The 265,098-nt window shown below is 42.8% G+C and overlaps 2 protein-coding genes and 1 pseudogene across 2 annotated transcripts; 1 reads left to right on the plus strand and 2 right to left on the minus strand.

The window, feature by feature from the left end:
• The first annotated feature begins 93,557 nt into the window (after window positions 1–93,557).
• Window positions 93,558–97,206, plus strand: LOC147421124 (triacylglycerol lipase SDP1-like). The gene is made up of 3 exons (XM_086504460.1): window positions 93,558–95,448; window positions 95,659–95,802; window positions 96,127–97,206. The coding sequence occupies exons 1-3, from the start codon at window positions 94,030–94,032 to the stop codon at window positions 96,661–96,663; spliced, it is 2,100 nt and encodes a 699-aa protein (XP_086360586.1). The 5' UTR covers window positions 93,558–94,029; the 3' UTR covers window positions 96,664–97,206.
• Window positions 97,207–135,775: 38,569 nt separating this feature from the next.
• LOC147421125 (carboxyvinyl-carboxyphosphonate phosphorylmutase, chloroplastic-like) lies at window positions 135,776–222,601 on the minus strand. The gene is made up of 7 exons (XM_086504099.1): window positions 222,224–222,601; window positions 189,898–189,971; window positions 137,555–137,637; window positions 137,414–137,438; window positions 137,273–137,292; window positions 137,049–137,204; window positions 135,776–136,588 (listed from the first exon to the last, which is right to left on the minus strand). The coding sequence occupies exons 1-7, from the start codon at window positions 222,547–222,549 to the stop codon at window positions 136,223–136,225; spliced, it is 1,050 nt and encodes a 349-aa protein (XP_086360225.1). The 5' UTR covers window positions 222,550–222,601; the 3' UTR covers window positions 135,776–136,222.
• A 9,513-nt stretch (window positions 222,602–232,114) lies between these two features.
• Window positions 232,115–232,841, minus strand: LOC147421126 (uncharacterized; annotated as a pseudogene).
• Between the last annotated feature and the right edge of the window lie 32,257 nt (window positions 232,842–265,098).

The following is a 265,098-nucleotide window of genomic DNA, read 5'->3' on the forward strand; positions in this document are numbered from 1 at the left end:
GGCCCTCTATGATGAGAGATGCTTATTTTTGGTGCAAGTCATGCCATGAATGCCAAGTGTTTGCAAATCGGAAGCTTTTGGCTGAGCCTCAAAAGGCTATAATGTCTTTTGATGCATTTGCAAAATGGGAAGTAGATGTTGTAGGTCCAATGCCAAAGACCAACAATGGCAAAAGGTATATCCTTGTGGCTGTGGTCTATTTGACAAAATGGTTGGAGGCAAGAGCAGTAAAAGATGTAAGAGCATGAAGAGTGGCCTCTTTTTTATATAAACAGGTGTGTTGCAAGTTTAGAGATCCTATGGTTATCATTTCTGATCGTGGACCAAGGCTTAGTGAAAAACTTGTTACTGCTCTCATGGAGAAATTGAAAAATTCAACATAGGCATTCTTCTCCTTACGACCCACAATGCAATGGCTTGGTTGAGAACTGCAATGGTCAAATTGTGAAGATGTTATCAAAGTATGCTAGAGAGCATCCTAAAGAGTGGGACTTGGACTTGGAAAAGTGCTTGTGGGCTTATAGAACTACGTATAGAGTGGAAACACAGTTTACACCATATGAGCTTGTTTATGGAAAAAAACTCTTATGCCTATACAAGTACAGTTGGATGCCTTGAAATTATTGTGCAGAATGCAACGTGAGCATAATGACAAGCTGCAAGAAAGAATTCTTTCTCTAGAGTTGTTGCAAATGAGCAGAGAGAAAGCCAGTGATTATTATCTTCAACAAGCAGAGACAAGGATGGAGAAAATAAATAAGAGGCTGTCAGAGAAAGAGATCAAAGAGGGAGATCTGGTGATGAAGTATGATTCTTGCTTGGATTTTACTTTCCAAAAGAAGTTGAAGGACAAATGGTTGGGTCCCTACAGAGTGAAGCATGTATTTTCTAATGGCACATATGAGTTGTAAAAATTGTCTGGTGAACGTTTGCGCTACAGAAAAAATGGTTATAGATTGAAGAAATATTTTGCGAGGGATGTGGTTCCAGATGCAAATAGTCTCTTGGTTGAGCATAAATGCTCTACCTAGAGGGTGGGCAATGATGATAGACCGCTTTTGGCGTGTACAAAGTAGCATTTATATGCATGGTCATATGTACAAAAATATGTAAATATATGCATTTGGGAGCTTTGCAACGTGGTTTCAAGCTTGAAAAAGATGCAACGTGTACACATTGTGAATACGCAAGTTCGCGTGCTAGCAGTTGGACACATGTACATGCCCGGATAGGGTATCGGGGCCTTGGATATGGTTCTAGGTGGCATATTTTGGCTCTAGAGAATTTGTTTGAGCTTTCTAGAATGTAAATAATGCAAGCGACAAGTATGGGTACTCTCATCCCGGTTGAGAAGTTTGGGACATGCAGTAACTGTCTATTTACGGTGCTTGATTTGCGATGATGCGTGCACTGCCCTAGAAGTGGTCAAAAATATAATGTGGGGATGTGGAAAAGTGATTTTGGTATGGAGGATCAAGCGTACAAAATTTGGTGAATTTTGGAGTCCGTTTGGGGTTTTTCCCATGAAAAATGCCCGTCGGGGATCAAAACTGGGCCAAAAAAGGTCAAAAAGCCAAGTCTTGGCACTTTCACCTCTCTGTGTGGGGAAGGAAGCAGGGTTCCTATAGGTGGTCTAGTGCAGTCCCATAGCATTTGCGTCCTATTTTCGAGTGTGTGAAGCAGTGAATGAGATCTTTCTCTCTTCAATTTTGCACTTGGGAGAGTCTATGGAAGTTCTGAGGTTTCCATAGATGTGTGTGTGCGAGGAATTGAGGGAAGAAGGTGCGGCTTTCTGCAAGACTATGTGACCCTTTATCGGTGCCATTAGGGTTGGCGCTACTCCAAAGAGTCCAACAGAGTGGAGTTTGGTGAAGGCTTTGCTATGGTTTGAGAGTGGCCTTTTGTGGTTGGAGTTTTTGACTTTGTGATGGTTTTTCTTGTATATTTTGGTCAGGATCAAGTGTGATTTCAAGTGTTGATAAACTCTACTCACCTTGTAGTGTTTGCGGGCAGGAAAGGGCTTGTAGGTCAAGGCATTTGGAGTTTGAATCGATCTTGTGGGTAGAGTTTTTATTTAGCTTTTGAGTGGTGGTGTGTGTGGGTTTGAATTTAAGCAAATTCCTTGTGGTGTGTTGAATTGTCTGGGTGTGTGAGTGTGCACACGGCGTCTTTTGCTTCATCAACGCGTATAATGTCTTAGTGGCCAAATCTGGGTCAAAACAAACAATTGGGCATACCTTAGTGTCCTAGAGCATTAAAAAAGTCCCTAGCCAAAATTTCATTGCATTTGGAGCTCACTTGAGCTTGTAAAGACCAAAAGACGGATCTGGACAGATTCATGCTTGTATTGATCATAACTTGCCCAAAAAATGTCCAAATTGAATTCTAAAAGTTGTTGAGGGTTGCTTGAGTAATAAGGAATCATTGGGATAAAAGTCACCTCATTCTGCGACAAAAGACTGTATACGCATATAATGTCTCAAGTGTCAAAATAAAGGTGAGAATCACAAACTGAGACTTGCTGCTACCGGTCCTTCTTGTTGCCACAATACTCACCGTTGCTCGATCGCCTACTCTCTCTCTCTCTCTCTCTCTCTCTCTCTCTCTCTCTCTCTCTCTCTCTCTCTCTCTCTCTCTCTCTCTCTCTCTCTCACACACACACACACACACACACACAAACAATCCAAGAGGAAAAGGCAAATGCAAAGCTTAGTACCTTCAAACTGAGGAAAAACTAGGTTTACAATCCTTATCTATGGGTCTATCCCTTTCATATATAGGTGTCCACATTTGGCCAGCTAACATTAGATAAGTCTGGTGCGCCTCTCATCCGCGATCACCACCCCTTGACCATAAACCTACGAGACCGACAAGCTCAACCCGTGACTGAAAATAAGAAAAAAATAATAATGGCATCATGGGTTAGCATACCCACCCTTCCTGCTGTAGATTCCATTCCCCTTGAAGCTATGAGCATGGCGACTAGAGCAGGTACCAAGGATGGTAAGCACTAATGAGCATCTTGATGAGAGTAGTGGCCCATGGACATACTCACAATCAAGATGTCCAAGTTGAAAGACATGACCATGTTCTCTGCAATATTACGACTCCATAGTTGCACTCAATCCCTGCAAAATCATCAAGAGAATAACACGGTGATTGCATCCTCCTAGGAATATGATACATTAAAGGTTATATGCAGTGAGTAAAAATAAAGAGTAATCGATGACAAAAAATTGAACACGCATTTTTAAGCATTATACATTAAAACCCAATATAATTAAACTCACTAGCACTTGCAGAGGTCAACGAATCAAGGACTCTAGCTTGACTAGTTTCACTGTCATTAAGGCAATAAAGGTCAATTGTTTATCCCATATCCAATTCTTCTAATTATCAGTAAATTCCGCACATGAGAGCAAAATGTTTCATGTCTCAGGGCTGGCTAAAGGCTATACCTAGAAGACCCTCATGTTAAGATATGATAAAGAAAATTACACATGAAATAATCACCTAAATTGATTCCCTTTGGTTGAGCCCCCAAAAGTGTTTGTGCTATAGACTTTGTTGCCATGTAGACCCCTAATTGACTTTTTGGGATCTTTTGTTTTTTATTTTCCTTTTTTCAGTGGATTCATCTTTTGTTGATTTTTAATTGTGTATCTTTGGGGGGTCATCTTGACATTGTTACCCTCCCCAGGCTCATCACAATAGTCAAACTTCCTTTATAATACTTAAGCTAAAGGTCAAGAGGGATTAAGCCCGGTAGAAAGCACTATCTCACTACACGCAAGGCTTCATAATGCCAAATTAAGAGCCTAAAATAACCACTGAGAATTAGGAAGGCATCTCCTACTAGATTAAGAGAAGATCTCTAATGCTCTACCTTGGTTAAATTAGCACAGCGGGAACTCTTGATTAACAAACCTAAACAAGAACTATGAGGTAAAATTATCTTCTACCGATCACTCTTGAAACAAACAAGTATAAATGCTAGAAAAATAGGAAAGTAACAATAATGAATAAGAAACACCTATTTATTGTTTTCCACAATTATTCAATATGTTTTGGTATGGACATGCCAAGGATAGCCTGCTGCTAAAAATTTAAGCTACTACAATGTCTTTGTGTACACATTAGCAAACGATACCACATACCTTGAGCTCTTCAGTGGGAGAAGGCATTAACGTTTATTGAACAAAATTAAAACAAAATATAGTACCCTAGCATATCTATTTTCACCACACTACAAGATCAAGGGAAGAGGATATTGTATAGATTGGTTGGCAATCCTAAGGCTAAACCTCTATCCTCATTGTCTTCAAGATAACTAAAGCCATCCTTAGTGAGACCATGGGTTTCATTTGTGAAATTTGATAAATCTCTCTCATCATCCCATGCACATAATTTCACAAAGAATTTCACTAGGCATGTATATTCATCTTGCTCAAAAGGATAAGCTTGTGCAATTGGGGAGACATTCTCTACCGAGTAGGGATCACTTGTAGTCAATAAACATATTAGCCATTCTAAATCCTCAAACTTTTCTCTCATGCTAGTTTAGCTACCAATTCCCATTTAGAGGTAAGCACAAGGTAGATCATGTGTCATCACGGTCTTTTTTAATAACTCACAAGCATGATTATGTATACTATATGCCCTAAAATGACTCCATGTTTAACCTATTTGAAAGGGGTTTCAATGAGATGTGAGACAATCTACACCTTTCAAACACTTTTCATAAACATAATAGATGCTTCTCCCAAGAGGAATAAGCACAAAGGTTGTCTAGGAAAGCTTCACAAAACTCCCTTAAATATTCCTTGAACGCAATGTTTATTAAATATTGGAATGTAGCAAGGGCATTTGTCAAGCCAAAGGCCATAAAACAAAATGCAAACACTCCGAATTTTATTTTATTTTTGCAAAACTCACAATTTGAGTGAATATATTGAACAGCCCACAGAATTACAAGGTCTAGTCATGCTCTTGTTGAGCCATGACTATACTTACATCAGGGCAGCCCCACCAACCCGCCACCTCTTCCTTGTTACAAAGAGTCCATAAAGTTCTCCTTTTGAGATCTTTTATTTACCGATGTCCAAGATTTTCCCCCGTCCTAGGCAGTCCATCTACTGACAACAAGGCACAAATAGTCCTAGACCAATCCTCCGAGTGTTGCTTGCACCCGAGAATACATATTAGCACTTTGCTTTCTTGAGTAATTTCTGTGAAGCTTGCCACCTCAGAACCTCCTTCAAACACATGGCGGTTTCTTGTCTGCCATACATTATGTAAGAAGAAATATCTGACGATTTGAGTGCTGATGAGGAGGGTAGGATTTCCTGAATTCTTGCCTCCAAGGAATAGGTCAGTCTTGAAGAAACTAATTTTCCATGTCCTTTGGACTCACTTGCATATTTTCCATGCAAGGCCTTTAATAGTTGGGCACTCCATGAATAGGTGGGCCAGATCTTTTGTAGCCATCTTGCACCCCAAGCATCGATCTGACCCAATCCCTCTCTCCTGAATCTTCACCCCCGTCGGTAGAGCACCCCAATTACCTTCCATAGAAAGACCTTCATGTGCTACGGAACCTTTGGCTTCCATATGTACTCCAATACTTGCTCCCACCTTTCCTCCGGCCATTGCTTTTTCCATAGCTTTTTTAGGGGGCTAGACCAATTCTTCTTATGCATCACTGTCTGATAAATGCTTTTAGGATGGGGTTTCCCTAAGAGACTGCTTTCGGGACATTTCCAGGCATTCCAATCAAACCCCGAATCACAGATCGGCATCACTAAATTGTCAAGCTCCTTCATCACTTTGTGGACAGGCAAGACCTCCAAGCTATTGAGTTGGTACTAGGTAAGCAGAAGGTCACATTAGGAAAATTTTGGACTCAAAAATGGGCCTTGTAAGAAATGCCAAGTCAGCTTAGAGAGACATAATAAAAAGTCCCTAATTTCATTTTTGATATTCACTTTCAAAAAAACTCGGATATCAGATTTGGGGGGTACGTTTATTAAAACTCTCAAAAAGTGTTCAGACAATGATAACATACGACGGCTCCGAATTGAATGCCGATTATCTCAATCTTTTGGATTTTTCAAAACTAAGATTTGGCGCTCAACGAGGTTCATTGAATGTTATTCTTCTCCTCAGTTTTGTGTCTCTCTTTCTTTCCGCCTGCGCGCAGTCTCTTCCCTTGAGCTCTCTTCCATTTGCTCCACTCTTGCGCTCTCCTCTGTTTTGAGCTTTCTAATTCACCAAGTCATCTCACTGTCATTATCATCTTCACACAGAACTCAGACGAGGAGTCAAAATGATGTGTATCATATGCATATCGAACTGTCCAGAGAATACGAGCCCCTCCAGAAGAAGAATAAGCGATGCATCCTTTCCGAAGCTTCAAAAGAGAACTTCATATTTCAAGGTAAAAAAAGCGTCGATCTTTGGGTGGATGGCAGGATATATCCTGAGCATCCTATCACCAACTCAACTCCACCATTGAGAAACATAACGTCATTGCTGAACTACGTAGGAGACGGTTATTCTGGTTTATATGGCTACACCAAGCATTTGGCGGCCAGAAGTGATATTCTTAAGCTTGAGAGAGACCTTGCACACAAAGAAAACTTTTGCTTGAAGCAAGCTGTGACAGAGTGCGCTCAGCAACTGAAAGGCAAGGATGAAAGCATCACGCAGCTCACGCAGGATCTCAGAGAAAAAAATATTGTCTTGGGTCCTCGGTTAAGAGAACGACGCTTACGAGACATTGAACAGCTGAAGGTTGGTTCTCGGGGTTTGAAGAAGAGGGTTAAAGCAATCAAGTAAGATTATCATTCAAGCAGGTTTAATTCATCTTTACATTTGTAGTTTTATATCTTACTTTTCATATTTATGCTTAGATCGTTGCTACATCCTCAGTCAAATATTGACAGCAACACACCAACTTCTTCAATTCCTTATGGTCTCATACTAAAACGCAAAGATGTTGCCAGACTATTGGACGATAAGCGCTACTGCAAGATTGTTGCTAAGCAACTTGACACTCTTTTGAAACAGAAACAACTCCAAACACGTGATGTTCAGTCAATTCTGGATGAAGCTGGAATATCCAACAAAGGTTATTCTGCAATTTTTAGGTATGTCTGGTGTTTGAATCAATTGTCTTCACCTGTCAAATCAAATGTCTGTAATTTTTAGGTATATTGGATATGTGTAGCATTTGAAAACTTGGAAATAGTCCATTTACTTAATTTTCTGTTTACAGAACTATGCAGCAACAAAGTAAGAGTTCAATCTCAAGCACACGTTGCTGCCAAATCCTTTCTCCATTCGAAAGACAAGACTGGAGGTCAACCAGGAAGTGCTTCAGACATTGGGCACTCCTTTTCACATTGAAGCAATGTACAAATCGCCATCAGTAGAGGAAGTGGTCTATGACAAATACAATAATATATTTTAAGATTTAGTAGCTTTGCAGACATATATTGTTCAATTGTTCGAGGTTTCTCAAGAGGAATGCAATGGAGTTTTGAAGTTTGTGCTTAAACTGGATGAGTGCGAGCTAGTGAAAGAGACAAAGGTTGAGCGTGTCGCAATAACACTTATGAATAGAGCATTAGATGAAAGCATTGCTTCAGGCGACCCTGGAAACTTTAGCGTGCAATCCAAAAACAATATTTTCTTATTAGCCACATTCAAGGTTTGATATCAACAAGTTTTTGCTTTAAAAAATGGTTAGGCATGTTTCATTTGATTGGTTTGGTTTTCCCATTTCAGGTGCCTGCAGAAAATTTTGATACTCTTAACTGGGTTTTCCATCAAACAAGTATTCCTGAAGTCATAAGCGAACAGAGAAATGGAAAGACACTCGATGTATTAGGCATGGGTTCACAGTAGAGTGGCATATGGCTGGAGATCTCAAAACCCTAAAGTGTATGTACAACATCTCAAAAGGAGCAACAAGTAAGAGCCCTTGTTTGTATTGCATGGGAGGAGTCATTGGTCTTGACAAAAGAAATTGGAGGAGAGCACCAGACAGGCACTTGCAGGACCTTAACTTCCGCCCAGTGTTGGATATTCCACTATCCAGAGTACATATTTGCACGATGCATGCACTCTGTAGAATCATTGAGAAAATTATGTTTCTGTACATTTGTTTTGCTTGGACCACTCGGCCAGCATCAGCAAAACAAAGGACTATATTATCATTGGAAACAGTTTTCTCAGATATAGGCTTGCATGGAGGACATGTGAAAATAGAGCAGGATGAGAAGAGGTCTAAGAATGGTCGAGATGTGCCAAATAAGTTGTCTATTGGCAGTGTGAAAGCCCGTCTCTTCATGTGGATGCCAACAAGTGGCAGAAAACGCAAAAGCCAAAGTGCTCAGGAAAGGTTGACATTGAGATACAACCGGTGGAGAAACCTGCACAATGCAGTGGTTGACCACGCAGACAATGGTGCATCAAGGACTCGCAAAGCGAACATGTAAAAAAGTTTGGATTCCATATTCAAGTTTTGTGAGCTCAATACTTGGAGAGATACTGACTATACATTGTTTCAAGACGCTCTGGAGACCTTCCACAGGTCTTTCATAGCTGCATGGACAAATCAACACATAACTCATTACATGGTATATTACTTTATTTGATAAAATTGTGATTATATATTTACATATAAACAATAGGCTGGTCTTTTTTGCAGCATATCATATGCAACCACATGCCTTGGTTTGCTAGGCAGTATGGTAGCTTGGCTATATGGTCTACACAAGGTATGGAGAAAACTCACTACCAAGCCCGTACTGGCTATTTCAGCCACACTCGTTGGCAGAGGTGGTGCAAACAAAGCCAACAGTTTGGAGGAACTACATCAATGGACTTATCGAAAACTTATGCATAGAACACACCGAAAGGAATGTGTCAAAGACAGTCAGATTGGCCAAGCAATGAGATTTATCAAGCAAACGAAGGAAGAAGGAAATATGGGAGGCATCTTCTGCGGCATCGCGACACGCAGAGTGGCGACTTAAAAAAGAACGCATTGGAAAAACTTGGACAACTCCGACCCAAGTTGTGTGAGACTTCCTAAAGATAGCGCATTGTAACACAATATAATTTTTTGTGCCAAGAGAAGACAAACCAGTCACAAAAGTGAGAAACATAATGTACTCATTGTTTTGATAGAAAATGTACTATTTTTTGGCATCAACAATATACATTGGAGCTTCTCTATTCTTCATCTTCGTCAAGAAAAATTACAAAATATTCTGGCCTTTTTGCTTGCTGTGTGTTATCGTCTTCTTCTTGCCTTGGTCTTTTGCAACCTAGTCCTGCAGGTTCATTTGTCGACAATACATTTGTCTCCACCTCCACAACCACAAGAGACATTTCTTCAGTAGGCAAATGCGCAATTGGTTGTTTATTGCGAAACATAGCATGCTTGTCATACTCTAGTAATTGCACAGGGTCAGTGATTCCGCATGCCAAACCATATGCTGCTTGGGTCAAAAAATAGCAACTACGCAAACCATACATTCCTGGCCCTTGCCCAAACATATACAATGTGGCCTTTTTTTCTAAAAGCATTATTTTATCTGCGTTGCACCTAATGACGGCCCCTCCTAAATATCTTGAAAGTGTCTTCAACATCATCAAGGGTAGCTCCGTGTTGTCATTGGAGAAGGACGAATGGAAGACCAAAAAACTCGGATACTTAGATTCTTTAAGTATTGGCCGAGAGAGGAATTCTTCCCTAAATCTCCCATGCCTCGTCCACGAGGGCGAGGAATGAAGGTATCATCATAGACCACCAACTGCAACAAATTAAAGTTATGAAATGAGATAAGTAGAAACCAAAAAGGTAAGGAAAATAAAAAAATATTACCTTCTGGTTTTCATCTTCCTCAAGTAATTCCTCATAGGTTGAGGCCGCCCTGACCTCCAGTGGGCGCATTGGAGGTTGAGGCCAAAGATGATGAAGAAGTGCTTGCTTTACCCATTTTTTCAATCCCTAGCTTTTTTTGCACTTCCATGAACTCCTTTTCTGTTGGAAGCGTGCGCTCATACCTAGCAACATCATTGTAAATCATCACAAGTGCACTTGCGGGGTCAACGAACTCATCGTCATTTACATGGGCATCTATAACTGAATACTTGTCATGCTCAGGGTCAATGACAGCATCATCCTCTTCGAGATTCTGTGCCACAATGGCAAGGCAATAGTCCTCTCGAAGGTCAAAAAGCTCCATAATGTCGTTAAGCATGACATACTGCAAATTACCAATAGGTATGGTAGGTAGAACACTAGTAGGCAAAGCACCCTCCTGAAGCTAGACTCCCTCTGAAACCTGCAAGGCAAGGCTTCCCCGAGACTTGGGATCTTGACCCTCCTCAGTCTGATCCTCTAGCGAGGCCTCTACAGCATCAACATGCTCATCCAAAATTAAATGCAAATATAAAATAAAACCTGCATAATATCCAGCCACTCGACACTTGCGGTTATGAAGTGTACACTTGTAGTCTGTTATCCGCAAGTGCACTGGCATCTTAAGGAAACTCCTAGAAAATATGTGTTTCTTGGAGGAGTCCGAATTGATATCCTTCATGTGAACAAAACGAACTCCTTGTATCTCGACAGTGCCACCGGACGTTTGCTGTTGGTAGGTCTGCTCAAAACCTGATAGGTAATGTTGCGCGGAGACAATCCACTCATGCAAAGAAAAATCTGGATTGAACATCGGCCCGATCTCTGTCTCGCGCTGCTGAAGCCCAATGCGGTATAGAAAATGAGATAGTTTGTCTTGGGGGGCATCTTGAGAGCAAGGCACTTCCTCCTCTGCTTCAACATTGAAAGGGTCCATAACGGAAATTCAAAAGCGAAGATAGACGAGAGAGCACAACATCCAAACAAAGGGCAAATGGGGGAGCAAGTCATATTTATAGGACTCCTGAGGACATTGATGACATCGATTGACGTGCATCATGGGGCCGCCATGTATCATGCAGTCTCCGTGATGATTACGCCACGTGTCAGCCGTCGTGGAACGGTCGCGCCACAACACGAAACTGGTGTTGCCACTCCAAAAAAGCAGTGCTATCGTGTTTTGGCACGATAGCTTGTTGTCGCGTCATAACACGATACGGCCAATCCATAGTACTCATGTCCGCCTCCTCGCGTTGTGCCGCGACGCCTTTTTTTCGCGCCACCCATGCATCATGCAGTCGCTGTGATGATTACGCCATGTGTCAGCCGTCGTGGAACGATCGTGCCACAACACAAAACTGGTGCCGCTGCTCCACAAAAGCACCGCTATCACGTTTTGGCGCGACAGCTTGTTGTTGCGTCATAACGAGATACGGCCAATCCAGAGTACTCAGGTCCGCCTCCTCGCGTTGTGCCGCGACATACCATTGTTTCTAGGGCAATTCATTGGGGCGCTTCTTTCCTTGTCGTGCCACACCGCGAATAGGCAGTGCCACTAATTTCAGCACCACCAATATCGCGTTGAGTCCCGATGTGCCACGTGGCACGTAATCATTATGCTTGCACGCTTCCCGTCATACCTTGCAATGTCATGATTAATGCAGCCTCCTCTTCTCATTATACTTATTCCGCTAATATAACCCCCCCCCCCCCCCCTTTTTTTTCTCATCGTTTTTTCCGAAGTGTCTCTAGTCACTTTGCGTTTTTACCCACATCCAAATTTCCATATTTCCTCGCATTCTCCTCGTTCAGGTCATGGCCCGCACAAAGCAAACAGCAAGGAAGATTTATCCTGGCTAGTCTGGTCCGCAAGGCCAGGCTAGCTCGTCTACAGTGCAACCGTCAACATCGAAGGTGATTCCGGGCAAGACCATGCCACAGTTACGGGCAACAATGTGAAGAAGAAGATACGAGCAGAATAGGAGCATTCTACTCGAACTTCGTAAGCTCCAAAAGCATATTTCATTGGCAATACCTAAACTGCCATTCCAGAGAGTTGTTCGCGAGATTTGCGAGCAACACAGCCTGAATTTTTGGTGGTCTCGAAGTGCAATGGGGTGCTTGCACAAGGCCGCCGAGGATTTTTTTGTAGAGCTTTTCCAGGACAGCTACATTCTCTCGGCCCACGCCCATTGGGCAACATTGATGCCGCGAGACATCAACACACTTTGCCTTCTCAGATTCAGGTATGACAAAACAATACCGCCTGCCGGTATTTCAGACCGAAAGATGGGCAATATTCTTAGAATACCACCTATTGACAAGGTCAAAGTTCATGAAGTGTCTACACAAATTCATGGATACAACACCCGTCTCAACACCGAGCGGGACACAACAGAAGACGATAGTGAAAGATTGGAGCAGTTACGCCTTGAGATGATGGAGGAACAAATGGCAGATGCCATTAGCGATGCCAATGCTAATGCTTTGTCATTGTTGTTTCCCTATTTCCATGTTGGCCTTCCTCTGTGGGGACGCATTCTGTATTTTCCCTATCACCCCCACGAGATTGCAATTTTACAGAACCGGATGAGGGAACTCACAGACTCAATCATCAATTGCTTGCTTTGGTGCGTGCTATTCTTTTGTTCACAATAAATTCTTTTAATATATTCAATTTTGTATGACACGAATTTCTTTACAGTTTTGTAGTTTCAAATTTGCCTTGGAATATGCAAGATGATGTCGTCGTCCTTAACTCGAACCTCTCGGTCGTTTTGACGGCCGAGGATACATCTTTAGTGGAAGTAGTTGACTGGTTCCAATCAGTGAACATGGAGACCGAATTTTTTTTTGTTATGGCTTATCATAAAGGGTACGCAATGTTTTCAATAGTGAAATTATTTTATCTTGAACTCTAATTTGTTGTGATGACATATGTTTTGCTTATGTTTATTTGTATTAGCGCTCATTGGAGTCTTGTTCTCTTACACCTTGAACGAAACCGGTGCTACCTTGCTAATTCATCCCATGGATCTCATGGTGAAGTATGTAGGTAAGAGGTTTTGTATTTTGTTCGACATCGCATAGAATTTTGCTAAGTCGCTTATGAAATTTAATTGTATTTTGCGCAGATCTGTTCGGAAGCTTGTGTCTGCTCTTGAAGCTTTAACGCAAGAGCAGATATATGAGAATCTTACGATTATTAGTTGCAAAGTCCCTAAGCAGGACGATGCCTACTATCAATGCAGAAATTTTGTTAGGGGTCATGCTTGATGGAAGTCATAGAAGTGTAAGCATTTGACACTCGTTTTCAGATTTGTATCTTAATAAGTTAGTAGCTATGTTAATAAACATGATGTTCTTAACACAGGTAAGAAATTTGGCACATTATTCAAAGGCTCAAGTTTCTTCATTTAGAAACAAAGAATGATTGAAAACTTGATCAATTGCGTGACCATGAGTCCAGACGGAGCACGTGATCCTTTTATCCCGCCATCACCAAGGCCCACGCCTAGGCCTCTGCCGACAAGATACCCCTTGTCTGCCATACCAACACAAGCACATATCAATATCTCCCCAGAGGCCTCCCCAACCCAAGCTCCCACCAGCTCTCGTCCTCAAGAAACAGCTCCAGAACCCTCAAACCCCCCACCCAGCACCTCTCCTGCTCATGAAGCAGCTCCAGAGCCCCCAAACCCCCCACCCAGCACCTCTCCTACTCATGAAGCAGCTCCAGAGCCCCCAAACCCCCAAGTCACCACCTCTCCTCAACCTCAACCAACAACCCCCACCACCGCACGCACAAGATTAGAAAGAGATTATGAAATGTACTTTTGATAAATTAATTACAAGCAGTGGATCGAAATTTGACTTTTGTTTTGATTATGGTTCAAAGTTTACAAAATGTTGTGTACAGCTTTCCAAAAAAATGGGAGAGTGAGGATCCAATGGTGTTTGGTAATGTAGAGAGTTGCCTTTGTCAAGTAATCTTTGAGAATAGTATTTGAATCATTGTGTACAGTTAGTTCACTATTTCAAGTCTGTCGCTGGTAATCTGTGCATAAAGAGTCATATTTTCTTGTCTGTGAGGTACTTGCAATGCAACGTACGCGATAAGACATTGGGATACATGAGCACGATAGAAACATCAACGTATAAAAGTAATACATGTAGCTTAGTACCTTTCGCATGTTACACTTGAAAACAAATTTTGAAGGCAAATTGAGATTAGACTCATTTAACAGATCCTCTCGAACCTGTCTTAAAGTGACATTTGATCTGACCACAACAACTGTAAGCAAATAATTTGAAAACCATATCTCGATGGACATCAAGGGATTAAAAGCATTGTCACTTAAATCTTGATCCATAGCTACCAACTGACCATTCACTCGATGCCACCTCATGTAGTAGAAAGAAACTATAAAATTTTGTGATGCTATCATACACTTGCACACAACCGAGCGCTTGTCAACTTTGCACAAAATGCCTTCAGAATCACTGACATCCCAATTATCATCCACAAAATCAAGGAAATTTTGGGATTTGTAGATGAACATGGTTTCTGTTTTTCTAACCTCCTCATCGTGGAAGAAATCTATAAAGACATGTAATGGCATAAATAGACTGACTCGTACTTGCCTACTTGCAATGTTTGGTCGCAAACACTTCAAAATTTCCTAATGAAGCTTGAGTTTAAAACACTCAGAGGTTTCTGAAGTTGGAACTAGCCACTTTGGGGAATCTTGTTGGGGAAGAGGGAAAGGTTTCAAAGTGCCAAATCCATGGACAGAGCAAGGGGCGTTGTAAAAGTAGTCGTAAAAGAAAACTCCCCTCTCTGCGAGAGCTCTTCTCGCACTAGTTCTGTACATAAGTTCTCCCACCGAAGCATGAAAAGCATCAAAAATACCAATTATGCACTCAACTGGTTGCCAGTCTTCTTTGTTAGAAGGATAAATATCTGCAAAAACAACAGATAAGAGAAGGGTCACAAGAAATAGTCAACAAAATAACTTGAAGGATCTTTAAAGACTTTTTAGCAATATAGTAGTCACACAGTTTGGTCTATGAGGAGGAAACCCCAAAGGTGACTGTTGTAGTCGTAGTTCAGAGTGCATATGTAAAGAATGAGGATGCAAGAGAGCTACACAAGACAAGCACAAAGCACACAGAGATGGAAAGCTTCTTCTTCTTCTTCTCCTAAAAGAGAGTACAAAATGACTAAGTGCTAAAGCTGAAAAGTAGCACATATGTACATGCAGTCACTAAGTGTGAACTCGCTAGAAGCGTACTAGGCTGGCACTATAAGTGTAGTCCAGCTGTAGAATCACTGGCAGAGATCCTCCGTGTCGGTCACCTAACGCGCCAGTGAGTAAATGCCGTAAGCGGCCAAGACCCATAGTGGATGCCAGCTCAAGGTGTAGAGCTCGACATCTCAACACTCCCCCTCGAGCTCTGCATGTCGCAGAGTCCAAGCATAGTCCGGAAACGTCGAAGCTTCTCAGCTCCGAGGGCCTTGGTAAAGATATCCGCTATCTGCTCCTCTGTGCTGACGTAGACCAAGTCGATGTCGCCCGCCAACACTCGCTCTCGAACGTAGTGGTAATGGACCTCTATGTGTTTGGTCCTGGCATGGAACACTGGGTTCCTAGCCAACTGCATGCTGCTGAGGTTGTCACAATGGATGAAAATCTGCTGGTCCACCTACACTCCCAAGTCCTCAAGTAATGTGCGTAGCCAAGCTACCTCGCACGCCGCAACTGCTGCACCTCTGTACTCGGCCTCTGTGCTCGATAAAGCAACCGTAGGCTGCTTTTTGCTGCTCCAAGTAACAGCAGCACTCCCAAAAGAGAACATGAAGCCACTCGTAGATCTCCTATCAACAATGCTACCTGCCCAATCTGCATCTGTATACCCATACAATGCTAATGGTGCATCTGCTGCATAGAACAATGCGTAGTCAAGAGTACCTTGCACATACCTAAGTGTGCGTCGTACTCCATCCAAATGTGGCTTCCTCGGAAGTTGCATGAACTGACTCTCCAAGCCTACTGTGTAGCTCAAGTCTGGCCTCGTGATAGTCAAGTAGATTAGACTACCCACAATCTTCCTGTACATGTTGACATCCTCAACAACATCACCCTTCTCTGCACTCAGCTTTGCATTCACATCCAAGGGAATAGAAATTGGCTTACAATCAGCCATACCATACTTTGACAACATGTCCAAAGCATACTGTCTCTGTGATAGCCATACACCCTCTGGAGTCCTGATCACTTCAATGCCAAGAAAGTAGCGCAACTCGCCTAAATCTTTCATTTCAAACTCCTGTTTGAGAAGACCCTTCACATGGTCAATCTCCATAGCATTGTCACCAACAATAATAAGGTCATCTACATATATGGTAATGACCACAATCCCCACATCACTCTCACGTACATAGAGTGAATGATCAGCATGAGCTCTCCTAAAACCAATACTGACAAGATACTTGGCAATCCTGTCATACCATGCTCTAGAGCCCTGCTTCAAACCATACAAAGCTTTGAGAAGTCTGCATACATAATCTGGGTAACCTGGATCGACATAACCAGGTGGCTGATCCATATACACTTCCTCTTGCAACTCACCATTCAAGAAAGCATTCTTTACATCCATTTGATGCATAATCCATCCTCTAGATGCAGCCACTACTATGACAGCTCTCACTGTCGTCATCTTTGCCACTGGAGCAAAGGTCTCCTCATAGTCTATGCCATACATCTGTGCATAACCCTTTGCGACCAGCCTTGCCTTGTGACGCTCAATGTTACCATCAGCCTTATGCTTGGTTTTATACACCCATTTACAGCCAATAGCTTTCTTGCCACTTGGCAATGGCACCAACTCCCATGTGTCATTTGCTTCCAATGCAGCCATCTCTTCATTCATTGCATCATCCCAATGCACATTTCCAACTGCATCCTCAAAACATGTGGGCTCCACATCCTGTATCACCTTAGCCATGTAGGCTTGGTGATGCGCTAGATACCCATCATAAGTCAATTTCTGAACTTGATTTCTGACTCTATTAGATATGCGCGGTCCTGGGTCACTCCTTTGCCCTCTAGCATCTTCTTGTACTTTCCTTACACCAGGTGTCCTGACAGCCGGAATTCCAAATTCCTCATCAAGGCTTTGTTCAGAACCATCTGAATCCATGTCTACATGTGAAAAACCTGATGATGCATCAACCATAAAGGGAGGTTCATCAACCTTTTCCTTTCCTTTTCGTGATACATTCCCTGTACCTGTTGGTGGAGTAACCTGCGTACGTAGTCTACCATTCCATGGTTTCTCAACAGAGCCACGAGAAGAGGACTCTTGTGGTCCACTCAAAACATGTGACTGTGGCCTCACATTTTGTACAACCACATCATCTTTTACATCAGCCCCAATAGTGCCATGTGCATTACTGTACCAGCTGCTCATCTCATCAAAGACTACAGCTCACTCGTAATTCTCGTGTAGTAGGATTGTAGCACCTGTACCCCTTTTGTTCAAGGGAATATCCCACAAGAATACATTTCTCTGCTTTAGGATCCAATTTCCTACGCAACTCATCTGGTACATGCACGTAAGCTATGCAGCCAAACACTTTCAAGTGTGCCAAATCAGGCTTTGTACCTGTAAACTTTTCCTCAGGTGTTACATCATGCACCGCAGCTGTAGGTGTCCTGTTCATAATGTACACAGCTGTATTTACAGCTTCAGCCCAAAAATGATGAGGCATGTTCTTCTCATTCATCAATGCAGGTGCAACCTCTGCAATGTGCCTGTTTTTCCTTTCTGCGACCCCATTCTGCTGTGGAGTATATCTGCATGTAAACTGCCTGTGTATACCATGCATTCGCAGAAAATCTGAAAAATCATTGGAGAAGTACTCTCCCCCTCCATCTGACCTCAATGTCTTGATTTGCATATCTGTCTCCTTCTCAATCATGACTTTGAAGTCTTGAAAGTGACCAAACACTTCACTTTTGTTACGCATGAAGTAGACCCATACTTTCCTTGTATGGTCATCAATGAAAGAGACATAATACCTGCAACCATGTATACTTGCAGTATCGGTTGGACCCCAAACATCTGTGTGCACCACCTCAAGTGGATTTTTACATACATTGCGCTCATGTGGAAATGAGCCCTTCAACTGTTTTCCAACTGGCATGCTGCACACACTTTATGCATACCATCCACCTTGAATTTGGGCAAACCTTTTACAATCTGTTTTGATTGCATGCTGCGCAATCTCTGCTCATTGACATGGCCAATGCGTTTGTGCCAAATGTCAACATCAGCCACAACACCTGTGCCCTGTGCAAATAATGCAGCTTTTACCTCAGGCATGTCTACATTGAGCGTAAACATTCTGCCCACACATTTGCCCTCTGTGATCAGCTTACAGCCATTCTGGAAATCTTCTACATAACAGCCATTTGGATTGAAGCGAACCTGCAAACCCTGCTCAACCATTTGTCCAACAGAAACAAGATTCTTTGTAATGTTTGGGACATGAAGTACATCTGCTAAGTACTTTGATTTCTCACTCTTCGTATTTAGAGGTATGTCCCCTACATGAGCAATGGGGTGAGCTGTGTCATCTCCTGTCTGCACATAGCCTGACACATCTGGTTTGCGCATATCTCTAAACCACTCTCCACGAGACGTCATGTGATTAGAGGCACCTGAATCCACATACCAAACATCATCTTGGGTGGAATTCTCTGCAGTGATTGTATTCATTACATGTTGCATAACAAACATGCGCTCATTTTTGCTGTCATCTGCATCTCTGCTAGTAGATGCATAGTTGCCCTGTTCTCTCTTTCTACTTGCTTTTCCCTTTGGACAGTCACGTGACATGTGACCTCTTTCACCACAAGTCCAACATTCTCTACTATCTGGAGTATGTTGCTGCCTGCTTGATCCTGCACCACGACCTCTTTGACTCCCCCTGCCTTGAGACTGGTTTCCCCTGCCACCTGTATTGTTTTGATTTGATTGACCTTCTAGAAATTGGCCCCTGCAACCCCTTGGGCCTCGACCACGACCTCTACCTCTACCTCTGTTGGAGTTAGAATAGAAGGCCTGTTCAGAATTATTTCTGCCATGAGAAGAAGATGTGTCAAGGTTCTTCTCCTCAAGAATAAGCATAGAAATCAAATCTTGGAACACGGGGATGTCGTCTCTTGTATTCATGGAAGACCTAAAATGTACATACTCATCTCCTAGACCATCCAAGCATGCACGGACAATGTCATCGTCTTCCACTGAGACTTTAATAGATCCAAGAGCCTCAATGATACTCTTGATCTTCAAAGCATAATCATTGATGGAGAGGTTGTTCCTCTTAACCTGATTTAGCTCCGACTTTAGTTGAAGCTTCCTGGCCTTGGTGTTCACCTCGAACACTCTGCCTAAGTTTTTCCATGCAATGGCGGGGGTTTCAGCATCCTGTAGATAGCCCATCATGCCATCTGTGATGCTCATAGAAAGCCAATACATCACTTTGCTCTGGCCTTGTTGCCAGTCCCTCAAAGCTTTCCTTTGTTCTGCTGTAGCATTTGCCTCGGGAATCTCTGGTTCCTTTTCATTGTCTCCTTCTACATAGTCCCAATAACCTTTTCCTTTTAGGAAATTTGTTATTCTGAACTTCCATGCAGGGTAGTTATTTTTCTCAAGCTTCTCAGTAACAATATGACTGAAACCGTCAGACATCTTGAAGCACTAAGACAAAATAGCTTAAATCTGCAAAAACCTGCAAATCTGCTGAACCTGCTATCGTGGTTCTTGTAACGCTTTCTACACTCAACGAGTGTCCACAATCAAGCGTACATACAACCACTGTACTTGTACAGTAAATCTCTGTATACTGCACTTTGGAGACCTGTTCAGAAACTTGTGCGAAAAACCCCTAAAAAAATTTTCGCTGCGCGAGGCGCCTTCGACATCTGGTCGTGGATTGCGAACGAAGGGATTGTGATGCTCTTGCTCTCTTAGCCTCTCTTGCCTGCACCAGGCTCTGATACCATGTAAAGAATGAGGATGCAAGAGAGCTACACAAGACAAGCACAAAGCACACAGAGATGGAAAGCTTCTTCTTCTTCTTCTCAGAAAAGAGAGTACAAAATGACTAAGTGCTAAAGCTGAAAAGTAGCACATATGTACATGCGGTCACTAAGTGTGAACTCGCTAGAAGCGTACTAGGCTGGCACTATAAGTGTAGTCCAGCTGTAGAATCACTGGCAGAGATCCTCCATGTCGGTCACCTAACGCGCCAGTGAGTAAATGCCGTAAGCGGCCAAGACCCATAGTGGATGCCAGCTCAAGGTGTAGAGCTCGACATCTCAACAGCATATATGCATGCTCAATGAGCACCTCTTTCACTGTCTTTCCCGTTTGAGACAAGCGAAAATATTTCACACGTCCTTTGTAGCTGTTGATGAATTCATTTGACATTCGTTTTCTTCTTCTTGTTTGAAGCAGAACTCAACTACCAATGGTGACTGTGGTAGACATCCAGCGGCCATGGTCTAAGTCAAAGCTGTTGAATAGTTCCATAGATTTAATAGAGGCGGATGGTCGTCGTGGTCGTCTTCCTTCCATCTCTGCTTCTATTAGCTGCGAAGTGACACTACGCAAAAACGATAAAAGAAAAGAGGCTCACTAGTTTACACAAGAAGTAGTAGCTTGAAAAGTGTTCATCAAAAGGTGTACCTCATTGAATGTGAGTACTGGCACATTCGGCGTTCGTCGCCCATGGCAGGGGAATAATTTGCACAAATCACGTCGTATCTTCTTATTCAGATCTTTTTAACAGAAAAAACTCTTTTTTGAAAACACAAAAATATGAGATAAAAATCAAATAAATTGGAGCTACCGTTGTGGTGACTCAAACTCTATTGGTCGAACAACATTCTCTCTCTAACGCCAAAAAGTCCTTTTTTGAGTCCAAAATTTTCCTAATGATGATTTTCCAACTCTTGTTGTCACTATCCCAGAAGTGCCCAAGTCGCTTCAGACCCTTATTATTCAGTTTCCCGGCTATCTCAATCCAATAGGGAGTTTGTGGCAGATCTACAACTTTGGACAGCCAGGGGGACCAATGCAAAATGTAGTTCTTGAAGTATCTGACTTCTTCCCCCCACTTTAAGACTCCTGCTGCTCTCTTGCATTTTCTTACCAATTCTCCTGAGCTGCCTCCCAGTCTTAAGGTAGACCACTCTGGAGCTAACAATTTTTCATGAACCTCCACCCCTCTCCACTTTCCACCATCCGAGCCTAGTTTAGCTTTTTCTATCTTATCTCTGACCATGACAGCCCAAACTTGATCATGTTTAGCCAAGGAAACAACAAACTTGGCGCAACAAGCTTCCTCATGGGCCACAGGGTTGAGAATTCCAAGGCCTCCTTGATTCACGGATTGAGAAACTGATTCCCACCGGGCCCATTGCCATGGCCTGGAGGATTTTGTGTTGTTTTTCCATAAAAACCTTTTTACTGGTTTTAAGAACTCTTTTTAGTGACACTTAGCCATCTTGAGAAGCAGGCTAGTGAAGGCAATGTAAGGAATCATAAAATCATTCATCACTTTTATCCGACTTGGGAATGGGAGAAGAGCATACTCCCACCTACTCATTTTTGTTTTTATTTTCTCAAGCACCCACTCAAATCTTTGCTTGTGGGTCACGTCCACCCCCAAGGGGGCTCCAAGATGTCTGAACATATTCCCTTTTATGATAATCTCCCCCGACCAGACAGAGGGGTCAAATGAGTCATTTTTTGATACGGAGATCAACCTTGACTTCTCTATATTACATTGGGACCCCGAAGCTGTTGAGAATATTTGAACAATCTGCATAGCTTTTCTGATGACCTAGGGGCACGCCTTCAAGAAGAGGAGAGAATCATCTACAAAAAGTTTTGCTAGGAGTTGGCTATTTCCTGGCAAAGCGAGGCCTTGCAACTCCCCTCGTTCCGCACTAGCTTCGAGCATCGTGATAAAAGGATGTGATCCTATGGCAAAGATTAGGGGGGCTAGAGGGCATCCCTGCTTAACAGAAATTTTGACGTCAAAAGAGCCCACAATTCTATCATTGAATAGGAGCTCTGACTGGCTTCCAGCCCCCAGTACGCGTACCAACCAACATAGGCGCGGCCCAACGCCCAGAGCTTCCATGATGGCTTCTATATATGTCCATGTTATTTTGTCATAAGCCTTGTCCAGGTCCAACTGCAGTAAAATGCACTCCTACTTTGTGACAATTGCGTATTCAATACCCACCATTGCTACCAAGATGCTATCATAAATGGACCTTCCTTTTATGAACCCATGTTGATGGGGAGAGATGATCTTGGTTAGTAAGGGGGCTAGTCTGAGGGCTACTGCGTTAGCTATAATTTTGTAGGCCACCTACATCATCGTTATAGGGCACCAATGTTTCAGTTGAGAACAGCAGATGTGTTTTGGGATGGGTTTGATAAGCCCTCTCTTTACACTTACCTCCAACGACCCTTCGACCATGGCTTTATTGGCCAATCTTGTGATTGGGGCCTTGAGATCATCCCAAAATTCTCTAAAGAATTCCATCGTCATCCCATCCCAACCAGGGGACTTTTCCTTGCCAAGGGCTTGCAATGCTAGTGAACATTCGTCTTCAAATAATGCCCATTCCAAGCAATTACCTTCTGAGTGGGGAATTTCCTTCTTGACACTCTGCAGTAAGGTCCCTCTGGCGTCTTCCACTTATTGGGACTGGATCTCTGGCCGTCCAATGATTTGACTAAGATAGCTGAACATCAAACCAGCCATCTCATCCTGGTTATGAGAACTGATGTCCCTTTCTCATCATAGAGCGAGCGGACGTGGCCCCGGCTCTTCTTGATTTTTAAAGCCCTAAAAAACTGAGTTTGATTGGAGGCTTCAGGTTGAAGGACAGTCTCTCTCAAGGGAAGCCTTTCCTTTCTGATATCTTCTAATTGCTCATTAGCAAGGTTAGATTTGTCTTCGAGCCATCATTTGTGCTCCTCCTCAGTAGCATGCCCATTGGCTTTTATGGAAGTAAGCACCTGGACCTCCGCTGTAAGATGCAGAAGGTGTATCTCCCTAGCTTTCTTGAACCGGGGGCCCGAGGTTTTGATTGCTTTCTGGATGCTCCGAGCATTGTGTTTGTTGAGGTCGACATCTTTTTTTAGCTTACCCAATGCTTTTGTGGTTAGATTCCTGAAGAGAGGGTCTTTGAATAGGTGTACCTCCCCTCCTTTTGAAGGGGTGGAGGATGAATTAGATCCTTTCACCTCAAGTGTTCTCACGACTTGGAGCACTTTGGAGTCTCTTGCCACTGCCTTCACTCTTTTGGCTCTTTTCAGACCAGGGACTTGGACAGCCGCCGTCACTGTTGTCACTGTCATAAATTTGGGGGTAGTAGCAGGAGTATTGATCCTATTATTATTGCCTGCACCTTCAGAAGTCTGATGGATGGGAATCAATTCCTCCACAATCTTGTCCTGCATCTTGATATCCATTTTGTCACTAACCATACCTCCTTTAACCTTCTATGCATTTACCTCGTCGTTACTGCCTCCTTGCTTCTCCAGCCCTTCCACCGGGAATCCATTTTACTGGGGGCTTGTGCTGCCGGAGCTGCAATATCATTAGCCTTCAAGGGACAGTCCTTGGCGAAGTGTCCAAAGTTGTTACATTCACAACATGCCCCAAAGCATGTTCCAAAGTTTAGCGGAATAGTAACTAGCCCTGCTCCGACATTGAGAACCATGCTCTTAGGTGGTGTTTTAGACACATCCCAGCCTATACAAACCCTGTTTGAGGTTCTACCAAACCCTCTCTTGCTAGGTATAAATAAGGGAGTGCCATATTGGCTAGCAAGCATTCTGAGATTTTCCCAAAGCCACCTAGGTAGACCCACAAGCTCAACCCAGACCGGATGGAACCCTTGTAAAGATTCAGCTGAGTCGAACACTGGCTCCCAAGGCACCACACAAACCATAGTCCTATTAAAGACTAGGGTCCCTTTGTCAAGACTCTTTTCCACGTCGGTGGCCTCTTTGAATCTCACTGAACAGAATCCTTTAGCTAGGTAAAAATTACTTTCAACTCCTCCTCCATGGCCAAGAATTTGAGGGCCTTGAAGCCATTGAATCATCTCAAACCTGTTCGGGATTCTTCCACTGAACCCAAATACAAGCGTTAGCTCAGCTTGCCTGGCTAACTGTTTTTTGATAATTGTTGGTGGTATCGCTATAGTAATAGCCTCGGCAACCTCCACCTGCTGGGGCAAAGACTTTTTTAAAGCGGAAAAGACCCAATCTGCCAACCCATCTTCCATCAGCCCACTGCAATCTACTTGGGTACTAGTTCTTTTGTTGTTGTTAGGGCCGGATTCAATCATTTTGTCGACTTTCACAAGCTCTTCTTGAAGTCTAGATCTTGTATTTTGCAATTTTTTGAAATCTCCTTCACTCAACAACCCTTCTGCTGAGCCTTTTCCACAATCCTTACAGTTAGTCCCCTTGAGTATGCTAGCAAATGAGATGCCTGGCCTGCGAGCTGCAAATGCAGTTGATGCCTTATTTACGTTCGTATAGATGGGACCCTGAGGAGCCCCGTCTTTGAGGGTTTTAACCTCAAATTTGAACCCTTGAGCTGAGCCCATTTTATCTCTTGGTTCTTCAGACGGCACTTTTCCAATCGGTACAAATTTGTCCACTTTCATGGTTGAAGCCTTCGGCGAATTGGGGCTCGACATTTCCGCATCATGTAATGGTTTCAAAACCGATCCGTTGCCTTCATCCATCAGCACTGCTAACTCCATTTCGAATAATTTACCTGCCGCTAACATCTGTAAAAATTGTACAATATTTTCGCCTATGACTAACGCGTCGGGTTCCATTATCAAGTGGCACCCAAAACAAAAGAGAAAAAAAAAAACCCTTCCAAAATGGGGATCTTAAAAAAGGATACTCCCCACTAGGTGGTGGTGAAAGTAGAGGCTCAAGATGAAATCCTTAAAGCAAATAATCGCTATGGCAGCAATCACACAAGCGATTATTTACGCTAAGAAATGCTCCGATTATTGATTAGGCTCAAAATACACTTCCTAAAGTAAATAATCGCGATGGCTGTAAACACGCAAGCGATTATTAACGCTAGCAATTATTAATTGTACTCGCAGAGCTCCAGAACGCTAAGAAGAAGCACTGCAGGTGATGCAGCTGGGCTAACCCACCTCCGCTCAATGGCGAGTTGCGGACACACTAGATGAAAGCCTAAGACTAATAGAGCTGGTTTGAGCACGAAAGCCGAATCACCACTCTCCACAGTGGGGAAGCGAGAAGGACCAAGGGGTGGCCGGAGATCTCGGAAGCTCTCCCCCAGGTACCCGATCCTCAACTCCCCTGTGAGCGTAATGCCCCGCCTTGCTTAGCACCGTCCGCAGTCCGAATTCTATTATGAAAGCAGTTTTAGTTTGGTTCCTAGTGCAATCATGATTTGATTGTAACCAGAGTACCCATCTAAAAAGCTATAAGTTTCCTTGCCTGAAAATCTTTCAAGAATATGTTCCAAATATGGCAAGGGATAATGATCTCTCTTGGTGGCTGCATTGACCTTCTTGACGTCCATGCACATGCTGAGTTTCCCATTCTTTTTTGGCATAATGAATATCAGAGAAACCGATTCTAAGTCCTCAATAGGATATATGAATCCACATTGGATAATTTTTTCAATCTCTTCTTGAACAATCTTTGCATACTTAGGATTCATTGGGTAGTGTCATTGTTGTAATGCTAATCATGCAAATTGCATGTTGCACCATAGAAAGTGGAATGCCCTTCATATCATGATATATCTAAGAAAATATATCCTTAACTTCTTGGAGAATATCTTTAAGTAAAACCTCTTCAGTCTCAATAAGTTCTTGAGCAATAAAAGTTGATTTAGACTCCTCACTTGGTTTTTCTAATTATATATGCTTAACTACCGATGGACCATTGTAGACTCCAGTACTTCCATTGGTATGCATTCAATGGGCTTCGACATACATAACTTTTTTCTCCCCTGTGGTATAAGATTTAAAATATTCAAGCACAAGATGTAAGTCTACAGGCTCTTCTTTTGCTAAGGCCTTTTTTTGAATTTCCGCTTCCTTTTGTTGTTGAGCTAAGTCTTGATTTTGATGTCTTCTTACAATACGACTCATTTTTGGATTCTCTATAATCTCTAATTGTGCAAGGTCAAGGGGTCGCAGACTGCACCACATGATACTCTAGAGATATTCACCCCAATTTTTGATGATCACATGCCCCCATCAGATTGAGCCATTCTGTGGTGTATCTCTTTTTCTTTTATCCTAGCACATACATTTGCTTGATATCGTCACTTCTTATATCTCTTACTCCTCTTGTCTAGTTTTTGATTTTGGGTTGCTTCCGGATAGAATCACTGGATTCGTCTCATTTGTGTCCTCTTCTCTCTAGGATACATTGTTATAGGATGTGGTACTTGGCCTCGAGGGTTTTGTTTCCTGACTTGAGGTAATATGCAAGCCAGATTCCCTTTCAAGCTCAAAAAAAACTTGTTGGTGATTCAATTTTTGAGTCACATTGGTCACAATCTCTGAGGCACTAGTAGCTTGTATGTCATTCAGCTCTTCACTCTTCGTGTCCTCAGAAGGTATATGCATTGCACTTAATATATTCATTAGTGCAGCTAGTAGTATTTTGTCCCCCTCAGGTGTAGTTTTTCCTCTATTGACCTAGGTGTCTATGGTTGTTGCGAGGTGTACCCAATCAACATTGTCCAACTCAGCCATTCCAGGTAGGACATCCATATAAGGAGAGTCTTTCTCAATATCCATGTATTTTTTACATGTGTAACAATAATTAATGGAGCTGAGTGAATTGTGGTGTCTGATTGATTGTCAATTATAAACCTGTTTTCTAAAGGATGCGCTCGATCGCTTACAAGATCAACTTCAATGACGGAGTCTTGGAATTGTAAGTAGACCTGGTTTCTAGACCAGTCATGCACCATTCTCCCTTCCCTCATGAAAGGATTCCTAAGATCATCTCAAATAACATAGGATGCTTGGAGAAATCCCTAACGATGAAGGTACACCTTACGTTGTGTCCAAGGACCTTGATCCTGAGATCTTTCAGCATTCCAATAAGCATATCGATAGACCCATTGGCCACTTTTACCACTATGTTTGTGAATTCAAGATGAGGTCTTCCCATAGATTCTCAATAGATTTTTGTTACAATGTTGACTCCCTCATCACCTTCAAAGTATTGCCCCAACTTGCTAACATGTATTTCAACATTTGAGATTTCATCTGGTTTGGCTTGTGGGTCCAAGCATCCCTCCTCAATTGGGATTTCATTGGGCCTATTCATATGTGAAAATTGCGAGGTAAATTGTGGAAGGATTTAGTTCTCTATTGAGAAATGCCCGAAGAACTAGGAATAGCTCTGGATCCCCATACAACTTAGACATGATAGTGGTTTTGACTTCAAAAGCCAAAAAATTGTTGATTTGGTAATATTCAAGGGCACTTTTTGAGATTATAATCCATGACTTAAGGCTGGTGAAGATGTGATCTCAATTTCTTAGTTGGGGTCAGGTATCCCCTCACTAAACATTCTTTCAATCAAGAAAGGAGTATGCCCAATTTTGAATGCTTTGAACTCACTTTCTTCCCAAACGATACTAGGTATGGCCAGCGGGTTGGGATCTCCTTGAGGTTGAGGTTGTGTGGGGAACACAGTATACATAATCCTAATCCGTCTAGGTTCTGGCTCAAGCCCTCTTTGGGTCTCCTCTACCAAATTCCTTGAATGCTTGACTCATTCAATCTCTTCTACAAGGTTTGGGTAAGTCCCAATTTTCTTGGTGGTTTTGTTGGGTTTTGGTCCTTGCGGTTTCTCTTGGAGTTTCTCACCCAATTTGGTTAGCCGTGAAGTCACTTGTTGCATCACTGGTGGTATGGGAGTGGTTTTCTTATGTCCTCCCCTAATCGTATCTTTGCTTGATTTCCTCTTGTGGTGATCCTCATTGGTTTTCTCCCTTATGGTGGCAATTTTAGTCTCCATGGTTTCTATTGAATTAGAATCATCTTCATGATCGTTCATATACACAAGGTCATCATTGGTCCCTATGTTGGTCTTTGAAGTAGGGTTTGTGAAAGGGCGGTGTTAATGCGTGTGTTAGTCTCTACCCAACCGTGCTATTGTATAGCCTCCCCCCAGCTTACACACTATCCGACCGTGCCGGTGGCCTTGCCCATAGGATCCATGTCCTTAAATTACCTCCCCCTTGGAGAATTGTGTTCGTCCTCAAAAACGAACGTAGGAAAATTTTTCTCAAGTGCCGAGACATTCTCCCATGTAGAACCTTCTTCAGGTCTATCTAGCCATTTTACCAACACATGTCGTCTAACATGATGTCGTGTGAAGCTCATGAAAATCCAAAATCTTTTCGGGCTCATGAGGGATGCTTGGGAGTTCAATAAGGTCAACTAACACACCTGTGTCAATGACATTATCATTCTGTCCTAGCTGTTTTTGTAAACGGCTAACATGAAAAGCAGGATGAACTAGTGAGTGCTCTAGAAGAGCTAACTTATAGGCCACTTGACCTATACGTTTGAGAATGGTAAACGGTCCACAATAGCGTGGTGAAAGCTTAGCAACTTTTCCCGTCTTCAGACTTTCTGAATGCTTTGAAACCTTGAGGAAAACCTTGTCTCCTTCTTCAAAAGTAGCAAGACGAAGATGCTCATCTGCGTACTTCTTATATCGATCTTGAGCTTTCTTAACATTCTGTCAGCAACTTGAAGCATGTCAAAATGGTCATGGAGAAAATCCTTCGCTATTGTATCTTCTCCTTAGCCAACCCCGCCGTAATGGGTAATCTAGGTTGAAATCCATATAAAAGTATAAATGGACTAAACCCTGTATTCACATGCTTTGAACTATTATAAGCAAATTCCAATATAGGTAAGTAGTCTTGCTGATTGGTTTGCTTCTTGCTAACATACACTCGTAGCATATCCTCTAGCACTTGATTAACTCTTTCAGTTTGACCATCTATTTCTGGATGATCATTTGTACTTAGATTAAGTTTAGTTTCCAACGTTTGAAACACAGATCACCAGAAGTGATTATCGAACTTTTGATCTCTATCACTAATGATACTAGCTGGAAGACCATAGAGCTTATATATGTGCTCTACAAATAGCCGTGCTAATTTCAGTGTCTTAACCGTAGTATTAGTGGGAATGAATTGACCCATCTTTGTGAGACGGTCTACAATTACCCATATGGCATCATGTCCACAATTGGTAGTAGGTAGTCCTACTACAAAATCCATAGAGATGCTCTCCCACTTACCTTGTGGAATCTCTAAAGGATGTAAAAGGCCACCTACCTTGAGGTGCTCTTCCTTATTAACTTGGCACTGTTGGAAATTTAGTATGTACTCTTGAACATCATGATGTAAGCCCGCCGGCCAATAAAATTGTCATCGAACTAAGGCATACATCTTACGAATACCTGGATGACCAGCACTTGGACTATCGTGACACTCAAATAAGATTTGGTGCCTAGTGTCTGAGTCCTTAGGCACACATACGCTACCCTTGTGGAGTACGTAGCCATCATCAATGGAAAAATTCTTCCATTGCTTAAGCTCTTCCTGAGTAGGGGTGGAGCTCTGTGTGTTGGAGTTTTTATATGCACGTGCAAAGACATGTTGATCTGGATGTACAGAGACATGTGAGTGTGAGGGATCCCTTTTTAAAACTGCACTCCACACTTTAGCATATGATTGATCTTGTGCACACTTGCCACGTAATGACTCCAAAAATCCACTCTTTATTTTTGTGAAAGCAAGTGAATTAATCTGAGGCATCCAACTTAGTGCATCCACTACTACATTATATCGCCCCTTGCGATATTGTAGCTTACAATCATAATCTTGAAGGATTTCTACCCATCTAGCTTTACGGCCCTTCAAGTCCGTTTGAGTAGTAAACCATTTGATACTCTCATGGTCAAAAAGTACTTCAAATTGAGCACCATATAAATAGTGTCGCCACTTTCGTAAAGCATGAATTATGGCATAGAGCTCTCTCTCATAGACAGAATAATTCTGTTGAGCTCTATCTAAATTTTTACTTTCAAAGGCTGTAGGTCTTCCCTCCTAGAGAAGTACCACACCAATTTCTTTATCACTAGCATCAGTCTCTACCACAAACGGCTTAAGTGGGTCAACGATTGGTAGGATGGAAGTAGTGGCTATAGCTACCTTGAGCTGTTCAAAACTGCGTTTTTGGGCTTCTTCCCAAGAGAAGGTCCTACCTTTTGTTTTAAGTCAATCTATCATAGGAACAACGATTTTGGCATAATCACGGATATACTATCGATAAAATCCAGCCATGCCTAAGAATATTTGAAGCTCCTCAACCGTGATGGGTTGTGTCCATCAAAGAATGGGAGCGACCTTGTTATTGTCCATCTTGATGCTAGAATAAGAGATCACATGACCAAGATAATATATCTCTGTTTTAAAGAAATCACAGTTGCTTTATTTAGCATACAGAGCGTGAGTTCGTAGCTGTTCAAACACTAATCGTAAGTGTTCTATGTGTTCATCGTCAGTCTTACTGTAAATGAGAATTTCATCAAGGAAAACCACAACAAATTTTCCAAGATAGGGACATAAGACACTATCCATGAGTGTCATAAATGTAGGTGGAGCATTGGTTAAACCAAAAGGCATAACCAAAAATTTAAAATGCCCGAACCGTGTTCTAAAGGCAGTTTTGGAGATATCTTACAAAAGGATACGCACCTGGTAGTATCCTGAACAAAGATCTATCTTTGTATAGTATCTTGCCCCATGGAGTTGATCAAACAACTCATCCACTCAAGGCAGAGGATACTTGTTCTCCGTGATAATCTATGCACATATGCATAGTACCATCTTTATTTTTTACCAATAGAATTGGTGATGCCCAAGGAAAAGTTCTAGGTCTAATGAAACCATGGGCAAGGTTGTCAGTCAACTGACTCTCAACCTCCTTGGATTCTTTAGCACTCATACAATAAGGTGGTTTCCTCACCGGTTTAGTGTCTGGCAAGACATCTATGCCATGTTGCACATCATGTGTAGGGGGTAAACCCGGCGGTAAATCACTTGAGAATACATCCCTATACTCCGTGAGTAAGTGAGTGAGCTTTTGTCGTGCAAAAGGAGAACTTAAACTAGAGTTATACTGGGATGGAGAATCTTGTAATTCTTGTAATGTTTGTTTCACAACAGTTGCACGTTGCTCTATAGAATTAAAATTGAGAGCACTTTGCTCATTAGATTTGTTAAAACTTTGCTTATCATTAGAATTCATTGCAGTTTGCATACCATTACTAGAATTCACCGCACTTTGCTCTTGAGAATTCACAAGACTTGGAGACAAGCAGTAACACAAAAAAACTTCATCTATTAAATTTGTTTTCTGCAAAATAGAAAGCTCGGTTGTACATGTAAGAAACGAAAATGGTATATTTTTCTCACCAAGCAAAAGCACATGTTTACCATTGGCCATAAAGGATAAAGAGTTGTGTTCATAACTAGTCTGCAATGTGTTTCCTAAATCATGCAGCCACTCCCATCCTAAAACTATGTCAGCACGGTCCATGTTCATAACTTGAAAGTCAAGGGTCATCGTATGATCTTGGACAATAAGTTAAATCCCTTGAACTACCGTGTCCCATACTTCTTTATCATTGCCAGACATCTATTCAACCACATACTTGTGAGAGCAGGGAGTATGTGTAAGGTTCAATTTCTTGACTAGCTTATAGTTCAGGAAGTTATGAGTTGCACCATCATCCACTAAAGTACAAACACTTTGTCCGTTAATAGTACCATGCATGCGAATCAAATCATGGGGGCCAGAGGTGGGCTGCCACATTGATGCAAGCACACAACACTTGTGCTTTTCTTCCATATGAAGAACCTCTACAGCACAATATTTAGGAGACAAATCTAATGTGAGGTGTTGCACCATGTGCATGGCCTTTTCTTTGCCTTGCAAAAGAGGACAATCTTTCTTGTTATGTTGGTCCGAAAGACATCTAAAACACAAATTGTGTTTCTTTGCACGCTCGAAATCAGCAGTGCTAAGAGACCCACGTGGAGTATCTTGTGATTGCTTAGGCTTCTTAGCCTCTTGTGGGCGTGGAGAAGTAGATTGTCTCTTATTCCTCTTGGAACGTGTGGGTGATCTACCTCGCCATTGGCTCTTAGCCACATTGCTCTTAGCAAAATTATTCTTAGAGTAGGGAACATTTCCTTTCCTCTCTTGTTCATCATCATATATTTGGGCATGACTGATGGCTTCTTCCAAAGTTTTTGGATGTTGGGTCTTGACATGAAGACGATAGTCTTTGTCAAGACCCCTATTAAAACCCCGTATCTTTTGGAATTCATCTAGACCTTCTAGTTTTAATATGATTTCCCAATACTTCAAAAGGTACTGTCTGAGAGAGAGGCCAGACATGAGGCATGCATCCCATGCTAACCAATTCTTATCTTCTTCATTGGAGTCCAAAACCTCTTTGGAGAAAGAAGCTTGAAACGTAGCCCAAGACGGAGGACGAGCATCTTTTGGAAACGTCATCCACCACTTATAGTCCTTGCCTTTAAGAGATAGACTTGTTTCCACAGCCGTCTTTATATTTGGGGTGTGTCTCAATCTATGAATATCACTCCATTTGTGTAAGAAAGTATTGACCGCATCCTTGTTGCGATCATGCTCTTCCCTGTGAAACTCAAGAATGGTGATATTTTTAAGTAATGCATTGCTACCTCCTACATCTTCTAAAGCACTTGTCTCTTGGACTCCTTGAGTCATGCAAGCTTGATTTCCTTGAACCGTGCCACTTGTGGCTCCTTGACCCATCTGTGAATTCATAAATTTCACACAAGTGGTTCCATAAGATTAGTAACATTTTCATTGAGTGCAGAGGTTGCGTTCAAGTACGCTTTGACGATTTTCCAAAGTCTTGAAAGCAGCCATATCTACAAGGCCATGATCTCCTAGATCATCATCGTCATGCATATTAGTGTCAACAGCACCCGTGGTGCCCTGATTTTTTATCTACGTGCTCAAAATCAAAAGTGTGTGTAGGTGGGATATCCTCAGTGGCCATGGTAAACACACACTAATATAAAGAGAGGAGAAAAATGTCAACTTGTACCTTTTGAAGATTAAAGTCTTTGTGTTTTTTATGCTCCACAATTTGCGTTGCATGCAAACTTTGCCTTGCGGAAATTGTAGCGCTTCATGTGTCGTTCGTCGTAAGAACACCTTTATTGATTCTTCAAAAAAAACTCATTGTTTTTGTGAAGGTTTTTGTTCACTTTAAGCTACCTCCCTGAGGAAAAAAGAATTTTGGAGGAAAACTTACCTTCCTCCAAGAAGTGGAAAGGAAGGTTGAAACTACTTCCTTGAAGTTTGAAGCTTTCCCTTTCCTTCTAGCTTTCTTTTCAACACAAGTATGCTATCTTTCCTTGTTATACACATCAAGGCTCAATAGATTGATGGTAAAGTGTTGGGCTCTTACCCTGATGTAGTGGATTCAACCCTCCTTCATGAAAGGGTTAAGCGGGACTTACTACGCACAGCACCAACGGAAGCCTTCGAAGCCTTGATACTGTAGAGTTGTCGGTCGAGTTTGCCTTGTTTGCACGCCTTGGTCGGGTGTCCATTGTCTGTCTTCTTTTTGCTGCACAGCAAAGACGTCGTTGTTTGCAGATCGTGTGAGAGAAGCAGCGTGTCTCATGCACATGCAACCCGCTTTTCCCCTTTCCCAAAAATAGCTTGGAGACCAGTGAAAGGGGGGTGGTAATGTGTGTACTAGTCTCCACCCAACCGTGCTATCTTATAGCCTCTCCGTAGCTTACACATTGTCCGACCGTGCCGGTGGCCTTGCCCCTAGGGCCCATGTCCTTACATTTTGAATTCATAGCTTTAGTGATCTCTTCCTTTGTGTTTCCTTCTTCCTCGCTCAGCAAATTGATGCAGCATCTCTCTCTTTGAGGATGTAATTTTGGTTTTGGAGCATCGACCATGTGAGTGCATTCACTGGTCTTATATATGTAGTTTGTGGTGTTCCATCGGTAATCTTGATCAAGCTCAATGGTGTAATCTTTGGTGCCTTTGGATTATTATGACATTGGAAAATCAAATGATCTATGCCACAACCATTACAAGTGATTATTGGCATTGCCAATGTTCTCCCTTGAATTGTTTGCATTGGTGCAACATTCCTTTGCATTCTAAAAGGACCATCAACTACTCGATGTGGTCCAAGACATTTATAGCATTGAAGAGGCAATCTCATGGAAATGATATTGATATTTTGGCCTCTTGTTGCAAGAGCAGTAGCTTGATATATAGGCTTGACTTGTCATCAATGGTCCTCCATGTAATACTAAGGACACTCCTTAATCCTATCAACTCTAGAGGTGATACCAGAGTCTTATGTCATCTTTGTAGTCCAAATAAGTACTAGGTGTCTCACAACTTACTTGTTTTATAGGGGTAACTTTTGGATGCAGAGGCTATGGTCCTAGCACTAGAGGGGGTAATGGTGTGGTCTGGACAACATTTTGGGTTCTAGTGACCATGTGCTGCAATGGTTGCTCAATGGGTGGGGCAATAATTGATACAGGTACTCAAGACGAGTCTATTCAGGCTAAGGGTGGTTTTTTTCCATTATGCATTTAAACACTAGGAAATACTTAGCTTGATGGCCACAACTACCACACGCAGTACTCCCTTGTTGGATACATATGATTATTTTGTAGAGTACGATTACCCCTAAGGCTTTCTTGGATAGACTTGGTGAGATCTCATCACATATATCTTTTGATCTTCCACGATTGGCTTAATTATCATTGGGTCATTTTCAAATGCTTGTGAGCTAGTAGACTTGGGTTCAGAAGATTATCTTGCTCCTTCGATCATTAAACAGTCTTCTAGCTGGATTGCATTGGTAGTGAATGCTTCCCAAGTAGTGATACCCCTAATGATTAATTCATTGTTTTTAGCCACTTATGGACACCCTATCACCTTTGATAGGGTGTCCGTAAGTGACTGCTTCCCAAGTAGTGATACCCCTAATGATTAATCCATTGTTGTTAACCACTTAAGGACACCCTATCACCTTTGATAGATGCCTTATCACTTATTTGAGTCATGGACCGGGCTTGTCAATCCTATAGGTGCATAGGTGATTGCCGATGAGAGGTGCACCACTTATCTTATTTTTACAAGTATTTTTGCTATGATCGGCCACTGTGGGTGTCCATGTGTGAATGGGTCAGATTCATATAAAATGTCCATTTTGACCTAAAATCCTCATTCTTTGAGGTGCATTCTAAAGAAGTGCTCTTGCTCTACTTCTACCTTCTTCTGCATCGTGTGCTCACGAGTGTGTGTGTGTGTGTGTGTGTGTGTGTGTGTGTGTGTGTGTGTGTGTGTGTACTTGAGAGAGAGAGAGAGAGAGAGAGAGAGAGAGAGAGTGTGTGTGTGTGTGTGTGTGTGTGTGATCGAGCATTGCAGCGGCATCGGCGGGGCAGTAAGGTGGTTGAGTAGCAATGGCGGCTCCCTCTTCTAGTTGTAAGCTTGCATCCATTCGTGGCTCGCACACAATGTTTGGCAAGTTCCCAGCCTTCAACACGTGCAGTAAAAGCGCACATTTTTGGCACCACTGTAGGGGACTGTCTTGCACTAAGCTTGAGGAGAACTTTGTGCTACCTCTTGAAGCCATTCTTTTCATTTGTTTTGGTTTTGATAGATCTGTTAGAGGCTGTAATGTGCAGGTTTTTTTAGATCTGTTAAGCTCTATAATGTGCAGGTTTTAGGAGGTTTTGTTAGATCTGTTAGTGGCTGTAATTTGCAGGTTTTAGCAGGTCTGTTAGTTAGTGTAGTTTTGTAATGTGCAGTAGACATTGAGTAGGTTGAGTATTCTATCAGTGTGTAGTGTGTGTGCAGTGAGTGTCAATTAGTTCTGTTAGCTGTAGGGCTCAGATAGAGCTTCCAGGTGAAGCTTCGCGCACGTGAGGCAAACTCTGTGCGTGAGCTCGACGCCCACGCAGCCGTAGAAAGGTTTTTTTGAAAATAAAACGCTCAAAAAATCTGAGACCAAAAAGAAAGTTAAAAAACAAAAGAAAACATCTTATATTGAAAGGAAGGGATCGGGGTCTTCTCTCAAGCCCAAGCCTCAGTCCTCAGTCTTATGATATAGTATAAACACTACTATATATATAGATACTAGCCCCTCAAGTGAAGGGAGGGCATGTGGACAAGTCCTTCAAGTTCTCCACCCTTCCCTTCACACGTACCCCTTAAACTTACTAATTTTAGCCTTCTTTTCGACTAGGAAAAGGTTAATTTTTAGGATTTTGAGGGCTTTAAATAACCAAATCACGGGCTATAAAGCACGGAACATCCCTCTAACCAATACACTCATTTTGAGCTATCACACGCCATATTCCGTGGCTTGGTTAGAAAAAAGGGAAAAAAATGAGAGTAAATTTGGATTGCAAAACACCCAAAAAACTAGGTGAGTGGTCTTCACGGGCACTCACTGTAAGAAACTAGGCAACTAGGCTCTGATAGATCCTCCTCCCAACCTCCCTTTATAGGTGGGCTCCTAGCCCCTTGCCCTAGACGGATCCCCTGTCCACGCTACCTAGCCCAGCCCATGGCCGTAGTCCTTGCCTAGCCTAGTTCTTAGGGTACAGGACCCGTGTCCTGACATTACTCCCCCCTTAAAGAAGAGTTTTCATCCTCGAAAACAAAAGTGGGAAACTTATTCTTAAGAACACTAATGTTTTCCCAAGTGGCACCTTCTTCAGGTCGGTCTTTCCACTTGATTAAGGCTTGTTGTCGTACATGATGGCAGGTACGCAACTCATGATAATCCATAACACGTTCAGGTTCATGCGGTAACGTAGGAGGTTCAATGTAATCGACCAAAACCTGTTGGTCAATGACGTTGTCGTCCCCATGTAACCGCTTTCGTAAACGGCTAACATGAAACACCGGATGAATGCGAGAGTGTGATGGTAGTAGTAGCTTGTAGGCGCGATCACCAACTCGCTTGAGTATTTTTAAAGGCCCACAATAGCGGGGAGATAATTTAGGTGTCGGTCCAGTTTTCAGACTTTTTGAATGTTCTGGCACACGTAAAAATACTTCCTCCCCTTCTTCGAAGGTAACTTGTCGACGTTTCTCATCAGCGTATTTCTTATACCGATCCTGTGCTTGTCGGACATTCTGACGAGCAAGTTTAGCATATCCATGTGGTCTTGGAGAAAATCCTTAACCTGTTGGAGTTTTTCGGTTGCCAACCCCACCGTAACTGGTGACCTAGGTTGAAACCCGTACATGAGCATGAAAGGACTGAAGCCCATTGTGACATGTTTAGAACTGTTGTAGGCAAACTTGAGAATAGGTAAGTATTCCTCCCAGTCTGTCTATTTTTTGCTAACGTATGCTCGAAGCATATCCTCTAGCACCTGGTTAACCCGTTCCGTTTGACCATCTGTTTTCGGATGGTCAGCTGTACTAAGGTTGAGTTGTGTACCCAATCGTGTAAATACAGCTCGCCAGAAGTGACTGTTAAACTTTGGGTCACGGTCACTAACAATATTACGTGGAAACCCATACAATTTGTAAAGATTGTCCACAAATAATTTTGCTAGTTCTGGTGTCTTAACCGTTGATTTGGTCGGAATAAACTTACATAGTTTAGTCAACCTGTCTACAACCACCCATACTGAGTCATGACCTCGTATAGTGGTTGGTAAACCTACTATGAAATCCATGGAGATACTTTCCCATTTCCCATTGGAAATTTCCAAGGGATGTAAGAGTCCTCCTGCTTTTAGGTGCTCTACTTTGTTAACTTGACATTTTTGGCAATGCAAGACATAAGCTTGAACAAAGCCACGGAGACCTGGCCAGTAAAACTGTCGTCGTACGAGAGAGTAAGTTTTTCTAATCCCCGGGTCCCCTGCACTTGGACTATCATGACATTCATAAAGAATTTGGCGTCGAATGTCTATGTCCGTCGGTACACAAACTCTCCCCTTGTGGAGTAGGTACCCATTGTCGATGGTAAAATGCTTCCATCGTTGTAGTTCATCACTTGATAAAGGAGAACTAGGTGTGGAGTTTAACTGTGCACTACCTGCATTGGAGTGAGAAGGATCCCTCTTTTGAACATGGTTCCACACTTTGGAATATATTGCATCTTGCTCATATTTGCCCTTGAGAGAATCTAAAAATTCACTACGAAGTTCCGTGAACAATAGCGAATTGATTTCTGGCATTCTACTGAGAGCATCTGCCACTATGTTGTATCGGCCTTTGCGATACCTGAACTTAGCGTCATATTCCTGAAGGATCTCGGCCCACCTAGCTTTTCGACCCTTTAAATCTGTTTGTTGTGTAAACCATTTGATGCTTTCATGGTCAAACACAATCTCGAACTGAGCACCATACAAATAGTGACGCCATGTCTTGAAGGCAGACACTATTGCACAGAGTTCACGTTCATAAGCAGAGTAATTTTGCTGAGCTGCATCCAGCTTCTTACTTTCAAATGCAAATGGCCATCCTTCCAATAGCACAGTCACTGGCATCCGTTTCCAAAATGAATGGTTTCAAACGATCGACAATAGCTAGTATAGGAGCTGTAGCTAATGCATCCTTGAGTGTTTCAAAATTGTGATGTTGAGTGGAACCCCATTGAAAATACTTACCTTTGCCTTTAAGTTGGTCCGTCATAGGTACAACACGGTGAGCATAGTTTTTAACGAACCTTCGGTAAAAACCTGCAAAGCCTAAAAAGATCTGTAATTCTTCCAGATTTTTAGGAGGTGTCCATTGCCGGATGGTATCCACTTTGGATTGATCCATGTATAGGCCATTAGCTGAAATAACATGCCCTAAATAATGAATTTCTTCCTTGAGAAAATCACATTTAGATTCCTTGGCATATAACTTGTTTGCTCGTAACAACTCAAACACCTGCCTGAGATGTTGTAAGTGCTCTTCTTCAGAAACACTATAAACAAGAATGTCATCGAGGAACCCAATGACAAATTTGCCCAGATATGGTTTCAAGACACTATCCATAAGTGTCATGAATGTTGCGGGCGCATTGGTTAACCCAAAGGGCATCACCAAAAACTCATAATGTCCAAACCGTGTTCGGAATGCAGTCTTAGGGATATCAGCAAGCCGAATACGGACTTGGTGATATCCTGACCGCAAATCAATTTTTGAAAAAAATCGTTTATGCGTTAACTTGTCAAATAACTCATCGACCCTTGGCAATGGGTATTTGTTTTTAATTGTCACCGCATTTAAACCTCGGTAGTCTACGCACATGCGCATACTGCCGTCCTTTTTCTTCACCAAAAGTATAGGCAAAGCCCATGGTGAAGAACTGGGTTATATAAACCCTCTGCTAAGGTAGTCAGCAAGCTGACGTTCCACTTCAGCAGCCTCTGAGTAACTCATACGGTATGGTGGTTTGCTAACAGGCTTACAGCCTGCAGCCACGTCAATGCCATGTTGCACTGAACGTGTCGGCGGTAAACCTGATGGTAAATCATTAGGAAAAACATCTTGAAATTCCTTTAACAATTTTTGTAACTAATTAGCAACTTTTACTTGTGTAGAATTAGAAATTGGTGGAATAGAGGAGAGAGAAGCATGCGGCGTTGAGGAATGTTCAACAGACTCAAGATTGGAAAGAAAATGAGACAGTGAGTAACACAAGAAAACCTGGCCTATTTCATTATCAGAAACGAGCTGCATCAGCTCAGCAGTACAAATTAGTGGTGATGATGGTATATCCTTTTCTCCTAACAACAACACATGTACACCATGGGAATCAAACATCAAACTGTTGTGCTCGTAGCTACGCTTCAGTGATGGACCTAGGCTATGCAACCACTCCCTACCAAGAACCACATCATCCCTTTCCATGTTCATTACTTGAAAATCCAAACAAGTAGAGTACCCTTGTACCTCCAATGGAACAGCTCGGCATTGAGTATCCCATATTTCACTATCATGTCCATTCATCATTGCTACCTTGTAGCGGTGGGTACTCGGAGTTTGAGGCAGTTTGAGTTTTTTCACCAATCCATAGTTGATGAAATTGTGCGTAGCACTGTCATCTACCAAGATGCGCACCTTGTGCCCCTGCAGATATCCGTGCATACGTACTAACTCATGTGTTCCAAAGGTCTGTTGCCACATGGAAGCTGTGAGACAGCATTCATGCACCACCTCAGTGTGTGTTACTTCTATTGTAGAGAACTTTGAGGAAGACTCGAGAGGCAGTAGCTGCACCGTGTGCACTGCTTTCTCCTTCCCCTGGGCAGTAGATTTTCCCTTGGGGCAATCCTTTTTGTCATGGCCTCTTCCTAAGCATTGAAAACAGAGCTTCTCTTTCTTGGCCTTATCAAAATCCTCAGGAGATAGAGGACCCCTGGACCCCTTGGGTTTTTTAGATGCCTCTGAATTAGCAACTATAAATTTTCTTTTATTGTGCCCGTACTGAGTGCGTGTATGTGTACTAGCAGGCACGTGAGTGTTATGTGTTTTCTTATCATCAGGGTCATCATGAATATGGGCTTTCACTATGGCTTCCTCAAGTGTTTTAGGGTCTTGTGTCTTGACATACTTCTTAAGTTCTGGAGTCAGACCTCGTATGAACCCTCGTACTTGGTGAAAGGTATCCGAGCCTTCCAACTTGAGGATGACATCCCGATAGTGAGAGATATATTCAAGGAGTGATGGATATTGGTGCATGGAACATGTGTCCCAGTCGGTCCAATTCCGATCTGCCTCATTTGTAGGCAAAAACTCCTTGCTGAACATTTTTTCAAAGGCTGCCCAACTCTGTGGTATGATGTTCTTCTCCTTGAGAGACATCCACCATTTGTAGGCCTTGCCTTCCAGAGTTAAGCTCATTTGCAGAGCTCTTACTGCATCCGGAGTGCACCGTAAGGCGTGAATTCCATCCCATTTATTGAGAAAGATGTTCACTGCATCCTTATTGTGGTCCCGGTCTTCGCCTTTGAAAACTGGTGGTTTGAAATTCTTCAACAAATCATCTACCTCTTTGGCAATGAGAGTATGCAGTGTTTCATTAATTGGGACTTGCCCTTTTGTTCAAACGTGCTCATGCATGTGAGTGTCAGCCGGACCCTTGGTCTGTTGTTGCATCAATTGAATGACTAAAGTAGAAAGTGTAGTAACATTTTCATTTAAAGCCTTCAAATTTTCGTCCATGACTGTCATGCGTGTCTAAAGTGCACGAAATTCTTGAATATCGAGCAATTCATAATTATCTTCTCCTATCGTAGCATCGCGGGTACTCTCCTTGAGAGTATCCGACCGCGAGCTCAAAATCGAATGTCATGTTGATATCCGAATCCATGGCTACACAGTGCAATGTAAGAAGTACTCAGAAAAAATACCTGATATCGGTCACCCTTGCAAAGTATAGCTGCTCCGTGTCGTAGCAGTGAATCGTCGTGCTAACTCCGCTTTGATTTCCAGAAAATACTCCCGTAGTCGTAGTTTGCACCGTAGTCGATAATTAGCCGTGCTAATTTCGTTGGTCGTCAAGGCTTTGAGCAATCCGTAACTCCGTGATGTTGGATACTGTTTGAAAACTTACAAGTTGTCGTCGACAAGCTTGACATCCTTCGGCGAAGCTATGGTTACCGTGTATGGTTGACTTGGATGGTGCTTTGAAGTCGTTGCGAAAACGCAATAGATACTGTAATTTCTGAAGAACCACGAATTGTGGTCGTTTATCTTCCAAAGGAGCACGAGAACGGAGGAAGTCTTGCTCCTGGCCCCTTGTTTATGCCGCCCTGTTGGTGGGACGGGCCTTCTATTATGGCAAAGCTCAAAGCTAATGGCCCAAGGCCGTTTAATGTGAATACAAAGAACTTTTGAAGCTAAAAACAGAGCCGGCAGCGTGCTCTGTACTGTGAGGAAGAAAACGGCGATGGCACGACTTGCTCAGGCTGGCTATGGACGCGAGGGGCTGGCTCAAGCCTTGCATACGGAGGGAGCTCCCTTCAAGCCTAACTCCCCCCAATTTCATGCACCACACAATGGTTTCCAAAACGGGAAGAACTGCCCGATTTGGCAAGGAGCCTGGCTAAAATTGGAAAAGGGCTTTAAAAGCAGCGGTTCTCACAAAAGGGGCATGCTTTTAGGGGCCAAAGATGACCACGCCTAGAGAGAGGGTGGAAGAGAGTCCCAAGCTCTGATACCAGTGTAAGAAACTAGGCAACTAGGCTCTGATAGATCCTCCTCCCAACCTCCCTTTATAGGTGGGCTCCTAGCCCCTTGCCCTAGACGGGTCCCCTGTCCACACTGCCTAGCCCGGCCCATGGCTGTAGTCCTTGCCTAGCCTAGTTCTTAGGGTACAGGACCCGTGTCCTGACATTATTCCCCCCTTAAGGAAGAGTTTTCGTCCTTGAAAACACAAGTAGTAATAGCTTCTTAAGAATACTGATGTTCTCTTTATTGACGTCCCATAAGTGATCCAGTTGTCTGTATGACCAATAATTGGTGCAGTGAGGAGGTTCAATGAAACCAAGAGGAATATCTTGATTTTCAACATTGTTGTCCGTTTGCAACCACTTGGGTCTAAATGGTAACTCCATATATAACTCACTTGAGTGTTGTAAAGGAGTAACCACAACTAAGAGTCACTTGGGTTTAAATGGTAACTCCATTTATAGTACTGTAAAGGAGGAACCACAACTAAGAGTTGTCCAAAGGCATAACCAGTTTTCAGATCTTCTGAAGGTACTGGAATACTACAAGGAAACCTTGGCATAACTTTCCATGAAGTTGTGAGCCAGATTTCCTACTCGCCTGAGTATCTTGAACAGTTCGTCACATGTTCATCCCTAATGAAGGTTACATGCCAACGTACTCTGTCACCACACCTGGTAAGTCCTTGACGTATGAAAGTATTGACACAATCTCCAACCCCACCACAGGAGGTGTTCAAAGTCGAAAATCGTACTTAAGCAAATTCTAGAATAGGGAGAAAACCATCTATGTGTTGTGCTAACGTATGCTCTTAGCAGATCCTTTAACACAAGATTACTCTTTGTAATCTTTGTAATCTGCCTATCCCCTTGGATAACTGATAGTACTGAGGTGTGTTTTCCTCACGGTTTACAGACAGTCCTCCCGGATGAGTGGTAAACGGGAAATCACAGTAGTGTTTAACATTCCATGACCTCTATTGGTGATTAGTGGATCCAAAAGGAATCTCATAGAGATAGTGCACATAGAGTGCAAAAATGCTTTATAAGACACAATCTGTGGAATATGCATGCCGTTCCAAATCAGCCCTTGCTAAACACTAGGGCCCATAACACCTAGTGTGCATGCATTTAGCAAAAACTAACCGAACCTGTATATCCATAATGATGCTTGCCAATACCTATGGCAAATGTGATGCGCTTAGCACGCAATAAAAGGAATGTAAATAGTTCTGAAAAGAAACTAAATACTTTTAGTTTGCAATCTTTTGCAAGCCTTGCTGAAACGTCTGAATCACAATAAAAGGTGAAACATTAATCACTTCTGGATACAGACAATGAAACTTTTTCATTAACAGCTTATAGCCTTGCTATATTTATAAACAACCATCTGTAATGTTGTTTAGCAGTACTTGTATCTTAACAAGTCATTTTAAGTATCCGACAATTTTTGGCCATGAAATTGCTCCTAATACGTCGTGCTAAAAATGGTCTAGAGAACAGATGTGACCAGCACCCAGGGACTTTGTCGTGACACATAATTGACATAATGGCGCCAGTGTCAGTCCAGAGACTCATATTCTCCACATGTGGAATATGTCTCATGTAAGGATGTGTAAAAAAGAACATCCTTCAAGTACAAGATGTACTTGTGTGTGGAGGTAACTGTAAACACTCTACGACGTGAGTGAGAGGGACCCTCATTAGTTTTTCTCCACTGGCTAAACCGAACTCCTTGAGTTCCTAGACCATGTTGTATCCCATGCGACAGCATGTGCCATATTGAATCCTACAAGTGGATTCATAACAGCATAAGGCAAAAAGATAGATTGGACACTTGGCCCAAAATACTGTGTGCCGCCATGCCCTTGGCCTAGCTCTATAACATTCAAGCGTATTTATACGTCTTGAAAAACCAAGTAAAGCATACTAAAAATGGAATAACACCAAATCAATAGATGCGTACCTAGAGATTTAAACGTAATGTTCACTTACCCGTATTCAAATGGAGAGGAGCACGTCCCCTACGTCTTGAAAAACCAAGTAAAGCATACTAAAAATGGAATAACACCAAATCAATAGATGCGTACCTAGAGATTTGAACGTAATGTTCACTTACCCGTATTCAAATGGAGAGGAGCACGTCCCCTACCTGAAAAACAAACATTATTGCACTGGGAACTTTGTTTGTTGCCTTTGCAACCTAAGCCCGTGAATTAGAATCTACGTAGTCAAATCCCTTGATAAGACTTCTTTGTAGAAACTGCTCAACTAGGAGATAACGGTAACCATCATAGTTAACCGTGTACAGATTGAGTGGAATCAACTTAAAAAGTGTGTTCGTCTGCTACCGCGTGGTAGATTGCGGAATTCTTTCCTTGAAAGTAGAACTGGGAGAGATCAATTGTGATCCTCAATGCAGATCAAACTGTGATCCGTAATGCCTATGGGGTGATGTAGCAATTACTCGTTGGGTCTTACCGTATGTCCATAGATACTTCGTAGTGCTATAGAGAGAGCAGGAGACGCACACGAGTGAACTACCGATCCCTTAGAACATGTTGTCACCCCTGATTGCTGCGTCTGTACTCCATGGTAGAGATCAGCCGGTGTGAGGTTAAGATTAGCAAAAAACGCACATGAGCGTTTGTACTGAAAACATATAGTGCAAAAATGACACCCTTTACATCCGTAGTGACATCTGTAATGACAAGACGCTTGCTTGTCAATTAACATCAATGTATACTCTACTGGGTAGAACTGTTCGATCTTGAGAACAATCATCCAAGGAATACCAACAAGTGGATCTTATCCTATTTTTAGCAATGGCTTGTAGCCAGCGTGCGTGGCTCCTAGCCCGTATGGAAATGAGTGTTCAATCGATAAATCGATGAAATAAATGTGAATGGCCCCTTGCCCAATTTGTAGCTGATAATTGTAGAGCAGCGTGGCTAAGGAGAAAACATGAAACAAACTTCCTAGAAAATTTTCATGTTGTACCTTTAGAAAAAGAGGTGAAGAACGAACAGAAGAGTATGTTGGGCTGAGGGACTTTCCTTAAATGTCTAGTTTGTGTGTGCCCAAAACGTGTGCGCTTAGACATCTTATGCCTGACTGGCAGCTTATCCTATAAGCATGCAACCAGCTGACTGTATGATGCTCGCATCGCAAGAGGGAACACAAGTCAGATCTTGACTGTCTACCGTGTATGGGTTGTGAATCTAGTAGAAGTTTTTAGGTTGTTTTGTGTGCATGGATAGCAACCAAAAATTATGTGAAACAATGCTTAACTAATAGTGTCCTTGATAGAGTGATTTGTGAGAGTGTACTGTATACCATCTAGGTAGCATGCCTGGCATACGAAAACGGAAGCCCGTGGCTACGTGACAATCATTGAAGTCAACACCCTAAGTGTCGTGCACTGGTTAGACTGGTAGGGATTCGATGAGATGATATCTTGAATAATGTAGGTGCCCCAAACTTGGTTGCCAATTGCTCTTGTCACCGATGTAATCAGAGTACGAATTAGAAGCTTTGTGTCATGTGAAATGGGCCAAGCATTTGGCTTTACATAATAATGTCCAAAGTAAATGCAGAACGTAAGTTGTAGGACACGTGTATCATATACACCCTAATTCCGTGATCTTGCATGCATCTCAGAATGTTTTCGGCAGATTGTATAAGCCGAGATGATGTGACTGGTCATACCAAAAATGACTATGGCAGAAAAAAAATTGGGTGGAACAGTACCCAATTCAAAAAAACATACAATACGCTGAAAATCCATATTGAAGTATGAGAAAATGGCTACGCATAACATATTCAAAATCCATATACTACTATGCCGTGCACCAAAACTGGAGTTTATGTCAAATCACAAACTCATGCATCATGTTTAAGTTTTCCAACATGTGGGCACTGCTTTTTTTGATGTGTTCCTAAGCAAATAAAGCATAATTTTTGACTTTTTGCACGTTGAAATTCGGATGCTGATAGGCGCTTCTTGACCACGTTGGTCGTGCCCCGATGTGTTCTGACAACTGAAGTATTGTGGTCATGTTGGACCTCTTTGGTCATAACTGGTAAATTGGCAACCCCCTGGGTTGCTGGCAAGTGGAGAGCTGATTCTGGTAGCATTCTGTAAATTAGTTGTGTAAGATTTTCTACTTGTGTAACCAAGATTTGAACCCTGACAGCGAGCTTGCGAAATCAGGCATCAAAAGTTTTCCAGTCCTGTCGAGTGACAAACTCCCTGGCATCTGGCAATGTCAGGACACGGGTCCTGTACCCTAAGAAACTAGGCAACTAGGCTCTCCTGGATCCTCCTGTCAGGACATGGGTCCTGTACCCTAAGAACTAGGCAACTAGGCTCTACCTTGCCATGCATGGCCATGCAACCATGTCCCCTCCATAGCTCGCTCTACCGTGGCCATAGTCCTTGCCTAGCCTAGTTCTTAGGGTACAGGACCCGTGTCCTGACACTCACCAACACTTCTAGGGTGTTGAGATCACATGCACCTACGCTCTCTTCATGCGCCAGAGGACGATCATATAGAGAGTGACTCTGTTTACGCAGGCACCCATTATTCCTCCACATTAGGCTCTAGGCCCTCCGCGGGAATCCAAGGTAGTACCACTCCGGACCCATCTATTGTATCTAGTGACTCTTCCTCTGACTACGACGTCATGGAAGGTTACCCGACTCCCAATCCCAATAGTTCCAGCCAAGACATGCATGCCATGGGCCCACGGTCCGGGCCGAGCGTGTTTAGCCGCTTGAAAGAGACTTTGAGTAGAGCCGCTTGCTCCCAACGAGGAGCTAGCGATGTAAATGAAGGGGGTGATGAAATAAATTCACCATCCATGACCAACTTAGACCCCATGCTCCTAGAGAGTGTGCATGTGAATACTCCATTCCCCTGACTCTTTAGAGCTATTCCCCTCTGAAATTATATTACTTGATTGTAGAAGCCTTGCCGAAGTGCAAGAGGTTGAGCGATATATCATTGCAGCTAGGAAAAAGGAAATCGAGAGCTTACGCAAGGCAGAGCAACAAAGAAAGCTAAAGGCAAAGGCCACTATGTCAACATCCATGCTAGTCGAGCAATCAAGTGCTCCTGAGTTAGTAACACTCAGGGTCAAACCATAAAGATCCACATTGCATCCAGTTCAAAGGACACCCCTAGCACCTCAATCGTAGATGGAGCGTTCCTAAATGAGAACTGGGAGTATGAACTACAAACGGAGACTTTAATCAACCTATACGCAGGTCACATCTATCACGTGGGTTGGTAAAATGTCCTACAATCCAAATTGGGTGCTACTAGCGTAGAGAGGAGCAACAACAAAGAGTTTGTGATGTCATCCATAGGGTTATGGAGCTGGAGAGACAAAACAAAGGGATCCACATGCCTTCAACGAGTCTAATGATATTCTTGGATACAAGGAAGGCTAAGCAAGCAACTTTATCACAAATGGAGGCTCCCTCGGTAAGCCCGATGGATCCTCCATATGTTGTTTTGCGAGGGGTCTCAATACAATCTAAGCCCACAAGAGGTATCTTTACCTTTCCAAGTTTAGCTCATCTTTCTCTTGATGACACCATGTCTACCATGCCTACCCTAGTGATGGGCATGACAAAAAACATGCTATGGACCTCATTTATTAGTAAAGCATCGCTACATGGCGACCCAATGCCTACAAGAGTACCTACAAGTGTGTCTCAATCATATGCATCTATAGGCCCTCGTGCACATGTAGCTCCTACCCCTCCCATTGTTTCAATAACTTATGCTCCACGAGCACAACATCCAAGCCCTTATTTCAAATGGGAGGATACCAGCTAGCATTAGCATGTCACATCCCACATCTGCAATGCCCAGGGCCACCCATATGAACTTTGGACAAAAAAAATTATAGAAATTTTTTTGGGAGAGTTTCGACAGAGTTTCCCCTATAGCATGAGCAAAATCTTAAGACAATATGCTGCAAAATCACTATTTGTAAGCAGTCAAGTGTGCCAAGAACGCATGTGGATGACTCGCAAGAAACATCCGGTAGAGTCTCCTCTGTTTGGAGATCAAAGTTTCAAGAAAATCTCAACCAAAAAAATGCATAAACCAATCAAGGTGTAATTATTGGGCATAGACTAGTATAAACTACTCAAAATAGTTGTGGAAACTGCCAACTCAATGTTAAAACACGTGTATCCATCTATACATAACCTATGGTGAGGCTACAAAAGGGATCTCTAGCAACCGATCCACCTCACATTGGGTAACCCGGCCCCCAGTGCTTGGCTTCAAAAAACCTCACGCAACGACCTTCACAAAAGGCTATGCAGACTCAAAAAAGAACTTAGCCACAGTCTCAAAAAGGGCTCTTCCGGACCGAGTCTCAAAAATGGCCGAGTAATTGCCAAGAACAAGCCAAAAAATGGCTCCACAACTCAACGTACATGTGAGGAAAAACTTTGCTAGTGTAACAGAATTGCACGCAAACATGCACCAAAAAGATGCAAGCAATCCGTATTGACCTCTCTCGACGAGGAGTAAAAAACTGCTCTCAACACAATACAAAAGCACCTCAAGTGGTAATCACATATAAAAAAACACATAAGACTCCCGCTACAGCATGAATCTATAAAAAATGGCCAACTAGGACAAGCATACAACCACATATGTCATACATGTGCCAAAACTGGTATGGCAAAAACAAATCTCTAAAAACTATAGAGAAGTAGGTAAATCCTTTAACAAACAAACTCTATGAACCTGTCTCCACCGAGAACGCCAAAAAGCTGAAAGTTGGCATGTGTGTGTGTAGAAAAGCACCGGGCTGGTTTGTATGTGTACCAAAATCAGCTCTTTTGCTCTCTCTTCGATGCCTAAGAAAGAGGCTTCTCTCTCTGCTTTCGCTTCTCCTTTTGCATGCTTCAAGGCTACTGGTTGTTCTCTTTCAATGCTGAAGAGAAACCATGTGTGTGTGTGTGTGTGTGTGTGGGCAATGCCCACACTTCAATGCCAACCTCTCTCTCTCTCTCTCTCTCTCTCTCTCTCTCTCTCTCTCTCTCTCTCTCTCTCTCTCTCTCTCTCTCTCTCTCTCTCTCTCTCTCTCTCTCTCTCTCTCTCGCGCGCGCGCGCGCGCGCACTCGCACTCGCACGCGCTCCAACAGGAGCTCCAAAATCCAATGCTGCCTCCTTGAAATTTTCCAACTCTATTCCGTTTCAAATAGCCACCAACGTTGATTCTTTTCCTTGCTTCAAATAGCCAGCAGTATTGCCATAGAATCTTCACCACTATGCAGATTATCACTTGCACTAGTGTCTTGTAATTCCTTCTCTGCAGACCTTTGCAGAGTCCAAGCTTAGCTTGTCATGAAGCCCATGCGTTTTTCTACACACACACCAATTTTCAGATTTTTGACATTCTTGACATCGGTTTTCTCGGTCTCGGCATCTTCAACATCGGTTTCCACAGTTTTGGCATTGACTTCCTCGACTTTAGCGCTCTTGACATCGATATCGGCATCTTTCTCGAAATGGGCATCGACATCGCTCTCGACATCGGCATCTTATGAGAAGGTTTTTTGGCACACACATTTATGTATGCCTTTTGTGGTTCAGAGATGGATTTTCTCTGAGGTTTCACCACAGGTTTTTCCATATCCGTGTCGGCTTATAGATATAGGTAGAGATAGGTTCACAGGTTTAGGTAGAGATAGATTCACAGATTTTGTTTGCTACAAGATTTGCCTACTTCTTGGTAGTTTTCAAAGATTTTATTTTGCCACTTGTGAGCGTGCATGGGAGCATGTGCGTGCAAGTGCAAGTACAAGGTGCAGTAGTACGCATGTGTTTGGTGGAGCTCTCGATGAGATGATTATCCTATATGTCCAAAAGAATAAGCCATTGGTTAGTGATGGGCCATCCTGAACCCTAACACACAAGATTCAACACGCATCTAAAAAATGATACCAATTTTCCTTTCCATCTCATCATCATAGAAAATCCACTTGCAGGTAGAACTAAAAGATTGCACATCATTATGCACCCCCTTTGAATAACCATTATCAAGTTCAAGATTGGTCTGCCCCATTGTGAGCTTTGTATCACTTCCTGCTAAGGAGTATGAACCCCCTCTAATTCTTCACCTTGGAGATCTTCAAACCCACTCTTGCACTTCCAAGCCCTATAAATATAATATACCCAAGACTTGTAAATGATCTTGTACATCCACACCTTATCAATCCTCATGTATGTAGACCCTGTAAATCTTCATGTGTTTCCCGTCCTTGCAAGTCCTCCTATGTGTCCAAACTTTGTAAATATTCATCCATTTATGGACCATGTAAGTCTTTAGTTCTAGCCGTTGGCAAGGAATCTGCAATTCCAAGCTTTGCATAGATAGTCATGTCAACTTCTTCATCACTTTCAACCTCTAATAAACTATCATTTTCAAGAAAACACTCATCGACAATGGCTTCAAGCTTAGCCCAAATCCACTTGCAAACCCTTGCATAGGTAGGCTCATTAACACAGCCTAGATCATCCTCATACATACTTGGATCCCATCATTCTCGAATAACAACTTTCTAGTTGTCCCAACTATAAATATTTTGTTGTTGAAGCTCTTGAACTCACTCAATAAAATCCGGGATCACAAACTTGTCAAACTTTAGAATCTTTTTTTCTTTTGGTACTCCATACAACTCCAACTCTTCTTCATGACACTCCAAATATCTTGATAGATTGTAGCCATAAAAAATGCTCTGTTTTTTAAAAAAAACCAAGCATTTGGCATTGTTAAGAGCTTAATGCTGCAACATCTCTCGCTTCTAGCTTTCTAGCTTTTTAGATTCCTTCCTTTCTATTGTTGACTTTGATACTTAATTTTTTTTTGAGTTATCGATGCTCTTCAAACCCACCCAATTCACCTTTTGCAGATTGCTACAATTCTCAATTCTCGATTTTCAAACCGATACCCAAATTTTGGTTCATTACCTGCATTTAATATACAAACTCGTGCTACAAAATAGCAGCATCTGTTGCAACTCTTTCTCTTAGCTTGTCAGCGTGGCTAGTTCTATTCACCCTAGTCAATTTTGCGTTTGATTCACCAAAAATGTTGGAGTGCACAGTTCTCTAGGGTCGATTGGAAAAGCGTCGGGATTTTGACTATAGACGGACACTTAGTAGAGGTTCAAACCAAGGGGAAAGAGTATAGATAGGGATATTTTAAGGATTAATAAGAGCATATAGTGGTGATCAAAGAGACATTATGAAAGATGGACACAATTGGTAGACCTTTTTAAGATTGAAAGAAACAAGAAGCAAATAAACAACACATAATTGGTGTTGGAACCCAATATAAGCTTCAATAAAGAATGTTGATAACCCTAATACAAATCCATGTCCCATCGGCATGCCTTTCAATTTGCAAACCTTTAATCACAAATTCCCACGGTTGAAGAAAATTGTGATTTCCATTTGAAACCAAGAATTATGGTTAATCTTAGTGAATGTTTCCAAGTCCGGGTAGCTTAATTCCAAAGACAAGAGATAATTGGGCTTAATTGAGAGGAATAGGGAGATAATCATTCTTAATTGAAAGAGATAGAGAGATAATTGAGTATAATGGCTTAATTGAGAGAGATAATTGGGATTAATTGAGAGCATTAATTAGGCTTTGGATGCTTGAGAGAGTGATAATCTGGCCAAGGAGGCTTAATTGCAAGCGAGAGTGAGATTAACATTTGGTAGGAGGGCAAGGTACGACCGCTTGAGAGAGATAAACGAGCTATATTAGCTTAATTTAGAGAGATAAATGAGCCATATCGACTTGATTGAGAGCAAGAAGAGCCCCACCACCTATGGAGCCTCATGGTTTAGTGCTACTACGTTTTCCGGGAGGATGAGAGAGAGATTAATCAAACATGTCTTAATGAGGATCAAACTAATGAGCTTGGGACTGAGAGCGTGTGAGGTTATGGAGCTTGCCCTATGGGAGATTTTCTATGAGGATGAGCACGAGAGAGAGCATGAGAGAGGAAGCTCACCCCCCCCCCCCCCCCCCCCCCATGTAGGAACTTTCTTTGCATGCATTTATTGCCACCTTGCATGCCTTTTAATAGTATTTTCAACTCCCAATCTCGACGATACATAGCAGAGAAAACAACCTTTGATGATGTGGCAATGGATGCAACACTGCACAATTTTTGGCTCTGATGATGCTTAATGGGAGCGCAACCTCTTCCATAGAATTTTTCGCTTCTTCATCGTTTCCATCCCTGCATTGCATCGACTGGCCCGAGTTCTTCTTCTCCCCCACTCACTGCTCTGCTCTGCGCGCTCCCATTGACGCTATTGCTCCTCATGTTCACACATTAAAAAGTTTTGTCTTACCCTACGGGTGACCAATTGACATGGTGGGCGGTCTTTGAATGGCGGGCGGTCATTCCTCCATGGACGAACCATGGACCTAGAAAAAATCCACCAAAGCATTGCTTAGCTCAACATATTTTTCCAATAAGCCATTTTTCCCAACCAACAAAGCATTGCTAGGCGGAAGATAATTCTCCAAAGCCCTTAACTAGCATATTTTTTTATCAAAGCAATACGTAGCATATATTTCTCCTCCAACCACCCTTTGAAGTGTATCTCATTTGGTATAGATGCTCTGAAGAATGCCGCATTTGACTAAATATTGACCACGACAATGCTGAGCATAATATAAACGTGAACAAAACATTGCAAAACACAATCTTCTAGCATATCCCATGATCAAAGCAGTCCAAGTGATGACATTCTGGGTAGGAATCCTTCAAAAACTTGTTCGTCCTTTTGTAAGAGCATCATATTTAGCATACATATCGACCCGAACACCGTCGAGCTTAACATTCAACATCCATATCAACAAAAACATTGCCAAGCACCCTAGTTTGGCCCAAATATTAAACAAGGCAATGTTGAGCACAACTTTAATCACATCCACATTAATTTTCCCTACTCACAGATTTTTGAACTGTAGAGGAAATTGAATTGGCCATAAGTTGAGTATCTAATATCCGATTTGAGCACTATAAACACATATTGTAACCCTTTTTGTGCACTATCAATTGAACTCCTATTATATTTGATTCAATTTCCCAACACACATTTTGAGGTGGTTCCAAGAATAGAAAAATCAGTCCCCAAAAAGTCTTGAACTGCCCATATCTTCCTCGTTCAGAATCCAATTCATGAACCGTAAAGACATGCATGGAGAGCATGTCAAGCACCATGGTTTTGGCATATTAAAATGATATTTTGGCGGCATCTTTGCATCCAGGACTACAAGTATTAGACCTCATATAATGGTCCCAAAAATCACAACTAGCATATATTTTAGTCAACTTGATGTCATAAGCAAATCTGGCATATATCATAAGCTTGTAAAATATCCAAAATGCATACAGATTCTCAACTTTCATCTCGTACCCACAAAGCAACACGACATCGCCACCTCATGACCTAGCATACAAGTGTCAAAGTCAACGATGTGGAAGTGTAGAGATTGAGGGGAGCATCGGTTGCCTTTGTAGAAACTTTGAACTATGGACCATACTACATCCAATAATCCCCATTCGTGAACTGTGAACACATCACATCCAAAATATAAAACTCCAAGATAATGAACTGTTGGAGTTTTATATTTGAGTACTATAAACCAAATATGTAACCCTTTTTGAGCACTATCAATTGAACTCTTGTTATAATTGATTCAATTTCCTGACACACATTTCGAGGTGGTTCCAAGAATAGAAAAATCGATCCCCCAAAAAGTCTTGAACTACCCATATCTTCCTCGTTCAGAATCCAATTCATGAGCCGTAAAGACATGCATGGAGAGCATGTCAAGCACCGTGGTTTTGACATATTAAAATGACATTTGGCAGCATCTTTGCATCCAGGCCTACAGGTATTAAACCTCATATAATGGTCCCTAAAATCACAATTAGCATACATTTCAGTCAACTTGATGTCATAAGCAAATTTGGCATATATCATAAGCTTGTAAAATATCCAAAATGCATACAGATTCTCATCTTTCATCTCATGCCCGCAAAGTGACACGACACCACCACCTCAAGAGCTATCATACAAGTGTCAAAGTCAATGATACAGAAGAGTAGAGACCAAGGGGAGCGTCGATTGCCTTTGTAGAAACTTTGAACTATGGACCATACTACATCTAATAATCCCCATTAGTGAACTGTGAACACATCACATCCAAAATACAAAACTGCAAGATATTGAACTATTGGAACATATTATGTCCATAGTCTGACCAACAACAATGAATTGGTGTGCCCATCTATAGAGTTTTAGACGTTTGATTGGTTCTTGCCAGATGCATGTGTCTTGAACTGTGACCTACGGATCCAAACACCAATAACTTGAACTCCAACACAAGGGTCCAAATTAATTATAGGAAGCAATGCTTGCCCCTCTTTGCCACTCACAAGCCTCTCTTTGGCTGAAGCTAGTGGTGACACCAATCTTCATGTGACTAGAAGGCGGGAGTCCGTGCCAGTGTAGTCACCACCACACCGGCAGCCTCCTTATTGTCCTTCCCAGAGTCACTATCATTGCTTTCCTCCTATTGCTTGCTTTTAAATTTTTCCTTTGTAGAATCTCTATCTTTGCCTTTGGATTTGCAATCCTTGGCCAAATGACCATGCTTTCCACATTTGTAACAACGGTACTTTGTCCTCTCTCTGGAATCCGAAGCAGCAAGTGCTTCACCATGTGCTTCCACTATCTCAAAAATTTGATTTTTGCCTTGAGTTACCAACACGGATTCCTCCTCAATGAGAAAAGAGCTAAGATCATCAAATTCTAGCTTTTCCTTCGTGACTTGTAGCCATAGTGTCCTAGCCATTGTTCATACTCTTGAAGCAACTTTGTGAGAACCAAAGCAGCTAACTGAGTACTCGTAAGTGCACTCTTCATAGCCGATAGTTGATCATGAATAACTTTAGTCTTCATAAGAAATGATTGCATGGAACTTCCTCGAGGAAAGTGAATGGCAAACAACCGTCCAAGAAGGGTGATTGCTCGCATTGTAGAATCCTCATCAAACATACCTACAAGCTTGAACCACATTTTGTTGGTAGTCTTCAAGGTCTGAATAGCTGGAGAAAGGTCGTATGTAAGATATTCAATGGCCGACATTGCCTTAGCATTAGTCGCATCCCAATTGGCACACAATTTTAGATATTTGTCATCTTGAAGGCGGGTGTACCTGTTCTGGGAATCCCATGTGGGACGAGGCTCCAAGCCGTCGACAACATCCCATAATCCTTTCGTGAGAACCAGAGTCGCATAATCAAATTCCAGTGAGTGTAGTTACTCCCGTTCAATTTGTCGTTGGAGCTTGAGCAAGGGGGACCCATGGTGAAGTTGCAAAAAAACTGGTAATATGGTACCTTTTTGCACTCCGAGGGTGGCCGCACGAATCCCAAGCCGCAAGGACTCTAAGCCTTCTCCACTCCTTTTGCTCTTTCTTGTCCGATTCCAAACCTCCAAGCCAAGAATTTTCTCATACCTTCTCTCACTTCAAGGGTGGCCAAGAAAATTTCGAGCCTACCTCTTCGTCTCCCAAGTTGCACCTTTACTTCCTTGCAACTGAGGCAATGCCTAACCTCTTAGCACTCTCTCTTTACCTTTGTTGTCACCTCACCTCGCCATGGGGTTGGTCGCCAATAAATGCAGCTATTACCCAAGGAGAGCCACCCCTACTTGTTGGAAACAACGTTCTAAAATGCTAGCAAAAAAGAGGGGGGGGCACTGTGGGTTGGCAATGCATTGGTAGCGTTTCAAAATGCTAGCTTCAAGAGGGTTCAATCTGTCTCATGAGAGGCGTTCTGAAATGCTAGCAAGAAGGGATTGCCAAGGGAGAACACCTCCTTCTAGCGGCGTTTTGAAATGCTCGCAAGGACCAAGACCCTCCTAAAGGCCAATCGGGTAGCGTTTCAAAAGGGGCGTAGAGGTCGGGAGGGAATTCAATGCCGACTTGCAAAGCTCTGAGCATTTTGAGATGTTGATTGGGGTGGAGATCAACGTCGCTACCACAACAGCATTTTAAAACGTAGAGGACAGCTTTGTTTTGGGTAGCAACTTCAAGATGGAGTAGGATGCCGGCTCTCCTCTGCATGGGACAACTTCTTCTCCTCTTCAAGACCGCTCCTCCACCAAAGCTCTTCACGCATGGAGCTACACCAAGCACTTTGATACCATGTCAAAGTAGACAATGTGGAAGTGTAGAGACCAAGGGGAGTGAGCAAGAGAGAGAGAGAGAGAGAGAGAGAGAGAGAGAGAGAGAGAGAGTCTCCTGAACCAATCAACCTTGGCAATGAGTAAGTGAAATGTGTATACAATGGAGGCAAGGGGTTGCTTATATAGCAAGCCTAGTAAATTGCCCTACCCAAGACTTTGACAAATAAGTAAAATAAATACCTAAAGTCAAACTAAATAATGGGATCACATTGGGCAGTTCACTTGAGATGCCTAAACTTTAACAACAAGGAGGTGTTGACACCGCACCTATTGAAATGGCTTCTACACCACCAGATTGCTATTTGTTGTCCCCTCCACTCAGTCACATTAGACATGTTTCTTATTGCATGCTCAACAACACCTCAACTATTGAAATGGCTCCTACACCACTAGATTGCCGTTTGTTAGCCCCTCAACTTGGTCACATTAGATATGCTTCACATTGCATTCTCATCAACCAAATGTGAGCTACATGTGCACTTCTATCACCACTGAATCCACTTCATTATTGGCCCCCTTTGCTTTTCCCATGTTCGGAGCTTCTACACCACTTTGCCTTTTTTAACCATCTTGTCTTCTCTTTTGCCTTGTTGACGACGAATGTTGACGAGTGCCATGGCAAGTAGCGACCAGAGGAGAAAATGTTGCTAGAGGATAGTAGTCCTTCAAGAGAATCCCAAAGTATCTACAAAGCCAATATAGGTATAACCACAGACCTTTCTTTTGTCCATATAGAGCTAGTGAACCTTAGCACACAAATATAAGAGGGTTGTGCAAGAGACTCAAGGAGCTGGAACATGAGGAGATGCAACAAGGATACAAGTGTCTGTGCATAGGGAAGCAAAATGTTGTTGCCATGGTAGGAGGGAGTATTGTAGGTATTGTAGCATGTGTGTGTGAGAGAAGTACTACCTAGTATCGAAGGCAAACCCCCCCAAGAAAAGCAAGAAAAGGGATACCAACTAAGAGGCTCTTTGCACGAGCATGGGTTAACCCCCGCCAGTTGAGTTCAATTGCTTTTGCATGTGTGGGCTGAGTTAACCCTGCTCTCCCAACTCAATTCTGCCACAATTGGCAGAGGTATGAAAGCAGAGCAAAGTTTCACAAACGCATATTGGACCTCTGCACACAAACGTTGAGCCAAGGTGGGAGGGGGTCAACTACACTTGTGAGAGGGGGTTTGAGTTAACTATAAAACCCCCCTGGTGCAAAGGGCTTCTAACTCCCCACTTCTCCACCAATTTGGTGTACGCAAGAATGGACCCAAGAATAAGTGTCTCCTCCTATGGACTCTAGCATCTTCTCATATTTAAGTGATACTTATAGTGGTGGTGTTCTAACACATGCCTATTTGGCCAGGCATGACACACAAATCACAATATCATGTAAGTTACCTTACAATAAGAATAACAAGATGTGAATGTGATTCCCATGATGGCCTACCACGAATGTGATTGTTATGGTGGCATACCCCACAATAGGGTGTGAGACTTAGGTTGAGATTGAACACATTTTTTCTAGTGATGATGCATGTTTCATTTTTTTGCATTGTCTTAGGAAAACAAGGCTAGACTTGCAAAAAGTGTGTTCCCGCTTAACCTCAATATAGTTAAATATTCGAGATAGCCGATTGATGGGAGAAAAAATCCACTTGGATCTCCGCTCAAGGATTGGTTTTAAGGGAATTCTATGTGTTCGAGATAAAGGGATTTTTGTGTGCTTGGGATAAAGGATTTACCAAAGTACTACCATGAACATTGGGATTATTAGGGCCCCCACATGGGCACCACAAGACAAGCTTTGTCTAATTTAAAGGCCCCCACATGGGCTATATGTGAGACCCAAAAGGTTCATGGCTCTTTGGACCAACTATGGGTGCCCATAAGAAAAATAAATGCACCCATAAGAAAAATTAATGGCCACCATGAGGTTTAAGAAACCAAGCATTTTCAAAATACAAAGGGAAAAGCTCATAGCTTTGGGCGTGAGGTGGATTGGCCACCCATGATAATAATCAAGCATGCAATTTGTACAAAGGGAAAAACAAAGCTTGAACTAAAATACCGATGGGAACTAAGGCATGATATTCTCTACCCAACCTCTCTCTATATAGCTCTTGGCTTAAAGACCCCTCAACTGCATGCTTAGCCTAGGGTCATGCCCCAATAGTCCTACCATTGCCCTAACATTACTTCCCACCTTGGAGAATTATTTTCGTCTTTGAAAACAAAAGTGCAATATTTTTTAAAGAAGACTAATGGTTTTCCATGTAGCCCCTTTCGCAGGTCTATCGTGACCTATAATATACCCGGAATATGTTTAAGTTCATGCAGTTGAGTGGGAGGTTTGATGAAAGCAACAAGAACATCTTGATGGATTACGTTGTTGTCTCTTTGGAAACGTTTACTTAACGGCCTACATGATAAACCGGATGAATAAGAGAGTGTGCAGATACCATATTGCCAACTTGCTTGAGTATTTTGAAGGTGGGAAAATATTAAGAGGTAACTAGATGGATGACTTGTATTTAGACTTTTTGAAGGTTTTGGAACACATAAGAATAACTCTTCTTGACTTTTTATGAGGTTGACTTGCTGAAGTTTTTGTCATTAGCATATTTCTTGTATCCTTGAGAAACTTTCAACGTATCCATATGATCTTGATAAAGTCCTTGACTTGCCGACATTTCTCTCAATAGTCGACCCCACCATAACTAGTGATCTAAGTTGAGAACCATACATAAGCATGAAGGGACTAAAACTAGTTGTAACATGCATTGCACTATTATAACAAAAAGTTCAAAAATAGAGAGATACTATTCTTGATAACATATGCTCATAGCATTTCTTCTAGCACTTGATTAACACGTTCAGTCTGCCCATATGTCTCTGATGTTTCCAAATGTGTACAGACAAGCCATATAATATATATAGGTTGTCAACAAATAATTTGGTGAACTCTTGAGTTTTAATAGTGGACTATTGGGTCGGATGCCGGTCACTAACCCATCAAGTTAACTTATTCTTTATGTATACAAAAATAATAATGAATGTGAGGCTATTATCCTCACTCTATGCACCACCCACTTTGCGTTATCACTCTCCATCCTCACAACATTGCACGTACGCATGCATGCATCCGTGCACATGCACTTCACAAGTGGGATCGGAGCTATGGTATTCATCTCCTTCTCTGTATGTGCACATGCTTTAGGGCAAGCCTGTGGTTGCCAACACTAAGGTCTACAGAGTGGAGAAATTAAAATTGAATAGTGTCTAAATAACTACACAACCAGGAAATTTTGGAGAAGTGGTTCAAGCTTGGTGAGTGGGATCTCTTAGTACAATTTGGGCTAGACATTCAAGAGCTTGTGTGAGAGGGAGCTCTTGTGAGCTGATGTACATAGAGAAAGGGAAGTGCTAAAAATTAACTCCTTACAACAACACAAAATTAACACTATACATCAATGCAAATGCCCAAGGCAAATTAAGCAAGCAAAATCTTGGCTTTTTTGTAGTGCTATATACAAAAAAACCAATGCAAAAAATTGCTGGAGTTTGGGAAAAACAAAAGGCAACGTTTTTCAAAATCAAGGGCAGCATTGCCGTCAGAATACCTCTTCTTGATTTTCCATGAAAGTGACTTGCTAATGTTTCTCTCATCAACATATTTTTCTCTCATCAACATATTTCTTGTATCCTTGAGAAACTTTTAATGTATCTATATGATCTTGGGTAAAGTCCTTGACTTTCTAACGTTTCTCTCAATAGCCAACCCCACCATAACTAGTGATCTAGGTTGAGAACAATACATAGGCATGAAGGGCCTAAACCTAGTTGTAGCATGCATTGGACTATTATAAACAGACCCCAATATAAGGAGATACTCTTTCCAATCAGATATGCTTTTGCTAATGAATGCTTGTAGCATATCCTCTAGCACTTGATTAACATGTTTAGTTTGCCCATTTTTCTTTGGTCCGAGCTACAATATTGTTATGGAGTTGTGTTTCCAAACATGTAAAAACAATCCATACAATCTATACATATTATCAACAAACAGTTTGGTCACTCTAGGATTTTAATAGTGGACTTGGTTTGAATAAACTTATAGAGTTTTAGTTAGCCTATCTACAATCACTCATATCAAGTCATGCCCTTCTACAATGGATGGTAGACCCACAAAAAAAATCTAAGGAGACACTACACTTATTGTGTCAAAAAGTTTCATACATGCATTTGCATGCCGCTACAAATATGTCTTTGCTAAACACTAGGGCTGTCTTGCAGGAGCAAATCACACCACCCATAAAGTGCATGCAACACAACCTAGATCTTGTCAATCAAGGACACAGATGACACGATAGGCAACAGAGGAAATCTCTTTAGCTTGTCAGACTGAGACCATCCCATGCATACAACACTCTGGAAGGCTAACTAAACCACAATTTAGAATCTCACTGCTCTCAACTACACCACCAACCCCACATACACACAAACAGAAGTAAATTCACTAAACCATACCAGAATCATACGAAACTTAAGGAACACCATCCTCTCACTAGGATACACCTGTTCCTAAGCCTCTACACTCAGAATCCTCGCTCTAAACCCATCTACGGAAAACGCATATAAAGACAGAGAAAATTTTTGAAAGTGCTTGAAACTGAAATCTATGAGTACCTATGTGTATCTTACGTTGCCACAATCCTAACGACTACTTGCACGTAGAAAATAGACATTGTTAGATATATTACGACCACAAATGGCTTGTAGACGCATCAACGTGTGTGCTCCATCTCGCGTGAAATGCTTGGTGTTGTCGTGTAGCTCTCACCGAGCCTAGCATGATGGTGTTATTGGTTCTCCAATACGATGAGAGAGCAGGGAGTAATGCCAGGATGAAGCTCACACCCTCTCTCTCTCTCTCTCTCTCTCTCTCTCTCTCTCTCTCTCTCTTTTTCTCTCACACACGGTTGACGGCAGCTTAAAACTTGATTATGATATAAGATCTTACAAAAGTGACCTAGATACCTTATATACTAAGGCTACCTTATGTTAACCAAAAATAGAGTTTGAGGGGTCAAATGGATTGGTATTTACAATCTGGAAGTGCCATTGCACCCCGGCTTCTGCAACTAGACTACCTAATTATTACAAATGATGTTTATAACCATAATCCTCAGCATTCCATAACTCTCAAAAAATAAGGCTTTGTTGAGTTATGTCGTGTAGTTGACCTAGCGGTCAACACTCCCCCCCTCCAAATTCATGTCGTCCCTAACATGACCTGGTTGTCGATGTCGGTGCAGTCTTTGTTGTCATTTTGCGGATGTAAAGAAAGTATAGGTTGTAGCCCTTGCATGAGCTCATCCTATTCATCCAATCCGATGTACATAGTCTTCACATGATTCAGGAAAATCATAATTGATGACAAACATCTGCCAATTTTGTGTCTTTCTCATTTTTAGAAACAACTTCTACAATCTATAGAATTGACTGATTGGCTTTCAAATCTTGTGAACCAATGACATCTTTGTAAGGATTCTGTAGAAATGTTTTGGCTAAACCTTCAACTTCTTTAGGCCAAGTTACACTCCAATGCAAAGTCTGTTTGTCAGGCCGAATCTTGGAGATAATTTTTTATTTGAGGTTCACAACCCATGTCCAGCATTCGATCCTCCTCATCAAGGACAAGGTACGTAACCCTAGTTTTCTCTTCTTTGTTGGTGACTCCTTTGTTCTTGCATCAACATGAAGCTTTTGTGTGCTTCATAAATCATTATACTGCTTCTACTTGATACATGACTTAATTAACGCCCGACAAACCCTAGTTAGTTCCCCAAGTTAGTAACTTGCATCAAAAGGGATTTATCTGATATCATTCGTGTTAGATGACCATCAATGAGCTATCATTGTCCATTTGTCCCCAAAATTCATATACATGATATATAGGGTATGTAGATGGCTACCATGGCTTCAGATTTGAAAAAAATGCATCTTTGGCTAGCTAGGGGTTATTTTTTGGAAACCCTTAGCTTGCACTCTCTATGTATAGCCTCCTGACAAAGTTTGTCTTGATTTTGACTTGTATTTGGCTTTCCAAGCTAATTTTTTGGATTTCAATCTCGAAAATGACTGATTGGCATCGCTAGCACCTTCTGGCTACCAAACACATGTAGAACTAATGATGATGACCAGAATTTGGCTTAATCCCTAGTTGCTCCTGATGATATCTATCACAAAACATGACTGAACTGTCATTTTTGCCCCTTTTGTTTTTGTTAGTAATGTTAGTCCCTTTTGTTTGTTAGGCTTCATTAAGTCACATACAAGATAGAAGATTTACAGTATAAAGATTTACTTCCTGTATATGGCCTTGTAGTCGCATGAAATGTCTGATAGGCAACTATACACTTGACGGCTGCTTTCATTTAGTTAATCACAAAATTTCTTTGTCCTTGTAGTCCATGCCAGATTTTTATGACCATTCTCAGTCATTTTTATGGCCGTTCTCAGTCACGTTTGGCTGCATGTTGTTGTTGAAGTCTGATCAACAGTATTTTCTTACCTCTGACATCATAGCCTTGTGCATATGGCTTTTGAGACAAGTATCATTATTTTCTTGGACCTGCTTCTCTTTGTTTTGCTCAGGCATCTTTGCAACCTTTTTGTCACTTGGATTATGGATTTTTTCCTCTTTTAAAAAAATAAATTACAAAAATAACAAAAGAAAACTAAAATTCAACTCAACCAAAAAATAAAAATCATTCTAATAGAATTCTAAATGCTATGTACATTGTACACATGTCCCTAGGGGCTTATATATGCCTTTTTTCATCGTACTCCTGTTGTAATGCTATTATGAGGGCATATACTCTGAATTTTGTTTAAAAAATCACAATCAAACGCAAAAATTCAATACAACTCACAAAACATTGCCGTCTAATATTCATATATTAGGTTCGCATTTATAATGCCTCCCCCCCCCCCCTTCTATTTGGAGTCCTTCTTGACGACAAGGTATCGCCATGGGTATGTGTTAGCGGGTCACCGTGACGGATGTCTGCAACATAGCTTTTTGGTACTAACATAATGTCAATATGCAAGGAACCGGCTTGAGATGGGGCATGGAGACTTAATAAGAGTGTCAATCTCACCAAAGTGAACTCAGAGGGCTATTCATACTACAAAAAAAAAGTAAATCAACCACTTTCTAGTCAGAAAATCAGTCTATGTCCGATCTCACCACTCTAGGTTATCAGGCCTTTTTGGCATCCAAACAAATTTGGAATGCAATGAAACTTAAGGAGAGGTATTATAACACCTAAGGGTACAATCCTACCAAGTTCTGCATATATCTGGGAAGATACATAAATCACGATCCATCACAAAAAATGTGCAGAAAGCTGAAACAGAACTATGCGGAACGGTCTCCCTTAAGCATAGAAACACTTATCCAAGGTCAAAACATCAAAAAACAACCATTTAAGACCTCAAATCAATGCATTTATCTCACAAGCAAGACTTCGCAAACCACAACAAAATTGAGAATGATTACACTTAGATTGTAGAGCAAGAGACAAGGAACAGAATGTGCTATTCGGAAATGAATTCTGATTACCAAACAAGGAGAAAAGTGGATTACAAATTGTTGCAGCAAGAGGCTCTCACAGTGGATGTCCAATACTCCTTTTTGCTAATGATAATGTTTTTGTCAAAAACTAAGGGTTTTGACTTAAGAGCTAAGGGGACTTTCCCATGGCCACTTACAAGGGGTGTAGACTTAGAGAGGCTAAGAGGGCATGACAAAATATGTTACAATTATGAATCCTCATTAGTTGAATTACACCGCTTCTTTTGAAAAAATGAACAAGTACTACAAGGTTTGGTGTTCATCCGTCTTTTACGTGTGAGTCCGACGTGTCCACCAAACATTCCCCCCTTCCTATTCATTGCACGTCTTCGTGTAATCTGTCTTTAAGTGTCTTCTAGTAGTTGATCGGTCTTTTTTCTAGCGTCACAACAGTGAGGTGATAGTGATCCTATTTAGTGCTCTATAGTCGACACACATACGATATGTGCCGTCTTTATTTTGCACTAATAACACGGGTGAACAAAATGGAGATGGGCTAGGCCTAACCATGCCCTTCTCAATTAACTCGTGTTGCCGCATAATCTCCTCTTGTTGAGCTTGAGAAACTCTATAAGGAGGTTTATTAGGTGGTGAACTTCCTGGAAGAAGTTCAATTGCATGGTCATCATTGCCTCGTTTAGGAGGTAGTTCACAAGGGATGTCGTCAATAAAAACATCTTGAAATCCCTTGAGAAATTTGGATAACTCTAATTCCTTGTGATTGTTTATATTTTCTTTTGCTAAAGCATTAGGTTCATTTTGAGAATCCTTAGCAAAAATCATGTACACGGAAATAGAGCTCTTTATTGACTTATTGAAAGCTTGTGTATGTACAATGGGTATGGTGTTACCCAACTCCTTAGCATCTATGTACATATCTTTTTCCCTGAACCTAAAGTAGATTTTCCTTTCAGGGAATTTAACATTGGCAGCCATGCAATCAAACCATGGTGCCCCTAGGATTACATCCTCGTGCTTGAGAGGAAAGATAAACAACTCCTCTTTGTCCACATAGCTTTGGACATGGAGCCTCAATTTCCCAATTAAGGGAGTGACTGAAGCTTCTTGCCCCTTGAAAGCACCATCGACGGGTAGGACATCTCCCATCTCATAGGCTTGGATGCCTAGCTTGGTGGCCAACTCTTTGGATATGAAATTGTGAGTAGAACCAGGGTCAAAGAGAATAAATGAATCATGTTCTCTTACCTTTCCCCAAGCATGGCATAGAGGAGATCCTTTGTGGTAAGCTTCCTTTTCTTGGATTTCGACCAAGGTAGCTCTAGGAGGCTTGTTTTGTGTATTCTTGTAGGGCCAAGCATGATAAGCATGCCCTTTCTCCCTGCACTTGAAACGGCCGTTATCTTAGGAGAGAGTTTATTTTTGCCTTTCTTAACTCCCTTCTCCTTAGCGTTGTTGTTGGTGTTGCCTTTAGGAGACTTTTGGACATTTTCCTTCCCCTTAGGCTCATTGTTACGGTCCTTGTTCTCCGTGTGCTTAAGATTTCTCTTAGCCCCTCTTTGGAAATTGATTCGTGAAGCCACCATGGTATGGTGTATGATCGCAGATATGGTGCGTGGCCTTTGGGAGTTGACATACTTTGCCATATCTTCAGTTAAGCCCACACAAAATTTTGTTTTTGCTCTCCAAAATCCATCCTTTTGAAGACAGTGTCTTTGAGATGTAAGTCCCAAAACTTGTCTACATATTTGTGAATAGATTCAAAAGGAGAGAGCTTCAAGCTTTTCCATTCGGTGAGTACTTTGTCTTTGGCATCGGTAGCCAAAAACTGCTTCATGATGGAAGCTCTCAAAGCTTTCCATGTTCGTGGAGCTTCACCGTTTGCCCATAGGCTTGCCCGTAGGCTAGACCACCATTGCCTAGCGGACTTTTGAAAATGCATAGCTATATGATGTAGCTTAGAGGACTCCGTGAAGCCCTTATCTCCAAACACCACATCGAATTGTTGGATGAAATCCAAGACTTTGTCCGTAGCACCAAAGGTGCCATCATAGGTAAGGAAAGAGATGCTCTTTCCTGGCCTCTTCTATTTGGTGGTTCGAAACTTGCACCATTGTTTTCTTCAAAAGATGAAGAATTTGAGGAAGATGGAGAAGAGGGTGACCTCTTTCTCACCTTTTTCTTGCCTTGTTCCTCCTTGTCTGCACCATCACTTTCTTCATAAGAGGAAGAGGATGAAGAAGATGGAGAAGAGGGTGACCTCTTTCTCGCCTTTTTCTTCTCTTGTTTTCTGTCATCCCTCTTTGAATTATGGTGTGAAGAAGTGTGCGATGGTCTTCTCCATTTAGGAGGTGATGGAGAGCGTTTTGCCACCGTCTTCGTGGAGCCATCTCCGCCGGGGTGGCAGGAGACTCACTTCTTTCTCGTTCTTTTGGTGGGGGGGTCTTGAGTTCTCTTTTGGAAAGGAGATGCGTCGTCAAGTAGTAGATTTTTGAGCCCTTCATACAGATCCTCTTCTTCTTCCCAAATCGGAGAGAGACATCTTTTGGAAGTCTCACAAGGAGGCTTCCTAGGTACTCTCTCTTCTTGGTAGGGAGTTTGGAGAATCCCATGAGCACAAAGCTGCCGTTGCACTTCACTTTGGAGGGATGGAAACAAGGTAGCTAACAAGCATAGGGGCATCATTAGTAGCCTGCTCATTAGCAAAATCAAAGCTATCATTAGTAGCTTGCTCATTAGCAAAATCAAAGCTATCAACATTAATTTCACTCTTTTTACTATTGTCAGCCATTCTAACAACTTTTAGGTGTAAACTTTTTTAGGTGTACTTTGGTACTTCAAGCTCTAGTCGCTACTCCTCTTTACCCCTTTAGAAAAGCACTCAAGCTCTTGTACCCGTGGCTCAAATATCATCAATTGCAAGGAATAGAAGAGAGGGTCTTTCAACACCAAAACAGTACCGGCTCCTATCAAGCTTCTAATAGCTCAATAGTGGTTAAGCCGTAGGCAACCCGTAGGACTCCACTATAAAGACCATAGCTCTCAACGGTGATGCCCCGTTATCTGCACGAAGTAGGCACACTGCAAGACTAAAAAATCCCTATTCTACTTGCTCAATTGCAATTAATAATACCAACCATTTATAGCTAGCTTGAGGACCTCCCTTCTTGAGCAAGAAAAGAGAAACCTTGTGCTCTGATACAAATGTAACATTTAATGGCCTAGTAACTTGTGTGTAGCGGAAAATAGCATAAACATAGTGAGCATTTCATTAGAATAGATTCCTAATGAGCATAGCAAGAGTGCTTGGATGGAGAGAGAAACAAAAAGCATAACAGCTAGTTAGATATGCATGAACAATACTTCAAAAGAGAGAGAAATTAAGCTATTCACAACAATTGAGGACCGGATTTACATGGAGCCGGTCCCCCCTCCAAAAGGTTTTGTATTATAGGTTTCCCCCATCAAAGGAGACATTTTACAATACAATACTTTCTGTTCCTTCAATACCTTGCTGGTGCAATGAAGATGGAAGTTCAAGCACCATGCACACACTTCTAAAACCCAACATCAATTCCCTCACGGTCTTAGACCCAAGAACTCACACACTTTGGAAGATGGTGAGAGCTAGCGGGGTATGAGAGTAGATTGAGAGGAAGAAGGAGTATTCTTACGCGAAAGAAGTGTATCTCCTCACATAATCACTCATAAAAGCTTAGCATAACTTAGTAATTAGCATGGTACAGGATATGAGCATGCATTGAAGCTTGTCTCTTGGTTGGATTTGCATCACAAAGCCAAGGGTTGTTGGTGTAGGCCTCCCTTCTCACAAGCTTGGAGTAGATGATGAGCTTTCCATTAAAGCTTGAGAAGGAGAGAGAGTCTTCCATGCTTCACACATGAGATTGTGCGAGTGTGTGTGTGATAATGCCTTGTCAAAATCAGCCCCCTCTCTCTCTTGGTCGACCCCTCTTGGATTTTACTCATGCTAGCACCCCATTGGACCCTACAAAGCTTAGCCAATGATAATTGAGAAGCATAAGCGATAGCATTTTGACATGTGTCCCCCTTTACCCTTTTGTGAGAGCTTTGGGTATTTAATTAATGCAATTAAACTCTCATTGGACCCCTTTGTCTTCTGGCCAATAGGAATCAGGCAAGCCATTGGGCTGCTAAATGCTCATTGGACCCTTTGGGAGACTGTCCCCAATAGTCTTCTAGAGAGATTAATTCCTATTGGTTCTTTTATCAAGTGTTTTAAAATGAATTAAACTAAATGTAGTCTAGCCTAATTCTCATTGGTCCACATCTATGGCCATCCAATAGGATTTGAATGCACCTTGGGGGCAACTGGCCTAGGGAGCTGACATGTGTCCCCTATTCCCTTTGTGTAAAGGGAGCTTGTGAGTGTGTGTGTTTCTCTCTCATCCCCTACTACAAGGGCTCGCCCCCTCCTCTCTAGGGATTTGCAAAGACTTTTTAGGGCTTCACAAAAGCATCCAATATTCCTAAGGTTTTGACCATTGGACTTTACATTGAATTTTGGAACCTTAGCATTTTGGAAGTCTTAATGGGCTGAACCTTAGGGTCTTTGAAGTCCATTAATGCACATTGCTCTTTTACAGATGGCCCCCCCTTTGGATCCCTATTTTCCCTCCTTTGGAACCCTACTGTGGGGCTGGTCTGCTAGCTTAACCAATATTCTAGATTTTTCTCCCCTGGTACTTCCCCATATTAAATGATCAATTTAACATGAGAAAATCATTTAGGAGAATTAGATATCATTTATTATGACAGCAAATGAGATACATAGTCCTTGCACGAGAAGACTTAAGTAACGAGGTTGAAGGTCGTTCTCTAAAAACAAAAATCACGAAAGGGATAAGTAAGTTCCTCTTGGACGATGTGATTAGCCGTTATGGATGTGTTGGGAAAATAATAGTAGACAGGGGTGAGTTGGATGTCGACATAGCCGGTGAATTTTTCTCTAGGTTGGGCATTAAACTTGCTCTCACTACTACTTACAATCATGAAGGGGATGGTAAATTAGAGAGTTGGAATACTCCTAGCATTAAATCTTTGTCTAAGTCTTGTAAAGGCAAACTAGGAGAGTGGCCTAGGTTATTTTCTTATGCTTAATGCTTTATGGGCTAATCGTACAACTCATAGCTCAGTTACTGGCTATATGTCTTTTGAGTTGATGTATGATCAGAAACCTGTAATGTCAATTGAGGATGTAATTCGCACATGGAATGTATTATCTTGGGAAGATGGAATGAATAGGGAAGACCTTCTGCTTTGCCTATACAACAACTAGAAAGAAGGCCTCAAGGTATTGAGATTGCAGTAGCATGATTGAAAGATGCAACATATTTGGCAAGAGGCATAGGCTCAGACCTAAAGCTATTGAGAAAGGTGATTGCGTGATGGTGTATGACAGTATTCTTGACAACCAACATTCAAAAATAAGAAAGCTTTCAAAAAGGTGGTTTGGTACTTATGTGGTTATGTACATGGGAATGCAACTTACACATTGCATGAGTTGGATTGGATAGAGATGAAGATTATCAAGCTATTCAAAACAAGAGGAGATACATATCCGTTTGATTCACAAGAAACTCAAAATGAAGGCTCTGATGAAAATGTTATGGATGAGGATGAAGAAAGAGAGGATGATGCGCTAATATTCATTGAAAGCGATGATGAAATTGACATGTACATTGAATTAAATAAAGATTAAACCTGCAAAACAATATGTGTGGAACATGTCGGAGGATGTGCAGGTTTAGAGGGGGTGGATGTCATGCCGTGGCATGTTCATAATGTGAAATCAAAAATTTCACCTCAAATTTTATGCATTGTGCTATGCTAGACTAAATTCTACAATGTACATAATGTCATGTATGTGAAAATGATTGCCACGACTGTAGTCATGTACATACCTTACTGGGGTGGTGAGGGCTTGGACGTGGCACTATGGCATGTTTTATCACATAAAAACTTACCCAATTCGGTTTAGAAATGTACATATGCCAAGTGCATCAGGATGGCACGCTCATTATGCCTAGAAGGTTCAATGCGGGAAATCTCGTCCAAAAATAGCAGCTTGCCAAGTGGAAAAATGAGGTTGAGCATGTAATTTGAGCCCAAGGTATTTTTCCCAACTCATTTGGACTTTTTATGAACAAAAAGGGGTATTTTTTGTTGAAAAATGGCCAAAATGGTAGTTGGAGAGCTCTTTTGAAGTAGAATATCAGCTCCTTAAGCTTCTTCGTGAACGGATACACATGCTTCTTCTATGGTGTGTTGTAGTCCTGCGTTGTTCCTACCCCATATTTGAGTGTGTGGGGGGTCCAATTAGGGTCTAATATCCTAAAAAAGGTGTGTGGGCTTGTCTACGAAAGTGTTTAAGCTTCCATAAAATGGCCCCAATTCTTTCCTACCCGCACTGCACGCTTTTCGACAATGCTGCATATGAAAATTCAGCTCAGGAAAGTGATGTAAATGGACAGGCTGGATTCTCTATCCCATGACCCTCGACTTTGACGGTGTGCTTAGCAGGGCTGGCCAATGTGTGAACATCAACATAATAATCTCTTGAAAATATAAAGAGGTGTCGGGATGAGGACACTCAATTCTTGGGTCCATTCTTGAAAGGCTATATACATGCACAACAAATTAAACCGTTGTGGCTGATGGAGTGTGAAACACAACCTCAAAATTCTTGAAAGTTGTTACCACCAAGCGATCACCACCACCAAGCGAACGCCTTTTATGTAGCCATGGGCCGGGCTTGTCGGACCCACTAGTAGTGTATTATGTTATTGGCCTAGCTTGTTGGTCACAATGGAATGGTTAAGAGTGATCGCCGATGAGAGGCGCACTCTAAAACTGGAACCTATAATGTTTGGGTAAGATTGGCTAAGTGTGGGCGCCCAAATGTGAACGGGCAAGCTCATACAAAAGTCAATCTAAACCTAAAATACCTCATTCTCTCATTTATGCAATGCAAGAAGAGTGCTCTTGCTCCATATCCTTCTCCGTCTCCTTTGTGTACTAGTGTGTGTGTGTGTGTGTGTGTGTGTGTGTGTGTGTGTGTGTGTGTGTGTGTGTGTGTGTGTGTGTGTGTGTGTGTGTGTGTGTGTGTGTGTGTGTGTGTGTGTGCTTGAGAGAGAGAGAGAGAGAGAGAGAGAGAGTAGTGATCGAGCATTGCGGCGGCACAACGACTGCGAGGTGGTTGAGCGTGGCACAGTAGCGGCTCCCTCTTCTTCGCGGTGAGGAATCCTCAACGACAGCAAGCGTACAGCAATGAGTGACACGCCATCGTCATCTTTGAGATCACTAGTTTAGGCTAGTTGCGTGCTTGGAGCCATGTGTGGCTCGCACACAGTGTTAGGCAAGGCCCTTGCTTTGATACGTGCGGCAGAAGCCCACATTTTTGGCGCCGCTGTCGGGGAATCGGCCTGCACTTATCTCAAGAGGCACTATGTGCTTCTTCTGTGAGTGTTTGTGTTAGGAAGGAAGAGGAAGAAGAAGAAGTTATTTTCCGCCATGCCTTCCTATTTCCTTTTGTTCACACCCTCTTTTACTTAGGGTGGCCATTAAAATTGGCTTTGGGCGGCCGGGCTTTGTTAGTGGGCGGCTGGTCTTAGTGGGGAGCCCTTAAGTTATGAAGGGCACCACATTTGTCATACATATCGGCTGAGGCAATGCCCAGCAAATCATTTTGCTCTTGCAAGTCGCAGCCATGTTGACATTTTCCCGCGACACAATCGTCAAGATGCTAGTATAGGTAATTTCATTTTGAGAGAGACCCGAGTTTGTATTTGCTTAAGCCATAGCCGTGTTGGGCATTTCCTGCTATCAGTAACTCTTCAGTATAAGTTTTAACTTCCTGCATAATCTCTAGTTTCTGTCAATGTCTGCTTGCACATAATCTTTTGCACATTTAGTAGTTAGTGTGTTAGTAGTGAATGAGTGTTTTCTGCCGATGTCTGCTTGCACATAGTCTTTACATAGTTAGTGAATAGCTTGTTTTCTACCAATGTATGCTTTTACACAGTTTTTTGAAAATTGCACAGTTAGTAGTTAGTGTGTTAGCTAGTGAATGAGTAAGCAGTTAGCAGAGTAGGTAGCTTCATTGTCAGTTAGTAGTCAGCAAAGTAGTTAGCAGAGTAGTTAAGCTTAGTTAGCAGAGTAGTTAACTGTAGAGGAGATAAGGTTAGGTTAGTTAGGAGAGTAGGTAAAAGTTTAGTGTGTGTGTGTGGCTCAAAAAGGCCACCAAAACCGCGCGCAGTGATTGTCTTAAATAAATTAAAGACTCAAAATTAAAGCGTGAGCGTGGTCCACTCATTCCCCCAAGGCCAAAAAAATAAAAAGAAAAAAAATCTGCAAATTAAAGCGTGAGCCCAGGCCCAGGCCTCAGTCCCATGATATATACTAGACTCTCTTATATATATACCCTACCCCCACAAGAGCAAATGAGGGCATGTGGGACAAGTTCCTCAAGTCCTCCACCATGCACTTCACACTCACCCTTTGGACTTACTAATTCTAGCCCTCTCCCCACCTAGGAAAAGACTAGTTTTAGGATTTCAAGGGCTGTACATAACCGAATCAGGGGTTGTAAAGCACGACACGTCCCTCTAGCCAAGACGCTCGTTTTGAGCTATTTCATGTCATATTCTGTGGCTTGGTTAAAAAAAGGGACCAAAAATACAAAAAAAATGGATTGTAAGCACCTAAAAAACTAGGTGAGCAGCCTCCACGGGCACTCGCCAACACCTCTAGAGTGTCGAGGTCACATGCATCTACACTCTGGTCATGTGCTACAGGATGAGCACATCGAGAGTGTCTTTGTTTTCGCGGGAACTCATTATTCCTCTACCTTAGGCTCTAGTCCCTCAATGGGAACCCAAGGTAGTACCACTCAGGACCCGCATATAGCGTCTAGTGACTCTTCCTTTGACTATGACATCATGGAGGGTTACCCAATGCCTAATCTTGATAGCTCAAGCCAAGACATGCATGCCATGGGCTGACGGTCCGCGTCGAGCGTGCTTAGCCGCTTGAAGGAAACCTTTAGTAGAGCCATTCACTCCGAACATTGAGCTAACGATGTAAATGAAGTGGGTGGGAAAGTAAATTCTCCATTCATGACCAACGTAGACCCCATGCTCTTGGAGAGTCTGCACATGAATACTCCATTCATTGCACCCCCTGACTCTTTAGAGCTATTTCCCTCTGAGATTATATTACCTGATGGTAGAAGCCTAGCCGAAGTTCAAGAGGTTGAGCGATATATCATTGCGATTAGGGAAAAAGAAATTGAGAGCTTACACAATACGGAGCAATGAAGAGAGTTAAAAGCGAAAGCTCCTATGTCAATATCATTGCCAGGAGAGCAATCGAGTGCTCTTGAATTAGTGACCGCTAAGGGTAAACCCATAGAGAGCCACATCTAGTTCAAAGGACACCCTAGCACATCAAGCCTTGATGGAACGTTTATAAATGAGAACTGGAGGTATGAACTACAAACGGAAGCTCTAACCGACCTATACATAGGTCACACCTATCACGTGGGTTGGTTAGATGTCCTACAATCCACAACGGGTGCTACTAGTGTGGAGGACCAACAACAAAGAGTTTGTGAGGTCATCCATAGGGTTATTGAGCTAGAGAGACAGAATAAGGGGATCCACATGCCTTCAATGGGTCTCATGAGATTCTTGGATACAGGGAAGGCTAAACAACCAACCTTATCACAAATGGAGACTCCCTCGATAAGTCTGATGGATTCTCCATATGTTGTTTCGCCAGGGGTCTTAGTGCAATATGAATCCACAAGTGATAGCATTAATTTTCCAAGTCTAGCTCATATTTCCCTTGATGACACCACGGATACCATGCCTACCCCAATGATGGGCATGCCGAGAAACACGCCATGGACCTCATTTGTTAGTAAAGCACCACTACATGGTAGCTCAATGCATGTGACAGTACCTACAAGTGTGTACCAATCGTATACGCCTATGGATCCTCGCACTCATGTAGCCCCTACCCCTCCCATTGTTTCAACAACCTATGCTCCACAACCACAACACCCAAGCTCTTATTTCCATGGGACCATACCGTCTAGCATTAGCATGTCACATCCGACGCCTGCTATGTCTATGGCCACACATATGAACTTTGGGCTGTCACATGGCACAACACAGTACCAAACATGGAGCCCAAGGGCTTCCTATGTGCCAAGCTACTCCACATGTAGTCTCTGGAGTGCCCCCATCCATGGTGCCTGGTCACTTAGGTGACTTGGAAACATCTATTAGTCGATCTATTACTGAGAATATGTGTAACACACCTGATAGAGAACTTAGAAGTAAGGCAGTCCAAATAGCCAAGCTCACACAAAAATTTAGTGGAGACCGGGATGTGAGAAAGCATATCGAAGTGTTTGAACAAATATGTGATTCTCTAGGAGAACACAATGACCTGCATAAGAGTAATGCTTCAAGTCTAACCTTAAGTGGGAAGGCTGGGGATTGGTATAGAACCCTAAGGGTGGAAGAAAAACCGATTTACTACGAGAGGGAGTGCTTTGGGGTGTAGCCTCTCAGCTTCAAAAAGCCCAACGAGAGGAAGGAGAGTCGGTGAGAGACTTTATTAGTCGCTTAAAGCATTTGAATTCTCTTTGTAATCCAAATGAGTGCTTCAATAATAATCAATTGCTTGATAGGTTCATTAGGGGATTGCGACATGAGGATATCTACAATGGCCTAGTCATTAGAGGTATCACCGCTTGGGAAGCGGTCACCACCAATGCAATCCAATTGGAGGATAATTTAATGATTCAAGGATAAAGAGTGTCCGTTGAGCTTAAATCTATTAGCTCACAAGAATCGGGGCATCAGCCAATGATCTTAAAGCCTATTGCTAAGGAGCCAAAGATATCTGAGATGACTTTAGCAGACCTCACCAAGGCCATTCAAGAGAGTCTTAGAGACAACTGTGCTCCACAAAACAATCATATATATCCAAGAAGGGAGCAACAATGGTGTTCAGTATGCTAAGGTCCGCATAGTACCAGTGAATGCCCTACTTTTAGAGTGAAATTCAATGGGAATTGCAATGCCTATGGAAGGTATGGTTATCAAGCTAAGGATTGCATAGTATTTAAGAGCACGATGGCCAATAGACCAACCTTAGCATGGACAGACACACCTTGAGTGCCTGCATTGATGTCGGCTCCACCTCTTGAACAAACGTCACAACACATGGTCCCTAGGGCCAAAATGTTGTTCAAACTACACCCTTACCACCTCCAGTGCTAGGACCGCAACCACCACATCCGAGAATCACTTCTATGAATCAAGTGGGTTGTGAGTCATCTATTGCTTGTTTGGAAGGCTGTGAGGAAGATATATGTTGGGGTATAAAACCCAATGTGGTCGCCCAGGTAAGTGGGCGGGCCGCCAGGTATGTACACATATTCTTTTGTAAAAACCTAATAAGAACTCACTATGCTCTACACATTACAGTAGAGCGAGTTCACCATATCGTCGTGCTCTTCTTCTCGCACTCTCTCTCGCGTCGCACTTCCGCTCGTACTCCTTCAACTGATATCAGATCTCAGATCGAGGCTCGGGGCAGCACTGCAGGAGGCTAGAGTCACTAGCTCAGATTGGAGTGAAATTTGACAGGCAAAGACACGGCCCCAAATCTTGTGGGTGAACCCGAAGAGCTTGGTGTGCTCAGAATTTCATTCTGAGGTCATCTCGGCCACCGTTTCGCTTCGACAAAGTTCTGCGCAGGCCATTTTCGACTACGTGGTCTCAGCGGGTGCAGATCCGACTCTGCAAATTTAGGGTTTTTGGCCTACGACTGCAGGTGCTGAGGATATCGACACTCCCAGAGTGTTGATTTGTGGTTTTCTACACATCGAAGGACGGCTCACAGTTCTTGGAGGCGTGTCACATACGACACGGGCGCATCTACACACAGACTGTAGGCGACATCCACTAGTTCATCAGGTAGCTTGTGTTTGCTGCTTGATATTCCAGATTTCATCCTGACATTGCAAGTACTTCCACATGGGATGTATTGTCAGAGATGATGTATGTCTGTTGAGGGTTTGTTGGTTGTGAGTCACGCAGCAAACAACCGCCGCAACGATTACAGCATACAATGGGAAATTTGTGGATGTATGACTTTGTGGGAAGTCTATGTACTGTCAGATTTACTGCAGCCTTTGTTGAGGGTCGAGTGAGGTTTTATTGAGCTGGGGGATTCTGGAATGTTGAGATCCTTTTGGTGATACAGGTCTTGGAGCGATCCCTCGAGCACCCTTAGATAGGCAGCTAGGATGTATTGACTGTGAGTTAGACAGTTGGGTTGCATCTTTGCTTTACTGCCGTTGAGGCATTGTCGCAGCCTATGCTTACAGGACAGTCAGAGACAGTACAGGTGCAGGACAGGTTTACCCACAGCTTACAGTGTTAGAGAGACAGTGGTTTTTTGAGCTGTTTTTTGGTCTCTTTTTTAGTACACCAGAGCCATTTTACAAAGGAGACTCTGCCAAAATTTCTGCAGAATCTGAAGCTTTCTTGGTTCATTTGACAGGTTGATATTGGTTCAGAGGTCAGTTTACAGGGGAAACTCTGCCGAATTTTTCCCAGGAAAGTAAACTACTGTGAAGCGTAGCTATGGCTGGATCACAGGACACTGCTCTTTACAATATCAAGAAGCTGGATGGAACCAATTTCCCATTGTGGAAGAAGCAGATTTGGCACGAGTTGGTACAAAAGAAGCAGATAAAACCTATAAAGCTCAAGGGGATAAAACCAGAAGATATGGACGAAGATGAATGGAGCGAAATGGATGAATTGGCACTTTCTACCATTATGCTGACTTTGGCATAAAGCGTTTACTTCAATGTAGCAGACGAGATGTCGGCTTATCAAGCATGGTTAAAGTTGAGTGATCTTTATGAGAATCAGAGTGCAGCTTCACAGGTATACTGGCTTAAGAAGCTTGTTGACTTGAAGATGAAAGAAGGGACACCTATGTCCAATCATCTGAATGAATTCAACACAATCTATAGTCAGTTGTCAGCTCAAGGTGTCAAGTTTGATGAACCTGTTAGAGCTATGTTCCTGTTGATCACATTGCCAGAAAGTTGGGACACTTTTCGCACAGCTTTGAGTAATTCTGCACCTCCAGATGGTTTGAACATAGCAGGTGTAGAAGGAAGTCTGCATACTGAAGAAACCAATAGAAAGACAATGGACAAAGGCAAAGGAACAGCCTTAGTTGTCAGGGGAGGGACCAAAGAAAAGTACAAAGGTGGAAAGAGGAATCAGTCTCGTAGCAAGTCCCGCAGTGCTAAAGGCAAGAGTGACATAGAATGCTACCATTGTGGCAAGAAGGGTCACATGAAAAGAGACTACAGAGAATGGAAAGCAGAAAAAGGCAAAGAGAAAGCTGAAGACCATGGTGAGAAGAACAAGTCCTCAGTGAAGATTCAAGAAATAAATGTGACAAACACTGTTGCAGAGGATGACAGTCTAGTGTTAGGAGACATCTACTTCTTGAAGAATACAATGGACTCAGCTCTTCTTACAGCATCTGATGGAAATGCACTGAGTGACTGGATTATAGACTCAGGGGCATCACTTCATGTGTCTCCAAACAAGGAGTGGTTTACCTCTTATGTGACCACTAAAGATCATGTTCGGCTAGGCAATGGGCAGACATGTGAGATCTTAGGTGTTGGAGATGTTCAATTGAAGTTTCAGAATGGCTCTTCTTTCATGCTGAAGAATGTGAGACATGTTCCCGCAATTACGAACAGCTTGATCAGCACAAGTTTACTTGATGATGCTGGCTACGTCACCACTTTTGGACAAAACATGTGGAAGATATCCAAGGGTTCTATGACAGTAGCACATGGAGTAAAGTCTGGAGGACTTTACATGATTTATGTATCAAATGTCTCTAAAAATGTAATCAATGTAACCGAGCAGCCGAACGTTTCTTTGTGGCATTGCCGGTTAGGACATATGTCCAAGAAGGGAATGGAAATCTTGTCTCATTCTAGTTATTTGCCTGGCTTTTCATTTAATGATTTTGAATTCTGTGAACATTGTCTGTATGGTAAGCAAACACAGCAGCCACATAAGCATAGAAGCAGTAGAAGAGATACACAGTTGGCACTTGTTCATAGTGATTTTTGTGGACCTATGCCTAACCTATCTCTAGGGGGAGCTTCTTACTTTATGACATTTATAGATGATTACTTGAGGAAAGTATGGGTTTACTTTCTCAAGCACAAGGATGAAGCGTTTAGTGTTTTCAACACGTTTGTGACACTTGTGGAGAATCAGAGTGGCAAGAAGCTTAAATGCTTACACACTGACAATGGTGGAGAGTATGTTTCAAAGGCCTTTCAGGACTTTTGTGAGTCAAAAGGTATAAAACGTGAACTTACTGCTCCTTACAATCCTCCTCAAAATGGTGTTGTTGAGAGGATGAATAGGACCATACAAGAGAAGGTCAGAAGTATGTTGTCTAATGCACAACTGCCAAATGGGTTTTGGGCTGAAGCTGTATCAACAGCTGTTCATCTTGTAAATAGATCTCCTAGCAAGGTTTTGTAGAAGGATTCAGTGCCAGAGATGGTATGGTCAGGCAAAATGCCCTCATACAAGCATCTCAGAGTCTTTGGCTGTGAGGCATATACTCACGTTCCAAAGGAATTTAGGAACAAACTTGAGCCAAAGAGTAGAAAGTGCATCTTTCTAGGCTATGGTAATACTGGTGACATGGGGTACAGACTTTGGGATCCCGAATCCAGAAAGGTTGTCCGCAGCAATGATGTTCACTTTAATGAATCCAAATATCATTCTAAACCAGAGAGGGTTGAGGAGATTAGAAGAGTTGTCTTCCAAGAAGATGGACCTGCACGTGCAAGACAAAATGTCAGGGCTCAAGAGGAGCAAGGACAGGATAGAGTGGAACCACAGGTTGTGGCTGAGCCTGAGCCACCTATTGTGCGTAGATCTGGACGTGTCACACGCCCTCCTGATAGGTTTGTTCCATCTATGAACTATGTCATGTTGACTGATTGCAATGAGCCTTCATGTTACAAGGAAGCAGTGCAAATGAAGGACTCCGGGAATTGGCAATTGGCCATGCAGTCAGAGATGACAGCTCTGCATAAAAACAAGACATGGAAGCTAGTTAAATTAACACAGGGCAAAAAGACTCTACCTTGTAAATGGGTTTACAGGTATAAGATCACCGCTCATGATAGTCAGCCAAAGTACAAAGCAAGGCTTGTTGCCAAGGGCTTTAAGCAAGAACAAAGCGTTGACTTTGATGAAGTCTTCTCTCCGGTGGTCAAGATGACTACATTGAGATGCTTTCTTGCATTGGTTGCCATATTAGATTTGGTGTTGCACCAAATGGATGTCGAGACAGCATTCTTGCATGGTGATTTAGATGTGGAAATTTACATGCAGCAGTCAGAAGGGTTTGTTGAGAAAGGCAAGGAAGATTGGGTATGCCAGTTGTTAAAGAGTCTTTATGGCTTAAAACAATCACCGAGGGCATGGTACCATAAATTCCACAAGTTTATGCTTTCTCAAGGCTACAAACGTAGTGAGTTCGATCATTGTCTATATACAAAGAATGCTAAGGATGGTAGTTGGCTGATCCTTATTTTGTATGTGGATGACATGTTGATTGCTGGCAAGCACTTGGAAGAAATTTCAGCTTTGAAGTCAAAGATGGCAAAATCGTTTGACATGAAAGACATGGGTGAGGCAAGTCATATACTTGGTATGCGCATTGAGAGAGACAGATCAAAGAAGTTGATTTGGTTATCTCAAACATAGTATATTGACAAGGTTTTGCAACGTTTCAATATGGAGAAGGGAAAGACACTGAGTGTTCCATTGCCACCATATGTGAAACTTAGCAAACAAGATTGTCTTGTGTCTGAGGAAGAACAGGCTGAAATGGATAAGATTCCATATGCGTCTGCTGTGGGTAGTTTGATGTATGCAATGATTGCTACTCGCCCAGACATTGCATTTGCAGTGGGAGTAGTAAGTCGATACATGTCAAACCTAGGCAAGAAACATTGGGAGGCAGTGAAAGGAATATTGAGATACCTGAAAGCTACAAAGAGTATGCGTATATGCTATGGGAGTCAGGAGCTAAATGTAAAGGGTTTTACAGACTTAGATTATGCAGGTGACTTAGACAACCGAAGGTCTACGTCAGGGTATGTCTTTACATTGGCTGGTGGAGCAGTATCATGGCGTTCTAGATTACAAGATTGTGTTACTCAATCTACTACAGAGACTGAATATGTTGCAGCATCAGAGGCATGCAAAGAATCAATTTGTCTTAATCGACTAGTAACAGATTTGGGAATCAAAGAAGAGATGCCTGTGTTATATTGTGATAGTCAAAATGCTATACAATTGGCTCACAATCCAGTTTATCACTCAAAGACAAAGCATGTGGATGTGAAGTATCATTTCATCAGGGAAATGCTCGAGGATAAGCAACTTCAGCTTGTCAAAGTTCACACCACAGAAAATCCTGCTGATCTACTTACAAAAGGACTTCCCTTAGAGAGGTTTGCGCATTTTCGCAAGCAGTTAGGTGTAGGGTAGTACATCACTTCTCTACATCTCTTGTATATTAGCTTGTATAGTAGCTTCTCTCACACTTAAAGTACCACATTGGACTTTAAGTGGGAGGTTGTTGGGGTATAAAGCCCAATGTGGTCGCCCAGGTAAGTGAGCGCGCTGCCAGGGATGTACACATATTCTTTTGTAAAAACCTAATAAGAACTCACTATGCTCTACACATTACAGTAGAGCGAGTTCACCATATCATCGTGCTCTTCTTCTCGCACTCTCTCTCACATCGCACTTCTGCTCGTACTCCTTCAATATAGACCCTAATATTGCCTATGGGATAGATGCGCTTGAAGAAAATCCACAATAGTATATGGAGGACTATTGGGGATAAGTTAAACCTATCTATCAAGTAGTTGCTCTTGCTGCAAGATGCCAAATATCAATTACACTGCTAAGAGACCACCTCTTCAATGCTATGAGTGTGGAGGTCCACATCGTGTGGCCGAGTGTCCTATAAAGCTACAAAAGAGCGCCACACTAATGCAAACCAATCAAGCGAGCACATCTACAATGCCGATACTCATGTGTAATTGATGTGGCATAGATCATTTGATTTCCCAATGTCCAAATAAATTAAATGCACCGAAGATCACGCCATTAAACTTGATTGAGGTTACAAAGGAGCCATCACAAAGTACACTTGTGGTACCACTAAATGTACTCACACGATCTATGCTCCAAAAACAAAATTATATTCTTGAAGAAAGAGACACGACATCAATTCCCCAATCTCAGAAAAAGAAGAAAACACGAAGGAAGAGATTGCAAAAAGCAGTGAAGTCAGACCCCAGTTCAAAGACCAACATAGGGACTGGTGACGACCCCGTATATATGCACGACGCAGAAGAAGATTCTGATTCAGGTGAAACCATGGAGATCAAGACGACCACTAAGAAAGTAACCAACAAGGAAGATCGTCATGAGCCATAATGGCCAGGATCTAAGAAGAAGATAGGAACTTATCCAAACCTTACAGAGGAAATCGTGCGAGTCAAGCAATTAAGGAGTTTGGTAGAAGATACCTAAAGGGATCTAGAGCCAGCACCTAGGTAGATCCAGATTACAAACACCATGTTCCCTACACAACAACAACCTCAGAAAGTCCATAGACCCCTAGCCATACCTAGTGTCATCCAAGAAGAAAGTGCTTAAAGTCATGGGAAAGTGGGCGTACTCACTTCTTGTTGAAAATAATGTTTACAGAGGGACTACCTTACCCTATCGAGGAAATGGAGATCCCATCTTCCCCACGTCAAGGGACTGAAGGCCAAAAGGTGCCATTAAATATTGCCAAATTGATGGACTTCATGGCTTCACAAGTTAGAACCACCATCATGTGCAAACTATATGGAGACCCTGAGCTATTCTTAGCTCTTTGAGCTTTCCTCACTGGAGAACTGAAGGTCGGGCTACCACAATTTGCACAGATGGATGGAGTTAGGGAGATGCCAATAGAGGAGAAACACTTAGATCCACAACCCAACCTAGATGAGAATCCTATTGTAGAAATACATGTTAACAAGTTGGGACAATACTTTGAAGGAGATGAATCCAATGCAACCATACCAATCACTACCAAGGGATTAACTGTGAAGGGAATCCTTGATGGTGGTGTTGGGGTTAGCATTCTAACTAAAAATTGTTGGGAAATTATGGAAAGACCTCACCTTGCGACCACAACCATAGTAGTAAAGATGGCCAATTGGTCTATTGTTAAACCTATTGGGATGCTAGAAGATCTCAAGATCAAGGTCTTTGGACATAAAATAAGAATTACCTTCATTGTTATGGATTTCTCCAAGAACACTATGGCATCTGAGATGATCTTAGGACGTCCTTTCATGAGGGAAGAAAAAATGGTGCATGACTGGTCTAAAAACCATGTCTACTTGCAGTTCCAAGATTCTATCAATCGAGTGGATCTTGTAACTGGTTGAGCACATCCTCTAGGAAACAGGTTTATAATTGATCATAGATCTGACACCACAGTTCACTCGGTCCCATTGCAGTATTGTTAGACGTGTAAAGCGGACACTGATGTTGGGGAAGATTCTCCTTATATGGATGTACTACCTGGGATGACTGAGTTGGACAATGTGGATTGGGTCCACCTCGCAGCAACCATAGACACTTGGGGAAACAGGGGGACGACCTGGGTAACACCTGAGGGAGATGAAATGCCACCACTCGTACCCTTAAATATGCTAGAATCAATGCATATAGCTTTTGATGACCTACAAGATGAAGGTTTGACTGGCATTGGAACCAGTAGCATCTCACAAGACTATAGCCCACATGATTTGGGGTCAAAATCATCAATTGAAATTGACTCGGAGGATGAAAAATTTGAGTTAAATCTTAGTGTAAATGTGGGGACAAACCATTCAAGGCCCACTGGTACCCTAGATGACAATCTATCCAAGGGAGCAAAAGACACAAGTAGCAATTCATCTAGTGACTCTTCACTAGAGATCGATCGTAATAAAAAATTAGACAAGAAAAGTAAGAGATATAAGAGGTGACGATATCAAGCAAATGTGCGTGCTAGAATAAATGAAAAGAAATCTACCACAGAATGGCTTAATTATATAGGGGCATGTGATGCTCATCGGAAGTTGGTAGATAACTGGGGTGAATACCTTCAAAGCGTTATGTGGTGTAGTCCACAACCCATTGACATCGCACAACTAGAGGCTACAGAGAAGCCAAAGTTGAGCCATACCATAAGGAGATGACAAAATCAAAAGTTAGCTCAACAACAAAAGGAATTGAAAGTGAAATTGCAGTCCACAGAACAACAGGACCCCATAGACTTACACCCTGCACCTGAACATTTCAAATCTACACTACAGAGTAATGTAAGTTTGTGTATATGAAGAAAACCTATCGATGGAAGTAATGGAGCTGATGGTCTAGCGATAGTTAAGAAAATAGAGTTAGCAGACCCAGGAGAAGAGTCCAAACCTGTTTTCATTGCCCAAGATCTGACAGAGACTGAGGAGTGTGTACTTAAAGAGCTTCTCAAGGCATTCAGGGATATATTTTCTTGGACATATTATGATATGAAAGGTGTTCCACCTTTCGTGGTGCAACACACAATCCCCTTGAATAGCATGGCTAAACCAGTTCAGCAACGACCCTACCCAATGAATCCTAAATATGCAAAGATCGTTCAAGAAGAGATTGAAAAGATTGTGAGATGCGGATTCATATACCCTATTGAGCACTCCAAATGGGTGTCTCCAATAGTGATTGTGCCAAAAAATAATGGGAAACTCAGGGTGTGTGTGGATCTCAAGAAGGTCAATGCCGCCACTAGGAGGGACCATTACCCCTTGCCATATTTAGAACATGTGCTTGAAAGAGTTGCAGGGATGGAAGCTTATAGCTTTTTAGATGGGCACTCTGGCTACAATCAAATCACAATTGTGCTAGAGGACCAAGCTAAAATAGTCTTTATAACCAAAATTTAAAGCGTTCGCATTTCGTGTTATGGATTTTGGCTTAAGTAATGCCCCTGCTACCTTTCAAAGATTAATAAACAGTGCTTTTAGAGAATATTTGAGGGAGTTTTGCGAAGCTTTCTTAGATGACCTTTGTGTTTATTCCTCTTGGCAAGAATATCTATAATGCTTACAAAAAGTGTTTGAGAAGTGTAGATTGTATCGCATCTCCTTAAACCCTTTCAAATGACAATTTTGGGTTAAACATGGAGTCATTTTAGGGCATATAGTGTCCAAAAATGGGATTTCCACATATGAGAGCAAAATTAAAGCCATTGTTGAATTGCCACCACCTACAAACTATAAAGGAGTTCAAAGGTTCATGGGCCATGTTTTTTATTATCGATGGTTTATTTTAAACTTTGCCAAGATAGCTTGTCCATTGTACAAACTTCTTATTGAGTTACTGGACCGCAGAGTGTGACCATGCTTATGAGTCATTGAAAAAGACCTTGACTAACACTCCTATTTTATGAGTGCTCGATTGGAATGTAAATTTTTATGTGCATATTGATGCATCAAACTTTGCTATTGGGTGTGTTCTAGCTCAACCAAGAGAACATGAATTGGACTACCCCATTAGCTTTGCAAGTCGTCAATTGAATGATGCTGAGAGAAACTACACCACTACAGAGCGAAGAAGGTTTAGCTATGATTTATGCAGTAAAGAAATTCCGCTTCTACCTTCTTGCCAACAAGTTTGTTTTCTATGTGGATCATCAAGCCTTGTTGTATCTAGTAAATAAAGCTTGTTCCACGGGAAGAATTACATGATGGTTGTTAATTCTCCTTAAGTTTGATTTTATCATTATAGTGAGACCTAGTAAAAAACATGTCATGGCGGACCATTTGTCTCGCATACCCAATGGTGAAGCCCCTACAGGAGTCAATGATGAATTGCTATACTTCTCTATTCCTAGTCAAGACCATACCTGAATGGAGTGAAAAGATTGTGAACTTTCTAGTTAATGGTTTTCCACCCAAAGAGATTCGTAAGGACATAGCTCGAAAAACTGTTAAAAGAATGTGAACCTTATTCTCTCATTGCAGGAACTCTCTATAGGCTAGGGAAGGATGATATTCTTGGACGTTGTGCTCGTGAGGATGGGTATTTATACATACTACAAGAAGACCACATGGGTATAGTCGAAGGACATTTCTCAGGGGAACTAACAGCTAGAAAGGTGTTGCAATCAGGCTATTGATGGCCTACCTTATTCAAGGATGCATCACTTTTTGCAAAAGGATGTGATGAATGCCAACGTTACAAGATCACACAACAAAAGGATAAGATGCCCTGACATCCTGTTAAAGTGACTCAACCATTTAAAAAATGGGCTTTGAACTTTGTAGGCCCAATTAGTCCGGCAGCTCGTAGCACTCAATCTCGATATATTATCGTTTCCACTGTCTATGTAACAAAGTGGACAGAAGCCAGGGCAACACGTAAGGTTGATGCGATGTCAACTGCCAAGTTTTTCTTTGAGAACATTATTACAAGATTTGGTTGTCCCTTTGAGATTGTGAGTGACAATGGTACTCATTTTATAAATGGAGTGATAAAAGAACTCACTACCAACTTCATGATAGCTCACCATAATTCCACACCTTATTATCCACAAGCAAATGGCCAAGCTGAGAGCACCAACAAGACCTTAATCTATATCTTGACCAAAATGGTGGAAGCTCATCACACAGATTGGGACTTAAAGCTGACTTCAGCTTTATGGGCTTATCGTACTGCGTACAAAGTTGTCATTAACTGCACACTGTTTAAAATGGTGTATGGCCAAGAAGCGGTTATGCCATGGGAGTTTGTCATTCCTAGTCTACGAGTAGCTTCTCAAGAAGGTTGAGATGGTAACCCCTTAGTTGAGCGATCATATATCCTTGAAAGGCTAGATGAAGAGAGGCAATTAGCTGTGCAAAATGCACTTGTGGAGAAAGATAGAAGGAAGAAATGGTTTGATCGTCATCTAAAGAACAAAGATATCAATCTTGGTGATAAAGTCCTTATGTATGGAGTGCGTAACAAAAAGAAAAAATTAAAATATGCGGGAAAAGGACAGAGTATGTGAAATCACCCCACAAGGAACTATTCATGTGGAGACTCTAGATGGATTTGAAACCATTGCATTCCTCAATGGGAGTAAATTCAAAAGGTACTATGATCCTCTAAGCCAGGAAGAGCTACATGCCATCCATGAAAAAAAGGCAGCCAAGGCACAAACAAAATTAAAGAAGATACAAGCTCAAGATGAGGCTAAAGAGCGACAACAACGCATAAGACGGCCAACCTTGGAGTTACACATGCATTCCACGTTGAAACAGAGGATGATTGGTTGGACTCTGACACACCTCTACAACCCTATTGAGCTAAATATCGCCAATGGAAAAGTGCTATATAACGCCTTATTGGACAAGGGTGCTACATATAAACTATTGTCATATGGAATTTGGTGTCAGCTAGGGAAGCCACCTCTATCTGAGAGTATTATCCAAGTCAAGGGTGTCAACAAGAAAAAAACTACGATTTTTGGTATCTGGCACACTTGTGTCAGTTATGACAATGGGGTTGTAGCTCAAGACTTTTTGGTCATGCCTACTGGAACTATGCAGGGAAATATAAACCTTGGACGCAAGTGGATGTTGGAAACCAAATGCACTATTGATTAGGGTACTGGTAGTGTCACGACGTGACCAACAACTCTTACCCCTATCCTTGAAGCAAAGTCACCTATGTTGCAGACTCTAGCGAAGTTGCAGGATAGCCAAGATTCAAAAGTGGTTAAGTCATCCTTGTCGGCTGCCCATGAACCTAGCACTTCAACCCTTGTAGTTGCAGCAAGCATTAATATTGCAAGTACTCAACCTGCACCACCTAAGAGTACATATCAATGGGTCCCCAAGGCCTTACTTCCAAGTACCTCAACCCTTCCATCCATTTCAAGAAAAACTTCTCATGGAAAACCAAGAGCGCGCTCTAGGAGAGTCAAGACCAAATCGCCGTGGATTCCAAAATGACTATTAGAAGCCCAAGGCTACTATGATGGAAATGATCAAATTTGGGTACCTAAACGTAAAATGTGTCTTTCCTTATCACCTACAAAACCATGTGAGTCAATCAGTGTAACTCCAAATCCAATGGCACACCGTGGAAAGGGGAAGATCACAGAATGCTACACACCTATTCCAGAGTTAGTTTGGGTTTTAAGGCAAAACCAAATTATTCCACCTAACTTAGGAAGGGGGGAGTCCCATGAAGCTTCTAGCTCCTCATGTAATGCATCCATAGAGGTAAAAGCTTCTCCACAGCCTCCACCTACAATTGTGGACCTCCATGAAGCTACAAAGGAATCCACACCTCCTAGTATTCAAGAATCACCTGATGAACCACTTCAAGTTCGATCCTGGAGGAGTACCTTACCACCCTTGCAACTCGATGAGTCACCTAAGATTATAGAAAACTAATGGCAAAATTCCTCACCTATCACCAACTGGCACAATTGGTTTCAAAGGGTGACGAGCACATTTCAAACAGTTTGACCTACCCAAGGAAGGGGGGAGTCCTCACGTCAATATTTTGGATCCCCATCCTCTTAAATTTTCTTCCTTGACATTTGAACTCTGCAATTGAGGAAATATACAATATATCCATATACTAGTTCTAGCAAACAAACAAAAAAAGATAACAAATAGTAAAAGAGCAAGAGCGACTAGCAACGAGAGAACACCCTATCAGATCCTACACATAAGTCCAAATTCACCATGTCACATCAAGCAGCACACAAAAAAAACTCTTATGTTTTAAAGACCTAACCAAATCTATTTTTATTCTCAAAGATGGCTAGTTCACCAGAGGCATGCGCTTCTATGTTTTATGAAAGGTACCCTTTTTATTTTTCTCAAGTGTTTCACATCTGCTACCCTGTACTTTCTTGCAAATGGGATTTGGTAAAGAGACTTGCACGTGAGAGAAATTTTGAGGAGTTAGAATGGCTGATACATCTATGGATAACTAGTGATCCCTACCCAATGGCAAATGTGTCTCCAGTGGCACATGCTTATTATTTTGCACAAGATGAGTATCCACGCATAGCGAGGTTCTTGATTAACACGCTTGCACAAAAGGATGATGAAGAAGAAATAATAGAGACCAAGGAAGACTATGGCCTCACGGAAAATGATTTCATTTATCTAGATGATGAGGATAGAGGCCTAGCCTTAGGGATGCCACCCGGTTTATATAATATCCTCTTTCCTTGATTCTAAAAGGGACAACAGATAGGTAGGTTAGGGATCTGGATTGTGTTTTGAGTTTGTTTTCTAGGAGTTTTGATTTTTTCACACTGACATGCCTCCTAGAGGTATTGTGCTTGTTGTTTGATATTGTTATGTAGGACTTATATGGATTTCCATCCATATGGCTGAGGACATTTGCTTCGACAAAATAAGCAACTCCATACCTCCAGGTGTACTACTTTCCATGATTCATGATGGTGGATATGTATAATTGCTAAATGTGGTTTTTCATGGTTTGTTTCAGTGCAATAGTTATGTTTGTTATCTGCCATTATAGATGTATAAATTTGTCTTTGCTTAAATTGATTGAAATCTTATAGATGAGCCTTGAGATTAGGAGACCGTTACTTTAGGTTAACTCATTTACTTGACCACTAGTTCTAGTTGATAAAATTATCTAAGTGTTTGAGACCTTAGGAATGTTTTAGGCATAGAGAAGCTTGCTCACTTAAACAACAAAAGACACTAGTGAGAATACCAAGGAAATGGAAGCAAAAACATAAGTGCCACAAATGAAAAATCTTACGCTGGAAGAGAAATCCTGGCTTGATTTGATACTTCACTCACATGTATTGTCTATTGTCTATTGACATTTAAAAGACTTCCATTAAGCTTACAGTTAAAATTTCAAGCTTTTGTTTGGAGTTGTGAGAGCTAGTCGGCTAATCAAAGCTAAAAAGCACAATTAGGGAATCTTGCATTTAGATCATCTTCTTAGCTTAGCTAGTACTAGAGTAGTTGTTTAAACCTTAGTCATAGCTAACTAATTGTTCAACTCACCCATAAGCTCGAAACTCTTGATTAATTAATTTCATCAAAGTGCAATTGATTGTCCTTAATGACAGTTTAGCATTTCATAAATCTTGCATTTACTCATTTTCACATGTACTTTACATTCCTCTCATGATTTATTGCCATATAATTCCGCTTGCATAAAACAGTGACTTTGCCTTGCAGATTCAAATCCAGATGCTCTACAACATGGACCAAACCGGATTTCTCTCACTAGCTTCCGAGGACGGAATGTACATCAGAGAGGGGGGCATGTTACCACCAAGTGATCACCACCACCAAGCGACCACCTTTTATGTAGCCATGGGCCGGGCTTGTTGGACCTGCTAGTAGTGTATTATGTTATTGGCCGGGCTTGTCGGTCAGGTAGGAATAGTTAAGAGTGATCGCCGGTGAGAGGCGCACTCTAAAACTGGAACCTATAATGTTTGGGTAAGATTGGCTAAGTGTGGGCGCCCGAATGTGAACGGACAAGCCCATATAAAAGTCAATCTAAACCTAAAGTACCTCATTCTCTCATTTGTGCAATGCAAGAAGAGTGCTCTTGCTCCATCTCCTTCTCCGTCTCCTTTGTGTACTAGTGTGTGTGTGTGTGTGTGTGTGCTTGAGAGAGAGAGAGAGAGAGAGAGAGAGAGAGAGAGAGAGAGAGAGTGGTGATCGAGCATTGCGGTGGCACGATGGCGGCGAGACGGTTGAGAGTGGCGCAGCGGCGGCTCCCTCTTCTTGGCGGCGAGGAATCCTCTACGACAGCAAGCGTAGAGCAGTGACACACCATCATCATCTTTAAGCTTACTAGTTTAGGCTAGTTGCATGCTTGGAGCCATCTGTGGCTCGCACACAATGTTAGGCAAGGCCCTTGCTTCGATACGTGCGGCAAAAGCCCACAAAGTAGGATCATGGATGTAGTTTACTGCAACAACAACCATTTTTGTTGGTTAAGGCTAGGAACCGGGTATCGCCACGCATAAGTGGTATTAGTGAGGTTTTCTTGGTGTCTTAAATATAGTGTTCACCCATCACTTCATGGTACTAAGAAGGCAACATCACGAAAACTTGTAAAGTTGTTAATATACCACAATTCTTTTGTATTAGGAGCCTTCAAATTGTACTAATCAATCATAAATCAAGTCTTTCTTCTTGCATGCATCTTACCCTTTTTGTATCTACTTATATATTAAAAAGGAATGAGTGATGCTCCACGTGGCAGCAAATGCTTGCAACTAATGTGGAGGTGTTTCCACCCCTCCAACCAGAGCCGTCCATGGCAGCAACTAACGGCCATGCTAAACTACTAGTCTCCTCTCCCGCATGTCAAGAACCAACTGCCATGCCAACCCAAAAACCTTTAGAAATCAGATTTACAAGGCATTAACGAGATTACGGAGAGAGAGAGAGAGAGAGAGAGAGAGAGAGAGAGAGAGAGAGAGAGAGAGAGAGAGAGAGAGAGAGAGAGAGAGAGAAAATATCGGGCGTTTGCTCTCTTTCTTGAATCAACCACCAACAATACAAAGAGTCTCTCTTAGTTTCCCTCGCTCCGTGGGATGTGAATAGCCATCTCTCGCCAGTGTATAAGATGGGAGGTGAAGAGACCACACACACACACACACAAAGGGTGTAGCCACCTATAACACTTGCTCAATAGAAGCACACCATAGCCATTGGATTCAATAGTTGGAGGCTTTAGCCATCAACTTTAGGGAAGGAGTAGCCCATTGCCATTGGTTGCGATAGGAGGAGGGGTAAGTTGTTGGCTTTGGCTTTGTGTGTGTGTGTGTGTGTGTGTGTGTGTGTGTGTGTGTGTGAGAGAGAGAGAGAGAGAGAGAGAGAGAGAGAGAGAGAGAGAGAATATCACCTCAAGGCAAATGCGCGCTATATATTAATGTAGATGTAGTAGGCGTGACACCAACAATAGATAGGGGGATCTCGTGTAGTACCAGGTGCGACACCACCCCTATTAGCTCTCTACTTATTAGTACTACCTCTCTAAATTGAGCTACCACAAGTATAAAAGCAGAAGAAACCTCCATAATGGTCTTTAAGACCTAGTCGAGTCAGCTTAATTAGAGATCATCAAGGGAGTTGTGACACAGTTGCAATTATTATGACGAATCTAGGTTGCTAGGTTGCTGTACAGCTTGGAGGTAGCAGAGCTCACACCGCGGAAGCGAAGCGACACGACAACGGCTTATCGAAAACGGCGAGATGAAAAACTTTATAGTTCATAGTTTTTTTCATTTGAGGACCGCAAGAGGAAGTTTTCTTCGTTGACCTTGGGTTCCATAGAATATTGACTCATTCTCTTGTACTCTTTCCCTGCACACCTTGAGCTAGATCGTGATTGAACTTTTTCTATACCCTTCCTTTCCCCTTTGTGCATATCTATCTCGCATCTCCTCTGACGCCGTGTGGTAATTTAACTCTCTGTACTCGAGTCGGCCATGCATATGGTGATCTCCCCTATGCCGATGCTATGGCAATACTCACACAACTTCCTACCATTGTCTACATACCCTTGCATACTATGGTGGAATCTGGATTCTATGCAAACTTCAAGGTTCCTCCTGCTCTAGCGATGACTATTGCTTTGCTGGTCTCGAAGCTGTTGATGTTGCTCATACGATCGCAAGCTCTCTTATGATTTCATCCATTCAAATATGCTTTTTGCAGCATATGCCGAACACCAAGGGAAGGGTGAAGATGATCTGAGCTATTTTGAGAGGAGGAAAACCGATGGCTTCTCTTCTCTATAGATGCATGCACCTATGCTTGCATCTTGAAGGCATGGGAGGGTATGCCAGAAGGCATAGCAAAATAATTCATAACTAGTACGGCTGGCCGCCGAAGCTCTCTCCCTCTCTCCCTCTCTCGTGCACAGGGGCTTCTCTCAATTTTGGAGTTTAGCCTTCATGTCGCAAATTTCGACATGTGTAACGGGCTACCCCCTCCGCCATATTATCTACTAACATAATATGGCGGAAGGGAGAGCCCTTTACACGTGTCGCAATCTGCCACCTGAAGGCTAAAGTCCAAAACAAAAACAAGCCCCTCTGCACGCGATAAAGAGGGAGAGAGGGGGAGAGAGAGAGGCCGCCCAACTGTACTAGTGTTAGTTTAGATTAGATGCACTGGTAAGTCAAGCGTGGTGTATTTACAAAAGCACAAAGTAGTTTTTGATGATCTTCTATTTAGCTTCGAATATAAAAAATTTCTTGCTGCCATGCTGGCTCTATAAGTGACTCTTGGGAAAACTTCCTACATGTGCAGGAAGACCTTCCACGGCTTGCACCAAGCTATGGGAGCTGCTGCAAAAAAATGCACTCTTCATGTGCGCACGTTTTGTTGGGACCTTTTTGTTTTGTTGGGAAGAAAAAAGACAAGAGAGAGAGTGGAAAAGGTGAGCGCATGTTTCTATAAAAAGCTCCCAAGGGATTTTTTTGATAAAACACTTCTAAGAAAAGGTGGTCACAATTTGTCTTTTTCTTTGGTTGCATTCTTGCTTCTCCTCCCAAGGGTGGAGCGAAAAAGGAACCAGTTGCAAACTTGTTGCCAACCCCTTCTCAAATTTTTTCCGCGTGAACAAAATGGTTTCCAAAAAGTTGCCAACTTGTTGCAAACCATCTCCTCATGTGAACTGGCTCTTAGCCTACCCTTTGAGTCCGACTTGACTTTTCCAATTGGCCACGTAGGAAGAACAGGATAAAACGATGTGGCTCGCCGCTGTGCCTGACCTGACACTTGCCCACGTGTCCCGAAAAAGTCCTGGCCCGCTGGGCCACGTCATCTGGATCCGAAAAGCGCGATTCCAGAATTCGAGCCGAGAAGAGAAAATTAGATGATCTAATGAATCTTCCGTTTTTCAGGAAAACGATTGGTCGAATTGTACCTTTTACCGGGGTAAAACAGAATTTCCTGTTTATAAAATATATTCCCTATTCCCTATTCTTGTTTTTCCTCTCCTAGCAATACCTGTTGTAACTGCGGCCCGGGCCCTGCCTTGATTATTGCACACTCCTTGCATACAGGACGGGCTTCTTCCTCTTCAGGTTTGCTCACACTGTGCTCTCTTTCTTTCTGCGTCTGATCTTCTCTTGTTTATCACATCGAGCTCTCCATTGCTCTAGAGGCTCTGCGGCTTTCTTTTTCATCATTTTTTCTGTTTGTGCATTATATATTTCGCTCCCCGGTTTCATGTCGCCGCTTCAGGCTCTCCGGCGCTTGTCGCTTCAGCTCTCCCTTGCTCTTCTCTGCGCTTGTCATTTCAGCGCTGCGTCTACCCAGATGGGCAGATTTCTGTGGATTTAAGTCGGAATTTTTGGTCGGTGCTTTTTGGTTTGCGCCATTTTAATCTGCTTCCCCTGTTTTCACATCTCTGTGTCTCTTTATTGTTTTACTCTGCTATTGATCGCACACCGAGGTAGCCATGGATTTCTCTGATGAGGCTATTCTGGATCCATTTTCGATTGGGCCCTCTACCTTAGTAGGCAGAACTATTGCACTGCGTGTGCTTTTCTGCAAAGCTACAAAAGAAGAGGTGATCTACTTGTGGACACTTGTTGCTCGACGCCTCCGCAAGTTCTCGTCTTTGACATACAGTTTTCTTCTCCAATGCCTCAACCCGCGCAAACCAAGCATGATTTTGGCTGCCATTCTGGGGGCTACGTTTCTCCTCCGGCGCGGACGAACCGTGAAGCTCAAGGCCGAGGTCACTTATCGTCGTAAGTTTTGGGAAAACATGATGAACTCGGTGAACACATATGAAGAATGGGCACATGCTGCACGCATGCTTGAGAAGAATTGCGATCGGAGGAAGGATTCAGATTTTTATGATGAGGAGCTTGTCAGGGGAAAATTGTTGGAACTCAGGCAAAGGAGGCTCAAGGGTAGTATAGAAGACATTCTTTTCTGTCTTCGTGCAGATCTTGTGCGAAATTTGGGAAATATGTGCAACCCACAGCTCCACAAGGGCCGCTTGCAAACACCAAAGCTGATTCAAGAGTATATTGAGGAGGTCCGCTATCATCTATATGCGGTGTGTGCCAAGAGCTCGGAGGAGTTTTCCTTGGAGGAGAAGATTGCCTTTATACATGAAACAAGGCATGCGTTTGGGCGCACGGCACTGCTTTTGAGCGGAGGTGCTGCATTAGGTGCATTTCACCTTGGTGTTGTACGCACCCTTGTAGAGCACCGCCTCTTTCCCCGAGTAATTGCAGGTGCAAGTGTTGGATCCATCATATGTGCATTTGCGGGCACGCGCACATGGCCCGAGCTCCAAACCTTTTTTGAGGACCCAAACCCGCCTATACATTTCTTCGAGTCTATGGGTAATATTTTTGCAATTGCGCATAGGCTATTCACACAGGGTGCAGTGCAGGGCATAGGGCAACTTCAGCGGGGTATGCGACAATTGATTGGAGACTTGACATTTCAAGAAGCCTACGATCTTTCTGGACGTGTGCTTGTAATATCTGTCTGCTCACCTCGACGGCATGATCCCCCCCGCTGCTTAAATTACTTGACATCTCCGCATGTCGTGATATGGAGTGCAGTGACCGCGTCATGTGCATTTCCAGGTCTTTTTGAAGCACAGGAACTTATGGCCAAGGATAGGCAAGGGAGGCTTGTGCCTTATCATTATCTGGCTCATGTTGGTCAAGAGGGTATGGGAGTGGCTCGGAGGCAGTGGCGTGATGGGAGTTTAGAGAGTGATCTTCCTATGATGCATCTCAAGGAACTTTTCAATGTCAATCATTTTATCGTTAGTCAAGCAAATCCGCACATCACACCACTCTTGCGGCTGAAGGAAGCCGTGCGCACATATGGAGGACACTTTGCTGGGAAGGTATGATATATTGGCTTGCTCTTTCAAATCATTATTTCAACTGTGTGCATCGTGACTGTTGACACAACGTGTCCACTTGTGCTGTTTTATGGTATTGTTCATGCCATATGTAGTTTAAGCACGGGTGTATTTCTGTTTCCTGGCGTGACCACAGCCATGCTTCTTCTGTGCAAGTAAACCTTCTGATTTTTTACGTAAATTTTCTTTCAGCTGGCTCATCTAGTAGAGATGGAAGTCAAGCACAGATGCAGGCAGGCATTAGAGTTGGGGTTTCCTTTGGGTGGAATTTCAAAGTTGTTTGCCCAGGATTGGGAAGGCGACATTACAATCGTCATGCCAGCCACGTTGGCACAGGTACTTTGCTGTTTTGCATTGGATAATTTAGGGTAAAGACGTTATGGGTTTGTGCATTGGATAAAGACTTTATGGGTTTGTGCATGCAATGCCCACTCTGTAATGCAGTTGCGCATGCATGACACGTGTGCATTTGTGCATGCATGCACAAGCGTGCATTCTTTCACAGACATGGGTGCAGCTAGAATCTTTCTTGTTGCATGACACCTGTGCATATGTGCATGCATGCACACGCATGCATTCTTTCACAGACATGGGTGCTGCTGGAATCTTTCTTGTTGACATGTGTAAGGTTGAGGTTCTTACAAATCTTTGTGTATGCAGTTTGTGAAGCTTATACAAAATCCTACACCTGCAGAACTGCGAAAGTCTGTAATGCAAGGAAGACGAAGCACGTGGGCAAAGCTTCCTGCAATACAAGCCAATTGTGGCATTGAGCTTATGCTAGATGAGTGTGTTATAGTGCTTAATCAGCAGCGCCAGCTACAAAGAAACTCTGAGAAGTGTACGACGCCGACTGGCGGCGGACCGACATTTTCAGGATCTGCAAAGCGCATCCCATCGTGGATTTGTTTAAGGTGGGACAGCTCGACAGGAAATAGTGAGGATGAGGGCACTGAGCCTGCGTTGCCAATTGGTGGTCCTTGGGGTGGGACCTCATTCAAGAAAACAAAGGTTTTGCGTAATTCAAGTGATGGAAGTGATGGAGAGAGCGTCTTGGATAGCTTTGATGACTCTTGGACAAAAGCTGGCGGTCCTTTCATGCGGTCTCCGTCTGCCAACAAACTCATTGTACTGATGGGATTTGATAACGATGCTGCAAATAATGAGGGCAAAGAAACCAAGGCAGGTTCGGAGTGATGGGATTGATAATGATGCTGCAAATAATGAGGGCAAAGAAACCAAGGCAGGCTCGGATGTTGAGTCGAAAGGGCCTTAACAACAAGTATTTTGTCATCATGGGATTCAAACATACATTGGGAAGATGAGAGCATAGGAGATGTCATTTGGAATAAGGTCTGAAACTTGTTATTCTGTACAGCCTCAAGAACCATGCAGGCGCGCAATGTGCACAATTGTGTAGGCCTCATGGTAAAGCTCTAATGGGGAGGAACGGTATACCTACTTTGTAGTCTTTACGATCTTCCACAGTACTATACCATCAGTTATGGGCAAGTAACAGCATGAAACCTCTGCTTGTGGAGCTGGTGGATTGCAGTTGAAGGTATCCTTTACCATGGTGAATTGATTTCACGCGTAAGCTGTACAGTGCTATTGTTTGTCCCTCCTGCTGGAGGTTTTTGTATCTTTGTAAATATACACATGCCAGATTCATGCTGGTGGTATGAAAATGTAAAGAAATGAAACATCAGGACTTTATTCAAAGGTACTCTTGGCATGTTACACTCTGCGCAACTGTATGTGGTACATGGAATTGTCAATAGTTGCATCCATCACTAAACAAGAATGGAGGGGCCTCTCTCTCTCTCTCTCTCTCTCTCTCTCTCTCTCTCTCCCTGCTTCTCCATTTGTTTCTCTTTCAACGATTGTAATGGCAACCGTCAGAAGGTGCAAAGATTGGAAGGTGTTTGCAGGTCTCTCTCTCTCTCTCTCTCTCTCTCTCTCTCTCTCTCTCTCACAGCATCACCAGCTATACTGTAGGGAGGCGATAGTTCTCTCTTAAAGTCATTGTTGACGAGGTTGGCGACCAGCCATCTGCTCGCTGTTGTACCTACCTCCATTGCCATGTACTAATCTCCGTTGCGAGCGACACTGTACGTGCGCTACAATCGTCTGAAGAATGAGTAGGGATGCTCCTTCGCAGCCATAGACAAAAAGAAATACCACTTGCTACACAGATCAGTAAGTAGAAGAATCTGTCTTCAAAATTACTGAATGCAATGTGCGGGTAGGGGAAGTCGAGACCGCATAGGCAGTAGAGGCGAGAATTGGCCGAAAGCTAAGCGTAGGCAGGAGGGCCTGTAGGCTTGGGTGGTGTGGAAGATATCTGAGTTGTGTGAGGCTTGAGACCCAGAAGAGATTAAACGGCCCTCCTGCTCGACAGATTTTGCATGTCAAGGGACTACATTCCAGCTTGAAAGCCCACCAAAGGATTTGATGAAAACGGCACCTTTCATTGCCGGCCTTGAGTGTTTATGCAGCGTAGGTGATTGTATCAAGCAAGCTTTGCATTAGACAAAAACAGCCCACAGCTTTGTCAACAAGAGCTTAAATTCCCAGTCAAGAGGCTCACTAAAACACCTGATGTATGGTCCCTCTAATTGTTGGCCTTGAAGGTTTATGCATCATGGCTTCAAAATGCAAGCATAAGTGACTGAATCTGGCTCATTTTACACCCAATGAAAATACCCCAGATGATTTGCAATCAATGCATTTTGAGAGAGACTCCCATCATAAACAGGAAATTGAAATTGTTTCAAGAATATACCAACTTTAGTAAACATGGTTACCAGAGCTGTGCAATCAATACATTCAAGAGACTGCACTTTGACATGAACCTTCTTTGTTGGCATTGATGATTACATCTCGGGAGAAGCTCTTGCTTGCATTGGTATAAAACTACTCATTGTTAGTCTCTGGGACATTCATCAATCATGAAGATATTTTTCTCCCATGTTAATTTTGTATGCATGGGTAATTCCATGTGGCAAGAAGCTATTGCTTCACATCTAATGAATATAGGTGGAGAGCTTTCACACCATTGTTTCTAGACGTATTTGCAAGAGGATCCAACATCTTAAAGTTGCATTTGATGAAAAAAGGTGGTTGCATCTAGAGATAACCTCTAGCTACGTATCGAGTGAAATTAGGAAAAGAATAATACATGGCAACCAAAGCTCTACAATGAGTGTATTCCAACAGATTGCATCTTTGACATTTTTCTCATTTGTTAGCATAGATGATTGCTTCTAGGAGTAATATTTTGCTTTGCATCATGTGAAATTATCACAAAGGTCACTCGCCATTACCTTGCAGAGATTTTTCATTTCAAGGGACTGCATATAAGTGATTGAATCAAGAGAGAAGAAGGTGATGCATCCCTTACCTCCAATGAAATACCTTGCAGAGATTTTTCATTTCAAGGGATTGCATATAAGTGATTGAATCAAGAGAGAAGAAGGTGATGCATCCCTTACCTCCAATGAAATAGCCCATAGCTTATCTTTCCTTTTCTTGGCATGTTCTTCAATCAAAGAATGCATCTTTAAGTAGCTCTACCTTTGCATCTAATGAAAATAGCACCCAGGTTCCACATCCTTCTCTTGCTAGACATATCGTGTGGTCAATGTACCAAAGAGACGGAAATCCATGAGCCCAAAGATTCATCACCCTCCCTTGCTGAAATATTATGAATCCAAGAGGCCCTATTTCACTTATATTCTGATGAAAATTCCCTAGAGCTTTTGCAATCAATGCATTTCAAGAGAGGCCCCATCTTACACAGCAAGATTATCAAAATGTCTTTGTGCTTTACACTACATCAGTCACGTAGACATGTTGACAAACGCTCAAAGCGCATTCTTCAGAGCGCCTCAAGATGCAAGCACGACAAAAGATTTGCAAAGTTGATCTTTTTTCAAGAGCCTTAACACTAGTTTGGTACCAAAACATGGCACAAATTTAGATTGAATCCTACTTGCATCAAATGGCGTATTTAAGAAAAACCTCTTGGTATGCTTAAATATGTCAGATAGGGGTCTTTTAAAAATACAACCATGCATTTTAGAAGTTATCATGATTACAAACTATACTCATCAAGTGGCCCATGTAAGACTGCGTATGATGCTTTGAATAAATGGACTTTTTAAGCTCAAGAAAAAATGAAGAGGCCTTGTAAAAAATTGTACATGACTTATCCACAAGTGTGCTATAAATATTGTAAGTATCATGTACAAAAAAAAATTACTTGGGAGTATATAAAATAATCTGAAGTTCTATGGGTTTGATATGGCCATTTCAAACATATCACCGTATGCAAAGAAAAATATGTTTTTGATGTATTTGTACATTTTTAAAAGCAATACGTTGCTTACCCTCTCCATTGAGGACTCAAGGGGGCAAGTATAAGTGCTTTGGTAAACAAAAATTATTTGATCATTTCAAATATTCAAAACTGCGCATGTGATAAACTAAATGTGTACGGACACAATTGGGACACCGAAAACTTTGATTTCAATGTTATCGTGGAAGATTCAAGATATTCAAGAGATTTTGCTCAATAAAAAAATCAAGGTAGGATTCAAGCAACAAGATTTAGCTGAATTAGGGAGCCAAAAAATAACGTACTTTCTTGGCTTCAACATATAAATTCATTGTAGTTGTCAAAATGCACTAAAAGAGCCCAAATTCTATGAGAGGACCTTTGGAAGGCCAAATTTATGCTCTTAGTCACCACGTACTTAAGTATGTTATTATGTCCATAGCTTGCAAGTGACTTGAAAACTAGTCATTGAAGAACATTCCCTTGTTTTGTAACACTAAGCACTAACACTTGGCTTTTACAAACATAAAAAAGGTCATCTCTACAAAAAGATATAAGCATTTTATGATGTTTTTGGCAAAACAGCTTAAAATTCTTCTAAAATTTATGACTTAAAACTTACCATAATTCTCTCGATAGGGCTTGTATTTTGACATGGAGAAAAATCCAATATTTTCTTTTTCTCATAATCCACCTATGGTAGAAGCAATGTGTAAAAACCTTGTTTCTAGATTGACAAATAAACTGCCAAAACTTGATAGGAGAACTAGACACTTAAGTGTCTTAGGACAGTTGAATGTCCAATTACAAGACTAGTGTTAACATGCAAGCATATGTGATTGCATCTAAAAAAGAAGTCCTTGCTTTGAACCCTTCCTTTGTTTAAAATATCCCGCATTCAATGCTCTATGAATTCATTTGTGTGGCCAGCCTTGAGTGTTTATGCAACATGTCTTCAAGATGCACCCACAGGTGAGTGTATTAGGCTTGATTTGTGTTGGATGAAAAAAGTATAGTCTTCATATCCTTTCATTGTTGAGCATATCCTCCAATCGATGCATCCTAGGAGACCACATCTCCATATTTGGTGAGGTGGAAACATCATAAAACTGTGAAAAGCACGTCTTTTCTCAAGATCCTTGAGATATAAGCATCTAAAGAGAAGTCCTTGCTTCACATCTAACAAAAAAATATTTGCTTCCTCTATTGGACATATCTTTGCAAGCAATGCATTATGAATTATTTGCCTATGTCAAAGTCTCACACACTACAATAGATTCCAAACAAGAGGCTCACCAAAGCATCTGATGGAAACAATCCTTACAAGGCTGCCTTGAGGTTTTATGCAACATGTCTTCAAGATGCAGACAGAGGTGAGTGTATCATGCTTGCTTTGTATCATATGAAAATATCACAGAGGTTTGCATCCGCTCATTGTTGTTGAACATAATCTCCAATCAATGCATACTAAGAGAACGCATCCCAAAATTTGCTCCACATTTGGCGAGGTGAAAGCATTGCAATGCCACATGCCTTAGAACATCTTATTGCAATGAGAGAAGTCATTGCTTTTCATTCTATGAAAACAAATCACTCTTCTTTATTGGGGACATATATTGCAATCAATGCATCCCAAGTGAACCTGTCTTGTATTGGAAGCTCTTAACAAACTTTTTGTTCTTTAAAAGGTACACCATATTTGGTAGCCATGTCACCAAAAGCTCTACATCGCAAAGAGGATGCTCAAACCATCTCACAAAAGGGCCCCTCTGATGCATGGACTTCAGGTTTTATGAAACATCTCTTCAAGAAACCTCATGAGCCGTTTTCATGGGAACAGAAGCAAGGCACTCTCTCTAGAGCAAAAAAATTATAACACAAAAAATGTTTTCCATAGGATCCCTCTTTGGGATGCACTCTCTTCCAATTCATTGATTGGAGAACGGCTCATCAAGGCAAGGGTGAGGAAGGTAGATTGTTTTCTTGCACAAGAAGCAAGGGCTTCACACCGGATGCAATCACCTATGCATCTAGAGGATATGTCAAGATTGTTAGCATCACAATTGAAGGGAGAGCCTATGAGGAGCCTCTCTTCAACTGCAAACAAATATATGACAAGATTGATAGTGAGAAGCTATTAAATGAAAGGGTTTTTGGTCTTGTTTTGTGGGATGTAAAGAGGGATTTTTACCATATGCAATTACTTAGGCTTCAAAGTATGGTATATAATTGAATGAATGAAAAGTTTTTTCTGCAATTTCTATTGAGGATACAGTCTTCTAAATGCATTGATAACAAGATATGCCAAACAATGGCAGCGTGGAGGGTCACATAGCAACATTGTGATGTCCAAGAATTTGTTTTCCAACAAGGCTAGCACCCATAAGATCGTTTTCAGCCAATGTAGATTGAGGATTTACCTTCATATGCAATCTTTTGAATTGAAGTTTTAGAAGCTTTGGTCAACATGTATGCAAAATCTGGCACGATTTGAAATCAAAAATAGTATCTTGTATGTAGTTTCTCAATGCATTAAGTGGATGATATGTATAACTAGGAAAGAATGAGGAAGCTGAGGGCTATTTTTAACAGATGAAAAGTGAGGGTCCCTGTCTGGATGTAATCATCTATGCATGCATCCTGAAGGCTGCAAGAGTTTAACGTAGAAAAAGCTTTGGTTGAAATGTATATATGCTACTTGTGACATGTTTTTGAAAGCAGTTTCTTTTTTAATGGCTTCCTATCCATGACGTGGTCCTTGGGAATTGTTTTAATTCCTCTAAGAAGCACAAAAGAATGGATAGTGTTTACTATGCTCCTTGGTTTTAATCACTAGCATATTTTTCATTCAATCATAATTATAAAATCAAGAACATATCGGCTCAAGTGTCCATCCTTTCTTTCTAGATCCATCTTCTTATTTGCAAGTGCCATGCATATTTCCTCTTGTTATGCATAAAAATCTTGGATCCTCCAGTGGTTGCAGCAATTAGATTGGAACTTGAATTTTCCAAAACAATTTGAACCTGTGTCAGTTGTTGTACCTTATTTCTCCAAAAGTTAGATTCTGTGTGTGTGTGTGTGTGTGTGTGTGTGTGTGTGTGTGTGTGTGTGTGTGTGTGTGTGTGTGTGTGTGTGTGTGTGTGTGTGTGTGTGTGTGTGTGTGTGTGTGTGTGTGTGTGTGATGTAGTTTTCAAGCAATTTATATCACAAAGTTTGCTTATGGGCTGCAAACAAACTTAGAATTTTTATGGGCTATGGATTCCACCTTCAACCTTGTGTTTGTAACACATTTTTCAACTTGAATTGTGCAAAGAAAAATGTGTGTTGGCCATTTTTCACAATGCTGGCAACAACACACCACCTTGGGGCCCATTTTATCTTAAGTTCTATCTAATTAGCTTTAGTAATTCTCCACATATTTGCATGATTCTAAGTAGGAAATGCTCCTATTTTATAGTATGGCCTATTTATAAAAATTTGCTTGCAATTATTGTTGACAAACTTTGCACTTGAGCGATTTCTTTAGTAAATTGTCTACAATGTAAAGGCAACTTTGACTGCACTTATCTATTCAATATCATATAATTCTTTGAGTTGTGTGGCACATAACACCTCCTATATCTAACACCTCAAAGGCTTGATGAATCGGATATTTTTTTCTTGCAATTGGACATGTTTTGAGTCACAACTATTCTCTTCAATATTGATAGTTTTATTCAAGGAATCATGGTATTTTTGTAGCTTATATCAAAGTCTCATTATGAGTTTTCAATTTTGCTACATGTTGACAGTTTTTGAAAGGATACCAATGACCACATTGTAGAAGCCAAAGTTTTCATGCAAGCAATTCTGGTACTTTTGTCTCCAAAATTTCACTAGCAAGACACTTTTTGATGCTTTGAATGTTGATTTATGAATACAAAGTACCACAATGTATCAAGAAAATATGTGGCAATAATGTGTGTAACCATAGAAATATCGACGATAAGTAGATTGACAAAAATGTAATATTTTTGTACCTAATACTATTGTAAAAATTGTGGGGCTTCAAAAATTGTAGATTCTGATCATTGAACTTTGTGTGAAACATAGTTGGATGGTCTACAAAAATCGTTATACTCCTTAGAATAGGATTGATTGAATTTATTTTTTGTTTTTGGTAAAATGGAGCAGTACACTGACTTTGGAAGCTTTTGTTAGGGTTATGGGGAGTATAATTGGAGTAGCATTCATGATGAAGGAAGAAATATAGTAATGACACAATGCTCAAGGTGTAAACTAGTATGAATAACTTGATTATGGAATGAGATAACAACACTAGAATGTGTACAAGATGTGGTTACTTATGTAGTAGTAGTATGGCAAGTATAAGTGCTACTACAATGGTTAGGTAAACCTTTCAAGGGCCAAAAGGTATCTCCCCAAATAAAAAAGGGAAACTCCCAAGTCTACCAAAGGCTCCAAGATTCATGGGTTGATTTATACAAGTGGGGGCTCTTCCTTGGCTCCTTGTGCAACTCATCTAAGCCCACATGGTGTCACATGATCCTCTACTCATTGGATCGCTAACTAGACCGGAGATGGTATACACAAGAGTGTTGTGGCATAGGCCAAAGGCCACATACCCAAGAACCCTCCCCTTTGACTTTAGACTAGTAATTGGAAACTGCATAGGGACTCACTATTATACAGGCATGGAAGTCACACATGCTACACTAAGAAGTCTCTCATGATATATGGTCACACAGAATAAAATACCCTCCTCTCAAACAAAGAATCACTATAGTTTTAACAAATAAGTTGAAGACCATTCATATCCTCGACAACACATCACTCTAATCACTCTAAGGATAGAGTGCAGTACAAGCATGGAGACAAGTCTCCTCTCCTTTATCTTTGTCTTTGTCCTTGTCCTCATGCTCTGCAATGTTGACTCTACCTTTATTCTTCTTTTGTTACTACTATGAAACTTTGATGGTGGATGACTTTTGATGTTGCACTTGCTACAATACTTGTTCTTTTATCAGTCCTTAGAAAAGTGTACGGGCTTTCCACACTCGTAACACTTCTTCTTGTTATTTGACCTACATAATGATGATGATGCTCTAAATGGTGATGATGCATTATATTTTCCTCCATTTGATGTAATCTTCTTTGCTTGCTTCTTTTCTTCTTCATGAAGTGCACTTACAACTTGTTGTAGTGAAGGTGTGGGATCCTTTTGCTCTAAAACCATGACTATGCTGTCAAAGTTGTCGGGTAGAGCACTAGCATGATATATCATGGAGCTATACAATCCTTGACGAGATACCTGCAAGATATGCATGCATACTCTAGTGGAGATAGGCACTTTTTCATATTGTTGAAGCATGCATGCACTTGTATTGAGACAGTAGGCATAGATTCAGAGGGAATACTCCCAATCTTGTATATTTTACTAGTATGTCCACTTATTAGCACACTCATCTTTAAGTGGGCGATTGTTGGGATAAAGATAGTATGCCTCACCTCGGGCCAGACACCCAGTGTCCTTGTGCTTACTTACTCTGTTAAATCATTAACTGTAGATATGTATGAATAAGGATCTCTCTCACTTCTTCTTTTGAGAGGTAGCTCCACCCACACACAATCTCCATCTTCTCCTTCCTCTCTTTACCTCACACACACACATTTGTGCACCTCCACTTTCTCTATAAGGGAGGGGTGTGTACTCCCACCTTCTCACCTTACTATTAATTTTGTTCAAGACTGATTCAATTCTTTTCTTATCAAAACTATCTAGCCCAAGTGGAGCACCAAGGTGTCTAAACACTTTGCCTTTTGAAATAATCTCCCTCAATTATTTGGCAAGATGAAATGAGTTGCTTTCACTGAGTGAAATTAATTTTGAATTTTCAATGTTTCACTTAGGGCATAAAGCAACAGCAAACACTTGGACAATGTGTGCTCTTCTTAGCATCTAGGAGTTGGCTTTTATGAAGAGAAGCAAATTGGCTGCAAAATATTTTGCTAGCAATTGATTGCCCCTTTGTAGTGAGAGCCCTTGGACTTCGCCTTTTGCACATTGTCCTTGAGCGAGGTCACAAGTGGTGGATGTGAAGTGAAGAGATCAATCAAGAAAGGTTGCTCACTTGCCCTGCTGCTCTTTACAATTGGTTCACACATTAAGTGACTCTTAATGTACATAAGACATAGGTTTACCAATCATATATGAACCTTGTAACTATTGTGTTTTTTTCAATGAATCCTCTAAGTTTGTTTTATGTGAGTTCTTGAGTGTCATATATGGTGTTTATTACTATTTGTAGGACTCATTTTGTGAACCATAAATCTGCTGACCTGTGAGACTGCAAACTGAATAGTTGGCCTCGTGTTGCACACATAAATGAGGCATCCAACAATAGTTTGGTAAAGAGTCACATCAGTAGGATCACCAGCATCATGAAGACTCAATTTCAAACCTGTTTCCATGGGAGTGGCAATACGTTTGCAATCCTCAAGTCCAAACTTACATAGCAATGTCTCTATGTAACTTTTCTGACACAAGGCAATACCACACACTGCTTAAATTGTATACCCAAGTAATGATGCAGCAGCCCCAAATATTTCATCTTGAAAGTATCATTCAAATTAGCCTTAAATTCTTTACATACAATGTGATTTTTGTTGGACTGATACAAATGAGTGTCAGCCTTCTTATACCAAGCACGAGGAGATTACTTCAACCCATACAAAGCTTTGTTACATTTTTACACCTTATCCTCTTGTCCTTTCTTGACAAAACCGCAAGGCTGCGTTACATAAACTTCCTCAAATATGTCACCGTTCATGAACGCAGTAACAATGTCTGATTGATGTACATTTCAACCAAAATGAGCTGCCAATGCACATAGAAAATGCCCAGTAGTCATACGACAAGTGGGAGCAAAAGTCTCTTCATAATCTATGCCTTTTTGTTGTGGGTAATTCTTTGCAACAAGTCGAGCCTTATAGCGATCAACAATCTCACCATCCGGCTTGCGTTTCAACTTGTAAACCCACTTTGTACCAATGGTCTTTTTTCCAGGAGGCAAATCACATAAGTCCATGTGTCATTTTCTATAAGTGCATCATATTTTGATTGCATGGTAGCCATCCAATTTTTTGAATTCTATGCTTCATCACAAGACAGAGGTTCCTCAACATCATGTAAGCTAGACACAGCCAAAGCATAACAATCTGATGCATAAGATGCATGGCGAGAACCTGAGCGAGTACGACTAGACAAAGGTGCATCCAATTTACTGTCACGCAAAGTATGCACCAGTCATTTTGGCATACCTCTAGCTTGCTCTTCTCAACCCTTTCCTCATCAAGTACATCATGTACATCTGCATCAATAATAGGCTGATTTGTAACATTTTTAGAAACCCCCATAGGCTGTATATTTGTCTCATTGGAGTTTACATTCATACTTACACCACTAAAAAGAGGCAACAAAGTGTCATAAATGTCATGTGAGCTTACATTACTGTCTCTAGTACATGGTAGCAAGGGTTGAATATAATTTTCCACAAACACAAGATCCCATGAGACCAAGATACATTTTGTTTGTGAATGATACAACTTGTAACCTTTGCTTTCAGCATTATAACCAACAAAAATACATTTAACAGTTTTATCATTTAATTTTTTGCGTTGTGTTTGTGGCACCAAAGCATATGCCAAACAACCAAAAACATGCATGTGCTCAATAGAAGGCTTTCTATCATGCCATGCTTCATATGGAGTAATAGACTGCAAATCTTTCATAGGGCACCTGTTTAGTACATAAGTGGCACACATGATGGCCTTAAGCCAAAAAGAATGCAGCAAAGCTTGACTTTTGACCATACATCGTGCCATTTCCGTAAGGTATTGCTGAGGCATATAAGGCATTGCACATTGGTGTTTTATCCCACAACTAGCTAGAAATGCATTAAATTCATGAGACATATACTCCCCTCCTGAATTGGAACGGAGGGTGCCCATAGTACATTTCGAGACATTTTCAGCCATAGCCAGAAATTGTTTGAAGCACACAAATACTTCAGACTTCGCTTTAAGCGGAAATACCCATGCATGCCTGGACTAATCATCAATGAAATCACAAAGTAAAGGTAATTGCCCAAGGACAGAGTTTTCATGGGCCCACAAACATCACTATGCATAAGGTGCAACCTGCATGCGGCCCTAACTGAACCATCCTTTGGAAACATCGAACGTTGCATCTTACCCAAAATACAACCTTCACAAACATTTTTGATAGGTGCTTCAAGAGGCAGCAAAGAAGCAGCCATATCAGATTTTTGCAAACGCAGCAAACTAACAAAATTCAAATGTCAAAACGTGCATGCCAAAGTTTTTCATCTGAAATACCCTTAGAATCCACAACTGCATTTGCAAAATTTTGCACATACTTGTCATACAAAGTGAGCTTATACATCCCACGACATAAAATGTCAGATGCAACAATTTCATCACCGAAACGGAGACCATGTACTGCACATCTGTCATCCACAAATTTGACTACAAGACCAAGTCTAGCAAGTGCAGATACAGAAAAAAGATTCTTCTTGATCCCGGGTACATAAAGTGCATCAAAAAGTGTGAAAGAACTGCCACACTTACAGCAGTAAGCACAATCTTACCAACTACCTAAACTGGATAAAAGGCATTGTTGGCACAAGTAATTGAACTCCTATGAGGGACATACTCAAGAGAGGTGAACAAATCACAATGTGAGGTAATGTGCTTTGTAGCACCACTATCAAAATACCACACATGTGAATGTGCAAAAACTGACATACATGCATCATGATTATAGGTACACTCTGCACTAAAAGCCCATTCTGCATCAACATCAACATCACAGTCTCCTTTCACATAAGAATCAACAATAATAGCATTTGTAGTGGAACCAGCATTTGCATTGGAACCACCCTCTTTCTTCTTAGCCTCTTTGGCCTTTAACTTAGGACACTGCTTGATCAAGTGATCATTAGCTTTACAATAATGGAAACACATGTTCTTTTTTCCCTTATCACCAAAATTTCCGGAAGAATTGCTGCCAACAAAAGCATTAGGAACATGTGATTTTCCACTCGCAGAAGAACCATAAGTAGGTTGCATTGCTATTACCACCCTTTCTTTGAGCAGAAATAAAAGCCTATTCAACTGCACGTTGTCTAGTCCTTTGTTTTCTGGAAAGTGACTCTTGCAACAGTAATGTGCACAAAGCATCAAACTTGACAACTTCAGGATTTCCGTGGGTCATAAATCTTCAAGTACTAGCAAAAGCCTGGTAAGAGTCTGGCAAGGCATCAAGAACAGTCTGCACAAGGGAACTGTCTGAAATGACTTCACCTACAGAAATAAGTTGCTCATTGATATCCTTCACACTAGCAAGGAAAGTGTCCATGTCATCTTCCTCATGCATAATCTTCGATTCCAGGTCTTTACGTAGCAATGGGATTTTAGCCTCATTGCGACTTGCATAAAGACCAGCCAGAATATCCCAAGCTTGTTTTACAGATTTTGTTGAACGAATGTGAGGAGTAATAGTGGGTTTCACAGAAAACACAATCAATGCATGAGCCTGCACATCTTCTACATCCCAACGAGCTTGTTCTGCCGTAGGCAAAAAAACTCTAATAGCAGCAATCCTTGCAACAAGACTTGCAACATCCTAAACATCGCCTATATCCTCAGAACCAAGACGTACATCAATGCCCTACACAATATTCTAGACACCCTTTGACACAATAACAGGTTGCATCATGTAAGCCCACATAGGGTAATTGTCCCCATCCAATCTGTCCTCATAAGCAAACATCTTGAACACATCTGTGTTGTTGTCGGCCATGACGAATGCCTGCACTTGATGTGAAAACTGCCCAAAAAGAGGATAAACAAAGAGGGAACAACACGTGCTATATAGCACAAACCATAGAAGAATGTAAGGAACCTGTTATGCAAAAAACGCCATTAACAAAAATTTTGCACAAAATGACAAAATAGCCTGTGCAATACTGCCTGTAGTAGAAATAGAGGCCGAAATGAGCTCGAATCAAAAATTTGAGCAGATTTATCTCTTTAAGTTTACCCAAAAAAATTGACCTATGAATGCTTGCCAAATCTCACAGAAATCGAAGAAAGTGAGCAAGCGTTTGCTTGAGCTGCTGGCGACTAAGCCCGGGAGGACGTAACCTGCTCTGATATCAATTGTTGGAATTAGGGTTGCAAGAAAACACACACAACTTGGAGAAGACAAAGGAAGCTCAAGGACACAACAGAGAGTGTAGTGCTTAGTGTGCAATGGAAAGATAGATAGCCCTAGAATGAATGGGCATATATACAATGCAAAGGGGAAAAAACCTCCTAGTAAGGAAAAAAATGCCCCTGGCAGTCCTAAGTGTGTTCACACATAGCACTACCACATGTATATGGTAACAAAAGATTGTTCATGTGGCCCACAAGATTATAAGCACAAAGAGATCTTTAAATTATGTATGAGGGGTAATTTAGGCTAGCATTAGAGGGGTATCAGATAATTTGCAAGTCTAGAATAGAATAGATGGTGTTAATGGCTCTTTTATAATGATGGTTCCAATCTATTTGCAAATAGATATAGTCATTGATAATAGAGTGGGGAAAACCAGTAAGTAGGCCAATCTAGGCCACTAGCATGAGGTATGTCCCACTCGAATAAAAGATGTCAGTTATAGTTTAAGAGTTATGCCATTTTTAAATGTTCCTCTTATTATTTTAGCCGAGAAATTTTTGATTGGTTTTGCTCACCTAGGTTTTCTTGGGAAGTCATGCTCAGAGATTGGAATTGTTCAATACCCACAGGACACTATAATCTTTGCTTACATGAGCTTGGGAAAGTCCATTGACTTTGAATTCTTTGATGAGTGTGAAAATGAATACCACTTCTTTCCCTATGTGCACCTTTGCCACATCAATACCCTTGCGTAGTTGGACCCATCATAATTTGACTCACCTTGCTATGCCAAGGGATCCACAATAAGCCACTATACAAGTTTTACTTTTGTAAGGGACCAACTCAATAGAGACTTTGCTCATATGAACTTGGAGATAGAAGAGGACACCACATAAAAAACCACAACCAAACTTAACTTACTCAAACCACTATGGTGTACAACCTATTTACCTAGGCATCATCACACCAAGTTTTCCAAAAATGGGAGTGCCTAAAAAAGACTATGAGAGAAATTTCTATTGTGTGGCCAAAGGAAATGGGGACCATGGGCTGGTAGATGCTTGTTGGGCCAAATTTGATGAGACTAATGACCCCTATGACCATGTGTCCCAATATAGACAAGCCATTTTGAAAGAGGGGATAAGGGATCCACACACCATCATCCAAGGTTTGTATTGACTGTGGAGAGGCCAATGTCTTATCATGGTTCCAAACCTTACAACCAAGTGTCTTGTTTGATGTTGAGGATTTAGCTAGAGCTTTTATAGAAGCTTGATCCTAGATTGAACACAACATCCTCAAAGATCTTAATGTTTAAGAAATAATAGAAGTACACAACGAGGCAGTGCATAGAGAGAATGATAATGTATATAGCTAGCTGCCCAACAAATAATATGCTCTTCAATGAGTGAATTTGTAATGTACCCAATATTTTTCAATAAAATTATTTTATTCAGTTTTGCAAATATTTAAGGTTTACATTTTGTTGAGTCATAAAGTGTTCAAATGGAACGATCGGATTAGAAATCGGACTCTGGAACTATTACTTATGGTCTTTATTCACTTGAAGACAATAGGTTGATGGAAAACTTAAGCCTCAAGACTGTATCTAAAGATAAGAGTTGACCTTTTAGGAAAGAGAGAGCAATTTTAGGAAAGGAAGAGTATTTTTAGGAAAGAAGGAGGAGGGAGTTAAGTTTAGAGTTCTTGTCTTCGAAGTTAAGCTTCCTTTAAAATTGGAGAACCGAAATCGCGCATCGGAATCCGTGTCTGAAAAGAATAAAAAAATAAAAAAACAAAAAAATTTAGAGCCGAAAACGTACGCGAACTTAGCTCTCTTTGCTTTCCTCTATTCTTAGCTGGCCTTGAGAACCTATATAAATACCCTTCTCCCTTCACTTTCAGGAGACATAGACACACACTCTCAAAAGCGGAAACTCTCTTGCCTTGACGTCAGAGTTACCTTCTCTCCCTCAACCTCCCTCCCTCAAGCTTTTACCTAAAGCCATCTCCATCTCCAAGTCTTTCTCTACCATCGTCGTGTTGCCCTTCGGATTCTTGAGTCCTCTTTCTCTTTTTTCCTTTGCTCTACATCGGTACGATGGCCCCGAGGCGAGTGACTTGAAGCTCATGTTACCATATACATGTGGTAGTGATGTGTGTGAACACACTAGGACCGTCGGGGCATTTTTTCCCTCTTTAGGAGGTTTTTTCCCCCGAGCATTGTATATATGCCCATCACTCTAGGGCTATCTATCTTTCCATTGCACACTAAGTAACACACTCTCTATTGTGTGCCTTGAGCTTCCTTCGTCTTCTCCAAGCTGTGTGCATTTCTCTGCAACCCTAATTCCAACAATTGGTATCAGAGCAGGTTGCGTCCTCCCGGGCTTAGTCACCAACTGCTCCAGCACACACCTGCTCACATTCTCCGATTTGAGTGAGCTTTGGCAAGCGTTTGCAGGTCGACAAAAATTTCGGGGAAGCTCAAAGAGCCTAGACTGCTCAGATTTTTGATTCGGGCTCATTTCGGCCTCCGTTTCCACTATAGGCAGTGCTGCACGGGCTATTTTGTCATTTTGTGTAGAATTTTTGTCAGTGCCGTTTTCTACATAACAGGTGCCTTATAGTCTTCTACGGTTTGTGCTATATAGCACGTGTTGTTTCCGCTCCGTTTCTCCTATTTTTGGGCAGTTTTCAAATCAGGTGCAGCATTTACCATGGCTGACAACAACACAGATGTGTTCAAGATGTTTGTTTGTTGCTGAGGATAGGTTGGATGGGGACAAATACATTATGTGGTCTTATATGATGCAACATGTTCTTGTGTCAAAGGGCGTCTGGAACATTGTGCAGGGCATTGATGTACGTCATGGTTCTGAGGATGTAGGCGATGTTGAGGATGTTGCAGGTCTTGCTGCAAGGATTGCTGCTATTAGAGTTGTTTTGCCTACGGCAGAACAAGCTCGTTGGGATATAAAGGATGTGCACGCTCATGCATTGATTGCATTGTCTGTGAAGTGCACCATTGTTCCTCACATTCGTTCAGCAAAATCTGCAAAACAGGCTTGGGATATTCTACCAGGTCTTTATGCAAGCCGCAATGAGGCTAAAATTGATTTGCTGTGTAAAGAGCTGGAGTCAAAGATTATGCGTGAAGAAGATGATATGGACACTTTCCTTGCTGGTGTCAAGGATATCAATAAGCAACTTATATCTGCAGGTGAAGTCATTTCAGACATTTCCCTTGTGCAGACTGTTCTTGATGCCTTACCAGATTCCTACCAGACTTTTGCTAGTACTTGGAGACTGATGTCCCAAGGAAATCCTGAAGTTGTCAAGTTTGATGCATTATGCACATTGCTGTTGCAAGAGTCACTTTCTAGAAAAAACAGGACTAGGCAGCGTGCAGTTGAATAGGCTTTTATTGCTTCTCAAAGAAAGGGTGGTAACAGCAATGCATCCACTTCTTATGGTTCTGTTGCGAGTGGTAAAAATTATGTTCCTAATGCTTCTACTGGCATCAATTCATCTGGAAATTATGGTGATAAGGGCAAAAAGAAGATGCGTTGCCATTATTGCAAAGCTAATGATCACTTGATCAAGTCGTGTCCTAAGTTGAAGGCCAAAGAGGCTAAGAGGAAAGAAAGTGGTTCCACTGCAAATGCTGGTTCCACTACAAATGCAGCCATTCTTGAGTCTTCTGTAAAAGGAGACTGTGATGCCGATGTTGATGCAGAATGGGCTTTTAGTGCAGAGTGCACTTACAATCCTGCTGTCCATGATGCATGCTTGTCAGTTGCTGCAGATTCACATGTGTGGTATTTCGACAGTGGTGCTACAAAGCACATTACGTCACATCGTGAATTGTTTACCTCTCTCGAGTCTGTCCCTCATGGGAATTCAGTCACTTGTGCCAACAATGCCTCTTATCTAGTTCAGGGAGTTGGAAAGATTGTGCTTACTGCTGCAAATGGCAGTTCCTTCACACTTGTTGATGCACTTTATGTACCTGGGATCAAGAAGAATATCTTGTCTATATCCGCACTTGCTAGACTTGGACTTGTAGTCAAATTTGTGGATGACAGATGTACAGTTCATGATCTCTGTTTTGGTGATGAAATTGTTGCATCTGGCCTTTTGTGCCGTGGGCTGTATAAGCTTACTTTGTATGACAAGTGTGGACAAAATTTTTCAAATGCTGTTGTAGATTCAAGGGCTATTTCAGATGCAAAACTTTGGCATGCACATTTTGGTCATCTGAATTTTTCCAGTTTTCTACGTTTGCACAAATCTGATATGGTTGCTTCTTTGCCGCCTCTTGAAGCACCTATCAAACATGTTTGTGAAGGTTGTATTTTGGGTAAGATGCAGCATTCTAAGTTTCCAAAGGATGGTTCAGTTCGGGCCACATGCAGGTTGCAGCTTGTGCATAGTGATGTTTGTGGGCCCACGCAAACTCCGTCCTTGGGCATTTACCTGTACTTCGTGACTTTCATTGATGATTACTCAAGGCATGCATGGGTATTTCCGCTTAAAGCGAAGTCTGAAGTTTTTATGAGCTTCAAACAATTTCTGGCTCTGGCTAAAAAATGTCTCGAAATGTACTATGGGCACCCTTCGTTTCGATCGAGGGGGGGAGTATATGTCTCATGAATTTAATGCATTTCTGGGCTAGTCGTGGGATAAAACACCAATGTACAGTTCCTTATACACCTCAGCAAAATGGTGTTGCTGAGAGGAAAAACATGTCACTAACGGAAATGGCACGATGTATGGTCAAAAGTCAAGCTTTGCCACATTCTTTTTGGCTTGAGGCCATCATGTGTGCCACTTATGTACTTAACAGGTGTTCTACGAAAGCTTTGCAGACTATTACTCCATATGAAGCATGGCATGATAGAAAGCCTTCTATTGAGCATATGCGTGTTTTTGGCTGTTTGGCATATGCTTTGGTGCCACAAACACAACGCAGAAAATTGGATGATAAGGCTGTCAAATGTATTTTTGTTGGTTATAGTGCTGAAAGCAAAGGTTACAGGTTGTATCATCCACAAACAAAACGTATTTTGGTTTCACGGGATGTAGTGTTTGTGGAAGATTCTGTTCAGCCCTTGCTGTCATGTACTAGAGATAGTAATGTAAGCTCACAGGACATTTATGACACTTTGTTGCCTCTTTTCAGTGGTGGAAATACAAATGTAAGTTCCAATGAGGCAAATGTATAGCCTATGGGGGTTTCTGAAAATGTTATAGATCAGCCTATTACTGATGCAGATGTACATTATGTACTTGATGAGCAAAGGGCTGAAAATGAGCAGGCTAGAGGTATGCCAAAATGGCTGGTGCACACTTTCCGTGACAGTAAATTGGATACACCTTTGTCTAGTCGTACTCGTTCAGGATCTCGCCATGCATCTTATGCATCAGATTGTTATGCTTTGGCTGTGTCTAGCTTACATGATGTTGAGGAGCCTCTGTCTTTTGATGAAGCACAAAATTCAGAAAATTGGATGGATGCCATGCAATCAAAATATGATGCACTTATAGAAAATGACACATGGACTTTATGTGATTTGCCTCTTGGCAAAAAGGCCATTGGTACAAAGTGGGTTTACAAGTTGAAACACAAGCCAGATGGTGAGATCGATCGCCATAAGGCTCAACTTGTTGCAAAGGGTTATGCACAGATAAAAGGCATAGATTATGAAGAGACTTTTTCTCTCACTTGTTGTATGACTACTATGTGTTTTCTATGTGCGTTGGCATCTCATTTCTATTGGGATGTACATCAATCAAACATTGTTACTGCTTTCTTGAATGGTGACATATTTGAGGAAGTTTATGTAACGCAGCCTCGTGGTTTTGTCATAAAAGGATAAGGGGACAAAGTGTGCAGATGTAAGAAGGCTTTGTATGGGTTGAAGCAATCTCCTCATGCTTGGTATGAGAAAGCTGACACTCATTTGGTTAAACGAGGCTTTCATAACAGTCCAACAGAAAGCACATTGTATGTAAAGCGTGAGGGTGATGTACTTCTCATTGTGGTTCTTTATATGTATGATTTGCTGATCACTGGACCAAATGAGAGACATATTGCTGAATTTAAGGCTGATTTGAATGCTACTTTCAAGATGAAAGATTTGGGACTGTTGCATCATTACTTGGGTATACAGTTTAAGCAGTGTGATGGTGGTATTGCCTTGTGTCAGAAAAGTTACATAGAGACATTGTTATGTAAGTTTGGACTTGAGGATTGCAAACCTATTGCCACTCCCATGGAAACAGGTTTGAAGTTGAGTCTACATGATGCTGGCAATCTTGCTAATGTCACTCTTTACCAAACTGTTGTTGGCTACCTTATTTATGTATGCAACACGAGGCCAGATATTCAGTTTGTAGTCTCACAGGTCAGTAGATTTATGCATATCCCAGGGTCTAAGCATTGGTAGGCTATCAAGAGAATTTTCCACTACCTTAGTGGCACTTTACATCTTGGCTTGTTTTATCCCAAGCCGGGATCATTGTCGCAGGACTTACATGCTTTTTCGGACTCAGATTGGGCTGGTTGTTTTGACACGCGAGTGTCCACAAGTGGTTTTTGTTTCATGCTTGGAAGTTCATGTATATCATGGTTGAGCAAGAAGCAACATACTGTGGCCACTTCGAGTTGTGAGGCTGAGTACAGGGCAGTCTTCACAGCTACGGTTGAGTGTGTATGGCTCAGACGCCTTATGGCTGATTTGGGTGTTGGACAAGACACTCCTAACACTATCTACACTGACAGTCAGAGCGCATTGGCAGTTGCGAGGAACCCAAATTTTCATGCTCGCACAAAGCACATTGAGGTGCATTACCACTATGTCAGGGAGAGGCTCTCAGCAAGAGAGATCAGCTTGGCTTATGTGCCAACACAGGACAACCTTGCAGATCTTTTCATAGAGGCATTGTCTTGTGAGAAGCTTGAAGCTTTTCGCAAAGCTTTGGGCTTACTCCCCTTTGTGGACTGATCATGTCCTCAGGGCATGGCACTTCCCTTTACTCATGTGCCAGCTCTCGTTCACCGCATCACTCCAGGGGGGATTTGTTACCATATACATGTGGTAGTGATGTGTGTGAACACACTAGGACCGTCGGGGCATTTTTTCCTTCTTTAGGAGGTTTTTCCCCCCGAGCATTGTATATACGTCCATCACTCTAGGGCTATCTATATTTCCATTGCACACTAAGTAACACACTCTCTATTGTGTGTCTTGAGCTTCCTTCGTCTTCTACAAGATGTGTGTGTTTCTCTACAACCCTAATTCCAACAGCTCAAAGGATGCTCATGTCGTTCTACCTCCAAGGAAGATGCAAAAGAAGGTATAATTCACTCCAATCATAACTCAAGGGGAGGTATCGACTCCAAAAGAAGGTGAAATTGTCCAACATCAAACATGGGAGGTAATCGAACATGTTTCTAATCCGGTAAGACAAATTTTATAATTCTGTATTGCTATTCATGTTGACTTGGGAAGCTAAGCATAGGGAACCTCTTAAACCATCCAAGAAACGTGATTCTATCACAAGAAACAAGCATACGTTTTCATAGATTAGTGAAAGAACTGTTTGATAAATTGTCACTATTTGTTGAATTGTTATTGCTTAATAAATTGTTATTGTTTGATAAGTTAATACTAATCGATATAAAGAATTGGTTGATCATGTTTGAAGAATCATTTAAAGAGAAGAATTGTTGAAAGAATATCTTTTGTTCCTCGCGAGTAGCGAGATGATTCCACGGTTAGCAAAGATTAAGCTGAGGTTATCGGCTCTCTTTTGTTGCTCGAGGTTAGCGGGATGTCTCGCGGGTAGGGGGATGTCTGGCGGTTAGCAAGATGCCTCGCGGGTAGCGGGATGCCTTGTGGTTAGCAAGATGCCTCACGGTTAGCAAGATGGTAAGGTTGCACAATTCGCGGTTAGCGAATCAATCCTTTGCAAAGGCTCTATTGGTAGCGGCAAACTCATAAGAAATTGAAAAAGTTCTTTTTGTTGAAATATAGGACTGTCTTCATTAGGCCTTATTTGAATTGTTTTGGTATTGTTTGAAGGGCTCTATAAAAGAATCTGTGTCTGAAATTAATTAAGGAATATTGTTTGTATATGTAAAACAGTGTGGTAGTAATTAGAAAACGAGATAAAAAGTGTGAGTGTGGGATAGAAAGTGGGGGTTGGCTCAGGTTGTCAGACAAAGATGGGTAGTCTCGATTAGTCGAGAAACTCTTCACTCCCTCTTATTAAGAGAAGTGAAATTAGAGATTTATGGTGCCAAGAGTCGAGATGTCCCAAATCTACGTGTCCACAAGATTACTAGCTAGTCTAGACTAAGTCTCATATCATATTTATGGTCTATGGATGGCGGCCGTGCCTCTTAAACGTGGGGAAAAATTTGTTGTTTATGGATTCTAAATATGTCAATGGGATTTCATCTTTATGTTAGGTAATAGCTTTCATTAGAATCCTTGATTTATTGACCTGGCTTGTGGCGTATGACCCTTATAACCACGAACATGATGGATAGAGGACTTCCTCTCTTCTATTGCTTGTATCTCTACTTTGTGGAAATGGAGTAGGGTGTCGTCAACGAAAAACGAGAGTAAAGGAAGGCCATCTATCAAGTCGCCCCAATCTTCTCGGGGTTGGGGACCTCACAGAATTCATCCCATAAAATAATATGTTCTTGAATGAGTGCATCACATCTTGCCCCCTAGAAGGGTTGAGAGACAAATAGCTACATACCAATATCTTTGGGAAGGGACAAACTAGTTTAAATATTACATGCACATAAGTATATCAAAAAATTCACATTTATTGGGAGCATCTAATGATATGGGTTTAAAACATTTTGAGTCAGACCAATAGACATGTGATTTTGAAACCTTAGCAAAGAGACCCTAACGAGGCAAGAGGCAAGGAATACTAACCTACGTAGAGCACCAAACCTATATCCATAACCATATGTGTAGAATATGTGGAGGGATCATCCCACTAGTAGCTGCCAATCAACCACAATCTCTGGACTCTCGTGCAAGGTGTGTAGCAGATAGGGCAAGATGCCACCAATGACTGCTAGCATATAGCAAGAGATCCTAAGAAGTATCAGCTTGGACAACAAGTGCAACCAAGTATACTAACCCCTCCAATTGGGGGGACTATTGAAGAGAGAGACTAAAAATATTTCTGGATGAACAAACACCCTTGCCCAACAGTTCACTTTTGAGGCTCATGGATATTACTAATGAGCAGCCAAGCAAGGAGATAATGCCTACCGCACACTATTATGAGTGAGTATGTAGCTAGAATGCAAAATTATGAGGCCTATTGGACTACCTATTTGGCAATTCAAGGAGCCAAATTATCTTGGATGCCTAAACCTTATAGCCCATGAAAATTTCAAACTACAAACACTTAAAAGAAAGACATACCTAAGAAATGTGAACAAGCCTCCATGGTGCTTTCCAATGGGTTGAAATTGTCCATGTGAAGAGCAAAATGTAAATTAATTGACAGTGAGGAGGCATTGTTTGGAATGTGAAACTACTCATCTTTCCACGCTATGCGAACGAGATACCCCTACATGATATATTGAAGGTAAGAAAAATTCTATTTAGAACATAGCCAAGTTAACCAAAGTCTTGAAAACCTTTGTGAGAACCATCATGTCTTCACTGACCCTTTCGTAAATTCTAAGGCCTTTAAACAATTCAAGTAAACACAATCCTCTTGAAACTAAGCAAAAGAGAAGGGTAAAAGCAATAGAACTCTCATTCTATAAAACCTAGCAGAGAGAGCATGATTTCTATCTTACACATTAGTGTTGGTATGGCCATTGTCACAAATTTAATGTGGTAATCATGGGAAAGCAATGTCATCCTAAGGTCATTAAACAATTCAAGTAAACACAATCCTCTTGAAAAAAGAAAAAGAGAAGGATAAGAGCAATAGAAATCTCATTCTATGAAACCTAGTAGAGAGAGCATGATTTCTATCTTAGACACTTGTTCAGGTATAATCACTATCACAAAAGTAATGTGGGAATGATAGGAAATGATGTTGTGTTGCTTTGCATCCATGGCTGCAATAGCCATGAAAGTGATGCCTATTTTAACTCTATATTTGGTAAAGTTTTGGTCAATATGTATGCCTGATGAGGTTCTTGAAAATACCCTTGTCAAGGAATGTGAGCTATGGACAACACCATGGGTGCCGCATATGCCAACTTGGGACCCTCTTTGAAGTACATTTTCATGTTTTAAAGGAGGATTTTGTGAGTTTGTAGAAGGGGTGCACATAGCAAGCTACCAAGTGGCAAGGTCATAGACCCATATGCAATGGGGGGTGAGTAGAGAAAGTTATATATATATTTATATATTTATATATTTATTTATGTATTTATTTATTTATTTATTTATTTATATTTATATGTATAAAGAGATCTGGAACATACTCAAGTGTGTGCCACCATGGTGATTGGGCTTACATTGAGCAAGGTCTATAGTATTTTGGATCCCATTTAGGTTTACAAGAATTTGTGACACATCTCCTTATACTTATTTCTCATATAATCAGTAGAAACTACTTGGGATCTCTACTTGCTACATCCCTCTTGTCTACTTCAACTTTTCTAGCTCTCTACTTCTCATAGCCAGGGGCCCAATGTGGCCCTCTCAAATTTTTTTCGATAGTGCATCAAGGGAAATGCGCATGGTATCATAACATGCTAGTGGAAACCTTGAACAACGGCTAAGATTGCTTGAAATATAGCTATAGCCAAATTTAGCACTGATTACAAGTTCACACTTCCAAGTCATGAGATAGTTACCTTTGCCAAGATTGCTTGAAATATAGCTATAACCAAATGTAGCACTAATTACAAGTACACACTTCCAAGTCATGAGATAGTTAATGGTTGTGCATGAGTAAGGATTACCATTACCTCAACTTACAACTCAAGGAAGGACTACAAGAGTTAGCTTGATGAGCCATAATTATATGGATGTGGCAATATTGCCTACACTTAAATTTGAGGTAGATAGGCAAGAGATGAGGCTTATGTTGGAAATACGGCTACAAGAATGCACGCAACGATGAAGGAGAAGCTTAAGAGCACACAATATAGAAAGTAGCATTAATGAGTGGGCTAATACAAAGGTAAGGGTTTCCTTAGAGTGATGGGCATTGCCGTGTTGCTTTGCAACCATGAGGTGAAGGTGTAGGGAAACTAAAACTAAAAACTTCTTCTTTAGTTGATAGTGTGAATGCTGAATCCAAATTTGAAGGGGCATTAGTGAGTTCATGGTGATTCTTTGAGCAATATGTACGTCAAAAGTGGTGGGTTTTATTGATCAGGGAATGGTGGTGATTTGGCCAATATGTGTTCCAAATGTAGTGCTTTCTTGGAAGCTCTAATTGAGCCATTAAAATGACAAAGATTTGGCTAATATGAAAACCAAATGTGGTAGTCATATAGAGAAAAGGCACTTGTAGAGGCCTTGATAAAGCCTTTGTAATTTAGAGCCAACATGCTAGTTTTTGGGCCCCATTTAGGTAAAAAAATGAAGCCAAAAGGAGTTTAATTTAGCGTTGTTGTGTGCCATCATGGTGGTTGTAAGGTTTTGTGGCCATTTTTGTGGCACTGTAGGATGCATGTTTCACACTAGGAGTCCAATGGCTAGCCTTATGAGGTTGGCATGCTCCCCTTGCAAGGGGCCTTTTCCTACGACATAGTGGGCAAGAGTCACGGTGCTGTGATTGATCAAAGGAGGGTTGAGGATGACTACTTGCATGGGTGATCACGCTTGGGGCCATTCAACATTAAACCAAAGAAATCACATCTTTATTTCTTTTATTTAGAGAATTGTATATAAATAGAGAGGAGTTTTTGAGGGATGGAAAAAGAGAAAAGAAAGAGAGTAGCTTTTGAGAGAAGAAAGAGAGGAGTTTTTGAATGATTATTGTTGCGTTGTGTATGCTTAGAGGAAGAAGAGGAGGAAGAGGAGAAAGAGATCCTTGAACAAGAGGGAAAAGTTGTCCTTGGGCAACATCAATGGGTGCTCCAAAAATGGAGACACTGCGTGTAGAAAGAAGAAAAAGTGTACACCAATAGGGGAAGAATTTTTCTAGAAGTATTGAGACAGGTTTCCTCTTGTTGTACTCCTTGCTGATCTCTTCTTGGGGAGCAAGGTGGAGGGGGGGAAACAATGGGAGTTCAAAGGGTTTGGGTTCATCTATTGCAAAAGTATCCTTCGTGCTTGATGGTACCTCTATGTGATCTTCTCAAAGTGCGTATCAGCAAGAATTTTGAGTATACAATTGAGCATATTGTATTGGTTTATTAGATTTTATTTTGGATAAATAAATAGATAGACTATTACGTTATTACTTCTAATCGACTATAAGCAATTAAAATTGCCCTCGATTTCTTATACTAGTCTTAACTACTCTAGCTTAACTCATCTCATAGCTAGAGGCCTAATTCCTACCCGATCTCCTCTCAAACAAAATTTGTTTGATAGCATATAGACAAGGAGGGGGAAGAAATATCCTAAAGATGGAAAAAAGTACCCTAGTGGTCCTAAGCACTCATGTATATGAAATTGCAAGACACGTGATCATTTCACAAAGTGGAGTAAGCCCAAAGCTTGTGAAAAGCTTTGAGCTTCTTACAAGATAGACCCTTTGCAAAAATATTAGCATGGGTGTCCTATGGAAGAAACATAAGCTAAGATAACCATTCCTATAGAGAGTATTTCCCTCAATCATAATGCACTTCTATGTGCTTTGTGTGAGCATGGAACACTAGAGTTCTCACAATTGTCAAAGAATTCTAACTATCAGAGTGCTTTGTGTGATCATGGAACACACTAGTCCTTGCAACTATCAAAGCACTCTGCAGAGATGATTGGGGTGGAATACTATTGTCCAACACACAAGTCACTCGAAAGGTGTCTAAAAAAAATGCACTCAATAATAGCTATAAAAGATACACTGTACTCATTGTCACAACTAGCAGTGGCTCTTGTAGGCTACTTCTTTTTCAACCAAGATAGGCATGTAGTCTAAGCATAAACAAAAACCACTAATGAACATGTGCCATAGCAGATAGGCTATTCTAAGTTTGAAAAAGAATGTGAATTTGGCAACAATGATCCCCCTTTGGGATAAAGAAACCTGATATGTATAGTGCCACTCAACCAGCAAAAGATTTCTCAACTCCCTTCCAATGCATAGACCCTAAGCTATGCACAAATTTACTCACCTATGAGACCACATATTAAACATATGCTCGTGTAAAGCATACATAAATCATGCAACCAACAACTTGCTAATAGAGAGTGACATCAAATTAGTCTCCAATATCTGAAATACTAAGATTCAAACTCTTCTCCATAGGAGGACCAATGGGCTTCAGATCTTCAAAGTTGAATCTTTGTGACAATGTCTCAATGTAATTTGCCATGAGACAAAGCAATACCTCCATCAACTTGCTTAGATTGTAAACAATGTTGCAAAAGCCCCAAATTTGACATCTCAAAAGAGGCATTCAAATAAGCCTTAAAATTGGTGATATTGTGTGTGCTTCCTTTTGGTCTTATGAATGGTTATGCTTGGTACCAAAAGTGCGTCAGTAAGGAGTTCTCTCCCTTTCTTGGCAAGTTTGTGAAGGATCTTATTGATGACTTTTGTGTTTATAGCTCTAGAAGGGATCATAATGCTCAAAACTTGGGCTTTCATTGAATCAATATGATGAAAGTGGAGGTCAAATCAACCCAAAGAAGTGTCATCTTGCTTAACCAAGAGTGAAGTTTTTGGGACATATGATCTCTAAGAATGGGATTGAAGCACATCATGACAAAGTGAAGGATTTGGTTCTCCTCCCATCACCTAAAGATACAAAGCAACTTGCTAATTTTATTAAAAAGATGAATTATATGTCAAGTCCATTCCTTTTTCCTTTCAACTGCTTTATCCTGTACAACAAGTAGTAAGGTTGGATCCTCTACAATGGACAAATGAATGTGAAGAGGTTTTTCAAGGCATCAAATAGGTTCTTGGTTCTCTCCCTACATTGAAATCTCCTTATTGGGATAAAGAATTCTATGTGAATCCATCAGTAGGTGAGGATGCTATTGGAGCTATGCTTCTCAACGAGGTCACAACTCTCACTACATGAAGCCTATCTATTGTGCTAGTAGGGTTAAGCTAGAGGTGGATCTCATTATGGTGAGTGTAAATTATGTATATAGAAGGTTTAGGCACTACCTTCTTCCCAAAACTTTCACATTGCTCACTAGCTACACTCTTTTACCTCAATTGGTGAATAGCCCTACTTTATCAAAGAGACGCATGAAGTGGATTGTGGAGCTATAGGAATTACAATTCTCTTTTTTGGTTTAGGAGAGTACAAGGGCTACACTGGCTGATTTGATTACTTATAAATAAATCCCTCTTCTTGTTAAGGAGGATGCCATGAAGAAGCAACACATAGAAGATCCTAACACAGACAATGCCTATTTATTGTTTTTTGGTGGCTCTTACTTCAAGGTGCTTTGGTAACCAAACAAATTTTGAAGCTTACAACACAAAGCAACAATGAAGCTGAGTACCTTTGCCTTGAGCTTGGGGTGATGTTTTTTTGGTGGTTAAGCAAGTACTTGGGGTGTGGCAAAGTAGGACTCCAAGTTTGAAAAATATGTTTTTTTAAGAATCTACTTAAGTGTTTCTCGGAATGAAGAAGCACATGGTGCAACACAAGCTTCACTTGGCCAATTGTATGTGATAAGGGTTCATTCTCCTCTTCATTTGGGAAGGGAATCTTTGAAGAGAGAAGACAAGTTTATGCAAACATGTATGCTTCCATCAAAGTTGGAGAAATAAAAAAAATAAACCTTCCTTCATTGTGTCAAAAGGTACGTGTTTCTTGGTGATGCCTTGTGCATGAAAGGGGCTGATCTTGTGATGAGAAGGGTGCCATGGAAAGATGAAATTTATAGAATTATAGAGAAGAATCATGAGGGTTCTTGTGGTGGTCATTTTTCTTGTAGTGGTGTGGCCAAGCATTCAACATGATGTTCGTCATTAGTATCGGTCTTGTGAAGAATTCCAAAACATGGAAACTAGGGTTCTCAAATCAGAAGTTAGAGGTGCCATTATGCAATATGATGTGTTTGAGAAGTGGAGTATTGATGCAATAGGTCCTTTACCTATAACAACTATCTAGCAAATGTCACATGCTTACTATTGTTTACTATCTATCCAAGTGGGTTGAAGCCAAAGTTGTATAAGCAAATCACAAGCAAAGATGTTTCCCAATTTTTATGTGAATATATTTGCTACAAATTTGGCATGTCATAGGAGCTACTTTCTAACAAGGGTCCAGATTTCAGGGGAGAGATGGTAGATTGCCTATGCGAGAAGCTTCATGTGCACCACACGTTTACTACTTTCTATTATCCCCAATGTAATGGAATGAATGATAGGTTTAATGGAGAGCTCATAAGGATGCTTTAAAAGATGATAAGAGATAATGTTAAGACTTGGGATTTAGAGCTACCTTGTGCTCTATGGGCTTACAAGACTGACATCAAATCAGGTGTTGGTTTCTCTCCCTTTCACCTAGTTTTTGGCAAAGAGGCTTTGCTTCCTATTGAAGTGGAGATACCAAACTTGAGGATGATGTTAAATCTTGAAGATGAGTTTCATGATGCACTTAAAGAGAGGCTTTTGTATTTGCAATGTGCACACTTGGATAGGTTGCTTGCTTTTGAGCATTATGAATATGTATTGAAGAACAATCAAGCAAAGGCAAATGAGAAGGTGAAAGACAAAGACATCGAGAAGGGTGACATGGTTCTTTTCAAAAGAAGTTTCAAATCAAGTGGCAAGGTCCTTTCTTGGTTTTGAATAGGTTTTCAAATAGCACACATCAGCTTACTAACTTGGATGGTACCCCACATAAAGCACGTGTAAATGGCTACATGTTGAAGAACTATGTTGCAAGGTTGATGATTGTGGTTGAGGATGAGTCTTCATTTGAAGAATTTTCTTATTGTGTAGCTGATATGAAGATGAAATGAAGGATATATCACCTGGTTTATAGGTTCTCTTTTCTGCTACCAATCATGAATGATCTAACATGCTGGGAATTATGTTCCACGCATTTTTAAACAACCCATTTTTTGTAAATTTGAACATATGGACATGATTCTGTGTGTCAAAAGGGTGTGTGGATTTATTTTTGTGGGTTTTTTTTAGCTTGCTTTAGCAAGCACATGTACATGCAATGCAAGTCACTAGTGTTGCGCCAGCTATCGGGTTGCCTTGAGTGCTTGTAAGTGAGTTTTTTGAACCATCACTTGTATAAGTACAGACATAAAAAGGTTCATAAACATATCATAAATTTGTAGATTTTTCCTTGTTGTGCCCTCTTCATGCTTTTTGATGCAATTTTTTGCCCTTGATTTCCCTTTCCTATGTGTGGTCGCACCTTGGCATCTTGCTATTCGTGCCAACATAGAGGTGCATAGATTTGAAATTTGTGGTCTTCAAAACTTTTGTTTCAAAAAATGCAAAGAATTTTTGAGGATTGAAAGCATCCCTTTTGAATTTGTGGTTTGGGAAATAAAGTTTTTTTCCCACAAGGTACAGGATATGACAGCCCACAAGCAGTCTGGTATAGGGTGAGTTGTCGAAGCTCGCTTGTTTTGTGGTGTGTATACACTTCAAACTTGTGATTTTGAAGAATCATTTGGTGAAGGGGAAATCTCTTTTTCTCACGTGCATTGGTTGGCATGTGTTGTATTTCCATGCGAGGGCAAGTGCTTCCTAGTTTCCATGGTGGTCTTTTGAGTGGAAGTGTGCTTGTAAAGTCCCAAGGAATCACTTACCTTTGAATTGTGGTGTTGTCGGAGTTCTTTAGATACAGCTTGTGCTGTTGGATTTGTATCTTGAGCTCTATTGGGAGACATGGCTATAGAGGTTCCCGTTGCTCTTGTTTTCCTAGCAACGTGCCTACACTGGTTTTCATGTGGTCTTCATCTTGTCTAAAGCCTTCATTTGTCTGACTTAATTCTTATGGAGTCTTGCCTTCCAAATTCACTGGTCTTTCTCCTGGGTTAGACTCAATGAAATTATTTGGAGACTGCTTTCCTAGACATTCTACTCTCTCACAATCCAACAACAAGCATTTAAGCCTATCTCTACTCTATAAGAAATATATTCATCGATGCCAGCATCTACTTGATCTTTTTCGTACCATATTTCCTACATAGTTCCTCTGGTTGCATTGACTTCTCCTAGCTTCTAGTGTAATTTGTTATTACTCAAATTCTCCTATTGGATCTCTAAATTTTCAATGTTTGGCTTACATAATCATGAATGGCTCCTGCACTTCTCAACCAAGGGCATCCCAATAGCATACTATAAGCTCCTTGTACATCCAGTACCAGAAAGCTGGTTTTAAATTTCTCCTCGCCCACTCTGATTTGTAGGTTTTTTACTAAGCCACTGGTTTTTGAATGGAGCTGGTTTCATCTCTTGAGTCCTAGGCTTCTATCTGACATGCTCTCCTAGGGTGTTCACTCTAGCCCTACCATCCAAAAACACATCACAGTGACTCCCACTATTTTCTTAGCTTGAAATCAATCTAAATAACTAACATTTCATTATCCTTTATTTCAGACAGATCCATGGCCATAGCTTTTGATGCCTTCTTCCTCTACTTTCTGATAAACTTAGAAACCTATGGTAAGTTTCGTCTAATATCATCCAATTTTATGGTTAGCTTTTGAATTCTTTCACATACCTTAACATAGATTTCATTATGTTTGTTCCAAGAGCTGCTTTTTGAACTGGAGGAACTCCTCTCCAGATAGCCGTCTTCATAGTGCCATGCCTCTACTGCTGGAATAAGATTGTTGCTATTAAAAAAATTTCATCCTCAGATCCATTTGATTAGGCTTGGTCAATTTTGCCTTTTTATTGAACCTCTTCTTCAATTTGGAAAGGATTCAATGGAGACTTAACAATGTACACATTGTGGAAAGATTGGGCATCCCTCTTCCAAGTGTCAAAGCAACAATAGCATCTAGAGAGTAGCACAATAGAAGAGATGAACATGAAGCCAGTGTCTCGTGACTTGGCAATGATAGTGGCAACTTGCAAACAAAATATGGGTGAACCCCAACCTCCATTTTTTGGAGTTATTTTTTATGACAACTTGGTCTATGTAGATAGTTTGTTCCTAAGAGACTTGTGCTTTGAGGGGAGGTGTTTTTGGCTTTTGTGACACCATAGTCCATTGAGTCACTATAACCTATGCAGTCTAGCCTTTATGGCAATGTAAGATCTTTGTAGTGGATCACTAGTCTAGTCCAAAGTCCAAGGGGAGGTTTTTTCAGATTGTGGATTTTGACCTATACCAACAATTGGCATGTAAACCATCTCTTCTATAGTCAACGTGTCCTATGTTTGGCCTCTGATATTAGTGTACAACATCTCCTAGTTGTAGAAGCCTATGTGGAAGATTAGTGCATGCTTGGCATGGGTTGTTAGTGTGCAACATCTCCTAGTTGTAGAAGCCTATGTGGAAGATAAGTGCATGTGTGGCATAGTATCCTAGATATTATGTGCTCTGTCATCCTATATGTAAGCTATTTAGTATGGCTATGTGTAATCCAAATAGGAGATATGCCAATCAGATATCTATCCAACTATCTATAAATAAAGCCTATGTTGTACATATCTTATGATAAGGTATTATTTGCATTTTGTAAGTTGAGTCTACTTTATTGAAGCTGTGTATCTCTCTCTCTCTCTCTCTCTCTCTCTCTCTATGTAGCTATGGTTGTCTTCTCCTTCAATCCTCCTTGGGCAGGAAAACAAGGTGTGCAAGAAGGCATTGTATGTCTTAAACAAATCTCCACGTGCTTGGTATAAAAAGATTCATGCTTACATGGCTACACATGGTTTTCATAATAGTCCAACTAAGAGCACTCTATATGTCAAGTGTATGGATGAGATATCTCTAATCATTGTGCTTTATGTTGATGAAATATTGCTCAGTGGACCAAATGATGGACATAGAAAAAACATCCCCATGGTGTGATAAATGTGGTCTTATTTTGAACTTCTAGAGCCAAAGTGAGCTAAAAATATCTAGAGAATCCATCAAATACACTATACCTCTCATGCCATGCAATAGAATCAAGTATGTCATCTATGAAAGAAGAGGGTATGGAACCCTCTTCATAGTTGTGTTTAAAGACTTGAAATCAACACAATTTCTCCACTTTCCATCCTTCTTGGGTGTGACAACAAGAAGACTGACCCATTCCACAATAATCATGGGAAATATAAAACCTACTTTGAGAAGCTTGTCTACCTCTTCCTTTAAAGCATTTTGTACTCATCCCATTCTCCTTAGCTTTTGGCATATGTACTTAGCTCCTTCCTTGATTGGAATGTGGATTTTCTCTCCTTTGAAGCCTCTAATTTTCTCATAAGAAGTGATGAATAAACTGGGAAATTTTTCTACCACCCTTCTCATGACTAGTCAAATCTAGAGACAACAAGCTTTGAATCAACTCTTGTTTTACATTAGGTTGAACCTTGGTTGCATCAGCTCTTCAATTTTCACATAAGTACTAAAGATATTTTCATTCTCTATAAGGCAAAGAAATCTTTGTTTCTCATTGTGCTCTTCTTCAAGAAACAAGGAAGAAACGTCTACATCATTATCGCTCCTATCTTCCACCTCACAGTCATCATTCCCATTGTCTTCTTCTTCAAATTGAGTACTCTTCTTCATCGTCTTTCTCATTAAAATCAACATCCAAATATTTCTTTCTATCCACATCAAACCTCTTCTTATCACCTCTTTTATTGCAGAGAGTGATGGTGTCGTGTCCCCAATCCTGTATAGCTTTGGTCTCTTGTAAACATGGTCTTCCAAGGATGAGGGAATGCACCAATACCCACAGACATAACATGAAAATTGACCAGCAATTTAATATCAAATACATCCATCTCCTAGTCCTTTATAGCTCCCAAACACTTCACCCTTGATTGGTTTGCAAGCTTTATACAAAAACCTGAATTCTTCACCATGTTGAGTCCCAACCTTGATACAAGTTTGAGTAATAACGCATGCATGTGCACCTCCATCAATATAAGCCTCTCCAATGCACTTACACTTATGTCATGCATCCACAATAGGGTAGGTAATGTTTTCACCTATAATGCTTCTTCTTCACGTAGCATGCATGCAACTACTTCTTCCACAAACAGTAATAAGTCAAAGAATTTTGATAACAAAGGCAAGAAAGAGTTAATATGAAAGTACTATAAGGCGGATTATTGTGACGATCACCTAAGGTGGGATTCCCACGCAAAAAGACAATGAATTCGTCACAATGAGACATAATGTGCTTTGTAGTACCACTATCAAACCTAACGATTCACTCTCTATAAAAAGAACATGTCACCTACAATCAGCCTTGGAAGATCCCCTATTTACGATTCATACAAAAGTATAAATGACCCCTTGTTTTTCACTTTACATACTTTTTTAATAAAAAATATCATATTCCTAACCTATGTTAGCAGTTTCACATGGATGGCATTGAATGAACTTTTGTAATCTTTGAGAATGCGTTAGGGCCATTTTATTATGGTACTAGATTATGCTTTCTTATTTTTTCACCCTTACATGATGTTTTTTGCCTTGAAAGAGGATGGGCTTCCCATTGTTACCATGCCTTAAATGGCCCAATCCCATAAGATGCAAAGACCATTACTGTTCATAGATGCATGTGTAATTTGATACAAATCATCAAAACCACATAAGCTATCGAGCAAAGATGTGGGGTAGTCATTGGTTATTGACTTTTTATTTTTGGCATTGCCTTTTCTTCCTATGTCCTATATCCTCAACCACTTACAAGTGTCTACATATCCAACATGCCTACATGCTCATTTGAGTTCCATTTGTACTCAATGGTGTCATTCACCTAGGAAATCATTTTTTTTTACCATCATTACATGAAGATGAAGAAATCACACACAATTAATGATAGCCTATACTTAAAAGCTCACATATTGTAGTTTCAGATGGTAACCCTAGTTTATAAATCATAGATCATCTTATTGCCAACACCAAAATGTCCAATAAACTTCAACATTACCATTTGGTCTTACTCTTGCTTGTTTAAACAATATCCAACTTGACTCCATATAGCTGGAAATTAGTTGAGAAATTTTATTTTTATAGGAGGACATCCAATTCTAATCATATATATTTTCCAAAGAAATTGGCACCTTACTTAATCACCAAAGTCTCTATCTATTTATCAATGCATGTTTCATATTGCAACTTTTTGTTCTCCTTTTCCACAAATCATGGTTTCTTCCAATTCCCCCACACCCTAAAGTTTATACACCACCCCTTTTCGAACACAACTAGCCTAGCTCCTTACTAGCTTCTTGTTTAGAGGTCATCACATGGCATACCCTATCATGTTATATACCATTTGGAATAGAATCTAAAAAGATAGCTTTCGTAAAATTTGAATATATTTTACAAAAGTTTTACCATACGCCCAACTTTTTTTAGTACGTGACTGAATAGCTTAGCTAGTGTACCACCTTATCATGCTTTCACCCAGTTTAGGCAAATCCAAAGCGATCACCACCACCACAAAAGGCAAAGATAAGATCAAAGAAGAAGGAATGGTTCAACTTTCTTATCTTTCTCATTCTTTTCTTTTTGCTCTCTCTCAGTCCTTTTCTATTTTTTTACAATTCAAACCCACAAGAAGTCAAGGTGTTTGGCAAAGAGGAATGGGTTGGAAATAGTGGGATATCATTTCACATGTCTTACAAATAGAGTGGACTATTGGTCTCTCTTAATGTTTTTATATTCATAATCATTTCATTGTGCCTTTGGATGTGTGGTCATATCCCTATAGGTGATATTGTATTAGGTAAATCATATATGTGCCAAAATTCTCCACAAATCTCTCTAGACGATATCATCTCAGGTAAACTCTCCACTCCATTTTTAAGAAACAATTAAAGTTCTCAAGTCTACTTTAATGCTTAGGTGATAAAAGTGGTTTTTAAAAGGAGCCTCCCTATTGTGGCTTATGGTTATTGACATAAATTGTTTGCTCTCACAAAAGAATTCATTTGTGCAATTGAGAGTATATTGTGGTATTGTTGTATTGGTCATGTCCACGTCGCCACCTACAACACCTTGCTTTGAAGGAGGTGTGTTGATTTGCCCAAGCTTCACAAGATTCTTCATGTATTCCCACTATGTACTAAAGGAAAAACATAGGAGTCTTTTAGTAAGAAGATTACTTATTTTGAAATTTGTCTTTTAGATCTTGTTCATGCTAATATTGTAAGAAGCATGGAGGTGGATTCTAATACTATGATACATTATCGATGAGTATATACACACTTAAAACCACTAGAAGAACTTTCTCCCTCACTGAGTTTTTTTTTTCACATCATACAATATAGCTTCCTGATATGTGTGCCCTTGAGCTTCTCTTTTATCTCCAAGATTTGTGTGTGCATTATGAAAACCCTACATCCACAGCAATTGGTAATGGCCTTGGCATCTCAAGCTATGCCATCAACACCCTTTCGTCTCACTTCCTCGGATTGAGGTGATCTTTGGTCATCATTTTCAGGGTGGCATATGTGTTGGTTGTGTTGAGAGAGCTTGGTGTGTTTAAGAATTTCCATTGGGCTCATTTCAACCTTCGTTCCTCAAGCAACGCCATGGAATCGACACTTTGGTCATATTTTGTGTATTTTTTATAGAGGAAATTCCAAAAAAATAGACCTTTCATATTTTTTATGGTTTGTACTAAATAGTCCATGGTGGTTTTGTGCAATCAATGCAAATATATTTTGCATTAGATGTAATCACTAGCCATGGTTGTGACAACAACAATGTTTTTGGCATATTTTTTGTTGATGATAGACTGGGTGGAGAAAATTAGTCATTGGTTGTATATAATATTGTGCATGCTCAATGTACATTCTTCATCTAGAGGGCCTGTTGAGTATTATGTAGCTTCTAGTAGTTATACTACTAGAGTTGTTTTGCTCACTACTAAGCAAGCATGTGGGATGGAAGTGATTAACAAACTCATGCATTGATTGCACATTTTTCATATGTGGATAGAGTGCCCGTTGAGTATTATGTAGTTTCTAGTAGTTCTACTAGAACATAAATTTTTCATATGTGGATAGGGGGCCTGTTGAGTATTATGTAGTTTCTAGTAGTTCTAATACTAGAGTTGTTTTGCGAACTACTAAGCAAGCATAGTGGGATGGAAGAGATGAACAAACTCATGCCTTGATTGCGATCTCTATGAAAATTTTCCCTCACTCCACACATAAAATACAACATCATAGGCTTTAGATGTTTTATATGATTTGTATGTAAGTCACAATTAGGAAAATATTATTTACCCACATAAGCAAATAGAATCAAATATTATGCAACAAGAGGATGAATTTGATGTATCTTGTGGAATTTGAAGATCTCAAGAAATATTCGATTTCTCTTGGGGAGGCCACTCTTGACTGTGTCCTTGTGCACTTTGCTCTTGATATGATTGCTTGATCTATATTCGTCACATCACATTGTAACAAAGAAAGGCCCAATGCTATCAAGTTTGATGCTTTCATCTATATAGGAGGCTCAACTCAAGAAAAATAGGGTTGAACAACATGCTAATGATCAACCCTTTGTGGTTTCTTGAAGGTTAATGTTCCCCACTTATAATGCTCCTCCTTTAGGTAGCACGCCTATGACTACTACTTACGTGAACAATAATAGGTCAAGAAGTACAATAACAAAGGCAACAAAATGTTGAAACAAAAGTATTGTAAGGCGACCTATTATGACAATCACTTAATGTTGGGTTTGCACACCAAACAAGAAACAAAGCCTACTTGGTGTGGATTTGGTTGTCCTAGATTTTCTCTTAGCTCGCGGTGTTATGTAACTTGTGAGACACTAAATATGGCTTTGTTCATTACCTACATCACTTCCTTATCAAGAGCAATTCATAAGTCATTTGATGCTGTGGATATGGGGTGACAATCGGTTAGGATAGAGAGGACAATAGTAACATAGGATAGAGGAGGGCCATCAGAATGTATAATGAGCATAATGGTTTTGTCTAGAGGTTTGATTCTTATTTGGTGGAGATGTTAATAGTGTGCACCAAGAATGGATTTTGATCAGCCCGTAAGCCTCAACATCACAAAGAATAGCTTTGCTCATAATGTAGACCTCAACATAACCCACTACAAAAGAAGAAAGTTAAGTTGCTTTCCAAAATTAGTTAGCATGATTTCTTTCTGTGGATGTCTGATGAAAATAGTTAAAGTATTTGAAGTGTGCAACATTAGGCTCATGCTTATAACATTAGAGCTTGCTTGTTTATTTGTGTCACAAGCTCTAGGATAGATAAAACGACTTGCTACAATATTCGGAAGACTCTTGACAAGCAATAGACAGCTTGTGCTTCAACCACCTCTTTTTGTTGATTCTTTCCCAATGTGTATGTCACCAACAAAGGAAGTGAATCAACAATTTCCTACCTAATTGGTCACTACTATAATGTTTTTACTACCCTAATTTATGTTGGTAATGATCCTGCTACTTGATTAGTGACTACCATAATTTTTTCCTTCTTGATGTGCTCTTGTTATGTCTTAACCCCTGTTGTGTCTTTAACATTGTCAACTTGTGTTGTGCTTAGAGATACTACTATAGAGCTTTGCAGTTGGAGTTGATTGTCCTCATTGAAGCTTCTTGCTTTTGCTCGGCATCGCGATGCCATTTAGATTTAGTGTTATGTTTCAAGTCCGTGTTTTTTTCGGCTTTGGTTGTTACCTTGGGCTCTTCAATCTAGCAAACCTATGCTAAATGGTCTCTACCATAATCTCAATCATCTAATGTACTTCATGATAATAATTTTATAGTGGTTTCCTGTTAATCAAAGATTGTTGTGGATTTGGCATCAAACAATCAATACACCAGCAGGTTGCATTGTTTTGTGCAAACCATTGTATCATCAACAAGACTATAAATACTTTACCGTACCCAAGAGGAATGTCACAAATACTACTTCCTAATTTATTCCCATCCAAAGCATGAACTCGCCGAGGATTGCACCATCAAAACTTATATCCTTATCACGTTGTATAGAGGCCTTATATGAATACTCCACAATGAAAGACTAGCGAAAGTCTTACATGTAGGCACGTCCATTGTCCAAATCCATTTTCATAGCCTTCATGGAAGTAAGAAAGATGGGAATCTTATTTAGTGGTTCTGCACATGGTTAGGACTAAGGGATACCAATAGAACAGTTTTGATGTTTTAAGATCATTAAGCAAATCTCAATACATTTATTATGAGGATCTAGAGATGTTTGTGTCACAACTTATTATAAAAAGGTTGGTTTAGCCGGTTGAATACCATTGAAAACAGCATGATTGTGTTATACATGATATTGTACTTAATCCAACTCTAGCAACATAATAGTTTGGAGCAAGTAACCCGACCTTTGACTCTTATGCTTCCCCTCGTTTAGGAGAGCAACTTGATAGGAACGTATAACAGAAGCTAATAACAGGAAACATACAAGCTAACAGCAGGAAACATTTGATCAGTTTCTTGCTTGAAAAGTTGCCATCGATGGTTCAATTTAGTCGTAGCTCGTCACAAACAACAATCCTGTGCCCTTCACAAAGTCCCCTTTAAAAAATGTTGTAGACTTTTAGACTACCAATTTTCAACTAAATCCAGCAGTGTGTTTCTGTATCTCCCTACTAGCCTACAAATCCTCTGAAAAACTTAGGAAAACCTTGACTCGGTTCAAGAGCGTCCCCTTCATGGGGCCAGATCCCGCCGCATAATACTCTCAGCATACCTAATTGAACCTGCCTATGGCAAAACATGCTAGCATCCTGCCACATGCTTGCCCCTCTATGTGCACATATACTCACACATGAACCATTGGTGTTATTGCATGTGCACAAGCATGAATGCACACTCCTGCTGTGAAAAAAACTTGGTGCATGGTCCCCTGGATGCACTTTCAATGGAGCGCTGTAAAGGTGCTCTTATTTGGTGAGTACCGGCTCTCTAACTCAAACCACGAGTCTAGGCTCATCAATTTGTTGAACTCCTCAAATGTTGCTAATTTAGCAAGGTCCTCTCTTGTGGTGCCTTTCTCCTTAAGAGATTTAGTGATGTCCACAAGTGCTCGTGCAGTCGCATAAAGTGCTGTAAGAGGGTGCACAATAAGATGGAACCCCATGTCTTTCAGCTCTTCAGGAGTATGAAGAGGCGTGATACCGCCTTCGAGCATATTGCAAACTCTGTAGCCTTGGGTCCTCTTTCCAATTTCCTTCAACTCTTCGTCGTCTCGTGGGGCTTCAACAAAACTTGCATCAGCACCAGCCTGACAGCATGTGAGCGTATTCAGCCAATTAGCCATGTGTGCATATGGGCGCGGCGCATGAATGTTGACAACCACATGCAGGTGTTTACAACATCATACTGACATGGGTGCCTGCGGAAGGTTTTTCCAGTGGATAAAGCACTGTTATGTTCCTTATGGATACCTAAACGGATCCAGGATAAGCCCAGATACACGGATACGGACAAGGACACGGACACAGATGAGAATATAACCACCATCAGCACCATCATCCATATTATTGACTAAATACTATGATATCCCCACTCACATCATCAATGACCAATAGTACGTGTAGAATTAGGTACCAATATATGTTCATGTAGGCACACACGACTGCATATCAATACATATATCTGCACACTGGCTTTCTTATACTTTACTTGCATGCCCAAACGAAGAGTGCATTCTACTAAAGCACACAATAACATATGTAACTTACCTCCATGTAAAGATTGGCACGTGCTATGGCCTCTTCTAGACCATTTTTTGCTGAGGTTGCTCGTGCATCAGTCCTTGCAACCAAAAAGAAATCATTGTCACCAATCGCATCTCGAGCAGCAGCTATTTTCTGTGCATGCTCCTCAGCTGGTATGACCTGTTGGATATATAAACAAGTCAGACAAGAAGTCCTACAGTAATTTCCTTCAACCTAGAGATAATCACCTGCTTTCCTCGCATATGGCCTTTCGGAACACCGCCAGAAAACCAAATAGGTTTTGAGTAACCCTCAGAAAAGATGCAAGAATTTCTACAAACATGCAAGAAAAATGGGCAAAGGGAATGTAGATTTTTCAGTTAACCTACCGCACTTCTTTGGCCACACCTGATCCTGTAACAAGAACTCTCACACACACACACATGCATGCATAAGGGTGAGTACAGCAGTTATGAATTAAGAGCAGCACAACAAAATCACATATTGACACTTTGTTCAAATCAGCTGACCTCCAGAAAACAGCCTGCTGCACCTGCAGCTATCAGATCTTTGACAGTTCTCTGGACATTGAGAGCATTTCCTCCACCTGTGTCTGTTCACACAATTCTGGGGTATTAACTAAGGATTACCATAAGGTACCACGTTACTATACAATAGGCGGTAGATTTTACAAAAGAGGGTCCTGTATATAGGGATCAAAAACACAATTTTTTGGTGCACCCATGTGACATCTCCCTAGAACTACTAGGAGATGTTAGCATCAAGACATGATAAACTTTAGTTGTATAAATTAGGCTTAATAAATGCTAAAATCCAAGCTATATCCAGATCCTCAAGCAAACGACAGTTGAGCTCCCCCAACACAATTAAAACTGGTTGCTAAGAGGTAAGAGAAACCATTAACAATCAAGGGACATCCTTCCATATTATCATCTAACTCGAATGAAAAGCTTGAAAAGCATGTGAATAAACAAATCACGGTGTAACGAAAAGGATGCAAAGAAATTCACTTCTCTCTGTGAATCCAATACAATCAGATTGATAGTAGTGCAATAAGTGAGACTATCGGTGAGTACAAGTAGTAGTGAACCTACATAGTGGGTTAAAATATAATAGTTCACACTTCCACCTAGACGACTCAAATGGACACTCATGGCTGTAAACTCAACTATGCGAGGACCTTACTTGCACATGAAAGAATTAATACTTTTTTGAGTGTGAACTAGATCCAAGAAACAGACAATTACGATCATTGAGATGGTACCATTAAGAACATAATTAAAGCTAATTGAAACTGACAAGTCACTTGACAAGGTGTCAAAAAATTACAACAATACCACAACTGATAAAAAACAACAAACTGGAATGTGGAAAACAACACTTTAGAAAAGACACCAAGTGGTACTACTCCACTCTCAAAGAGATTGGCCACTCAGCAGACGTCCTCGCAGTATCTGTTTTTTATATTGATCAATTGTCATTGTTACAACTAATCTGTGTGAGCCCGCTCACTATCTTTGAAGACAATATCCACCCCCACCTCGCATTTATCTGCACATGGCCCCAGAAGTGCTTAAAATCATAAAAATTATCGGCTCTTTATTGTATAGCCCAAAAAGGAGGTCTAAAAACTGGCACCAAGAGCAATCCCAGCTAGCAAACCAGTAAATGGCCACACCATCACGGTAAGGATGCCATGTCAGTATGCCATACAGGCTGCCACATCAACACGTCGTACGAACACCCAAGATTTGCAGTGCGTTTTGTGGGCCATGCCAACTGGATCCAAGTCCTCCTTTTTGCTCAAGTTGGCTCTACAAGGTGGTCCGATGCCACATCATCACTTTGATATACCCCCCCCCCCCTCCTTTTCTTGCGGGCTCCCCAGGCATAAAAGAAGGGCAACAAAGATCAGTAGACACAAACTCCATGCAGACATGCCAATACCCATCCACACAAGTCACAAAGCATGCACTAGCACATATCCAGATCCCCAGTGCTTTTTGGATAACAAACATCAATCACATTCACATCTTGGTCCAAGCAAGACATTAGATGTATCACTGATCCGTCCTGGATCCATCTAGTCATCACATCTAAGGTCGTGCTGACCTCTATACACAAGTCTCCGATGCACTAGAATCATGATCATCACAAAGATGAAATAAATACTGCAAACATTCTACCTCACATACTCAAAACAAACATTACAATTTGAAAGAGTTAAGTGCTATCATTTTCATATGTTCATATATAGAAGTCACCGAGCGGAGTATCATCAGCTCAATACCCCCAAAAATTGTCAAAGACACGATACGTTGATTCTATTAACAATCCTAGTTGATCTGTTGTAAGGTGGAAAGGTGAATAGTGTTCACTTCATGTTCGGAGCGTAAAATACGTAACCAAACTATATAAGTTTTAAGGTACATAAAATTCATACCTTTTAAAGAAAGAACTGCTTAAATATTAAAATAGTTTAGGATATTCGTAATGTGCCGACACCATATCAGATCACAAATTACAAAACAATTCTTGATGTTAAATGAGATTATTGTCTTATGTCTGTTCTATAGGACAAGTCTCCTATAAATACAAGTTTCTTATGTCTCTTCTATAGGTCCTTCCTTGATTGGTCATTTTCGAAGCTTCTAAAAGTGATTTATGGTCAAATACATGTATGGTTTGGTAGTGTAATTTTTTAAGCATACCCATGTCCAGTACGATCTGTACGTATGGATTCACGTATAATACGTTACATATGATATGAATGATCCGTGCATTATACATATCCTACCTTGATCCGTTGGCAGAGAGTGCAGTGGCTCTCCTCTATGCAATAGGCACTACACCAAACTCAATTTTTGAATTGGCTTGGATTCTGTGTAGTTGCAGGCGCATTAAAAGCCTGGAAGTGCAAAGCGTTCTCAGTTATTTCCAGTTGTATTGAGGTTTATTTCAATGATGCTCCCTTCAGCACATGATACCCACCGATTACAGTGGTATCAAAAGCGCCCAAAAGTTTGTTGTTCCTTTCTACCTAGCAAACCGGTCCTTCGTCCCCTTTCGATGTACAACTAGACTGCTTATGAAGTCTTAAGAATCCACAAAGCCTCTCGTCAACGAATTAGAGATTGCTTTCTAAGCACCCTCAAGGAAATTTACCACAGTTTCACACTGAAACACGACGGTTTTCCCCTAGGAAATGCCATACCTGCTTTGAAGGGCGTCGGCTCACAGGTGGCGTCCGCTGAGGTTGGTGATGTCTCCCGTTTGCACCTCCCAACCCCTTTTAGGTGAAGTTGACCCCCCCCGGGGGGGAATGGCACTTGGCCGCTCTTGTAGCTCATCTTGCTTCGCTTGGGGAGAATTACGTCATTTCCCCCGAAAGGGATCGGATTCAAAATAACAGCATAGGAAGGGGAGCATTATCTCCCCATCCGCCTATGCAGAGCACCCAAATACCGGGGTACAACTTCACCGAGGAACTTCGCCACAGGCACGTGCCCTGCGGTTCCGTCCCTCAAGTGCGGATCACGGCGTACCCAGAAAGGCATCCGCTTCCCGCGAGCCTCCCCACCAAGGAGGATAACGGTCCTTTCTTCAGGGTCCAACGAAGGGTCGATTGCATTGAAGGTGGAGTTGAATCGGTTTAGCCAGTGCCCCCTCGCTTCATCTATCGCCGAACAGCTCATCAGCAAATGCGAAAGCGAACGACCCTATAACTGGGAGCACAGCGTGCAAATGCTATGTCCGTGCATGACTACTGTGCGTTTTCTATGTGCCTTGTTACATTTACACACTTTGTCCTCTTGTCCTTTCTTGACAAAACTGCGAGGCTACGTTACATAAACTTCCTCAATATGTCACCATTCAAGAAAGCAGTAACAATGTCTGATTGATGTACATCCCAACCAAAATGAGCTGCCAATGCACATAGAAAACGCACAGTAGTCATACGACAAGTGGGAGCAAAGGTCTCTTCATAATCTATGCATTTTTGCTATGCATAACCCTTTGCAACAAGTCGAGCCTTATCTCACCATCCGGCTTGCGTTTCAACTTGTAAACCCACTTCGTACCAATGGCCTTTTTGCCAGAAGGCAAATGACATAAAGTCCATGTGTCATTTTCTATAAGTACATCATATTTTGATTGCATGGCAGCCATCCAATTTTCTAAATTCTGTGCTTCATCAAAAGACAGAGGCTCCTCAACATCACGTAAGCTAGACATAGCTAAAGCATAACAATCTGATGCATAAGATGCATGGCGAGAGCCTGAACGAGTACAACTAGACAAAGGTGCATCCAATTTTCTATCACGCAAAGTGTGCACCAGCAATTTTGGCATACCTCTAGCCTGCTCATTTTCAGCCCTTTCCTCATCAAGTAAATCATGTACATCTGCATCAGTAATAGGCTGATCTGTAACATTTCCAGAAACCCCATAGGTTATACATTTGCCTCATTGGAACTTACATTCGTATTTCCACCACTAAAAAGAGGCAAGAAAGTGTCATAAATGTCCTGTGAGCTTACATTACTGTCTCTAGTACATGGCAGCAAGGGTGAACAGAATCTTCCACAAACACTACATCCCGTGAAACCAGAATACGTTTTGTTTGCGGATGATAAAACCTGTAACCTTTGCTCTCAGCACTATAACCAACTAAAATACATTTGACAGCCTTATCATCCAATTTTCTGCGCTGTGTTTGTGGCACCAAAGCATATGCCAAACAGCCAAAAACATACATGTGCTCAATAGAAGGCTTTCTATCATGCCATGCTTTATATGGAGTAATAGACTGCAAAGCTTTCGTAGGACACCTGTTTAGTACATAAGTGGCACACATGATGGCCTCAAGTCAAAAAGAATGCGGCAAAGCTCAACTTTTGACCATACATCGTGCCATTTCCGTAAGTGACCTGTTTTTCCTCTCAGCAACACCATTTTGCTAAGGTGTATAAGGCACTGTACATTGGTGTTTTATCCCACGACTAGCCAGAAATGCATTGAATTCATGAGACATATACTCCCCCCCTTGATCGGAACGGAGAGTGCCCATAGTATATTTCGAGAAATTTTCAGCCATAGCCAGAAATTGTTTGAAGCACATAAAAACTTTGGACTTCGCTTTAAGGGGAAATACCCATGCATACCTAGAGTAATCATCAATGAAAGTCACGAAGTAAAGGTAATTGCCCAAGGACGAAGTTTGCATGGGCCCACAAATATCACTATGCACAAGCTGCAACCTACATGTGGCCCGAACTGAACCATCCTTTGGAAACTTAGAATGCTGCATCTTATCCAAAATACAACCTTCACAAACATGTTTGACAGGTGCTTCAAGAGGCGGCAAAGAAGCAACCATATCAGATTTCTGCAAACGCAACAAACTGGCAAAATTCAGATGACCAAAACGTGCATGCCAAAGTTTTGCATCTGAAATAGCCCTTGAATCTGCAACAACATTTGCAAAATTTTGTCCACACTTGTCATACAAGGTGAGCTTATACAGCCCACGACACAAAAGGCCAGATGCAACAATTTCATCACCAAAACTGAGATCATGAACTGTACATCTGTCATCCACAAATTTGACTACAAGTCCAAGTCTAGCAAGTGCGGATACAGACAAGAGATTCTTCTTGATCCGAGGTACATAAAGTGCATCAACAAGTGTGAAGGAACTGCCATTTGCAGCAGTAAGCACAATCTTTCCAACTCCCTGAACCGAATAAGAGGCATTGTTGGCACAAGTGACTGAATTCCCATGAGGGCCAGACTCGAGAGAGGTGAACAATTCACAATGTAAGGTAATGTGCTTTGTAGCACCACTGTCGAAATACCACACATGTGAATCTGCAGCAACTGACAAGCATGCATCATGGATAGTACGATTGTAAGTGCACTCTGCGCTAAAAGCCCATTCTGCATCAACATCACCAACACAGTCTTCTGTGACAGAAGACTCAACAATGGCTACATTTGTAGTGGAACCAATGTTTGCAGTGGAACCACCCTCTTTCTTCTTAGCCTCTTTGGCCTTCAACTTAGGACACGACTTGATCAAGTGATCATTAGCTTTACAATAATGGCAACGCATCTTCTTTTTGCCCTTATCACCAAAATTTCCAGACAAATTGCTGCCAGCAGAAGGATTAGGAATAGAAGTTTTGTCACTCGCAGCAGAACCATAAGAAGTGGCTGCATTGTTGTTACCACCCTTTCTTTGAGAAGCAATAAAAGCCTATTCAACTGCACGCTGCCTAGTCTTGTTTTTTCTGGAAAGTGACTCTTGCAACAGCAATGTGCATAATGCATCAAACTTGACAACTTCAGGATTTCCTTGGGTCATAAGTCTCCAAGTACTAGCAAAAGTCTGGTAGGAATCTGGTAAGACATCAAGAACAGTCTGCACAAGGGAACTATTTGAAATGACTTCACATGCAAAAATAAGTTGCTCATTGATATCCTCGACAATAGCAAGGAAAGTGTCCATATCATTTTCTCATGCATAATCTTCGACTCCAGCTCTTTACGCAGCAAAGCAATTTTAGTCTCATTGCGACTTGCATAAAGACCACCCAAAATATCCCAAGCCTGTTTTGCAGATTTTGTTGAACGGATGTGAGGAACAATGGTGCGCTTCACAGACAACGCAATCAATGCATGAGCATGCGCATCCTTTACAACCCAACGAGCTTGTGCCGTAGGCAAAACAACTCTAATAGCAGCAATCCTTGCAGCAAGACCTGCAACATCTTCAACATCGCCTACATCCTCAGAACCAGGACGTACATCAATGCCCTGCACAATATTCCAGACGCCCTTTGACACAAGAACGTGTTGCATCATATAAGCCCACATAGGGTAATTGTCCTCATCCAACCTGTCCTCAGCAACAAACATCTTGAAGACATCTGTGTTGTTGTCAGCCATGATAAATGCTGCACCTGATGTGAAAACTGCTCGGAAATAGGAGAAACGGAGCGGGAACAACACGTGCTATATAGCACAAACCGTAGAAGACTGTAAGGCAACTGTTATGCAGAAATCGGCACTGACAGAAATTCTGCACAAAATGACGAAAATTGCCTGTGCAGACCTGCCTGTAGTGGAAACGGAGGCCGAAATCAATCTGAATCAGAAATCGACGAGCTTGCCCGATATATTTGTCGACCTGCGAACGCTCACCAAACCTCACTGTAATCGGAGAAAGTGAGCAGGCGTGTGCTGGAGCAGCTGGCGACTAAGCCCGGGAGGACGTAACCTGCTCTGATAGCAATTGTTGGAATTAGGGTTGCAGAGAAACGCACACAGCTTGGAAAAGACGAAGGAAGCTCAAGGCACACAATAGAGAGTGTGTTACTTGGTGTGCAATGGAAAGATAGATAGCCCTAGAGTGATGGGCGTATATACAATGCTTCGGGGAAAAAACCTCCTAAAGAGGGAAAAAATGCCCCGGCGGTCCTAGTCTGTTCACACACATCACTATCACATGTGTATGGTAACACTTCTCTGGCTGTCCCATATCTAGTGAAAAGAAATCTGTAATTCGTCTCTGGGACTGTCTTTCTCTAGCTCTCCCCAGTAAAGCCTCTATATTTGTGTAACTCAAGTAGAGAGAGAGAGAGAGAGAGAGAGAGAGAGAGAGAGAGAGAGAGAGAGAGAGAGAGAAATGAAATGTTATATTAACGTCTTCAAAAGGCCAAAATGACCTATGAGACCAATCTGTTACAAAATGGTGAATCTAATACCATGTCTAGGTACAAAAGAACTAGATACTACTACTAGAATCCTTGCTCATCTGCACTTTGGATATCGAGAGAGTATGGCTCGAATCCTCTGTTGTAGTCTCCGCCGATGTTGTGTAGCCCCTCTCCTCAATCGTGGCCGTCTAGATCTCCGTAGCTCCAATGCTCGGTCGATGAGAGTGGCGGTAGTGGTCGAATGAGTGTGAGCCGAGCTCAGCAATGATGACTGCTCCTCTGACTGTCCCATATCTAGTGAAAAGAAATATGTAATCTGTCTCTGGGACTATCTCTCTCTATCCCTCCCCAGTAAAGTGTCTCTATACCTGTGTAACTCAAGTAGATATAGCCCAAGAGATCTCTGATCCTCATAACTCATGACCCTAGAGAAAGGACCGAAACCCTCTCTAAATAAGTAGTGGAAACGGCCCCGTCTCTCATAGTACATTGTGCAATGACATATGTAATGTAGCTCTATCTCTGGCTCTAACTAGCATAAGCTGCATATCCAGTTGTCTGCTGGTATCCCTCTAAATCTACCAGTCTCAATCTCCAGCTCCAGCTAATGTGAGGATGTGCGTATCTAACCAATGGCACACCGCAAACCATGAGACATATGTGTGTCCATGTAGCTTGGTTAAATCACAAACCCATCTCCTATGAGGTGGAGAAGATGCTCTCTAAATTAGAAAGCCATCTTCGTGCCCAACTTTTGCAGCGGCTCTATCCATGTCCTCCTGGTATCCAGCTAGATCAGGTCCCGACGAATGAGTCTAGTAATCTCCACCCGTGTAAGAGACATCGAGGGTGCCTGAGGCAGCCTGTCCATGGTGAAACCATGCGTGTGAAACCATGCGTGTGAAACCATGATGTCATCTGTGCATACCAGCATGAAGTGTCCCCCTAAAGAGATAACTATCTAGAAGACTCAAGGTCCAATCTAGCATATCTGTCTCTAGTAGTATCCCACAAGTTGTGCACAAAGGAGACTGATCTGGTAAGCGCCTCAATCTCCATAGGAGGGGCAGCTAGCTCTGCTCGAATGATAGCGTGGGGTACGGAGGCATTGGCTCTGATCAATCGAGAGATCATTGATACCAAGGGCCTCTCTATACGACTCCAACCATCCTGGCCTACAGAAGGTCCCCATGTTTGCACACCATACAACATAGTTGAGGCTACTAAGGTATCAAAGAGCCATAACTTTGTCCGAGGTTCCTGGAACTGAACCTGCGAACACATCCTCTCCAAGCCTCCCAAGGCCGCAAAAGCTCTAGTCAGTCTAGCCTCTGCTGCTCTCCCCAAAGAAAACCTCGGCCCAGTGAAGACAACCCCAAGGTAAGTGTATGCATCTGTATACTCTACAATCTCTTGACCATATGTGAAAGTCGGGGTTGATCTCCTGATCCATTGTGGTGTGGTGTTAAACACTATAACCTTTGTTTTACCAAGGTATATACAGACAATCCACTATCCTCTGCAAATTTGTGTAATGTATCCAACTGTCGCTACATACCCTCTAGTGAGTCAGAGATCAACACAATATCATCAGCATATAACAACGGGATCCACGTCCCTGCCAACTGGGCACCTGTATCACCCTCTCTGTCAATGTAATCAGACACCTCATCAACATACATACCAAATAGAGTAGGAGACAATGGGCAACCCTGTTTCACCCCAATGGTGGAGTGAACTAAATCAGATATCCCTCCGGAGTGCGTACATGTCACATCACTAATCTATATAGAGCCATAATCCCCCAAATCAACACTATGGGCACCCCCATCTCCTGCAATCTGTGCGTCATTCGAGCTCTCGGTATCATGTCAAATGCTTTGCGGAAATCCACAAAGCTACAATAAATCCGTCTCCCATGTGACTTGCCCTCCTCAATGATGGCTCTGAGTGTCAGAATATGATCAAGAGTGAAGAAACCCCTCCCGAAACCGGCCTGGCCCTTTGCTCATACACCCTCACCCTCTGCCCAATTACTCAATTGCTGCTCAAGGATGGATGCATACGACCATGCCCATGTGTGCCCAGCCATAATAGTGCGGTAATATCCAGGCTTTGTAGGATCACCTGCTTTGAAGATAGGCACAATAGTAGACAACCTCCAAGTCTCAGGTAACCCCTCACACATAGCACGATTGAACAACACTGCAAGAACCTCTACCAACATACCTCTAGCATGTGTAAAGTGCTCTGCTACTAGACCATCATGATCATATGCCATGCTCGTCCTCATCCTGTCAATGGCTCTCTTTACCATCTCAGTGGTAAAGAAGGTTCTGGTAGGTGGGCATGGCTCTGTAGGATCTGGAAGGGGATCCTGTCTAGGAACCGTATATAACGATGAGGCATATTGGCCCCACACATCAGGAGAAGTAATCACTGGGGGAGGGGAGTGCTCATGAAAGAATCGCCATGCCTCTCGCGAGTCTCTACTCAAGAATAGCTGATACAAGGCTTGCTCTCTGAGCCAAGTAAGCTCGTCTCTTCCGTCGCACAAGGCATTGGGAAGCAATCCGAGATTATCTGTAAGTGATGACTCTTAAAAGAAGATCCCTCTCAAGCTGGGCTCTCATCTCTCTGCACTCCTCATCATACCAACTATTCTGGGACATGCTCCCAGAATATCGCCTCCGACCCAGCTGAGTGTGTGGGTATGCCTCTGATGCTGCACCACACAGTGTCTCAGTCAGTAAAGTGGTGCACTCCTCCACTGATAGGCCAAGACCAGCTGTGCATAGACGGCTATAGATCTCCTCTATATAAACTGAGTCTGTCTCTGGTGTAAATGTATAACAGGTATGTGACCTACCTCTTGATGTCCAGGCTGTACTATACTGAAATGAAACAGAAAATATCAAAAGTGCATGATCCACCGCTACACCCACTGTTCTGGCTTCCATTATGAAATCTTGAATACAAGGAATAAAGCTCGGCTATGCCATAACATAGTCCACTGTACTGGCCCCGTGACTGTGTGGAAAGCATGTGAAACCAACTGCTCCAGGAAACCGCTCTAAGCTATTAAGTATGGCTAATCCATGTGCAATCGTCATCTCCGTGAGGTATCTCCCATACTCCGTCTGCTCTCTGTCATGTGAGCATCTGTCAAGCCTCAACTCACCCGCATCCAGCTCTCTAAGCATCTCATCTGAAGTGTCGTAGAAGACCGTTCGGGCATTGAAGTCCCCTAGGAGGAGGATATCACCATCCCTAGAAAACTCCCATATATCATCATCTAGTATAGAGAAAGGCGATTGTACTCTGGATGCACCATATATTGACGTATTGGGAGGGAAGTAGCATATGGCAATGTATAGAAATCGGCATGTGTCAGCTCTCAGCCTCACCCACATGTATCTAGCATGATCATCTCTCCGTACAATATGTAGTAGTGGCTGTAACTCCTCCCTAAATAGCACTGCTACTCCTCCTGAACCTCTACTCCCATGCTCGATCTCGAGATTGTCCTGTGGGCTGTCTCCCATCTGTATCCTACCACGTATAAGTTGTCTGAGGGCCTGATGCGTCTCTGAAAAGAAAACAATGTCCCTGTCTCTGAAACTGTCCTCAAAGGCATCAACGTCCAACCTCATAGATCCATTACAATTCCAAGTAGCCATCTTCAGTGTGGTCCCATAGGTCTCACACCGTCATGTAGAACCCCGCTCTACAATCACCACCCGACCATCTGTGTAAAAGGCCATCTTTCCCTTCTCCCTTGCCGCCATAATCTCTGGCATTACCTCTCTCATATGCGCAAGTTGTGAGAGAGTGAGATCATCACCGAGAAAAATACCTGTCTTCTTGAGAGTAGGCCTCTTTCTCAAGAATTCCTTCTTCTCTTCCAAGGAGGGGATGCGTAGAATGAGAGCTCTCCCTTTTGAAGATTCTCCTGGGCCATCAATCTTCTTGCCCACTCTCCATGCCTTTTGAGTGTGAAGGCTTATCCACCCCCATCATGGATGTGAGGCTCTTACCTTTCCCTTTCTTGGCAACCTCAATCCATTTTTCGGCCTCCTCTACTTTCTTTTGTGTAGCAGGGATGACCGCAACCCATGATTTCTTCTCCTCACCTTCCTTGATAACCCATATTTCTTCTCTCATGGTATTCAATTCTTCCATCATGGATGGCTGAATTTCGCCTTCTTCGAGCTGCCCACTTTTTGCTTCTAGATTTCGGATGATGAATCTTGGATGACCACTTTCTCCTCGAGCGAAGCGATCCTCCTACACATGCCATCTCTTTCTTCGGTCCATCTTTGAAGAATAGTGCTCCTCTCCTTCTTTCACTCTTCAACTTCGTTTCTCCATTCTCTCATTTCCTTCTCTATTGCCGACATCCTTTTCCCTGTCCGCATGGAAGAGGCTTTGTGGGTGGCCGACAAGGGATGCGTCTTCTTACACGTGGGGGAAGCCATTGGCACTTCTTCGACGCTTCCCATGATTGAGAGAGAGAGAGAGAGTCTAAAACAGCAAAAAACTATAAGAAACCCTAAAAAACAGCAAGAAACGCTTGTGAAACCTTAAAAAACAGCACAACACAGATTTGAAACCCTAAAAACCAAAAAAAAAACAGTGGCAAAACCCTTAAAATAGCAAGAAACGGTGAAGAAACCCTAAAAAACAGCACCAAAAAAAAAAATCAAAACCCTAAAAACAGTGACAAAACCCTAAAAACGGCCAAAAGGCAATTTTGAAACCCTAAAAACAGCAAAGAAGAAGTGGAGAAACCCTAAAAATAGTGAGAGACCCATGAGAGAGAGAGAGAGAGCAAACCCAAAGCACTGGCAGATACTAATTATCAAAATGGTGATACAAAGGGGTGCAGGGGGTCCCTTAGCCCTATATAGAGGCGCACCCAACTCACTCATTATTAAACGTACAACCCACAAAAGTGGCAAAGTCCACATAACATGCCACATCATCATGGGGTATAATAGAAACCCACATGTGACATTAAAAACACCATGTGTTGAGGGTAATGACCTTGTAACAAAGCTCCACTCCACTGCCACCTAACGGGTAGGGCACAAATATGCCGAGAGAGATATGTATACTTCACATAGGCCCGGGCACAACCACAAAAGAGCCGTCGCTCCCTCCGTAATATTGGAGCCACCACCAAACATGAGGTGAAATCTAATAATATCAACCTTCATAAGGTGAGCAAACTTTAATCTACAACCTAAAACAAGGGCCAAAACACTTGCGCAAAACACAAAATTAAGACACATAAAACAAAAGTAAAATCAAGCAAGACTACATCACTAATACCTTGGCTGTTTCAAAAATCAAACCAAAATATAGATCTAGCAACTACACAATTGCCAACCCTCAGGGTCTTGCCTATGTGATGGCTTTCATTATTAATGGTTCCTTTGCATTAAAGGTGACTTCTTTCTCAAATGACATAGAGAGATGTGACAAGGGAGAGTGCCACCAAATCATGCTCTCAAACCTTGATGATTATTCGAATGGTTATACGGGTAGTTGATGAGGTGGCAGTACAAACGTTGCTAACATGGCAGACTGAACAGACTGTTGACATGGAAATCTGTATGTTGTGCGGACGTGACAATTTCTCTACATAGATTCTTCTTGCAAATTATTCGGCATGGGCTGCTTTATGTACAAGTTGCTTAAACCAGAGCAGTTTTAAGCAATTTCTTTTGAACTTTCCTTTGGCAACTAGAGCTTTGTAAGTGCAACCCACATGCCAATTGTAACTCAAATCCTGAGAGTGAAGTAAAGAGAAAGCTATACTACCCAAAAACTTCACTATACTAAAGCAATACCGCCAACGGCACCTACCTTAGGAGCCATCACATCTCTAGAGGGTAAACATGTCTCTCTTGTCTCTTGTAGCTGTTCTCTTGAAATGAGATTCCTGTAGTACCTAGTTTTGAGTACTACATAAAGTCTGTGCAATTCTCTATCATCTGTCTTGAAGTGCCAGCCAGTATCAATGATATCAGAGCTCAGTCGAATGTTCTTTTGTGAGAATGCGATCTAGAAACTGCAACAAGTTTGCAATTTAGAGGTAAATAAAATAATCAGGGAGAGGAGTAGGAGGAAGTGGAAGCCATTGTGGAAGAGGATGATGAGGAAGAAGCAAGTGAAGGGCATACAAGTCAACCCCATACTTCTACAGACCCAAACAGTGACAATTAAAGAAATCCAACATATTTATAGAAAAAAAAAAGATTTGAAAGCACCCATTGATTCTTACGGTAAGATATTCTCCAGCACCTAGGGTTTTTGAGCAATGGAAAGATTTGAAGGCACACATTGATTCCCAGATCAAGGCAATTGTCAAGGGCAAGAAATCCTCCAACGCCTAGGGAGCCAATGCCTTTTGGCGATTGTAGATGAAGCTAATGCAACAAGAGATCGCAAGGAGATATGTCCAATTTCCCCATACATATAGGGAGATCAATTATCTCTAGGATGAGAAGTGAGCATGTTCCCTGGATGCATCAGGAGGGGCCATAAGGCTTTTGGCATAGAAGCAAGAAAGCGTGTTCCAACACCTCGGAAAAACAAAACCCTGTTTCGGCCGGCTCAAGACAAGTGGAAACGCCGAGAACACTTAGAACATTCTAGTGCCTGGTTTTGGAGCATTCTTGGAAGTTGGAGGACCGGAACATGGGATGTTCAGAACAAGCATGTCCACTCAGGCAGGACGTGAACACATTTTAAAGGGGGCTCCCTCTGTGCTAGCTAAATAAGAGATTATCTTCTTCCCATCTTCTCATAGACTCTTATAACACTTCCGCCTTGGCGCATGCAAGACAAGCTCTAGCTCTTGTACTCATAGATCAAGTGATGAGCCATGTGAATTTTCCACCCTTTTAATTGTGCATATCTTTTCCCATTGCACATTGAGCCCTCTTGTTATATAAATTTTCAAGTTTGTAGTCTCTTTTACTACTGAGGATCTCTATGTCCAAATTCCGATTTTGTTGCTAACAGAAATCTACAATGGTGTTAACTGAATTGCAACATGTGACTTTTCTTGAGTAAAGTCGCATCATTGAACATTTTCTAAACTGAAGTTTAAATGCGTACAAACATCTCAATGAATTCAAACACCCATTCTTAAGACTAGAGTAGGGTTCTTGGAAATTTAGGCAACTAAAGGCTCAAGGTGTCTTGGGCAACTATAGCCAAATTTGTGTCCCTTGAAGGTTTGATGGCCCGGTTGTCATGCTACTTGGCATCCACAAAGGAAAACAAGGTTTTTAGGTTAGAGATTGGAAAAAGTGTGTTTCAGCTTGGCCTTGATTAGGTTAGAAATTTAAGACAACCGATTTAAAAGGGAAAATTTTGTTTGGAGTTTGTCAGTTTCACGTGCAAATCTAACCCTATGTGCATGTGGACAAGCTGTAACTCCTATTTCTAGGGTTTAGAATAGCCTAGGAAGTGTTTTGGCACCCTTGTGCGCCTGTACACAGGACGTGCATGTCCAGGCACTTTAGCATAGTTGCATACCCTTTGATTGCACATGAACACAACCAGTATCTACTATTGTGTAGTCAAGCACCGCAGCTCCAACATCCCCTTGACGTTTTACCCCCTTGGGAAATTTCATCAGCATCCCTTCCACCTAGTGTTTTTAACTTATCGCATCGAGCCTCAACCCTTGGCGTTTTGAGAGCTGAACACAAGAGTGTTGTAGATCAGCCCTAGCACTACCCTTCCCTACCACAGAACCAGCGTTTTCATTTTCAACCAGCACATCAGCCTTCATTTTCAGTTTTCAGCCCATCCTCGACATCGACCTTACCAGATCAGCCCATAACCTCATAGAGTTTGCATATTCCCGCTAGCATCCCTAGCGTTCTTTATCTTCAGCCATTAGCCTCGCAGATCCAAGCATCAGTAGCAAGATCCCATAAGCCTCTCAGCATTCAGGACCATTGTATCAACATTTGTGCAATCTAAAGCAAATACCTCTCTAGCGATAGAGGGGGGAGAAGGAGGGGGGGGGGGGGGGGGGGGGACCCATCAGGTGTTAGTCTTCTTCTCTCTCTATCACTCACAGTATCATTCTCTCATCTCTCTCTAGTATATTGCACATCTATCTCATGAAGTATAAGGAACTCTCTCAGGAAGTAAATGGAACCTTGAGTACGCATTGAGGACTCATCCTAAGTTATCTCCATAAATCAATTCCACTGCACATAACAGTCCGAAGATAGTGTAGAAGACTTTTGCGTATTTTAAGGATGAAGGTTTTCTTGGATTACCACCCAGGATATGGCTTTTGGGAAATTATTTGGCTTGGCATTATCAGGCTATTTACTTTGGCTCAAATCAAAGAGTCAAATCCTAAGGGCTCTTGGAAAATGGCTTTAGGTATTGGGACTTCAGGTGGGCCGGGGGGTGGGGGGAGGAAAGGTTGTTTTACAGTGTAAACAACATACTAGGTTGTTTTACGGTGTCAAAAGGAAAGGCTTTTCATCGAGTGTCAACTCCTACGCTTGCACCATTGCTTGACATGGGGCCATTGGAGAAATATGTTGTGCTTGGCAATGCTTTGTTCAACATGCATGCTAAATTAGTGTCCATGGCCTTGCAATGTGGAGCTTTCAAGAGTTTGTGCTTCCAAGATTCAAGTACCCAATATTTAGTTTTAGAAATTATATTTCAAGCTTCGAGTATGAATTCAGGCATTACGTTGTTGTACAAAAAAAAAATCAATAAATGCACAACATTTCTAGGGGTTTCAAAGTGCCAAAACTTGATCAATTTGTGTACTTGATTGTTTTCCTCTCTCAAACTCGCGTAGCCCAAAGGACTGGTGCTTGTCCAGCTTAGAATAGTACATCTTCTTGAGTGGATTTTGCTCTCTGCCCGACAATCGGTGAAACCGGCATGAACCAACCAGAACGTATGATGTAGCAGTGTGCCTCATTTTTGTAGGTGCAGAAAGAGAATTAGCAGTAAACCAATCTCGAAGAGCATATTCAAAGAGCAAAATGCAACAAGGGGATGACAGCTCCGGAGTTATCGCGGGAATTTGAAAAGCCGTTCATCGATAAGAGAGTAGAAATCTTTAAAGCTGAAAAAGGTGGAGTTATTTGTGGAGTCTTCTGATTTGCAACTACGAAACAGTTTAGTGGAACTTTTGGAAGATCCAAACGGGGAATTAGGGTTTACTGCAGATTGGGGAGATATTACAAAAGCTGTCAGTTTGATTGTAAAAAGACAGAAACGAGCCTACAAGTTGAACATGCCTAATATTATAACCGTGAAACAAGAATGGGAACACTCCAAAACTGGATGAGCCAATTCTTGATGACCTTATCAAGGGGGTACTGGAGCTGAATTTGAACCTAAAAAGGCTTGAAGAAAAGACGATGGCACCTAAAAATACTCCACCAAACCAGCACAGCCTCAACAGAAAACAGCAGGTTTTGGTCCTAAGAGAAATTGTATTTGGTGTGATGATGATGATCATGAGCGAAAAGACTGCAAAGACTATCATGATGCCTATGAGAAGAACCTAATTTTCTAGAAGGACATGAAGATACATTCAAGCCAAACAAGGTTATCTCTTCCAACCAATTTCTGCAAAGGTGGTATGAAAAAGATTATGGAGGAGATTTTAGCCGATTCCTCTGGCAAATGAGCATCGACATATGACCTAATGGTGAATGACATCAGCTCCGATGATGAATGTAAGTATGAAAAGGATGTTTGGCCCTCCGCCATGAAAACTCAGAGAAGGGAAAGGTTGCACATAAAACACTATGCCAAGTAGAGAATTGCATCAAGGAAACAACAGGGTGGGAAGGTCCACTTGATTCTCTATATATATGCTTACATTGCAAAAACACAGACACAGGAAGCAATTGTGGAAGAGAAGAGGAAAAGAGAAGGAGATACTCCTGGCACATCAAAGAGGGTAACAAGGGCTAGCAATAAGAAAGAAGAACAACCAAAGGACACTCCAGAGGTTGAAATAGAATGCTCAAAAGAACAAGCCACAGAAACCTCGAGGGCCTGCTTACAAGTTGAAGTCGGACATAGAGATGACAACAGGCTTGAAGACAATTTTTGAGGAGAGAATTCTCAACAGTAGGTGGCGCTAACTCTTGGGGAACTTTTGGGCATAGCAAAGCCCGAATTTCATGCAAAATACATCGATGTTGTAAAGAAAAAGCGATAGATACCGAATGATTTAGAAATAGAGCCAGAGAAAGCCCACATAAGTCGTCAAATTGGTACAGTAAATGAAGGATATGCCTAGGAATTAAAGGAAGATGAGTTCAAAATTGTGGTGGATGCCTACAACATGTTGGGTGATGTTAAGCATGTACACTTCAGTGCAGAAGATGCAAATTATGTCCCGAAGAGTCATTATTCAAGAACACATTGGACAAGGGCAATGGGTAACAGGCTTGGACACTCCAAGCGAGAAATCTATAGCAACACGTGAGAAAACTACAAACAAAGCAAATTTACGAACGCACCCGCTGCTGTTACCCGTATCTGCGCGCCCCAACTCCCGTCCCCCCCACCCCCCGGCTGCACATGCCCCTGTGCGCTACTCTCGCCCTGCCATTACCCGCCAACACCCACTCGCCCTCGCAGCCCGCCAGAATTGTGGTGGATGCCTACAACATGTTGGGCGATGTTAAGCATGTACACTTCAGTGAAGAAGATGCAGATTATGTCCTGAGGAGTCATTATTCAAGAACACATTAAACAAGGGCAACGGGTAACAGGCTTGGACACTCCAAGCGAGAAATCTACAGCAACACACGTGAGAAAACTACAAACAAAGAAAATTTACGAATGCACTCGTTGTTGCTACCTGTACATGCGCGCCCCAACTCCCCTCGCCATCGCTGCCCCCCCCCCCCCCCCCCCCCGGCCCCCCAGCCCACCTCCTCATCCCCTGCCTCTTGCTCTCTTAGCGCAGGGTCGTCGCCTTCCGACCTCGTCTCATTGTCTCGTCTCGCCTTCGCTTCATTTTTCGCTTGTCGTCGTAGCAGCAAAAACAGATGGAGGATTCTACTCCGCCACAGAGGGACTCAACGGAAGCCCCCTCGTCCGACCCCGTGGAACCCACCATTCGACTTGCTCTTTCGCCAACAAAGCAAGTGTAGCAGGCTACAGTGGCACTTTCACAGGACAGTTAGTACAGTTGGGACTTTTACAGTTGGTCTTGGGTCTGGCCGGTCCACACTGGACAGTCACGCTGGGAAGTGACACGTGGCAGGGATACGGTGGTCTAGTGGACATCGGGGCCAGGTCATCACCACCACTCAGTGGAGATAGACTTAGATGTTGTCATTTATGAGCCGTTGGTGGCTCTTTATGGTGGTATATATGAGGAGTAGCGGTTTGGTCACGTTATCTTGTACGTAGTCGTCTAGAGTGGGTCTATACACAGGGCACATCTTCACCATCCCGACACATCTGAGCCTCGACACCCCCATTGTACCTGTGAGTCCTGGGCTGGAGCTGAGTGTGCTGCCACGCCAGAGTCTGTATCAGTCTTTGAGATAGTCGAGTCATATGTTCTGGTCTGCTGTTGTGTCTTGTTGTGTCTCTTTGAGCTCTGTTGATGTCTATTGTTTCCTTTCTGTTCAGTCTGTTTGAGTGAGATTGTCACGCACATTGCATTGAGGACCACCCACTGTAGAGAGCACGACACATTATCCGTGCTATAGGTGCTCTCATTTTGGCGATCACAGTGGGACCTCAACTGAAATCTCACTCTGTGAGGTACAAATCTTGAAGCTAGCTAGCTTCGCCTACCTTGTCTGGTCCAACCAGTCCTCGTCCCTATCTAGTTCTCCTCGACCTTGGTCTAGACCTCGTGTCACGAGGACGTGGCAGTTATTAACCATGTCACAGAGATGTGGCAACTGCTAACCTTGGTTGTTGGTTTCTTTCCAATGGGGTTTATTTTATTTGTTTTGAGACCCTCTTTTTGAAGTAGCAAACGGTCGGACATTGTATGGCCAATGTGAACGGTAGATTCACCCGCAGACGGGAAGTGGTCGGCACTGGAATTCGTATGGTAAGAGGATGTCTAGGCTTAGAGCAAGATCATATAGGTCCCCCCGTCGCACTTAGTAAGTTGGTGGATACTAGGAAGTGAACTCAATTAAGGCGTAAAGTCAAGGTGGGACTACCAACAAAAAGTATCCGACAGTTGGACCACATTGCATTTTTGGATATGGTCCCAATGAGGATAGATGGTCAGAAGACCAGTGGGAGCCCAACGGAAGCATCTCCTAAAATTTAGGGAACTGCTACTTTGGGCCGTGAAATGTGTTCGCGTCATTACCTCCGGTATGACTAGGGGAACATTTTACAACTCTGCCGCGAAGTCAACTGGGCAACCGGTCAGGATATTTTTAAGCGGCAAGCCCGAAACGGGAAAATGCTTGTAAATGCGCCAAGTGTCACAGTTTCATGCACTTTCCTCTTGCAGAAGAAGTGGCGCTGAATTTTATGGTGGGAGAGGCCTCATTTCAGCTTTTGTCACAGGTTAAGAGCTATGGAGTGCTTCCTTTCCCTCTCATGTACAGTGTGGTGCTAGGAGTGATGCCCTGCACACTACACACTGCTCTCTCTCTCCCCTACGTGCAGTTATGTGATGCCCCACAAGAGGGCTCCTCATTTGACTGATGTACAGTTGTGTGGGTTCATGCTTTTGTGCTGAGGCAAGAGCCTCCTTGAGCAGGAACAGGGGTAGCTAGCTGCTGCTCCAAAGCAGGCACTGGTGAGGGTCATAACCTCACCATACAGGTGCAAAATCAGCGCTGTGTATGCGCTGTAAATTCACTGTTTTTCAGCCATACGGACGCCAGGACCATTGGGAATCGTGCCCCACTGGCAGAGGACAGTTAGGGGACTGTTTGGGGCTGAAAACAGGGCAAAAACCAGTAAATACAGCGTGCTGAATTTACTGTTTTTGGACAGGAATCAGAGGGTATACGACAGTGCAAGCGAGTTCCAGCAGGGGAATTGGTTTCGCGCAAGTTTTGGGGCTGTTATGCTGCCGAAATTTGGCCAAAGCAAATGGTATCTAGGTGGATACACGTGAAGGATTCCCAGGACCTTACCTTGTAATTTACCCTCCTAAAGAATAAAGAAATACCGAAAGGGGCGCCAATTTTGGGGCCTATAGGTTGTCGGTGTCTGCTCAGGGCATTCTAGCTTCGAGCCAGGTGTGTATTCAAGTGTTAATTCCAGTCGCAGGTTTTCTTTGCAAAGTGCTCTGTGTGTGTGTCTAAAGTAAAGAATTTCGGGTGAAAGCCAACGCCTACCGCCCTACGGGCCGGTTTCATGGTTCCGTTGCCGGGACATCAATCACTTTTTCTTCAAAGAGTGAGCCTGGATTGTTCAGGGTAAAGACACACAGTGCAAGAACACGGGGATTACACTATGGCCGACAAGGGGAAGGGAATTATGGAAGAGGGTTCCTCTTCAAAGGACAGGCAGGAGATTCCTATGGTTTTTGAGATTGGCGAGAGCTCACGGCCACGTCAGTCTGTACCTCCTGTCAACGTGAATGTCCCTCTAGTAGTACAGGGCTTTATGACAGGGCAACTTGAGGATGATGCATTCAAGACTCAGTTAGTTGCCACGGTGAATGTCTTTTCGCAGCTGGTGCAGAATCCGAGGTTCATGGAATTCTTGCAAGCGCCACCAGTGCAACAGCAAAATAGGCAACCTACGCCGCGTACGGAGCTTGTTGAAGCTCAAGCCCAGGTACTTCATGTGGCGCAGGAGGAAAGGGAACACTCGCATGTTGCGGAGTCGGGGCTCCAAAGCAGGTTCCTCCCGTGCTTGAACAAGTGGCTAGAACGCCTATTCCACAGGTTATGCCAGTTCAGCCCGCCACCTTTCAGAGCCAGCATGCTGTCTTGAATGGACAGGGAGCTGGATACCAGGCTATGCACTCAGTTTTTCCACCACCCACGGTACATCCTAGGTATTTCGGGGGTGGATCAGTGTTTCAAAGTATGGCTGGTTATGCGTCTGGAAGTCAGCCGTACATGCCAGGAACAGTGTTCGGGGGTATGCAAGGCATCATGCCAAACCCCATGTATGGTACTATCGGCATGCAGCAAGGTTTCCACGGCAACCAGGGCCAGTTTGGGGTGCCACAGGGTCATTTTGGCATGGCTGGTTTTTCTGGACAGCAGCCAGATATCGCACCTCTGACGCAAAATGCGAATGGCCAACACATGCCGATGATGCCTAGTACAGTGCCCATATTGCAAACCATTCCGTTGATAGCCGTTTTTTTGGCTCTTTGTAATTGCCACAGTGAGTTACCTCACCCTACCAAAATCACCCAAACACTATGGCTATCCCTACCATTTCACTGCAAATAGGCGTGTGTGAGTTAGGGGGCTTTTCCTATATTTTTCTTAAAAACCCTCAGCTAGCTAGTCACTGGGCTAGGTGAGCCAAAAAAAATAAAAAAAATAAAAAAATAAAAGTATATTATGGCCTCTTTGTGTGTAAATATTTCATTGTATATATGGCCTAAATATAGGGATTTTTTATAATTATTTTGGTATTTTATTTAAATATTTCTACTTAGGTGTGTGTTTTATTAAACCTATGTACACCTTCTTTCATCCTCTTACACCATAATTTTATTTTTTTGCCAATATGTACATACTCTAACCTCATATTTTTCCTTTATACAAATCACTTCCACATTTTCACCCTCACCCTCGTGAAAACAAAAAATTGATTTCTACTCATTGGTTACTTTTATTATATTATTTACTTGCATACATTTTCCTCTTTCACCCAAAATAATTCAAGGAGGGACCATATCATATGATTCCAAAATCTTTCCATATCCATAACTCCTCCATATTTTTATTATTATTTTTACTCATTATTCTAACACCATGTGCTCATTGAGCTAAGGTCCATGAATAGTCCATACACTAGTCCCACCATGTATATATTTCTTTATTCACCAATAATCCTCCTCCATGCATGTGTCAAGGGCAACTTGGATGCTTTGTATTATGATATGACAAAGGAGGGGCTCACTCTTGGATGCATTGTACAAATTCAACAAAGGAGGGGTCCACTAAAAAACTTTTGCAAGCATAAAAACAGGCTTTTTGGTGAGAATTTTGGCACCTATCTCCACTCCGAATTTGGAGCAGTGGTCAAAAGAGAAAATGTAGCCCACGCTCTGAATAATCACCTCAAATTTTTTCATGATTTTTGGAGCTACCAGCGGTGAGCTATGATTTTTTGAGTGGACCCCAGTCTGCCCACTTTTTTCACAAGTAGCCCCTAGTCTTCTCTCACCTCTTTCCACACTTCTACACACACACACACACACACACACACACATTTCTCTCAATCCCTCACTCAAACCTGCACCTTCAATGGTTTCTCTCACCTTCTTCACCATTAACCTCCCCACTTACTCCCATAGCTCTCATATGAGCTCTCCATGTACATACACCATCTCTATGCCTCTCTCTATTATCTCCAAAGTACAATTCCATCTTACTCCTTATATATATACATAAATTCAGCATGTGTACCATGCTTAACCTCTGCAAATCAAAAGATCTCATCAACGGAATTACCATTTTCATCACGATGATCAACCTTGGCAGCGGCGGCGTAAAGAAGCGAAGAAGAAGAAGAAGACCAGCGGTCATTTTTTCCACAATCTACACAAGGGTGAGTTCAAGCTTCTTCAAAGCTTCACCATCTCAACGATTCTCTTTTAATTCACCCCTCTTCCTTCATCAAATCAAATCACTCTACCCATTGTAAATGTAACATTAACTTTCTAGTGATTACTAACGACTAACATGCTAACACAAAATAGCATTGACCTAACCACAAAAGACACCTCACCTCAAGACATGTGTATAGTAACACACACACTCTCTCTCTCTTTCTCTCTCCTTACTGACTTTCACCTTATTTACCATCAATAATGCTCTCTTTTGAGCCCACACCCATGACTCAAGCAGACAAAGAAGGCCCGCAATGTTTTGATATTCAAAAAATTCATAATCCTGATTTGTTAGCTTGTAAATTAGGATTTCCAATAATCTTTATGAGGGGTCTCCAACCTATAAATAGGCCCCTCTCCTTCTTGTAAAACAACCTCCAACATCTCACATAGCACCCCAACACTCTATGCGTGAGGAGAGACTTAGGTGTAGCAACCACTTGTGAGCTTCACTCTTGGTGTGAGAGAAGCCTTCAAGCTACACATTGCAAGTGAGAGAGCGTGAGTTCCACAAATCTCAAAACCACTATTTTACATGCTCCTTCATCATCAATAAATTGAGGTTTGGTGCATCAAAGGCGTGATTCGACGTTTAAATCTTCGTCCTTCCATTTGTGCAATACGGTTTGGTAAATTCAAGGTGACTTGTGTATTTTGAGTTTTTATCGGTTGATCTTGATTTGAGAAAGTGTTTTAGTGTGTTTTCCATTGCCAGTTTTGTGTCCATTGTAAGAGGGTATTGTGGTGAGAGGTCTCCCACACCCTAAAACAGTGTGTGTGTGTTTTGGCAATGATTAGCAATCACTAAGCATTGAGTGAGTTTTGTACAAGTTCTACGATAGCATCATAACGAACCATCTCCATTTGCAAGTCACAAATAAGGTATTACGCAAGATCCTTCCCTCTCTCTCTTCCCTTTGCTCTAGCTCTCTCTGGTCCATTTCATGTGTGTCTTGGTGTGAGGTTGTTTGTGTGTGTTGTGTGGTGCATCTTCTTGGTTGTGCCAAAATCTCTCTTGCGTCCTAGTTCGCATACCATAACTAGGTGGTGCCCCTATCTTGTTTTGGTTTGGCTGTGGGTTTGTTGTTGTGTTGTGCTTGTGGTTGCCCCAGCCCCAATTGAGCAGCACGGGAGCCTTGAGGGGTGTTTAGAGGTCGCCTCTCTTGTTGCCCGCCCCGGACCGCCCCAATTTTGGTGCCCCCACTAAGGAAAGGCTTGTGTATCTTTTTGTGTAGGTTCAACCTTTAGCATAGTCAAGTAGGTTGCATGAATCACGAGAATTTGTATGATCCTTTCATTCCCATTGCAAGGCAAAAGGTACATATAATTGTTAGTACTAAGTTGCAATTTCAGCGAGTAATTCGTAGGATTTTAGGTCCTCTTAGGTTGGCCGAGATAAACGCTTCAGTAAACCCTTTTATTTTGCCTCTGATTAGGTACGACCTTAGTTTGGACGTCTATATTTTTGTTTTGTTTTGAGTATTAGGTCATGCATAGACCATGGATAATGGCCCAGGAATAGAGGTTTTCCCCTTCCATTTCACTCCACACATTAGAATAAACATTGCAATTAGTAGAAAAATCCATTTTCAACAACGTATGGTATTCATGTTTGGTGCCCAAAGAGTAGGAGAAATTCTCGCATCACCAAACCCTGTCATTCTACCTCTTATTGATTATCATAGGTCATTTGATGTGAATATTTTTATTTTGTTGTAGAATGGATTGCAATTTAGAAAATATTATTGTGTAAATCTTTTAAAGAAAGAAAAAACAAAAACGCGTCACTTTGAAATTAATTCAATGGAGAGCCAACGCCAAATGTCTGGATATCCTCTTTTCTTTGGAGAGCCTGGAGAGGATGCAGAATTATTTCTAGCGAATTTCAAGATGTCTTGCCGTATCAAGAGGATAGTAACTGATCAAGAACGTGTAGAAATGTTTGAGGTGGTCCTTAGGAAAGATGCTAGTACTTGGTTTGACTCTTTGCCTGAGGAAGTTAAGGGGAATTACACAGAAGTTTTGAATCGTTTTAAGAGATACTTCTTTGATCCCCAAAACACTCAAAAACTATGGCAAGACATTGTTTCTCATAAGCAAAAAGACTTAGATGACTACTACTTGTACAAGCAAGAGTTTCTACGTCTTTGGGCTCTATGGATACGAAATGTTACTAACCCTGGTGATGGTGCAGAATTTTTAAAGAAGGAGAGGTTCATAGCCGGACTCTTTCCTGACCTTAAGGTAAAAGTTGAGGCGGGTGCACCTGCTACTTTTGATGCAGCTGAAACTAGGGCTGTTGAGAAGTATAGGAAACTCAAGTGCTTAAGGGGAGAGGTTCCAATAGAAGGTCTTAGACCCAAAGGTAAGTCACAAGCATCAACATCGAGGGAGATTCCTGAGGTAACGGCGGAAGTAATTGAGAAGTTAAACGAATCTTTAAGCAGCCTATCAATTCACCTTGCACAAGCTGTAGGTCCAAAGGGACAAGCAAAGAAGTCTGAAGAGCGAGATCCACGACCTAGGAGAGTCTTGCAATGTTGGAATTGCGGAGAGTCTGGACATGGGATGTATAATTGTCCTTGGCCCCGTGGGGAGCCAGGGAGGCCTAACTTGAATTACCCAGTGATGAATGCAGGAGAAGGAGCTGGTCAACAACCAAGGCTTCTACAAAGGCCAAATGGACCAAAACCACCTCCACAAGGGGTAGAAGGAGTTCCACCTTTGCCAGATCCAAATGTGCATGTGGTAGAGGTGACAAATTCAAATAAGGTTGACATGGAAGCCAATGGCATTAAGCGTGGCCGACGAAAAGGTAAAGAGAAAGAAGGAGTCACATCACAGAGTGACCATGGACAAGGCAAGAAGGCAAAGGAAACCAAGGAAACCAAGAGGACTCGACGTCGTATCAACCTCCAAGACTTTCCTCTTGGACATGGTATGGCTCCGTACAACTTGTTGGAAGACATGAGAGGTAAGGGTCCTGATATTTCATGGCCTCAATTTCTTGCATTATGTCCACAAGTTAGGAGGGATTTAACAAGGGCAATTAGCACTAGGAGAAAGGTAAAAGAGAGTGTGCCTGTTGTAAAAATTGCACAAGCTGAAATGAATGAGGACATTACACCGGTGCTAGACTGTTACATCAAAGGAAGATTGGTTAGGAAAGGTCTAGTGGATGGGGGTGCACAAATTTGCATCATGACAGAGGGACTCATGCAAAAACTAGGCATGCACATCCATGAGACACCAGAAATTAAGGTCAAGATGGCAAACAATAGCAAGGCTAGGTGCGTAGGCATTTGTAAAAATGTTTTTGTGGAGGCCTTTGGCATTAAGAAGGCAGTGGATTTCTATGTCATGTCTACCAAAGGAAATGGTTACCCATTTATCCTAGGGAGACCATGGCTAATGAAAATGCGAGCTTTGCAGGATTGGGAAAGTGGGAAATTAATTTGCAGGAATGACAATCATAAGAAGGTTGTCTTTGACATGAAGGAGCAACGCCAAGAGGAGCTCCATGAAGAATCATCTCAAAGTGAGACGGAAGAAGGTTGGACCGATAGCACTTCAGAAGAAGAAAGTAGCGGCAGCATTACTGAAGAGGAGTCTTCCATCGAAGTCATGGGGGTAAGGTTTAAGCCAAGCAACCAAGAGACCTCTTGTCAAGGCTTGGAGGAGGTAGGTCCTCAAGAGAACGAAGGTGAATATCAAGATGAAGGGATGCTGGAAGGTATGCTATCAACAACACTTACAAAGGATGAAAGAGAGGAGTTTAAATGTGTGCTAACGAAGTTTCCTAGGCTTTTTGCTAAAGACTACACCGATGTGCGTGGAGTAGATGCTGTTCAACACAAAATTGAGTTGAAGCCAGAGGCCACACCTAAGGCTCAGAAGCTACGAAGGCTAGGAGTCATCAAGGAGCAGGCTTTACTCAAGGAGGTAAGAAAGCTTCTAGCAGCAGGGTTCATTTATCCAGTGGAGAATTCAGAGTGGGTCTCTCCTGTTGTTGTCACTCCTAAGAAGAACGGAAAGTGGAGGGTGTGTGTGGATTACCGTCCACTCAATGAGGCAACAAAGAGAGATCACTTTCCCCTCCCATTCCAGGATGAGATACTAAATGAGGTAGCTGGTCATGAGAAGTACACTGTGTGCGATGGTTACTCAGGTTACTTTCAAATAGGGATTGCACTGGAGGATCAATTGAAAACAACCTTTATCACTCCTTGGGGTTGTTATGCTTTTAGAGTCATGCCATTTGGTCTGACAAATGCTCCTGCAACATTCCAACGTTTCATGAATATGGTGTTTCAAGCATTCTTTGGAAAGTCAATTAGGGTGTTCATTGATGATTTCTGTATTTATAGCTCAAAATCATTGCATCTACAAAGGGTAGAACAAGGTTTAAAGAAGCTCTACGACATGGGAGGTCAACTCAACCCCGACAAGTGCCATATAGGTGAGGATGAAGTAATCTTGCTTGGTCATAAAGTTTCTTACAAAGGCATTGAAGTGGATCCTTCGAAGGCAAAGGCTCTTATTGAGCTACCATCACCCAAGAGTCTTAAGGAGGTCATCTCTTTCATTCAGAAGGTGAAGTATATGTCACGCTTCATTCACTTAGCCTCGGAGTTGCTTCATCCTTTGCAAAAGTTGACACAACAAGTAGAATTTGCATGGTCTGATGAGCTTGAAGAGTATTTTTGTAACATTAAAGTCATTTTGTCAGAGCTACCAACACTCATGCCTCCTTGTTGGGAGTACACATTCTTTGTTAGCTCTAGTGTTGGAAGGGAAACAATTGGTGCTGTGTTGCTACAACAAGATCCCCACAGTACAAGGATGCGACCCATCTACTTTGCTAGTAGGGTCATGAATGCTTTGGAGAGAGACTACACAGAAGCAGAACTCATGATGCTTTCTCTCATGTTTGCGGTGAGAAAGTTTAGATCCTACCTGCTACCAAAACCTTTTGTAATTCTCACTGCAGAAAATTTGTTCCCTTGGGTGTCATCTCAAATGAATCTTAGTACTAGGATCTCAAAGTGGATTATGGAGTTGCAAGAGTTCCAATACTCTTTCAAGGTAGAAGATAGTGTGCGTGCACAATTGGCAGGGATTCTCACTTATAGGGTACATGAGAAGGAAATTAAGGTGCCTCAAGTAAAGACCCTACCATTGCCACCACCAAAAAGTATTCCCAATGCTTTTACCTTGTTCTTTGATGGAGCTTTTCGACGAGCCACAGGAAAAGCAGGGGGAGGGCTAGTGTTGCTCAACCCAAGTGGAGAGGTGGTCATGAAAGAGAAGGTCAATCTACCAGGTTCAACTAGCAACAATGAAGTAGAATACGACACACTACTTCATGGTTTGAAGATGTGCATTGGCCAAGGGATAAAACGTCTCATGGTAAAGGGAGATGCACTTCTCATTGTTAAACAGATTTTAGGCATTTGGGCATGCAAGAATGAAAGCTTAAGGACAAAAGTTCATGCCATTCGTAAGATGTTTAATCAGTTTGAAGAAGTGCAACTATATCATATTCCGAGGAAACAAAATGAAGATGCCGATTTACTTGCACAACAAGCAGTTACATGTGTTGAGAGAGAAGTGCAGGTCATCATGGTGGCAGCAGCTGTCAAGCAACCGAGATACCAGGGATTGGAGTCATTGGCTCCCATTATCGGCTACATTTTGGAGGGTGAGTTTCCACAAGACTTCACGAAGGCTCAGAAGAGGAGACTCATGAAGAAGGCAAGTTTCTATCTCTTCCTAGAAGGCTCCCTCTATCAAAGAGGGAAGGATCAAGTGTGCAGAAGAGTACCAACTATCGAGGAAATTCCAGCCATTCTAAAAGGTTTGCATGAAGAGGCATGTGGTGGTCATTTTTCCCAAGAATCAACTGTGAAGAAGATTTTGCTTGCGGGGTATGTTTGGCCAAGCTTGCATGTGGATGTTCAACATTGGTGTAAAAGCTGTCACAATTGTCAGATAAATGGAAATAGAAGGTTGGTGCATGGCCCGAGGCAAATAGTGCTTGCAAATGGACCCTTTGAAAAGTGGGGCATTGATCATTCATTAGAAAGATGGTGCAAAACAAGACAAAATTATGGGATGACTTCTTGGATGGTGCCTTGTGGGCATATCGAACCACATATAGGAAAGCCACGGAGTTCACACCATTTCACTTGGTCTATGGTCAAGAGGCTTTGCAGCCTATCGAGCTCAACATTCCAACAATGCGACTTCATGGCAAAGGAGCACAAGATGATCAAGAGGTATGGATGGATCGACTTCTTACGTTAGTGGAGCTTGAGTGGAAAAGAGAAGCAGCATACGAGTGCTACAAGAGGAAAGCCACACAAGCGAAAGAATCGCACGACAAGAAACTGTAGGACAAAGGCATCAAGGAAGGAGAGCTTGTGCTAAGGTATGACAATCGACTTGACAATCGTTTTGATGCCAAATTTGAAACTAGATGGCAAGGGCCATACATAGTCAAGAAGGCTTTCAATTCTAGTTACTATCAGCTTATGGACTTGAATGGTAAAGAGCACTCCAGGAAGGTAAACGGGTATCGCTTGAAGCCCTATTTGAGTCGCCTTCTACCAAAGGATCTACCAAAGATCTGTCCAAAGGCCTCTGTCTCATGTAAGTATTGTTACATGAAGCATCAGTGTAACTCCAGCCAAAATTCTGAGGGGCCAAACAATGAAGATCTCGTCAAGGACTCTGAAGCACTCTCTTTGGAAAAGATGCTCTATGATGGTACATGAATATACCATCATCCAGGGGGAGGGCTAATGATAGCCGTTTTTTTGGCTCTTTGTAATTGCCACAGTGAGTTACATCACCCTACCAAAATCACCCAAACACTATGGCTATCCCTACCATTTCACTGCAAATAGGCGTGTGTGAGTTAGGGGGCTTTTCCTATATTTTTCTTAAAAACCCTCAGCTAGCTAGTCACTGGGCTAGGTGAGCCAAAAAAAATAAAAATAATAAAAAAATAAAAGTATATTATGGCCTCTTTGTGTGTAAATATTTCATTGTATATATGGCCTAAATATAGGGATTTTTTATAATTATTTTGGTATTTTATTTAAATATTTCTACTTAGGTGTGTGTTTTATTAAACCTATGTACACCTTCTTTCATCCTCTTACACCATAATTTTATTTTTTTGCCAATATGTACATACTCTAACCTCATATTTTTCCTTTATACAAATCACTTCCACATTTTCACCCTCACCCTCGTGAAAACAAAAAATTGATTTCTACTCATTGGTTACTTTTATTATATTATTTACTTGCATACATTTTCCTCTTTCACCCAAAATAATTCAAGGAGGGACCATATCATATGATTCCAAAATCTTTCCATATCCATAACTCCTCCATATTTTTATTATTATTTTTACTCATTATTCTAACACCATGTGCTCATTGAGCTAAGGTCCATGAATAGTCCATACACTAGTCCCACCATGTATATATTTCTTTATTCACCAATAATCCTCCTCCATGCATGTGTCAAGGGCAACTTGGATGCTTTGTATTATGATATGACAAAGGAGGGGCTCACGGATGCATTGTACAAATTCAACAAAGGAGGGGTCCACTAAAAAACTTTTGCAAGCATAAAAACAGGCTTTTTGGTGAGAATTTTGGCACCTATCTCCACTCCGAATTTGGAGCAGTGGTCAAAAGAGAAAATGTAGCCCACGCTCTGAATAATCACCTCAAATTTTTTCATGATTTTTGGAGCTACCAGCGGTGAGCTATGATTTTTTGAGTGGACCCCAGTCTGCCCACTTTTTTCACAAGTAGCCCCTAGTCTTCTCTCACCTCTTTCCACACTTCTACACACACACACACACACACACACACACATTTCTCTCAATCCCTCACTCAAACCTGCACCTTCAATGGTTTCTCTCACCTTCTTCACCATTAACCTCCCCACTTACTCCCATAGCTCTCATATGAGCTCTCCATGTACATACACCATCTCTATGCCTCTCTCTATTATCTCCAAAGTACAATTCCATCTTACTCCTTATATATATACATAAATTCAGCATGTGTACCATGCTTAACCTCTGCAAATCAAAAGATCTCATCAACGGAATTACCATTTTCATCACGATGATCAACCTTGGCAGCGGCGGCGTAAAGAAGCGAAGAAGAAGAAGAAGACCAGCGGTCATTTTTTCCACAATCTACACAAGGGTGAGTTCAAGCTTCTTCAAAGCTTCACCATCTCAACGATTCTCTTTTAATTCACCCCTCTTCCTTCATCAAATCAAATCACTCTACCCATTGTAAATGTAACATTAACTTTCTAGTGATTACTAACGACTAACATGCTAACACAAAATAGCATTGACCTAACCATAAAAGACACCTCACCTCAAGACATGTGTATAGTAACACACACACTCTCTCTCTCTTTCTCTCTCCTTACTGACTTTCACCTTATTTACCATCAATAATGCTCTCTTTTGAGCCCACACCCATGACTCAAGCAGACAAAGAAGGCCCGCAATGTTTTGATATTCAAAAAATTCATAATCCTGATTTGTTAGCTTGTAAATTAGGATTTCCAATAATCTTTATGAGGGGTCTCCAACCTATAAATAGGCCCCTCTCCTTCTTGTAAAACAACCTCCAACATCTCACATAGCACCCCAACACTCTATGCGTGAGGAGAGACTTAGGTGTAGCAACCACTTGTGAGCTTCACTCTTGGTGTGAGAGAAGCCTTCAAGCTACACATTGCAAGTGAGAGAGCGTGAGTTCCACAAATCTCAAAACCACTATTTTACATGCTCCTTCATCATCAATAAATTGAGGTTTGGTGCATCAAAGGCGTGATTCGACGTTTAAATCTTCGTCCTTCCATTTGTGCAATACGGTTTGGTAAATTCAAGGTGACTTGTGTATTTTGAGTTTTTATCGGTTGATCTTGATTTGAGAAAGTGTTTTAGTGTGTTTTCCATTGCCAGTTTTGTGTCCATTGTAAGAGGGTATTGTGGTGAGAGGTCTCCCACACCCTAAAACAGTGTGTGTGTGTTTTGGCAATGATTAGCAATCACTAAGCATTGAGTGAGTTTTGTACAAGTTCTACGATAGCATCATAACGAACCATCTCCATTTGCAAGTCACAAATAAGGTATTACGCAAGATCCTTCCCTCTCTCTCTTCCCTTTGCTCTAGCTCTCTCTGGTCCATTTCATGTGTGTCTTGGTGTGAGGTTGTTTGTGTGTGTTGTGTGGTGCATCTTCTTGGTTGTGCCAAAATCTCTCTTGCGTCCTAGTTCGCATACCATAACTAGGTGGTGCCCCTATCTTGTTTTGGTTTGGCTGTGGGTTTGTTGTTGTGTTGTGCTTGTGGTTGCCCCAGCCCCAATTGAGCAGCACGGGAGCCTTGAGGGGTGTTTAGAGGTCGCCTCTCTTGTTGCCCGCCCCGGACCGCCCCACCGTATGACAACTTGGGGGCACTAGAGAAGCCGAAGGCTTACAAAGAAGGTGGTGCAGTAGTAAAGTTCAGTACCTTCAGTGGTTTCGAGGATAAGACAAAGGCACTCACTTTCCTCCAGCAGTTTGATACAGCTTATGCGGGAGGGAATTTTACAGAGGCCTCGAAGGTCAGGAAAGCTGCCACTTTCTTAAAGGACAATGCGCTTACATGGTGGACGACATTGTCAATGCAAGGATAGGCACCCGCCACTTGGGTTTACTTCAAGCAAATGTTTGCATCTGCTTGGCTGTCAAATGAATTTGAAGTCGATGTCCTGACAGATTGGCACCAGCTTACTTCAGCTTCGTGCAAGAGCTTGCTGGAGTACAATAGGAGGTTTTGTAAAGCATTACTCTCAGTGACCTCCTATAGATTTGTGCCATTGACAGAGCAGATAGAGAAGTACTGTTGTGGGTTGCCTAAAGGGCTTCGCGATTACTGTACAAAGAACAGAGTGGCTACCCTTACTCAGCTTATGGAAGTTGCGAACACTGGTCTTGCCCTGTTGAAAGGAAAGGACAGTGGATTTCCGAGCAGTGATAAAGGAGGGCAGCAAAAGAGAAATTCAGCGAAGAAGCCCTTTGTGAAAACGGCTCCTGATGCGTCACAGGGGTCAGAAAAGGCCATCAAAGACAAGGATTCAGCCGGGACTTCTGGAGCGCAGGCAAAGAAACAGAAAAGGAAGCCTTTTTTGCGCAAGTCGCTCGAGGAAAAGAAGGTCCTAATGGCTGAGAACAAATGCTTTATATGCGAGCAGCCTGGTCATATTTCTATCAATTGTCCACAAAGGAAAAGGCCAGCTGACTCAGAGGATAAAGAAGACCAGAAAGGCAAGAAGCCAAAACCCACGGCAGGTTTAGTGCCAGACATGGTGGGTGACAGGCCCAGCACAGATGCCAGTGAGTTATGCAGGGCATGGGGTAAAGTTAGGGATCAGACAGCACTCATCTTCTTTGATCCAGGTGCCAAAGCCAACTTTATCTCACCAGAGTTAGCTATGAAGCTGGGCATCAGAGCTGAAGAGATGGGGTACACAGCAGAGGCAGGGTTGGCATGTCCTGGCCACTCGGAGTGTGTTACTCCCATCATTGGAAAACTGCGTCTGCATATTCAGTCGTATGTGGACACTGAAGAGTTTTACATCATGCCGCTGGAAGGTTGTGACGCCTTGTTGGGGATCCCGTGGATGTTCCGAGTGCATGGAGTCTTGGATGCCTACAACAAAAAGATCACTATACAGCATAGGGGCAAAACTCACATCTTGGATGTAAAGCTTAAAGGAGAGTCAGTCCCTATTGTATCTGCTTCTGCTATCACTTCTGTAATAAAGAATCATCTTTCTGTGTACTTGATTTTTGCACGTGATGTCTCAGATAGTGATCAGTCAAATTTATCTGTGTTAGATAAAGAAAGGTCAGCATTTTTGCAAAAGTTTAGTGACTGTTTTTCTGATTCATTACCGTCGCAATTGCCGCCAGAGAGACCTGAGGACCATCGGATAGATTTGGTGCCAGGGTGTAGCCCACCAAATAGACCTCCCTACAGGGTTAGTGCGGCGCAGCAGAAAGAGATTATGGGCCAGGTTGAGGAGTTATTAGAGAAGGGGCTGATTCAGCCTAGTTCTTCACCCTTTTGCTCCCCAATGCTCCTAGTGCAGAAGAAGGATGGCTCATGGCGCATGTGTATTGATTACCGTGCGTTGAATAAGAATACCATCAAGAATAGGTTCCCTATTCCTCGCATTGATGATATTCTCGATCGTTTAGAGGGTGCTGCAATTTTCAGCAGGATAGACCTTAAGAGTGGGTACCATCAGATTCGTATAAGGCCAGAGGATGTGCACAAGACTACGTTTAGAACGACATTTGGTCTTTATGAGTTTCTAGTGATGCCGTTTGGGCTAACAAATGCTCCTGCCACGTTCAACAGAATGATGGACCGGATTTTCCGCTCGCATCAACAGTTTGTTGGAACGTTCTTCGATGACATGATAGTGTATTCGAAGAATGAAGAGGAGCATAGGCGTCACTTGACCATTGTGTTCGAAGAGCTGCGCAGTCACAGGTTACTTGTCAATCCTAATAAAAGTGAATTCTTCCTTGAAGAGATCCACTTTCTGGGCCACATAGTCTCAAAGGATGGTGTTAGAATGGATCCCGCAAAGGTCGAAGCTATCAAGACATCGCCAAACTTGAAGACTGTGCACGATGTCAGAAGCTTCTTGGGATTGTGTTCCTACTATAGAAGGTTTATCAGAAATTTTGCAGAGATAGCATCGCCTCTTCACGCATTGCAAAAGAAAGAGGTCACTTTCAGATGGACCCAAAAAGAGATTTCAGCTTTTAGACTCTTAAAGGAAAAGTTGACTTCAGATCCAGTTATTGTTTTGCCAAATCTCAGGAAGTCATTTGTGGTCCAGTGTGACGCATGTGGCAGTAGCATCGGAGCAGTGCTAATGCAAGATGGACGGGTAGTAGCTTATGAAAGCCGAATTTTGCAAGGGCCAGAGAGGACTATGCAAGTCTATGAGAAAGAGCTCTTGGCCGTGATTCATGTGCTTTCTAGCTGGAAGCACTACCTCTTACGTGCTGATTTTGTTGTCCAAACAGATCATCAGACCTTGCGATACTTCTTGACACAGTCAAAGTTATCCGAAAAGCATATGCGATGGGCAAACATTATTTCCATGTTCCACTTCCAGATTATACATGTGGAAGGTAAGAAGAATGTTGTGGCTGATGCGTTATCAAGAAAGCCACAAATTTCAGCTGTGTCAATTCCTTCTCATCATGAGTTAGATGACATGAAGGAACAGTATACTGCTGATGAAGATTTTGCAAGGATCTTTGAACAGTTACAAGAGGGGCAACATCACGAGCACTACCTCCTCAGAGATGGTTTTATGATGATGCACGGCAGACTTTGTGTCACTAGGCCACTGCGACATAAGGTCACGGAAGAGAGTCATGTCCCACCGTATGCAGGGCATCATGGCATTGATGCAACAGTTAAAGCGGTAGAGACGTTCTTCTATTGGCCTACCTTGAGGAGAGATGTGGATGCCTTTGTGCGAGCATGCATAGTTTGCCAAAAGGTCAAGTTTGACAGGCAAAAGGCACCAGGGTTGTTACAACCACTGCCGATTCCGGATAAGCCATGGGAAAGCATTGCTATGGACTTTATCTTTGATCTTTCAAGGACACCAACAGGGAATGATGGTATATGGACCATTATCTGCAGGTTCAGCAAGCAAACCCATTTTATCCCTGTCAGGAAGAAGATAAAATCTGATCAGATGGCACGCTTGTTCATGTACAATGTGTTTAAGTACCATGGTATGCCACAATCGATTATCAGTGATCGTGATCCTCGCATAACCAGTTTGTTCTTGAGAGGATTGTTTGAGAACATGGGTACTACGCTCAAGTTCTCGTCTTCGTTTCATCCACAAACTGATGGACAGTCAGAAGAGGCCAATTCTACTATCTTAGATCTGCTGAAATGCTATGTGTCAGATAATAAGGGCAAGTGGGAACAGTATTTGCCTATGCTTGAGGATGCGTACAATAATATGGTGCATTCGTCTACTGGCAAAGCACCTTTTGAAATTGTTGAAGGCGGCAAAAAGGTTCCTCCCATTTTGCACACAAAGGACAAGATCTTTGAGGCAAATCGATATGTTGAGAACATGGATGAGATGTATAAGAAGATTAAAATTGCCTTGGAGAAGACTCAGGCAAAACAGAAAAAGGCTGCTGATCGTCACCCTCGTGAATTGCTACTATCACCTGGTGATTGGGTTCTGTTAAGGTTCGAAAAGGCAAGGTTAAAGAAGATGAAGGGCAAGGAACGGTTGTTTCCTAAGCTCAGCATGCGTTACTAAGGGCCTTTTCAAGTGCTTGACAAGATCAGCGATGTGGCTTACAGGCTGAAATTGCCTGATGCATGGAAGATTCATAATGCGTTTCACGTGAGTCTTCTAAGACCCTTCGTGGGTGATGTGCCAGAAGATATGCCAATTGAGGATCAGCCAGAAGTTGAGGAACTTGATGAGATCCTGGTACCTGAGCAAGTTTTGGCACACAAGGACAGAAAAGTTAAAGGACAAGTTGCAAGACGCTATTTGGTGAAGTTCAAGAACTATCCACCTATGGATGCAAAGTGGATGGAAGAGCATGAACTGTCAGAGTCACCAAATGTATTGCAGCTTTACCTTGAAGTCTTTGGGTTACAGCCTACTTATGCCCCAACCCAACGTGTGCAAAGGAGGGGTAATGATAGAGCTAGTACATCAAATGTACATATGAATTCAGTGCCATAGATAGAAATGGCAAAAGTATGAAGGCCTCATTAAGTCATTTGTATCTATGTATGTTACGACCTTTCTTGCGGATACATGCAATGATAAAAGAGTGTTGATAGCACAAGATCATCAGTGGCGTGTATTTATGGAATGCAATCGAGGACGTTTGCGATTTCAAGAGGGGGGTATGTCACGAGGACGTGGCAGTTATTAACCATGTCACAGAGATGTGGCAACTGCTAACCTTGGTTGTTGGTTTCTTTCCAATGGGGTTTATTTTATTTGTTTTGAGACCCTCTTTTTGAAGTAGCAAACGGTCGGACATTGTATGGCCAATGTGAACGGTAGATTCACCTGCAGACGGGAAGTGGTCGGCACTGGAATTCGTATGGTAAGAGGATGTCTAAGATCATATAGGTCCCCCCGTCGCACTTAGTAAGTTGGTGGATACTAGGAAGTGAACTCAATTAAGGCGTAAAGTCAAGGTGGGACTACCAACAAAAAGTATCCGACAGTTGGGCCACATTGCATTTTTGGATGTGGTCCCAATGAGGATAGATGGTCAGAAGACCAGTGGGAGCCCAACGGAAGCATCTCCTAAAATTTAGGGAACTGCTACTCTGGGCCGTGAAATGTGTTCGCGTCATTACCTCCGGTATGACTAGGGGAACATTTTACAACTCTGCCGCGAAGTCAACTGGGCAACCGGTCAGGATATTTTTAAGCGGCAAGCCCGAAACGGGAAAATGCTTGTAAATGCGCCAAGTGTCACAGTTTCATGCACTTTCCTCTTGCAGAAGAAGTGGCGCTGAATTTTATGCTGGGAGAGGCCTCATTTCAGCTTTTGTCACAGGTTAAGAGCTATGGAGTGCTTCCTTTCCCTCTCATGTACAGTGTGGTGCTAGGAGTGATGCCCTGCACACTACACACTGCTCTCTCTCTCCCCTACGTGCGGTTATGTGATGCCCCACAAGAGGGCTCCTCATTTGACTGATGTACAGTTGTGTGGGTTCATGTTTTTGTGCCGAGGCAAGAGCCTCCTTGAGCAGGAACAGGGGTAGCTAGCTGCTGCTCCAAAGCAGGCACTGGTGAGGGTCATAACCTCACCAAACAGGTGCAAAATCAGCGCTGTGTATGCGCTGTAAATTCACTGTTTTTCAGCCATACGGACGCCAGGACCATTGGGAATCGTGCCCCACTGGCAGAGGACAGTTAGGGGACTGTTTGGGGCTGAAAACAGGGCAAAAACCAGTAAATACAGCGTGCTGAATTTACTGTTTTTGGACAGCAATCAGAGGGTATACGACAGTGCAAGCGAGTTCCAGCAGGGGAATTGGTTTCGCGCAAGTTTTGGGGCTGTTATGCTGCCGAAATTTGGCCAAAGCAAATGGTATCTAGGTGGATACACGTGAAGGATTCCCAGGACCTTACCTTGTAATTTACCCTCCTAAAGAATAAAGAAATACCGAAAGGGGCGCCAATTTTGGGGCCTATAGGTTGTCGGTGTCTGCTCGGGGCATTCTAGCTCCGAGCCGTGTGTGTATTCAAGTGTTAATTCCCGTCGCAGGTTTTCTTTGCAAAGTGCTCTGTGTGTGTGTTTAAGGTAAAGAATTTCGGGTGAAAGCCAACGCCTACCGCCCTACGGGCCGGTTTCACCTCGTCCTTGGTCCACCTTGGTCTAGACCTCGTCCCTGGTCCCTGGTCCACCCTGGTCTAGTCACTTACCTGGTCTAGTAGAGTCTAGACCAGTCTTCAGCCAGTTCAAGGTTTTCTTGCCCAAAGCTTGGTTGGATTGATGGTCACTGCATGACACATACAAGGTAGTCAGTCGAGCGTCAAAGCGCACTACTGAGCCCTCTGAAGTACTATAACACAAGACGACCTTTGGTACCTAGTAGAAGACCATTTTGAACAGGTTACGGAAGGGTTGGACAAGATGGTTGTCTTTTGAGCGATGGGGATTGGACTTTGTTGGTCCAGTTACTCCATCTGCTCAACCCGGCAATCGTAAGTATCTCCTGGTAGCAACAGATTATGCAACGAAGTGGGCCAAAGTGGTGGCTACCATCGACTGTACAGCCGCTACTGTCGCAAAATTTTTGTATGAAAATATTTTTTGCCCGTTTGGGTGCCCTCTAGAAGTCACCAGTGATCAGGGTAGTCATTTTGTCAACGACCTAATCTTCACACTCCTCACGAAGTATAAGATTTTTCATCGCAAGTCTTGCTCTAACTATCCTAGAGCAAATGGGCAGGCGGAGAGCACTAACAAAGTGCTAATCGCCCTTCTCAAGAGAGCCTGTCACCTGCATCCAACATCTTGGGCTCAGGCTATCCTTGGCACAGTCTGGGCTTATCGCACCTCCTTCAAGGCAACCACTAACTACACCCCATTTCAGCTAGCTTTTGGCCTAGAAGCAATTGCACCATATTAGTTCAACTCGGGTTCAGCAAGAGTGGGAAGTGTTCGTGTCACAGTGGCGATTGCTTCAGCAAACCTCTCTCGTCTCTCAATGTTAGAAGAAAGCAAGAGGTTAGCTTCACATGCTCTCCAATCCGAGCAACTTCGTCGCAAAGCGTGCCATGATCAAAATCTCCGAAAGCCGAAAATAAGCAAGGTTCCCTGGTGCTACTCTATCAAGCTAAGTATCTGAAGAAAGCTCCACTTAGTGGAGATAGACTTAGATGTTGTCATTTATGAACCGTTGGTGGCTCTTTATGGTGATATATATGAGGAGTAGCGGTTTGGTCATGTTATCTTGTACGTAGTCGTCTAGAGTGGGTCTATACACAGGGCACATCTTCACCATCCCGGCACATCTGAACCTCGACACCCCCATTGTACCTGTGAGTCCTAGGCTGAAGCTGAGTGTGCTGACACGCCAGAGTCTGTATCAGTCTTTGAGATAGTCGAGTCATATGTTCTGGTCTGCTGTTGTGTCTTGTTGTGTCTTAGTGAGCTCTGTTGATGTCTATTGTTTCCTTTCTGTTCAGTCTGTTTGAGTGAGATTCTCACGCACATTGCACTGAGGACCACCCACTCTAGAGAGCACGACACATTATCCGCGCTACAGTAAGCGAGCTTAGAGGCAGAGGTGGCGCCTTCACGCCACCTTTGTTATCTGCAAGATTATCGGCACCAGACCTAGCCGAGGGGAGGTGCGTGATCTCCTCCTGGCCCGCCTTTTAGCAGAGGGGAGGTGCGTAATCTCCTCCTGCCCACCTTTTAGCAGAGGTGGGCAAGATCATCAACGTTCAGCTTCTCGGGCGAGGCTACTATCAGATAGAGTTTGAGACTTCCGAGATGGTGTCCAAGGTCAATGTGATGAGCCCCCTGGCCATCGCTCATTCAGTAGTGGCGCCATGGATTTGGTCCGGCTACCGATGTTCTTGTCGAGGAGAACGACCTTCGGGAGGGTGTGGGTGTCTCTAACCAAAACATGTAGTGTAGGTATACCAGCTGCCGTGCGAGGTGTCTCCAAGATAGTCCCAATCTCTGAACCAATCCTAGAAAGGAGTGGGAAGTACTCTCTTCTTAGGCCTGGGAAGCAAATTGAGATGGGAACTACCTCGGATGAGTGGTAGTTAGCTCCGCCAGAATGTGGAGTATTCGGGCCTCCCAAATCAGTGCTTCATTTGTCGATAGATGGGCCATCTAGCGAAGGCCTGTCCATGGAAGAGGCCCATACCTTTGGCACAAACTCAGACCTCCTAAGGCGAGCCAAACACAGCTGACAGAGACACAAGGAGCTCAGGCAGGTTCATCCTCCGAGCTTGGTGCCCAGGCAGAGGAGGGATGGCAACAAGTCCGTGGTCATCGTCGCAGCGGGGCGGGCCTCTCTCTATGCTGCTAGTATGTGACGTCCCAGTCGAACAGTGTACTGAAAGAACGGGACACCTGGGTAGTCTGCAGAAGAGAAGGGGTCCCTCCAAAGCCACTCTCCAGGATCCCACTGTACTCGTGTCAGTGCACAACACTCCCAAGCCTACAGTCTCCAGTGTCCAGTCTCAAGAGCTGCTGGGTCAGGATCGATGACACAAGTCCTCCCACAGATGCCCACCACTCGGATCCTCTGAAAACAGCACTCTGCCACCTGCGGGGCCTCTACTGCAACTCGTTGTAAGCGTCCCTCACCCTGTAACTCGAAAAACAGGGATGGAACAGTCTTTGAGCAGGCCCGGACTTAGATGAGAACCTCCAGTCATGTGAAGGCTCCCATCCACCTGGGTGCTACTAGCTCGAGAGGTGTGAGCCACTCAGTTGGAACTGCCTCTGAGATGTCCTGGCACATGCTCTGCACCCCTCTCATGCCCTATAGCTGGAAACCCTGCAACTCCTCTGACAAGCCTGAAAACTCTAACCAGTCACCTAAAGAGCGCGTTGGACCCGCTGCCATGGGACCCCAGGAAACATGAGGCCGACTACCAACCAAATGGCCTCTCTGAGTGCTAACCATGGGGTTCCAAACAAGGGGCCGTCGTAGGCGCTCCTCCATGCAAGTAGACTGTCGCTGCTCCAGGCCTCGCCGCAAGTGCTCCCAAGATCAAAGCAAACTCATAGCGAAGCGGTCCTCCAGTCTCTTGCTCAAACCAACTCTGTGCATCTCTGTGAAGATCCATCTGGCCGAAGGTCGCCAGGGGCCTCTAGCCTGAGGCACCCTGGCACGAAGCCGCTATAGCAAGAACTCCTTCCAGGGCTCCTCACCTGGAAGAATTCCTCTGACTAAGAACTACCCAAGAAGGGCTCTGCTCTACTGTGCTGGGTCAATGATCCCAAGCCCTCCCTATGAACAAGGAAGAGTGATGACCTGCCAAGCCACTTTGGCCCAAGCTATCTCAGTGCCACGTCCTGACCAAAGGAAGTTCCTGATCAGCCTCTCTACCGGCTGATACAAGAACTCGAGAAGATCCAGCAAGAAGTGATGTACCACATAGTCGCCGCCAACACCTGGTTGGCCACTACTACTCTGCCAGCCAAAGAAGGTCGTGCTGAGCTCCAGTGTAACAACTTCGTCCTGATAGACAGGAGGAGGGGAGCAATCTGCTTCTCGAGAGACAAGTTCAAACCAACCTGACAGCCCAAGTACCGAACTACGGTCCTTGGGGGAATCCACCTAAAACCCTCTCCTGGCATCCAATCGAGCACAGGAGCACTACCAACCGAGAAAGCCACTGTCTTTCTCCAGTTGATCAGTGCGCCAAATGCACAACAGAAGGTCTCTAGAGCCTGCTCACGCCTATGAAGGTTGGCCTCATGTCCATCTAAGTACATGGCTGAGTCGTCAGCAAACTCAACGTCCAGTAGCTCATCTCACCGAATAGGGAGTGCTAAGCCCCGTAGACCAACCTACTGCGACACCAAAAACCTGCTCATCGCCTTAGCATAGAACAGAAAGAGGAAGGGAGCAAGAGGACAACCCTGTCTGACCGAACGTGTGGGCATGAAACGATCACCTCTACGTCCTATACAAAGCTGACACCCCTCTGATCCAAGCATCTGAGAAACCCATCCTGCGTAGAGTGCCCTCTAGAAAGTCCCAGTCAACTCTATCGTATGCCTTCTCAAAATCGAGAAGAAGAATCACCAGGTCCTCACCAAGGAGCCGCGCTAGGGCAGAAGCCTCCCAAAAAGTAAAGATGTTGTCAAGGATACTGCGCTCCTTGACAAAACATGTCGAAGTCCATGTATAAGGCTCTCTAGAAGTGGCTGGATCCTCAAACTCAGAGCCTTGGCAAGAATTTTGTAGGCTGAGTTGAGGATGGTGATGGGGCGCCACTGTCGAATCTCATCCAAGGAGCCACCCTCCTTGGGAATGAGGTAAATCAGACCCTCACTCATGCTGTCAGGCATCACTCCTGTGTGCAAGATGTACTGAAAAGCACTACAGAGATCTGGGCCAAGTAAGTCCCAATACACCAAGAAAAAACTCGGAGGCAACCCATCCTCACCTGGACAGCTACCACGGGGGAGGGCACTAAGAGCTGTGTGCAGCTCCTCAAGCTGAAGTGGCAGCTCAAGTCTCTGACGCATCTCCTCAGTCACAAGGCAAGGCATTTGTGCCCACACCTGCTCCCTGCATGCATCCTAACGCTCTAACTGAGCTCTGCAAACAGTAACTCACAATAAAAGTCAGTAGCAATTGCACGCATATCCTCGAGCTCAAAAGCAACTGACCCGTCAGGCCTCCTCAACTGACTGACCTTGGCATGCGAATGCCGAGTCGCATGCCGAGGTCCCACTGCCTCGAAGAAAGCACCAGTCACTTTGTCGCCCACCTATGTCCACTGAGATGCCTGTCGATGGAAAGCAAACTCATGTCGCCGCTCCTCTGTGCTAACAAGCTCCTGGCGAGCCTGCTGTAGCTGCTCCTCCAACCAAGGACTGTCTGGATGCTGCTCCTACATCCTCTACAACGAAGCAATGCCCCATCTGAGATGTTGCTCCTCCTCTCTTGCTGCAGCCCGGCGAGCCAAAGACTCCTGAAGAAAGAAACAACTAATCCGAGCTAGTCCTGAGGCCAATCTATCAGCAGGAGAATCTTGCCTGTCCAAGCTCTCTGTCCAGACAGCCTCTACTCGCTCTCTGAGTGTAGAGTTTAGCAAGACCCTCTCTGGGATGCGAAGCATCGTGCTCCCCCTCCTCTGCCTGTCTGCCACTGTGAGGATCACTGGTGCATGGTCCAAGAAGGAAGTCCCTGCCAGAATGCCAATTGTCCCTCCCAAGTCACTGAAATGGTCACTAGTGTAGAAGCGATCTATCCACGATAGATTCACTTCTCCCACTCTGCAGTCCGAATGAGAGAAGGCTAGGCTGTCTGGGGGCCTCACAAAACTAGAGTGCTACCACACATCCGAGACCCTCAGAGTCATACAAAACCTCTCTCAAGCTGCCAACTCAACTCCATGCACAGTAGCATGGCTACCACCAATCCTGTCAGAAGGGTCCTCCAACATGTTGAAGGCCCCCCCTATGCACCAGTGTCCTGCCTACGGCAGAGACTCAACTATTTGTGACCAAAACTCTGCTCATATACTCGCCACATTGGGCGCATAGATGTTCAAGAAGCTCACAAGGCAACCCTGAACCTACATAGTAATCCACTGAGCCCTGCCTGGCACAATAATTCCTCTGCCCACAATGGCCTGCTGCAAAGAATCGGCAATAGTCATACATACCCCACCCTGGATGCCTCCAGGTCCAAGAGAAGCTGACCAAAAAGTATCATATCGTCCACGCAAAAGCTGACCACAACATCTAATGCGGCTCTCACACAGATATAGCTCATGTAGCATAAGGAGATCTATCTCTCCTCCCACAAGGCAACGTTGAAGCTCCTGACGCAGTCGGCCCCGCTGACCCACCAAGTCCCTACACGTTCCATGAGACGATCCTCATGGGAAGCGAGAGAGAACACATGTTGCCGCAACAGCTAAACGTGCTATCTTCCAGGCTGGCTTGGATGGGGCGTAATCCGCATCCGAGCGTCCTCTAGATAGGCGTGACTGCAACGAGTGCATGGCCCAAGCCCAAGTAGAGCGAGCCGTCCGTAAAGGAACCTCCTCTGTCCAGGAGTCCCCATGAATGTGTACATAGCATGGCAAGCACTGCGTATCGGCAAAGAAGTAGACCACAATGTGTCTACATCCTGCTGTATCTGGAGGGGTCACCGCAAACTTGGCCAGTGGCCACAAAGTCTGAAGCATGTCTATAACTCCTAGTTCTCCCATGTGGTGAGAGAACTCTAGGACCTTTGTGTGTAACCACCCCAACACTGAGTCGAGAGTCCACTCAGTCTGGTCCCTGCCGCAAAGGGGAAAAGAGAAGCCAACCGCTGAGTCCAAGGCCTCTATCCCGCTAGCTGCAACGAACAGAACATGGACCCTAAAGCAAGCTGCCTCATGGTCTGTTGAGGGGTCGCCGAGAAAATGAGTGAAGTCGTAGTCGAAGAAGTCCCATCGGCACCGCATGTCGATGCTCGTCAGACCACGAGAGATAGCTGCAAAAGGAGACGTCTGTACCTGTAGAGGGGTCGCAAGAAAGGCTGTCCCTCTCTCGCCAAGCGACTCATAGCAAAGGCACTGCCAAGAGATCTCCTAGCAGCCGGAGATGGCCCTGCCCCTGGGTCAGCTGTGGAACTGGAGCGGGAGGGGGGGGAGTAGGAGCAGGGGGAAGAGGTGGAGAAGAGGGGGGGGGGGAAGCGGCAGGGGTAGAGGGGCGGGGGGAGGAGGCGGCGGGAGCAGGAGGCGGGGGGAAGGATGATGAGGAGGGGAGGAACTCTGGGGGGGGAGGGGTTGTCGAGGGTGAAGCTGAGGTGGGGGCTGGAGCAAGGACCTCATCCTGCTCAAGAGGACCGAAACGGTTCACCGTGGGAACCCACTGCTGTTGGGCAGGCGCCTGAGGACCACTCTGAGTGTCAGGCTGTCGCTGTGGCTCCTGCCGTCGTCGACTACGGACCTGCTGCCATCCCTCCTCCGCTGGAGCCCCAGGCTCGGAGGGAGGCTCTGCATGTGTGTGTTGTCTCTCTGCCTATGGCTACTGGTCAGCCCTTGCACGCTGGGACTGAGTCTGTGGTGTAGGTCGAGGCCTCCTCCGTGGACAGGCCTTCGCAAGATGGCCCATTTGTCGACAAATGAAGCACTGGTTCGGGAGGCCCGAATACTCCACGCTCTGTCTAAACCAACCCTCATTCACCCGAGGCAGAAGAATGACCTTCGGGAGCGTGTGAGTGTCCCTAACCAGAACGCGAACTGAGGGAATGTCGGCCGCCTTGGCAGCTACTGAGGCTGCCGTGCGAGGTGTCTCCAGGACAATCCCAATCGCTGAGCCTATCCTGGACAAAAGTGGTAAGTACTCCCTCCGCAAACCAGGAAAGCAGACGGAAATGGGAATGTCTGCCTCCTCTACCAGAACATCCGAAGCAAGGTCAAAGCCATGTCTCCACTGTCGAAAGTGGGCTCGAGCTGCTCAGATGGTCAATGGACTCATGGCGATGACCTTGGACGCCATCTCCGAGGTCTCAAACTCAATTTGATAGTAGTCTCGTCCGAGTATCTGTACGTCCAAGATCTTGCCTACCTCTGCAAGTAGGCGGGCCTGGAGAAGGTCACGCAGCTCTCCTCTGTTGGGTCGGGTACCGAGAATCTTGCAGATGACAAAAGTCGCCTGCAAGCGCTCTACCTTTGCGGCAAGGCTCGCTTGCTCTGTCGATGAAAGAGCAAGTCGAATGGTGGGCTCAGCGGGGTCGGGCGAGGGGGCTTCGGTAGAGTCCCTCTGCGGCGGAGCTGGAGCCTCCATCTATGTCTGTTGCTGAGTCGAAGAAGGCGGGAAGGACGCGAAGTTCCCAGCAGGCTGTGGGGACAGACTCTTGCGAGCAAAAAAAAAGGAGGCGGGGAGGAAGGCAATGCAAACGGGAGAACAAGGGGCGGGCGGGGGGGGGGGGGGGGTGTTGAGGCGTAGGGATCGGCTAAAGGGGCGGGTAGGGGTGGGGCAGCGGCGTGGGGGGGGGGGGGGGGGGGGGGGGGGATGCGAGGACAGCGGCGGTGTTAAGCGGGGGTAGGCAGCGGCGGGGGTAGGCAGCGGGGGTAGGCAGCGGCAGGGGTAACGGGGGGGCAGCGAGGGTAGGCAACGCCAGGGGCAGCGGGGGGTAGGCAGCGGCAGGGGCAACGGGGGGGTACCAAGGGTAGGCAGCGGCAAGGGCAGTGGGGGGGCAGTAGGCGGAGCTACGGGCAAGAGCAGTGCGCGGGCTGAGGCTGCGCGCAGGGGAGGGCTGAAAGCAGCACGCAAGGCAGGGGAGGGGATGGCGAGAGCAAGGGGGAGGGGAGGGGGGGGGGGGGGGGGGGGGGGGGGGGGAGCAGCAACGAGCCTCTCTCTCTTTGTAAGATTCAACCTCTCATGCTAAATAGTCCTAGGGATCTTCACCTGTATCCAACTAGATTACACGTGTTCTGGTAAAATTTTGGTAACATAACGGCCCCAAAACTCGCCTTGGACAAATTCCCCTGCTGGAACTCACTTCCAAGGACTTAAACCCTCTGTTTTCAGCCCAATAACAACAATTATAGCTCACTGTATTTAGTGGTTTTTACCCTGTTTTCAACCCTAAACAGTCCCAAAACTGTTGTCTAACAGTGGGGCACTGTTCCCAATGCTTCTGGCATCCATACGACTGCAACATAGTCCAATAACATGCATAACCAGTGCTGGAAATGCAGGTGAGATTTCACCTCACCGGTGCCTGCTTTCGAAGTAGCAATTAGCTACTCCTGTTCCTGCCCAAAGAGGTTCTTGCCTTGGCACAGAAGCATAAGACCACACAACTGTACATACGTCAAATGAAGAGCCCTCTTGTGGGGCATCACGTTACTGCACGTAGAGGAGAGAGAGCAATGTAGAGTGTGCAGGACATCACTTCTTGCACTACACTATACATGAGAGGGAAAGCTTGCACACAATAGCTCTTAACCTGTGACAGGTTCTCAATGAAGCATCCCCCGAGCATAAATCAAGCGCCCCCTCTTCTGCGCTTGACCTGTAATGCATCTATGAACAAATAGATGCAACAGGGGAAGAGTTCATGTAACCGGCCTGTTCAATCCAAAAAGGGCGGTAGACTTTACTTTAAACCTTGATTTAGCTTTCACCCATTATTAGTCGTCTATTTTACCTGTACTTTCAAGACACAACAAAGGGCAGAGGGATACAGGCTGCTAGATTGCACCTGTATGAGTAGACCGACACCAGATTGGCCCCTAACTTAGGCGCCCCTTTCGGTATTTCTTTATTGTTTAAAAGAGGGAATAAACGTTGTGGTTCCCTACAAGCTGCCCCGCACAAACTCGGCTGAATTTCCACTGTTCCGGCCTGATTTCGGCAGCATAACTGTACTAGGACACTTCACAGTCAGTATTCCCACGCATTGACTTACTTTCGCGACGCATACGGGCACTTTGCAAAACCTGGCGAGAATCTGCAGCACGCTGAATTCTCTGTTTTCAGCCCCGAAAATGCGCCAGATCGCCTCTTCAACGGTCCCCTTGCGTCCCCGAACCTCCTTGGGGTATTAGGGTCCGTTTAGGGCCAAAACCCTAAACCTGCAAAAATACACAGCAGGCTGTAATTTACTGTTTCGGGCTCCGTTTCGTGTGCCGGTCGCATCCGTAGCAAGTCCTCGAGCTCCCGCACCTGTAGGGCTACTTGCCCTTTGAATCGGACGAGATTTCGAGCGTGAAACCTCTCCGAATCACCTGTACCTGCGGGGGATTAGTCGCTAGCTAATCCAATACCTGTGCAAGAGGCTCTTGCCTCGGCAATCGCGCATGAACCCACACAACTGTACATTGGTCAAATGAAGAGCCCACTAGAGGGGCATAACATATTGCCAAAGGGGAGAGAGAGAAGGCAGTGCGTAGCGTGCAGGGCATCACTCCTGGCACCGCACTGTGCATAAGAGGGAAAGCAAGCACTCCATAGCTCTTAACCTGTGACAGAGACTTGCAAAATGAGCCTCCCAGCTATAAATCACGTTTTTGCCTTCTCTATAAGTAGTAAACTGGCCTCAGAGTGCCAAGTGTCACTCATTTGTGCATTTTCCCGCTTTAGACCCTCGGGTCTAAAAATATCTCACCTGTAGCCTCTGTTGACTTGGCCACAGAGTAACAAAATGATCCCCATGTCAAACTGCACGTAATGACGCGAAGACATTTTCAGGTCCCAAAATAGCAGTTCCCTACATTTTAGGAGATGCTGCCATTGTATCTTTCTAGGTCATCCGACCCTCTTTGTACACTGCGGCCACATCCAGAACTTAAATGTAGCCTCTGTAGCAAAGGATTCCACTTTGGCTAGTCAATGACCCCACTTGGCTAACCATAGTCCTTGTCCAACCTTAGTGCTCTCTTGCCCTCAGGCCTGGACTCCCTCTAGACAGTTCCACACTAGCTATGCAATGCAGGGCAGTTAGATTTCCCGAGGGGTGTTTCCAAAAAGTGAAAGTAAATAGATAATAAGAAAGAAATCAACAAAAAGGATAGATAGAAGTCACACGCTGGTGACAAGTTCCATGGCTACCAAAACTTGTGTATCGTTGAAAACGCTGCAAAAACTGCAAAACAGCCCTGTAAACATGCATCTGATGCCTTCCAATGCTGAAATGAGCTCTTTAGTCCTAGATAAAGTCATGGGAAGCTCAAAAATGCAGAGAAATGGCTGAAAATCAGAGTTATCAGCTTCCAAAACTGCTCCCAAAAGTCAATTACGAGTTTTGTTCTCCAAGACTTAGTAAATTGACCAAAACATGCCACTTGGCACTCATGCATGCAATTTCCCCGCATTGGGCTTCCCGCTTAAAAATCTCTCAACTGGTGCATCAGTTGACTTGCAGCAAAGTAATAAAATGTTCCCCTTGTCATTCTGAAGCTAATGACGCGGACAGATTTTGTGGCCCAAAATAGCAGTTCCCTAAATTTTAGGAAATGCTTCCATTGGACTCTCACTGGTCATCTAACCATCTTTCATCATTGGGACCACGTCCAAAAATACAATGTAGCCTAGTTCTCGGGTGATTTTCTTTGGATGACACCACCTTGGCACTGTGCCTCGATAGAGTTAATTTTCTAGTATCCACCAACTTATTAAGTGCGGCGAGGGGACCTAAATGAGTTTGAACTGAGCCTAGACACCCTTTTACTACTGAAATTCCAGAGCCGACCAACTTCCCATTTGCGGGTGAAACTATTGTTTTACACTGGCCATACAATGTCCGACCATTTGCAACTTCAAAAAGAGGGTCCCAAAAATTTAACAAAAATCATCGGAAAGAAACCAACAACTCAAGTTAGCAATTGCCACGTCCTCGTGACAGCTAACGTGGCCTGTAATACGGATTTCCACGATCTGCGTTGACGTGGCACGCCGTACGAACGCCTCTACGAATTGCACTGACGGATGCTGTCGTGGCATTTTGTACGGACAGCCCATGGGGCATTAGCTTTTGAAGATCATATGCTTTTAGACATGTAACTGTTTTTGATGGCCAAGGACCTTTATCAACGAACCACGGGCTCACTCTAGCATGCTTCCACGTGGAGATGCACAACAGTGTTTTTGGTGTTGTACTGAGTTGAAGTAATATAAAGAAATACCGAAAGGGGCGCCACTGTTTGGAGCCAGTGCTCTCTTGGGGTGGAACTTCGCCACTCCGTGCCTCATGTGCAGTGCATCTCTTTCAGTTCACTTGTTTTGAAGCGTCTAAAAGTCTGTTCAGTTTGTTCTTTTCCTTTGGCACGTGGTCCCCTCCCATTACATACAAACTATGCAAACTAGATGGAAAAGAGCTGAAGGTGCCAATAGCAAGGAAAAGGATTAAGTTGTTCAAGAATTGTGATTCAGAGATTGAGATTGAGGACCAAAGTGTGCACCAATAGATTGGCAGTGATGAAGAGGTTGACAAGGAAGAAGATTTAGAGACAGTGCTAAACCAAGAAGAGTTATAGTGGCACATGATGGAGGATGTGCAAGTTCAGAGATTGTGGATGTCGTGCTCCTTCGCATCCACAAGGAGAAACAAGGTTTTTGGTCAAAGATTGGGAAAAGTCTGTTTCAACTTCACCTTGATCGGGTTAGAAATTTAAGATAGCTGATTGAGAAGGGATTAAAAAGGGAATTTTTTGTTTTGATTTTGTCTAAAGATACTGTACAAGAGTTAGCTTGAAGGGATTTGCATATGTTAAGGATGAAGGCTTTTCTATATTACCACCTAGGACATGAATTTTTGCGTATTACTTTGGCTAGGCATTATCAGGTTATTTACTTTGGCTCTAATTAAATGGTCCGGTCTTAAGGGCTCTTGGAAAATGGCTTTGGTTAAAGGGGCCGTGGGACTTGGGGGGGGGGGGGGGGGGGGGGGGGGGAGGATTGTTGGCCACATAATAAGGGCCTAGATTGTTCAGAATGTATGTCGCCTCTTGCAATGCGATGATTGCAAGATATGCCCAACATGGCACTAACAAGGAAGCTTTGCATTGTTTTACCGTGTTACAAGGAAAGGCTTTTCACCATTGCTTGACAGAGCCATTGGAGAAACATGTTGTGCTTGGAAATGCTTTGTTCAATATGCATGCTAAATTAGTGGCCATGGCCTTGCAATGAGGCTGCCCAAGAGCACTAAGTGGCTTAGGGCCTAGAGATGAAGCTCATAGATCTTGCGCCAGGCAAAGGATGACCACGTGACCGCGTGTTGTAGCAACAAGATTTTGTCAATAGGCCATGGCGGATGTTTTCGGTACCATAAAAGCAGCTTTTTAAGCACGATGAGAGTCAGTCTTGCCACATCATCCAACAAGTTTTCCACACGATTTTCACCGCTATTTAAAGCAAGCACCACTTCTATAAAAAACCTTTTCAATAAGCAATATCAAGGGCTTCCACGCCGTAAGAAGGGGAGATTAAAACCAAAGAGCACGAGTCCAAGCCTCAAAGGAGCAAGATTTCAAGAGAAAGAAGGGAGAGAAAATCACCGAGCGTCCAAGGGCAAGGAGCAAGCTTTCAAAAGCACAAGCAAGACAGCAAGGTTTCAAAGAGGAGCAAGAGAGCGAGATTTCAAGGGCAAGCAAGAGATTGAGGCTTCAAGAACGAGCAAGCTTTCAAGAACCTTCAAGAACAAGCAATCTTCCATGAACCTTCAAGAACGACCAAGCTTCCAAGGGCTTTCAAGAGTCCGTCCTTCCAAGCTTAAAGTACCAAATATTTGGTTTTAGAAATTGTATTTCAAGCTTCGTGTATAAATTTAAGGATTATATTGTTGTACAAGTTTTTGTTTCAATAAAAGCATAGTATCTCAAACTCGCGTAGCAAGAGGCCCAATGTCTGTCCGCCGGCTAAAAGTGGGACATTTTCTCGAGCACGATTGGTTCCGCGCCCGGTCCCCTGTTTGCGTATTGCCTCTTTAACAATTCTCGTTTCTGGTTCGCAATCCTATTCCGCGTTCCATGTTTCTCTTGCCTTTGGAGCTTCTTTTCCTGGATATAGAAGAGACATGCACGGCATGATGCATGGGATATATGGGGGGATGATCAGCATGTATGGAGGAGGGATGGCGCCACATTTTGGCACTACTTTTGAAGCAAACCGCTAAACACTACTTCAAGCCATAGCCTATGACCAATTGACTCCTATTGAGGGTCGAAAGGATTATAATGATGGAGTTGAAACTTCAAAGTGTAAAGTTTGAGACTTCCAATGGCACTCCAAAAGAATTAAATGCAATGCGAAGGAGTTGGCTTACATTTCCTTTGCGGGGGGGGGGGGGGGCAGGGGTTGCCCATTTTCCACTCTCCTTGTGTCTCTTTAGTATTCTTGTGAGCATCATGATTAAGTAGACTTTGTGTTATTTACATAAAATAAGCATATTGCGATTTTCCGGGCACTCACAATTTTTTAGTTCAAGACATTAAAATGAATAGTGATAGGTTTAGAACTTGAAATGCTTACCTGCGTCAGCAATTATTGGTATCTTCGAAGCACTTGCACATATGAAACGAGCATTCATGGACATCTCAGGAGGCCTACATGTCAATGAAACAAAATAGCATTGTAGTGAGCCCAAAACAAAGAAAATGTTTTATCGAGCATATAAGAAGACATTCTAAACAAATAAATATGAAGCACTATCGAGTTTCTATATCTACAGCTCTCTTCATGTATATAATTTTACTGTTGACTTGTACAGCAATCTTTTGTTTTACAATTACAAGTCATGAATAGTTTCTTTTATTTTGCACCTTGGTTTGCAATATATAGAAAACCACCTTTGTCCTTTGTTTTGTGAATGTCACGTGCACATCTAACCCTATGTGCATGTGGACAAGCTACTTCATAACAAGAGTTCAGTTAGCCTAGCTTAGGAAGTGTTCTGGCACTTTTGTGAGTCTGTTCGCAGACCGTGCATGTCCAGGCACTTACAGTAGATGCATATCCTCTGGTTGCACACAGCATGATCATCAGCATTACCATCAGATTCCATCAGGAGTATATTACAGTGCACAGAACCTATTTTCCCTATTTTAGCCTTCTTTCACACATTTAAAAAAATAGTGAATTTGTTGGGGAAATGAGTAGGGCAATTCTGGTAAGTCACTATATAAGAAACCTAGCAGCAGGTACCATCTGAAGAGCACCTTCTCAGCAAGACCGGTAAGAGAACACAACGTTTTCAGCCACCAAAGACCAGCCAGCGTTTTTCAAATGCACATCAGCCCCAGCGTTTTTAAGCATTGCAGATCAGCCTGGCGTTAGCAGATTTCCAACAGTTTCCCTAGCGTTTTTGGAGTTGCATATCAACCCAAGCGTTTGCAGTTCCTTGACGACAAATCCCAGATTTGCATCAGCGTTTTTAGTTTCCAACAGTCAAGTTCCGTACCGCAACCCCTAAACCTTGCAAATCTCACCTTCCCGCAGCAGATCCTCGTCGCACGGTCAGATCAGCCAGCAGATTCAGCCCACTATCCGCAGATTTTAGCATCTGCGTTTTCAGCGCGTCTTCATCGTATCGTCATCATCGCCGTCGTCAAAAACATAGAGTCAGAATTCAGCAGATACAAGATTTGCAGATTTCAGCCCTTAGCGTTTTCAGTTTTCAGCCCACCGTCTCGTCGTCGACATCGTCGGCAAGTCCATTGCATTGTAGAGATTTGTGCAACCTATAGTAGACCGCTCTCGCCATAGAGAGTGGGACCTTTGGAGGAGGGTTTGACAATATTCTAGTGTCGTATTCTTCTCTCTCTATCTCTCAATCTCAGCACCTTCATTCACAGTGTTTATCCACTTTGTTTGTGATCACTTGCACTCTCTCATTAAAGGAACGGAAGGCTCTCCCTTCCGTAAGTAAAAGGAACCCTTGAGCACAATTCGGAGGACTCATCTTGAGCAAAGTTCAACATTCACTTCCAATGCATCTTAAAGTGAAAAGGAAAAAAAAAAACAAGTATCTTGCATCTTTCATCCTCCAAAGTGTTTAATGTGTGTGTGTGTGTGTGTGTGTGTGTGTGTGTGTGTGTGTGTGTGTGTGTGTGAAAGGAGGCTGTATACTGTGTATAAAAGAGACCTCTGGAGATGCCTAATAGCCTATCATCTAGAGGAAGTACAGCGTCACGTGCACATTTAACCCTATGTGTACGTGGACGAGCTACTTCAGGACATGGGTTCAGTTCAGTTCAGTCAGCCTAGATTAGGAAGTGATCTAGCACTTTCGTGAGTCTGTTCGCAGACCATGCATGTCTAGACACTTAGAACAGATGCATATCCTCTGGTTGCACACAGCATGACCATCAGATTACAGTCAGAACCCATCAGTAGCATCTTTACAGTGCATAGACCTATTTTCCCTATTTTAGCCATTTTAGCCATTTTTACAGTGCATAGACCTATTTTCCCTATTTTAGCCATTTTTCACTTATTATTTTTAAGTGACTTTTGTTGGGAACTAGGTAGGGCAAATTTGCAAGGAAGTATATAAGAAAACCCAGCGCTAGCACTTTCTGGTAGAAGAGGCAGCAGGAATTGTGTTCAACAGGCACCTTATCAGCACGAACCCCCCCCCGACAAGAGACCTAGCGTTGTCAGCCAAGACAAAGCCAGCGTTTTTCAGCATTGCAGATCCTCCAGTGTTTTGCATTGCAGATCAGCCCGACGACAGCAAGACACAGCAGATCAGCCATAGCGTTAGCAAATTTCCACAGCAGATCAGAATTCAACCCTAGCGTTTTTGCATCAGCATGGCGGATCAGCGTTTTGCAGATTCATCGCAACAAGATCACTTTTAGCACCAACGTTTTCAATTTTCAGCATCAAGACTCGGTAGAAGAACCCCCAAACCTCGTAGATCTCACCTTCTCGCAACAGATCCTCTCCGCACGGTCAGACCCCGCATGGTTTGCAGATTCAGCCCAGAAAACGCAGATTTCAGCATCTGCTGCGTTTTCAGCGCGTCATCTTGCATCATCGCCATCCACATCGTCACTGACATAGAGTCAAAATTCAGCATATAAAGATTTGCAGATTTCAGCCATTAGCATTTTCAGATTTCAGCCCGTCTCGTCGTTGTCGACATCGTCGGCAAGTCAGAGATTTATGCAATCAATAGTAGACCGCTCTCGCCATAGAGAGTGGGGCCTTCGGAGGAGGGTTTTGACAACATTCTGGTGTCATATTCTTCTCTTTCTATCTCTCAGTCTCAGCACCTTCATTCACAGTGTTTATGCACTTTGTTTGATTCCATTGCACTCTCTCACTAAAGGAACGGAAGGCTCTCCCTTCCGTAAGTAAAAGGAACCCTTGAGCACAGTTCGGAGCATTCATCTTGAGCAAAGTTCAACATTCACTTCCGCTGCACCTTACATTGGTATCAGAGCTTTGGCAGAGTTCTGTATCACTCAAGGAAAGAACCACAAGAAAAAAAAATTTGCTTGTTGCGGTCGCACGTAACCCAAGTCCTCTTGGGCGTGTCGTGTTTTTGAAGACTGACATGAAACCCAAGAAAGAAGGGCTTGTCCAGTCTCCCCTTGTTTCTCTTTTCAGTCGTTGAGAGCGGACCATGCTTTTAGCGGCCGGCCAATCGACGTCAGGTGGGAAAAAGCAACCTTGGTGTGAGCGCAAGGCCGCCAAGGGGTGCACCCGCGGGAAAGAGTAGAGCTCGCGTGGAGAAGATCCTTCTCTAACACAGATTGCAAGCGAAAGAAGAACCTCAAGAATCTCCAGAACTGCAAGAACTCAAGAACCTCAAGAACCTCAAGAACCCCAAGAACCCAAGACCCACAAGAACCCAAGTGCCTCGTGAACTTAAAAACCCAAGACTTCAATGGATGATCATCACCCGAAGCGGGAATGGATACTTCGCATGGAGGAGGTTTTTCCGACCCTCCCCCTTCCCCATCTACGCCAAGGATTGCACTAACTCCTATGGAGGCTTTTGACAAGATGATGATGGACAGAAAGTTAGAACGCGAAGCAAGGAAGTTAGAACGCGAAGAAAGAAAAGCAGAAATGGATCGCGAGCACCAAGAAAGAAAAGCAGAACGGGATCGCGAGCGCGAAGAAAGCTGGTTAGCCTGACTCTCTCAGTCTCTTCTTTTCCAAAGCACGACACACATGATTTGCATGATAATGATAAGCATGATGATTTGCATGATCAAGATTTGATTATTCACGAGCATGATGATTTGTAGGAAAAAGATGTGATTGTTTACAAGGATGATGGTTTAGTTGATGCTTTTTCTAGCGAAGCTAACCTCGTTGCAGATTCGATCCATCACGAAGAACCAATCTTGGCTTTCGAGTCGAGATCCAAAAAACCCTCACGGGAAGTATTATGTGTTGGATTGATAAGTCAACACGCATTGTTCGAGTGTTTCATTCGTGATGCTTTCTTGTATTTTAGTCACCGTCCATATGTGATCCCTTTTTACAGGCATGACATATTGTACGATGAACACGATTCACTCATGAATGAGCACGGATGTATGCGGATTACTCATGAAGAGATGAAAAGTTTGCACCCAAGGAATTCACATTCCATGTCTCTTCCTTGGCATGACACAGTATCAGAAAGAGCACAAGAAGGATTGAGCATCAAGCATCGGCATTTCCATTGTGTTTTGCCACAGTTGATTGATTTAGATCAGAAAGTCGAGATTCGACCCCATTGTTTGCGTGTGTTTGATATACGGTTTGGCACTCTGTCACTTTGTTCATCTGAATTGCATGCACAGTTTTTTTGAAGGAATAGTATTTTTCAGTCACTTTACATGGAATGGGTATTTTCATGTTTTTGTGTTGGAAGTGGTTTCAGGAATTTTCAGCCTCAGAGATTCTTGATGGATAGATGCATGACTATAGACGAAGTTGAAGCATCGAAGGAGCCACATAAGACTTTGTGTCGCTTTCAATGCGGCCCAAAGAAGCAAGCATTGTAGTGAAGTTCAAGTATCACATGACCCACATATCAGAGTGGGCCAATGAAGAGTCCTTTCCAGGATTCCAGACGCTGTTGGCGATCTCCCTCGATGCCATACAGTTCGGTACCAGTACCTCACTTTGAAAAGGAGGGATGTCACATGCACATCTAACCCAATGTGTACGTGGACAAGCTACTTCAGGACATGGGTTCAGTTCAGTTCAGTCAGCCTAGATTAGGAGGTGATCTGGCACTTTTGTGAGTCTGTTCGCAGACCGTGCATGTCCAGACACTTAGAATAGATGCATATCCTCTAGTTGCACACAACATGACCATCAGATTATAGTCACAACCCATCAGTAGCATTTTTACAGTGCATAGATCTATTTTCCCTATTTTAGCCATTTTTCACTTATTATTTTTAAGTGACTTTTGTTGGGAACTAGGTAGGGCAATTTTGCAAGGAAGTATATAAGAAAACCCAACACTAGCACTTTCTGGCAGAAGAGGCAGCAAGAACATTGTGTTCAACAGGCACCTCAGCAGGACCCCGCCGGGCAGGAGACCTAGCGTTTTCAGCGAAGACAAAGCCAGCGTTTTTCAGCATTACAAATCCTGCAGCGTTTTGCCTTGCAAATCAGCCAGGCGATAGCAAGACGCAGCAGATCAGCCATAGCGTTAGCAGATTTCCATAGCATATCAAAATTCAGCCCTAGCGTTTTTGCATCAGCATGGCAGATCAGCGTTTTGCAGATTCATCGCGAAAAGATCACTTTTAGCACCAGCATTTTCGGTTTTCAGCATCAAGACTCCGCAAAAGAACCTCCAAACCTCGTAGATCTCACCTTCCAGCAACAGATCCTCGCCGCACGGTCAGATCCCGCGTAGTTTGCAGATTCAGCACGAAAAACGCAGATTTCAGCATCTGCGTTTTCAGCGCGTCGTCGTTGCATTGTCGCCATCCACATCGTCACCAACATAGAGCCAGAATTCAGCAGATAAAGATTTGCAGATTTCAGCCATTAGCATTTTCAGATTTCAGCCCGTCTGGTCATCGTCAACATCGTCGGCAAGTCCAAGTATTGTAGAGACTTGTGCAATCAATAGTAGACTGCTCTTGCCATAGAGAGTGGGGCCTTTGGAGGAGGGTTTGACAACATTCTGGTGTCGTATTCTTCTCTCTCTATCTCTCAGTCTCAGCACCTTCATTCACAGTGTTTATCCACTTTCTTTGTGTCCATTGCACTCTCTCACTAAAGGAACGGAAGGCTCTCCCTTCCTTAAGTAAAAGGAACCCTTGAGCACAGTTCGGAGCACTCATCTTGAGCAAAGTTCAACATTCACTTCCGTTGCACCTTACATACAGAAGCATGATAACAAAGTAAGGGCTATGTGAACATCAAGGTGGCCTGTATGATGAATGTAGAATGAACTATTGGAGAGGTGCATAATGCAATCTGATGTGACCATGGTCCCGACTGAAAAGAATTGACGATCTCGCCCATGTGTGAAGAAAGGTGCAAAAACTATTTCCAAGGCTCAGCCCCAAGAAACAATCCACGTACTATGAGCTTGGCAAGCAATGACTTACTTTGCATCTCTAGATCAATAATCTCCAAGCCTCCCTCCTCTCTAGACAATATAACCGTGTTCCAATGACTCAGCCGTGTGTTAATAGAGCCACCTAAACCACCCCATAGACAGTTGCGCACTAGGCGTTTCAATCTTGCAGTGATGGCAGAGTGAAGAGTCGTGCAAGATGTGGTAAATCAAGCTATCACAAGAAGAACCTAATTGACCACAAGGGCTCTACCAACCAAAGACAAGTGCAAGGAAGACCAATGGCAAATTTTCATCCTGATAGACTATAAAACTGGTTGCTCAACTGATACATCAATGCCAACATGAAAACGCAAATATCTACAAGTTTACCCTCTGGGTAACCAAGTGAAATTATCATGCATACCCCAGTGAAAGTCCTCACCAACACCTAGAAAAAAACCAAACGACTTGTGCCAATTGATGAGTGCATGACTGGTCAAACAAAAGGTAGTGAGAGCATCCCGTAGACTGTCCAAGGTGTGGGTGTCATAGCATACAAAGAGCATACTGTCATCTATATACTTTTAATCCAACTAGTCTAGCGAGCAATCCACATGCATGGGTAAACCTCTCAAGTGTGGTGTCCTACAGTGCAAGAAGAGTGACATGGCCTAAGCAAAAAATAAAAAGAACAATGTTGCAAAGAGACATCCCTAGCGGACTGAACGAGACAGAGGAAAACTCCGTCCAATGTGGCCTATAATAGTGACAGCACTAACAACAATACAATATAATGCAGCTACACCCCTGATCCACTGTAAGGTGAAACCCATCCTCTGGATAGTGCCCTCTAGGAAACCCCAATCTACTCTTATCATAAGCCTTCTCAAAATTGAGAAGCATGATAGCTATCGGCTGTCCTGACTAGCGAGCCTACTCAAATGCATCATAAAATCTAAAAATGTTGTCGAAAATGCATCGATCCTGCACAAAACCTGTCTGAGAAGCATGTGCCATGGATGAGGTCCAACATAAAAGGTCTCAAATGCATACTAATCATGCGAGCAAAGATCTTATACAAGAAGACATGACAATGATCGGCCTCCAATCACACAGATGGACGATGCATCTCTATCTTTAGGTATAAGAGAAATGAGTCCCGAACACATAGTGGCGAGCATCTCTCGTGTGTCAAAAATTTGTTGTAAGCCAGGCAGCATAATGGGGTTGCGTACATCCCAAAACTGTAAAAAAAAATGTCGAGTCAACCAGTCTTCTCCACGACAAGGCATCATCGAGGCCATCAATTGCATCACGCATCTCCTACAAAGTGAAAGGGGCCAGTATAGTGTGACACCATAACCGCACGCTCAACATGAGACCAACCTCCTCTCTAGCATGCACAATATCATCAATCAGTTGATCTGCAGCAAACAAATGCTTGAAATAATTTGAAGCTATGTCAAAGACCTCAACAGGAACTGTGTAACCTATCTACATAATCTCATAAGGCCCTAATAGAAGTCCCCTTGAGATGCTCCCTAAAATGTGCAAAAAATCCTTATTCATCCTATTCCTTTGGATATCCATGTCGAAACTGAAGGATAAAAAGCGAATTCAAATTTCTCAGTCTAAATGTGACTAAGAGTCTCTCTAGTGTCAACCTCGCACTCACCCGGAAACTCATCTCTTGGAAACTCTTCAAGCTGAGAGCGAATACATCCTAACCTATCCTCTAACTCTCGCTCTTTGTGCAACACAGCTCGTTACCTCTCTGTAGCTTTCGTCGACAAGCCTGAGAAGATGCAGTGATGCATACTCGAGGATACACTAGTTCTGCTGGATCTGCAGAACTAGTGTATGACCAAACATCCTTAATTGTTTGAGACAAAGGACCATCGTGTAGCACCAAGTCAGCCGCAAAAAGAAATCTGTCCCAATCATCTCGCTCCTGTGGCGCAACAAATGACAAAGAAGGCGGATGAACTGCACACCAATTGTCAGAAGCTGGTGACGTGGCAAGGCGGGGTAAGGCCATTAACAACCAAAAGTTTGACTATTGGCCGAGTGGGGATAAAAACCCTAAAAGACTCCTAACATGAACATCGTCCAGCCCAACATCGCAAAATATGAAAATAACATTGTACGGACTACCCACAATTTGCATCAGAAGCTGACGCAGCATTGTCTACTCGATTTTAGGCGCCCAACTTGCTGATGTGTCCTTTTCGAGGCTCTCCAACTGAGACATGTCCACTTTGCCCATTTTGGTTTAATTTCCTAGTACCCACCAACTTATGAAGTCTCGCCTAGGGGCCTAAATGACTTTAACTGAGCCTAGCAACCCTTCAACTAGTCAGATTTCAATGCCAATCGGCTCAACCATCTCGTGGCTGCTTGGCCTTGACTCCTACACATGAAACTCTCGGCCAACAGGGAATACTTTCGACCAACAGGTGCGTTCTTGGAAGATCAAAGATAAAATCTATAGCAATATTTTCCCATGGCTTATACTTTCCGTAATTTGCCAAAAGGTCAAGTTTGACAGGCAAAAGGCACCAGGGTTATTACAACCACTGCCTATTTTAGATCTGAAATGGGAAAGTATTGCTATAGATTTTCTCTTCAATCTTCCAAGAACGCACACTCAAAGCTCTGATACCAATGTCAGGTGCAACGGAAGTGTTTAAGGATTTAGCTCGGATCTAGTACTCCGCACAAACACAAGGGACACTTTACTTCACTTGAAAGAATTACATTGAACTGAATGATACAAAGACACGAAAGAGAGAGAGAGAGAGAGAGAGAGAGAGAGAGAGAGAGAGAGAAGAGACGACACCGAATGTCGGGTCCCAAACCCTCAAGAGCCCCCTTGCTCTGTTGCCAAAGCAAGTACTTTCTTTATTCTTGCTCAATGCTCATACAATGACTAAATGCTGAGATGCTGATGCTAATGGGTACCGATGCTATTGATGTTGGGTACTATTAAAATATTGAAGGGTACTGAAGGTACTGATGGGTATTGAGGTACTGATCGAAACTGAGGGGTATTGAGGGGTACTGCAAGGTGTTCAGGTACAGTAGGGTACTGAGGGGTTCTGTGTCGGACGACAATGGCAAGGACTGCGGGGTACTGATGGGTTCTCTGTCACAAAAATACGGAAGCGTAAACTTACTTTTAATTGCAATTCATATACTCAAGAGAATTTGGTGAGGGAGAGAGAGTAGCTTGACACATCATTGGGGACCAAAAGATGGGCTGGTTCCCACCCATAAAGAGAATATCTTTAATACTACGGGAGAATTTTAACAAGCACAGGAACGGGGCATTGCCCGTCCTCTATTCTTCTGTGTTTTGATCTGACTATTGACTAAGAGAGTGTTTCCACTCTCTTTCTGCTAGGAGGACTTCCCCTCTTCTGCAAGTCTTGTGGGAAGCTCTCACAAGGAGAGTATCTTCCACAGCTTGTCGGAAGCTCTCTCAACAGAGAGTCTATCTTCCGCTATGTGTTGCCCTTCATGCGCAATCATTCATGCATCAAACTCCAGAGAGAAACAAGCAAAATGCACGAACATTTGCTGGCTGTAATTTTCTGCACATAACCAGAAATTCTTACCTGTGCGCGCTCCTACACCAAAATGGAGACCTTCGCGATGGAATCGCACCAAACCTTGCGCAGATGTAGGATAGGTAGGGAGGAGTGAACTTCTATGAGTGCTCTGCTGAAAACAGCCCTAATCAAGGTGATTAGGGGCTGAAAACAGAGAATTTACAGCCACCGCACTCTACAGAGAGAGTGCCTGCTGCAACTTCTCGCGACGAATCTTCTTCAAAAGGTGGCTATGACTATGAGAGCCCTTGCTCTAAACAATGGGAGCACGAGGCAACCACATATGTCGCAAGGGGCTGCTCTCAAGCTTCAATGGAGGGCTCTAACGCATAGAGCACGCTCACATTTTGGGGGGGGAGGGGGGGGATGCACTGCCAACCTGTGAAGAGGGGGAGAGGCTGTACTTTTATAGACTCCAACAGGAAGGGGGGGGCGCTAGGAGATGAGGGAGGGTGAGAGAGCAAGAGACAGTGAGATTGCATGGGAAAGTGGGCCACTTGGCACACTTTCTCATTAATAACTCTAACCCTTCAACTTTTACATTAATAAAATTTTAAAAGTTCCTAAGCTATTAATGAAATGTGCAATTTAACTCACAACTGCACACATGAATGCTATTTCTGAAAACGTTAGCTACTCCCCACCACAATGCCGTACCAGCACTACTCCGGCATTACTTGTTCATACTTGTCCGACCATTTGGTCCGGCACAAATAAATTAACTGACTTATCCTAAGGCCTTTAAAAATAATAATGGGCCTTAGGGTCACTGTCCTAAGGTCCCATCTCATTCTTGTGCTCGCACTGACGCGCGTAAATTTCTGAGCCAGAAACCTGAAGCTATTGTCTACCCCTTATTGAAGGCCCGATTTCCCAATCACCAAGGCTTCAGGGTATATTTCTGCTAGCATCCCTGCTACAGTGTTCTATGCCGCATTCGGGCACACCTGAGGCCCTAGAATTACTAGTTCTATTCTAATGTGCACACAACTAAATAAATATATTTTTTCTAATACAAAAATTAATTATCTACAAAAAATGACATAGTTACATCCCACTTGGTTCTAAACAGTTGACCTTAACTGTAGAGCGTCAAAATAACTCTGCAGGATGTCTGGGTTATCCTTGAGATTTGACTCAGTCATCGACTTTGCATCTAAAGGAAAGTAATTCTTGAACTTGACTAAATACTTTCGATGTAGTCTCCCAGACTTTAGATGTCTCTTTGAGTGGTATATGATCTGTTCTGGTTGAAGGATTTTCCCAATCTCTTGGACTTCTGGAGGATCTTCTTGTACTGGAACCACGGAAGGAGAACCAACATATGGCCAGAGGAGACTAGCATGAAAAGCATTATGGATGCGCCAATGAGAAGGCAAATCCAATCTAAAAGTCACTTCATTGACTTTATCTGTAATCTTGAAAGCGCCGTAAATTCTATGGAAAAGTTTAACAACATTCCCTTTTCCGACCTGCTTTTTCAATCTAGCTTTCTCAAACTTAAGTAGGACATATTGTCCTTTCTCAAGATTGAGATTCCTTCTTTGCTTGTCTGCTTTTCTCTTCTGCGACTCTTGAGTACGAAGAATTTGCTTGTTTTACTTGTTGATAGGCAGTATCAATATCACGCATTGTCACAAGACGGGCACCACGTGCCAATACAAAAGAACAGACTGAACAGACTTTTAGCACTTTAATAACAACTGAACTGAAAGAGAGAGAGAGAGAGAGAGAGAGAGAGAGAGAGAGAGAGCACATGCGACACAGTGGCGGAATTCCACCCCGCAGAGTATTGGCCCCAAACCTTGGCACCCCTTTCGGTGTTTCTTTATATTACTTGAACTCAATACAATGCCGGTACTCGAGCTCTGCACCTTCTTACTAAAGCGTGCCAGAGAATGAGCCCTAGCCTCATATTTAAAGGCCCTAGGCCCAAAAGCAGTTTACGTGAAAAGTATTCAAACTCAAAAGCAACTAGCTCAAAAGCTTGCGCTCAAAATCAGCCAACGTAAATCATGGAAATCCGTACAGGCTGCCAAGTCAGCACAGTCAACATGAAATGCGGAAATCCGTACAGTTCTGCAACATCAATAGTCATTGGAAAATCCGGAGATCCGTACAGTTGCCACATCATGAACCTCTCCGCGTGAGTGTGTGGCCTTGCTTTATTTTAATGCCTTTATGTCACTTGGGCCCTATCGGACGGGGTCCCATAGGTTGGTGGGAACTTCAACTCCTCCTGCTTCTTAGGGTATAAACTTTAAGCCCCTCAGCCGGGATCTGCACAGTGGCTCCGTTCTTCAGTGGCTTGAAACTTCAATAGTTTGTGACATCCCCCCTTCTTGAAAGAAAGTAATCATCCACGGTTACAAAATATCTGCAAAACAACTCAAGTTAGCTCAAAAAATTTCCGAGGGTCATTTCGAGGGACAAGCCGAGGGACAATTAGTTTGCTCTTTTTGTTAAGGATTTGGCTTCTCCTTTCGGCTCTTTTGATCAAGGAGTTGGCGATCAAGGAGTTTGCTTCTCCTTTGTCCAGATCAGAACTCTTGATATTCCGACATAGTAAAATTAGCCATTACACCCAGACCGAACTGATCTTCCACGGGTGTCTTGATGCACTAAAATTACATACCCAAGCAATCTCATCCAATTAGGAATGTTCAGTGGTTGGCACATCACAATGCAACACAAATGCTCACATATGCATGTTACAAGACACAATGAACAGCGCCGTTGAGCACTCCCCCGAGACAAACGATCTGCGGTATGAAGCTACTCAACAACTACCTCGTCACTCCCCCCATAAATAACCTAAAAAGATCCGGGCAATGAGCTCAGAGGACTATACAACCAAACGCTCCCCACACTACAGTCTGCGTCGCTTGGAGGTTTTAAGCATACAACCAAACGCTCTCCAAACATCGGTCTGCATCATTCGGAGGTTTTCTAGCATACAACAGAACACTTCCCAGACATCAGCTTGTGTCGTTCCGAGGTTTTCAAACATATAACGAAACGCTCCCAAGACATCGGCTTGCGTTGTTCCGAGGTTCAAACAATACCAAAACAGTATTTCTCAATTCTCCACCCGGGAGTAAAATCACCAATCAATGAAACCAGCATTAAAAACTAAAGTCAAATTCAAATCGGCACCAAGACAGGTTTAAAACAGATAGCATCCATTTTAAACAAATTTCAAACAAAACTTTCTCAAACAATGTTCAAAAGCATCTAACTATAAAACAACTAGAAGTTAATTCAAGGCTTTGTTCCAACAACCGAACTTTGAGGATGACTGGCTTGCCCTTCTGTATCATGGTGATGGTTCGGTTCCGAACCTGGAGAGTCACATCATTCTTGTCGTGCCAGGGCATGCCCAAGAGAACGTCGCAATTGCCCAACTTCATAATGTGGAAATCGGCTTTTCCATGATAATCTTGGAGTCACTCGAAGAGCACCAATGAGCAGTACCACTTTCTGAGTTTGCCCCGTGGCTAGATCAGCTTCAATTTCTCCACCCTCTGCATCATAATCAAAGTGCATCTACTTCAAGAATTCTGGATGGATGAAGTTCTTTGTAGCTCCGGGGTCAAAGAAAATAAGAGCTTTGAAGCCGTTGACTTTGCCATATGCTTGACACAATTCATTTGTACTTTTCAAGGCGTATCCATAGATATCAGGGACTAGTCCAATAGCGGGTCTAGCTCTCCTGGCAGGAGGTGGCCCTGAGGATGGTTCTATCGTGGGAGCAGAAGGTTGCTCTGAAGACGTCAAGGCTCCTTCAAGACATGTAGTAAATGTATGTCCTGTTTAAAAACATCCGAAGCATCGGCCTTCTTGTAAAAGGGTTTCTTGTTGACGCTATGTCAGACGAGGCCTTTGAGGTTGGGTGTCACGAGACTCTCGAGAATCTGTTCGTTGCTGTCGAGAGTTGTGGTTAGTGGCCGGAGGTTCTTCTGTGGTAAACTCCAACTTTCCCTTCATCAGTTTGTAGCCGACCGCGGCATGGTCCATAAGCTCTTGCATGGTGGAGACTTGCTTGGAGAGACAATATTCCTGCAATGGTGATGATAGTCCAATGGTGCATCGCTCGCATTGGGCCTCCAAGGGAACGAACCTAAAGAAGGACACCGGAAGGTACACGTCGAGAAACCTTTGGTTATAGTCGTCCATGGTTTTGGTGGCAAGCATTTTCAAGTTGCCCCACTCTGCCAAAATCTGGACTTCAAACATAGAAGTCATGTAACTGCGTGCAAAAACTGTCTTGAAAGCTTGCCATTTCCTTGGAGCATGCGAATGGCTTTCTTCATCAAGTAGCCATCCCTAATGGAATAATCCGCTAATATCTCCCCTTTCTGTATTCAATTGAATACATCTGCAAAATTTGTTCTGTGGCGTACTGACCGACCATATCCTCGAAGTTCCTATGATGTATCGCAGAAATAGCCAAAACCAAGGCTTTCGGGACAAAGTATTTGCCACCAAATTCTTTTGTCCCTGCACATGGACAATCCGGAAGTAAAAATGTGACAAGATGTTTGCCCACCGCATCTGGTTGTTTTCCGATAGCTGCTTCCGTGACAAGAAGTAGCGTAAACTCCCATCATCTGTGAAAATTGTAAAATCGGCTCCGAGTAGGTAATGTCGCACTGAATAAGAACATGGATAGCCGCCAAAAGCTCTTTCTCACATATCTGTACTGTCAATCCCAGCCCTCATAGGCAATGACATTAGCATTCTTGCATTAAGACCGCATCCAGACTACGACCACAAGTATCACAATATACTTCAAACGACTTCTGCAAATCTGGCAAAGCCAAAAACTGGTCCTGTAGTCAAATTTTGTTTCAATTCCTAAAAGACATACACTTCTGTGGGTCCCCACGAGAAAGGGACTCCTTTCTGTGTCAAGATATGCAAAGGGGAAGCAACCTCTGCAAACTTTCGAATGAACCGCCTGTAGTACGAACACAATCCCAAGAAGCTTCTAACTTCATGAACATTCTTCAAATCGGGCCAATCACGGATAGTCTCTATCTTGGCCGGATCCATTTGCACTCCTGCTGCTGACACAATGTGTCCCAAAAGTGTATCTCTGGTAGGAAAAATTCACTTTTCTTCACATTAATCAATAACTTGTGATCTCGTAATGCCTGAAAGACCTGAAGCAGATCTCTATGTTCTGCCTCATTCTTGGAGAAAACAATGATATCGTCAAAGAAAGTGGCAACAAATAGTCTATACTCTCGAAAGATCCTGTCCATCATCCGATTAAATGTCGCAGGAGCATTGGTTAAGCCAAAAGGCATCACCAAAAACTCAAATAACCCAAAAGTCGTCCGAAAGGCTGTCTTGTAGACGTCTCCCGATGCGATTCGGATCTCATGATATCCACTCTTCAAATCAATCCTACTAATGTCACGTGACACATCCAACGCTATGTGTCCGTGGACAAACTACAGCACGACCAGGGTTCAGTCAGTCAAGTCAATCTAGAATAGGAAGTGATCTGGCACTTTTGTGAGTATGTTCGCAGACCGTGCATGACCAGACACTTGGAATAGATGCATATCCTCTGGTTGCACACAGCATGATCATTAGCATTCCCATCAGAATCCATCAAGGGAATTTTCCAGAGCATTAAACCTATTTTCCCTATTTTTGACATTTTTCACTTATTTATTAAGTGACTTTTGTTGGAAACTAGGTAGGGCAATTTTGCTAAGATAATATATAAGCAAACCAGAGCTAGCACTTTCTGGCAAAAGAGGCAACACGAGCATTGCTCAACAAGCCGATTCTCAAGCAAGAACAAAGACCCCTTCAACCTAGCGTTTTCAACAAGAGGACTCCAACGTTTTCCAAGACCTGCACTTAGCGTTTCTCAACAACAAACTTAGCGTTTTTCTCAGCCTTGCCCTGGCGATTCTGCAGCAGCAATACAGCCAGCACTTCAGCATTTTTGCAGCTGCGATCTCAGCCCTAGGACAGCATTTTTCAGCAGGCTAATTCAGCAAGGATAAAGAAGGCAGCACCTCAACGTTTTACGGGTAGCAAGGCAGCGTTTTTGCACATGCTGTCCAGCGTTTTCAAGCCACAAGAAACAGCATTTTCAGCCATAGAGAGCAGCGTTTTTGCAACAGCAGCAAGTCCGATTCAAGCACTCAGTTTTCAGCCCTAGTCTCGTCCTCGTCGTCCACACCGTCGACGTCGACATAGCAAGCATTTAGATTTGCATCAGCCATTGTACCCGATTGTGCAATCAATAGTAGACCACTCTCGCCATCAAGAGTGGGGCCCTTGGAGGAGGGTTTGACAACATCTCTGGTGTTGTATTCTCTTCTCTCTCTATCTCTCAGTCTCATGCACTTTCACGCAGAGTGTTCATTCACTTTGTTTGTGTCCACTGCACTCTCTCATTAAAGAACGGAAGGCTCTCCCTTCCCTAAGAACAAGAAACCTTGAGCACAGTTCGGAGCACTCATCTTGAGCAAAGTTCAACATTCACTTCCGCTGCACCTTACAGCTAAAGCACGAGGATCCCTGTAATCTGTCGAGTATATCATCGATCCTAGGAATCGAAAATCTGTTCTTGATGGTGATTTTGTTGAGAGCTCTATTATCGATGGACATTCTCCAAGATCCGTCTTTCTTCAAAACCAACAACACTGGAGAGCAATACGGTGAAGTACTAGGCTGGACAAGACCCATTTCCAAGAGGTCTTTCACTTGGTTCATAATCTCTTCGTTCTGTGCTCGGCTCACACAGTAAGGTGGCCGGTCCGGTGGTGTGCTTCCAATTATCAGATCAATAGTATGATCTTCAAGACGAGCAGATGGTAACTCGCCTAGCAAGCCCTCTAAAAAAAAGCAATCTGCATGAGTGTGGAGAAAATCTTGCAGGTCAAAACATATCGACCTTCATCCATCGTTCAGTTCTCTCCCAAAGAGTGAGTAAAGAAATTGAAGTTCATCAAGTACAATCTCTGAGCCCTTCATTTGTCAAAGTCGTTTTCTCGGCCCGGTAGTCAACCACGGCATTGTTCTTGTGGTACCAAGGGATTTCGAGTAGAACGTCACAACCTTCCAAGGCAATTACGTAAAACTCCTCGTGCCCTAAACACCCCTGTCATTGCAAACAAAGTTTGCCAATGCTCGGTGTAATAGCAGTATCCCGTCCGGGTGACACTCGAACTACCTCCACCTACGGCCTCAGCCTAACAGACGTAATTCCAAATCGAGCCGCCAATTCAAGAAGTTGGCTTTGGCTCCTTCAAAACAGCTTCCTGATCTTTCCCTGAGTGTCACGTGACACATCCAACCCTATGTGTCCGTGGACAAGCTACAGCATGATCAGGGTTCAATCCAATCAAGTCAGTCTAGATTTAGAAGTGATCTGGCACTTTTGTAAGTCTATTCGTAGTCCGTGCATGTCCAGACACTTAGTGTAGATACATATCCTCTGGTTGCACACAGCATGATCATAAGCATTCCCATCAGAATCCATTAGAATCAGTTAGGGAAATTTTCGAATGCATTTAGCCTATTTTTCACATTTTTCACTTATTAAATTAAGTGACTTTTGTTGGAAAGTAGGTAGGGCAAATTGAGTAAGAAAATATATAAGCAAACCAAGGTTAGCACTGAACAGCAGATGAGCAAGGAGAACAGCAGGCTTCAACGACAGGTTCCCTCTCTCTCAGCAAGACTCCCCCAGCACCTTTGGGCGATTTCCCTCACACAGGTACCCTAGCGTTTTTCATCATCGCCATCAGCTTTCCCCCCTTGGCGTTTTTCAGCAGACACCTGACCGCATTCTCCCCTTGCACCTAGCGTTTTACATCATCGCCGGCAGGCCTGTTCTCTTGGCGTTTTCAGCATTGACCCGCAGCAGATAAAGCAGCGTTTTCAGCACCAAAACACAGCAGTGACATCAGCGTTTTAAGCAACCAAAACTGCGTTTTTCAGCAGCATAAAAACAGCCCCGAAATTCAGCATTTCATTTGCAGCAGATTTCAGCAGTGAGCGTTTTTGGACAGCAAATAAAAACATTCAGTTTTCAGCCCTATTGTCGGCCTCGCCATCCCCGTCCTCATCGTCGACATAGTCTAGACTTGCATCAATTTCTGCATCATCATTGTATGAAACCGGCCTGTTTAATCCAAAAAGGGCGGTAGACTTTAACTTAAACCTTATTTGCTTTCACCCATTTAATTTGTCGTCCACTTTACCTGTACTTTCAAGACACAACAAAGGGGAGAGGGATACAGGCTGCTAGATTGCACCTATATGAGTAGACCGACACCAGATTGGCCCGTAACTTGGGCGCCCCTTTCGGTATTTCTTTATTGTTCAAAAGAGGGAATAAACACTGTGGTTCCCTACAAGCTGCCCTGCACAAACTCGGCTGAATTTCCACTGTTCCGGCCCGATTTCAGCAGCATAACTGTACTAGGATACTTCACAGTCAGTATTCCGACGCATTGACTGACTTTCCCGACTCATACGGGCACTTTGCAAAACCTGGCGAGAATCTGCAGCACGCTGAATTCTCTGTTTTCAGCCCCAAAAATGGAGAACAAATGCTTTATATGTGAGCAGCCTGGCCACATTGCTTACAACTGTCCTACAAAGAAAAGGCCAGCTGATTCTAATGACAAGGAAGACAGGAAAGGAAAGAAGCCCATGGCTGGTCTAGTGCCAGATATGGTGGGCGACAAGCCAAATTCAGATGCAAGTGAGCTTTGCAGAGCATGGGGAAAGGTCAGGGATCAAACAGTGCTTATCTTCTTTGATCCAGGTGCCAAAGCCAACTTCATTTCCCCATAATTGGCTTCAAAGTTGGGAATCAGACCTGAAGAGATGGGGTATAGAGCAGAGGCAGGTTTGGCATGTCCTGGCCGTACAGAGGCTGTGACACCCATCATTGGAAAGTTGCGCCTACATATCGAGTCCTATGTAGATGCTGAAGAATTTTACATCATGCCACTGGACAGATGTGATGTGTTGTTAGGTATTCCTTGGTTATTTCGTGTACACGGAATCATGGATGCCTACAACAAAAAGATCACTGTACAGAGCAAGGGAAAGACTTACATTCTGGATGTAAAGCTTAAAGGGGAGTCTATTCCCACTGTATCAGCTTCTGCTATTACTTCTGTAATGAAAAAGCATCTTTCTGCGTACTTGGTTTTTGCACATGAAGTGTCAGATTGTGATGAATCAAATTTATCTGTGCTAGATAAAGAAAGGTCAATGTTTTTACAACAGTGTAGTGACTGTTTTTCCGATTCATTACCGTCTCAATTACCGCCAAAGAGACCCGAGGACCATGCGATAGATTTGGTGCCAGGCAGTAGCCCACCAAATAAGCCTCCGTACAGGGTTAGTGCGGCTCGGCAGAAAGAGATAATGGGCCAAGTACAGGAGTTGTTAGAAAAGGGGCTGATTCAGCCCAGTTCATCTCCATTCTGTTCTCCAGTGTTGTTGGTGCAGAAAAAGGATGGCTCATGGCGTATGTGCACCGACTACCGTGCACTGAACAAGAATACCATCAAGAATAGGTTCCCTATACCTAGAATTGATGATATTATGGACAAATTAGGAGAGCAGCTATGTTTAGCAGGATAGATCTAAAGAGTGGGTACCATCAGATACGCATTAGATCAGAGGATGTGCACAAGACTGCTTTTAGAACAACGTTTGGCCTTTACGAATTTTTAGTGATGCCCTTTGGTCTCACAAATGCTCCTGCTACCTTCAATAGGATGATAAACAAAATTTTCCGTCCACACCAGCAGTTTGTTGGTACATTCTTTGATGACATGATAGTCTACTCAAAGAATGAAGAGGAGAATAGGCATCACTTGGCCATTGTGTTCAAAGAGCTACGCAGTCATAGGTTGCTCATCAATGCAAAGAAAAGTGAATTTTTTCTGGAAGAGATCCACTTTTTGGGACACATTGTCTCAAAGGATGGTGTCAGAATGGATCCTGCAAAAGTTGAAGCGATCAAGTCCTGGCCAGATTTGAAGACGATGCATGATGTCCGAAGCTTCTTGGGACTATGCTCCTATTACAGAAGGTTTATCCGAAATTTCGCTGAGATTGCTTCACCTTTACATGCTCTTCAAAAGAAGGCAGTCACCTTTAGATGGACACAGAAAGAGATTTCAGCTTTTAATCTCTTAAAAGAAAAGATGACTTCAGATCCAGTCATTGTGTTTCCAGATCTTAGGAAGTCATTTGTGGTCCAGTGTGATGCCTGTGGTAGTAGCATTGGTGTAGTGCTAATGCTAGATGGCAGGGTAGTAGCCTATGAGAGCAGAATTTTGCAAGGGCCAGAGATGACCATGCAGGTCTATGAGAAAGAGTTACTAGCTGTGATTCATGCGCTCTTAAGTTGGAAACACTACCTGCTAGGTGCAGATTTCGTTGTCCAAACGGACCATCAGACCTTGCGATACTTCTTGACACAGACAAAGTTATCTGAGAAGCATATGCGATGGGAAAATATCTTGTCCATGTTCCATTTTCAGATTGTGCATGTGGAAGGCAAGAAGAACGTTGTGGCTGATGCCTTGTCAAGGAAGCCACAAATTTCAGCTGTGTCAATTCCTTATCATCATGAACTTGATGATATGAGAGAACAGTATGCAAATGATGAAGATTTTGCAAGGGTCTTCGAGCAGTTAATGGATGGACAACGTCATGAACACTATCTTCTCAAAGATGGGTTCATGATGATGCATGGCAGATTGTGTGTCACAAAGCCATTGCGACGCAAAGTTATGGAAGAGAGTCATGTCCCACCGTATGCAGGGCACCGTGGTATCGATGCTACAGTTAAAGCGGTTGAGACATTCTTCTACTGGCCTACATTGAGAAGAGATGTGGATGCCTTTGTGCGAGAATGCCTAATATGCCAAAAGGTCAAGTTTGACAGGCAAAAGGCACCAGGGTTATTGCAACCACTACCTATTCCAGACAAACCATGGGAGAGTATTGCTATGGATTTTATCTTTGATCTTCCAAGAACGCAGACAGGAAACGATGGTATTTGGACCATTATTTGCAGATTTAGCAAACAGGCTCATTTTATTCCTGTCAGGAAGAAGATAAAACCAGATCAGATGGCACGCTTGTTTATGAGCAATATTTTCAAGTATCATGGCATGCCACAGTCGATTGTTAGCGATCCTGATCCACGCATGACAAGTTTGTTCTGGAGAGGCTTGTTTGAGAATATGGGCACAACGCTCAAATTCTCTTCGTCATTTCATCCTCAAACAGATGGGCAGTCAGAAGAGGCAAATTCTATTGTCCTAGATTTGCTAAAGTGCTACGTGTCAGAGCATAAAGGAAAGTGGGAGCAGTATTTGCCATTGGTGGAGTATGCATACAATAATACAGTGCATTCATCAACTGGCAAGGCACCTTTTGAGATAGTTGAAGGTGGCAAGAAAGTTCCTCCCATACTGTATACAAAGGACAAGATATTTGAGGCAGATAAGTATGTTTTGGATATGGATGAAATGTACAAGAAGGTCAAAGTGGCCTTAGAAAAGACTCGGGCAAAGCAAAAGAAAGCAGCTGATCGTCACCGTCGTGAAGTGGTATATTCACTTGGTGATTGGGTGCTTTTATGATTTGAAAAGCCAAGGTTAAAGAAGATGAAGGGCAAGGAAAGACTGTTTCCAAAGCTCAGCATGCGTTACTATGGGCCTTTTCAAGTGTGCGACATAATCAGTGATGTTGCATATAGGTTGAAATTGCCTGACAGTTGGGAAGATTCATAATGTGTTTCATGTGAGTCTTCTCAGACCGTATGTGGGTGATGTGCCAGAAGATATGCCAGCTGAAGATCAGCCGGAAGTCGAGGAACTTGACGAGATCTTGGTCCCCGAACAGATTTTGGCACACAAAGAAAGGAAAGTGAAAGGCAAGGTTGTAGGCGTTACTTGGTAAAGTTCAGAAACTATCCACCAATGAATGCTAAGTGGATGGAAGAAGGTGAACTTGCAGAGTCACCAACTGTGTTATCACTTTACCTTGAAGCCTTCGATTTGCAACCTACCTTGACCCCTTGAGTTTCAACGCTACATGGATTGTCAGTGTGACAATGGCTTCTGAAACAAATGATGTACATGGTATTTAAAGTGAGCTCAAATGAAATACCTGTTACATGAATGTTAGAGCTGTACAGATTGTCAGTTTGGCAATTGCTCTTATGGAATGTCCAAAAGTTTGGTTAGTGCTATAGAAGTGAGTATTTCTTGTCAGTTTGTGAAGGATACACTAATTGCTTCTACTAAAGGGTACATGTGTAACTGCATTCTTAAACTGTCGGTTTGGGTATGCTCGAAAGTGTTACGGGATCCAACGTGTACTATAAGACAGTGGCAAAATGTGTAGCTACCATTTTGTCATTGGAAAGTTAGTGACTCAAAGCAATGGCAGAGTGCGCAGCTACCACTATGCCATTGGGACAGGGTTCACACGCAGGCAATACATGTGTCGACAAGGTGTTGAATACACTAGGGTTGACAATGAGTATGTATGTGTCGTACATGTGTCGACAGGTGTTGAATACATCAATGTTGATTGTAAGCATGTACGACATAGATGCAAACGAGGACGTTTGAGATTTCAAGAGGAGGGTATGTCACCAGCGTGTGACTACTATCTATCCTTTTTGCTGATTTCTTTCTTATTATTGATTTACTTTCACTTCTTGGAAACACCCCTCGGGAAATCTAACTGCCCTGCATTGCATAGCTAGTGTGGAACTGTCCAGAGGGAGTCCAGGCTTGAGGGCAAGAGAGCACTAAGGTTGGACAAAGACTATGGTTAGCCAAAGTGGGGTCATTGACTAGCCAAAGTGGAATCCTTTGCTACAGAGGCTACATTTCAGTTTTGGGTGTGGCTGCAATGTACAAAGGGGGTCAGATGACCTAGAAAGATACAATGGCAGCATCTCCTAAAATTTAGGGAACTGCTATTTTGGGACCTGAAAATGTGTTTGCGTCATTACCTCCGGAATGACAAGGGGAACATTTTCTTACTCTGCTGTGAAGTCAACTGGGCAACCGGTTGGGAGATTTTTAGGCAGGAACCCCGAAACGGGAAAATGCTTGTAAATGTGCCAAGTGGCACCTTCTGGTGCACTTTCCTCATGCAACAAGAAGTGGCACTGATTTTTAAGCTGGGAGAGGCTCATTTTCAGCTTCTGTCACAGGTTAAGAGCTATGGAGTGCTTGCTTTCCCTCCTATGTACAGTGCGGTGCCAGGAGTGATGCCCTGCACGCTACGCACTGTCCTCTCTCCCCCCTATGGCAGTATGTTATGCCCCACTAGTGGGCTCTTCATTTGACCAATGTACAGTTGTGTGGGTTCATGCGCGATTGCCGAGGCAAGAGCCTCTTGCACAGGTACTGGATTAGCTAGCGGCTAATCTCCCGCAAGTATAGGTGATTCGGAGAGGTTTCACGCTCGAAATCTCGTCCGATTCAAAGGGCAAGTAGCCCTACAGGTGCGGGAGCTCGAGGACTTGCTACGGATGCGACCGGCACGCGAAACGGAGCCCAAAACAGTAAATTACAGCCTGCTGTGTATTTTTGCAGGTTTAGGGTTTTGGCCCTAAACGGACCCTAATACCCCTAGGAGGTTCGGGGACGCAAGGGGACCGTTGTACAGGTGATCTCCTCAGGACCTTCTTTTGCTCTTCTGACTTGCGAGGAAAACGTCTTTTCCATTTCTTCGCTGGTCCCTTTTCTGATTCAGCCGTAACTTTATCTTTCCCTGCGTTGGCTGACTCCTGAGTCCCTTTAGGAGCCTCATTGGGAAGGTGCTTCTTGGCTGAATTTTTCTTGCCTGATCCTACCTTGACGCCAGTGTTAAATTCACAATCTTCTCCCTTGAGCAAACCATTGCCAGTGTTTGCTACCTCGATGAGCTGCGTCAAAGTAGTGACTTTTGTCTTCGTACAGTACTTTCTAAATCCTTTGGGTAGGCCACAACAGTATTTTTCAATCTGTTCTGTCAATGGCACAAACCTATAGGAAGTTACTACAAGTAGAGCTTTCCAAAACTTCCGATTGTAATCATCTAGATTCTTGCAAGTAGAAGCATTAAGCTCGTGCCATTTTGTCATGACATCTGCTTCAAAGTCATCAGATAACCATGCTGCTGCAAAAATCTGCTTGAAGTAAATCCATGTGGACGGAGCTTGCCCTTGCAACAATAAAGTTGTCCACCATTGTCCCGCATTCCCTGTCAAGAAAGTGGCTGCCTTGCGGACCTTTGAAGTCTCTGTAAAGTTTCCCCCTGCATAGGCCTTGTCAAACTATTGGAGGAATGAGAGAGCCTTCTTCCTGTCATCAAACCCTGTAAAGGTCGTGAATGTCACACCTTTGCCACCTTCTTTGTACGGAGTTGGCTTCTCCAGCGGCGTTAAATTGTCATATGAAAGTGACTGAAACATGGGAACACTGTTAGGGTTCATTTGTGTTCCCTGACCGCAATTAAGTTGACCTGGAAATGCCATATTTGGCTGCTGATTTGTAATTCCAGCCATACCAAAATTTGCCTGTGGCATCCCAAATTGGCCCTGAGTGCTTTGAAATCCTGGTAGCATGCCCGTGACACCATACATGGGGTTAGGCATCATCGTTTGAGCACCCCCAAACACTGTTCCTGGCGTGTAAAACTGATTTCCAGGTGCATGACCGGCCATGCTCTGGAATACCGATCCACCTCCAAAATAACCAAGGTGTACTGAAGGTGGTGGGAAGACCTGTTGCATAGCCTATAGGTTGCTTCCCTGCCCATTAGAACCAGCTATAGGCTGCTGAAAAGTGGCTGGCTGAACTGGTACAGCTTGAAAAACTCGCATCTCAACCACCTGTTCTTGCACCTTAGGCACAGGTTGTGGAGACTGCATGTTCTCCGTCAAGTGTACAGGTGTTTCCATTGACTGTGCAGTATGAATCACCTGTGCTCGAGCCTTAACAGGCTTTTGAATATGATCCAATGACCCAACTTGCTGAGACGGAACAGAAGGTTGCAGAAAGGCTAAAAACCTCGGGTTCTGCATTACTTGTGTGAACATAGCCACAGCCGTAGCCAACTGGGTCCTGAATATATCATCATTCGTCTGTGGTGGTCTTGAGGACTCACCCCTGTGAAGAGGAAACCTCTTCAGTCACATCATCTGGTCTGTCAGCCATAATTGCAATTCCTTGTGTCTGGTCTATGATCCCCTGTGTCTTCAAGCCCAAACTGACCAAGGCTCACTTCTATGGGAAAAAATGATTTAATCCCGTCGATGGAACCATGAAACCGGCCTGTTTAATCCAAAAAGGGCAGTAGACTTTAACTTAAATCTTATTTGCTTTCACCCATTTAATTTGTCGTCCACTTTACCTATACTTTCAAGACACAACAAAGGGGAGAGGGATACAGGCTGCTAGATTGCACCTGTATGAGTAGACCGACACCAGATTGGCCCCTAACTTAGGCGCCCCTTTCAGTATTTCTTTATTGTTCAAAAGAGGGAATAAACACTGTGGTTCCCTACAAGCTGCCCCGCACAAACTCGGCTGAATTTCCACTGTTCCGGTCCGATTTCAGCAGCATAACTATACTAGGATACTTCACAGTCAGTATTCCCACGCATTGACTGACTTTCCCGACGCATACGGGCACTTTGCAAAACCTGGCGAGAATCTGCAGCACGCTGCATTCTCTGTTTTCAGCCCCGAAAATGCGCCAGATCACCTGTACAGCGGTCCCCTTGCGTCCCCGAACCTCCTGGGGATATTAGGGTCCGTTTAGGGCCAAAACCCTAAACCTGCAAAAATACACAGCAGGCTGTAATTTACTGTTTCGGGCTCCGTTTCGCGTGCCGGTCGCATCCGTAGCAAGTCCTCAAGCTCCCGCACCTGTAGGGCTACTTGCCCTTTGAATCGAACGAGATTTCGAGTGTGAAACCTCTCCGAATCACCTGTACCTGCGGGGGATTAGCCGCTAGCTAATCCAATACCTGTGCAAGAGGCTCTTGCCTCGGCAATCACGCATGAACCCACAACCCTGTACATTGGTCAAATGAAGAGCCCACTAGTGGGGCATAACATACTGCCATAGGGGAGAGAGAGGGCAGTGCGTAGCGTGCAGAGCATCACTCCGGGCACCGCACTGTACATAGGAGGGAAAGCAAGCACTCCATAGCTCTTAACCTGTGACAGAAGCATGAGGAAAGTGCACCAGAAGGTGCCACTTGGCACATTTACAAGCATTTTCCTGTTTCGGGGTTGCCGCCTAAAAATCTCCCAACCGGTTTCCCAGTTGACTTCACAGCAGAGTAAGAAAATGTTTCCCTTGTCATTCCGGAGGTAATGACGCAAACACATTTTCAGGTCCCAAAATAGCAGTTCCCTAAATTTTAGGAGATGCTGCCATTGTATCTTTCTAGGTCATCTGAACCCCTTTGTACACTGCAGCCACACCCAAAACTGAAATGTAGCCTCTGTAGCAAAGGATTCCACTTTGGCTAGTCAATGACCCCACTTTGGCTAACCATAGTCTTTGTCCAACCTTAGTGCTCTCTTGCCCTCAAGCCTGGACTCCCTCTGGACAGTTCCACACTAGCTATGCAATGCAGGGCAATTAGATTTCCCGAGGGGTGTTTCCAAGAAGTGAAAGTAAATCAATAATAAGAAAGAAATCAGCAAAAAGGATAGATAGTAGTCACACGCTGGTGACATTTACCAGTTTGTGCAATCAATCGTAGACCACTCTCGCCAACGAGAGTGGGGCCTTCGGAGGAGGGTTTTACAACAGTTTCTGGTATCGTATTCTCTTCTCTCTATCTCTCAGTCTCATTCACTTGCACGCACAGTGTCCACTCACTTTGTTCGTGATCATTGAACTCTCTCATTAAGAGCGGAAGGCTCTACCTTCCAAAAGAACGAAAAGGAACCTTGAGCACAGTTCGGAGCACTCATCTTGCGCAAAGCGCAAACATTCATTCCGTTGCACCTAACATGGTATCATAGCTTTGGCAGTGTTCTGTATCACTCAAGGAAAGAACCACAAGAATCACAAGAATTTTTTTTGTTTGTTGCGGTCGCACGAACCAAAGTTCGCTTCGGCGTGTCAATTCCTAATCTTGTTTTTGAAGAGTGACAGGAATTCCAGGAAAGAAGGGCTTGTCCAACCTCCCCTTGTGCCTCTTTTCACTCATTGAGAGCGAACCGTGCACTTAGCGGCCGGCCACTCGACGTGAGGTAGGAAAAAGCAACCTTGGTGTGAGCGCAAGGCAGCCAAGGGGTACGCTTGCGGAAAGGAGTAGAACTCGGGTGAAGAGAAGATCCTTCTCAAACACAAATTGCAAGCGAAAGAAAACCTCAAGACCCTCAAGAACCTCAAGACCCCAACAAGAACGCAAGTTCCTCGTGAACTTAAGAACCAAAGATCATAGTGCATGGTCATCACCCGAGGCGAAATGGATACTTCGCATACAGGTGGTGAGCATGAGAGAGGCGACGAAGAGTTCTCTCCACCAAGAGATTTTTCCGACCCTCCCCCTTCGCCATCTACGCCACAAGTTGTACCAACTTCCATGGAGACGATGGTCAAGTCGATGTTGGACATGATGGCCCAACAACAAGAAGCCAATCGCGAAGCGACTCGCCTTGCGATGGCACAACAAGAAGCGAATCGAGTTGCATTGGCACAACAAGAAGCAAATCGCATTGCTTTAGAACGCGAGCGCGATGAACGAAAAAAAAAAAAAAGCACAAAGAAAGGAGGAACGGGAAGCTCAAAAAGCGGCCTTGAAGGCCGAGCGTGAAGCTCAAAGAGTGGCCTTGGAGGCCGAGCATGAAGCTCAAAGAGTGGCCTTGGAGGTCGAGCGTGAGGCTCAAAGAGAACTACGCACTCAAGAATTGGTTCGACAAGTACTTGCCTCGAAGTCCGACCAGCCAAGGATCGTGGGAGTTCCTCAAGTGGCGCAAGCCACGATGCGGATTCCAACAATCCAGTCACAGAGAAGTTGACTTTCAGAAAGTATGATGGTAAGATGGATGCTATGGTTATTCATTCTTGGTTGCATCAATCTAATGCTTATTTTGCGACAACTAAGAAGACAGAGAATAGCAAGGTTTTGACGGCAGCAATGTACCTTGCTGGTGATGCCATCAATTGGTACCACGCATGGCAAGAGGCACAATTAGCCCCGCACCTAGAGGAAGCCGACGAATTCACGCCCCTTTCCTTCAATTGGGCTGATTTCCAAGACAAGCTCAAGGTGCGGTTTATGCCACCTCAGTACCTCGCACGATTGAAGGATGATTGGCGCGCTCTCAAGCAAAATGGTATGCCGGTTATGTCTTTTTCTAATCATGTTTTGCAGCTAGGTACCCAATTATGCAAGTCGGATAATGAGCGCAAAGAGGCATTCCTTTATGGATTGGACAAGTATATCAAGTACGATGTCAAGGTGCTCGATCCAATCGATCTCCACAAAGCGGTAGCGATTGCTCTCACGCAGGAGATGAAGCAGAACAAGGGAAAGCCTAAGGAGAAAAAGACTTCCACAAGTACCTCGCAGACTTCTCAGAATGGTAAGAACGGTAAGAATGGTAAGAACGATAACTCTGCTAACTAATCTTTCAACAGTCTCTCAGAAAAGAATTCTTCCAATGAACCTAAGGATAAGGCTAAAAGGTAGCACAAGGAATTGTAGGAGGATACATCACGTCGGAAGAGCAAAGCACTTATTCTAAGGAAGGTCGTTGTTTTCATTGTCACATTAAGGGTCACATAAAAAGAACATGTCCTAAGCTTGAATCGAATGAATCTGTCCGTGCAAGGCACCGAAAATCACGAACGTCCGTATTGCTGCTACGTGGCACAACCCTCGCCATTTCCGGTGTTGATCGTACGTAGCCGCCACATCATCATTCAGCCTGTTCTTCCCCGGGACTGTCCATGCTTTGGGGGGGAGGTGTGTGTCTACACAGGCTACCACGTCACCACTTTGTGACAGCTTGTGTGAGTCGAGGTGGAATGGATAGTACTCTCCACTTCATGCGGCAGCTTATGTGCTTGACCCTGCGTTTCAGGGAAGGCGTCAAGAGACCGACAAGGAGGTGAGCAAAGGATGGCGGCTTGCATTGGAGCACCTTGAGCCTAGCAGTGACACTAGGCGCAAGATTAGAGACGAGCCACTCAACTACAGGCAAAAGAAGGGCTCCTATGGATGTGTAGATGCACAGGTTGATCGCAACAAGATTGGCTCGGTTTTGTGGTGGGAGGACTACGGAGGAGATGGCCCACATTTGCAGCGCTTGGTTGTTCGTGTCCTTAGCCAAGCATGTACCACTAGTTGCTTGGAGCAACTATGGAGTGTGTACAGCCACATTGCCTCTAAGAAGAGGAATCGCCTTGGGGTCCAGAGGGCCAATGATTTGGTGTTTGTGAGCGCTAACTTGTGCATGCTTGCCAAGAGCGTCACACACAAGGCAGATCCCTTCACTGAGTGGGAGATGGCACAAGAGAATCCATCTATGGCCGAGACACTTTTGGAGGATCTAGAGGAGGACTTCGAGCCTCAATGAGAGCCTCACGAGGCCTCATATGTCACTCACGACCTCGACTACGACGACGATATGGAGATTCAGCAGGCGAGCACTTCTTGAGTTTGATGATCATTGATCACTCTCGAGTATAGAGTCTACCTACTACCTAGCTCTTTGTACTTTTTGTTATCCTTGAGGCTTGCCTTTTTGAGCCCTTGTGGCATGCACTTTTCATTTTGTATCCATCGATGTTTTATTAGCACATTTGCGCCTATATGACTCGTGCTCTTTGGTCTATTTAGTGTAGATTTGTGGTCAAAGTGATGCTCTATGTGTGTGGCATGTGTGTAGGTCAAAAAATGCCAGAAAAACTCTTCTTTTTTTTTGTCGTTTCGACCCCGTCCCCGTTCTCGATCGCAACCCCCCGTCCCATGTAACTATAAGTTCCCCTCTTCTGCAAGTCTTGTGGGAAGCTCTCACAAGGAGAGTCTATCTTCCACACAGCTTGTCGGAAGCTCTCTCGACAGAAAGTCTTATCTTCCACTTTGTGTTGCACTTCATGTACAATTATTCATGCATCAAACTCAAAAGAGAAACAAGCAAAATGCACGCACATATGCTTGCTAAAATTTTCTACACATAACCAGAAAATATTACCTATGCGCGCTTCTACGCCGAAACGGAGACAACCTTCACGATGGAATCGCACCAAACCTTGCGTAGACGTAGGGTAGATAGAGAGGAGTGAAATTCTATGAGTGCTCCGTTGAAAACAGCTCTAATTGAGGTGATTAGGAGCTGAAAATAGAGAATTTACGGCCACCACACTCTACGGAGAGAGTGCCTCACTCTACGGAGAGTGCCTGCTACAACTTCTCGCAACGAATCTTCTTCAAAAGGTGGCTATGACTGTGAGAGCCCTTGTTCTAGACAATGGGAGTACGAGGCAACCACATATGTCGCAAAGGGCTGCTCTCAAGCTTCAATGGAGGGCACTAACGCGTAGAGCATGCTCACATTGGAGGGGGAAGGGGGGGGTGCACTACCAACCTGTGAAGAGGGGGGAGAGGATGTACCTTTATAGACTCGAGCAGGAAGGGGGACGCTAGGAGATGAGGGAGAGTGAGAGCAAGAGAGTGAGATTGCATGGGAAAGTGGGCCACTTGGCACACTCTCATTTAATAATTCTAACCCTTCAACTTTCACATTTAAAAAGTTTAAAAGTTCCTAAGCTATTAATAAAATGTGCAATTTAACTCACAACTGCACACATGAACGCTATTTATGAATACGTTAGCTGCTCCCCAGCATAATGCCATATCGGCACTACTCTGACATTACCTGTTCGCACTTGTCCAGCCATTTGGTCCGGCACAAATAATTTAACTGATTTATCATAAGGCCTTTATAAATAATTATGGGCCTTAGGGTCACTGTTCTAAGAACCCACTCTCATTCCTGTGCTCGCACTGACGCGCATAATTTTCTGAGCCTCAAATCTGAGGGTACTGTCTATCCTTTATTGAAGGCCCGATTTCCCAATCACTAGGGCTTCAGGGTATATTTCTGCTAGGGCCCCCCCTAAGGTGTTCTATGCCGCATTCGGGCACACCTGAGGTCCTAGAACTACTAGTTCTATTCTAAATTGCACACAACTAAATAAATAATTATTGTTTGATAAAGAAATTAATTATTTACAAAAACTGACATTGTTACATTCTGTGTCGATGACGACGAGAAGATACTGATGGGTTCTGTGTCGACGACAATGACGACGACGACGAGGTACTGATGGTTTCTATGTCGACGAGATGACGATGACGAAGACGACGAGGTACTCATGGGTTCTATGTCGACGACAATGACAAGGACGACAACAATGTCAACAACGGGGCTAATGGGCTGAAATCTGAAAACGCTTCTGCTCCACTACACCGGGATACTGCTGGCGAAGAGGGAGAGGCTAAGAGTCGATGGCTGATGCAAGGCGCTGATGCAAACTGCAAAAACGCTGCTGGCTGATCTTAAAAACACAGGTGCAAGCTTGCACAAACGCTGGTCTTGCGGTGCTGCTGAGAAGGGCTCTACGGGTGGATACTGCTGCTTCTGCTGCCTCTTCTGGTGTCTAGCGCTGCCCATAGGCTGCCTTTACAGGTTACTTGAAAGCTGGTCGTGCAGTCACAAATCAGCCTCCAAGACCAAGGAATAAATAGTGAAAATAGCTTATTAACAAATAAAATGCTAAGAGGTGGTTCACACGGCAAAATGCCTATCTGCTGAAATGTGGTATTGTGCAAGAGAGGGTATGCAACGCATGTGGCTCTAATACCAATGTCACGTGCAACAGGTGCAGCAGAAGCGTTAGGATTTAGCTCAGATCTAATACTCCGCACAAACACAAGGCACACTTTAATAAATTGAATGATGTAAGAGGCGGTTCACACGCGGTAATTTGCCTACATGCTCAAATGCGGTACTATGCAAGAGAGGGTACGCAACTATGAGCGGCCTCGGCATGCACGTCCTGCTAGAGGCTCACAAAGGTACCAGGCTAGGTCCTAAGCTAATGACTCATGCTAGACTGTAGCAGACGCATGTCCATGTAGCGCAAGTGAAGTGCACACATGACACTCTACAATTACACATGCAACAAAATGACACCATCTAGTGATGACATGTCTCCAACAAAGGGTTGCCACGGGCCTATAAAAGAACCTTCTCAAATAACTTCGAATCATCTTCATAGAGGAAGCATAAAACATGTGTGTGGGCTACCTAAGCACTTGATCTGGATATCCAAACAGTCAAGCAAGAAACAAATACGAATTCAAGGACGTTGACTGTGGCGCTTCAAGGCAACTCGTGTACAAAACCATCTCGCTCTGAGATCTTCACAATCTTCCACTTTATTTTGTCAGTTCAAGTCAAGCTAGTTTTGAAGTGCTAATCAAAGCATGCAGAGGTTGGTGGTTTATTGTCTACTTTCCACCCGCTTTAAATACCGTAAAAGTAGCTGAATCGGCATATGCACTGCTAAACATAGAAATATCCACACAAAAGAAAACTGGTTAAAACTTCGGCACATGAATTCTCTCTCTCTCTCTCTCTCTCTCTCTCTCTCTCTCTCTCACGTTAAGAAACCAAAGTCGGGCTTGCCGAGAAGAGAAGCAGAGAGTGCATATCCAGAAATGAAGCCTGCATCGAAACCCGCATTCTGGATGATGACAGCAGAGAGGGCGTCATAGCATCCAGGCATGAGCACGACCCCATTCTCTTGGATGAGCTTGTGGAACCTTGTGGGAGAGCTTGCAAGTCCATTTGTGGCACTCGCCCTCACGCAAAAGGGCGACTTGACAACGGGCTGCAAGCTGAATCTGCTACCATTCAGTCCTCTGCTGACCACATTCTCTGTCTTCAACGAGGGCATTATGCTCGCACACACTACAGAGGCCGCCATCTCTCTCTCTCTCTCTCGTCCTAAAAACCCACAGTGTGAGAGTCTCGACTGCATGGATTGAAATTTGGAATTTATCCACTTTAGATTCTTGTGGAATTTTTGTCTTTCCAAAAATGGTACTATACTATACTATTCAACTATATTGGCTCAAATCCAATTCTCTCTCTCATTCTCCACCGAGATTCCCTCCCCCCCCTCCCCCAAACCTGCCTTCTTTATAAGGGAAGTATGTGCCATTTCCCCCAACTTGCCAGCCCCGTTTTCATGTGATTATTTACGTCCTTTGTATTCGGCACTTTCTTATGATATTGATCATTCGTTCGCGTCCCTCACTCTCGTGTCCCTCTTGCGTTCAGTTTTCAAGTTGCGTTCTGTACATGCGTTTGCTTGCCTGCAGGTCCCGTCTGCATCGCAGGTGAGCCGGCGCGGCCCCTTTTCCGCGACGCCCCGAACGAGGGCGTCACACTTGGTATCAGAGCTTCGGCTCGAGTCCCCGCCGACCCGACGTCGGCCCGTGGCCCGTGGTTGTCACCACGTTTTCGGCCCGTCTACCTCGTTTTTCCACGTTTTCTCTGCGTTCTCGGCCCGTTTTGCCCCGTTTCACCACGTCCCTTGAGTGATTCCCCCGTTTTGCCCCGTTCCTTGCATTTTCTCCACGTTCCCTACAGTTTTTCACCGTTTTGCCTCGTTTGATCCGCGTTTCGCCCCGTTTTCACCGCATCCTCCGCATTCTTGGCCCGTTTTGCCCCGTTTTGACGCGTTTCTCCACGTTCCCCATCGTTTTTCAACGTTTTATCTCGTTTTGCCCCGTCTTACACCGTTTGGGACCGGTTTTCATCGTTTTGGACCCCGTTTTGCGCTGTTTCACAGTTTTTCAACGTTTTCAAGCCGTTTTCCCGCAGTTTTTCAATTTTTTGATATTTTTGAATTTCTCTCGGCTCCGGCCACAACAGCACCCCAATGGCGGTAAATCAAGAAGATGACGAAGGATACAGGACGGAACATGAACCGCAAAGAGCCCCGAAGAAGAACAAAGAGAAGAAGCCGCGACCAGACCACCAAGACTCAATGGAAGAAAAACTGGAGGCACGCATCATGGCCTCCGTAGAACACCAAATCAACGTGATGTCCGTCAATCTGAGCGACCTACTGCAAACACAGCTAGGCCACCGATACGAAGACCGCCCGGGTCCTAGTAAAGTCAACACGCGGCGAAACACACAAAGACGACCGCGACCCAAAGACGAAGATTATCAGGACGATCAAAGTGAAAGACGCTACTACAGCCATGACAGACATCTAGAAGACGAAAACACACTGGGAAAATTCAAACCCAGTCCCCCAGAGAAGTACAAAGGCAACCGCACCTCACTAGAACTCAACAAGTGGTTCAGCGAGGTAGAAGACTACATGCAGTGGAACAACATAGGCAGACGCAGATATATGCAAGTGGCCAAAACCTTTCTGGCCGACGACGCCTATGTATGGTTCCTCACTGAACAGCAATCAAAGCGCTGGGAGGACTGGGAGGACCTACAAAGAGACATGCTCAGCTACTTTGTCCCAGAGAATGAGGGCAACAAAATCAAAGATTCGTGGCGCGATCTACGCCAGGACGGCCACATATCAGAATACATTGTCAAATACCGTCGACTCATGCTCCAACTTCCATTGATGCACATAGCAGACACGCTACATGGGTTCCTGTACGGCCTTAAGCCCTGGGCCCGTCGCAAGGTAGAGAAGCAGAATCCCAACACCTGGGAAGTGGCCACCAACATGGCCGAAAAGCTACGAGACACAAACTCAACCCCAGGTGTCACTACAAACAACCCTCGCCCCAACAATTTTGCCCCTAATAACTGGCCTAACCCACCCGCCAGGCGAAGCCGCGAATTTATACCCAATAACAAGAGCAACAAACCCCGCTCACCACCACGCAGCTCTTTGGCGAGCAATTCCTACAGCACCACGTCTAGCAGTTTCGCCCCCAATACTTACAAGGGCAACAATAACAACCCGCACCCCGATCGCACCTGGTGCAGTGACTGCAAGATTGCTCATGGCCCCTACTACGCTTATGTACGCAAGCGCAATCAAGCAGCCTCCTCATCTAGCAGGGTCAACACCCTCCAAGTAGAAGAACCACCCTCCCCCCCCCTCGAATAAGAGTCGAAGATCCGGCTAGCCCTGTGGCTAACCAGCAACCCCGGATTGGAGCAGTTTCCCTCCACCCACAATGCATGGCAGCAGCAATAACGGACATTCAGAACTTATATGTCCAAGCTACAATTGGATCCCAGCAGCAATGGATCATGGTAGACTTAGGCACCACACACAATTTTCTTTCGCCACAATGTGCCGCGCGCCTGGGCCTACGTCTCACCACCGTCAATGAAACGACAGTCAAATTTGCCAAGGGAAAGGATAACAATGTCAAGGCAGCTCATCAAGTCAGGATCGAGATGGGTGAATTCACATGTCGACTTGACTTCATAGTGGTCCCAATGGACGACTTTGAGGCAATCATTGGTCTCTCCTTCAACGACAAGTACCTCATTGTACTCCTAGGCATGAAGGTGGACCAATTACTGCTGAATAATCAAGGCAAAGCAGTGACAGTACAAGGTGCCAGACTCACAACAAAGCAAGCTTTCACCCGCCAGGCGCATCTTCAAACCAACCCCCCTCCCATCAACCGCCAAGACCCTGCTCAGTTAGCAGCAATGAAAGGCAAACAAAAAGTCCCAGAGACATCTGCCCCCAGACTCAATCTTATGAGTGCAAAGCAAGCAGAGCGTGCTCTCAAGAAAGGAGCTCAAGTTCACCTCTGCATCATGCAAGCACAAGAGCAGCCCATAGCAAGGCTCAACTCCATCACCATCGAGCAAGCCAAAGTGGGTGATCCCTCCCTTACCCCCATCCTTCAGAAGTACAAGGATGTCATGCCTCCAGAACTCCCCCCCGGCCTACCCCCTCCCCGTCAAATTCAACATGAAATTGACCTCATCCCAGGAAGCACACCCCCGACGAAGGCCCCCTACCGCATGAACGACACCGAGCTCAAAGAGCTCAAGAAGCAACTCTAGGAATTGGAGGATCAAGGTTTCATCCGGCCCAGCATCTCTCCTTTTGGGGCCCCAGTTCTGTTCGTCAAGAAGAAAGATGGCTCGATGTGGCTCTGTGTGGATTATCGGGCCCTCAACAAAATAACTATCAAAAACAAGTACCCAGTTCCGCTCATGGAAGACCTCTTGGACAGATTACAGGGTGCCAAGTACTTCACGCGCATCGATCTTCGCTCAGGCTATCACCAAGTCCGCATTGCCCTTAAAGACATTGCGAAGACCGCCTTCCGCACACGCTACAGCTCCTGGGAATGGCTTGTCCTGGGTTTCGGTCTCACCGACGGTCCTGGCACCTTTTGCAGAATAATCCACGACAGTTTTCGTGACATGATTGACGACTTTCTCATCACTTACATCGATGATCTACTCATCTACAGCAAGACTCTAGAAGAGCACCAGAAGCATGTCGCCGCAGTACTCCAGCGCCTCCGCGAACACCAACTTTATGCCAAGCTGGAGAAGTGTGAGTTTGTTGTCCACAAAATCGAGTTCCTTGGCTTCATTGTCACGTCAGAAGGGATTATGGTGGACCCCAAGAAAGTCGACGTTGTCATCAAGTGGGCTCCCCCGACATCCATCAAAGAAGTCCGAGAATTTGTGGGCTTCTGTCAGTACACACGGCGCTTCATCCGCGATTTCAGCAAGATTGCGGCCCCACTTACAGAGATAACCAAAGGCCACAAACCCTTTCAGTGGACCTCCAGAGAAGAAGAGGCCTTTGAGAACCTGAAGATAGCCATGTGTAGTACCCCCGTCCTCCGACTACCCGACTTCACCAAACCCTTCGAAGTCCACACGGATGCCTCCCATGGTGCCATTGGCGGTATCCTCATGCAAGAGAATCAACCCATCGTCTACGAGTCCCACAAGTTCACAGATGTGGAGACCAGATGGACAACCCATGAGAAGGAAATGCTCGCTATCGTCCACTGCCTCCGAAAGTGGCGACACTATGTCCAAGACAAGCACACAAAGGTCTACACAGATAATATCTCCCTCAAGTACTTCCAGACACAACCAAAAATCACCCCCAAGCAAGCCAGGTGGCAAGATACACTGGCAGAATATGACATCAAGATCATCCACAAACCGGGCTCCACAAATGTCATGCCCGATGCACTCAGTCGAATGCCTACCCTCAATGCTATCTCCTCAGCAACCAGCACGCTACGCCAACGCATCCTCGACGCTCAAAAAGCTGATCCTGTTGTCCTCCGCATGCTCAACGACCACATCTCTGGGAAAGCGGCAGTGGGTCTCTTTGAAGTCAGAGATAACCTCTTCTACGCGCATGGAAAAATCTACATCCCCAATGATCCAGAGCTAAAGAAAGACCTCATGTGGGAGGCTCATGACTGCAAGCTAGCTGGACATGGTGGCCAAAAGATATCTTATGACAAACTACACCAACATTACATGTGGCAAAAAATGAAGGACGACGTAATCGACTACGTGCGCACCTGCCCAACCTGTCAACTGGTCAAAGCTCAAAGAGTCAAGCCTGCTGGCCTCCTCCACCCCATGCCAACACCCTCCCGACCTTGGGACATGGTAAGTATGGACTTCATCGTCGACCTCCCCCCCTCCCACGGCCACACTACCATCATGGTGGTCGTCGACTACTTCACCAAGAAAGCTCACTTCATACCTGCAAAGCCTCCCATCACAGCCTACCAAGTAGCCAAACACTTCTTCGCCAAAGTCTTCAAATACCACGGCCTCCCCTTAGCCATAGTTTCTGATCGCGACACCCGTTTCCTTAGCAACCTCTGGCGCGAGCTCTTCAAGCTGCTAGGCACCCAGCTCCGCTTCTCCTCCGCCTACCACCCAGAAACCGATGTTCAAACTGAAAGAGTCAACCAAGGCATTGAAAACTACATCCGCAGCTATGTCAAAGCAGATCAGAAGGACTGGTCCGAATACATGGACGTCCTGGAATTCCACTACAACAACTCCATCCATAGCAGCACTGGCTACACCCCCTTCGAGCTCTCCACAGGTAAAGAAGTCATCACACCTCTTGCACTGGCAACCGGCGATGTGCATGCCCAGGATCTTGAATGTGAAGAGTTTCTTCAACAATGGCAAACCCACATGCAAAGGGCAAAGAAGAGTCTCGAGCAAAGCAAGGTACGCATCGCCAAGTACGCCAACCAAAAGCGAAGGCCTGTCGAACTCTTCCAAGAAGGTGACTTAGTCCTCGTCAGCTCCCAGAATATCACCCTCCCTCAAGGCCTCTCCTCGAAGTTCAACCACCGCTACTATGGGCCCTACAAAGTGCTCAAGTCCTACAACGACATCACCTACAAGTTGGATCTCCCATCACACATCAACATCCACAACGCCTTCCATATAAGTCTGCTCAAAAGGTTTGTGCCGGATAACACCTATGGTAGAAGCCTCCCCGAATATGTAAAGGATGGCCCGCCACATGAACCGGAGGCCATCCTAAAGTCGCGCTTTGGGCGCCGGGGACAACTTTTCTATGTCAAGCGGCGCAACCGCCCCATGACGGAATGCACTTGGGTACCTGAAGAAATCATGCTTCGACTCAGAAGGCCCCTTGTGCTACGCTTCTACAACATGCCCACTGAAGAGGAGGACAACACCCTACATGACAACAACATAGAGTAGTCCTCCCCCCCCACTTGTAACTAGCATCACCATAGGTAACTAGACATGTTGGTGGCAACATCTAACTCCCCTCCTCCCCTTGTAAATACCCGCCCCGTAAACCTCGGCATCAACTTTTGTATCAGCACCTCTCAAAACCCCGGCTTGACGTGGGCGTCAAGCTCTCTCAAACGGGGGTGTATATAAGGGAAGTATGTGCCACTTCCCCCAACAAGCTCTGTGTCTTCTCCTTCTCCATCTTCTTCCTACTTTGAGTTGCTATCTTCCTTCTGTTTCTTGTTTCATCGTCTTCAACAATTGGTATCAGAGCAAGGTGATTTCCAGAGCCTCTACTTGCGTTTTCGTGTCCGCACGCACAATTGAAGTTTTCAGGCAGTTTTCGGAAAATTTGCTCGTGGGAGCATCCTCGACGTTCCGGGAGTATTCTGATCAGGCAACCTTGGGTTTTACCCCCCTTTTGAAGCCGTTCGAGCCCTCAGAATTTTGTTCTGAGCAGCGTAGCAGAAGTTACTTTTCGGAGGCGTTTAGATCAAGAGGGTATGCTTTTTGACAGATTTTCTTCAGGTAAACAGTTCTTTTGGGAAGCAGCTTGTCTTAGCTTTGTGTTGAGATTTTGTGTAGAGTTTTGCTTGGATTGGAGAGGAGATTTGTGAATCTCTTGGAGGTTCTTTTGCTCTCTTGTGTGCATCTACAGTATGGCTCAATCTACGGAGAAAGAGATTTTTGGTGCGTTTACATCCGAAGACAAATTGGATGGTACCAACTATTCTCTTTGGTCTTTTATGGCCAAAAATGTTTTGGTTGGTAAAGGATTGTGGGATTATGTATCTGGAGATGAAGTTCGTCCAGGTAGCATTGCATCTGCCACGCCTGGTCGTGGTGCAACTGTTGGTGCAGGACCCTCACAAGTCACTCCAGAGCAAAAGAAATGGGATACTAAAGATGCACAAGCTATGGCTGTGATTGCCTTAACCATAAAGAGGACAATTACACCACATATCAGATCTTGCAGAACTTCTGATAATGCTTGGAACACTCTGCAAGCTATGTTTGGAGGAAGAAACGCTGCCAGAATAGAGTTTTTGAAGAAACAACATGACAAAATATAGATGGACGAAGGTGACAATATCGTCGAGCATCTTACAAAAATCAAGGATCTTAAAGAGCAATTGCTTAGCATTGATGAAGTGATTCCAGAGAAGGACTTGGTTTCCAAAACACTCAATTCACTACCACCATCTTATTTGACTTTTCAGACTTCTTTGACTCTGTCTTTGTGAGCTAATCCTGAGCCTCTTCATTTTGAAGAGTTAGTGGCTTTGCTATTGCAGGAGGATCAATCACGTAAGAACAAGTCTTTACAAGTGGATGGTATGGATCATGCTCTTGTTGTACAGAACAAAAACAAGGGTAAAGAGAGTGCTCATCACTCCAAGTCTGGTGCAGGACAGTCTTCAGAGAAGTCTTAAGGTGATTCTGACAAGTCCAAGAAGAAAGGTAAATGTCACTACTGCAAGAAACCTGGTCACTACATTAGTGAGTGTAAAAAGCGAATTGCTAAAGAAAAGAAGAAAGAGTCAAGTTTGGTTGTTTCAGCTTCTGGTGATTCTTCTATAGCTAAAGAAGAGTCTGCAAACTTTGTGCAGGATTCTTATGCTTTCTTAGTATATTCAGATTTTTCTACTTACAGTGTTGACGAGACACAAATGATTTGGTACTTTGATAGTGGTGCATCCAGGCATATTACTTCAAGGAAGGATTTGTTTTGTTCATTGGATGCAGCTCCAGCAGGAAAGAAGGTGACATGTGCAAATAATGCTTCTTATCCAATCAAAGGCGTTGGTAAGATTTTGATTACCATTTCAGATGGTTCAGATTTATGCTTGCCAGATGTCTTATATGTTCCAGGGATCAAGAAGAATTTGTTGTCTGTATCCTCTCTTGCAAAAAATGGTCTTCGGGTCATTTTTGAGGATGACAGATGTGTTGTACGAGATCGAGAGAATGGTTATTCTCTTATCACTACAAGTACGCTGGAAAATGGACTATTTGTGCTAGATCATTATGAAAAGCATATTCAGGTATGTATTGCAGAAACAAAGACTCGGGCCGTGCAGGATGCTAAGTTGTGGCATGCTAGATTTGGGCATGTTAGTTATGGCAGTTTGATGACTTTACAACGTCATAATATGGTGCATGATTTGTCTTTATTGGAGATGCCACCAAGACATGTATGTGAAGGTTGCGTTCTTAGAAAGATGCACAGATTTGCATTTTCGCAGGATGGTTCAGTTAAAGGGACACGAAAGTTACAGCTTGTACATAGTGATGTATGTCGTCCTATGAGGACGCCATCTATAGGAAACAGCCTTTATTTTGTGACCTTCATTGATGACTTTTCCAGGTTTTGTTGGGTGTATCCACTCAAAGCAAAGTCAGATGTGTTTGCAATTTTTCAACATTATGTCGCCATGGTTAAAAATGAAACAGGTTGCAAAGTACAGACTCTTCGTACCGATCGAGGAGGTGAATACATGTCAGGTGCATTTAAGGATTTTTTGGGAAAGAAAGGCATTAAACACCAATGCACTATGCCAAAGTAAAGGTTATAGACATTACAATCCTGCTACAAACAAGATTTTTGAAAGTCGTGATGTAATTTTTGCAGAAACTACTGCTCAACCTATGGTTGCTTTTGATGTACCTCATATGCAGACACATGATGTATTTGCAGGTTTGCTTCCTTCTTTTGTGGAGAATCAAGAATCACAACAGGTTGATAGTCTTGCTTTCACGGCAACAGTTGATTGTGTATGGATACGCAGGTTATTGGCAGATCTTTGTGAGTGTCAACAGGCACCCACTACCATTTTCACTGACAGTCAGAGTGCTATGGCAGTTGCAAGGAATCCAGTATTTCATGTAAGAACAAAGCACATAGAGGTTCACTACCACTATGTCAGGGAAAGGCTACATGCAGGGGAGATCACACTAACTTATTGTCCTACACAGGATAACATTGCAGATCTATTTACGAAGGCGTTATCACAAGAAAAGTTTGAAGCTTTCCGAAAAGCTTTGGGCTTACTCTCATACACATGATGATCTGCTACCTTGTACGGATTTACACTATCAAAACAGGGGGGATTTGTAGACATGTAGTAGTGTTAGTGTGTATACGCGCTTCACCAAGGGCACTTTTCTCCCACTGGGTTTTTCCCCCTGGACATCTGGTGTGAAAGGACACCTTATCTCTTAGGGTCTCATATAAGCTTTGTAGCTCTGAGTTTGTATATACTCTATTATTCTAATACAGAGAGATAGACTACAGAGATCTCGTACGCAAGCTCTGTGTCTTCTGCTTCTCCATCTTCTTCCTACTCTGAGTTGCTATCTTCCTTCTGTTTCCTGTTTCATCATCTTCAACAATGTTTGATAGTTAGCAAAGTGCAAAATCAAAATCATTCCTATGCATATTGATGACCATACCTCTCAATTCCTTGCCAGCGGGAGTGGAACCAGTTGGCACGTGGGTGAGTTGTACTATGCTCATTGTTGTTGATGAAGATACTAGCGACATCTTGGTAGGTTGTGGTTGATGGATAAACCATGCATCTCCAAAGAGCTTTCGTCTTGCCTAATTGCATCCCCCGGCCTTGGTAAGGTGTCACCCACGTCGACGACGGATAATATTTCCCAGTTTTTAGCATCTTGTGCACAGTAGACAAGAAATCGTTTCCCAATGGATGTCTCAATCTAAACTTCCAAAACATATATGTCCTATCAAATATATTTGCAGGCGTCTAACAAACTTTTTTCTTCAAGTCATCACTGCCATACAAGCTGTACAACTCTATTCCCTTGTTAATCTCGTCTGCATGAATATTATGCATCACGACTCGAAAATACGGCTGGTCTTGGTCCTTCAAGCAGTAGCCGAGCATACCCTCAAAGGTATGCATATTACGCTGTTTCAAAGCACGGCAAAGCACCATCCCACCAGTAGGCAAAGCCTTATCCCAGCCCAAGTACTGTTTCACTTTCCTTATCCCAGCCCAAGTACTGTTTCACTTTCCTATTTGCTGCGACCAAGGAGCTAGTCCAAAGCCGCATTACCATCTGGAAGTGCAAGTGAAAAAGAGTGCCGCCTCTTTCAACAGCACAAAGACCAGCAATTTTCTCCCTTTAGAGGAATGCATGCATAGAAGCTAACAAAGCTACATCAATATCACAACCCCCTACAGATACCGTGACACTAACCTCCATAACCCTACAGCTTTTCGGCTTCTCAGTCCTGCTAGTACCAGCTGGCAATGACTGCCTTTTTTGTTTTTTTGTTACATTGCCCTTAGTAGCATCCTGTTTGCAGCAGGCCTCCGCATTCCCCTCACTTGCGTGCTCCCTGCAGCAGCAGCATGCCTCCACATTCCCCTCATTTCCATGCCCCCTGTAGCAGCCCTCTACATTCCCCTTAGTTGCATGCTGTCTGCATCGGGCCTCTGCCTTGAGGCGAACCATAGGCCTTTGCATGAAACAACAAGATGCAGCACAATACAGGACGCTCTCAACCTGTTGACATGAACTCACCAAAAAATCGACACCATAAAACAAAAAGTACAACACATGTTACCTGCACCCGGTTAGATTCAGCGGCAGCCTGCGTGCGCAGTGAAAACGGACTAAACCACATTGCCACAATTGAGTAAAAAGATCCAGCATCTTACAAAATAGCCAAACACACGCGTTCCTGTCGACCAGTAAGTGCCGCCAGCTGTCCTGACACACGCCAGACCGCCAAGCTCGCCTCCGATTTGCTTCCTAAAGTTTAGTTCGCATCTACAGAGATTCGCACTAATCCCCGCAGGAAAAACCCGTTTTGGGCACCTACTGGCTCAAATAAAAGGAAACCCAATTCTCTCTCTCATTCCCCACCGAGATTCCCTCCACCTCCCTCGCCTCGCCCATGTATCCTCCTCAGCTCGCCCTGCTCCTGCTCCACAAGGCACATGCACGCTGCTGAGGTTGCTCGTTAGCCAACAGCCTTGCCCCACTGCCCCGTACATGCACGCGCACGCGCACACACACACACAGTTGCAGCACCCGAGGGAAGACAGAATTTCCCCCATGCAGAGTGCTCGTTAGGCGATCCACCGCTACAAACTGCCACAGAGAGAGAGAGAGAGAGAGAGAGAGAGAGAGAGAGAGAGAGAGAGAGAGAGAGAGAGAGAGAGAGAGAGAGAGAGAGAGAGAGAGAGAGAGAAGAGAGTCTCCCCACCACCTTTCAACACCAAGTGTCAAAAAGAGAGAGACACAGGCTGACGCTTGACACCTACCCCAAGCTCCATGCTCCATGCGCCACCTACCCTCAGTCATTGCCTCTCACCAAGGCCTTCCTCCTCTGGACTTTTAAAGAATCCTCTACAGATTCCCATCTTCAACAATTTTTTCAAAAACCACTAGACATACTGGCTTATACGTATATGGCTCTATCTCAACTTTACTTCCTCGAATCATCACGAGTGCCTTTTGCACTTAACTGTACACCAGAAAGTTTGTAAGCAGAGCAAGGGAGTCGACCCCGCGCGGATGAACGAATGACGCCATTTTCATTCACCTAGCCAACTGGACTTGTTCTATGTGCTGCTCAAGCCGCGGCTGTCTTCACTTTTTAAAAAAACTACGACAGCCCATGCACAAGCTATCTCCTCTTGCTTGGCATCTACACGACATGTCGTCTGCCACGTTGTTGCTCCCTCCTCCACTGACACCTCGCCTTCAATCCCATCACTCTTCATTTCCTTCGCTTTTAGTTTCCTTTGCATTCAGCATTTTCCTAGATTCTCATTAAATTATTGAGTCTAGAATTGAATCGACATACAAGTTCCCTTTCTTGAAAAATCAAAATTTCCACAAGAATCTAAAGCAATACTCTTTATTTCACCAAAGCTCATCACAATCTTGGCATGGGCTCCCTCATGGCTACTAAGTTGTGGATTCCCCCTCAAGGACCCTATGTCAATCAAAGATTCTCCTAGAATGTAATTGGGATTTCTCAAAAGGTTGAGCCAATGATGGATTTGACACCCATCTTCCCTTGTTATGCAATAGAAGCTTAGCAGGATGGATAGATGGTGGATGGGTACTCTAAGACATTAGTGCACGGATGAAGGTCGTTTAATTTATTGCTTGACAAGTGTCCCCAAGGGGATTTAAAAGTCTTGTGAATAGAAAGAAATGATGGTCTTTTAAATGCTACTCCGAAGTTGCATTCACCTTTTTCAGTTAAAAAGTTTATTCATAAGAGTTTGATCCCATGATACGAGATATTGATAAAGGATCTATCATTTACAAACTTCATAAAGATTCATTTTACTAGTTTTACTATTTTCATGCTTATTCAATATATCTTTCTTTATGAAGAAAACACTGAAATATTTTTTTTAAATGTTTTTATTTTATTGTTTTTTATTTTACTTCCTTCTCATTTTATTCTGTTTCAAAATGTTGATGTGCAATGTGCACCTTTCAGATTATTTAAGCGGGGCCTTTCATAATATATAAAGCATTTGTGATTTTATATATATAATAGATAATACAATTTTATATTAAAACACAACAAAATTTAATGTGATTATATATGTATAATAAATAATACAATTTTATATTAAAATACAACAAAATTCCATGTGATTGTAGACACGTATTTAAACTTACTCTCTCTCATCTCCCCTTAACTTAGCAGTCCTTTGTGCCTCCTCGTCTTGTTTGGCATGCTTGAAAATAGCTTTGAAGAACAAAAGATTAAACAATATATTCATAGGAGTTTGATCCCATTATATGAAATATTGATAAACATTTAAGGACTTCAAAAAAATTAATTTCACCAAATTGTTTTATTATTTTCAATGTTTATTAAATCTATCTTTCTCATAAGAAAACATTAAAACATTGTTTTTTTAAATTTCTAATGTGGCTTTTTATTTTAATCCTTTTATTTTACTTTTTATTTATTTAGTTTGTTTGAAAATCAATGTGCACATTTTACCTTATTATTTAGGTGGAGCCCTTCGTATTATATAAACCATTTGTGATTATGTATATGATGGATAATACAATCTTATATTAAAATACAACAAAAATTTCATGTGATTGTAGACACTTATTTAAACTTACTCGCCCTCATCCCCTTTAATTTAGCAAGCCTTAGTGCATCCTCACCTTGTTTGAAGAAAGTGTAACCTTGAATTAGAAAATAAAAAAAGGAAAAATACATTGACCCACAAGTAGGGGGTGGGTCACCCCATGGATGGGTACATTCGTATGTGGGATGGTTTAAAATATAATCTACCCATTGACTATGAAGGGGAATTCTTTTTAATCCCTCTTTGCAAGAGAAACATAAACTATGGATGGTCTCCTCTGTGAGATCCCTCGTTGAACTAGGGGAGAGTTGAGGGTAAGCTGTTGAGTTGTGGATTCCCCCTCAAGGAACGTATGTGAATCAAGGATTCTCCAAAAATGTAATTGGGCTCTCTCAAAAGGTTGAACCAATGGTGGATTTGATATCTATCTTCCCTTCTTATGCAATAGAAGCTTAGCATGATGGATAGATGGTGGATGGGTACTTTCATATGTGGGATGGTTTAAATGATAATTTACACATCGACTATGAAGGGGAATTCTTTATAATCCCTCTTTGCAAGAGAGATTATAAACTAGGGATTCTCTCAATTATCAACAAGCTCAAGATATCCACACTCAAACTTCATTTAATCCTTACAAGAAATGCCTTATTAATCAAAATTTCGGTTAGGCAATGATCTCCTCTAGAATTGGAAAGGATCAACAAAGTTGTGGATGACCTGCTAGCCCAATGTGAAACTATCCCTTCACACATTGATTGGGCCTCCAAACCCCACCTTGTTAAGAAAGACATGTCTTACCAATTTTACATTGACTTTTGGGAACTCAATCAGGTTACCCAACTTGATGTTTATCCATTGCCTTGGCTTGAGGACCTCTTTGATAAACTCAGACAATCTTGTTACTTCCCATTCCCCTGACATAGCCTTTGGTTATTGTAAAATCCCCCTCAACCCTAAAGATGCCCATTAAAAAAGCATAATTGACACTCCATTGACAAACGGTGTGAAATGATCTTGCAGGTTATCAAGGATACTCACATCAATCTTCTCATCTTGACATATTATAGAGAAACAACTAGTTATCAACGACGTAAATGTGGTTGAAAGTACGACTTTCTTTGAATTCGATGAGGATTTTTCATGAATAGAGGGTTTGTTTGAAGAAAATATTGATTTTTCTTCAATAGGAGATGGGATGGCACTGAGAGAGGATTGGGAGTTGAGGTAGAAGCCATGAGCTATTGAGGGTGCATCCCAAAGAGAGGAGGATATGCTTTCACAACAATTACCTAAGGGTTTCCCACTAGTGTCGCCCAAGTCATCTAAGGGTTGCCCACTAGTGCCACACAACTTACCTAAGGCCTGCCTACTAGTACCACCAAGCTAGTATTAGACGTAATGATGGATGGAGAGTGTGGCCAGGGTGGCCAAGGAGGTGATATATGGGAGCCATGAAGTAAACTTTTGGCAAAAGAAGAACTTAAGCTCTTTGGAGTGGATGAGATGGTAGATAAGGATATAGCGCTTGGGGGTGCACCTTACAAAATCATCTATATCACATGCGATTAGATCCTTATAAAAAAACCCTTTACACATTTTGTGCATTGGAATAATAATATGCCTCTTTCTTCATAATCTTGCAACTTTTTTTGAAAATTGAATTATAAGGCCCCTCTGGTAAGTGTAAATATGTAACCGGTATGAGCTATAATATACCCTCCTGTCGAGCACATGTTATACACCTACATACCTTGAGGTGCACCCTCCTAGTATTGTGTCACCAAGGAGAGCATCAACATAGAAGAGGAAAAAGTAGCTGAAGGATACCAATATGTCGTAGCTCCAAATCTCTTTCCATAGACGAAAAAGATGTCCTTGGCCGCACATTCAAAGAATTTTGTGCAAAAAGAACATGTTTGGAACTACTAGAAGTAAACTTATGATCTTATATTTTTATTGGTACAATTGCTCATGTGATGGATTGCATGTCAAACAATGATTCTCTAATTGATGAACAATACTTGATAGATTACTCCACTAGTTGTTGTTGCATATAGCATTGTGGCCTAAAATGTGAAGCTCATTGATTATTGCCAACACAAGAGTAGTTTTCCCATTAAAAGTGTAGGTGAATTGCATCTTTGATCACTCTATTACATTTCACTATTTTAAATGTTAGTGAGGTTGCAGCATGGCATTCCGCATGTTGTTGGTGATCTTTTCATACATTCTTTGTGGGGTATGGATGATTGTATAAGTAATGGCCAAGTTCTTTGAAAGTTACAAAGCAAAGCCCTTTTCTGATGAAGGAAAAGTATTCGAGGGGAGAGGATGATAAGGATGAAAGTCAAAATTCTTTTGAGGGGTGGCGCTATTGTAAGGGAAGGGGGGTGGGGTTGATGGGTTAGTGTTTGCAAACAAACCTGAATTTAGTGTATTTTTAATGGGTTAAAATTGCAAAATCATGGCTAGCTTTCAACCTTATCTCCAAGGAATCGATAAAGTTTTAGTTAAAATACAAGTGAATGCTTCAAATATTAACCTAAAAAGTCAAAAAGATCTAAGTATGTGTGTATGCGTGTGGTTTCTTTTGTCCAAAAAAAAAACATCCTAATCTCGCTTTCCTTTTGTCAAAAACAAAAGTTATCATCAAGAGAGAGGGTGCCGGTCATTTTTATGAAGGGTGAGTGGGGACAGGTCGACTACACTCCTTTTCTTTTGGGTAAAATGTGAAGCCTTAATTAAGATGAGAAAGTGGGAGGAGACGTAAGGCATTAAAGTGTCGAGAGAAGTCAATGGCTACTTCAACGGGAGATCAAGGTGTTAGCATCAGGAGCCCACACTAGGGTAGAGAAAAAAGCAACAACGGCAACCCTTGAGGTGTCTCCCCGCCCTTCCCCTTCTTGGCCACCTCCCCTTGCTCTGTATCGTCCCTCATATATTCCTCACAAACATCAGCAAGAGCTACGTCCCCCTCATCTACCTCCACTTTGGCTCTATCCCAATCATCATTGCCCACCATGGCTTGCCCCATCATATAGGCCCATGACCAAAGTTTGTGGATGGGAAAAGGCTAATGTTGAGGTTGTTGGATGCCAAGTGAGCATTCTCAACCTTTAGTATGACGACAGGCCAAGAATCCTTCTGTCAAAAAAGAAACATTGTACGTTGACTCCTTTTGCCACTACTTTTCATTTTAAAGCAAAAGTCGCTTGACGATTATCATGCATATAAACAAAAGTTTCTATGCTTATGGACTCTTTGGTTGAGCAGTCTCCCTAACCCTAGGAACGGGGCCGAGTTTTTGAGAAAAACGAAAGGTTCATCATTGGACAATTTCTAGCTTTAACAACTAAGGTAGTAGTGGGTGAACCTGAAAACTTTATTGAAGCTGAGCAAAGGGCTACTCAATTTTTTTGTAAAATGAAGTGCGTGCAAGATTGTGACTCTCATCATGAAGACAATTCAACAAGGGAGTTACGACAAAGGTCCAACCATCATGACGTCCTAAAAAGTCACATTAAAGGTAATCGACAGGCTCAATAAGTTGATGGACAATTTGACCATAATTTTGTGTAAGGTGTAGGACCAAAAGAGTCATCTCAATGCTCAATGGAATGAGACCCTAAACCTAGGCTAGTGATAGAGTGCTAGAATTGTGAAGAAAGGGGACATGGCATGTACAAATGTCCCTATCCAAGAGGCGAACCGGGAAGGCCAAATCTAAACTACCCTATGATGAATGCAAGCAACCCTCCGCAATAACCACTCTTGCTACAAGAAAGGAACATGGAACCAAGTGAGGCCACCACCATCTACCAGCAGTGGAGGAGAAACTATTCCACCTCTACCAAATCTCGGTGTGCATGAAGTAGAGGTAGTTAATCCATCTCAAAGGAATGGAAACATCATAGAAGCAAATGGTATAAATTTAGCTCGATGTAAAGAAAAGATGCAAGAGGATCAACCGAAGAGCACTAAGAAGAAGGGGAAGGAAGAGAGAACCAAATTGAGGAGAAGAAGGCAGGTCAAGACTTTCCACTTGGTCATGAAAAGGATCCATACAATTTGATTGACGATATGCAAGGTAAGGGTCCCAATATTTATTGGCCTTAAGTTTTAGCCCTATGTTCACAAGTAAGGAAGGAGGTTGCACAAGTGATAAGCACAAGGGTGAAAGTCAATGGAGGGATAAAAATTGCACAAGTAGTGGCTCAAGAGGAAATCACTCTAACACTTGATTGCTACATAAAGGGTAGGCTTCTCAAAAGAGAGCTCGTAGATGGAGGTTCTCAAATCAGTATCATGAAAGAGAAACTCATGAACAAATTGGGGTTGAGGATCCAAGAGCCTACACAGATTAAGGTAAAAATGGCAAATAATGGTAAGGCACATTGCTTGGGGATTACTAAATCTATGGGGATGGAGGTCCTTGTGTGTTGATTTTTTTTGTAATGACCACCAAGGGAAATGGATATCCCATTATCCTTGGTCGGCCTTGGGTAATGCAAATGCAAGCCTTGCAGGATTGGAAGACAAGGGGGCTTATATGCAAAAATGAAAACCATAGAAATGTAGTCTACAACGTGAAGGAGCAAAGCCAAGAAAACCTATAGGAGGCGTCTACACCAACTAAAAATGATGAAGAACTCACAACCACAAACTCAGAAGAAGAAAAGAGTGACCTCACCATTGAAGAAGAGTCCTTTATAGAAGCCGCTGGGAGTAAGAGTCAAACCTCGCCAATCAGATGACAAAAGAAAATATGTCACAAGAGCAACCACAAGGACATAATGAGGTGATGATAGAGGATATGCTAGTCAAAACCCTCACACACAATGACAAGAGAGAGTACAAGAAAATTCACTAACTTGTTTGTGAAAGACTTCATTGATGTGAGAGGAGTTGATGCTATCCAACATCACATGAGCTAAAGCCATAAAATCACCCGCGAGCACAAAAGCTACAAAAATTGGGTGTTGTAAATGAGGTGACACTTTTGAAGGAGGTTAGAAAGCTACTATTTGCATGTTTCATCTATCTAGTGGAAAATTTAGAGTGGGTATCCCCAATGATGGTGAAAGAATGGCAAGTGGAGGGTGTGTGTGGACTATTGACCACTTAATTAAGCAACTAAGAGGGACCACTTTCCTCTTCCTTTCCAAGATGATATCATAATGAAGCAACAGGACATGAAAAGTACATTATTTATGATGATTATTGGAGCTATTTCCAAATACACAGTGCAAAGGAAGATCAAAGGAAGACCACATTCATTACACCATGGGGATGCTTTGCATTTCGGGTCATGGATTTTGGCCTAACTAATGCACCAGCCACTTTCTAGCGGTTCATGAATTTTTGTTCCAAGCTTTCTTTGGGAACTCAATAAGGGTGTTCATTGATTGATTTTGTATCTATAGCACAAGGTCTTTACATGTACAAAGAGTAGAAGAAGGATTACAACACTCAGATAACCTTGGAGGTTAGTTCAAGCCAGACAAGTGAGGGGAGATGCAGACGAAGTCAATAAGGGCATTCGTTCATGGCTTTTGTATCTATAGCCCAAGGTATTTACATGTGCAAAGAGTAGAAGAAGGAGCACGACGCTTAGATAACCTTGTACGACAATTCAACCCAGACAAATGACATGTTGGGGAAAATGAAGTCATTTTTCTTGGCCACAAAGTATCACAAAGAGAAATTGATGTAGACTATCCAAATCTAAAGCTCTCATGGAATTACCATTGTCTAAAAGCAACAAGGAGGCCACATTATTTATGCGAAAGGTGAAATACATGGCAAGGTTTATTCGTTTAGCTTCAGAGTTATTGCACCCACTCCAAAAGCTACTCACAATTTAAACATGAAGGTGGAGGACACTTTTTGTTTAAGTGCATCTTCTTTGGCAATTTGAATGTAAGCAAGTAGAGTAAAGTATCAATATTTATGCTAATCATTGTCTTTGCGAATTTTTGTACCAAGGTAAATGTTAAAGTGTCTAGAACCATGATGACAGTTAAGTGCTAAGACACAAAAGATGTTTTAGAATTTGTGGATGAAGTTTGTGATGGGAAAATTATGAATGGAGTCATTTACAAAGTGCAAATTAAACTAGCTCCATTACCTGTAAATATATGATCCATAACCAAAACTTCATCTTGTCATTTTTTTCAACAAGCGGTGGCATCATGAGAGTGGTGAATTGGACCCTCTAGGTCAAACCTTGAAGATTATGCTAAAAACCCCATTCAAGACATCGATCTGTGGATAAGCAATAAGCCCTTGGCCATTTTGAAAAAAAGATTCATGTGCCCATTGCAACAAAAAAGGTAAGATTTACAAAATGAAGAGAGGTTAGCTATACAAAAGTTTTATCTTAATACATAATGTTCAGGGACTTCCTTAATGTTTCTACTTGAATTTTACTAGGATTCCTACGGCTCTTCCTGGTGTTTCTTGTGCTACATGTACCCTCCTTAGACACATTGTTGTGGTAGATGGCTCATTCTCATTCTCCAACCTTGCTTGCCCCTCTACCTCCATACTTTTCTCTTCCTCCTTAGCCTATTTTTGTGTTCTTCTTGTACTCTTTCTTGGGGTCACTATTCATTAGCATCTTTCTTGGGGTTCTTTTTCCAACTTTTGGCCTTGATGTTCATGCCTTTAGGGTCTTTTGCACACTAAGAATGTAGCTGACAATCTTTGCCCTAACCCATTAAACATGCTTTTCAGGGTAGCAATCCTTGTTGATCTGTTAAAGGATATAATTTATACTATGTAGCTTGTAACAACTATGTAAATATGTGCATAGTCTTTCAAAAAGCAATTAAATTACCCTAATATTCTTGTTTGAGTTGCAATGGATGCATTCAACTATTAATTTAGCATTTGCTATAACTCTTCATTCATAGGCAAAGGAATCTATTTGTAAGGGAGTTTGCACAAAGAGGTGGAAAAAAATGAGATATTATTGCAAAACCATTACTTCACTCTAAAACATATCAAAATTGTATTGTAACTTTTAGAAACTCCATGAGCTTGGGAATAGGTGGAGAATGGTCAATTACATCAACAAACCTTGAGGCAACACTATTTTTTCAAAAAAGAAGAATATCAATCCAAGACTTATTTCAATTAAAATAGGAGCAAAGGTCACTTATAGCCTTGCCATTCCATGAGCTTGATCAAAAGAGTTCAAACTGTAGCATGTCTTATCAGTGATATCAATGGCTATGAGGATCCAATGTGAGTTGTGAACGAAGAAAAGTAGTTGGTGAAAATCAAAGATAGAACCATAAAATTTAGATAATCGTGTCAAACAACCTTACCTTTTAATAAGGGGAAAAATTCAACTCACAAATCTCAAAATCAACATTGGAGAGCCAAATCTGAGTTAAATGATAGATGATTTATGTTACCATATGCATGTGGTAGTGATGTGTGTGATCACACTAAGACTGCTGGGGCATTTTTTCCCTCTTTAGGAGGTTTTTTCCCTCGAGCATTGTATATACGCCCATCACTCTAGGGCTATCTATCTTTCCATTGCATACTAAGTAACACACTCTCTATTGTGTGCCTTGAGCTTCCTTCGTCTTCTCCAAGCTGTGTGCATTTCTCTGAAACCCTAATTCCAACAATTGGTATCAGAGCAGGTCGCATCCTCCCGGGCTTAGTCGCCAGCTGCTCCAGCACACGCCTACTCACATTCCCCGATTTCAGTGAGCTTTGGCAAGCGTTCCTAGGTCAACAAAAATTTCGGGCATGCTCGAAGAGCTCAGTCTGCTCAGATTTTTGATTCAGGCTCATTTCGGCCTCCATTTCCACTACAAGCAGTACTGCACAGGCTATTTCATCAATTTGTGCAGAATTTCTGTCAGTGCGGTTTTTTGCATAACAGGTGCCTCGTAGTCTCTACGGTTTGTGCAATATAGCAAGTGTTGTTCCCGCTCCGTTTCTCCTATTTTTGGGCAGTTTTCACATCAGGTGCAACATTTACCATGGGTGACAACAACACATATGTGTTCAAGATGTTTGTTGCTGAGGACAAGTTGGATGGGGACAACTACCCTATGTGGGCTTATATGATGCAACATGTCCTTGTGTCAACGAGCATCTGGAACATTTTGCAGGGCATTGATATACGTCCTGGTTCTGAGGATGTAGGCGATGTTGAGGATGTTGCAGGTCTTGCTGCAAGGATTGCTGCTATTAGAGTTGTTTTGCATACGGCAGAACAAGCTCGCTGGGATGTAAAGGATGCGCAGGCTCACGCATTGATTGTGTTGTCTCTGAAGCTCACCATTGTTCCTCACATTCGTTCAGCAAAATCTGCAAAACAGGCTTGGGGTATTCTAGCAGGTCTTTATGCAAGCAACAATAAGGCTAAAATTGCTTTGCTTCGTAAAGAGCTGGAATTGAAGATTATGCATGAGGAAGATGATATGGAAACTTTCCTTGCTAGTGTCAAGGATATCAATGAGCAACTTATTTCTGCAGGTGAAGTCATTTCAGACAGTTCCCTTGTGCAGACTGTTCTTCATGCCTTACCAGATTCCTACCAGACCTTTGCTAGTACTTGGAGACTGATGACCCAAGGAAATCCTGAAGTTATCAAGTTTAATGCATTATGCACATTGTTGTTGCAAGAGTCACTTTCCAGAAAAAACAGAACTAGACAACGTGCAGTTGAACAGGCTTTTATTGCTTCTCAAAGAAAGGGTGGTAACAGCAATGCGGCCACTTCTTATAGTTCTGCTGCGAGTGGAAAAACTTATGTTCCTAATGCTTCTACTGGCAGAAATTCGTCTAGAAATTTTGGTGATAAGGGCAAAAAGAAGATGCGTTGCCATTATTGTAAAACTAATGATCACTTGATCAAGTCGTGTCCTAAGTTGAAGGCCAAAGAGGCTAAGAAGAAAGAGGATGGTTCCACTGCAAATGTTGGTTCCACTACAAATGCAGCCATTGTTGAGTCTTCTGTGAAAGGAGACTGTGTTGCTGTTGCTGATGCAGAATATGCTTTTAGCGGAGAGTGCACTTACAATTCTGTTGTCCATGATGCATGCTTGTCAGTTGCTGCAGATTCACACGTGTGGTATTTCGACAGTGGTGCTACAAAGAAGATTACCTCATATCGTGAATTGTTCACCTCTCTCGAGTCTGTCCCTCATGGGAATTCAATCACTTGTGCCAGCAATGCCTATTATCCGGTTCAGGGAGTTGGAAAGATTGTGCTTACTGCTTCAAATGGCAGTTCCTTCACACTTGTTGATGCACTTTATGTACCTAGGATCAAGAAGAATCTCTTGTCTGTATCCGCACTTGCTGGACTTGGACTTGTAGTCAAATTTGTGGATGACAGATGTACAATTCATTATCTCAGTTTTGGTGATGAAATTGTTGCATCTGGACTTTTGTGCCGTGGGTTGTATAAGCTCACTTTGTATGACAAGTGTGGACAAAATTTTGCAAATGTTGTTGCAGATTCAAGGGCTATTTCAAATGCAAAACTTTGGCATGCATGTTTTGGTCATCTGAATTTTGCCAGTTTGTTGCGTTTGCAAAAATCTGATATGGTTGCTTCTTTGCCGCCTCTTGAAGCACCTGTCAAACATGTTTGTGAAGTCTGTATTTTGGGTAAGATGCAGCGTTCTAAGTTTCCAAAGGATGGTTCAGTTCGGGCCACATGCAGCCTGTAGCTTGTGCATAGTGGTGTTTGTGGGCCAATGCAAACTCCATCCTTGGGCAATTACCTTTGCTTTGTGACTTTCATTGATGATTACTCTAGGCATGCATGGGTATTTCCACTTAAAGCGAAGTCCGAAGTTTTTATGTGCTTCAAACAATTTCTGGCTATGGCTGAAAATGTCTCGAAATGTACTATGGGCACCCCCCGTTCCGATCAAGGGGGGAGTATATGTCTCATGAATTCAATGCATTTATGGCTAGTCGTGGGATAAAACACCAATGTACAGTGCCTTATACACCTCAGTAAAATGGTGTTGCTGAGAGGAAAAACATGTCACTTACGGAAATGGCACGATGTATGGTCAAAAGTCAAGCTTTGCCGCATTCTTTTGGCTTGAGGCCATCGTGTGTGCCACTTATGTGCTAAATAGGTGTCCTACAAAATCTTTGCAATCTATTACTCCATATGAATCATGGCATGATAGAAAGCCTTCTATTGAGCACATGCATGTTTTTGGCTATTTGACATTTGCTTTGGTGCCACAAACACACCACAGGAAATTGGATGATAAGGCTGTCAAATGTATTTTTGTTGGTTATAGTGCTAAAAGCAAAGGTTACAGGTTATATCATCCGCAAACAAAGCGTATTCTGGTTTCACGAGATGTAGTGTTTGTGGAAGATTCTGTTCAGCCCTTGTTGTCATGTACTAGAGATAGTAACGTAAGCTCACAGGACATTTATGACACTTTGTTGCCTCTTTTCAGTGGTGGAAATACGAATGTAATTTCCAATGAGGCAAATGTACAGCCTATGGGGGTTTCTGAAAATGTTAGAGATCAGCCTATTACTGATGCAAATGTACATGATGTACTTGATGAGGAAAGGGCTGAAAATGAGCAGGCTAGAGGTATGCCAAAATGGCTGGTGCACACTTTGCGTGACAGTAAATTGGATACACCTTTGTCTAATCGTACTCGTTCAGGCTCTCGCCATGCATCTTATGCACAGATTGTTATGCTTTGGCTGTGTCTAGCTTACATGATGTTGAGGACCCTCTGTCTTTTGATGAAGCACAGAATTCAAAAAAATGGATAACTGCCATGCAATCAGAATATGATGCACTTATAGAAAATGACACATGGACTTTATGTGATTTGCCTCCTGGCAAAAAGGCCATTGGTACGAAGTGGGTTTACAAGTTGAAACGCAAGCCGAATGATGAGATCGATATCCATAAGGCTCGACTTGTTGCAAAGGGTTATGCAATGCAAAAAGGCATAGACTATGAAGAGACTTTTGTTCCCACTTGTTGTATGACTACTATGCATTTTCTATGTGCATTGGCAGCTCATTTTGGTTGGGATGTACATCAATCAGACATTGTTACTGCTTTCTTGAATGGTGACATATTTGAGGAAGTTTATGTAACGCAGCCTCGCGGTTTTATCATAAAAGGACAAGAGGACAAAGTATCAGATGTAAGAAGGCTTTGTATGGGTTGAAGCAATCTCCTCGTGCTTGGTATGAAAAAGCTGACACTCTGGTTAAACGAGGCTTTCGTAACAGTCCAGCAAAAAGCACATTGTATGTAAAGAGTGCGGGTGATGTACTTCTCATTGTGGTTCTTTATGTCGATGATTTGTTGATCACTGGACCAAATGAGGGACATATTGTTGAATTTAAGACTGATTTGCATGCTACTTTTAAGATGAAAGATTTGGGGCTGTTTCATCATTACTTGGGTATACAGTTTAAGCAGTGTGATGGTGGTATTGCCTTGTGTCAAAAAAATTACATAGAGACATTGCTATGTAAGTTTGGAGTTGAGGATTGAAAACCTATTGCCACTCCCATGGAAACAGGTTTGAAGTTGAGTCTACATGATGCTGGTGATGCTACTAATGTCACTCTTTACCAAACTGCTATTGGTTGCGTCATTTATGTATGCAACACGAGGCCAGATATTCAGTTTGCAGTCTCACAGCTCAGAGGATTTATGCATAGCCCAGGGTCTAAGCATTAGTAGGCTGTCAAGAGGATTTTCCGCTACCTTAGTGGCACTTTACATCTTGGCTTGTTTTATCCCAAGGGGGGATCATTGCCACTAGACTTACATGCTTTTTCGGACTCAGATTGGGTTGGTTGTTTTGACACACGAATGTCCACAAGTGGTTTTTGTTTCATGCTTGGCAGTTCATGTATATCATGGTTGAGCAAGAAGCAACCTACTGTGGCCACTTCGAGCTATGAGGCTGATTACAGGGTAGTCTTCACAGCTACGGTTGAGTGTGTATGGCTCAGACGCCTTAAGGCTGATTTGGGTGTTGGATAGGACACTGCCAACACTATCTACACTGACAGTCAGAGCGCATTGGCAGTTGCGAGGAACCCAGTTTTTCATGCTCACACAAAGCACATTGAGGTGCATTACCACTATGTCAAGGAGAGGCTCTCAGCAGGAGAGATCAGCTTGGCTTATGTGCCAACACAGGACAACCTTGCAGATCTTTTCACAAAGGCATTGTCTCGTGAGAAGCTTGAAGCTTTGCGCAAAGCTTTGGGCTTACTCCCCTTTGTGGATTGATCGTGTCCTCAGGGCATGGCACTTCCCTTTACTCATGTGCCAGCTCTCGTTCACCGCATCACTCCAGGGGGGATTTGTTACCATATACATGTGGTAGTGATGTGTGTGAACACACTAGGGCCGCCGGGGCATTTTTTCCCTCTTTAGGAGTTTTTTTCCCCCGTGCATTGTATATACGCCCATCACTCTAGGGCTATCTATCTTTCCATTGCATACTAAGTAACACACTCTCTATTGTGTGCCTTGAGCTTCCTTCGTCTTCTCTAAGTTGTGTGCGTTTCTCTGCAACCCTAATTCCAACAATTTAGTCCTCAAAAAGTGGGAGATGGTAGCATCCACCATCTCCACTTTCTATTGCATATCTAGATCATAATCATGCATCATCAGTCTGATAAAATACAAAGGTTAATTATCAACTTTCAACATGCTTCCTCATTTGAACTCTTTTGGTTCCTTGGCTTCTAACTCCTCCCTATCAATCTTCCTCTCTTCCCTTTCCTTCCTTAGCTCCTCATCCCCTTCCTGATTTTTGGACTTTGAACCTGGAGTTATGTTAAGGATATTAAAGGGATTCTCATCTTGAAGTGCCACTAGTTAAAAAATCTTACTAAACCTAATCCTCATAAACCTCAAGATAATTATGTATTTAGCCATAAGGAAACCCTATGGAAGTGACCTGCATAGACGTATGCATCTTGGAAAAGTGCAATCAAGATATCTTAGTAGCCACCTGCATGCAATCAAAGGCACTTCTTGTCCATCTCATATCTATTTTGAATTGCTTTACAAACTCTTAGCAAAGTCTTTAAAAGGGAAGCTTAGGAGTTGTCATCCTCAGTATCTTTTGTGCTCTTCCAATCTCCCTCAAGCAAGTGAACCTCTGTGAAACCCTTCTCTTGTTTAAAGTAGGATTGATTGGTATCTTTGTATCACTTGCTTTTTGTGAACCATCGTTTGGCCCTTTGTAGGTGGTGTTTTTTTTGTTGGAGTCTTCTTTGCTTTCTTTGGACCATGTTGCTTGTTTTCTTTTTCCTCATCAGGTGACTCCTCTTGACTAATGTCAACCTTTGGGACCTTCTTAGTAGTTTGATTAGTTCTTGCCATTGTTTAAATTTAACCTCTTGCAACATCAATCAAAGTAAAAGTATAAGTGAGTAGCTAAATAAGAGAAAAAGGATCACATGTCAAATAATACTTTTATTTTAATGTTCAACTTAGGGCATGGTTTTTTCAATAGATGAAACAAAGTAAGAGAATAAGCTCTCCATGCAAGCTTGATTTGTGTAGGGAGGAAAGCATGCAAAAACATCGGCTTCGCTAGATGGTTTCCTCATGCAAAAACAAAGTCATTGGAAGGCCCTCTATGTGAAAATAATTTGCCTAGACAGGACACCATGAAAAAAAATCAGCTTGAATGGATGATTTCCTCCATACATGAAAACCAAGTCATCAGATGGGCCTCTTTGCAACCATAATTTGCAAGAATAATACGGTGAAAAAAATGTTAGCTTCATTGGCAAGTATCCACCTAAGGTGAAAATAGCTTATTGGATCGCCCTGCATTCTTATATCACACAAGGATGCCACCATGCCAAAAAAAAAAGTGGTGAAATGATTTTGCTTATTCATGCAAGTTGAGATGATTTGGTAGAGGTTCCATGATAAATTAGAGAGGATTAGGGAAGATTTGCAGGAGATATAGGTACACCCTTGAGAAATTCCAGAAATGGTGAATGCATAGGCAAAATGCATCAATGGGAAGATGATGAAAAATGAGTTGAGGTTTGGAATGAGCTTTTTCAAATATTGCTCAACTGACCAAATCTTTTAAAAAAAGCTCGCATTCAAAGCTCGCTCCAAAAAGAGTTTTCGGAGCGAGCTTTTTTTCCCTCTCTCTCCCTCTCTCTCTCTCTCTCTCTCTCTCTCTCTCTCTCTCTCTACCTCTTTTACCAAAATAGCCACATTAGTGGGATGCCAAACTCTAGACAACATTATGGGCTTATAGGACTGCCTACGAGGTTACTACCGGTATGACACCCTTCAGAATGGTGTATGGGACAAAGGCAATGGTTTTTATGGAATTTGCAATTCCAAGCCTCATACTGGAAGTAGCACATGGAATGGATTTTTTATCAGATCTAAAATAGAGGTTGAATGAGTTATTACAGTTGGATGAGGTTAGACAATGCGCGATGCTAGAACAAGAGGTTCTCCAACAAAGGAGGAAACATTGGCATGATAGTAGTAAAATTAAGGTCAGGGAGTTCAAGAAAGGTACTCCTATATCAGTCAAAATTCGGACTGAAGAAACCTAATTTGAAGAAAGCATGGTTTGGACCCTATGATGTTGAGACTGGCGTCATAAAACAATAAGATTAAGAGATTTATCTAGAATAATGCTGCCTAGAGTCTATAATGGGGCCAAGATCAAATTATATCAAGCTAGTTCAGAGGAAATCTTAGTAGCACCAACACCAAAAAACCATTCAGATTCATAAAGTGAACTACTGGATTTATTTTACATCAAACTAGGTAAGGAAAGCTGCTAGGAATCGATGAAACCAGTAGATTGCTTGATTCCAGTTCAGACTTAGATAAAGATAGAATCATTATAGTCTTACAATCCTAATGATCATCATAGGCAATCAACAATCAAGGCCATAATCAACATGCTAGTGTTGGGTCTTAACTTTAGATGTTTACTGAATCAGACTATTATGAAAAAATGTGGCCAAGTTTATTTTTTCCTTTGAGCAAAAACATGCCAAACAACTTTTTAGTAGCAACATAGGTGGGATTGTTCTTTAACGGAAGTACCAAGCCACGAGAAAACAACTGCTCTTCTCAATCAATTGAAATAAGAGACACCCCCAGCCAAGCCGACTGAGCAAGGTCAATGCAAAGGGGCATTAGAAGATATGCCCATGACTTGGCTCAAACTTTGCCAACTCTATAAAGAAGACGACCACCATTGGGGATGAGCATACTCCACCGGCTAATACAGGGAGCAAGGACACATCCCAATCTTAGTTAGCCTTGCCAGCTCCTCCTCCAGTCCAACAAAGGTGAATGGACAGACTCGAGAGAGATCAAAAGAAACCATTAAATGGGAGCATGGTGGTTCAATAAGCAGATAGGGCAGTAGTGCCTTACCCCACTCCTCTCATCATGTATGAAACCTCTCAAACAGACATTGATGCCATCACAGATGAATGTGTCACCACTATGATGTCTCGGTGGAACACCATGGTGAATGCCATGGGACAACTAATAAAGGCCCAACAGAAGGCTCCCGATTGGGCAGTTATCACCCTTCATATGAAACTTCATGAGACGAAGACCAAGCTGGAGAAGGCAAGGTGGAAAATGGAGCAACTAAGGGCCAAAATGCTAGAACTCTCTATTGAGCACAACAATGATGCAAGAATCATGGCCTCCCAAGAAAAGGACATAGAGACACTAAAAATTGACAACCAAAGGTTAGCTGAGGAGAAGCGATTTGTAGAAGATTCAAAAGTAGAGATTCACGGGAGGCTAGAAGGAAAGAAGACTTCTCTAAAATCCCTAATGGCCAACCCTCATACCTTGAAGCAAGTTTTCACTGAGAAATACATCTGTCAATCTCTGGTAGATATTGTTTATACGAATGACAACTTGACTTTGAACATGGAGGCCCTGCAAAATCTCGTGGACACAACGAAGTTTGACTCGAAGGAAAAATCTGAGCAATATACATGAGCCCTAGTAAATCAGGTGCTAGTAGAGATGGTGGGTACCCACATATCCTTTGTCATATGGAGAGAGAGTGCTTTGTTGCTATCTTTGTAAGTAAATATTTGTACAACTCAATATTCTAGAACGTAATCATTATCAAATAGCAACTGAGTTTGGATCTATTTTAATATAGATTAAGGGCTATGGTCAACCTCCCACTTTGAAAAAGATCAAGATGGTGATATATCATGGTTATAGGGTCCAAATGGCTGACCATTTTTAAATTATTTTTTGTTGCTCTTAAATATCTTTTTAAGGAAAAATGGATATTTTAAGCTATACAAGGTAACTTATTTTCTTCTGCAAGAGGCTCAAGGAGCAATGTCCATGGAGCAGGACAACTGCTCAGCCAACAGTCGCATGCCACAAGAGATGATGATTGGGAGAGAGTATCACATAGTGATGCTCTTAGGGTCTTTTATTTTTTATTTTTTATCTTCACTGAGCTTGATGTATTCAAAGATGTAGATCACACCTTATTGAATATACATCTATTGATGTTGCCAAATTTTTTTGTTATTGAAGTGTTCATCAAACATTTATTTAATAATTTTTTTTGCTAAATAAAAATATATTGCCTGTAAAGGTGCTTGTGGACCACCTGTAATGGTCATAGAGCTCAATTAGCCATCAAAAGTAGACTGTCAAGAGTGTCAAGGTTTAGGGGTCATGGTGAATTGAAAGTGGAATATGATAACTTGATTAAGTTGATCTTATGATCCAGAACTTTCCTCGCAAGTTTCATCTGAACCAGCATGTTTATGATTTGAATCGAAATCTCCTTCATGCATTTGTAGGTTGGCTTATCACCCAAGAGCGTTTCCAATTGTAGCCCATGACTCTTCAAATACACTGTGGAAGGGTTCTTTAAATGAGGGTTTACCATGACATCCTCCTTTGTAAGAAACCGTTTAGGTACTCTATCCAACACTTGAACACAACTGGGGTGAGGTGGAAGCTGATAGATTTGTTGTTGTGGTAGTTGAGTGATTTCTAGTCATTGATCATACGTCGAGATCCCACAAACATCATCTAAAAGTGCTCCAAATTAGTGTCTCATCATGGAGAAATTATTGGACTTGAAAAGCCTTCTGCCTCCTCAGCTTCTTGTTTGATGCTAACAAAGCAGTACATGAGTTTTATTCTGAATCTAAATCTGAGTATGAGCTAGCCTCCACCAGAATGCTTTTTCCCTTGTTTGGATTTTGTAGTGTGTAGACAACAAGAGCTTGTTGTGTAGTCAACTCTTTAGAACTAGATAGGCCATTTTCTTGAGAGTGGGTCTGTTGTTCTTAATGTTGGTCCTGACCAGACTGGTGCTGATCTTGGTGTGTTGAGTCTGGTCCCTGCTAGTTGTTTTAATTATTAGAGCCAATCCCTTGGGTTGGCTAGTTCTCACCAGTTGTAGAATTTGAAGAGGATTGATCATCTTCCTCATCATCATCAACATCATTGTCAGCTCCAGTATCATCCCCTTACTCCTAGTCATCCTTCTTTCTTCCTCTTCATCATCAACACCCTCACTAAAAGAAAGAAATAAATAAAAGATTTCTTGGACGCATGAAGATTGCTACAAGTATTTGAAGTTGTTTGATCCTGCGACACCTTCTTCTCTTGCTAGTATCCACCTTATCCGTACCTGTATCTACTTTCTCTTTCCCCATGTGGCTACATGTTTCACAATCAGTCTCCATTTCTCTTTCTCACAAGCTCTCTTATTTGGTAACACTTCAGTGTCCTACTTATGGACCCCAATAATATTAACACAAAGCACATCTTCATTACCTGGAGGAGGCAGAAGCACTTGATTTTCAATCGACTGCTCTCTTGGACCATTGGGTGGACCCTACCCTCTTCCTCTACCAAACAAATGATACATACCTCCTCTTTCCCTTTGTGGACTTAGACAATCAGGAGAGTAGTGCCCCTCTTCTCCATAGTTGTAGCACCAACCTAGCAAAGGCCTAGCAATGCCTCTTCCCCCTCTTGGCTGCCCTTACTCCATAACACTTAACTGCAACTCCTACATTTGCTCAAAAAAATCCTGCACAATACACACCCATTAATGTGGTATAGTTGCCATACATCTATTTGCTTGATTCTCTTTTTGGTCTTTGTCAATGCAGATTTTGTGATTGGATAGAAGCCACTACTTTGTAGCATAGTGCACCTTGCTCAATTTTCTTCTTAATATTGTGGCTCTTTGATCAAGCTATTTCCACGGCCTCATTATAATTATTTGGGCTCTCAAAAACCACCTTTCTTTTGCACCTTGAAGTGCAAACATGCAATGAATATGTCCAATTTGAAGTACTTGCCATTAGCTAATTGCATAGTCAACGCCACTTTTGTCGAACATTCTTCAAACCAATCAAGAAATACATTGAAATCTTCACTTGCATCATGCTTTAGGGCCTTTAGCTTTGCATCCATCTCAGTCGAAGGGACCTCTTTGCAGAAATCATGCAAAAGCCACACTCATAAAGCCTACCATGCCTATTTAGGTTCACCGTCCAAAGCATCAAACCCAACTTTAGCTTTACCTCACATTACCAAGAGCATGGTTTCATGTTGCTTTCATCTATTGGGATAAAGGCAGTGTGCCTCTTGTTAGGAAATAGGACGTAGCTAAGTAGATATTAGAGTAGTTTACTTAATGGAGAGAGATAATTTTTACACACGAGAGATTATAGAGTAGAGAGAGAGAGAGAGAGAGACAGAGCACACACGATATATGTGGTTCACCCAATGTGGGCTACATCCACAGGAAAGCAACCACTCAATGGCTTTAGTACTTCAAGCTAGAAGTAGGTTACGAAGGGATTATACCCTTAATGGAACTCCTGCCTTGCTTCACTCTAACAAACTTGTACTCATCTTGTTTCATCAACTTCACAATGAATTTTATGTGTAGAGAGGCCTCCTTTTATAGGCCAAAAGGGCTGCCCTCTCTCAAGAGAGGCAATCGTGTGTAGCCGCCCTTGTGTAGACAAGTCAGAGTTGAATTCTCCCATGAGCCCATGTGTGGACGCCCTTGAGAAGAAAAGTCCGCCTAGAAATTGGCCACCGGCCAAAGACTTCTGCCCATTGGCCATTGACTATCGAACACCGGCCAACGGGCCAACCGAACAACCATTTTTCAACCGTTTTTCGGATGCCATCTGGCCATTATATTCCGGTGTGAATTTTTGGTTTTCCAACGAGTGATTTTTCTTACTCACGATGGCTTTACAAATGTGCATTTTCAAGATTAAAAGTTACAAGGGGTAAATCAGGCTCCATACCTAAGCCCTCTTACCCCATTCAAATGTGCCAAAGGCATTCGATCGCCCATCATTTGGAAACTTATTTTTTATTAGATAGAAGAATTTTATCTCACAGATTGTGGTGAGTGGCGCCACCTGCATCGTGTGCTCTCCTGCTTCTCCTCCCATGCACTCTGCATGCATTGTGCACCACTTTCGCACCCATTGCTACACCACAAGCACTGTTAGAGCATTGTGTGAGCATGCTCCAATTTTTCATGTGTGCCCTCCTCTCATCTAGAAGCTAAATTTGGAGCCTTAGCAAGTAGAAATAGAGGAGATTTGGTCTTTTTTGCCTTCATTGATAGTAGAAGCTTGAGAGCTAGAAAGCTTAAATCGAAAGCTTTGAGGGGAAGGAAAAGCAGAGAAAAGGCATGTCAACTACATTGACCTTGCTCAATGTCGTGTGCAGGCCACAGGGGTTGCAAGCACACAACCTATACATAGACAAGCTCTACAACAATAGATAGCATGTCACTCACCTCCTATGTTGCTGTCACTGAGGGAATCTCGTGCATGTTAAGAGGAAGAAGTCGATGTTTTTGCCCATCCTCCTTCTTGTCGTAGTACTCACCACTGCTCAATCTCTCTCTCTCTCTCTCTCTCTCTCTCTCTCTCTCTCTCTCTCTCTCTCTCTCTCTCTCTCTCTCTCTCTCTCTCTCTCTCTCACACACACACACACACACACACACACACACACACACGTGCACGTGCACACACACGCACGCACACGCTCACGCTCACAGACAGACAACCCAAGAGGATAAGGCAAGAGTAAAGTTTAGTACCTTCAAAATGAAGAAAAACTAGGTTTACAATCCTCATCTATGGGTCCGCCCCTTTCATATATGGATGCCCACATTCAGCCAGCCAGCACTAAATAAGTCTGGTGCACCTCTCATTGGTGATCACCAACACTTGAGTGTAAACCTACGGGACCGACAAGCCCGGCCCATGGCTAAAGTTATGGGAAAAAAATGGCATCATGGGTTAACATTCCCCCCTTCTTGATGTAGATTCCGTCCTCGGAAGCTATGAGCGTGGCAACTGGAGCAGGTCCTAAGGATGGTAAGTAGTAGTGAACATCTTGATGAGACTAGTGGCCCATGGACATGCTTATAATCAAGATATCCATGTTGAAAGACATGACCATGTTCTTTGTAATATCGTAACTCCTCAGCTACACTGGATCCCTACAAAATCATCAAGAAATAACACAGTGACTGCATTCTCGTAGGAATATGGTAAATTAAAAATTATATGCAGTGAGTAAGTATAAAGAGTAATCAGTGATAAAATTTTAAACACATGTGTTTAAGCATTATACATTAAAACTCAATATAATTAAACTCACTAGCACTTGTAGAGGTCAATGAATCAAGGACTCTAGCTTTACTAGTTTCACTATTAGTAAGGCAATAAAGGTCAATTATGAATCCCATAGTCAATTCTGAGAGAGAGAGAGAGAGAGAGAGAGAGAGAGAGAGAGAGAGAGAGAGAGAGAGAGAGAGAGAGAGAGAGAGAGAGAAACAAGCTCCCCCCTAAAATCTCGCTCCAAATGGGAGCTTTTTTTATTAAAAAATTTGCTCAATTGGGCAAAACTAAGTTGAGCAAAAATCTGAAAAAAGCTCCCTCAAAAATCTCTCTTGATACCTCAACTCCAAAACTGTTGTAATTAGGGTTGCAGGGATGCACACATAGCTTGGAGAAGCTCAAGAAACTCAAGGCCCACAATAGAGAGGTGTATTGCTTAGTACACAATAGAAAGATAAGTTTTTCCTAGAATGATAGGTGTATATAAAATGCACGGGGAAAAAAACCTCCTAATGAGGGAAAATATGCCTCGGCAATCCTAAGTGTGTTCACACACATAACTACCACATATATGATGTGGTGAACGAGAGCTGTTGCATAATGCATGCGGAAGTGCCATGCCCTGAGAACATGATCAATTCAAAAAGGGAAGCAAGCCCAAAGCTTTGTGGAAAGCTTCAAACTTCTCATGAGGCAATGCCTTTGTGAACATATCTGCAAGGTTGTTCTATGTCCACACCTACATATGCCACGCTGATCTCTCTTCTTAAGAGTCTCTCTTTAACATAGTGATAATGCACTTCGATGTGCTTTATGCGAGCATGAAAAACTAGGTTCCTCCTCAAATGTACATGTGAATATTGCCTTGTACCCAGCTTCACAACTAGAAGTGGCCATAGTCAGTTGCTTCTTACTCAGCCACGATATGCATGAATTGCCAAGCACGAAACAAAAACCACTTGTGGACACTCGTGTGTCATAACAACCAGGCCAATATGAGTCCAAAAAGGCATGAAATCTGGTAGCAATGATCTCCCCTTGCAATAAACCAACCCAAGATGTACAATGCCACTCAAGTAGTGAAAGATCCTCTTAACGGCTTACCAATGCTTAGACCCTAGGCTATGCATAAATCTGCTAACCTGTGAGACTAATAGGTTTGTAGCCCTCAAGTCCAAACTAACACGATAATGTCTCTATGTAGCTTGCTTGACACAAGGCAATACCTCCATCACACTACTTAAACTTTATGCCCAAGTAATGAAGCAAAAGCCCCAAGTCTTCTTATCTTGAAAGTAGCATTCAAATCAGCCTTGAATTTAGCAATATGTGTCTCATTTGGACCAGTACTCAGCAAATCATCTACATATAGAACGACAATGAGAAAGACATCACACTCATGCTTCATGTACAAAGTGCTTGTAGTTGGACTATTATGAAAGCCTCGTTTAACAAAATGAGTGTCAACTTTTACATACCAAGCACGAGGAGACTCCTTCAACCCATACAAAGCTTTTTTACATTTGCAAACTTTATTTTCTTGTCCTTTTTTGACAAAACTGTGAGGCTGTGCTACATTAACTTCCTCAAATATATCAACATTCAAGAAAGTAGTAATAATGTTTGATTGATGTATATTACATCCAAAATGAGCTTCCAATGCACATTTAAAATGAACTATAGTCATACGACAAGTGGGAGCAAAAGTCTCTTGATAATCAATGCCTTTTTGCTATGCATAACCATTTGCAACAAGTCTAGCCTTGTAACGACCAATCTCACGATCCGGCTTATGTTTCAACTTGTAAACCCACTTTGTACCGATGGCCTTTTTTTGCTAGGAGGAAAATCACATAAAGTCCATGGGTCATTCTCTATAGGTGCATCATATTCTAATTACATGGAAGCCATTCAATTTTTTGAATTTTGTGCATTTGCCTCATCGGAATTTACATCCAAGTTTCCACCATTAAAAAGAGGCAACAAAGTGTCACATTTGTAATTGTGAGCTTACATTATTGTCTCTGGTACATGATAACAAAGGCTTAACATGATCTTTCACAAACACATCTCGTGCAACCAAGATACGTTTTGTTCGTTTCTTAAGGGTATAACCTATGACATTTGCTTTTAGTATTGTAACCAACAAAAATGCATTTAACAACCTTATCATCAAATTTTCATTGTTGCGTTTGTGGCAGCAAAGCATAAGCTAAAAAACCAAAACGCGCATGTGATCAATAGATTCCTTTTTATCATGCCATGTTTCATAAGGAGTCATAGGCTTCAAGGGCTTGGAAGGACACGGTTAAGTATATAAGTAGCACACATGATAGCCTCAAGCCAAAACAAATGTGACAAAGCTTGACTCTTGACCATACATCGTGCCATCTCCGGTCACAAAGTATGGGTCATTTCATAAGGATGGAGTTTGTACATGCCAACAAACATCGTTATGCACAAGTTGCAAGCTGCATGTAGCCCTTACTGAACCATCCTTTGGAAACTTTGAACGCTGCATCTTACCCAAAATAAAACCTTCACAAACATGCTTAAAAGGTGGTTCAAGAGACAGCAAAGACACAACCATATTAGATTTTTGTAAACATACCAAACTTGCAATATTCAGATGCCCAAAACATGTATACCAAAGTTTTGCATCTGAAGGAGCCTTTGAACCCACAAATTCATTTGCAAAATTCTTCTGACACTTATCATACAAAGTGAGCTTATATAGCCCACAACGTAAAATGCCAGATGCAACTATTTTGTCACCAAAACTGAGATCATGAACTACACATCTGTCATCCAAATTTGACAACAAGACCAAGTCTTGTAATTGCAGATATAAACAAAAGGTCCTTTTTGATCCCTGGTACATAAAGTGCATCAGCAAGTGTAAAAGATTGCCATTTGTACTAGTCAGCACAGTCTTTCCAACTCCCTTGATCGGATAAGAGGCATTGTTAGTACAACTAATTGTATTCCCATGAGGGACAGATTTGAGAGAGGTAAATAAGTCATGATGAGAAGTAATGTGCTTTGTAGAACCACAAACTGACATGCATTCATCCTCATGGACAGCAGGATTATAAGTACACTCTGCACTAAATCCCACTCTGCATCTACATCAAAATCACAATCTCCTTTCCCCAAAGATTCTACAATAGTTGCACTTGTAGTGGAGCGAGCCTCTTTCTTCTTAGCCTCTTTTGCCTTCACCTTATGACATTGCTTCATCAAGTAATCATTAGACTTCATGGAAACACATCTTCTTCTTTTCCTTTTTACCAGAATTCCCAGATGAGGTGTTGCTAATATAAGCATTGGGACAAGTGATTTGCCACTCATTAAAGAACCATGAGAAGTGGCTACATTGCTACGACCACCTTTTTTTTTAGTAGCAATAAAAGTTGTTTCAAATGTATGCTGTTTATCCCTATTCTTTCTTGAAAGTGACTCTTGCAATAGTAATATGCATAATGGAACTTGGCAGTTTGACGGGTTCCTTAGGTCATAAGTCTCCAAGTACTAGCAAAAGTCTGGTAGGAATCTGGCAATGCATAGAGAACAGTCTACACAAGTGAACTGTCAAAAATAACTTCACCTGCAAAACTAAGTTGCTCTTTAATATCCTTGATACCAACAAGGAAAGTTTTCAGGGGTTGTGCTTGGCGATAGGAATGTCAACCTTTGAAATCGGTTGGATCTCCTCTCGATGCACCTCGATCTGACTCCGCTGTGCTGGAGTCACCACCCCCAAACTCAAGCTTCCATAACTGAGCTCCATCGCTTTTGCCCCTAGCTGAGAAGCCACTACACGTGCATCGATTGCCAATAACTGATACTAGTTTAAGAGTGCAATGCACAAAATGTGAGCGTGCAGTGTGGTGTGTGTGTGCCTGTGTGCGCAAGAAGGGGAGAAGGAGAGAGTGCAAGGTGCTCTGTGGGTGGAGTAAGTATCAAAGTGAACTGCCCCTTATTTTTTGTATATATACAAGAATAAGGTCAGTGGGCTACCGTACACTAGAGGTCCGACTCAGGCAAAGACACAACGCCTTTAACCCCAACAATGATGAGTGTGGGGAGGGTAACCGTGTCAAGATGTCCCCCCAAAGATACACAATTGAAAATCAACAAAAGGCAAAGCCACTAAAAAAAGGAGCCTAAAAAGTCAATTAAGGCTCTATATGGCTACAAAGTCTATAGCACAACCACTTTGGGGGATCAACGAAAGGGAATCAATTCGTGACGATTTCATGTGTGATTTTGTTTATCACATCTTAACTTGAGGTTCTTTTAGGTATAGCCTCTAATCACCATTGGGGCATGAAACACTCTACTTTCGTGATTTAACAACTAAGGTGACTGTGGAGAATTAGAGTCTCTCTCTCTCTCTCTCTCTCTCTCTCTCTCTCTCTCTCTCTCTCTCTCAGTGCAGCCGTTTTTTGACCTAGTAGACACCAATCCACTCTTTTGATCATAACTTCTTCATCCGAACTCCGATTTGGGTGATCTATAGCCTCAATCGAAGAGCACGAAGTCCTCTACGCATTGATGTAAAGACATAAATTTTCAGAGTTATGGAAGGCGTTTCTGTAGCAGCATTTCCGAAGTGAACAGGTTCAACAAAATTGATTCTCATCTCCTATTTTACATACAATGTCTTCCGGCACTCGCAAGGGTTCTTTTTCTTCAACAAGGTCCACAACCATTGTGGAAAATGATCCAAAATCTCCTAAGTGTGGAGATAGCAACACAACCACCCAACCAACGACATCGGAAACCATGATCATGGCGTACTTGGTATCATTGCAAGAGACCGTAAACAAACAAGGCGAAGACTTACGAGCACTTGCAATGGAGAATGGCACACTAAGGGTACTTGTGGTTGAGAATGAGAATCTCAAGAGGACACTTGAGATGCAAACAACACGTTTGATGCAACTTGAAGAGGAAGTCAAGGAATGTAAACGCTCTCTTGTGGACTTGAATGCTTTGAAGGAGCGGATGAGCAAAGTAGAGCATGACCATGTATTGAAAGAGGAGAAATTTGACACTATGAGCCGGGATGTATGCGACATGAAAAATGTATGCACAAACAAGTCTTGGGCTGATGTATGTGGTAGCAATGTGGTTTCTAATTCCTCACTCATGCAAGCTATGGTTCAAACAAAGAATGTTGAGAATGTGGATGTGGAGGAGTTGAAGGAACGGGAGCGACGTTCCAAGAACATTGTTATTCGTGGAATTCCCGAAGAGAAGTTAGAGACACCTCCTTCTCTTGCCATTGTTATTGAAGATTTCTTTAAAACCCACTTTGGCATGTCCGGAGTTATGGTCTATGGAGCACATAGAGTGGGGAAGCAAGGAGCTCTTCGCTCGGGAGAACGGCCAATTGTATGCACCATGCCGGATGAGACCAAGCAAAAGATTATCCTTGATAATATTTGGATCTATTTGAGGGATACAAAATGTTTTGTTTCTGAAGATCGCACTATTAAGCAACAAAATATGCGTCGCGAGGCATATGAGGAAAAGAATAATAAAAACAAGGAGATATCTCATAAAGAAAATGTGCCCAAGGAGGAGGCAAGTCTCTCAAGCAAATAGGGATGCGTGACCTATGAGACCGAGTTACAATTGAAAATATGCTTTTGGAATTGTAATGGATACCCATGGAATGCGGGGGTTGGCATTGATGAACTAACAAGCAAAGCCGATGTTGTACTTCTTGTTGAAACTTGGGAGCATGATACACAAAGGATTAACGGCTTGGAGGATAACAATGTACATTCATTGATGTGGTCAAAGAATCTCAAGCAACGAAGAGGACAAGGAGGGTTAGCATGTATGGTTAAGAAAGGATTGAAAGATTTTGTATCAATTGTGAAAGATGACAAGTACAAACGTTATGTATGGTTGAAAATTATGACACCAAAAAGAGCACCCATTTTTGTAGCCGGTTGCTACATTCCTCATCATGATTCTCCCTTTTATGCTTGCATGGATAGAGATCAACCATTTTCTGATTTGGAAGAGGACATTGCTTATTTCAAAGGTGAAGGTGATGTTATTGTATTTGGGGATATGAATGCTCGCACAAAAACATTGCAACATGATACTCAACAATTTGATATGCCATACATTTCAAGGGAGTTGGAGGAAGTTCACTTGTATGATCGTACTTCAATGGATGAGAAAGAGCCGGATCACTATGGAAAGTTACTTTTACACATGTGTAATAGCACGGGTATGCTCATTGCCAATGGTGTATCTTTGTGGAGTGGAACCAATGGATTTACGTGTAGAAGACATAATGGGGATAGTGTGATTGACTATATGCTACTCTCTGAAGCCATCATGTATCGTATAAAGAGTTTTATGTTTGGTCAATGGACCCCGGAATCCGACCATCGCACCTTATGTATTGACCTTTCATGTGGAGAAGCAACTAAGCATGATAATCTCAGCCAAAGGAAAGAGAAGTTATCACTATGTATGGATTTCAAACGGGCACCAATGTACATTGAAATGGTTGAGCAAAAATTATGGATGACAAAGCTTCAATGTGATGCACCATTGGAAACTAAATGGGAAGCTTTCAAGAAAGCTATTTGTTCTTGTGCGGAAGAATGCTTTGCCATAAAGCATCTCCATGGTATCAACAAAGATAGATCACGCAAAAGGTGGTTTGATAAAGAATGTCAAGATGCTCGAAAGTCCTTGATAAAGCTTAATGCAACTATGGACAAAGACAACTATCAAAGTCATTTGCATACATACAAGGCATTGATTCAAAAGAAGAGAAGAAGATGGGAAGTAAAACAACAAGAATTTCAAGTCCAAGAAAAGGCACATGCACGTGGAAGATTTTGGAGAAACTTGAGAGGCAAGCGGGTTAGAATTTTGGTAACTTGAATCTAGTGGATATGTACACACATTGTAGGCAATTATATGAGCAAGAAAATACTGAAAAAATGCCATTTTATGGTTCACTCCCATGTATCCCGTCTTTTTTTACTATTGAGGATGTATGCGGTGGGCTTGAAAAGTTGGCCACTCGCAAAGCGGGAGATCTTCAAGGTATCAAGCCGGAGATGATCAAATGGACGGGAGATTTTACCCATGAGTGGATGTGTGATATGTTCAACCTTGCACTTCAATATGGTATGCCTTATGATTGGAGTACTAATTGGGTTAAGCCTTTGCATAAAGGAGGGGATCTAAAGAATGTAAGCAACTACCGGACTATAATGATTGGGTCTCTTATGGCAAAGTTGTTTGGGTGCATAATGGAGATGAAATTGAGTGATTGGGCTGAAGAGAATGACAAGCGTGCAAAGGGACAAGCGGGTTTTCGTCGATGCCATAGCACCATTGATCATCTTGTCACTCTTCGTGTTCTCATGGAGGAAAGTCGATTGAAAGGCAAGCGATTGTATTGTTGTTTTGTGGACTTTAAGAAAGCCTTTGATATGATTCCACGTAACAATTTGTGGAGAAGGATGGAAGAACTCCAAGTGCCAAGTGAGTTTATGCTTGCGGTTTCTCGAATCTATGAGAAGGTGATTTGTCAATTGCGCATGGGAAGAGAAATTTCAGAAATTTTTGTAAGCACTATTGGGGTTAAACAAGGATGTCCATTGTCATCAACTCTCTTTGGTCTATGCATCGATCAATTGGAACAAATGGTACTTGACTTTATGCAAGAAGAAGGCATTGAAGAGGTCACTATTTGCAATGCGGTAATCATGCTTTTGTTGTATGCGGATGATGTAGTGCTTCTAGCGCACACTTTAGAAGATGCACAAAAGCTTATGGTTGTCCTTGAGAACTTTTGCTTGCATAGTGGGCTGATTGTAAATGAATCCAAAACAAAGGTTATGCTTGTGAAAACCAACCATAAGGAGAAGCCATGCATTGTGTACAACAACGAGACACTTGAAGTTGTTGAGAGATTTAAGTACCTTGGCCTTGAGGTTCCATCCAATCACAAGTGGCATGAATGTGCTATGCGTCGTTTGGAAGCGGGAAAGAGAGCATATTATGCATTTGAGAACATGTGTAATGTGGGAGACATCAAGTGTTGGGTTCTCAAGAAGTATCTTTTTGATGCATTGGTGACACCGGTTCTTCTTTATGGAGTTGAAGTGTGGGGCGGGAGCATCTCAAAGTCTACTTGGAAAGAGTTTGAGAATGTCCAAAAGCGTTTTCTTACAAACTTTCTCCAAGTTAAGACACAAACACCATATATGCTCCTACTTCTTGAGTCGGGATCTCTTCCAATTGAGGTTATGGGCATGGAAAGGGTTGTGGAGTACATGATAAAGATGCGTCAAAATTCCTCACATCGACTTCCTACAATTGCATGGGAAGCAAGCAAAAAAGTTCAAAAGACGCATAAAAGCAACATCTTCAGCACGGGATGGATGCAAGACATAAAGAAGTGGTTTGGGAGATGGGATGCATTACACTTGCTACATGATGCTTCAATTGACTCTCAAGTGAATGAAGCTTTTCTACAACGCCAATGTATTACGGCTTGGGAGAAATCCGGTGGGTCACGCTTCATACATTACACCACCTATATTGCCCCCAACTACAAAACCATGTTCTTCGCTGAGAGAGGAAACCGTACTCACAATTACATGCTTGAGCCTATTCCCTTGTCCGCGATACGCACTATCGCAGCAATTCGGCTTAGCTCCCATTTCCTTCGATGCGAGATAGGGCGTTGGGGCAATGGAGAAGAGTCAAATCGATTGTGCACATTATGCTCACTGCAAGTTCGAGAGTCTGAGTACCACACACTACTAGAGTGCTCAGCTTTTGATCACATCCGAACTTGCTTCTCTCACATTTTTAGCCATAACTTAGACCTACACACTTTCCTCTCCCAGCCAAAGTGTGGGCTCTCCATTGCGACTCTCATCACTATAATTTTGGAGCATCGAGAGTCACTCATC

This window comes from Adiantum capillus-veneris, chromosome 28, assembly GCF_014529385.1.
Source record: "Adiantum capillus-veneris isolate H3 chromosome 28, ASM1452938v2, whole genome shotgun sequence".
Taxonomy (NCBI): domain Eukaryota; kingdom Viridiplantae; phylum Streptophyta; class Polypodiopsida; order Polypodiales; family Pteridaceae; genus Adiantum; species Adiantum capillus-veneris.

Coding starts and splice junctions, on each gene's coding strand:
- LOC147421124 (XM_086504460.1), top strand. CDS start 94,030: ATGGATTTCTCTGATGAGGCTATTCTGGATCCATTTTCGATTGGGCCC. Junction 95,449..95,658: donor GAGGACACTTTGCTGGGAAG/GTATGATATATT, acceptor ATTTTCTTTCAG/CTGGCTCATCTAGTAGAGAT. Junction 95,803..96,126: donor TGCCAGCCACGTTGGCACAG/GTACTTTGCTGT, acceptor TTGTGTATGCAG/TTTGTGAAGCTTATACAAAA.
- LOC147421125 (XM_086504099.1), bottom strand. CDS start 222,549: ATGGCGGCCTCTGTAGTGTGTGCGAGCATAATGCCCTCGTTGAAGACA. Junction 189,972..222,223: donor CCCGACTTTGGTTTCTTAAC/GTGAGAGAGAGA, acceptor ATTGACATGTAG/GCCTCCTGAGATGTCCATGA. Junction 137,293..137,413: donor GGTGTGGCCAAAGAAGTGCG/GTAGGTTAACTG, acceptor GTGTTCCGAAAG/GCCATATGCGAGGAAAGCAG.